The sequence below is a fragment of the Grampus griseus genome (genome assembly GCF_964374135.1).
Source record: "Grampus griseus genome assembly, chromosome: 3".
Classification (NCBI taxonomy): domain Eukaryota; kingdom Metazoa; phylum Chordata; class Mammalia; order Artiodactyla; family Delphinidae; genus Grampus; species Grampus griseus.
This window is the reverse complement of record NC_139019.1, coordinates 98,696,050-98,984,407: the sequence shown is the minus strand read 5'-3', so window position 1 is coordinate 98,984,407 and position 288,358 is coordinate 98,696,050. Positions and strand designations below refer to the sequence as shown.

At 35.8% G+C, this 288,358-nt stretch overlaps 1 protein-coding gene and 4 pseudogenes across 7 annotated transcripts; 2 read left to right on the top strand and 3 right to left on the bottom strand.

The window, feature by feature from the left end:
- Nucleotides 1-20,292: 20,292 nt before the first annotated feature.
- Nucleotides 20,293-21,269, bottom strand: LOC309821008 (nucleophosmin-like; annotated as a pseudogene). Its single transcript has one exon. The product of its transcript is annotated as a nucleophosmin-like (transcript).
- Nucleotides 21,270-40,947: 19,678 nt separating this feature from the next.
- LOC309819850 (cytoskeleton-associated protein 2-like) lies at nucleotides 40,948-51,691 on the top strand (annotated as a pseudogene). Its single transcript has 2 exons — nucleotides 40,948-41,023; nucleotides 49,672-51,691. The product of its transcript is annotated as a cytoskeleton-associated protein 2-like (transcript).
- Nucleotides 51,692-57,052: 5,361 nt separating this feature from the next.
- LOC309820387 (bolA-like protein 2) lies at nucleotides 57,053-57,311 on the top strand (annotated as a pseudogene). The gene has a single exon. The product of its transcript is annotated as a bolA-like protein 2 (transcript).
- A 23,645-nt stretch (nucleotides 57,312-80,956) lies between these two features.
- LOC309819732 (putative large ribosomal subunit protein eL32') lies at nucleotides 80,957-81,379 on the bottom strand (annotated as a pseudogene). Its single transcript has one exon. The product of its transcript is annotated as a putative large ribosomal subunit protein eL32' (transcript).
- Nucleotides 81,380-110,733: 29,354 nt separating this feature from the next.
- Nucleotides 110,734-274,184, bottom strand: PRR16 (proline rich 16). Of its 3 annotated transcripts, none has more exons than XR_014296564.1 (4): nucleotides 274,078-274,184; nucleotides 263,100-263,197; nucleotides 210,865-211,768; nucleotides 110,734-111,313 (listed from the first exon to the last, which is right to left on the bottom strand). XR_014296564.1 is itself a non-coding variant. In XM_082652087.1 (4 exons), the coding sequence occupies exons 2-3, from the start codon at nucleotides 263,109-263,111 to the stop codon at nucleotides 211,013-211,015; spliced, it is 768 nt and encodes a 255-aa protein (XP_082508213.1). In that variant the 5' UTR covers nucleotides 263,112-263,197; nucleotides 274,078-274,184; the 3' UTR covers nucleotides 110,734-111,313; nucleotide 211,012. The 3 variants fall into 3 exon arrangements, 2 of the variants coding, with proteins under 2 accessions (XP_082508213.1, XP_082508212.1); XM_082652087.1 differs by having other exon boundaries at nucleotides 211,012-211,768; XM_082652086.1 differs by lacking the exon at nucleotides 110,734-111,313 and having other exon boundaries at nucleotides 210,428-211,768.
- Between the last annotated feature and the right edge of the window lie 14,174 nt (nucleotides 274,185-288,358).

Genomic DNA, 288,358 nt, shown 5'->3' with positions numbered 1-288,358 from the left:
AGAAATCACTCTCAAATAAATAGTGTGCACCGTAGGGGGAATTATTGTAAGTAGAATGTTCTCCATCTTATTACCTGTAATACATATAGATGTAAAGTCACATGTACTTCGTGCAAGTCTGAAAATCTGCACATGTATGACAACTAACAGGAACATTTTTGGAAAACCAATTGATCTCACAAAGGGCTGAGCAGAGTCAAGAAAGAAGTTTCACTCATGATTTCTGTCTCCAGTGAGCTTACTGACATGTTAGAGTGACAAAAGTGGCCTCAAGTTTGGTGGGCTGCTCTTCACACTGTATCTGCTCATTTTGGAAGCTAAATTTACTCAGCCTTTTATTTCCAGAAATACTGTAGACTAAATAATCCAAGAACATTCTCTTTGGACAACACCAATCAATATTGGTGTTGACAACCAATATTGGTGTCACCAATATTGGTTGTCAACACCAATATTGACAACACATTATCAATATTGTTAATGCCTGGCTGAGTACATGGGATATAAAAGGAAAACCTATAATAGCTATGATGTTCAAACACTCTATTTGACATTCAAGTGTTTATAAAATATGGTTCCAATTTGTCTTAGTGATGACCACTAAATAGAATTAGTGTCATGTTAGAGGGTGATCACCATTACCTTGGAATCATGCTTTCATTAGATTTTTCTAGAATAACACTACTGGCCTCTCTCTGCTGTTTCTAGACTCTGCTCCTGATTGGTAAGTTTGGAGAAGGAACTGAGTAAACCCTGAATGCAACTAAGAGCCCTTCTGTTTCTCCACTCTCCTCAGTCTGCTTGGTGCAAATAGCCTGCCCCAGAAAAGACCTGAAATTATCCAGTCATGCAATAGTTTGAACATGTTTATGAGAGAAGTAAAGCATTAGGTGCCCATCTTATTTTTTTAGTGCCCATCTAAAATTATATTCTCCAGTTGGCTTCATATGTATAAAGTGGATAATGTTACACCTCTCTCCCTGTCTTTTTTATAGATGTGTTCGAAACTCTGAGAATCAGAGTAGAATATGAAGACAAGCTTATTGCTCTCTCCAAAATACCAGCATGATATAATGTAGATTCACGAAAAAAAAAAACAACACAACAATTTACTGTGACTGTCATCACTGAGCTGATGTCTGGTTTTAAGTATCCCAGAATTTTCGAAGTCTACAGGCTCAGTAAAATATATTTTATTTACAAGCCAGGCCTAGCTTCCTACGCTCTCTAATCACAAACTACTCCTCTAGTGGATATTTGCCATGTTTAGTCATCCAGGGTACTTAGAAGATCCATTTTGTGTTTAGAGAATTTCCTAAATTCTAAGTTTTCGGGTTAGTAGGCTCCTCTTTGGTGAACCAATACCATCAGCCTCTAAGCCTGGTTCTTTAACTCTCCTGAAATGCTGTAACCTTTGCACTATCCTTTAATCGAATCCTTTACTACTTGAACTACAGTAGATTCTGTTAAACACAGCAAGAACCAGAATAAATTCTAACTTTTTCTGCAGAAAAAGTTGGCCAGAACTACCCTATCCCTGCCCGCTATAGCAGTCTTCATTAACCCGTGGCTTTGCCCCTTATAATATCATTAAATTCAAGAGAGAAGCTTTTAACTAAAGTTCAATATATATTAGATGTTATTTTTACTTTTCAAGTCTTAGAAGAATTTCTCATCTTCAAAAAGTTCTGCTAAATACATCGAACTCTCAAGTTTGTTTCTTATTTGAACTCTGAAAACACAAACTGCCTATACGATGCAATTGCCCTCGCTGAATATAAATTGCTTTTCCAAGGGAACAGAGGGAGCTGATCTTTACTGGGTATGCACTATGGGTTATAAATTGAGATAAATGCTTTATATACATTATGCCATTTGATTTTCCCATTTTAACTCCAAAAATGAGTTTTCTATTTTTATTTTATAGATGAAGCAAGGCTCACAGAAATTATTTAATTTTTCACACAGCCAGGACTCACACACAAGTCTGTGGAATTTCAGCTATTTTCATTCCTATACCGCACAATACAGATCTCATTTTTTAGATCCATCTTATAAAATATTGAGTACTATGTCAGAGGTAATATGTTATATTTCAGGCAAAGCCTCAGGGCAAGATAGTTCCCATGGAAACATGGGACAGCAGAAAAAGAAAAACTCTGAAGCTTGAATGAGCTCACACATTGGAATAGGATAGGCCTGGTTGGTAGGTCCTTAGCAGCTGGCTCCTAGGTGTACTGCCTGACACATAACAGCCTCATTCACAGAGCAGAAAATGGTTTGCATTATTCTAATGATGGCCACTAGAGCAATTTTTTCATTGGCTAGCAGCAAGAAACCAGAATTATAGCCAGCCATAAATAAGCCATAAATGGACCATGAGGTCACTTCTTCTTATTCATTAAACTATTATTAGGTACTGAGGATAGAGAATAATTGATGTTTGGGATTCTGACCATCAGCAGCAGAGATCAGCCAATGAGTCTTAAAATCACAGCAGAATAAAATTTCTAAAATAAGGGGAGACATGGAGAATCAGAGTGGAAAACAAGTTGTAACCTAGAGGTAGGAATTTAGGTACAATATAGGCAAGAATTGGGGATGATGGAACAAGTACTTGTAGCACAATGATAGATTCAGTAGTCACCATCAACATCAGGCTCTACAGCTAGATATACACCTATGGGAATTTCAGTAATGACCCCTTTACTTAGTTCCATGGTCTTAGATTTTAACAGAATTCCAGAGTCTCAGATTCAAGAAGAGGACATATGGTTCTCTGTAGTGTGTTTCATAACTTTCCACTAAACTCACTATAAAAACATAGTACTGAATAATTTACTGTTCAATTCTGCTTCCAACTCTTAATGTACCTCCTAAGGCCAAGATTGTTCTTAAACAATATATCATAATATTATCTTATCAAACTACTGAATTTGGTCTTTTTTCTTGGTTGGGGAGAGTGAATATTTTATTTTAAATCTTTTGAATATAGGTTTCATATTTGGAAGTGGTCAGTTATCAGCATAGCGATTAGTAATCATTGGATAGAAGAGTAATCTTTTTGAAGACAAACTTTGTGCTTTTTAAAATAAACTTGGACCTACTATATTGATGTTGTGTGTGAAATTTGAAAAGACTGTAGAGCTCCTTATGGGTAATATGTATGCTTCTAATGGATTTTCACATACTTTTAGATTTTCTAAGTAGCAATTAAATTTCCACACAGATAGAGGTGTCAAAATCTGGGAATCAAATTGAATGCTCAATCATCATCACATCAAATGGTTAAGATTTCTCTTAATTTATTCTTATCATCCAACCCTCAATATGCAGACACCCCTTATGTAGACAATGCCCAATCACTGATTTTATATTTGTCCCTTTTTTTTCTCTACTCCTTTCTGTAGTGTATAGTGATTTCTGCAAAAATTACCAACACAGATCCCACATCTAAGACACATGCACCTTTCCTCGGTACATACAATACTCTAATTTTATGTTGTACTGAATTATAAAAGTGATAATAATAGTGAGAAATTCAATAACATGCAAAGAGAAATTATTTAGACCAGGGATCAGCAAACTTTGTTTATAGAGGTTCAGAAAAATAAACATATTAGGCTTTGCAAGCCATACAGTCACTGTCACAACTACTCAACTTTGTTGTTGTAGCTCAAAAGCAGCCACATACAATAAACAAACAAGTGTGGCCATGTTCCAATAAAAAGTTGTCAAGCAGATTTAGTCTGTGGGCCATAGTTTGCTGATCTCTGATTTAGACACCATCTACAAGAACATTGCAGTTTATTTAACTGTAAAAACTAAAATTACAGGTTGTTTTGACTAGGGATGAAAGAATGAAATCAAAAGTGCCAATTATTCCACATTTAAAGACTACTAGACATAATCGAGCCAGACACAATCCCTGAGGGTCTAACAAGGGTCAATAAAATCTGCACTACTACAATTACCCACATCTTCCTCTCTCATGGCTCCCTGCCACCACTTTACACTCCACTCCCTGACAAACTTAAGAGGAGGGGAAATAAAAAAAAAAGGAGAGATATAACATAAATGTAAAAGCTTTCTCCTTTATGGGAACTATGTCAGTGGTGAGAAAATGTGTCCCTCTGGATAAAGTAAGGAAGCATTTCCCATCCCCTCAAGTCAAGTTTCATGGTAGGAAGGTCTAGCTTAACCCCTCACAAAGATTTGAGGTACTAACAAGAAAGGAAAATGATCACTTCATCCCTGGCTGGGTAACTCATGTGCTGTAGAATCCTGAGTTCTAACCTGTACCACAGTTAGAGGGAGGTTGATCGTAAGGAGGTAGTTCTTAAGAGCACTTGACATATAACCATTGCAATTTGAGGCAGGATATAAACATTGAGCTCAGTATCCATTTCTAGTCTATAAATTTCTAGCACTTGAAACTTCTTGGAAATGCCTGGGTTAAAAAAAATGAATAAAGGAACCGATTATAGTATTCTTGTGAAAAAGTACAATCTTCCTCCCCATCTCAATCTTAGTTATTGGAAGCCTTCCCTCAAAACCTGCAGAAAAGGAACTTGGAACTTTTGTAAAAAGATCACAAACATCAGAAGAGGTGGCAAGCACTAGAAAACACCCAGGGCCATCAAGTCTATTGAGTAGACAATTTACCCAAGAATAAGCTGGAGACATGTACCTCCAGTGAGACTGAAGGAGAATCAACCAATTCTCTCTGAAAAGTTCCTCAGTAATCAAAGGGAATTGGATGAAATGGAGCTCTATTCCCAAAGAAACTTGCAAACTTCCCACACAAAAACAATCACAGGGGGGCTTCCCTGGTGGTCCAGTGGTTAAGAATCCACCTTCCAATGCAGCAGACAAGGGTTCAATCCCTGGTCAGGGAACTAAGATCTCACATGTCATGGGGAAACTAAGCCCACGCACTGCAACTACTGGGTCCACACACCACAACTACTGAGCCCACGCGCCACAACTACTTGAGCCCACGTGCTCTGGAGCCTACGTGCCACAACTAGAGGACCCCGTATGCCACAATGAAGTGAAGCCCAGCACAGCCAAAATAAAAAACAAACAAACAAAAAACAAACAATCACATTGGTGGAGGTAGAATCCACCACAGAAGACGAACTCTGACAAATTGATACCTCCCCATGATCAATACAAATTTTCTTATATTAAGAACAACATTCTCTCATGTCTGTGTGACTCCAAATCTGGTAATAGCTGAAAGATATGAGAGATGTGTTTATCATAGGTGTCCATGCTTTCCCCCTTTACTCCAAGCAGAGATACAACTCAAGCCTATGATCAGGAAGAAAAGGAAGATAAATTTAAATTCAGTTCAAGACTAAACTCTCACAATGACTTAGACTTTTATTACTTAAAGAAGAAATGAAAATTCTTCTGTTAAGGGATATGAAAGGACATACTTTTTATGTCATGCTTGGAAACAAAAAAATTAATATTTCATATTTATTCCTAATAGACCAACTCAGTATAAAACCCACAGAATCATGGTCAGTTCATTCAGAATATTCAAAACAATTATAAGATGATCTACAGAATACTTGTTTCATAACAAGAAAAATTTCAGCTATAGTTAAGCTTAATATATATAATAGACATATATATTTTACCTAGACCACCAACACATAACATGGATCTCAATTATGTACATTGCTTTAGTGTGTTCCTTCAAGAAAGGAAGAAAATTGTGAATGTATTTCTGTTCCACCCATTTATCATGATTTCTAGAATATCCAGGATAAATTCTCCTGAAAATATTTCATTTACATAAGTCACCTAAAACTCAAGTAAGAGTCAAGGAGCAGTCTTTGAGATCTGGACATGCTTGAAGTAGCATTGCATTCTCAAACTATAAAAGTACCTTAGGGCTTCCCTGGTGGCGCAGTGGTTGAGAGTCCGCCTGCCGGTGCAGGGGACACAGGTTCGTGCCCCGGTCTGGGAAGATCCCACATGCCATGGAGCGGCTGGGCCCGTGAGCTGTGGCCGCTGGGCCTGTGCGTCCGGAGCCTGTGCTCCGCAACGGGAGAAGCCGCAACAGTGAAAGGCCCGCGTACCGCGAAAAAAAAAAAAAAAAAAGTAGCTTATTCTGTGACTATATAACTAAGGCAATAATACCATCATCATGTACCAAGGTGATGAGTATACCATAGCCGTTGGTTATTCACTATTTGGTAGTTCACAATGAAGTTTCAATTACTATGGGATCAGTTACTCAATATGAGGGCAGTAAAGGAACCAGACCTTTTAAGTACCATGTGAGTATTAAGTACCTTGTCTCATAAAATCCTTTAACCAAACAGTTCTGCTTTTAAGAGCAATGTTAATTTCCAAACACTGCAATTTATTGCCCTTAGAACATGACATAAAAGTTATATATGGTACCCAGCAAGGAAATGAAAGATTTTTATAACACAATTTAATTCTATCAGTCAAGGGAACCATTTTAACAGAAAGTATTATCCTGAAGGCATCTAGGAAAAAACAATCTTATGTTAAAAACTGAGAGGTACATAAACGCAAAAATACAACCTTATTTTTCAACACACCTCAATATTGTATGACTGTATGACAAGTATGGGTATTCTAGAGATTTGAGCAAAGATACAAGACTGAGTTCTAAGGTAAGAGTAAAGGACAATAATATATTGAGTAATCTGATAGATGAATGTCTTCTGAATACTTAGCATAGATATATAGAACACAAAGCAAGAAACAAAAAAGCAAACAACTTTAGCTACAAATGTAGATGCCATGTGATACAAAAACATTGTGATGATAATATATGGCCATTAGCATGAAGCTTTCAATAAATGTGATGGGTTAAACTTCTGTTTATTTCTGTTTCTTTCTATATTTAAAGGATATAAAGTTACATAGACAAAACAACAAGAAAGAAGTTGACAAAATGACAGCAGGTTAAAGATATCAAAAAATGATAGCAGATTAAAGTTTTAGAAAACAGGAAGCAGAATAGCTAGAGACAGTTGGCAAACTCATATACATATAAACATCTTAAGATTTTTTCCCCAATTCCACCCAACACAGGACTACTTATCATCCATCCTGGCAGACACTTAGAAAGTCAACCTATGAAAGTTAGAGCTAGGAATTTTCTGGACTTGGGGATACTGGGCACAACTGAGTATGAGGCAGCTACACTAAAATATGATAATTCATTGTAAATCTAGATTGTAAAAAGGGAAATGTTCCAATTCCCTGTGCAACTCCTAAAACAGATTTATCTCCCAGGCTGGAAAATGAAAGATTTCCAAAATATCAGAGTGACCCATAATAGAATTTAAAAAATTAAAAGTAGTGTGATTATGTTAGGATCTGGCATGAGAAATTGTACCTCGTCCACTGTGACCCTCCCTATACTGTTGATGGCAATACTGACTATGTGATCTGATTTGTTCAGTAAGAAGTAACCAGAGGTAGCACTTCCCAAAGAAGTAGTTAAAGCCATTTCTTGATTGAGCATATTTCTTTTTCCTTTGTTGTGAGATCTGGCAGACTAGGTACCACAGTAAAGACAACATTGAGTAGAGCCACCCAAGAGCAGCTTTGGACAAGTGACAGGAGTGAAAAAATAAGGATATGACTTGCAAAAACAAAAATTAAAATAAAAACAAACAAAAAAAATCCAAAAACACAGAGCCACACCAACTCACAGTACAATGATACTTCAGAATCCAATGAAAAAATGAAAGGTATAAAAATTTCCAGAGAGTAAAAAAGGGAAAGAGGTGACTGCTAAGTATCATACTAATAATCAGTTTTGTGAAAGGCATCTGATTATTCAACTAACTGGAACATTGAAAGCTAGAAGACAGTGAATCCATGCTTTGAAAATCTTGGTGGGAAATTATTTCCATACTTGATGTCTATACCCAGTCAAATTATCCATAAAATGTGATAGAGAGATACATTTTCAGACAGTATCTCAGAAAAACTCCATTCTTCGGCTATTGAATAAAGCTTGTGCTGTTCCAGTCCCAGAATCAGTTTTTGTCACTGGCTCCTATGAACCATGGAAAGCTTCTAGAAGATGCATTCCAGCAAAATAATATAATAAACCAAGAAAGAGAAAGACATGGTGTTGTATAATAAAGAATTTGACCTTTATCTCTGGTTCCTGAAAGGGAGACTAAATCCTTGGAATTTCTCAAGTAATAGGAATGTCTTTGTTAATCATGAACCCTTAGATCACACCTCAGTTTATGTTAAAGAGATGAGTGCCGGGGGCTGGTCAATAAAAAGGCCAACCATGTAATCAGAGGGTTTGGGTTTTGAGACAGCCCAAACTCCCAGGAGGGAAAGAGTACTGGAAAGTGAATTCAATCATGTGGCCAGTGATTCAATCAATTATGCCTACATAATGAAACCAAAAAAAACACTGTACACCAATGCTCACTGGAATTTCCTGGTTGGCGAACACCTTGATGTGCTTGGAGGGTGATGCACACTGATTCCATGGGGAGAAGGCATGAAAGCTCTGGGTTTGGGACTCTCCCAGACCTTGCCCATTTTATCCTCTATAATTGAAATTTAATAGTAAACAAAACAAACAACAAAAAAAAGCACTTTCCTGAGTTTTCTGAGTCATTCTAGCAAATCACTGAAGCTATCGAATTTGTAGACAGTTGGTCAAAGTTGCGAGTGGCCTGGGGACCCCCAAAGTGCAACTGTTGTCTGAAGTGAGGACAATTGGGAACCACGTCCTTTAACTGTGGGGGTCTGTGTTAACTTTGAGTGATTATCAGAATTGTATTATAGTACAACATTTGGTGTCATAATGGCACCATGGCTCTTGCCCCAGAGTCACACCCCTGCCCCTCCCTTGAGTGGAAACCAATTACTCTTATCTAAGATTCAGGTGGAAGCTGCAAAGAGAATAAAACAAGAATTGGTTAGAACCAAAAAGGCCCAAGATGGCAGAAGGTTTGACTTCCAGTAATCTTTGAGCCTCATTAGATGCTCACTATAATACACTGCCCTGCCAGATGACACAACAGCTGACAATTGCCACAACAATTGGAAAATCCCATACAAGGACTAAAAAGGAGAGTTGCATCAGTTCTAGGTTCAAACCACGTCCCTGTTCTCAGATAACTCATGAATATTCCTCCCACTCTTTCCAATTCCCTCCCTTCTACTTTGACCCTCCTATATATTTGGTGTCTCCACCCGAATTGTGTTGAGAAGTTGATTTGTGAACTCACTTCCCACTTCTCCATTCTTCAGCCATTGAATAAAGCTTGTGCTGTTCCAGTCTCAGCATCAGTTTTTGTCACTGGTTGCATGCATCTGATTGGAAAGAGAGGCTCCTTGGCCGAGACAAAGGGTCTTGGCCCAGGCTAGAACCTCAGTGCAGGTCTAGTCAACCAATTTGGTAACAAGAATACAAAGAATTCAGAAAATACAAGAGACAACATAAGAATTCCAAGGCTGCTTATACGAGGAAGCTCCAGGGTTGGCAGCTTGAAAAAGGTTTAAAGAGAAACCATCCCAGAGCATAGGATGAAGGAGGGCTCCAAGAAAAACCAAACTGATAGATGACCTGATGGTTTGGATTATATATAGAGGATATTCTTGATTCCTTGATAAATTTCGATTGAATTGGTGAAAGCTACATTAAAAAAATTAGCAAATAACAAAGGGCAATTATTTACTCCAGGTAAATCCTAAAATTATAGAGAATAAAAATCATATTATGTGTCTCAGCTCTAAATGATAAAGGCATTAAATTTAATCATCTCCCAATCTGTTTTAGAAATATGGGGAGTAAAGCTTTGAAATGAGAGAAATAAGTGCCCATCTTCCACCTCTTTATTAGCAAATCAATATGTATTGTCCAAAATTAAAAATTCTATAGTATAAAGCACATTAGTTTGAAATATGAAGGTAAAAACCATAAATACTAAGTAAAAGTGCTGAAAACACCACCTCTGGGAAATGAGTCCCAGAACTGTGCTAGAGTGATTTAGAGCCTAGATCTCTGTAAAGATCCAAAATTCATTGGTGATTCAGAATTCAAAACTTAGAAATTTTCCATTTAGAGAAACAACAAGGTACAAAAATAATAAATATTATGTTACACATCCAAAGGAGTTTTGAGCAGCATCCTATAACCATATATATTCAAACTTCTGAAATAAAACATTTGAATGTTCACAGTTCATGGATTACAAAAAAAAAAAAAAAGGTTATAAATAGCTTCCTGATTCTTTAAGCAAGGTTTAGGTATGGAATTAATTTTTAAACATCTTGCATTTTTCTAAGTTTTTTGAAAATTAGAATTGTAGAGAGGAATTTCTTACCTGTTTGGCTGAAACTTTTATTTTTAAAACCATGTATCAATACATCCTATCATTTGCTAACAATTCAGATCTTGAAAGACAAATAGGTAAAGAGTAAATAATGATACAATTAGAAAAAATGAAAATGGTGTGGCTACTCATTTTCAGATAAACATGCAGGCTTATAAAATAGGGTTGGTGAAGAAATGAAAGGAAAGGCAAAGAAAAGGCTTGAGTTTTGTGTCCTTGATGCTAAAGGAGCCAGATAAAGTGTCAGCCCATTTAGTGAGTATAAAGGATAAAAAAATTTGAGTGTGTAAAGGTACATTTTTAGAATAATATAATAAGTTCTATTTATCTTCAAAGAAAATATTACAATAAGTTAATTGCATTATATATTAAACTTATAAAAGATTCCAATGATCAATATGTACAGACCACTTGAACAACTTTACAGTGGTTGAGAGGAACCTGGTTTCAAAGAATATTTCTTTAATGATTTTAGCGTTCCTACATTAGGATAGCATAGTGTGCAGGAAAGGGTTAACCTAGCAGGCCAGAGTTGCTCAAACCCTGCACATTCTCAAGAAAGGCTTTCTTTTCCCCCCAGGACTGGCCCTTAACTGGCTCATAACTGCTGAGCTTTGGAAGATTTTGCCTGAGAACAGTGTTTTTGTATGCTTGTAGCTTCGAGCTACTCTGTACAAATTTGACCAAAGTGTTTACGCTAACAATGTGATTTATGGTAAACACCTATTTTTCTTTGAGGTTCTGGAGTCTGAGTAGCAGACCAGCTGCATATATAAGTCACAGGCAATGAATGGCTGCCTACCTGCCTGACCACTAATAAAAAATGGCTGGGCACCAAGGCTCAGGTGAGCTTCCCTGGTTGGCAACACTTCCCACATGTTGTCATACATCATTGATGGGATATACAACATCTATGGGATGATTAAGTGATCCTGTGAGACTTCACTTGGAGGATACCTAGAAGTTTATACCTGGTTTCTCCCAGACCTTCCCCCATGTGCTTTTTCCCTTTGCTGATTTTCATCTGTATCCTTTCACTGTCATAAACTGTAACTATGAATACAAGAGCTTCCGAATCCTTTGCGTCCATCAAGTGAATCATTTAGTCTGAGGGTGGTCTTGGGGGTCCCCGACACTTGGGGTGTTAGAGATTATCCTAAATAACAAAAATTTGGCCATGCTTAAGTGTGTGTTTGATTCCAGAAAACTAGGTTAATATGACCTCTTTTTTTTTGTTAAAGTTGCCAGCTACTGTTTCTCTTACTATAAATTTCTTTTAACTTTAGATATATTTTGCTATTGCCTTACATACTAATAGCCTACTTGGAGTCTAAAGCGCTGTCAGTAGAGTAGGAGTCACCCATGAGCTATACCTCTAAGCAGATCCATTACCTCACCAATCTTCCAGATAAAATTTATTCCCGAGTTTTGCTATGATTCCTGATAAGTAATATGTACCATACAGGAAAAACTATTAAGCCTTCCAGCTGGGTTCGAGCAGAATCTCATTGTTGCTACAAGTAAGGTGAAATTGGTAGCAACCAGTACCAAGAACAAATACACATTTCTTTTATCTAACTCATAGTGCTGTTTAGAAGAGTGACCAAAATGAAGTATATGAGAAGGGCTTTGTAAACTCAATAATGTTGTTAGTTATCATCATTACTATGTGTCTATGGATTAAAGCAGTTGCCAACTTGTTCAACTGATCTCTTTCACTCACATTTGACTCCCTCTTTAGCTCCATAATGAAGAAAGGATCATCTGAGATTTGTGTTTGGATGATGTCCCAGTGACAAGGAAAAGGATTTTCAGAGTAATATCCTGCTTAAGAAGGTAGCATGGGTTTCCACCTTGTGCTAACAAGGTCTGCAACGAGGTTTCCCAGAGTCAGGGTCAGTAAATTCCTAAGCTGTGTGTTATCTGATGGTTGGAATGGCCCATGTTCTCAAAGGAATTTCTAATTTGAAGAGTAGTTAGAAAAAGATTCTGACTAATGAGCCTATGTTTTCAAGGTTGAGCCCAGAGTGTGGGGAGACTAAATTCTTATGTGTAAACAAAGCTGCATCTGTGTGATCATTAATTGAAACCCTTCTCTAATACATAATTGATGATTTATAATTTTTGTCTTTGAGCAGTTGTTTCTCCCAAGCATGCGCTGCCCCTTGCTGTGTTGTCTGGTCCTTCAACATCTTGTTACAGTAACAAGAAGCAAGCCTGCAGGGAGAGCATCCAGTCTTTCCCTCCTGCTGAGCTTTCAAAGCCAGCTTCTATGAAAATGTATTTTACATGTAGAAAAAGATTATCATAAACTGTGAAAATCATGCCTTGAAAATAATATTCTAAGTGAAATCACTGTTTTATTTTCCTAGATAAAAATAATAAATTGTAATTTGGAAAGGAAAACGATTCTAAGTTCTCTACAAAGCACCTACTCCTTTCTTTCTTTCTTTTTTTTTTTTTTTTTTTTTTTTGCTTTACGCGGGCCTCTCACTGTTGTGGCCTCTCCCGTTGTGGAGCACAGGCTCCGGACGCGCAGGCTCAGCAGCCATGGCTCATGGGCCTAGACGCTCCGCAGCATGTGGGATCTTCCCGGACCGGGGCATGAACCTGTGTCCCCTGCATCGGCAGGCGGACTCTCAACCACTGCGCCACCAGGGAAGCCCCTCCTTTCTTTCTTTACCTTGTATCTCACATATAGAAGCCTCTTAGCATTAAGGGGAGTAGAGTTCAGCCCACCTTCCTCAGCAGGACGTAGAAAGGTATCCCTTATACAGACAGATAAGAAAGTGCTGGCATGAGTAAAATGGAGCAACAGAGCATTTGTCTGATCTTCCTCCTCTTCCCCGTATATTTTCTCCTTTCCTCTTCCTCTCCTCTTCTATTTGCATCCCGCAGGACTTAATTTAAAAAATGAAAGGTATTATTGTGGGAGACACAGAGACTATTACCAATGCAAATTCAGTGAAGAAATCTGATCATGGATTGTTTACATCACTTAGGACTATCCTATTACCATGAAGAGTAGCCTAAGAAAAGCAAAACGAAATCAACTTTTTTCAACATGATTATACAAAGGTGAAAATTGAATGCTAAAAGCAATGTTACTGATTTTATTTTCCTCTGCCAATACTCTGTCATAAATTTAAAATCTTATTTTACTTCCAGAACAAATTCCATGTGTCAATTTGCATCCTATTTCTTCATTCAACAGTAGTGTTTTGTGTTGTGTCTACTACATGCCAGACACTCTTCTATGCACTAGGGATACAGCATTTAACAAAACAGACAACACTCTGTCATGGTAGAATCTGTGTTCTAAGGGAAAGATTAGACAACACACAAAAGGAATAAACAGGTTAGATAGTTTACTTGAAAGTAACAAGTACTTTGCAAAGAAAGAAAGCAGGTTGATGTACTGGAGACAGGAAGCGAAAGAGCAACAGGACCTGAGTCGAAGAAGTAAGGAAGCTCAGCTCACAGTGGGCTTTGCCAAGGAATCCTTATGACTCTGGCTTTTACTGTGAATCAAAGGAGACATCCATTGGGCTATTAAACAGGTGAGTAACGTTATCTCAACTAAGAATTTTTAAAAGATCACTGTGACATGAAATTACAAGAATGAAAATTATTTATAACCACAAGTCGTTTTTCCTTTTAGAAGCCTCAGGATCTAAATTCTTTATGGTGTTAAGTTGAATGTCACGGAATGGATCAGCAGACTGGATTCACAAAATCTGTAGGCAAAAGTTTTGGTCCAAAACTAAAGAAGGCTGAGGCAAACAAGTTATTTAGAAAAGTGTCCCTGCAGTATCAAGAAATTGCTTGAGGAAATAAAACACCAGTGGAATCATTCCGTCTCTGCTTTCTTCCTAAAAGAGTCTCCTGTATATTTTATTCCTCTCACCTCACACATCCCCCCGGTGGCTGTTGTTCATCCAGGCTTCATAGTCTGAACACACCTGTTATCAAGAACATTCTGTGGGGGGCTTCCCTGGTGGTGCAGTGGTTGAGAGTCCGCCTGCTGATGCAGCAGACGCGGGTTCGTGCCCCAATCCAGGAGGATCCCACGTGCCACGGAGCGGCTGGGCCTGTGAGCCATGGCCGCTGAGCCTGCGCATCCGGAGCCTGTGCTCCACAACGGGAGAGGCCACAACAGCGAAAGGCCCGCATACCACAAAAAGAAAAAAAAAAAAAGAACATTCTGTGGTCACGCCACCTTAGAAACACATTATCCCCTCGTCTCTGCTTCAGAACAACTTAATTCATATATTGCAGTTCTCTTTGATGCAGCCATTTTTCTAAAATGCTGTTTTAGAGACTTCTCTCGCTTCTATTCCACAAGTGTTTTGAAGTACTTATTGTGCCTTAACCTCTTCATAGATACTCTTTAAAATAGAGGATCTTAAGAAGGCACAATCTCAATTGCTAATATCTAAAGACATGCAGCATGCTTTTCTACCCTTCCTAAAAATGTTATACGAAATAAAACTATTTTATTAATCAACTAATTAAAAAAGCTTTTATGTACTGCTTAATAAATCTACATGCAATCACTGTCCCAGAGTTTTAGACTTAAAAATGATGCACTCCTAGCTTTTTAAAAGCTCACAGTCCAGTGCAGTAGAAAGACAATAAGCAGACAAATGTGGATCAGAGAGATACAGTCAGCGATGGGAACACATAGGATTAGTACAAGTTCCACGAGACATCAGACAGCTTAAAGAGTCTTTGGATTAAATTGTGCCCCTCTCCAAAATTTATAGATTCAGTTCTAACCTCAAATGTGACTGTAGCTGGAGATAAGGGCTTTTAAGGATGTAATTAAGGTTAAATGAGGTCATAAAGGTGGAACACAAATATAATAGGAGTGGTGTCCTTATAAAAATATGAAGACACCAGGCACATGTGCACAGAGAAAAGACCATGTGAGGACACAGAGAGAATGCATGTCTGCAAGCTGAGGAAAGAAGCCTTAGCAGAAATCTAATGTGCCAGCACCTTGACCTCAGACCTCCAGCCTCCCAAACTGTGAGAAAATAAATTTTTCTTCTTTAAGATACAGTTTGTGGTATTTTGTTATGACAGCCGGAGCTGACTAAGACAAGGAGATCAAAGACAGCCAGGACTTCAGTAAATAAGACTAGAGCATAGGATGTGGGGAGATATTTGCAGAATGAGGACTGGCTAGCCTTAACTCTGGTAAGATTGGCAGTTGTCAAATCATGAAGATAGTCTCTAAGTTTGGGCTGAAGCCTTAGAGAGAAGTCAAACCAAAACAAGTTTAGGAAAAGAGTACTAGTTAGTCGCAACTGGTTATGGATTGCATGCTTGTGTCTCTCCAAAATTCATATGTTGAAACTCTAACCCCCAGTGGCCTATTAGGAGGTGGGGGACTTTAGGAGGTAATTAGGTTTAGATGAGGTCATGAGGGTGAAACCCCATAATGGGATTAGTATCCTCTAAGAAGAGGAAAAAGAGACTAGAACTTGCTCTCCCAGCCCTGGGAGGAGACAACTAGAACGCAGCTGTATGCTAGGCAGGAAGGGGGCCCTCACCCAGCACCAGATCTGCTGGCATTTCCATCTTGAATTTCCAGCTTCCAGAACTGTGAGAAATAAAAGTATTTTTTAAGGCCTCCCAATGTGTGGTATTTTTGTTATAGCAGCCCCAAAATGCTATTGTTATGTGACTGAGACACAACTATTTATAAACATAATGTAAAAAAAAAAAAAGTAGGCTTATTTTAGATAATTCAGTTCTATAACCTGTGCCCAAACAGACAAGATAATCAATTCCAGTGGCGTTTAACACTATATAATAAATGTAGACTTTCATTTATGAAGCAGGAAAGATACTTCATCTCTTTGAACTTCAATTTCTTCAGCTACACTAGTTATCACAAAAGTGTCATTCTTTATTATCTCCATAACAACTAAGCAAATAAATGTATCTGTATACAATGAACAGTATGATTAATATTTTGAAGAACGTGCATAAAGATACAGAAATAAACAACACTCAGACAAGACAGAAACATTAGAGTCATCTGGCTCAACTCTCTCATTTTACAGACAAAAATGAAGTTGATGTAAAATAAAAGGTTAAAGGACCTGCTTAAATGCTGTGAGGCAGCACAGTGATTAGAACTTAAGGGGGCTTATGCTTCCCATATCTGTGATCTGCTTATGGACTCCATAAATGAAAACACATTGCAACAATTCTTATAATTCTTACTGCTAAATACTAAATTATTGCATTTTAGAGACAATATTTTAGGAACTGTGTAATCTGACTATGTCACAGATGCGAGAATTGAGACCTATAATATTTAACTGATGGGAGTAATCTCCTTATAAGTATAGGGCTAGAACTGAGGTATATTGCCTAACAGCCCTGTTGGCTAATACAATGCCTGGTACCCAAACTAGTGGTATAGTAAGGACAGGGTGGTTAGAATAGACAATTGTAGGATGAGTTGTCTGTAGAAAAATTAAGAAAAATTAACTACAATTTGGTCTGTTTTTAATTATCATCATGTACCATTAATCCTAAACAATTTCAGTGATTAAAATATATTACCCTGAAAGAAATCTTATTTGTCAACATCCTAAGTAATGTTGAAAATAACATTTAGTTTTTTATAATGTCTATATAAGCTTCAAAATTGCACATATTTATTATTTATCCTTTAATAGGCATCATGTTCTACATAGAAGGAATTTTGCAGAATACCCAGTTATACACCTACAGAAGGAGTTTCTGATGCACATGGAATCATTTTATGTATCAAAAGCACTTGAGTTCTTGGATTGGAAGAATCAACATTGTGAAAATGACTCTACTACCCAAAGCAATCTATAGATTCAATGCAATCCCTATCAAACTACCATTGGCATTTTTCACAGAACTAGAACAAAAAATTTTGCAATTTGTATGGAAACACAAAAGACCCCGAATAGCCAAAGCCATCTTGAGAACGAAAAAAGGAACTGGAGGAATCAGGCTCCCTGACTTCAGACTATACTACAAAGCTACAGTTATCAAGATGGTATGGTACTGGCACAAAAACAGAAAGATAGATCAATGGAACAGGATAGAAAGCCCAGAGATAAACCCATGCACATAAGGACACCTTATCTTTGATAAAGGTGGCAGGAATGTACAGTGGAGAAAGGACAGCCTCTTCAATAAGTGGTGCTGGGAAAACTGGACAGGTACATGTAAAAGTATGAGATTAGATCACTCCCTAACACCATACACAAAAATAAGCTCAAAATGGATTAAAGACCTAAATGTAAGGCCAGAAACTATCAAACTCTTAGAGGAAAACATAGGCAGAACACTCTATGACATAAATCACAGCAAGATCCTTTCTGACCCACCTCCTAGAGTAATGGAAATAAAAACAAAAATAAACAAATGGGACCTAATGAAACTTCAAAGCTTTTGCACAGCAAAGGAAACCATAAACAAGACCAAAAGACAACCCTCAGAATGGGAGAAAATATTTGCAAATGAAGTAACCGACAAAGGATTAATCTCCAAAATTTACAAGCAGCTCATGCAGCTCAATAACAAAAAAACAAACAACCCAATCCAAAAATGGGTGGAAGACCTAAATAGACATTTCTCCAAAGAAGATATACAGACTTCCAACAAACACATGAAAGAATGCTCAACATCATTAATCATTAGAGAAATGCAAATCAAAACTACAATGAGATATCATCTCACACCAGTCAGAATGGCCATCATCAAAAAATCTAGAAACAATAAATGCTGGAGAGGGTGTGGAGAAAAGGGAACACTCTTGCATTGCTGGTGGGAATGTGAATTGGTTCAGCCGCTATGGAGAACAGTATGGAGGTTCCTTAAAAAGCTACAAATAGAACTACCATATGACCCAGCAATCCCACTACTGGGCATACACCCTGAGAAAACCGAAATTCAAAAAGAGTCATGTACCAAAATGTTCATTGCAGCTCTATTTACAATAGCCCAGAGATGGAAACAACCTAAGTGCCCATCATCGGATGAATGGATAAAGAAGATGTGGCACATATATACAATGGAATATTACTCAGCCATAAAAAGAAATGAAATTGAGCTATTTGTAATGAGGTGGATAGACCTAGAGTCTGTCATACAGAGTGAAGTAAGTCAGAAAGAGAAAGACAAATACCGTATGCTAACACATATATATGGAATTTAAGAAAAAAAAATGTCATGAAGAACCTAGGGGTAAGGCAGGAATAAAGACGCAGACCTCCTAGAGAACGGACTTGAGGTTATGGGGAGGGGGAAGGGTGAGCTGTGACAGGGCGAGAGAGAGTCATGGACATATACACACTAACAAACGTAGTAAGGTAGATAGCTAGTTGGAAGCAGCCGCATGGCACAAGGATATTGGCTTGGTGCTTTGTGACAGCCTGGAGGGGTGGGATAGGGAGGGTGGGAGGGAGGGAGATGCAAGAGGGAAGAGATATAGGAACATATGTATATGTATACCTGATTCACTTTGTTATAAAGCAGAAACTAACACACCATTGTAAAGCAATTATACCCCAATAAAGATGTTAAAAAAAAAAAAAAAAAAAGCACTTGAGACTATGTTCAACTATTAAGATGGTAAAAATGCATCTTGGTTAACAATTCACCTATAAAGATAATTTGAGTATATTCCTTCCTGCTTTTATTTGGCTTTCATTATGTAGCATATATATTATACATAATATATATACATAATAAGTGAGGTTGGGAAAGGAAATTCAACAAAAAATTCATCAAGCATTTTGGGGGATAGAACATTTTACTATAAAATATTGAAAAAAATACTTGAAAGCTTTCATAAAAAATGGTACCTAGTTTTTTCTTCTCTGTGTTTACCACAATGGCTTAGTATAGAAACCACAAGGGCTTATCTAAGCTGAGCATGGTGAAAGAAATGCCATGACTAGCAACTTGTCTTCTCCCTTGCATTCTCCATATTCCATCAAAGGATAACCTGACATAACACACACACAACAGCCCCACCACATGCCTGCTGTGTATGAATGTTTGTGTGTATATATATATATATATGTATATACATATATATATATATATATATGACAGTTTTTCATACCACTTGAAAAATATTTCCAGTTTTACTTCAGGATCAATAACTTACTTTAAAACTTGTTTTAAAATTACCCCACTTATTAAAAATCCCGAAGTTTGAATCTAAACAGCCCAGCGGTCTTATGTTAATACGGATTCACCCAAATTTTAACTATCTGTGTCAAATGGACATCCCAAAGTCTATTCACAATGGATTATCCAGACTGGCTCTTTATAGTAGGAGTTTTTAACTTAGACTTTTGTAAAAGTCCATAAATTGCTCTAACACTGTATATAAAATGTTATATATGTGCAAATCTTTCTGAGAGGCAATCCATAGCTTTCACCAAATTCTCAGATGCTGGCAATCTAGATGAGTTGAGAAGTCAAAACTACATAAGAACCATTTACTCCTAGATTCAAAGAGTAAGGAAAGTTTCATTTATTAAATCTAGGTGTTAGACACATAGGACTTGTATTTTCTCTAGTTGTCTGTTCAAAATAGTTCATAAGCAAGTTTCTACAGAATGAATTTCTTAAAGACAAAGGCAATACATCAAATTTTCTTTAAATCAAAGCCTATCAGTGTTTCAGGGTAAGAGCTTTGTTTGTTTGTTTTACTGTATTAAAATACTGAGTTTATTTCACATGTATATTTTTGCCTCCACACCATTTCCATTTGTCTGACCACCACTAATACTATGTCCTATCATAACATTCCATACATACTTAAAACCAAGCAAAGGGTGGAGTTCCATCTTTAAAAACTAAACAGGTATTTTGGACAATGCATTCTTGGCAATGGAACCTGGATAACATTTATCAGACATGGTAGGGAAAGTTCTCACTCCGTATTATAAAAAGGACAGCCAGATATCAACTGTTACAGAAATGAAATAAGACAGAAAATTTTAACAAACTGTTTAAACTATTTTCTTAAAGAGACTTCCTCCACTGCCAGAGATCTTGAATAGCCTCCTGGTCAGTCATCCAGAAACAATTCTTCACATAATTGATGAATTTGGCTTCCACTTTGGGAAGGGAACCACCTTTTTCTATACTTGCTTGCATTTTTGATTTAATGTCTTCTACAGAGCTCGGTCCTTTTGGTGCTTTAGGAGTTTTTTCCTGTTTTTTTGAAGGATTCTTGACCTTTTGATCTTGGTGTTGATGGTTTGGAGTCTTTTCCATTCTGGTTTGGTTGGCTGGAGTATCTCGTACAGATTTCTTTACTGTAGCTTTTTCTTCAGCTTCCTTATCATCAAAGTCATCATCATCATCATCTTCGTCATCATCTTCATCATCATCTTCATCTTAATCAGCAGCAAGTTTTACTTTTTTCTGTGGAAACTTTCTACCACTTCCAGGGGCAGAACACTTTCCAGATATACTTAGGAGTTTCACATCCTCCTCCTCTTCATCTTCTGATTCTACATCTTCCTCCATAGCTACTAAGTGCTGTCCACTAATATTCACAGGCCCTGAACCATACTTCAACTCTAAGACCAAAGGTGATGTTATTTCAAAGCCCCCAAGGGAAAAAAATTGGCTGCACATTTTCAAAGTTGCTAGTGTTACTTTAATTGGACTGCTTTCATAATTCACCACCTCTGCTTCGACAACGTGCAATTCATCCTTTGCGCCAGCCCCTAAACCGACCGTTCTTAAAGATAACTGGTGCTCACTTTCATCATTATCCACCTTAAAGTGATAATCTTTGTTGGCCTTTAGTTCACAACTGAAAAGATAGTTCTGGGGCCTCAGGGACCTCATGTCCATGTCCATCGAATCCTCCATGGGTTGGTGGCACGCACTTAGGTGGAAGAGAAGGTGGACGGAGATAAAAGACTACTGTTTCAGGGAACATTTGCGGCAGGACGGAATCACACCAGGGTGAGGAGCTGTTTATTATGTAGAGTTAATTAGACAGGCAGACAGACGCAAGTGCAAAAGATTTGTACTAAATTAAGTCCTGATCTGTATGTTAACCCCTTAAGAAAACAAAAGACAAGTGAAAAAGCTTTGACTATTTTATCACAGCAAGAGCTGTCATTAACCCGAGACACTGAGTGTGGCTTTTGAGATCATTGTGAAGACTCCATTTCAACCCAGGGTAGAATTTGTGTTCTAGAGGCAGTGCTGACTGAGAGTCAGTTCAAACTCTTCAAATTAAAGGTATTTTTTTTCATAATTAATAAAAATTAGAACCATTCTTCCTCTTGTTTGAGTAAATATGCTACTGTTATTTACTTAGTACCTGGACAATTTAATTTGGTTTCTCTGAATGACTGGAAGTCAAAATAAAAGAAAGAAGGAAAGAAGGAAGACTATCACATGATGTTTTGATTAAGGGAAGCAAAATTAAATACCCTACACAATACAATCACCCTTACTGTTCTATATTTAATCTAATCAGCATAAGTCAATTTACTAATGACTAGGCTCATACCAATTAGAGAAATATAAAAAGGTTTCCCAAATGCCAAAATCACTTAAGTTATTATAAATCTCAAATCCACAACTTAAGGACCTTCTAATTCAATAGAGAGAGGAGTTAACAGCATCCTACACATGAAAATCTCTGGTTTAAACAAGGGGAATAATGCAAAAGTGAATAAGGCATCATCTCTTCCCCTTGAAAGATTATGTTCTAGTGAGAAAAAGCAACAGGCAAGATAAAAGTTTGGTTTTTTTTTTGAACATGGACAAAACGCAAATAATACAATATTCAATCTATCACTCAGATTTAACAGAGGTTAACTTCTTGCTGTATGTAATTTAAAGAAATAAGATGTTAGATATTTTTAAGTCTCCCCCTCCACCCTCTGCTTCCTCCAACTCAATGCCTTCCCACCAAATCATCATCCTGAAGTTGTGCATATCCTTCTATAAATACCTATAGCAATATATAGTATTGCTTTCTGCAGATTTAAATATACAATGAAAAGCATAGCTCTATTTATTTTCTAGAGAAAGCATTCTAGCCTTCTGTTTCAGCCATTATCATTTACCTATTATCAAAATTTCAGTATTTGTTAAAATTTTCTATTTTAGAAAATGAGTTCTTTATTGTCTGAATAATTGATACGGATAAAAGTTAATCCACATAGAGAAAAATGATTAAATAGTGAACAAAAAGATCGATTAGGATATTACCTTTACAAATCAAACTAAAATTATAAAAATTATGAATTTTAGGTTGTGATTATGATTCTTTAGAGTAATTATTTTGTGATTATGTTTTAGAGTAATTATGGTTCAAATGTTTCCAGGATGTATTTTTCTGACAAATTTTATGATAAGGTAAATCTACACTCATCATTTTGCATTTGAATTTATCCTCTTTATGATTTTGTTATTGACTTTTTATCAAATTTTCAATAAGTCTTCCTTAATCTATTGATACGCAAATCATTCTCTGTTGAAACTGTTATATCAATACCCATGCAGATTTTCTTTTTCAATTGTTAATTGCCCCATCTCTGCTATAATTTTATGTTTTGTTTGCAATTTACACTTAATACCACTTTCATTAATTTTCTAAAATTTTTCAATTTACAATTAGTTCCCATTGTTTTTTCTGTTCTACACAAAGTATTACCACACTGAATTATGAGGAAATGAATCAACGCAGATTATGACAGAATATATGATTGAAATTACTTACTTTATAATCATCAAATTCATCATTAAATAATGTCACAAAATTTTAAGTTATCAAATACCAAGAGAGCCGAATGCTCCCCTCAGCTTGACTAAATTTTAGACAAATTTCTTCCTGACCATAGGTCCCCTGACCTTCCTTTTATTAGAGCATTTACTTTAAAAAACTTACCATAGCAAATATTTACTCTGCTACCTCTGTAATGTATATACCTCCTTCAAAAGTCTCTAGCCAGCTTTAAGACTGGGAAAAGTCTTTTGCAAGTACCTGGAAACCATCTCTTTAAAATGTAATCATCCAGGAAGATAACACCTCTATCTAACAGTCTTTGGGGGGGAGGGTAGGAGCCTAACCTCAAGGGACACCTTGCTCCAGTTTGTAAAACTCCTGCTACCATGAAGATACCAGAAAGTACAGCTTACCTATGGTCAAGGCCAATTAGCAAACTCAGGTGGCCTGTATTCTCCACACCCCACTCCAGCTCTTAAAAAGTCTCCAGCCCTCAATGGAGTTAAGTTCAAACTCTCCCCTACTGTAACAGTTTTGAACAAAGCCTTCCTTGCCTGTTTAACTTGTGTGGTCCAATTTTTCTCTGACAATGTTTTTTCTATTTCATTCTCTTAATTGCTAGAACTCATATACATAATGAATACTCAACTAACCACAAATTTCTCTATTTCAGTATTAGGCAATTTGGGAGGGTCCCACTGTTTTATTTTTTTGTTTTTCTTTTTTACAAGGCAGTCAAGAAACTTTGAAATGAGCAAGGCCTCTTTATTAACATATTTACTGCTTAACTTTAGTAGATATGGTGCATTTTGATCAAATTGCAATGTTGGATTTTTAAGAGCAAGGGCCCTGCTTTACATTTTTGTTCTCCATAATGCCTAACACAATACTGACTGTGTAAAATGTATCTCAAAAATGTGGTGATGTTATATGATTATGGCCATTCGATTCTTAAATTTCTATCTCTGAAAAATAGCTAAAATGTAATCACAAGTTATATTAAATTCAGTGTTTTTACTTGTGTTTCAGACAACACAACTGCACAAGAAGTGAAAAAACCTAAATGGCCAATTGCAGAGAACTTAAATGCCCAATTGTAGAGAACTGTTCAGTAAATCATAATAACAAATATATATTCAGTGGGATAACCTGCAATATGTATGTCAATATATTTGATTGGAGAAATGGTAATTACAGACCTGGGGTAGGAAATATACAAGATGAGAATGTGTTATCTTATTACAACTGAAAACAGAAGCCACCAATGAATTTGGGTCTTATCCAAATGGCACAGAGCCAAGATAAAGGGGCCAAAGATGGAACAACTTGAGTACACAAATAATATGTTAATTAATGCAAATGATCCAACACACTAGTATTAAAACAAACTTATTAGCTCATAGTGATTTTTCTAAAAAGGATAAGGAAAGACAGAAATCCAAAACTCCAACTAATTTTACAAAGAGTAAACAGCACCAACTCCTTATTCTGAAAATTGACATGTAAAAGGAAATAAACATTTATCCTGATGACTTTCTTGCACAAATTATTTCAGTGTAACCAAATCAACTTAGTTCATAAAAGAAAATGATTCTTGGGCTTCCCTGGTGGCGCAGTGATTGAGAGTCCGCCTGCCAATGCAGGGGACACGGGTTCGTGCCCCGGTCTGGGAAAACCCCACATGCTGCGGAGCGGCTGGGCCCGTGAGCCATGGCCGCTGAGCCTGTGCGTCTGGAGCCTGTGCTCCGCAATGGGAGAGGCCACAGCAGTGAGAGGCCCGCGTACCGCAAAAAAAAAAAGAAAAAGAAAAAAGAAAATGATTCTGTACAGATGAATTCCAACCAATAAATGTGCAAAGATCAAAGTTTTAAAATCATAATTTTATAACCACTAATGGAATAATTGATCCAGGCAATGTTTATCAATAGATTATACTAGTACATTATACCAATAGATGTTAGCTGGGATCAAGACACCACCACCTGAACCCAATGATGAATCTTCGTTATAACAAGCAGGCATTGCACGTTGGATGACTACACACAATATGAAGTTTAAAACACCACCACTGAAGTATTTTGCCACAGAGAAAAAAGTCTAACCTAAATGTAGTTAAGACTCTAGCTGAATAATATTACAATAAATACAAAGGATAGGAAAAGTTAACTTATACCACAAAGAATCAAACAAACCCAGAATGTAAATTCTCTGCAAGACAACTATATTAATTTTCTATGGCTAGTGTAACAAGCTATGAAAAAAAAAATTAGTGGCTTAAAACAACACAAAATTCTTACCTTACAGTTCTGTAGAAGTCCCACACAGGTCTCACCAGGATAAAACCTAAGTATGGTCAGAGCTGAATTTCTCTTTGGAGGCTCGGGGGAGAATCCATTTCTTTGTCTCTTTCAGCTCATAGAAGTCATCCACATTCCTTGGTTGGTGGTCCCCTGCCTCTCTCTTGCAACCACATTTCCCTCTGAACCTCCTCTCCCGTCTTTCTTCCATCTTAAGTACCCTTGTGGTTACATTGGTCACACCTGGATAACCTAGGTAACTCCTCCCACCTCAATGTACTTAACTTAATCACATCAGCAAATACCCTTTTTCCCTGTGAGGTAACATTCACAGGTTCTGGGGATTAGGGTGTGATCATCTCTGGGGGCCATTATTCTGTCTACCTCAACAACTGACTCATTTGCTTTATCGGATCAATGGCATTAAAAAAACATGACAGTAGAAATTGTTCTAAGTATATTTAAGAGACATAATAAAATATTATGTATGGTCCTTTTAAATACTAATTCAAATTTTAAAAGATAATTTTGGTAGGTGTGTTGTTTGCATTGTGCTAATATGAGAAAATGTCCCTATATTTTAGAAATATATACTTTATATATAATACAGATACTGAAGTATATAGGAGATTATACAATGTCTAGATTGGCTTCAAAAATACCTCAACAACAAGCCCCTCCACCCCAAAAAAGTGAGAGGTTGATACCCTGATCTCCATAAGGTAAAGGAGAGGTTGATACCCTGATCTCCATAAGGTAAAGGTAAGGTAAATTCCTCAGCATCATACTGTGAGCAAATAATAAATTGAGATTTAAATCCATATCTGTCAGGTTTTGAATCCAATTGTTTTTTGAAATGCCGTGCTAACACTACTCCTTTTTCCCCAGGCTTAGCACAAACAGGCTTATGTATAGATCGAACAGAAAGAGTTCAAGTCACTTGTTCCAGCTGTTTGTTGATCTGGAAAACTGGGTCGCTTCACTTTGAACCCCACTTGTGCTACGGCTCTCATAAGCTTTAACAAAACTGCCATCCATGTGAGAAATAACTATTATTTAAATGAGATTGCCAAACTTGCTCCTTTTTATTCTAGAGCAACTGCACTCCTGGGATTATTCACAATTCCCTCAGCCTTGCTTAATCTCTGCGGCTGCATTCTATACAGCTGTAGACGCTAAGAGAAATGGACAGCAAAAGCCCTCTGCTCCCTACAAGGCATCACACCTGGTTCCCTAAAGGTCTTTTTGGATGCAGAGCATCTAGGTCAATTTCATTTGTCATCCTATTGCTCAAAAGAAAAAATGGCGTCCAGTCCATTTTACATAATCATAAGAGAAAGGATGGACACTGCATGAAAAAGAAATGTTAATTACAGAAAGAAAGCAGGTTGCTTCTACTTATTTCAATGAAGCTGACCATCCTGCCTTACAAAAGCAGCTCCTATCCCCAGATTTCCATGACATGGCCCCTCCACATATCAATACCTTTTAAAAATTGAGTCTATCAACATAAAGCAAGCATCAAGCCCTATCCATTAAAAGCTAAAATTTAATAGGTGGATGAAAAAAATTAATAGCAGTGGTGTACTCTGATTTAAAGATCTATTACAGAATTTATTTGAAGTGTTCTTGATCTCTTAAAATATAATAAATTCATGCCATTTGAAATCCAAATTTTCAATGAGCCTGATGTCTTTCACACTGATTGTACAACAGGAGACCATTTCCATAGCAATGAACACAGTTAGCACACTCACAAATTTCTAACCTATTAGTCTCTAAGCTCTCTTTTTTCTTTTTTCGGCGTCACAACATTTCCTGAATCCACCCACCTCCTTTGCAACCCTCCTACCAGAATTCCAGTCTCATCATTTCTCACTAGGGCTATCAAATTAGATCCCTGACCTGTCCACCTGCTTCCAGTCTTACCCTCTTTCAAATCACCTTCCACAGTAAAACCAGAGTGGTATTCCAAAAAGCAAAACTGCCCATAAACTTTTCATTAACCAACAGATATGATCTCAGTGATTTAGCATGACATCTACGGTCCTTTATGATTTTAGCTTTGCCAACTTTTCAATTTCACCTACTACTCCTCAGCTTGTACTCTGCATTGCAATTATCCAAAACCCCTTCTATTTTCCTGAGAAAATTACATTGTCTAAAGTCTCATAAATTACTCCTTTCTGCCCACTTTTGCAGCTTTCTCCCTACCCATAGACACAAAAACTGATCTGTTTCCACTTAGCAATGCGCCTTGGGACTCTCTCTAGACACCACTACATTCTGTTTGTTCTCCCAAATCCACCACTGTTAATGAGACTGAAATAGGTATTTGATTCTCATCCTATTTTGCTTCTCTATTCTACCTTCTTTCTTCAAATGAGACCCTGCCTTATTCACAGATTCTGTCAAAGTTAAAGTGTGATCTAGTTAAAAGAGAGAGACATTCCCCAAAGAAAACTGTTATTGCCTGTCCCAAAAATTCTCACCCCTTTCCACCATCATTGTAAGCTACAGGAACTCCTACAACACATTAAGTCTCGACCCAGATATCATCTTCTCTGGAGCAAAACCCTTGATTCTCTCTGCCTCCAAAGCACTGTTTTTATACTTTTATAATTTAGGTATGTGTTTTCCTGTCTGTCCTTGCTAGACTGTGAACACATAGAGGTCGAAGGCCCTCTTTTATACTTGCAGAGAGTGGAACATAAGTGGTGTTTTCCAAGTATTTCTGGAATTAACTTGAAAAAAATTATGACCATCTTTTGCTCACCATTCTCGTTCTCCTCTTCACCGCAAGTCCTGTGTTAGTAGTACCTTTGGTTCCAACATGAAGAACTATATTTAAATGAAAAGATATATTGAAGAAATCTCTCTGGACTGAGAGGAAGTCAGAGATTGGACAGTATTTGTTTTATAAATGACAATAAAGAGATGATTTCAGTAACTTCTATCATCATAAAAAAAATATTACATTAGCATAAACGAAGTTTCCCCCTCTATGTCTCATATATGACAGAAGCCGTCCAAAATGTGGGTATTACCAATATGGAAATGTAAGAAGCATTACATTGAACTACACACAGTTAACTCAATCCTATAAATGCATAGCCCTGAACTGACGCATTATAATATTTGCACAAGAGGTTTTTGTTGTTGTGTTGTTGTTGCATGTTCAAACCTTGCCTCCTTAAAATGTATATGCTGGTAATGTGAGAAACAAATATTTACACAATCAGTTAGCAATTTTTAAATTGCTAGACTCCAGCTGAAGAATGTTTTTCATCTGTGGCATCTGTAAATTAGAGCCTGATTCTTTACCAAAGGAAAACACTTGGGAAAGAAACATGTAAGAGCACACACCACGAAAGCTGAAAGTTTCTCCCATTGCAGAGCACAGGCTCCGGACACGCAGGCTCAGCGGCCATGGCTCACGGGCCCAGCCGCTCCGCGGCATGTGGGATCTTCCCGGACCGGGGCACAAACCTGTGTCCCCTGCATCGGCAGGCGGACTCTCGACCACTGCGCCACCACGGAAGCCCAGCTGAAAGTTTTAAAGGGCTACTAATAACATCTTCACCACTTTGTTTCTAGTCATTCTATATCCCAAACAAAGCAACATAAAAGTTATCAACATTCTGTCAAATAAAGCAGCGGTCCAACCTTTTTGGCACCCGGGACCAGTTTCACGGAAGACAATTTTTCCACGGACAGGTGGTGGGGGGATGGTTCAGGCGGTAATGTGAGCGATGGGGAGCGGCAGATGAAGCTTCACTCGCCTGCCACTCACCCCTCCTGCTGTGCGGCCAGGATCCTAACAGGCCGGTCCACAGCCCTGGGGTTGGGGACCCCTGAAATAAAGGGCTTAACTTTGAATTCAAACATTGGTTTGAAATGTAGTATAATTAACAAGACTTTTAAATTCCCAAAAGCCAAGCCAATAGTCTAACTTGTTAAAGTTTCCTTAGATTAAATGATCTCTCCTTTTTTTTTCGGACCTCTCACTGTTGTGGCCTCTCCCGTTGCGGAGCACAGGCTACGGACGCGCAGGCTCAGCGGCCATGGCTCACGGGCCCAGCCACTCCTGCAGCATGTGGGATCTTCCCGGACCTGGGCACTAACCCGTGTCCCCCGCATCGGCAGGTGGACTCTCAACCACTGCGCCACCAGGGAAGCCCTGATCTCTCCCTTTTATTCACTGATATGCTTTTTCCACTCTAAGTAAAATTGTTATCTACCTCTGGAACTCTTGGGAAACACGTGCTGTATACTCTCAAATTGACAATAATGGGTTTTGATCTTCTGATGAAACAGGCCAAGTGAAAGTGCGCTCTGGAAGCAAAATGCTCCCATATATGAGGATCACCTATACTGGGGTTATAGACGTAGATTAGACCCAGACAGATGGAAGCATCTCTTTTCACACTCCTGACATTTTTCTGCTCTGGTAGTTTTACTCGTGCTGTTATTTCTACCAATTCCATTTCTGTGATTTCTGGGTTCTTAAGTCTCATCCATTCTACAAAATGCATCATAAATGTCACTTTCATGGGTATGCCACTCCCAGAAATGTTTCACACCTTTCACAGGACTGGAATCTAAATTTAGTAGATATGATCAAAGTATTCATGGTCAAAATTATACTTAAGATACCTCAGGAGGGCACCACTTTAGAGAATGAGATCATCATTCACAAGTCTTCTCCCACGGGAACTCGAGCTGAGCATGAGTGTAGGGGTTTCTAGTACCCCTGCCCAATACAGGAGTCACTAGTCACATGTGATTACTGAGCACTTAAAATGAGGTGAGTGGTACAGGTTGAAATGATAATGTCTTGGATACATTTGATTCAATGAAATAAATTATTAAACTTAATTGTACCACTTCCAGTTTCCAGCCTGGCATGGAAGGAGCTCAGAAGTCACAAATCTGTCCCAACAAGTAAAAATCTGTTCAACTAAAATATCAACAACTCTTCTTAGATTTGTCAGAGAAGTGAGTTCACAGAACAAACCACTGCCTTCCAAATTGGAGAGACAAACAGGCAAATATAGAGAATCACACCTATTTGAACGGAAACCCCTGAGCAGTAACCTTTGCAGGAATCAGCACCGGATAGGAAAACCTAAACTGTAATTGATGAAACGTTGAAGCTCACTGTGGATAAACCTGAGTTAAAAGCTTCAGGGGTAACAGTCATGGGGAGGCCCTCACACTTTGAGTTTGACCTTCCGGAGTTGACCAGGTTCTCACAGTGAATATCTGAGAAAAATCTCCTCATGCTTCCAGCAAGGAGAGGGGGAAAAGGGACCATTTTAAAATACTCCAGAGCATTCTGTTCTTATAAGCCCTGTCCTTAGGAGAGATTATTCTACCAGAACCTAACCTACTAGGGTTTTATTAGAACCTAACCTACCTGGAAGGAAGGAAATAGCCAATTCCAGACAGCTCTAGCTTTCCACATATGGGTAAAAGGAAATATCCAACTCCTTGCTCCTTTTAGCCATCCTGTCCTACCTAAAGTAGTGTGTGTGTGTGTTGGGGGTGGGGGAGGGTGGTATAGAGAAGTACTGATGAAGTTCACAGTCCAGAAGCACAGGCTTATCAAAAACCTAAGACCTAATCATAGGACTACAGAATGTTTTCCCTACACCCACATCTTACCACTAAATACCAAAGGCCAATTACCCTTTCACTCAGTACATTATGTCCACCTTTCCACAAAAGTTACAAGGCACATTAAAAGGCAAAAACAGTTTAAAGAGACTGAACAAGCATGAGAACCAGAGTCAAATATGGCAAGAATGTTTTAATTATCAAACCAGAAATTTTAAAAAATATATTATTAATATGCTAAGGGTTTTAATGGAAAAAGTAGTTAATGTGCAAGATAAATGATGTAATAAGAGAGATGGGAATTCTAAGAAAGAATAAAAATGAAATGCTGGAGAGCAAAAAGCAGAGTGGAGCCATGAAGGATACTTTTGATGGGCTCAATAGTAGACTGGATATGGCTAAAGAGAGAATCTCTGAGTTTCTGGATGTAACATTAGAAACTTCCAAAACTGAAAAACATATTAATTATCATTTTTTAAAAAGTATAAATTCCTTGTTTAGAATGGCTATTATCAAAATAACAAACGCTGGGAAGGATGTGGAGAAAAGAGAACCCTTGTGTACTGTTGGTAGGAATGTAAAACCTGCATCGGTAAAACCAGTGTGGAAAACAGTATGGAGGTTTCAAAAAAATTAAAAGTAGAATTACTATATGATCCAGCAATCCCATTTCTGGGTATATATCCAAAGGAAATGAAATCACTATCTCAAAGAGATAGTACACCCCCAAAACACTCTCATAGCATTACTCACAAAAGCCAAAACATGGCTATCAAGCAAGAAATGGTTAAAGAGTGTGATATAATATAATATTTTATATATATATATATATATATATATATATATATATATATATATAAAACTCAAATATTATTCAGGTATAAAAAAGAAGGAAATTCTGCCATTTGCAGCAACATGGATGAAGCTTTAGGACACTACTCTAGGTGAAAGAAGTCAGACAAAAATAAATACTGTATGATCTCACTTATAAGTAGAATCTAAAAATGTCAAACTCATAGAAACAGAGAGTAGATTGATGGTTACCAGAGGCTGGGAGCTAGGGGAAATGTGGAGATTTGGGTCAAAAGGTGCAAACTTCCAGATATATGATGAATAAGTTCTGAGGATTTAATGTATAGCATGGTGACTACAGTTTAAAATATTTTATAATATACTTGAAATTTGCCAAGAGAGATCTTAAAATTTCTCCCCCATCACACAAAACAGGATAATTATGAGAAGTGACGAAGGTGTTAACTAGCCCTAGTTTGGTTACTATTTCACAATATATACTTGTATCAAATCATCATGTTGTAAATCTTAAACTTACAAGATAATGTATGTCAATACAAGATAATGTATGTCAATTATATCTCAGTAAAGCTGGGTAAAATGTTACATTTAATACTTAAAAAATAAAAAGGTATGTCCAAGATTCAGAACATGGACAACACTAAAACCGGGCAAGAATGTGGAGAAACAAACCTCTCAATACTGTTGGTGGGAATGCAAAATTGTACAATCTCTTTGGAAGACAGTTTCTTACAAAACTAAACATACTTTTATCATAAGATTTTTGTGTGTCACTGGATTTTTTTAAATACATATATTATTTATATTTTAACAGCCCATATTAAGATTGTATTATTCCACAACAAAACAATAATTTTTGTGTAATAATTGGAGGAAAAAAATTTTGCCACTGTGTTCTGGAAGTCTTTTGTAAAAACTAGTAACCTGTTTGAAAGCAGAACAGTTATAAGTGTAAACATATATACATTTGATATGTTAGTGGGTTGATTAATATTCTTATTAAAATAATATTTGTTCATTTAATATTTCAGTGTATAAATTAATTGAATTGAACTGCATCTGATAACAGTGAAGTAACTTGTTACAAACATACTTATAATCAAAAACAAGTAGAAAACAGCTACCAAGGGAACTAGGACTTGAGGGGGTTAGAATTCTGGAAAGAACAAAATCTCACTGAAGTGAGCTTGGCATAGAAGTAAACTATACTTTTGCCACAGGCATGTGCCAATTCTTAAGTTACATACAGCAGAGAGGCTAAGAAACCAAGAGGAAAGCATCTACTAGAAGGATTAGAACATGAGATAAGCTTCTGGCAGCCTTATGGGGTTGGAGAACCAAAAGTTGAGTTCAGGGCTACTAATCAACCAGGAATTCTGGGGCAATAATTTCTGAGAGAAAGAAAGTACACTAAGATAAACAAACAGAGCCTATGGTGTTGTTAAGGCATTCACTGATTTATAAGCAGCTTTGTGGTCAAGAGGCTAAGAAGGTAAGGAGAATGCTGGCTAAGAACGGAACTTTGGGAAGTTTCATGCAGCAGGGTTAACACAAATTAGAAATTAGAGCCTGTCAAGGGAGAGTGACCTCGGCATACACCCAAAACTTCCACATAGGACTCTGGAAATGTTACAGCTTAGGCATAAGGAGAGACCTGAACACAGATCTACCCTAACAAAAGGCTTGACCCTAACTGCACAAGTTCAATCTCAAGCTGAACTAAAGTAACTTACCTCTACTCTAGCTACATGTCAGAAAGCAACTGGAACTCCATTCTGGTAAGAAATAACATTGTCAAGTGTTTCTAACAATCTCTGCAAAGTTTCGTAAACAATGTCAGGCATTCAGTCATAGATTACCAGCTATATAAAGTAAAAAACCAAATGAATGAAACCAAGGGGAAAAAATAAGATCCAAAGGTGATCCAGGCATTAGAACTTCTTACACAAGTATTTTAAAATAATAGTGATTTGGCTTCCCTGGTGGTGCAGTGGTTGAGAGTCTGCCTCCCAATGCAGGAGACACGGGTTGGTGCCCCGGTCCGGGAAGATCCCACATGCCGTGGAGTGGCTGGGCCCGTGAGCCATGGCCACTGAGCCTGCGTGTCCAGAGCCTGTGCTCCGCAACAGGAGAGGCCACAACAGTGAGAGGCCCGTGTACCGCAAAAAACAAAATAAATAAAATAAAATAAAATAATAGTGATTAATATATTTTTAAAAGATGAAAAGACTGAAATTTAACCCAGAAACTAAGTCTATTTTTAAACAGAACTACATGAAAATTAAAAAACTAAAAATATTATACCTAAAGATAACATACTGAAAAATTTGTTAATAGAAGATTAAATACTGTAGAAGAGAGGTGACAAAGAAGACGAGTAAATAAAAAATATTCAGATTGATGCATGGAGAGTAGTAAAGGATAGAAAATATATGATATAGCTGAGAGACATGGGGTAATAAAAATGTCTAACTTGAGACCCAGTAGGAGAGGAGTGGTGGGGTGGAGAAAGAAGAAATATTTGGAGATACAGGTTAAAAATTTTTTTAAGTGATAAAATATGTAAATCACAGATATAAAACTCTCTAGAAACAAAGCAGGATAAATATAAAGAAAACAACACCTAGGCACAGCACAGCAAAACTTTTCAAATCCAAATACCACGAGAGAATCTTAAAAACAGCCAGAAAAAAACTTACATCCTACTGTCAAAGGAATAACAAATAAGACTGACAGTTCTTTTTTTCAACAGAAACAATGGAAGCCAGAGACAATTAAATGACATTTTTAAAGTGCTAAAAGAAAATAACTGTCAGCTTAGAATTCTGTATCTAGCAAAATTAGATGAAGTAAAGATGTTTTCAGGTAAAAAAATATATATATTAGAATTTGTCACTAACAGATTAACACTAAAAGAAATACTTAAAGGAGACTTTTATGCAGAAGGAAAATATTCCAGCTAAAAACAAACAAAAAAATTGCAGGAAGTAATGAACAGTATATAAAGCACATCCTTGTCTAAAATGATGGTCATAATGATAATGGTAATGCTGATGATATTGATTTGGGGAATTTAAGGTGTAGAATTATAATAATTCATGTCAACAGTAACACAAAAGAATAGTGTGCTAAAAGGAGACAAAATGGCATGTTGTACAGGAAGTGGTAAAAGTACTAATTCGTCTTAGATTCTATTAAGCCAAAATTCAAACTGTAATCTCCTGGGTAATCATTAAAGATGTGTTTATTTTACAAAAAAAAAGCTAATAAAGGGCAAAAATGGAATGATTAAAAACAACAACTCAAAGGTAAGAAAGAAAAAAAAAAACAAGAGCACAGAACATTAAGGAATGCAGGGGGAAATTTTTGGATGGTAGATGTATACCCAAATATAAGAGTACTTTTTTCATTTAAGGGCTAAGGTTTCCAATTATTTGGCAGTCCCTACTAAAGCTGAACATAAGGATATTCTACAAACTAGTAATTATTCTCATAGTCATAGTCACACATAGCCCACAGAAATCTATATATGTACCCTTGTCAAAAGACACAAAAATGAAGCTTTATAACAGCATTATTTGCAATAGCTGAAAACTGGAAACAATCCAAATAGTCATCAACAATGAAATAGATAAACTGTGTATAAAAATCTTATTTGAATTACTATGCTATGCAGATAAAATGAACAAGCCACTGCTAGAGGAATCACACAGCTGAATCTCATAAATAAAATGCTAACAAAAAAAAAGACATAAAAGAGTATATAATGTATAATTATACTTACTTCAAAAAAAGAGTTGAAACTAATATAAGGTGTTAAAAATCAGGATAATAGTTAATTTGTGGAGGAAGGAATGGTATTAATGGGGAAAGTTACCAGGAATTTTTTGGTGTGCTGGTAATGCTCGTTCTTGATCTGGGTGGTGGTCATGTGGGGATCCCTTTATGAAAATCTGTTGATCCCTTTATGAAAATACATATGATTTATGTTCTTTTCTGAATGATGTTATACTTGAATATATGAATTCATCTTTCAATGTAAATAGGTAATGAGAGGCTCTCAATGTAAAGCCAATTTCAATATGTAGAATTTTAGAAGTTAAATAAAATGAATTTAAAACTTTTAGCCAATATGTGAACCTCCTTATTCCTAAAATATTATTTTCTTACTTGTCATCAAAACAATAAAAAAATTAGTCAGGTCTAGTTTTCTAACGTGGATGTTTTCCACCAAAATAAATGTGTAAATAACTTTCTTTTCATCTATTCCTTTAGCAAATATTCATTATGTTTTCTGTGGGAAACTTTAGGGGCTTCACAGAATACAAAAATGTAGATAGCATAATGACACTCCAGTTTATATGAAATGGACATGAGAGAAAAATGTGCTCCCAGGTTTTCTGTTCCAGTCTAGTTTAATATCTTATCAAACATCTGCTCCAAGGATGATACATCATGTCAGTCTAGGAACTTATATTCAAAGGGGTCAGCAAATTTTATGTTAGCTGTTCTTGAGTTATAAAATCACTTTTGGAGGTGTAAAAAAAGTATAAAATTCAAAATTTATTTTCTATGTTTTAAATGAATTTACTGAACCAAATCTATTATGTCTTCCTGCTAATAACATTTAAGAAGAAGAAATAAAACAAATTCATATGGTGAAGAGCTCACATGTCAGGAGAACAATCCAGAACATTCTTCATGAACTGCTTGGCCAGATTTCATCTCAGACTTCAGGGGCTGGTTCACATTTGAGTTCAAGACTAACACCTGGATGACTATTTAATGGCAGCCTGCAGGGTCTCCTGAGAGGTTGGAAGAAGTGAGGCTGCACTTCGATTGCACCGTCTTTCACAGCAGATGTTAAATCCAAAATATCCTAGGGAAACATTAAGGTCACTTGTTCCACAGTTGGTAAAGAGAAAAGGTGTACGTTCCATCTCTTTCCAAAGCTCAAGTTCAACTTTTAACCCTTGCTAAGTATTAAAGTACAGCTATATCTGCTTTCAAATCTCTCCAATCATACAATGTGCCTCTTTATAGAGTGAGGAAAGCACTATGGGTTTGTAGAAGAGAAAATGTGCTGGCTTGAAACCTAAAATCTCTTTGAAATTGATTTGAAATGCTTACCAAATGATTCCTGTAGTGAACTCAAATCTGGAAATGGGTATTTATGAAAATTTGAGGATTCATTTAGAAAAGAGGTTCTGTTACATTTAGAAAAGCATATGCTCTCACATCCTACACTATACTCTGCAAAAGATGTTACATTTCATACCTAAAGTTACTATCTTATTTTCAATAAGTCAATTGAACAACATTGGTTGAAGGTCCATTCTGTGCTGCCTCCTGGCTGTTGTATCATTTAAGAAGCTCACAAAATTTGTGGAAGTTATAAAACAATAAAGGCATTAAAGCATCTTAATACCAGTACAATCAATATAGAACTAAATGCTAGACAATAATCACCAAGGGAAACTTGGTTAAGGTAAATTCTTGGCAAGATAAAGAGAACACCAAAAGATCAAAAAATAAAAACATATCTGTAGTATTTGGGAGATAGTGATATAAAAGGCTGTTGGGAGTGAAAGTTGTATGTTTGGGAACTAAGTTGTAAAGTATAATGAAAGCATTAAGGTACAAGGGATGGCAAACCTTGAATGCCGGAATAAGCATCATGGACTCACTCTGCACTCATTCTTTGGACAAGGCTGGCAGCAAAGTATTACACAGACTAACAAGAGATGAAAGAAGCTGAAAATGGATGAGCAAGCTGGAGTTGTTGAGTTGATTCAGGCATGCAGTCTAGAATACTACTAATAAGAATGAAGAATAGAGACCTGTGGAAACTTTAAGACAAACTGCCCAGCAACTGAAAGGAAAGACAGGGATCACAGCCAAATTTACTAAAAATGCATAATTGCCCTTCATTTCTGTTCAATAATATGAATATAATTCATAATATCACAAAGGGTAATTTTTAATTCTAATGATTAATTCAAAGCATTTAACTGAGAAGACTTAGCTGTTCATGTAATTCTGTCTCTATGACCGGACATTCTAAATTACACAGATCAATAGGAAATCTCAACAGTGATAAGAAAGCAGAGAGAAACTAAATGTCTTAACTTCAGTTATTTCACAGAGATAAATGATTTTTAAAGGCACCCACTGAAATTTTAGAATGTTCTGATGATAAACAATAATAAAAAATAACAAATAATATTTATGCTGTACTTACCATGTGTCTATCACATGTTAAGCATTTGCGTAAGTCATTTCATCTATTCTTCAAAAAATCCATTTGGGATAAAATCTGTAATTATCTCCATATTATAGGATACACAATTGACACTAAGAGAGGAAACTACCATAGTCATAGAGTTACTAAGTGGCAAAACCTGAAGAGACAGAAACGGGTCTGCCTATTGACAAACTCTGCCCTTAACTATAGACATGGTCCTGAAACAATCTTTTGTTGCACTCCTTGCTTGTTAGACTTCAAAGACCACATGACAGGATTTAAGATACCTGAGTATTAAACTCTTGTCTTTACTACTGTTTCTGTGACTTTGGGCAAGTCAATTCATCTTGATGGCTCACATATATAAAGCCATTCATCTTGATGGCTCACGTATATAAAATGAAGAGACTGGGGGAACTCAGATTCCTTTAAGCAATAAAATTATATGATTAAATGATATTTACCATATAATTAAGTTTTCAGAACTGCAAAGATTTATAAATTGTTCTTATTCTAATTTTGGTATTCAGATCAATAATGATTCCTTGTTTCCATTTAGTCAGAGAGTTAAGGATACTTGCTGCTTGATGGCAACCTCAATTTTAATTACTCAGCTTTGTAGTTGTAGGAAAGTACTTATTTGTTTTTGAAGCATATTATTTTGCCCTGCTCATTCTGTCTGTTGTATTTTTATTCTGGATGGCATTATGTAGAAGAGCTTAGCGTCTTTACTTCAGCATTAATACTCAATCATGAGTTATCAGTGAAGCTTCTGATATTACAACAGTAAACCCATTTAGTGCATATATACATTTAGAAAGAACACATTTAGCCTGGATTACACTTGCACTCTACAATTAAGATTCAATCCCTTCCAGAAAATTATAACTATGAGAAAAGTGCATGGTGAGGTTGGAAAAAGAGTTTAAATTATGGTTTTTAGTTTTAAAATCACAGATATGCATACATACACACATATATAAAAGATATTTTTGCTACTCCACTTCTGGTAGTAATCTGAGTCACAACTTGCACTTGTTTGAATTTGGCAGTAACTGTTTTCTTAAAATGTTAAGCATAAGCTCTCTGGATATATTCCAAAAGCTAATAGCAAATATACTTAGATAAATTAATGTATAAATAAATTACTAAGATTAAAGCAAATCTCATGGGATTCTGTTAGTTATAATAAAAGTAAGAACTAATATATTTTACATGTACTGATTTTTCTTTTAAGAAGAAAACAAATGCAACAACATAAAAACATACATCTGGTTCAGGTTTTTCCAAAATATCAGGAATAACAATATTTGATTCTTTCCAGAATATGAGTATCCAACTGGTCTCATTATGATACCCCACAACACTGGTATATCTTCTTCTATTACATATAAGTTGATAGAATTTTTTTTAACCTCCTTTGAAACATGGGAAGCAAAGTGACATCAAGTTGAACATACATTTCACTGGCACTAATTCAACTCTGTGTGTTTCAAAAAGTTACTAGCAAGCTAAAAATATCTATTTCAATAGTTGGAACAACTAATCTCTCTTTACCTAAGCTTAGGCATGAGAGGGGGGACCCAAATTTTCTGTTTTTCCTGAGTCTTCATCCCACTGTGTGTCTCAGTAGGAGCACCTCACTGGGTTTAATGTATTGTGCATGTATAAAGGTATATATTGTACAACATGTGTTCAAATAGTAGCCTAATGACTTCAACATAGTGTCAACCAAAAGAAACAAAGAAACAAACACAGTAATCTGATCCCCAGGTGAAGAAATAACTAGCTTTGTTGGAGTCACTAAAACTCTTTGTATCTCCAATGTAGTGCTCTCCCAAGGAGGTTTCAGTGGTAAGCTTGCTAATATGCCATTTTTTGGTTTTGTCTACTGGACTTTAGTATAAAATTTGTACTAATGTGTAACTCACCTAGATTGTGTTCTTCAATTAGGCATGCATTTCAATTGCCACTTTATATAGCAATCTGAGCACACATTGCTGTTGATTTTTCCCCCATTCTTTGCTACAATTCCATACAACTAAAATAATCTTTCTGATAAATTCTGAAGATAATATGTATAGATCTGAAGACATGAATTCTCCAGGATACAGGTGCCAGACTATCTGGTCCATTTGGATGGAGGAATATGAAATGTGGATTCGATCCTGAGGTGAAGACCACAGACTCTGTGGTTGCCTGTGAATTCCCAGCCTGTGCATGCCAGAAGACATCTTATGTGTACAGAAAATTAAAGAACTAGTCTCTCTCCTGCATTCAGTCCTTTGGAAGGCTTTGGGGAGACCTACTGGGTGTCAGGAGCTCTGATGGGCAAAATTTCCACCAGATCAAGTGGTTGAGAAAGAGTGGACTCTCCTCTTGCTTTCACCCAGAGATCTGGACAACAAAGATCTCCATGTCTCTCCACCACTTTCACAACCAACCCACCTCTAGCCTTTGCTTCTATGTAACTGAAAATTAACCAAATGGACATCAAAACTCTTCCAAGTAACTCATGACTGAAGATGAAATCAAAACAAACTGCAGATTACTTAAAATTAACACAAATAAACCTATTTCATATCAAAACATAAGAACACTTTGCCCTATGTATTTATTAAGAACTTTGTTCTATGTATTTATTAAGAACTTTGGAACTCAGCAACTGGAGCCAATGGGTACCTCTAAAGACAAGCATCCAGAAGAGAGGTCAAAGGTGAAGATTTTCATAGTCCTGAATCTGGAACATTTTAACCCCTCTTGGACTCCAAAGGAATTCTAGAACAAAGTTTGCTCTCTCTAGAGATGCTGACCAAAAGAGCTTTGAACATGGGGATACCAGACAAAGCTGATGGAGATGGTGGAGTGCACTATGGAAGAAGATTAGGTCTCTGCATATCGAATGGTAGTCACCAAACAAGACAAGAAAAATAAATTACATACAATATGTTATATATTATAATACATATGTGAATTTGACATTTTATATTTTTTACTAATATGGTTAGAGCATCAACATGCTAAATAATATTTCAATACAGTCATCTTTGGCATTGTGCTGACTCAGTCATATAAAATTAGACTTTACATATAGTGTTCATTTTGTCAGTATAAAGTATTTTTGTTGAGAGAAAATATAACTTTTTAATTTAGCAATTTATTAGCTAGATCTGTAATTTTTAAATATTTAGATTTTGAAATGTGGGCCTCTGTTTGTGTTTTTGTAGCAGGCCTTGCAAATATGAGTGGCAGGCTTGTTTTTCTTATGTTATTTTTCAATCAAAATGTATTCAGAGAAAAGAAAAATACATGTGCTTTACACATGTATTTAAACTGAAGTAAGAACTTTTTTGATCCAGCACCATTACCAGAACACAACTCAGGATGTAAAGCCAGTAACAGATATAATAATGAAAAGAGTAGAAATCAGTACTTCATCTTTACTTTTATTTAAATATCTATTTTTGGAGTTTGTTCATATTGATGAGCTTTATCCTCTAGTTATGAATGCAGGAGGAATATTTTTAACTTAAACATGTATTTCTTCAAAAGAGAATTTATATGAATGAAACTTAATATTGGCAAATGGGCTTTATTCAATATAGATTTCTAAAATGAGATAGTAATGTTATGTATTACTCATAAAAACAATTTTACATCTACAAATAGTGTTTAAAGAAGCTGTTGTTATAATTGCACAGTAATTTTACTGTAATTGTGATATTGGTAACTTTTTAGGAAGCTGAAGGCACGCTATAAAACTGTGTAATGCCCTCTGTGAAAATGTGTGTGGTAGATCCCCTTGATATATAATTAAATGTGTCCATAAAAATAAAATCATAAAAACCTTCCTCTCCTTTAAAATCAGAACAGGCCCATATGTCAGAAGTACAATGCTTTTCTAAGCCACGTGTGGAAATACCATCTGCCCCACAAATTGTTTAACATTTCTTAAGACATCAGAAATTGCTTATGGTAAGGAGTTCAGTACACCAGCACCCATATGCACAGAGAACATTTCAAAAGGTGTAGTGACCAAGCAAATATTATATATGTTCAACAATTCTACTCCTAGAAACTTCAACTAAACTCATAATTTAGGGATGAGACAAATTCAAATCAATTTGTGTATAATTCAACTATTAATGGATATATTAAAAAAAAGACTGGTTTCTTTTCATCATCACTCACTTGAGAAGAAAGAATGTGGCTCAGAATTAAATGACATGATGAATATCAAATGTTAGTTCAGGAATTTGCCTAATCACAGATTCCTTTGTGGAACACAAATATTACCATAGGATTTTGCCCATAATTGGATGGCAATTTTTTAATAGCTACTTCATTAAAAATACTCTTTTCTTTAAAATGTTTTAGTCAAACTGGAAGCTGCATTGTTCCACTATCTAACTGTAGTATCTCTGTAATAGCATAAAGTCGAGAGAATACAGCACGCCTGGTGCACCTAAACAATAACTTTCTGTTTCTGTATTTATAGAGAGAAAGTCTCTTCAGTAACTCCTTGCTGAAAAACAATTTGAAAGATAAATAATGGTTACCTGTTTTGGGAGAGATGGCTTTCCAGCAATACATTTATATGAAATTCTAGAAAATGAATGTGACCAATTTATAATTATATACATATAGCAATTGGAAAGAACTATGAGTAAAGACACATACAGGGACATATCTCATATTGAAATAGTGAAAAGCAACATGAAGTCCAATGTGAACACATCATACTTCTGGAGAAGCTGATTTAATTTGAATTAACTCTTAATATCTAAAAAGTGTTTGTTCTCTTCCCAACCAGTTTCCTAGAGGCCGCAAAATGATGAGTGCTATGCTCATGTAAATGTGCACACAGTTCATTCTGTCTTCACTAAGTTCATTCTTATATTCCTGTAAATTGCTGGTAGTGTCTTTATTCTTGGTATATTTTAGTTAAGGGAATAACATATAGTTAGAGTTTTATGTGTGCCATTGTTGCAGGTTATAGCACTGTATGTTTAAAAAAAAAAGAAAAAGTGAATATACTTGGATACTTGGATACGTGAACAAATATTTAAACACAGAATGAAAACATCCTTGATTTGAATCTATTTTTTAATGTAACAGAAATAAAATGGACAAATATCACATACAAATGATAGCTCAGGCCACACTCATGATTCTGCCTGAGAAGAGCCTGTGCCTCTGGCACGAAAGATGCAACTACACAGTGAAAGGGCTCGTGGCTGTTAAATTAATACTCTTGCCACAGATAACCTGCAAGACCCAGGAAGAGAGTGAAGCCAGGACAGGACACCACAGTCAATCCTGTGAGCCTTTCTGTGAGAGGAAAATATTGGCAAGAATTTTAGAAATTGTTCAAAATAACTGGGGTTGATAGAAAAAGAAAACCGAGTGAGCTGAGACAATGTAGTATGGTTGAAAGGAAGTATTTGTATGGGGTGTGGAGCATGTATGTGTGTGTTTGGGTCTGTGTCTCTGTTTATGGGCATGGTATGTGAATCCATCAGATGTGTATTTTCTGTGAATTTTCTACCTTACTGTTAAACACACATTGGGAATTTGTGGCCATGATGCTTTTGGTAATACCAAATTAGTCTTAATGTTTAAGCACATATTTTTGAAGTCATTCATTATGACTACATGCTACCTGGAAATGAATTTCTTTCAAAAGTATTTATAAAGAAAACAGTCAACAAAATCACACATGCTTTCTTCAAACATCTGGAACAAATTTTTTCCTTTCAATTTGTTCCATTTCAGTTAAAAAAATAAATAAACTAAAAGTACTGTGCTCAGGATTTTCTTTTTTAGGGTTGGCATTTTCTTAGAATGGACATGAATATTCTTCAATTAAAGTTCATGCAATTAAAGTATGTGCAAAAAAAAAAGACCTGAATCAATGCATTTCCAAAGTGAAACTAAAAGAAGAAAAAGAAATAGAATTTTGTGTGGTTATGCAATTTGGAATGCAGGAACTGGATCAGAGTATCCTAACAGAGAAAGAGGTCAGAAAGGCATTCTGGGAAGAAATGGAGACAGACCATGTGGCTGGGCACTGTGTAGAAACTGAGCTAACATAAGGAAGTGCCTGGGGACAGCAGAGGCAAAAAGGAATACAGGGAAAGTAAAATGTCTCATACAATTTTTAAGTCAATATATAAATTTCTCCCCCATTTCCTCTGTGAAACAAGTAACACTTACACACCACTCCGATGCTTTTAGAGTGAACTCACTGGGGGAAACTTAAACTGGTCCTAAATTTGAAATATGAGTTTGTAGAGGATGAAAGGCAGAAAAAGGACAAGCAAATAGCAAATATCTAGAATACATATGTTCTACAATGTTCTTTCCAGGTTTATTGTGGTATAATTGACTTAAAATATTATGTAAGTTTAAGGTATACAATGAGATGATTTATACATGCATATATATATATATACATAGCAAAATGTTACCACAATAAGGTTAGTTAGCACACCCTTCAACTCACAAGACTTCCATTTTGTGATTTCAATTGTTATGGTGGGAACATTTAAGTTTGACTCTCATAGCAACTTTCAAAGATGTTACCAGAAAACTACTAGAGCTCATCAATAAATTTGGTAAAGTTGCAGGATACAAAATTAATAAAGAAATCTCTTGAATTCCCATACACTAACAACAAAAGATCAGAAAGAGTAATTAAGGAAACAATCCCAGTGACCACTGTATCAAAAAGAATAAAATACCTAGGAATAAACCTAACTAAGGAGACAAAAGACCTGTACTCAAAAAACTATAAGATACTGATGAAAGAAATCAAAGATGACACAAACAGATGGAGAGAAATACCATGTTATTGGATTAGAAGAATCAATATTGTCAAAATGACTATACTACCGAAAGCAATCTACAGATTCAATGTAATCCCTATCAAATTACCAATGATATTTTTCATAGGACTAGAACAAATAACTTAAAAATTTGTATGGAAACACAAAAGAACCTGAATAGCCAAAGCAATCTTGAGAAAGAAAAATGGAGCTGGAGGAGTCAGGCACCCTGGCTTCAGACTATACTATAAAGCTACAATCATCAAAACAGTATGGTACTGGCACAAAAAGAGATATATAAATCAATGGACCAGGATAGAAAGCCCAGAAATAAAACCATGCACTTATGGTCAATTAATCTATGAAAAAAGAGGCAAGAATGTACAATGGAGAAAAGATAGTCTCTTCAATAAGTGGTGCTGGGAAAACTGTACAGCTATATGTAAAAGAATGAAATTAGAACACTCCCTGACACCATACACAAAAATAAACTCAAAATGCATTAAAGACCTAAATGAAACACCAGATACTATAAAACTCCTAGAGGAAAACACAGGCAGAACACTCTTTGACATAAATCACAGCAATACTTTTTTGGATCCCTCTTCTAGAGTAATGGAAACAAAACCAAAAATAAACAAATGGGACCAAATTAAACTTAAAAGCTTTTCCACAACAAAGAAAACTATAAACAAAATAAAAGACAACCCACAGAATGGGAGAAAATATTTGCAAATGATGCTACTGACAAGGGATTAAATTTCAAAATATACAAACAGTTCATACAGCTTAATAAAATTTTTTAAAAAATCAAAAAATTGGCAGAAGACCTAAGTAGACAAAGAAGACATACAGATGGCCAACAGGCACATGAAAAGATGCTTAATGTCACTAATTATTAGAGAAATGCAAACTTCTTTATTCATTTTATCTATAGATGTACACCTTAGGTTGTTTCCATCTCTTGGCTATTGTAAATAATGCTGCTATGAATATGGGAGTAAAGATATCTTTTGAGTTAGAGTTTTTATTTTCTTCATATATATTCTCAGAAGTGGAATTGCTGGATAATATGACAATTATATTTTTAATTTTTTGAGGATCATCCATATTGTTTTGCAGTGGCTATATCAATCTATAATCCCACCAAACCCTTTTCTCCTCATCCATACCAGCACTTGTTATCTCTTTTATTTTTTATGATGCCTGTTCTAACAAGTGTGAGGTGATGTCCTATTGTGCTTTTAATATGCATTTCCTTACTTACTAGTAATGGTGAGCATTTTTCTATGTGCCTGCTGGCCTTTCTTATATCTTCTTTGGAGAAATGTCTATTCAGGTTCTTTGCCCATTTTTTAATTGTTTGGTTTATTTGCTACTGATTTGTATGAGTTCTCTATATATTTGGGGTATTATTCTCTAATCAGATATATGGTTTACATATAATTTTTTCCCATTCCATAGGTTGTTTTTTCACTTTGTTGATGATTTGCTGTGCAGAAGCTTTCTAGTTTGAAAACTTCTAGGGAAGTTTTCAACTATAATCTCTTCAAATATTTTCTCAGTCCCTTTCTTTTTCTCTTCTTCTTCTGGGACCCCTATAATTCGAATGTTAGTGCATTTAATGTTGTCCCAGACGTCTCTAAGACTGTCCTCAGTTCTTTTCATTCTTTTTTCTTTATTCTTCTCTACAGTAGGTATTTCCACTATTTTATCTTCTAGGTCACTTATCCGTTCTTCTGCCTCAGTTATTCTGCTATTGATCCCTTCTAGAGTATTTTAAATTTCATTTATTGTGTTGTTCATCATTGCTTGTTTCATCTTTAGTTCTTCTAGGTCCTTGGTAAATGTTTCTTGCATTTTGTCTATTCTATTTCCAAGATTTTGGATCATCTTTACTATCATTATTCTGAATTCTTTTTCAGGTAGACTGCCTATTTCCTCTTCATTTGTTAGGTCTGCTGGGTTTTTATCTTGCTCCTTCACCTGCTGTGTGTTTTTCTTTATTCTTATTTTGCTTATCTTACTGTGTTTGGGGTCTCCTTTTTGCAGGTTGAAGGTTCGTAGTTCCCGTTTTTTTTTGGTGTCTGTCCCCAGTGGCTAAAGTTGGTTCAGTGGGTTGTGTAGGCTTCCTGGTGGAGGGGACTAGTGCCTGTGTTCTGGTGGATGAGGCTGGATCTTGTCTTTCTGGTGGGCAGGTCCACGTCTGGTGGTGTGTTTTGGGGTGTCTGTGGCCTTATTATGATTTTAGGCAGCCTCTCTGCTAATGGGTGGGGTTGTGGTCCTGTCTTGCTAGTTGTTTGGCATAGGGTGTCCAGCACTGTAGCTTGCTGGTCATTGAGTGAAGTTGGGTGTTGGTGTTGAAATGGAGATCTCTGGGAGATTTTTGCCATTTGATATTACATGGAGCTGGGAGGTCTCTTGTGGACCAGTGTCCTGAAGTTGGCTCTCCCACGTCAGAGGCACAGCACTGACTCCTGGCTGCAGCACCAAGAGCCTTTCATCCACACGGCTCAGAATAAAAGGAGAAAAAGAAGAAAGAAAGAAAGAAAGAAAGAAAGAAAGAAAGAAAGAAAGAAAGAAAGAAAGAAAGAAAGAAAGAAAGAAAGAAAGAAAGAAAGAAAGAAGAAGGAAGGAAGGAAGGAAGGAAGGAAGGAAGGAAGGAAGGAAGGAAGGAAGGAAGGAAAAATAAAATAAAGTAAGGTAAAATAAAATAAAGTTATTAAAATAAAAAATAATTATTAAGAAAAAAATGTTTTTTAAGTTAAAAAATAAAATAAATAAAATGGACAGACAGGACCCTAGGACAAATGGTGAAAGCAAAGCTATATATACAAAATCTCACACATCAAGTTGATTGTGGAGATTTAATCCACTGCTCCTGAGGCTGCTGGGAGAGATTTCCCTTCTCTTCTTTGTTTGCACAGCTCCAGGGCCTCAGCTTTGGATTTGGCCCCGCTTCTGCGTGTAGGTCACCTGAGGGCGCCTGTTCTTTGCTCAGACAGGACGGGGTTAAAGGAGCAGCTGATTCGGGGACTCTGGCTCACTCAGGCCGGGGGCAGGGAGGGGTGCGGATGTGGGGCGAGTCTGCGGCGGCAGAGGCCAGTGGGACGTTGCACCAGCCTGAGGCGCACCGTGCATTCTTCTGGGGAAGTTGTCCCTGGATCACGGGACCCTGGCAGTGGCGGGCTGCACACGCTCCCGGGAGGGGAGGTATGGATAGTGACCTGTGCTCGCACACAGGCTTCTTGGTGGTAGCAGCAGCAGCCTTAGCGTCTCATGCCCGTCTTTGGGGTCTGCGCTGTTAGCCACTGCTCGCGCCCGTCTCTCAAGCTCCTTTAAGCAGCGCTCTTAATCCCCTCTTCTCGCGCACCAGGAAACAAAGAGGGAAGAAAAGGTTTCTTGCCTCTTGGCAGATCCAGACTTTTCCCCGGACTCCCTGCTTGCTAGCCGTGGTGCACTAACCCCCTAAAGGCTGTGTTCATGCTGCCAGTCCTCTCCCTGTGATCCAACCGAAGCCCGAGCCTCAGCTCCCAGCCCCCGCCCGCCCCGGCAGGTGAGCAGACAAGCCTCTCGGGCTGGTGAGTGCCGGTCGGCACCGATCCTCTGTGCGGGAATCTCTCCGCTTTGTCCTCAGCACCTCTGTTGCTGTGTTCTCCTCCGCGGCTTCGAAGCTTCCCCCTCCACCACCCGCAGTCTCCGCCCGCAAAGGGGCTTCCTAGTGTGTGGAAACCTTTCCTCCTTCACAGCTCCCTCCCACTGGTGCAGGTCCTGTCCCTATCCTTTTGTCTCTGTTTATTCTTTTTTCTTTTGCCCTACCCAGGTACGTGGGGAGTTTCTTGCCTTTTGGGAGGTCTGAGGTCTTCTGCCAGCGTTCAGTAGGTGTTCTGTAGGAGTTGTTCCACGTGTAGATGTATTTCTGATGTATTTGTGGGGAGGAAGGTGATCTCCGCGTCTTACTCTTCCGCCATCTTCCCCCTCTCGGCTACTGATTTTTGTATGTTATTTTGTATCCTGAAAATCTACTGAATTCATTGATTAGATCTAACAGGTTTTTGGTTGAGTCTTTAGGATATTTTTATCTATAAAATCATGCCATCTGCAAATAGAGACTATTCTATTTCTTCCTTTCCAATTCTGATACTTCTTTTATTTTTTTCTTGCCTAATTGCTTTAGCTAGGACTTCCAATATTATGTTGAATAAGAGTGGTGAGAGTGGTTTCCCTACCTTAGTGGAAACATTTTCAACCTTTCACCACTGAGTATGCCGTTAACTGTGGGCCTGTTATAGACAGCTTTTATTATGTTAAGATATGTCCTTTCTATGCCTAACTTGTTAAGAGTTTTTATTGCGACGGGATGTTGAATTTTGTCAAATGCTTTCCCTGTATCTATTAAGATGATCATATAATTTTTGTATCACGTTCAATATCAGGTCAGAGGAGATTGGACATAGAGATAGAATGAGAACATTTGTAGTATCTACTCCACATAAAAATATCAGCTGGAGAATGGATAAATAACTTGTGGTATAGTCATATGCTACAATAATATACAGTATTGATATAAATAAATCATGCCTTAACATCAAAGTGGATGAATCTCAGGAACAGAATGGTGAGAGAAAAAAAGCAAGTTAGAAGATACAATATGGGCAGTGTGCAGCTGCGCTAGCTTGAGGGAGTCTGTGGTGGTTGAGGTGGAGACGCATCCCCCTGCCTGGAGCTGCGATAAGCACCCCAGCCGTGCCCCAGGACCTGCAGCTGCCCCCGAGTCAGAGGGCCCAGTCTGCTGTTCAGAGAGCAAAGAAGACAAAAACTCAAGGAGCATCTGTTAAAAAGAAAAACTTTTTGCATACAAACAGGAAAATCAGATATTGTCCAGTGGTAGAGACCAGAGAGTGAAGACATCTGAAGGCCAGATCGAAGAAGAGACAAAAGTTCTGAAACTTAAGGCAAAAGTGGTTGATAAAGAGAATGTCGGTAGACTTACAGGGATCAAGAATAATATAACAATGGAAAAAAACTGTATTCCTTTAAAAGCTTCTAATGAATTAACCAATTCAACTATAGCAATTGATACACCTAATTTTGAGGATAATAATCAAACTCTGCCATTGTTACCAATTAAAAATGACCCCCAAAGTCAACATATGATGTTAAGTCAAGCATTTCACCTTAAAAACAACAGTAAAAAGAAACAAATGACTACAGAAAAACCAAAGCAAGGTGCTAACATGCCCAAATGCCCAAGAAACCTGTGCTTGGATCTTATCATAGCCAAATTGTTCAGTCTAAGATCAATTCCTTTAGAAAACCTCTACAAGTCAAAGATGAGAGTTCTGCAACAATGAAGAAACTTTCAGCTACTGTCTCTAAAGCCACAAAGTCTCAGCCTGTACATGCCAGCAGTGTACCAGTGAAAAGTGATAGAGCCTCACATATGACGACTGCCACTAAATTTGTGAGCACTACATCTCAGAGCAGTCAACTTGTACAACCTTCTATTAGCAGTCACCAAAGTAATAACCAGGATGCCATGAAACAAGGCATCAGTCTGCCAGTGTTACAGTTTGGAAAGGGCCTCGAGAGAAAGAATTATTACAGTTAAATACACTTTCGTCTATTATCAAAACCAGTTCTTCTCAGGACATAAAAAGAAATAAGACACTATCAAGAAGCATGACATCTGAAATGGTAGCCAGACCTGCTTTGTCTTCTAATACTAAACTGACAGAAAAGTCAAAAAGCATTGACCACCACAGACATACCATGGTGAAAGCAGCTATTGATAGTAGATGGACTCAGCCCAGAGAAACTGCAGAGGAGAGAAAGGCTCGTCTGAGTAAGTGGAAAGCTGGCAAAGGAAGAGTGATGAAAAGGCCTCCGAGCTCAGTGGTTACCCAGCCTGAGCCCGAAGCACACAATGAAAAACTAGTTGGGTCCTTCTGGACTACCATGGCAGAAGAAGATGAACAACGACTGTTTACTGGAAAAGTAAACAAGACATTTTCTGAATGCCTACACCTGATTAATGAGGGATGTCCAAAAGAAGAAGTATTGGTTACACTGAATGACCTGATTAAAAATATTCCAGATGCCAAAAAACATGTTAAATATTGGATATGCCTTGTGCATATTGAACCACTTACAAGTCTACTGAAAATATTTTTGCAATCTATGAGAAGGCCATTCTGGCAGGAGCTCAGCCTACTGAAGATATGCGACATGCCATTGTTGACATTCTGACAATGAAGAGTCAAGAAAAAGTTAAATTTGGAGAAAATATTTAGGAGGCTTGTGCAACCAAGGAACAAATCCAAGAAAACACCATTGATGATATAAGTGTTAATCTGGGGTCAGAAAAACCAGAAATAGAAAATAAGCATCTTAGGAATGTGGTATTTCAAGGTTGTGAAAAAGAGCAAGATGACAAAAGATCCAACCAGTGATATTAAAACCCCCAATACAGAAACTAGGGCAGGTTGCTTAATTAAATATAATGTGTCTACTTCTCCATACTTGCAAAGTGTGAAAAAAAGATGCAGTTTAACAAAACCAATTCTGCATTTAAAGAGCTAAAGATTCTCACACCAGTTAGACATTCACAATGTCTTCAAGAGAAGACTTCTAAATTGCCAGATATGTTAAAAGACCATTATCCTTGTGTGTCTTCACTGGAACAGTTAACAGAGTTGGGAAGTGAAACTGACGCTTTTGTGTGCCGCATGTACTCAGAGAAGTGAAGCTCTGATAGGAGTGGGGTTGTATTATTCCGAGGGCGTTTGGTTGGTTGGTTTGTTGTGTCTTTGCATGTCCCTTAGGTCAGGAGTTGCCGAGTACCTAAGTATTCACAGCAGTCAGCACTCTTACTAATGTCCACTCTAAAGCAGGTGTTGCCTTCTGTGAGTCGGAAAGCTAATCCTACCTTGTCAATCTCAATAGACTGACTTTTTCTCTAACACAGGTAAATTTTGTGAAGACAGAGTTAGCTTGTTTTGTCAGCCAATTCTAGTAGCCCAGACTGCTGTGGGCTCCTGTGTCCCTGGGACTCTGCCCCTGGTTCTTCACTGTCAGTCTCCAGCAAAGCCAGTGAGTCTGCATCTGTGGTCTCTTGGCCTCTTTTTTATTGTAGCCGAGGTCCCCGAGAGGGATAGTTAACTAAATACTCCATTTCTAAGAGAAGATACTTTGTTGGAAGAAAGAAAAGGTGCCAAACCTAGGGGGCATTCAGAACTTTAAATCTGAGTTCCTTTCTTTAGGTCCTTTTCTAACTTGACTATCTAAAATGTTAAAAATTTTAACTTCCATTGCTTCGCTTGATATAGTTTATAGACTAATAGAAGGGAGTTAGAGAAGGAATATATAATATTTCATAAATGTCATCCTAGTTTAGGTAGTATTTCTAAAATAACTAATACTTAAACTTGATCTCTTCCTTGTAATATAAAAACTTCATCATGTTTCCTAAAACATGATAGTCATACACAGTAAGTAGGTCTCTGCTCCCCACAATAAATACCACCAGTAAAATTGTTTTGTTAAGTCTCTGAACTAATACTTAAATGGCATACATCCTTTACCAACTCTACAGTTTCAAGTAAGGATTTAGTCATTGTAAAAGATTAGATAGTTTTAAAACTGAATAATATGAATGTGGTTGAAAATCACATACTTATTTATGTTCACTAATTCCATTTGTATAATAGTGCCAATCTTTGTTCTATTTATTGTCTTATGTTCTAGAGAGTAGGGGTTTTATTCCTTTTAAACTGTGTACCTAATACGTATACAATAAATGAAAAGATCTATATAACAATAAAAAAAAGAAGATACAACATGATTCCATTTTTGTGAACTTCAAAACCGTGCAAAACCAAAGAATATTCTGTTTAGATGTACAACCCTATGTGGTAAATGTTTCAAAAAGTATTAGTTAATACACTTAGTGATTTTTTTTCACTGTGAGTAGAGGAGAAGGATGGGATCTGGAATGAACCCTCAGAAACCTCAACGTTTTGGATTATTTTCTGTGTTTTTTTTTTCCTTAAGGTAGATAGTGAATAAAAGGGTGTTTGTATTTTTATTCTTTATACTGAATCATATGTTATAAATACTATTTTGTATTTCAACTTTCATATTAGCAATTTTGAAAAAAGAAAAAATTAAGGATAATCATGACTAGAAAATAATTAATATGTAGATTTTAAAAAAATCATTGGAGAAGGGAGGAAGGTCAAAGGAAGAACTCAATCCAAATTCAAGAAAAGGAAAGCTAAAGGATGAATAGATAAATAAGATCTCAGCAAGTAGAAAAGGAAAACATACAAAGTTCCCTTTGGAGAAGGGAACAGCTGCCAGGGAATGGCAAGGAAACTGGTGGCTTTACTGTGAAACTGAGAAAGCCAAAGATGTGAGACAAGCCTGAAAATAGAGATAGTAACCCGAAAGGACTTCAGTGCTCAGTGGATAAGTTTGTGAGGTTTGTTTTTGTTTTCTTTTGTTTTATGTATAAGAAACATTGGAAGTCTGTTAAGATTTTTAAAATAGTATATCCTCAATATATTATGTTTGAAAGCCAATTGGTTGTCCTGTGGAAGAAGAATTGGAAAGAGAAGTTCAGAAACAGGAAGAACTGTGAGGGACTCAAAAGCATTGTGACTTGACTTACTTTTCACATTTAATGCAAGCACTGTTTTCTAGCATTTATGCTTAGACCTTCTGCAGAAAATGCACTTCTGCAATGTGACTTGCTCAATACCCTGGGCTCTATGGCTCGAGGCATTTCCTCTGCATTTGAAATTCTTGCAGTCTAAATGTTTACTGTAGTAAACATTGTTGGTTTCTTTCCTCAGAAAATACAGAGGAAAAAGCTAAGATGGAGAAACAAACAAACAAAAAAATCAGGTAAGAAAGAAGAAGAGTGAGTGATAGATAGCCCAGTATGGAGGGCAAGAACAGGAGGGGACTGGGAACTACAAAACATAGCTCAGAGAGGCTGGCTGGCCTTAAGTAAAGCACTTAACCTCTGCTCCCTTCAGTTTCTTCACCTGTAAAAAGAGAAGTTCAGCTAGATGACCCAAAATCCCTCCAGAAAAATAAATGGATGATTTATTCTGTAATAGCATGATTCTATTACATCATATGATTCTACTGAAAAGGTCCAAATTCATTCTTGAAGAGCTTTCCTTGTGTTTAAGATATTAAAGCAAGTATTAAAATAATGCTAAAAATATATTATATGATTATATGTCTGAATTTCAACTTTAGCTTCATAGTTTTATATTTTTCAGGGGTTTAATTTGGATCTAGGAACAAAATGAAACATTAATAACTGCCACAGCCTCCTGGCAAGTTATTATTTTGTGATAGAGAGCAAGAGGAGGAATGCAATGATCTGCTCAGCACTGCTCATCATCACATGTTGTTTTCGAGACCAGAATTCAATGATATTTTTTTCCCTTTGCTGCATTAAAATGATGGCATTTTTCTTAAAACATACCGGGCTTTTAATTCTGTAAAGATTGGCCTATTTAAGGTGCCAACTATTTCAAAAAGAACAGTCATTTTAAAAAGCAGCAGAGCAACTGGAAGATTTTATGAATAAAAAAATACAAATGAATCAAAATGAATACCATTAATAAAATGGTAATGGAAAGAATTAGTATTATAGTCATCACAATTATAAAGGCTTGTGGAGTAAGAAAGCTATACTTGGGAAGTATCTATTAAATTAATTTATTTTTATCTTTTCTTTTCAACTCAAAAGCAGAAAAATATTTGTCAATTGGCCTAGTGTGTTTTTGTTTTTATATTTTGTGTGTCCTTACTGTAGTAAAGTCTTCTTTTGTACTGTGTATTGTTAATAAAATTAAAACTTAAAATTGCTTTTAATTGAAATTGTAATTGCTTATAATTGCAAAAAAACCTTAAAATTACAAAATAAAATTTAATTGCTAATAAAGTAAAAATGGCAAGTGTGATTTAAAATAGCTAATATTTGAGGTAGCTTATCTGTGTCAGACATTTAGGTACATTATTCTCTCCTTGAACAAACTCTAGCTAGGCTCCTCTGACCCCTTTCTCAACTAGACCTCAACCTTGATCTATAAAGACTTGAATACCAGCATAGTTTCTAACAGCTGAAGGCCACATCCTTAGGATGATCCTGGTTCCACTAATAGTTCATGCCTGCCAAAACTCAAAGCTGCCAACAGAATTTAGTTTGTTCCAGCCAATACCTGAAGATAGGGCCCCTGTCTCCCAGTCTCCATGGGAGGATAGGAGCCTAACTTCTATAAACTCTAGTTAGCAAAACCGTATAGGTTTCACATAGACCAACCCCCGCTTCCTGCTTCTTGTAATTTTACACTTCCCTGGCTCTACTGAACCCTGCCCACCTCCTTCCTTATTCCCTCATTCTCCCTTTAGAATGCTGGGTCACCTCTGTACAAATCAAAGTTGAGTTCAATTCACACTAGTCTCTTTTCCGTATTTCCCTATTGCTGATTAAAATCTGTCCTTACCACTTTAGTATCTAACATTTTTTATTTTTGACCCTAATAAATTCTTAGGGCCAAAAATAAACAAATTAGAAGAAATTAGGCCAGAAAAGTAACTTACCTGGCAAGACAACGTAATTAGTAAGCGATAACACCGTAATTTCAATCCAGCCCTGTTTGATAATCACTGTTAATTACCTTGCTTCTCATTTGGACAAATATAGTCAACTTTTCTTAAAAATTGAGAATAAATCTTATATTGAAGGTTAATCAACTATATAATACTTAAAGTATGAGATATAGGCTTTTGAAAGTCCATTGCCATTAGAATTCACAATTGAGGAAGCTACCTTCTGTTAAAAATTGCATTAAAATAATTAATTCATAAAGGAAACTATAAAAGCCTAAAAATAGATCTATGTAAGATAAAAAAGACAATATGTTAAATAAAAAGAATATTGACATGTTTTATTTCTGGATTTATTAATGGAATTGATAATTATAGGAAATGTTTCTTTATAAAAGTTCAGCTAGATGTTTACAAATTCCTTCAGCAGAAGCTACAAACAGAAAGAATATAGGCTTGAGAATCAGAGAGACTGAAGTTCTAATCATAGTCCTGCATTTACCGATTATGTAACTTGAGCAAATTACTTAATTCTCTGAGCCTCAGTTTCTTCAGCTACATAATAAAGACAACATTGTGGTAGACAGAATTCTAAGATGGTCTCCAAGATTTCTGGTTCATTCTGTACATGCCCTATATGGTTTTGTGGTTGAATGTGCATGAGACCTATAAACACGATGCATTCCCATAGTTAGGTTCCATTATATGGTAAAATGATCATATTTTGGGCTTCCCTGGTGGCGCAGTGGTTGAGAGTCCACCTGCCGATGCAGGGGACACGGGTTTGTGCCCCGGTGCAGGAAGATCCCACATGCCGCAGAGCGGCTGGGCCCGTGAGCCATGGCCGCTGAGCCTGCGTGTCCGGAGCCTGTGCTCTGCAACGGGAAAGGCCACAACAGTGAGAGGCCCGCACACCAAAAAAAAAAAAAAAAAAAAACAGACCATATTTTACAGATGTAATAAAGTGCCCTAATCAGCTGATTTTTATTTAAGCAAAGGGGATATTATCCTAAGTAAGCAGGCAAGCTCTTAAAAGAGGGTATAGATGTCAGAGAGATGTACTTCTGTTGGCTTTGAAAAAGTAAATTGCTATGTTGTGCAAGGATAATAAGTAGGTGACCTCTTGGAGTTGACTGCAACTTCCAGCTGTCAGCCAGGAAGAAAATGAGAACCTCACCCGTACAACCACAAGGAAATGAATTCTGCCAATATCTGACTCATCTTGTAAGAGGAACTCTAGCTTCTAAAGAGATCACATCAGCGGCTGACAACTTGATTTTAGCCCCGTGATACTATAAACACAAGACCCATCTAACTCATACCCATTGCCCTTTGCATTGCTGAATCACTCCTCTGGTATAAACGCAATTCCAGGTTATAAAGCATGAATTTTTTTAAAATGTCTCAGCTAGTAAGGGTGGAAGCAGTGTGGCAGAGGTCCGAGCTGGGCTGCACTCCCCCCACCCCAGGCTACCACGATGGAACTCAGCGTTGAGTACCTCCCGGAGAAGCTGCAGTGGGACCTGGAGGTGGAGCACATGGAAGTGGAGGACACAACTCCCACGTTGCATGTCCAGCTTCCGAGTCCTCGTGGTGTCAGCCAAGTTCGAGAGGAAGCCACTGCTTCAGAGATACTGGCTTGTGAACACTTGCCTAGCAGAAGAGCTCCTGCACATCCATGCCTTTGAGCAGAAAACCCTGACCCCAGAGCAGTGGGCCCATGAGCAGCAGAAATAAGGGACCCAGACCAGCACACCTATTAAATTATGAATCAGGCCCCCCAAAATATAAATAAAGTAAAATAAAATAAAATGCTTCAGCTATTTCTCTTATAACAGAGGCAAGAAGGAAATAATAAGGTACCACTTGACTCACTATCACTTCCTTTATTATTTTCAAGACTATTTGGAGAAAAATAAACCTTCACAATTGCTCTAAATTCCTCATTTTCTCTTTTTTCTCTACTCCAAATTTTCAAATCCAGTTCCTAAATATGGGATAAAGGCTCCTATACAGTAATCTTTTTTCTAAAACTGTAGTCACTGGGTGGGTCATCTTTGTTGTAAGGCAGCTATTTCAGTTCGAGTCTCTCAGTTACAAGTTAAAGGATATTTGACTAAGGTGGTTTAAGCAAGAATCATATTTCTTTATTCCGTATAAAAAAAAGAAGTCCACAATAAACTTTGGTTTAGTGGTTGAACAACTGGAACCTAGATTCTTTCCAGTTTCTATTTTACCATTATCAGGTGTTAGTGATGGGTTTTCTGAGCAAAGCATAGCTGGTGTAGTACCAACTATCATATTCTTAACAGCACACCAAGCAGGAAGGAAGTAGATGATGCCATATAGGGCCTTTACCTTATACCATCCTTTCTTTTATTCATAAGATAAACCTTAACAAAAAGCACTCCAGTGAGACTCCTTTTTAGCTACCATGGGCTTCCATGACTGTTAGCAAAGGATCGTGGAATTGCTATGGTTGGCACAGACCAATACAGCTCATTCCCTGGTGATGGACACATCACCATCCAAACACACTAAGAAGTCTCTTAACACAAAAAGCCAGAGAAATGGCTAACAGATAGCCTAGCAATGATGACTACCTTACTAGGGATCTTTTCTCAATATTGTGCAAGATGCTGCTGCTTTTGGTGACCATTTGTCTTACACTAGGGCTTGGGGCAAATTCCATAAATCCTACAGTATGGATTAAGAAATGACTTAACTGGGAAAAGGGGAAATGTACAAAGCTATAGAGCTTATAAGAGAAGGTAATCATCCTCCATCTTCCAATTATTCCACAAAGAACAGTGCTGGGGCCTGGGAGATTTGCTGGAACAAAGTGTGTGTTTCTATTTCAGTGAAGGGACCCCAATCTTCCAATACTTTTCATTCTTGCTTATCAGTTAAAGGATACACAAACTGCACGGACACCAAGATTTTAGTGCTTGGTTTTTATAGGAGCTTTATGGGAATGATAGCTGACTAACACCTGAAAACAATGGGTTCTATAAGAAGTTGCAATCTTCTTGCAAAGAAATGAAGGTTACTATTACCATGGAAACTTTTGGATACAGCCCTTCCACTAGAAAGCGTTGAGTGGACTTGTTCCAGCTGGCTTATTTCCCCAGCAATCCAGAAAAACATAATCATTTTCAGAGAAGTCTTCCCCATGGTCTCATCAAGTAAAAATGTTCCATCTTGCGAATTAGCCTGTCCACATGCTGAATAGGAAAAGAGTGATATTATTTGTCATTCCTTCATTCTAATCTATTCCCTGTTTGACTTTGGCATCCAAATTGAAGTTTATCATTCTCCTTGGAGGCATGTCAAATTGCTCTATTTTAAAATTTTGTTCTGGCATTGCATAATAAGCTCTGTGAAGATAGAAAAGTTGAATTTTTTTTTTATCACCATTGACGTCTCTAAGAACAGGGGAAGTGAGAACCACCCAATGCAATCCTAATTTCTACTTGGGTCCATTCAGATATAACCTACCATTTTCCCACTAAGGTTAAATCAATAAAAAGAGATTTATCGTGTCTTCTTATCCCTTATTCACAGATTTCCAAGTATATGGGAGCCTTACAAAGACAGTTTTAGCTCCTCCCTCAATGGGCCCTCCCTTCAATTTATCAACTGGCAGAAATCATTAATTTGATCCACCTCAAAGTTTCACTTGTTGGTGACTACTGATACAGGGGGTGATTTTCTCAAGTCACAATTAGTGCTGGTAGTTTCAAACATTGGCGACAGTGCTGTGTCTGGATCACCCCTAAGCTCCTCAAGCATTGTAAGTACTGTGAGTATGGATGGTGATCCCAGTTCCTGAGATGCCAATGGCCACATTGTAGCTATACATGCAAGGTTCAGGTACTGATTTCTACACAAAAGCCAGTGACTCCACTTGCTACTGAACTTCCCCACACAAATTCTACAAATTCACTGATGCCTTAAACTCTAAGTCTCTTTAGTTCTTGCTCTTCTTTTTTCCTACAATTCTACTGCCTTATGATTTTGTCATGTTGGGCAGGAAGCTAATGTGAGAGAAATTACTTTACTATAATTGTAATACTTTCTCTATATCACTGACCTGTCTGCTTCAGTTAGCTGGCCTTATAATTAATTCTTTATTAGAAGTCTCCTCATTCTCCCACATAAATTGATAAATACCTGCCCTAAACCATTAGTTTTCCAGACATGCCTGAATGCTGGGATGAATACAGCATAGGCTCAAGCTAGTGACCTCCCCCCACTTCCTCCAACTTCCAACATTGGAATCTTAAATATTTATGCCTTTCCAATATTTGCTATTTTTCATCTGTTTCCCTACGTAGGTTGTCAGTAAATTTCCTTAAAAGTAAATAAGCCCAAGTGACTATTTCTAACAACATCAATCAAAGAATAAATTTACTACTCTCCCATATGTATTTCTGCATTGCTCAAAGGTTTTTGAAGAGTACACTGTATTTCTATACTTTTAAAAAATATAAAAAATAAACAAAAGCTCAAAGATAGAATAGTTAGAAATAGGGAGGAAATGTATCTTCAGAAGATAGGCAGATTGATGACAGATGCTGAGTGAAAAGAAAGGAGGCTGAACTTTGGAACTGAATATGGCAATCCCTATGGATCTGAGCAGAAGTCTGCAGTGATTGACGGAAGTGAGCCTGCACCTTCCCCCACATCTCCTTCCCCCCACCCATAACCTCTTCACACTCTTTTCAGATCAAAATCCCTATATTCTGCATCTAGAAAGGATTAATTATTTCGTTCTTTTCTGTTTAAACAAAAGGCCTGCATCTGTGTGAACCCTGAAACCATATTTACAATGAAGAGAATGTAGTGCTCCAACCTCCTATGAGATTGTCCTTTAATATCTCCTTCTGGAACAATATGTTCAGGGAGCAGCAAGATTAACATATAAAAAAACACAGAATGGCAAGATGACCTGAGTTTTCTGCCCTTCCGTGAAATCCTATTTGCCTTAGGCAACTTTTAAAACATTAAGAAAGTAAATGAGGAAAGAGTAAACGTAAATTGGAGGAAAAATCACAACATGCTAGAGCTAAAAGCAATCTTAGCAGTTGAAGTAGATGGCATTAATGTCCTCAGTTCTTTACCCTGCCCTTATCCACATCCCTCACATATGACCTGGCAGTACCTTCTCCCAGGAAAGAGACAGAAGATACTTCCCTACCCCTTGCTTTTGGGTTTGCCACATGATCTGCTTGGGTTAATGGAATGTTAATAGAAAATAGTTTGTGCTATTGTGCCTGCTCTCCTTCACATCTGTCAGAGCAGGAGAGTAAGCCTGGGCTAGCTGAGGAGAAGGATTAGAGACCTACAGGGCTGAGCCAGCCAGGGATGTACCCAGCCAAGAACAGGAGACCCTCAGGTGACCTACAGATCTGTGAACCAGGTAAATGCCTATTGCTGTGGGATACTGAGACTATGTGGTTGATTGTGCCATATATTAGTTGATACCATACCCAACAACTTCAACTCCTTCAATTTATAGAGGAGAAAACCAGACCCCAAAAGTGGAAGCAGATGGATAGTAGTGGAAACAGGGCTGGAAATTAGGCCTGAAACAACCTTGAAGATCTGAATATTTACTCAAGGTTCAGATATGAACTTGCCACATGGACACTGGAAAGCCAATTAGTTTCTCTGAATCTCAGTGCCTTGTTTGAAAATGAAGGCAACATGTATCCTAAATAAAAACTGGAAATTGTCTGGTCTAAATAAGGTATTTGATGTGAAGACACTTTGTGAAAAAGAGAGAAAGAAGCTCAAGTGGTTAGTGCTTAATGAATGCCAAGTGCATGATGTAACCTTTGCTTATATGATGTCATTTTATCTCACTTTATCTTTTAAATACCTACCTATTGGGACTTCCCTGGTGGTGCAGTGGTTAAGAATCTGCCTGCCAATGCAGGGGACACAGGTTTGATCCCTGGTCCAGGAAGATCCCACATGCCATGGAGCAACTAAGCCTGTGTGCCTAGACTACTGAGCCTGCGCTCTAGAGCTGGCGAGCCACAACTACTGAACCTGCATGTCACAACTACTGAAGCCTGCGCACCTAGAGCCCATGCTCCGCAATGAGAAGCCACCGTAATGAGAAGCCCACGCACCACAACGAAGAGTAGCCCCTGCTCGCCGCAACTAGCGAAAGCCCGTGCACAGCAATGAAGACCCAACACAGCCAAAAATAAATTAATTAATTAATTAAAAAAAATAAAAACCCTACCTATTAATAAGGTAGGTGTGCACTTACTTGTTGAAAAACAGGTGATTACTGTGTGCTTATAGAGCCAGGTCTTATATATATTTCATGAATAAACAAATTCAGGCTGAGGGAACTTAAGTAACTTACCAAAATAACCTCAAAGAACTTGGCATGTTTTTATTAGTCAGTAGGGACTCTGCTGATTGTAGCTCAGGAAAACTGTTAACTACTGAAAAATAACTTTCTGCTACTGGTCACCCAGAAACATGTTACAAAGTTATTCAAATTAGAGTATCTGCTTTTAGAGCTTTGATATGAAAATTTTATTAGAAACACCTTTGTTTTTACTAACCAAATGTCATGATATATTTGACATGCCACCACCTGCCATTAACAGTCACCCTGGTCTCTAATTACAACAACATTCCATCTGCTCTGGAAGATGACTACCAAGGCCTTGTCACTGGCCACTGGTCCCTGGTGGTCTAGTGGCTAGGATTCAGTGCTCTCACTGTTGCGGCCTGACTTCAATCTCTGGCCAGGAACCGAAATCCTGCTTCAAGCGGCTGCAGGCCAAGACGACCTGAGACCATACCCATTTGCATTTTGTAAACTCTATGAAGTACGTGCTTATCCCCTGCTTGTATTTCAAACAACACGTAACAGTCACTGTGCCAGATTTAAATCATAATTTACATTCACCAATACAAAAGTGCTCCTGAAAAACAAATCATATTTTTCAGCATAACTGAGGTATAATTGAGAGATGAAACTGTAAGATATTTCAAGTGTATAATGGGATGATTTGAAAAAAAATATTTCCTTTAAATGGAACCCATTTATGGGTAGGAAAGTATTTATTATGTTTAATCTCCACCCAAATCAACTTCCATTTTATTTGAGGTTAAGGAACATAAAAAGTAAAGCATGGGTTTTTATATCTTCTAAGTGGGTTTCTACTTAAAGATAATAAAAGATAGCATCTACACCAAAACACCTTGTTCAGTCAGTATTTATGTCAATATGTATATGGTGGCACAATATTTTGAAATATCAGCAGAAGTTTCCATCTTTTAAGCTTTTTCTTTCTTTTTCTTTTGTAAGACTGTGGCCTTTTCACCATTCGTGCACACATTGTGAGACATTCATTGCTCAATGAAAATAATTTTACAGCAAAATAAGCCACTTGGAATTCTAAAGGCAAAAACCTGAGTCTGAATGGATTTGAAAACAGAGAGTTAGAGATAGATTTCCTACCATGACACCATGACAGCCAAAGATTCTCCTGAGTTGATGGTGGCAGGCAGGGGACAGGAAGGGCAGTAAAGAGCCCAAATGGAGAGGAAATAGGGAATAAGTAGAACTTACAGTTCCCTAAGAAAAGTGAGTCCTGGTCTCTGGCCACAGTAAGCTGAATAAATGAAATCCAGATTGTCTGCGGATGGTTATAGATGCACCTAGAGATCATTAAATCTATTTCTAGTTACCATTAAAGGCAGGTGGGAAGGCAGCAAAGTATTCTAAGGAGCCTCTATTCCCGAGGCCAGCATGATATTGAGATCTACTTAGGTGAAACCTGAAGAAAGAAGCACACTAAGGCTTGGCTGTTAGCCTGCACTGCTCCAGAAATAGTTCTTAGCCACAGAGACCACAGCAAATAAAAAAGGAGAGGACACGGGGTAGAAAGTGAAAGGTTTTCAGTTCTAAGGTTCTTGGAAACTGGTCTGCAATCCACAGAGACCCACCTTGGTGTTGGGGTGGGTGGAGGGATAATTTAATGAGAAAGGAAGAAGCAGGCATTAATCATCAAATATTAAAAGAGATATTTGCATTTTAAAGTGATACGTAGGGCAGCAAGCACAGAACTGAAATAGGTGAAAGCACTATAGGCTGGTCTGTGTTATGCCTCCTTTGAGGGTGACTTGGAGACTCAAAAGTGCCTGACAATCGGGAATGTGATGGTTATTTATGCTAATTCTTGGCAAGAGCTCAGAGTTCACTGCCCCAGAGAAGCTGCTGAATAAATACAGTTCCTTGCCTCTCATAAAGCACAGCTGTGTGAGATAACCTGCAGAACCTGATAAAAGTTTAGGGAACTAAAAGGGAACAACTTTCTATTTTTCAATCTGCCCTTTGATAATACTGTTTTTATATTTAAAAAAGAATCTACTGACTAAGCACATTTTAAATGATGCCAATAAGCAGAGAGCAGACAGCAGAAGCAAGAAGAACTACAATCCCGCAGGATGTGGAATGAAAACCACATTCACAGAAAGACAGACATAATGAAAAGGCAGAGGATTATGTACCAGATGAAGGAACAAGATAAAACCCCAGTAAAACAACTAAATTAAGTGGAGATAGGCAACCTTCCAGAAAAAGAATTCAGAATAATGATAGTGAAGATGATCCAGGACCTTGGAAAAAGAATGGAGGTAAAGATCAAGAAGATGCAAGAAATGATTAATAAAGACCTAGAAGAATTAAAGAACAAACAAACAGACATGAACAATACAAAAAATGAGATGAAAAATACACTTGAAGGAATCAAAAGTAGAAAAAAATGAGGCAGAAGAACGGATGAGTGACCTGGAAGACAGAATGGTGGAATTCACTGCCGTGCAACACAATAAAGATAAAAGAATGAAAAGAAATGAAGAAAGCCTAAGAGACCTCTGGGACAACATTAAATACACCAACATTTGCATTATAGGGGTCCCAGAAGGAGAAGAGAGAAAGGGCCAAGAAAATATTTGAAGAGATTATAGTCAAAAACTTCCCTAACATGGGAAAGGAAATAGCCACCCAAGGCCAGGAAGCAAAGAGAGTCCAAGGCAGGATAAACCCAAGGAGAAATGTGCTGAGACACAGAGTAATCAAACTGACAAAAATTAAAGATAAAGAAAAATTATGAAAAGCAGCAAGGGAAAACTGACAAATAACATACAAGGGAACTCCCATAAGGTTAACAGCTGATTTCTCAGCAGAAACTCCACATCCAGAAATGAATGCCATGTTATATTTAAAGTGATGAAAGGGAAGAAACTACAACCAAGATTACTCTACCCAGAAAGGATCTCATTCTGATTTGACAGAGAAATCAAAAGCTTTACAGACAAACAAAAGCTAGGAGAACTCAGCACCACCAAACCAGCTCTAAAATGAGTGCTAAAGGAACTTCTCTAAGTGGGAAACACAAAAAAAGGACCTACAGGAACAACCCCAAAACAATTAAGAAAATGGTAATAGGAATATACATATCAATAATTACCTTAAATGTGAATGGATTAAATGTTCCAACCAAAATACACAGGCTTGCAGAATGAATACAAAAACAAGACCCATATATATGCTGTCTACAAGAGACCCACTTCAGACCAAGGGACACATACAGACTGAAAGTGAGGGGATAGAAAAAGATATTCCATGCAAATGGAAATCTAAAGAAAGAGCTGGAGTAGCAATTCTCATATCAGATAAAATAGACTTTAATATAAAGAACATTACAAGAGATGAGGAAGGATGCTACATAATGATCCAGGGATCAATCCAAGAAGATATAACAATTATAAATGTTTATGAACCCAACATAGGCACACCCAAATACATAAGGCAAATGCTAACAACCATGAAAAGGGAAATCAACAGTAACACAATAATAGTAGGTGACTTTAACACCCCATTTACACAAATGGACAGATCATCCAGACAAAAGAATTAAAAAGGAAACACAACCTTTAAATGATACAATAGACCAGATAGATTTAATTGATATTTATAGGATATTCTATCTGAAAACAGCAGATTACACTTTCTTCTCAAGTGCGCACGGAACATTCTCCAGGATAGATCACATCTTGGGTCATAAAGCAAGCCTTGGTAAATTTAAGAAAATTGAAATCATATCAAGCATCTTTCCTGACAACAACACTATGAGATTAGATATAAATTAAAGGGAAAAAAATGTAAAAAACACAAATACATGGAGGCTAAACAATATGTTACTAAATAACCAAGAGATCACTGAAGAAATCAAAGAGGAAATCAAAAAATAGAGATAAATGACAATGAAAACATGATGATCCAAAACCTACGGGATACAGCAAAAGCAGTTCTAAGAGAGAAGTTTATAGCAATACAATCCTATCTCAAGAAACAAGAAAAATCTCAAATAAACAATCTAACCTTATACCTAAAGGAACTAGAGAAAGAAAAACAAACAAAACACAAAGTTAGTAGAAGGAAGGAAATCATAAAGATTAGAGCAGAAATAAATGAAATAGAAACAAAGAAAACAACAACACAGATCAATAAAACTAAAAGCTGGTTCTTTGAGAAGATAAACAAAATTGATAAACCTTTAGCCAGACTCATCAAGAAAAAAAGGGATATTACTCAAATCAATAAAATTAGAAATGAAAAAGGAGAAGTTACAACAGAGACCACAAAAATACAAAGCATCATAAAAGATTACTACAAGCAACTCTGGATAACCTGGAAGAAATTGACAAATACTTAGAAAGGTATAACCATCCAAAACTGAACCAGAAAGAAATAGAAAATATGAACAGAACAATCACAAGTAATGAAATTCAAACTGTGATTAAAAATCTTCCAACAAACAAAAGTCCAGAACAAGATGGATTCTATCAAATTGAATTCTATCAAACATTTGGAGAAGAGCTAACACCCATCCTTCTCAAACTCTTCCAAAAATTTCAGAGGAAGGAACAATCCCAAACTCACTCTATGAGGCCACCATCACCCTGATACCAAAACCAGACAAAGATACTCCAAAAATGAAAATTATAGACCAACATCACAGATGAATATAGATGTAAAAATCCTCAACAATATACTAGCAAACAGAATCCAACAACACATTAAAAGGATCATACAGCAGGCTCAAGTGGGATTTATCCCAGGGATGCAAGGATTCTTCAATATGTACAATATGCACAAATCAATCAAGATACACCACATTAACAAATTGGTGTTAAAATTTGTTAAAATACACCACATTAACAAAAAATAAAAACCATATGATCATCTCAATAGATACAGAGCAAGTTTTGACAAAATTCAACACCCATTTATGAGGAAGACTCTCCAGAAAGTATGCACAGAGGGAACCTACCTCAACATAATAAAGACCATATATGACAAACCCACAGCAAACATCATTCTCAGTGGTGAAAAACTGAAAGCATTTCCTCTAAGATCAGGAAAAAAACAAGGTTGTCCACTCTCACCATTATTATTCAACATAGTTTTGGAAGTCCTAGCCACAGCAACCAGAGAAGAAAAAGAAATAAAAGGAATCCAAATTGGAAAAGAGAAGTAAAACTGTCACTGTTTGCAGATGACATGATACTATACATAGAGAATCCTAGAGCTAATCAATGAATTTGGTAAAGTTGCAGGATACAAAATTAATGACCAGAAATCTCTAGCATTCCTATACACTAACAATGAAAGATCAGAAAGAGAAATTAAGAAAAAAATTCCATTCACCACTGCAACAAAAAGAATAAAATACCTAGGAATAAACCTACCTAAGGAGGTAAAAGACCTGTACTCAGAAAACTATAAGACACTGATGAAAGAAATCAAAGATGACACAAACAAATGGAGAGATAGATCATGTTCTTGGATTAGAAGAATCAATATTGTGAAAATGACTATACTAATTAAAGCAATCTACAGATTCAATGCAATCCCTATCAAATTACCAATGGTGTTTTTTACAGAATTAGAACAAAAAAAATCTTAAAATTTGTATGGAGACACAAATGACTCCGAATAGCCAAAGCAATCTTGAGGGGGAAATAAATGGAGCTGGAGGAATCAGGCTCCCTGATTTCAGACTATACTACAAAGTTACAGTAATCAAGACAGTATGGTACTGGCACAAAAACAGAAATCCAGATCAATGGAACAGGATAGAAAGCCCAGAGGTAAATCCACACACCTATGGTCAACTAATCTATGACAAAGGAGGCAAGGATATACAATGGAGAAAAGACTGTCCCTTCAATAAGTGTTGCTGGGAAAACTGGACAGCTATATGTAAAACAATGAAAGTAGAATACTCCTTAACACCATACAAAAAAATAAACTCAAAATGGATTAAAGACCTAAGTGTAAGGCCAGACACTATAATACTCTTAGAGGAAAACATAGGAAGAACACTCTTTGACATAAATCACAGCAGGGTCTTTTTGACCCACCTCCTAGAGTAATGGAAATAAAAACAAAAATAAACAAATGGGACCTAATGAATGTTAAAAGCTTTTGCACAGCAAAGAAAACTATAAACGAGACGAAAAGACAACCTTCAGAATGGGAGAAAATATTTGCAAATGAATCAACAGACAAAGGATTAATCTCCAAAATAAACAGTTCATGCAGCTCAATATTAAAAAAACAAACAACTCAATCAAAAAATGGGCAGAAGAACTAAATAGACATTTCTCCAAAGAAGACATAGAGATGCCAAGAGGCACATGAAAAGCTGCTCAACATCACTAATTATTAGAGAAATGCAAATCAAAACTACAATGGGGTATCACCTCACACCGGTTAGAATGGGCATCATCATAAAATCTACAAACAACAAATACTGGAGAGGGTGTGGAGGAAAGGGAACCCTCTTGCACTGTTGGTGGGAATGTAAATTGATACAGCCACTATGGAGAACAGTATGGAGGTTCCTTAAAAAACTAAAAATAGAATTACCATATGACCCAGCAATCCCACTATTGGACATATACCCAAAGAAAACCATAATTCAAAAAGACACATGCACCCCAATGTTCGTTGCAGCCCTATTTACAATAGACAACTCACAGAGCCAACCTAAATGCCCATTAACAGATGAATGGATAAAGAAGATGTGGTAAATATATACAATGGAATATTACTCAGCCATAAAAAGAACGAAATTGGGTCATTTGAAGTGACGTGGATGGACCTAGAGACTGTCATATAGAGTGAAGTAAGTCAGAAAGAGTAAAACAAGTATTTTATATTAATGCATATATGTGGAATGTAGAAAAATGGTACAGATGAACCAGTTTGCAAGGCAGAAATAGAGACACAGATGTAGAGAACAAATATATGGACACCAAGGGAGAAAGTGGAGGGGCGGGGGGCAGTGATGGTGGTGGGATGAATTGGGAGATTGGGATTGACATATATACACTAACATGTATAAAATAGATAACTAATGAGAACCTGCTGTATAAAAATAAAATAATATAAAATTCAGAACAAAGAAATAAATAGAGAATATTTTAAAAAATAAAATAAAATAAATGATGCCAATATAATTTACCTGGGATTCTCTGTAAATATCAGACAAGTTGCCTTTTTTTCTATCATAGAGACAAGATAAGGCAGACTATCTAATAAATGGTCAAAGAATTTGACAGTTCAGAGCCACCTAATGTTTGGAGCATGAAATACATACTTTAAGAGGGGTGTGAATACAGATTGATATTGCCAAAAAATTGGAATTGGGGCAGTGTCAAAGAAAAACTGCACTGATGGAGTTAAACAAGCAAGGAAGACTTCATTCAAGACTACTGCTTAGGGGTCAAGACTACTGCAGTCATGGAGAGAAATCGAATTCAACTGTGGAAACAAAAGGCAGGAGAGAACATTAAGGCCACCTTGGTCAGAAGGTAGAGCTGGGTTTGGAGAGAATTCGGAAATATGTTCCCCTCCTAGCGGAAGCACAGTCATAGGGAAATGAGAACTCAGAACATGTAGTATCCTATTTTGTTATTGGGAAAAGAAAAAAGGCTTTTCTCTCAATCTCTGCCTGGACTCTTGGCACTAATGTGCTAGTAAAGGGTTAACAATTTTTTTTTTCCCCTTCAGAAGAAAACAGAGCCTTTTTTTGTAGGGTTTGTTCATTTCCATGCTGTAAATTTTCCCAGTATGACCTACTTCAAGCTATCAATTTAATAATGCTGCAACGTGAATTTGGGAAAAAAGGCTCACAATCAGGTTTTCAGAGGTAGAATCAGCCAACTTAAGCACATCACACTGCTTTTAAGCCATACACACAGACAAAAAATGAGAAGCATCTAGAAATAATAATAATAATATATGCTAAGGATCCAACTCCTCATTAATGAGACTTTAGACAAGTATATAAAGAGAAGAAGTTTAGGGTAGGAATAGCTTAAGAATTATAACACAGACATCAACTCATAACACCTTACAAATTGCATTTGACTTAATTCCCATTACTGAATTATGATGAGAAAAACCAAGGGTCTCAGCTTCACATAAATAGTAAATGGCCAAGCTGGGAATGGACCAGAGGACTAACTGCTTCCCAAACCCTCTCTCTCCATGAGCTCAACTCTGAACAACATTCACAAATCCTTTTCTCAAGACCTACATCTTCAAAAATATGTCTCACCTAGAGCCCAAAATTCTTACAGGTTGATACACCTTTTAAGCACAAACACACCCCAGGATGTTGAAAATATGAAAATTTGTCTGTGAGGGAAATCCTTAGTCCATTAGCATCCCTTGCATATAAATGGGAGATATTCTGACATGATCCAATGGAAGAAGAAAGGAGTAACTTTTTGATTTGGAAGGAGACAGTTACAGAAACTTCAATAGGTTGAAGCCCTATTGTGATATATGGGAAAGCAAATGTTAAGTCTAAAATGAGAAGAGAGGCAAAAATCAAGGCCCCTGGAAACAATAATCAGCTGACTTATTCATCTTTGTATCACTCCGGGTCAGAATGTGACTGAACTCAGAGCAGGTGCTGGATACTAGTTTGAAGAAACGAGAGAGAATTGGAGGGAAAGCCAGATGGAAGGAAAGGTAGAAAGACAGACAAAAGGGAAAGAGAAAATTCAGGAGGGAGCGAGGGGCACCTGGTGGGTGTACTTTTAAAAATGTGAAGAGTGTCCAAAAATGGAGTAAAAAGGCTGTCACAGCTAGGAAATGTGGCCTGACTTTGACATTCACCTAAGCACTGGCTTCTGCAGGCCCACAATTGACTAAATGTTATTTGTAATCTTCACCTTTTCCACCTTGTCACAACATGGAACTCTCTTGGTCACACCCATTTATAGGACATAGTTATTAAATATTGTGCAGGACAACAATGCTACCCTCACTTTGCCCCAGCTTCGCCCTCCCACCCCATGTCCTCAAGTCCATTCTCTATGTCTACCTCTTTATTCCTGCCCTCCAACTAGGTTCATCAGTACCTTTTTTTTTTCTTTTAGATTCCATATATATGTGTTAGTATATGGTATTTGTTTTTCTCTTTCTGACTTACTTCACTCTGTATGACAGACTCTAGGTCCATCCACCTCACTACAAATAATTCAGTTTCGTTTCTTTTTATGGCTGAGTAATATTCCATTGTATATATGTGCCATATCTTCTTTATCCATTCTTCTGTCAATGGACACTTAGGTTGCTTCCATGTGCTGGGTACTGTAAATAGTGCTGCAGTGAACATTGTGGTACATGTCTCTTTTTGAATTATGGTTTTCTCAGGGTTTATGCCCAGTAGTGGGTTTGCTGGGTCATATGGTAGTTCTATTTTTAGTTTTTAAAAGAATCTCCATACTGTTTTCCATAGTGGTTGTATCAATTTACATTCCCACCAACAGTGCATGAGGATTCCCATTTCACCACACCCTTTCCAGCATTTATTGTTTCTAGATTTTTTGATAATGGCCATTCTGACCAGTGTGAGGTGATTCCTATACACCAACAACAAAAAATCAGAAAGAGAAATTAAGGAAACACTCCCATTTACCATTGCAATAAAAAGAATAAAATACCTAGGAATAAACCTGCCTAAGAAGGCAAAAGACTTGTACTCAGAAAACTATAAAACACTGATGAAAGAAATCAAAAATGACATAAACAGATGGAGAAATATACCATGTTCTTGGATTGGAAGAATCAATATTGTGAAAATGACTATACTATGCAAAGCAATCTACAGATTCAATGCAATCCCTATGAAGCTACCAATGGCATTCTTCACAGAATTAGAATAAAAAAATCTTACAATTTGTATGGAAACACAAAAGACTCCGAATAACCAAAGTAATCTTGAGAAAGAAAAACTGAGTTGGAGGAATCAGGCTCCCTGACTTCAAACTATACCACAAAGCTACAGTTATCAAGACAGTATAGCACTGGCACAAAACAGAAATATAGATAAGTGGTACAGGATAGAATGCCCAGAGATAAACCCACACATATATGGGCACCTAATTTATGACAAAGGAGGCAAGAACATACAATGGAGAAAAGACAGCCTCTTCAATAAGTGGTGATGGGAAAACTGGACAGCTACATGTAAAACAATGAAATTAGAACACTACCTAACACCATACACAAAAATAAACTCCAAATGGATTAAAGACTTAAATGTAAGATGAGACACTTTCAAGCTTTTAGAGGAAGACATAGGAAAAACACCCTTTGACATAAACCACAGCAAGATCTTTTTTGACCCACCTCCTAGAGTAACAGAAATAAAAACAAAAATAAACAAATGGGACTTAATTAGTCTTAAAAGCTTTTGCACAGCAAAGGAAACCATAAACAAGACAAAAAGACAACCCTCAGAATGGGAGAAAATATTTGCAAATGAAACAACTGACAAAGGATTAATCTCCAAAATATACAAACAGCTCATGGAGCTCAATATCAAAAAACAAACAATCCAGTTAAACGTGGGTGGAAGATCTAAAGAGACATTTCACCAAGGAAGACGTACAGATGGCCAAGAGGCACATGAATAGATGTTCAACATCACTAATTATTAGATAAACACAAATCATGTCATGTCTTTATATATGTATATTTAACAATTAAAAAAATGAAATCAATAAAATATGTATTTATTTGTATTGCATAGGTAATGTACATGTTTTTATTTTCTATGAAAAATAAGGGAGATTGTTTTATTCAAAGCACACAGCAATAAGAAGTGAAATAAAAATGCTAGAAAATTCTCCCTTTTTGTTCAGTTAAGTAAATGAACTTTCTACCTGGAAGATGATGCTCTCATTGGCATCAGTGTCATAGATTAATGGCAGCTTTTTGGATGCAACAATTGATAAAAGATTTTTTCTGGTCTTTAATAAAGTACTATTCCATGAAGGATATTATAATCTCCCAACATGGTTCTTTTGTAGAGTGGTTCAATTTTTTTCCAGTTGCATAATTTTCTATTGTTATCCAAACAATAATACTCTCTGAAGTACACCTAGATAGCAGTGTAGACTTAGGATTGTTAATGGATTATTAATTGTCAAAGTTTTTTTTTTTAACTTAGTAATTATCAAGGGTTAAGTATTTCTCCATTAGTAAGTATTCCTTGACCAGAGAAAAACATTTATGTTATGAACACTTTTATTATAAAAGAATGTAATACTTCCCAATTCCCTGTATGACTTAATGTTATTAGTTGATCATTTTTCCAAACCCTCAGTAAACCATGCTCTACTACAATTGAAATCATCAGAATCAGCTGCTCATCAAGTTTGAGAAACTTATTTTTAAAAGCAGAGCTATTTTGATTGTATAAGGTGGACACTGTCATTTGTTCTTTAGTTTAAAATCAGTAAAAAGTACTTTTCATGCTCTTTTGCCTTCTTTCTCTCTTTATCTGTTCAGAAGAAAAATGATTATTGTCAGTAGGCGCTAAGTACCTCAGGAAAAGTAGAATCCCTTGACAGAATGTGCTTCAGCCAGATAAGGGGAGATGATGGACTAAACTCATTTTACAGGGTGAAGCTCCCAAAATAAACCAGAGGAAGACATCTGGGATCTGTTGAATGAGCTGCTGTGAAGATAAGGCCACAGCCCTGTGCCTTAAAGGAATGAGATCTGGTAGCAGCAGGCAGTTGCCAAGAGAATTTAATGAATTTAATCACCTCCTACTTTAGTAACCCTGAATTCACTGAAAGGACACTAAAATAGATTTATTCTATTAAAATTTAATTTAATAAAATTTCGGAGGCTTTTGCTGCTTACAGAGAGAAGCTATGTTTAAACATTCATGCACATGAGAGGTGATGATCAGTATGACACTCATCAATCAGGAAGAACACTAGTGACGGCATTAATTCAGGGTCCTGGAGGTGCCCTGAATTATAGGCACTAATCCTTCAGATACTGAATCATGGAGACTTGGGAGATCCCGGATAGAAAAGGTTAGTGAATATCTACCAAGTTCAGTGTTTATTATCAGTGTCTTCTAAATGAATATAAGCCCCATACAGCTTTTAATTTTGTGCATATTTATTCCTTCTAATAGATAGTATTCCTATTCTTTTTGATTAATGCCTATTCCTTCCTATCCTCCTAACCTTGATACATTTTTAATCAGGCAATATTTCATCCTGCTATCCAATCACAGTTTTTAGATACTGTGCCCTTATGTTTTCCTCTCACTTCATATTTTGAGAGTAACTCGCACAATGACACAGTTGTCATGAAATATAAAGTGATCCCCCTGTACGTTGCATTTTCATCCCTCATTTCACTTTTTCTCACCATGGAGTTTGCAGATCACCCCCATTCTTCCTCCTGCAAATGCTGATCATTAAACTCGCAGGAAATGTTTAATCAACTTACTTCACAAACCAGAAATTGACTGTCATATGCAGAAATACATACAATGGCCACAAAAAATCAATATGAATATTTACACTCCCATCCTCTTCCCACACTCACCTTCATCTTACCTCATGAAACATTTTGCTCAGAATATTTCTCCCCTCATCTGCTTAATTGCAAATAAAATTAATGGGGATAGTATTTGGGGGCAAGGAAGAGAACCAGAATGTGAATACTCATATCATAATTCCTGTTACACACATACATCTTGAATGTGATTATCTAAACTGACTGAGATAGTAATACCTGAGGGGTCTTGCATGTCATAGATGTTGAACGTGGGCTTGTGGAAAAAAAAAAGAACAGAAAATAGCTCTGTCTAGGAAGAGTTCTCCATTCACTAGATACCTCTGCCCTTCCCAAGTTATCGGTGCTACGTCGCATTGTGTAGTCAGCCACGAGTACAGCCAGCTATCAGAACTGGAAAAGAAACATTAATGAACCAAATTCCTTTAGACTCACAGATGTTTGTTGCATACATTCTAGCACTATTTTTTCCTCTTTTAACTCAATCTCCTAGGATGACAGAGTCAGTGCAAAGCTGGAGGAAAAAAGAGCATTATTAAATTCATTCAGTAAATGCTTTTCAGTACCTACTATGTGCCGACACTGAATCATTCAAAACCCTTTTGAGAAGTAGGTAAAGAAAGATGTACCAGGCACTGGTCAGCCATTAGAGATGCTAGATAGGCAAAGATGATTATAATACAGTATTGATAGGCACCAAGATGGAGATAAATGTTTGGGGTATTAGCTATCAGAGCAACACAGGATGACAGCCATGCAAGGATAGGGGATAACTTTGGAAGTTTTTTGGAGGTACTGATGCTGAGCTGAGTAGCAGTGAGCCCCTCAAAGGGAAGAGGGAAAGGGTGCTCCAGGCAGTGGTGGTTTAAACTAGTTATAAAAATAACAGGCTGTAAAGTTATAAAGGGCAAAGGAGGATCGGAGAACTTCCTGGTTTAATAACTATTGGGTCTGGGCAGATGATTTTTCTTCTAAGCACCTATCTACTCATGGGCAGCCTTAGAGAGAATGAGAGAGTGGAAAAGAAAAACAAAACAAAAAAGAGCACTTAAGTACTTAATAAATTGCATTTTATCTGCAAAATTTTGGTGATACACTGAGGGAACTCTTTCTATAAATCTGGAGTGAAAAATATTCAAGTTAGGTAACGATCTTTGACGCAGAAAAAAGAGTTGAGGGTTAAAGGACTTTCTGCTAGAAATTACTAGTTGTTGCAGATTGTAATGTCCAGAAGCAGATACCACGTAGAGTATGGGGTACAAGATGTTCATAAAGGACCAAAACGTATGAAAGAAATGGTGAAACAAGATAGAGGAAGAAGTCAACTGTGAAGCAAGCACAAGGAAGGCCTGGCCACTCCAGCAGGGAGTCCTCGAGTGAGCAGTGCCTCTTGGAGTTATGTGCATGGGCCAAAATGGCCATGTCTTTATCCCCCTGCCTCACTCAGTTACAACTGGGCTATCCCAGGAAAGGTGTGACCTCAGACAAGGCAGCTCTCACCTGCTGAGACAGACAAATTCTCTGCAGTTGGGCAGCAAGATCTTCCTTGAAGGAGGATCTGGGAGGCACATCTCTGGGTCTATTACAATAGTGTTCCCTAAAAGTATGTCCTCCTCCCCTTCTGGGTGAATGCAAGACGGTGCTTCTCAGCCCCTTATAGATGGGCTGGGCACCTCACTTTTTGTGGACAATGGAGACCCTACTTGGGAGTCTTCTGTTTCTCTCCTCCTGCACCAAGGGGACTGCATGTTCCATATGGTGCAGCTGAAGGACAGAGGAGCTTCCCTCCACATGCATTGAAGAACAACTACATGGACATGATTCTGAAGAGTTCAACCTTCAGATGTAATGCAATGAGGAATTGTGATAAGCTCTTAAGGAAGATGGTGACATGATTAGATCTGCCTTTAGAAAGATCAGTCTGGCTACAATATGCAAAGTTTTTGAAAATCGATGAGGCTGGAGGCAGACAACTCATTAGCTACTACTTTTTGAGACAAACAGGATGACAAGGGAAAAGGATTTATAGTCAAGGAAAGAAAGTAAAGCTACAGCTAAGGGTTAACTGTACTATTTGATGACAGGTTGGATGGCGGTCAGAATACGTAGTCTGGGGTGTGAGGCTGGGCTCTTCTATTGTATTTCCCGTAAGAGCGGCTTGATAGGACAATAATAGCAGCTAATATTTATTAAGTGCATTTGGGCACCAGTCACTCTGCTAATCACTGTGCGTGCATTGCCCCTTCTTCTCAGCGGTCACAGTTATCCTTTCTACTCTGCTGACAGAAACCCAGCTTTATTTAGGAACTAGTTTTTTGTGTATCTTTAAGGGGCTTCCCTACCCCCAGGGGTAGATGCTCATCAGTCTATGCCAGCCATTATAATTTCATTTCCCTTATCAGTGATTTGTTACACATGGTCATGTATTAGAAAAACAAGACAAAGAGGAAAGTCTAGTGAGAGGCCTCTGGGATTGTTTTCCTCATAATTAAAAAAGGAGAAATAAAATAGGGACTCACTTGTTCCTGCCTTTGGCACTGCCATGTGAGGCCTCTATGTTAGGAGCTACTTGTATTCTTTTTGTGCCCCAAAGGGGAAAGTCAAGAGACTCCCAGAGAGAGTGACAGGAGCCCTCACATCATGGAGCTGAGCAGGTAACCAACTCTGATAGAGCTGACCTTGGGACTTCCTGTTATGCGAGGTAGCAAATTATTCTCGTTGTTTAAGCCACTTTTAGTTTATTCAGTGACTTGCACCTAAAGGATCCTCGCTGATACACCTGTTTTAGTGTTATTATCTATGTTTGAAGGAGGTAGGAGAAGGAGTGAGGGGATAGCCCAAGCTCTGCAGATCTACCAGCAAGAGTACGAGACCCTCTCATGATCTTGATGGTCACCCCCGTGGAAGTAGTGGAAGTACTAGAAGCTTAAATGCCAGTATTGGGGAAAATAATTTGCTTTTCTCACTTTCTTTTTCCCTGAGATCTGACCTTAGGCTTTCACAATCTCAAGTTTTCTTCTCATTTGTAAGACATCCTTTGTTTCCAGGGATTTTGAAGCCATAGCTTTTTTCTTCACTTCTTGCTCTGGCCCTTAAATATTTCAATGGCTCTATTCACCACATTAGATGAAGAATGTCATTAGCTCCGAATGATTGTTAGTGGCTGTTCAAGAACTGACTATAGAAATTCAACCTTTCCCTAGCGACTGGTGTGCAATTTTGTGACACCTAACAGGGTCCTATGCTCTGTAGATCACAGGACTGGGAATGGCTGTTACTGTGGCTACAGATTTTTCAAGAGCTGTATTCTTTTGAACAGAAGACCCTGTAACCAAATTCTCAGATTCTGTCTTTTGTTTCCACAGTCTTATTTGTGGCTCAGGTGAAACTGTGTTTTCCAACAGGATAAAATTGTTTATATGCTTTCTTCCTTCAATAAATACAACCTCAAATAGTATAACCTTTAAAAAATGCATTCTTTTCATTTTAACTTTATAGTAGTTTTCTAATGAAGGCAAGATATTCCTGAAGGATAGACAAAACAGGGAAAATTGTGTGTTCCAAACCAAAAAAGAAATCAGAGAATGTTAACCAAATCTTAACTTGATTGAAATCTTATTTTGCTGTTTTATTTTATTTTTTTTAGTTCTAAATTGAATATTAAAGCATAGAGCACAATGATATCAATACATTCTCTTAACATAATATTATGTATCCCAAAATGAAGTACAGTATTAAATATGTATTATATTCCTCCACTTGGGGTTTGCATCCCATGTCTTCTCAAAGACTTTCCTCAAACACTCCCTCTCTTGCATCAACCAATTCTCAGTTCTTGATGGAATATTACCACCAGCATACAAACAAGCACTAATATTGGGTTTTTAAAACAAGTCAAATAAAACCTTCCATGACCTTGACCTGAATCATCTTCCTACCACTGTTCCATTCCTTCCCAGTTCATTGTAAATTTTCTTGACAAATAAAGAGTCATGTCATATGATCTTCTACATCAGTCCAATCAAGTTTCCATCCCTTCTTTCTCAGAGAAAAATCTTGTCAGGGTCACAAAAAAAATTATGCAGTGGTCACCGTTCTTTCCTTAACTAGACCTTTCCATTGCTTTCAACATAGCTGCTCACTTTTCTTCCTAAAACTCTCTTTATCTCTTAATGTCTACGACCCCATGTGCTTGTACCTGAGTGCCTGCATTGTTAGCTGCTTCATCGCAGTCTCCTTTGCTGGTTCCTTTTCTCCTCCTCAACCACTAAATGTCCTGGGCTCTCTAGGCGACATTTTTTTAAGCTTCAGCTTTAAATAGAACTTGTCTGCTATGACTTCCACATCTGTACCTTAAGATCCAAACATGCCCTGGAACTCCAGAATCATATATCTAACACCCTGCTGGATATTTGTCTTCAGGTGTTTTAAAAAGCATCTTAAAATTAACACAGCCAAGATAGAACTCTTGATTCTCATAGAACTCAACTACCAAACTAGCTCCCTTCAGATTAACTTTTTTGAATAAATAACTCCATCCAATTTCTTAAGCCAAACTTTCAGGGATTTTCCTTATTTCTCATTGTCCATCAGAATCCCCACTCCCAAATGTACACATATAAATTATCCACATATCATGTAAAATTTGCCTTCAAAACATATCCTAAATCTGTCTTCTTCTTTTCCATTTCTACTGTTTAAACCATGATTGCTCAGATTATTCATGTCACTTTAGCTAGTCCCCTGTTTCCATTCTTCTCCCAACACAATAGTTTTTTTGTTTTGTTTTGTTTTTACTTATTAAGTTTATTGAAGTGTGATTTACATGCAATAAAATAGCATCTATTTTAAATTTACAATTTGGTGAGTTTGTCAAATGTATACACCCATATGACCATCAACCCTATCAAGATACAGAATATTTTCATCACACCCCCACCCCAAATTTTCCTTGTATCCATTTGTATTTTACCCACCCTCACCTCTGGCCTAGGCAACAACTGACATCCCATTACTATAGAATAGGTTTACCTATTCTATGATAGTATATACATGGGTTCATATAGCATGTGTTCTTTTGTGTCCTAGGTAGCTCAGCACATTTTTTGAGATTCACAAACATTGTGTCTAGTAGTTTGTTTCATTTTATTTTTGGATATACCACAATTTGTTTAAGAAAATATCAGAGAAAATCTTTGTGATCTTAGAGGATAAAACTACTAAATAGGCTATAATAAAAAATTAACACCATCACAATGAACTGCCCAAAATTAATGTTAACTTACAGCCCAGGGAGATGTTGCTAGGGAGTATACCAAACAAACCATCCATTCTAAAAATCACATAATCAAGAGGATGTATATGTCTAAGCCTGTTCTTCAGTGGGGAAGTAGTAAGGTATAGTAATTAGTTTAAACATAATTAGTAGATAAACAGTGAGTTTTGGGGAAAAGAGATTATGTTTTCTGGGATAATCACACACAGGTGACAAGCTAAAAATGGCATAAAATCCCTTGAAATTCTTACATAAAATTACAAGGTATCTGAGGCATCCACAGTGGAGACAATATTCTCCTCCAGTTAAGGAATGGAAAATTAATTATAGGGCATTTCCAAGTAATGTACTCAATACTGCTGTAGTATTAAGTAGACAGAAAGTCCTGCTTTCAAACTGAAATTGCTTTCTATTATCTTTAATAAGTGATGTGTGTACTTGATAGTCTGGATAACCACTAAGGAGTCATTTATACAATATGCCTCCATTTAATGTGAAATCATATGGAAGGTGTCCCTAACAACTGTTCAGTTTCTTTTTATCACTTAAGCCTTAATTAATTTTATTTTATGTTCCACTTGTTGAATGTGCTCTTGGAACTTTGTTCCGTTGTTGGGTGAATTATTCTATGATTTCAGTTATGTCCTGCTGATTGATATTTTATTCAAGTCTTTGATCTCCTTAGTAATTTTCTGCAGAAATTTCACCTATAATTGTAGATTTGTCTAATTTTGTTTACAGTATTTTTCAGTTTTTGCTTCATAGATTTATGAATATTATTAGATACATATTCAGAATTATTATATTTTCATGTTGAACTTACACTTTTATTATGAAATGCTTCTTCTCATCTTTGTTAATATTCCTGGTTGCGAGGACTTCTCTGTATATTTTCCCATCATTTTACTGTTAGACAATCCTTAACTTCATATTTAAAATGTACTTCCTCTAGATGACATACAACTGGATTTAGCTTTTAAATCCAGTATAATATTCTTTGGCTTTTATTTGGAAAGTTTAGAGCATTTATAATTAATCTAATAATTTACATGGTTGTTTTAAAGTATGATTTGGCTATTTGTTTTCAATTTGTCCCATATACATTTTTTTTGAGTTTTATGGTTTTATTAAAACAAATACAATGTGCACACAAGCTGTCTATTCATTTTCTTTGCTGTGCAGCCTGGCGTTGGGATTGGTGACTCTGATAACCAGCTAGGCTGCTCTTTCCACAATGGCTTTGTGGTTCTTAGAGGAGACGTTGTGAGCAATCCCGATTTGTTGCACATCAGCAGCATTTCAATTTTCTTTACATTGTGGACCGGGAACTCCCAGAAGCCACTGGACAGCATGTGCTTTGTTTTCTTATTTCTCCGATAATCAATGCTGGGCATCAAGATCTGGCCCCTGAATCTTCTGCAAGTCCTATTGTCAATGCCCCTGGGTTTCTGCCAGTTCCATATAACTTTGACATATTGGTCTGACTGGTGTTAGATGGACTTCTTGGTCCTCTTTTTGATTATCTTTGGCTTCGTGAGAGGTCTGAGGGCGGCCATGATGCCAAGGAAATGGCTGCCACCTTCGTAGGCAGCACCAAGAAAGAGAGTGTCCCATATTTTTTGTTCTTTGTCCCTGCATTCTTTTTGACTCTTTAAATACTTTCATTATTCAGTTTTTCTCTACCATGGTCTTACTAGCTATAACTTTTAAGTTTATACAGTAAGAGCTCTAGGATTTGCAATATGCATCTTATCACAGTCTTTCTTCAAGTAATATTATGCCTCTTCAGTTTTAATGTAAGAAATGTATAACAGTACATTTCTATTATACCCTCCTCTTCTTTATACTTTTATTGTCAAATAATCTACATCTATGTATGTCATAAACCCCACAAATATATTATTTTTTATTTTAAACAATAAAATATATTTTTAAGAAATTTAAAAATGAAAGAATTTATTTTATTTACCCACAGTTACTATTCAGAGTTATTTTTTATTAGTGAAACTCTGGTTTACTCTTTCTTCAGCCTGAAGAATCTTTGGTTTCTTCAGATATTTGGGTGATGAATTCTCCAAGTTTTTATTTTCCTCAACATATTTTAGCTTCATTTCTGAGGGATTTTTCTGGATATAGAATTCTAGGCTGACAGATTTTTCAACTTTGTAAAGGTATTGTTCCAATATATTTTGGTTTGCATTGTTTCTGATACAAAGCCAACAACTTTCTTAAATTTATTCCCCTGAATTTAATCTTTTCTCTGACTGCTTTTAAAATTTTCATTATAACAATGATTTTATAAAATTTGGACTACATGTTTTTGCTTTGCTTTTTTTCCTTATTGGAATTTTTTGAGCTTCTAGGGCATGTGGCCTTATAGTTTTGAACAAATTTGGAAAATGTTAGTCCATTATATCTTCAATTTCCCTCTACCTCCTTTCTGGAACTCTAATAACATTATTGTTAGAGTTCTTAGGGTCATTCTACTGTTCACCAAAGCTAGATATGTATTTGTTTCAGTATCTTTTTTCCCTCTGTGCTTCTGTATGAATAAGTTCTATTATGTCTGTAAGCTCACTGATATTTTTTCTGTGGTGTTTGATCTGCAGAAAAGTTTGTCAATACACATAATGTATTTTGGGTTGTAGACATTCTATTTGGCTCCTTTTAATATACTGTATTTCACTCTTCTCTATGTTCACATTTACATCAACTCTTGAATGACCTGGATATTTCCTACTTCCCAGTGCTCAGGTACCTGAATTAAAGGTCAGGAGTCGCTTAGGTAAAGTACTGAGGAATTACTGTTGTACATTTGTCACCATAAAAAATGATCCTTCATCATAGGCCTCTCTTTTAGTCAGTGGGTTCATGGTCTGAGAATTGGATCACATCTGGAATCTAGGGAAAAAAATTGTGACTTTCTTTTTTACTGTCATTTTTTTTATTTTATTTTTTTATTAGAATATAGTTGCTTTACAATATTGTGTTAGTTTATACTGTAGATGCCAGAGTGTTAAATTTTGTGTCACAGGATAATGCTCTCATACTGATAAACTCACTCAACTCCAACTTTCTTTTTGGTTCTGTTCCCCTTCATTCAGCATCCTCAACATCCAATCCTGTGCATCTACTCTTGCCGCCTCATGGATATTGGTATGTTTTAGCCAAATCCTGCAGCAACGGCAGCACATAATTTTCCTCATTCCTTAGCAAGGCTAATAGTTCTCCATATGGATGTTCTGGTATTGGTGCTGGTACTATCTTAGATTGGGTTTCCTGAAAATGGAATTTTTAATGGGAAAGTTGATGGACAATGTTCTTAGGAAGTTCACCTGTAAGAATGTGAGAAAGGCAGGATCTGGCAGAATGAGAAGTTGAATCACAATGTACAGTTGACCGGTGAACAATGAGAGAGTTGTTGAACAACCCTCCACAAGGTTGAAAGTCTGAGTATAACTTCAGTTGGCCCTCCCTCTATGTGGTTCCTCCTCATATGCGGTTCTGCATCCATGGATTCAACAACCACAGATCATGTAGTACTGTAGTATTTATGACTGAAACATATTTAAATATAAGTGGAACCGTGCAGTTCAAACATACATTGTTCACAGGTCAACGGTAGTTGCAATTGAGCCTTCAGCTGATTTACAGAAATCCTGGAACTTGGTGGGCCCTTTAGAGTTGTCCCAAAAAAAGATAAGGATTCCAGGTGTTTGAATCTCTGCATTTATAATCACTGTCCACAAGCTTCCTTTATCCACTGCTTACCCAACCACAGGAAGGAATGTAATTTGAAGAAATCAGCTCCTTGGTACCAAAGAAAAATCCCACTGAATGACTTAGCTTTAACTTTTCCATCAGCAGTTGGTCGATAGATGTTTTGGTCCTAAAGAGGTGACCTGGGCAGAAAACCCAATATCCACTATAGACACAAAATGTTGAAAGCAGTTCCTTCGTTCTTTCTGATTTACACACTTATATTTTATTTTTTTTATTTTTTTATTTATTTATTTATTTTTTTTAACATCTTTATTGGGGTATAATTGCTTTACAATGGTGTGTTAGTTTCTGCTTTATAACAAAGTGAATCAGTTATACATATACATATGTTCCCATATCTCTTGCGTCTCCCTCCCTCCCACCCTCCCTATACACACTTATATTTTCAATTGCTTAGTGCTAACTTACACAGCCATCTTGGTCAAACTTAGCATTGTGCTCCTTCATTCTATTTAGTAAAATTCACCTTTTTTTTTTTTCCTATTTCTTATCTCAGTTTTTAGCATCACTATTTACCTTGTTAAATAAAATGGAACTCTGGAATTCATCCTTAGACCCTCTCCCCCTTTTTTCTGTCTTTAATTTCTTTTCTGATTAAAATGCCGTTTCATCCTCTTCTCTACATAATGAAATTTTATGTATCCTTTAAGATTGAGCTCAAATATCACTTTCTTTGGAGCCACCTTTGTTGCTCTAAGCAAAATTAATTATTCTTTCCTCTAAACCACCAATTTACTTTGTACATTCTATTAGTCCTCTAGGCTGCCACACAAAATACCACAGACTAAGTGACTTAAACAACAGGTATTTCTCCCAGTTCTAGAGTCTAGAAATTCAAGACCAGGATGCTGGCATGGTCAGGTTCTGGTGAAAGCTCTCTTCCTGGCCTGCAGATGGCTACCTACTTGCTGTGTCCTCACATGGCAGAAAGAAAGCATCTAAGCAAGCTCTCTGATGTCTCTTCTTATAAGGGCACTGATCCATCATGAGAGCCCCACCCTCATTACCTCATCTTATCCTAATTACCTCCCAAAGGTCCCATCTCTAAATGCTATCACACTGGGGTTTCAAGTTTAAACATACAAATTGAGGGGGAGGTAACATACATTTAGTCCGTAGCATACATTATTCTATCAGAGGACTTACCACATTGTAATAGTATAATCAGTGTATATGTATAACTTCTCTTTATACCATGAATTTCTAAAAGGCAGGCTCATTTCCTTTTGATTTTCAGTGACTAGCACAGGGACAGCTATCAGGTTATGTTTAAGACTTCTTTGCTGAACTTTGAATAAATCTGTGTTATTCATTTGCCACATTTAATATAAAATGACAAATCTGGGTTTCTAATCCTATGTTTTTTATATGCTGGTAGCTTGCCGATATCAAGATTCTGGTAGTGATGAATTAGTCATTCTTAGATGGCAGACCCTATTTCGCACTCACAGAACAATAGAACTTTATAGCACATTCCACAAATGTAATGAATTAGATGTATATTTAGCTCCTTACTATTTTTTACTCTAGTTCCACAAGGATAGAGACTATGTATATTCTATCGATCACTACATATCTTATGCCTCATACAATGCCTTGCATTAAGAAGACAGTCAATAAATTTTTAAGAAATTATAGACATGAATACATTGCACTTGCAGATCTGGAAAACACTGCTATGGAAAAAATACAACATTTCAAATATTCACCAAGGAAGAATTTTAGGCAGATTAGCTTGAGCATTAACTGCTGATAAAAAACCAAAAACACAACAAAAACAAAACCATCAGTGATTCACATAGAAGTAGCACTTTAAAAAGATAGAACCAGCCTTCTCTGAGAAAAAGCATGTAAATTTTGAAGGTAAAATCCTGAGCTAAAAGAACAGCCTTTGTGAGGACTAGCTGTAGTTACTGACCAGTTATTAAAACTTCTAAATATTCCAGATATTGAAAGCCCTGAATGCCTTAAGTCAGAGTTTAGTCACATACAAGCACATGACTAGAAAACATTAGATCCCAAGGAAATAAATGTGACCTTGATAAGCATGGTATTTTATGAAACAAATACCAACTCTGTCCACACTGAAGAAAAGAGGCAAAGCCCTGTGGAGGATTTTTAAGGAAACATATTTGGTGAAAAGGAAACAAGAGTTGCTTACTAACTTACACAGTGAATGATAAAAATGTTAAAATGTCAGTGGATAAGAGAGCGGTAAGGATTATTATATATATTAATATGTTACATTAAATATTTTATATTTACATGTATCTTCAAAAATGCAAAAGAAAAATTTTAAATGAATTAATTTCAAAGATGTAGTAAACTTTTTATTGTTAATCATGAAAATCAGCTGAGCTCAGAATTGTCCATTCACCCATCTCTGTTCATCCCTCGGTTGAGTCTCTCCTTCAGTTGACTACTAATGAAGCTATGTAATATTGGTTCCTATGAAGAGCATATTTGATGGAGGAAACTGGGACTTATAAACTAAAATCAATGTTTGACTTAAATTATGATAGGAACTCAAATCCCCATTAGCCAAAGGACAGTTATACATACAACAAGCCCATCAGTGCCTCTGAAAATTGATGACTCTATAGGCTGATTTAAATAGGGATGACTCACATTCCAGTAAATCATCATTACTGTGAGTAAACCAGGTTGTAACCTTTCAGTGATCTTAGAAGAAACTGCTTATTGATCATAAACAAAAGTCATAGAATTTGATACAAATGTAATGAAATGAGAAAGAGGGAAGTATCCTTCATGTTAATGGCAGTTGACACTACCATGGATCTTATTTTGAAGTAATTCGTATCTACTTTAATGGGGTTTTCTCCCACAAGAAACATTTTCCAAACCCTGAAATTTACTTTGTTCATTCCCTGTGATGTGTGGCAGGATTTATTTTCTAGAATAATGGCTTTAAGCCCATTGAGCTTTCTTCAGTTTGGGACTTATAACCTGTTTTTATTTCTTTCTTAGTTATGATTAAACGGAATAGCACATATAAATCTTCACAATTAATCATTAATTTCTTGTAGGCATTTTTCCTATGCAGTCTCAAGGTAATTTTCAGACATGTAATTTTAAGTGTAACAGCAACTTGCCTTTAAAAAACACTAAGCAAAATTTGTCCTTTGCTCTATCTCCAAACGTCTGGATTATAGTTTGTTTTTGTTTTTTTCTTGAAATTTCTTTTTACATTAGAAGTTCATATCAAGTAACAATAAATGTTTTAGTATTAAAACAAGGAGTTGGAAAAAGGCTTTTTAAAAAAACTTATTTTTAATAATGACTATACATGGCTCAGTATAGGCTGAGATATGAATGGGAGTCTCCCCTTTACTACCTTCAAACACAGAAATTTTGAATAAAATAAAATCCTGAATAAATATCCTCAGTAGGAAAAAATAATTATTTTATCACTGAATTGTCTTCTACTTGAGTTTTAATTACAGACTCTGTGTGTCAGCTTAAAAATAGTTTACATTTTTGGCAGAAATGCATCCATATGAATATGCAATTTGAGCTCAAGTTTTTGTGTTTAATAAAAATATAGAAATATTATTATCATGTCATGTATTAATAAATATTAACACTGTAAGGAAGCTATCTGTTTAAGCTCATAAATTCTAAAAATGGGTCATTTTTTTGACCCATTCTAGAATGGGTCATTATTTTGTAAATCTTGAATAATAAACATATTAGAATTAGCGCCTTTTTTTTTTTTTTTGCCATGACACATATGGTATCTCTGATTTTACCTTAAGTGTATTTGTAGGATAAATACAGTACTTGATTTAAAAATGTTATTTTAAAATGTAATTGGAAATGGTACATAGAGCGTTTGATCAGAATGAAATAAACACAATTAAAATTTGTATAACCTTAGTAAAACCGATCAAGAAAAAGGAGAGAAAGATAAAATTATCAAAATTCACAATGCCAGAGGAATAGTTTTATATTCTTTGGACTTAAAGTAAGAGACTGTTAGGATCAACTTTACACAATAAACTTGACAACAAAGATAAAAGGGAAAAATTCTGTGTAAAAGCTACTTACCAAAATTGACGTAAGAAGATATAGAAAGTTTTAACATCATTGTAAATACTACAGAAATTGAATTAATTAAATAAATCTTTCTACAAACCTCATAGCATCCCACTGGTGAATTCTATCAAACTTATAAAAAATAAATAAATACTACAATTTTATACAAAAACATGTTTAAGGATTGTAGAGGAGGAAACATTTCCCTATTTAATTTATGTGGCCATCATAATCCTAATACAAAAATTTGATAAATACATTATAAAATTACATAGATTGAAAAAAATCCTTAGATGTAAATTGAATCCAACATTTAAAAAGAAAATATGTCATGATCAAGCTGGGTTTATTCCTGGAATTCAAACTTAGTTTAACATTTTAAAATCAACCAACGTAAGATAAGATATTAATGGAATAAATATTATATATTTATCTCAATAGTCACAAAAAAACCCATTCAACTCACACTCATAATGAAAAAGATGAATAAAACATAATCTATTCACTCTGCAAAAAGTCATTTAAAAATGTAGCTAAGACCACATACAATGGTGAAGTATTGAACTTTCCCTCCTAAAGATCAGTAACGTGGCATGCATGTCACATATACTGTGGGTTCTAGGCAGTGAGATAAGGTGATAAAAAATAAATAAGAGGAATGAAGATCAGAAAGGAAGGAAAAAAACTGTCTCTATATTTGTAAATGACATGATTGCCTGTGCAGATAATTCTAATTTCCAAAGCAATTACCTCAATTAATAAGTTAGAAAGGTTTCCAGGTACAAAGTCAATATACAAAAAATCAATTATATTTCTATATAATTGCAGAAAACAAATGAAAAAGTAATTTTATGAGTTGTATTAACAATAGTGTCAAATAATATAACATAGGTAATTTTCTTTCAAAAAATGCAGGAACTTTGCAGTGAAAACATTGCTAAGACAAATTAAGACAAAAAGAAATGGAGAGATATATCTTTTTTATGTATTAGAAGGCTCAGTATAGTTAAAAACACAATATATGCCAAAATGCAATACAAATCCAATCAAAATTCTAGCTGATTTGTAAAACTTGACAAGCTAATTCTAAAATTTAAATGAAAATATGAAGGGCTTACAATGGCCTAAATAATCTTGGGAAAAAAAAAAAAAAAAAGCAAAGTTAGAGAACTTAACAACCTGAATTTAAAGCTTAGTATAGCACTATAATAATCAAGACAATGAGGCATTGGCCTAAAGACAGGCAAATAGATCAATGGAACAGAAAAGAGACCAGAAATGGACATATACTTGAAATGCCAATTGAATCAAGGTAATTCAGTGGTGGGTGAAAGTAAAATCTTTAAAACAAATGATGCTGAAACAACTAGATATCAATATTTGGGGAGAGGGGACAAAGATCTTGACTCAACTCCGATTGATCAAATTCAAAAACACAAATTTAAGTGTACTACAGTCCTAAACATAAAAGCTAAAACTGTAATGCTCTAGATGAAATGATGGGGAAATATATTTATGACATGAGAGTAGGTAAGTAAATATATCTTTTTTTTTTTACATCTTTATTGGAGTATAATTGCTTTACGATGGTGTGTTAGTTTCTGCTTTATAACTAAGTGAATCAGTTATACATATACATATGCTCCCATATCTCTTTCCTCTTGCGTCTCCCTCCCTCCCACCCTCCCTATCCCACCCCTCTAGGTGGTCACAAAGCACCGAGCTGATCCCCCTGTGCTATGCAGCTGCTTCCCACTAGCTATCTATTTTACGTTTGGTAGTGTATATATGTCCATCTTTGACAGGACACAGAAAGAGAATAATTCTAAAAGAAAGAAAATAGACTAACAATCAACATTTTTAAAAATCTGTTAATCAAAGGACACTATAGAGACAGAAAAAGTAACCACAGACTAGGGAAAAATATGGCAAGGATATATCTGACAAAATGCTTGTATCCATAATACATAAAATAATGCTACAACTTGGCAATTAAAACAATCCAATAAAAAGGAGGAAAACTACTTGAATAGACACTTCACAAGGGAAGGTATATGAATACCAAATAATCCTATGAAAGCATGTTCAATGTTTTTAGTCATCATGAAAATTCAGATTAAAACTGTAAAAAAAAAAAAAAAACTACTACACACCCACTAAAATGGTAGGGTTAAATTTATTAAAAATTAAAAAGACAACTCAAGTGTTGTCAAAAATAGGGAGTATCTGAACTCTCATACATTTCTAGTAAAAGTAAAATAATACAAAAATTTTGAAAAACTGCAGTTTCTTTAAAAGTTAAATATATACCTACTTTATGACCCAGAAATTCCAGTCCTAGGTATTTATCAAAGAGAAATGAAAACATATGTTTACAAAAAAACTTGTATAAAATATGCATAGAAATGCCCATAGCCAAAATCTAGAAACAACAGAAATGACCATCAACAGAAAAATACATAAACAAACTGATTATGGTAGAGTTGTATTATGGAATACTACCCAGCAACAAAAGGGAACAAATTACTTATACATAAAACAACATGGTTGAATCTCACAGACATTCTGAGGAAAAGACGTACTTGATGCTTCTATTTATATAAACTTCTAGAAGAGTCAAAACTAATCTATAGTGAAAAAAGTCAGAAAAGTAGCCATTCCTAGGTGAGTGGATATTGAATGTTAGGGACACATGAAAATTTCTGAAGTACTGGAAATGTTATATATCTTGACAAGGTTGTACATTTATCAAAGTCATCAAATTAAACACTTATGATTTGTGCATTTGCTACAATTGATGAACCTTCAATGACACAACACAATCACCCAAAGTTCATTAGAGTTAACTCTTGTACATTCTATGGGTTTGGACAAATGTATAATGACACGCATCCATCATTATAGTATCATACAGAGTATTTTTACCGCCCTAAAAATTCCCTGTGCTCCACCTATTCACCTCTACCCCCCAACCTCTAACAACCACAAATCTTTTTACTAGCTCTATAGTTGTGCCTTTTTCTTTTCTTTTTTCTTTCTTTTTTTTTTTTTTTTTTTTTTTTTTTTTTTTTTGCGGTACACGGGCCTCTCACTGTTGTGGCCTCTCTCGTTGCGGAGCACAGGCTCCGGACGCGCAGGCTCAGCGGCCATGGCTCACGGGCCTACCCACTCCGCGGCATGTGGGATCTTCCCGGACCGGGGCACGAACCCGTGTCCCCTGCATCGGCAGGCGGACTCTCAACCACTGCACCACCAGGGAAGCCCCTTTTCTTTTTTTAATACAAGAAATAATAGAAAAGTTTTATGTTTATGGGAATTTTCCAACAAATAAGAAAAACAAAATAATGATATAGGGCAGAGAGGAGACAGCTCCTGGAGTGATATCGTTAAGTAGATAAGGCAAGATGTAGTCTAGCTCATAAGTAAAGGAATTACCTTTGGACATAAATAAGCACTTATGGATCATCCATGATAACAGATGGGAAGGCAGACTATGCAGGTGTAGATACCTGTAGATGGGTAAGGCAAGGGGTGGGAGTCTGTGGAAGTTTTCTCCTGATAGCTTCAGTTTGCACAATGAAGTAGGAATCAAAGTCATCCAATGAGAATGATGATTTAGAGGAGACATTTTAATGATCTGAAGAGAAGGAGACTATATAACATGAGTGGAACAGTGAACTAAAGTAAGATTTCCAGAAAGTACTAAACACTCATTTGCTCTTCTTGTTCATGAATTTATAGAGGGACGAAGGTGTGTAGTTGCATGTTCTTTCCAGTCCTATCCAATTTCATGGAGATATATAGATAGATAGATAGATAGATATTTGAAGAGTTAGATTTAACCATAGCTGTAGTTGAGCTCAGCTACCTAATGAAGCAAGAAGAGAGGGACAAGGGACTTGAGGGTTTATCAGAAGAAATGCTTAAAATGATTGAGTAATTTAAGCAATGTAAGTTGGGAAAAGATATTAAGAGTGTGAATTACTATAATCTCAACTGATTAGAGTGTAATGAATGGGTTGTTCGAGTGGGGCATGGGGTACTAAAAGAAGAGCCAGAGAAAGAGAAGTGATATTCAAAGTGAAATGCAGGAAATAAGGATAATGAAAATTTTAGTTTGGGGTAATAATGAGGTCTGGAATAGGACTAGGGAATAGCTGAGGAAAGACAGAGGTCAAGAGATGTGCTCAGGAAATTGAGGGGGCAAGGTACTGGAAGTTTCATCTGTGTGAATATTGACATTGCAAGAAATTGACAGGAGAGGTGTTGAAGATCATGGCAAACAGCTGAGAGCTAAAGTCTCTGAAAAATGAAAGTAGAATGATCAGGCATAGGTAAATGACAGAAACAATGAGAGGTAGTGGGTAACCAATCTGTTATCAATCTGTTATCATGAGATTCAAATCTGGATGGTGGGGATGATTAGAGAGAAACAAAAGAGAACTGTCTGAAATGGTCTTGAAAATAACCCTGAAGAGTATAGATAAAGCCAGCCCTACCTTAAACCCCAGTGATAAAGCTGAGGTGAAAAAGCAGACATTGATGGAAACCTGCAAAGGAAGTATTGTCTTTGAAAGAGAGACTAGGTTTTTTTTAAGTGCTAGAAAGTGAAAGCATGTTCAGAGAAGATAACAGATTGTGGGTTCCAGTGGAAGGATTTTGGAAATTAAGGAAGAGTTCGAGAAAGAGATAGAAGAGCAGGTAGAAAGGGTGATTAGAGTGAGCGAGGTGACCCTGACTGGGAAGCCTGAGTTCCTGGTGGCAACTATAAAGGGGAATAGAGGGTTTAATCAAATTACTTGTTTTGGATTTAAGCCAAATGGAGACAGCAAGGCTGTGAGAATGCCGGGAGGGTAAGAAGGTGTGGGCATCTGGTTCATTATCTTGACCTCTGCTGATTGAGGAAAGAGATCTGGGAACTCAGGGCTAACTCAGGGTGAAGACATTTTTATGGTTGGAATGATGGCCATAGCAGGCCTGGAGACATAGGCCTTGACCATTACATGGGTTTACTCTTGACTTCTATTAACAAAGGGGTATTTTGCACCAAGTTTAATCCAACTTAGATTTTTCTATCATTTGTAAAGAAAAGTTACACAGTTTTAGCTAATATATATTAAGCATTTTGTAGATGACAGGCAATGTAAGTGTGTAAGTATATACATGTTTTAACTCAATTAATTCAAACAATATTATGAAGTTAATGTGATTTTCATCCCTCTTTTACAGATGACAAAACTGACAGAGAAGCTTAAACATCTTGCCTAAGATCAAAAAACTGGTAAGTGTTTAAAGCCAGGATTTCATCCCAGAGAATCTGGCTCTATAGACCTTGTATTTACCTAAATGCCAATAAATGAGACAACAGTGTTTGTGTGTGTGTGTACGTGTGGTCTGTCTTAATAAGAGTTTCATTTTCATATGTTAAATGCTCACCTAAAATAAATTAAAAACAAACAAAAAACCCCAAAGTTTTAGAAGTAAAAAAAAAAGAAAGGAAAGCAATGCTCACCTAGAGAAGTTCCAAAACTGTGCATAGAATGAGAAAATTATGCTGCTCTGTTTTAATTCTTAGCCTTTAACTGGACACCTGGACTTATCACCTTTTATATTTGGGGATGAAAATGATGTGTTTAATGAATTCAATTATTTCCTCTTTGCAGATTTTAACAATTGAACTATTGAAAACATTCATTTCCACCTGTTAATTACAGCTATTAGACAGAATAGAAGCACTTTCCACCTCAGAAATAGAAATTTAAGGAGTATTTTTGACAACAAAGCTCCCAAGAACATTCCTTGTATTTGGTTAGAGCTCAGTCAGCAAAGATACACACATGGGCTGTGAAAGCAGCACAGAAGTGGAAGCATCACTAGAAAAAAACGGAGAATAACTCCTCAAGGAACAAGGTGATAGAAAGGTCAGTTATTTGGAAAGCCATTAGACAAGAGCCTGTTTTTATTTTTTTGCCCAAAACTCTGCATTTGGGATTCAAGGGTGATGTGTTTGATCAATCATTATTTGAAGATGCAGCCAGATGGACGCTCAAATTGTATGCTTTGGTTCTAAGTAGGTGGCCGGTAGATTTTCAGGACAGGTAGATTTCTTACATGCCTTAATGTTCAATTTGACAACTAGCTAGTGGTCATTAAACCAGCCGAATCATTGTTTTGCATTAATATTTTCTATAAATTAAATACTATTTTGCAAATTTAGTTAATTATAAAACAAATCTCCAATTTAGAAAATTTAGAATGTGTTAATTCATGGATTTTTTTTGAGGGGGCACATATGTACATTATTCTATTTTATCAAATTTTATTTTTCCTTTCTATGGCTTATTATTAACTATGAAAAGAAATTGTTCATAAATGTCTGCAATTTGTTCTCCTGCTTCTGGATGGGAGAAACCACACTGAAGAAAAAAAAAAAAGAAAGAAATCAATACAAGACTGAAGTCAATAAATGGAGGCTTAGTGCAGTACCTACCACAGGGAACATTTCTCCTTTTTTCAAAAATCTATTTAATAAAGTTTAATTATACCAATTTCTTTTTACTTTGTCCACATGGAAACTAACTACTTAATAGTCTTTCTTGTAAGGATTATTCACACATTTGAAAATTATTTTTCAATTTGTCCTTAACCTGTTCCTTCTCCAACTTAAAGCATGTGCAATTCTTTTTGTATGGGTTTTATTATCTAACCCTTTAATCATCTCTGTATGTCTTGCTACATAATTAACAAGATCTGCAACGTTCTTCAGAGTGAGATTTCAACATATGAAGAATCCACATTTCAAAAAACTAAATAGAAGGTGGAAAATACATTAACTACTTCCATTATCTATCATCCTGCCAATGGTCCCAGGACTGTCTCCCAATTCTTAAAATACAATCAATACCAGATGAACTTCCCATATGACTATAATATTCTTGGTACTCAAGACTAAGAATATTTCCTTGCTGTTTACCAGTAGTGATGATAAATTTCTACCAAACAAACTTACTTCCTTGCAGTCTCTTTTGAGATCAATACTAAGCGTTGCTGGGAGAGCTGAAAGGAACTCTGGGACCATGGACACTTGCATTTTAAAGTGTCTTTTTTTTGTCTCAGTAACCTCATGGCTTTCTGCTATTCATATCCTAGATAATGACCTATGCGGTACCCAGAACAGCAGCCTTACTCAACACTTCCAAGCTCTTCAGAGCTAGGAAAGCTGGAGGAAGATCTGACCATGCCTCAACGAGCTGAGCACTGCCCTAGCCAGCCTGACTCCTAGACATTTTGCAAAGAAATAAAGGGGACCAACTAGGACAGAAAGATAGGCTCAGGAAAGGCAATCCCATTTACGGGGCCTGGAGGAAGAATGAGCACCAAAGCAACATGGTTGAGTGGTTCAAGGTTGTTCCAACAAAGAATCTTGATTGATCATCCATTATCAATCCACCCTGGTGAAAGGATCCTTACAATCCACTCCATTAACATACTGTCCCCAAATTTTTACCCAAATTGATCAGACAACCTTTCACTTGGAACCCTAAACTCTGGACCTGACACACCACCTTTGCTTTTTATTTTACCAATTACCCTCTCTCCGGCCTTCCCACTGTGTAGATAAGCACCACAGACATTAGCCCTGCAAAGAGGATTTTATTCCCTGGGTAACATCACCCCAACTACCAATTACTGGGTGCTCCTTACTGTGCCTTCATACTTTGCCTTTTATAATTAATCATGTTTAGTTGCTTCTTTTAAGTTAAAAAGTATAATCTCTGCTCCATTTTTAACAGCAACATGGGCAACCTGGATGCCTTTTTACTCTTCCAATGTTGGTACAATATGAATCATAATAGAGTAACTCATAAATATCACTTAAAATTGAATTGGTTGGGCTTCCCTGGTGGCTCAGTGGTTGAGAGTCCACCTGTCGATGCAGGAGACACGGGTTTGTGCCCCGGTCCGGGAGGATCCCACATGCCGCGGAGCGGCTGGGCCCGTGAGCCATGGCCGCTGAGCCTGCGCTCCACAACAGGAGAGGCCACAATGGTGAGAGGCCCGCGTACCGCAAAAAAAAAAAAAAAAAAAAAAATGGAATTGGTTGGGGTTTGGGGAGGCTGAGGAATTTGAAAGTGATCATTTACTAGATCATAGTCTCAGACCAGCATTATTATTCCATAGCCAGATTGAATATGGGCCATCGTGATCACCACGTGTAGTCTACCCTTGTGGTCTTGCCAATGAGAAGCTGTCTAGCGTCTCCCTAACACATAAGTGAGCATAAAGGATACAAGTAGATTGCCTTTAGATTGACCACTATGCTTTCTGCTAAAATGAGTAGAGTCATTTTCATGTCATTTGCCATTTGACCTCTTAACATATATATCTGTGTCATTTTAAATTTCTCTTTGTTTTCTTCTATTTTACAAGCCCGATATTTACATATTCCTTTGTTGTTTCCTCCTCATCCTCTTGATACTGGAGCATGCACAACTCCATCTTTGAATTTCTCTATTTATACTCCTTCCCTAAATGATCTCATCTAGTCCCATGGACTTACTCATAATCTACATTATGATGTGATGAGTCACAAATGTATATCCCTATCCTATATCTTACTTGGAATTCTAGCTGCCCCTCTTGACATGTCCATATAGACATCTATTATGCATCTTAGACTTACTGTATTCCCAAACCAAATCCTCATTCCCCCTCTCAAACCTGCTTTTCCTTCCACTTCAGTCTTACTCATCTGAATAAATAGCAATTTCATTATTCTACTTGCTCAGCATCCAAAGAACCAAAATACTTGGAGTTAATTTTGACATCTCTATTTCTCTCATAACCCATAATCTAGCAATCTATAAGCAAATGCGGATGGCTAAACTTTCAAAATATATCCCAACACTGAATACCTCTCACCACCTTCACTATGATCCACCTTGGTCCAGGACAATGTATTCTCTCTTCAGGATTATTCCAGTATTCTACTAAACTGTCTCAAACCCTGTCCTAAGTCTCATCTACATATAAGAGTAATACTTTTTAAAGTTAAATCATCTTACTCCTTAGGTCTTGCCACTTCTCAGATATAACCCGTTTAATAACTTCTCATTTTACTCATAGTAGAATCCAAAGTCTTAAAATCATTACAAGATTCCACAAAATCTGACACCACCCTTACAACATTCTACCTCATCTCCACTGCTCTTCCTTCACTCACTCTACTCTAAGCTAAATGTCTTTTCCTCCGACACTCTAAGCATGTTCTTGACCCAGGGCCCTCACTCATATTTTTTTCTTTCCTGAAACCCTCTTCTCACAGATCACACAAGGTTGGCTCCCAAAGTTCCTTTGGGTCTACGTTCAAATGTCACCTTATCAAAAAAGCCTTGCCCAACTGCTCTAAATAAAATAGCACTTTTACAACCCTGACTTTCCTAACCTCCATCATTTCCTATTCCCCTTTACACCGCTGTATTTTTCCCCAAATTTTTTATTAACATCAGATATACTCTATATTTGATGTTAAATTTGTGTTTACTTGTCATCTGCCTACTCCCATTAGAATGCAAGCACTGTTTTTTTCTATGTATTCTTGTATCCCAGTTCTTAGAATAGTAATTTAGCCTAGAAACACTGATTAAATATTTGTTGAATCCATTAATTAATTTTATAAGAATGCTAGCATGGCTTCTTGGAATGCTAACAGATTCGTTTCTTGTAAAATTAATATACTTCTAAAGTAATCAAACATACTGTATTCTCTCAAATGATTTCTGCCCCATCTAATTAATAGAATTGTATGAACATTTGGTTATTGTATTTTTGTCACTCCCAGTAAACATCGTAATTTAAGCCATGAATATAAACAGAACATAGATATTCAAATACTTTGTTTTTTCCTCAAATAAAACATAGGAATTAAAAACAAAAGTAAGGTTAATGTTCTGGTTAATCATCTTACCATAAGAGGTCATAAATTCATTAATAAAAATGTATTTAGCTGAGTGCTAATGTAATTGGAGGAAAACACACAAACGAAACAGAACATCAGCAACAAAATCATCACTCCCAGTTCCACAACTTCTGAGGAGTTATTCTGAGCAAATAGAAGATAATATCTTTTTTTTTTTTTTTTTTTTTTTTTTTGCGGTACGCGGGACTCTCACTGTTGTGGCCTCTCCCGTTGCGGAGCACAGGCTCCGGACGCGCAGGCTCAGCGGCCATGGCTCACGGGCCTAGCAGCTCCGTGGCATGTGGGATCTTCCCGCACCAGGGCACGAACCCGTGTACCCTGCATCGACAGGCAGACTCTCAACCACTGCGCCACCAGGGAAGCCCAGAAGATAATATTTTTACTGCAATCCTACCAGTTGTCTAAAAATCTCTTTGGGTTAACAAGCACTCTCTTAACTTCTAAGTTTTAGTAGGAAGCTTAGTATAGATGGGTCTTTATTGAAGAAAATATCTCAAAAAGAGGTCTTAAAGGTCAACCACTCTATGTCATAAAGTGACAGTAATTGGGGGTTGAAGGCAGCTAGAAGGGGAGAATAAAGTTCCTAAAGCAGGGCTGGCTGAGGAGATGGCGGTTATTTGGCTAAGGAAGGCAGAAGAGGTGTGGGATATAATCAAAGAGAAATCTCCCCTTGTGCATTACCATATGTGAAATTTTAGGTTAGTATTATCTAATGTACAAATTAAAATGAGTGCTGACACTTGAACTAGACCATAATCCTCTACTATCCCTCCTTAGTTTTAGTAAAACATTCTAGACTTGGAAAAGTCTTGTGTTGCTTCTGCTTTGGCAAGAAGAGAATAGGTGCAGTGTTCAGCCAGAGGAGAAATGCTGTGAAGAAGAACATCAGGTACAGGGGACAAGATGCAGAATTAACATATCAGTGGAAGTGGGCAAGGGGAGCACCTAGGAATGGGGAAAAACGCACAATCCACAGAGACTCTGAGAAGAAGCTGGTTTATCCCACAGCGTGTAGGAGGCAAGAGTGAGGTTATTTAGGGTGACAAAACAGAAGTTTGGCTTATACAGAAGACAGGCTCACACATCTAGTCCTCCAGTTATTCCAAGGTTCAGTCTTGGAAAAATAAGAAACAACAAACAGACTGCATCAGCTTACTAACCACAAAACTCCTTTTACTGAAATGCACAGTACTTCCTTGTTAAGTGCCTGGCTTTTATTTAATTTCTTGACACTCTGTCTTCCTCTTTCTACAAATTATGCAGCTCTCCTTTTCAGCTTTGCCTGAACTTCCAGGAAGTGCCAAGTTAAATTTTAGGCCGAAGCAATGAAAATGTGAGACATAACAGCCACTCAATATTTGTTGAATGAGTAAAGGAGAATAGTTAATAGCAAGACATTAAACTGGATCTATCCTAAATTTGAGGATTATGGTTTTACAGGGAAAAGTACTGATGGCCTGCAAGTTTTGGATTATATGAAGACTCAGGGAAGTCATTTCCCTCAAGTTGGGATAATTGCCCCCAGAAGAGACTGAGAGGGAATACCTGAGGGCATCTTCCGGTAATTAAATATCTAGGTTATCTCAGCCAGTATCTCCAGCAGGTAATGTTGACAGATCTTTCCTGCTGTGAAAAATTTAAATATAAAAGAGCTTCCTCACAAAAAAGGAGGCTGCTTTTCAAAGCTTTGTTGAAAGCAACACTTTTTCTGCTTCTTTCTTTTGCTTTTTGCTTAGCTCCAGTTATTCTAATTTTCTCAGTAAAATTGCATTATTTTACTCAAGAAAGCATTTGAGTGTCCAGTTTATATCACACATGCTGGAGAAAATAGATGTGCAAAGGAAAATCTATTGGCAAAGGCCATTTCTACTTCAGCATGCCTCTTGGTCTCCTCTCAAATGGCCTGCTTTGATGGAGGAGTTGAGGAGTTTAGAAAGGAAATTTTCTTTCTCTTTTTGGTGGGAAAGGGTAGTGAGGGTGGATTTTTATCTGAGAAAATTAGATGGTTTTAATTATTCAACCATCTGTTGTCCATGATAATTTTAATACCTACCTAGGTAGTCATTATTTGGGAGATCATTAATATAGAACATTAATAATTTAAATGTAAAAATAAAATCTTCTGGCATTTGAAGTTCAAATACATTATATATTTTCATTTAAAAGAAGTGTTAGGCTACCTAAGTGGATATGTTAGTTTTGTAAAAGACAAATAAAAAACAAACAAAAACCTCAATTAAATAGAGAGACCTCAGATTTGGGAGACCAGAAGGGGAACCTCTCATGCCCGACAAGGATAGCAGAGCCCAACAGGGAGAAGAAAGTCTCCTCTTCTTTCCTGGCAAGAACTTAACCAATAAAAAGCCATGGACTCAGGAATCAGCCTCTCTGACTTCAGACTATACTACAAAGCTACAATAATCAAGATAGTATGGAACTGGCACAAAAACAGAAAGATAGATCAATGGAAAAGGATAGAAAGCCCAGAAATAAACCCACGCACATATGGTCACCTTATCTTTGATAAAGGAGGCAAGAATATACAGTGGAGAAAAGACAGCCTCTTCAATAAGTGGTGCTGGGAAAACTGGACAGGTACATTTAAAAGTATGAAATTAGAACACTCTCTAACACCATACAGAAAAATAAACTCAAAATGGATTAAAGGCCTAAATGTAAGGCCAGACACTATCAAACTCTTAGAGGAAAACATAGGCAGAACACTCTATGACATAAATCACAGCAAGATCCTTTTGGACCCACCTCCTAGAGAAATGGAAATAAAAACAAAAATAAGCAAATGGGACCTAATAAAACTTCAAAGCTTTTGCACAGCAAAGGAAACCATAAACAAGACCAAAAGACAACCCTCAGAATGGGAGAAAATATTTGCAAATGAAGCAACTGACAAAAGATTAATCTCCAAAATTTACAAGCAGCTCATGCAGCTCAATAACAAAAAAACAAACAACCCAGTCCAAAAATGGGCAGAAGACCTAAACAGACATTTCTCCAAAGAAGATATACAGTTTGCCAACAAACACATGAAAGAATGATCAACATCGTTAATCATTAGAGAAATGCAAATCAAACCTACAATGAGATATCATCTCACACCAGTCAGAATGGCCATCATCAAAAAATCTAGAAACAATAAATGCTGGAGAGGGTGTGGAGAAAAGGGAACACTCTTGCACTGTTGGTGGGAGTGTCAATTGATACAGCCACTCTGGAGAACAGTATGGAGCTTCCTTTAAAAACTACAAATAGAACTACCATATGACCCAGTAATCCCACTACTGGGCATATATCCTGAGAAAACCATAATTCAAAAAGAGTCATGTACCAAAATGTTCACTACAGCTCTATTTACAATAGCCTGGAGATGGAAACAACCTAAGTGTTCATCATCGGATGAATGGATAAAGAAGATGTGGCATACATATACAATGGAATATTACTCAGCCATAAAAAGAAACGAAATTGAGCTATTTGTAATGAGGTGGATGGACCTAGAGTCTGTCATACAGAGTGAAGTAAGAAAGAGAAAGACAAATACCGTATGCTAACACATATATATGGAATTTAAGAAAAAAAAATGTCATGAAGAACCTACGGGTAAGACAGGAATAAAGACGCAGACCTACTAGAGAATGGACTTGATATGGGGAGGGGGAAGGGTAAGCTGTGACAAAGCGAGAGAGTGGCATGGACATATATACACTACCAAACGTAAAATAGATAGCTAGTGGGAAGCAGCCGCATAGCACAGGGAGATCAGCTCAGGGTTTTGTGACCACCTAGAGGGGTGGGATAGGGAGGGTGGGAGGGAGGGAGACACAAGAGGGAAGAGATATGGGAACATACGTATATGTATAACTGATTCACTTTGTTATAAAGCAGAAACTAACACACCATTGTAAAGCAATTATACTCCAATAAAGATGTAAAAAAAAAAAAAAGAAGATGTGGCACATATATACAATGGAATATTACTCAGCCATAAAAAGAAACAAAATTGAGTTATATGTAGTGAGGTGGATGGACCTCGAGTCTGTCATACAGAGTGAAGTAAGTCAGAAGGAGAAAAACAAATACCATATGCTAACACATATATATGAATCTAAGAAAAAAAAAATGTCATGAAGAGCCTAGGGGTAGGATGGGAATAAAGACACAGACCTACTAGAGCACGGACTTGAGGATATGGGGATGGGGAAGGGTAAGCTGTGACGAAGTGAGAGAGTGGCATGGACATATATACACTACCAAATGTAGGGTGGATAGCTAGTGGGAAGCAGCCGCATGGCACAAGGATATCAGCTAGGTGGTTTGTGACCACCTAGAGGGGTGGGATAGGGAGGGTGGGAGGGAGGGAGATGCAAGAGGGAAGAGAGATGGGAACATATGTATATGTATAACTGATTCACTTTGTTATAAAGCAGAAAGTAACGCACCATTGTAAAGCAGTTGTACTCCAATAAAGATGTTTAAAAAATAATAATTAAAAAAATAAAATAAAATAATAGTAATTAAAAAATAAAATAATAGTAACTATGGAAAAAAAAGCCATGGACTCTTTGTTTACTACAGCCCTCCCAACTTCCCTTTCCTCTCCAAGAAAGCATTCTTCTTCCCTTGCCATGGAGGGACCTGTACATGGCTCACCAAGGTTGCAGACCCCTAACTGCAATTCTCTGCTGAACCCAAATAAACCCATCTTTGCTGGAGGAATAACTGGCAGTCTATATGTTTCAGGTCAATTGTTTGTTCTTCATTAATTATTATGTATATTCTCCTGTTGAAAATGATGATTTCTAAGGGAGGCAATTTTGTGACTAAAACGGTGATCATAAGTTGTCATGCAGAAGAACACGCCTCCCATTTTATACTATAACCAAACCACTGTTTTATCTCAAAAGCATGATTTCATTCCAGAAAATTTTAATCGCATCTTGAAAAGGAAGCCTCAACATTAACTGAAACCACACAGCAAGTACCAGTTAACACAGTAGTTTTCAATGTTTTGTAAGCATAATTAAGTATCATGTTTTGCTGATTGAAATATATTTATGTTCTATTCTCATGTTTCCTAAACTAATGCTGACATCTGTACTTTTGGAAAATAATAATTACTACACGAATGGCACATTTCCAGTGAAATATACTATTACCTCCCAAATAATTGAGTAGAATTTCCTGATATGAAAAAGAGCCTTTCCACATACCACTACTACTAATATCAAATAATAATAAAATTTAAAAACCTGTAGCATTTCTAAATGGTGTAACATTGACTGTGTGTCTTCATAAAGAAAAAATGAATCTCAATTTCCACTTTAGAGTGTGCACATGTGCACAGGAAATCACCAACAACAGGTGCTGCATACAGAATTGATTATCAGAGCAAAAAATAAGTAACCTAAACATGCAGACACAAAGAAGTGAATAGTTAAATTGTATAGGGAATTACCAGGAGATACAAGTAGCAATATGTAAAGATCTTCAAGATTTATTCTTGAATAGAACAAATTCAGGTTGTAGAACATTATATAAATTATTATTCATTCATAGAAATCACACACATACCAATATGCATATCAACACAATATTTTTCTATTGGTATAGGTATCATGCCAAAGGTTACAGTGGTTTCCTTTGGAGATGGGGTGGGACGGGCAAATGGGGAGTTTTTCTTATACATATTATTTTTATTTTTATGATAGTGAATTAAACATATATTTTAAAATAAAGTGAAAACTGTGTACTTCCTCATTTCATGCCTGAGTTCCTTTCCCTCAGTTTCTAAGTATTCAAAATTAAAGTGTTAAGAGTGTTTCTTTAAGGCAAATCAAAACCACAATAAGCTACCACCTCACACCAGTCAGAAAGGCTATCATCAAAAAGTCTACAAAAAACAAATGCTGGAGAGGGTGTGGAGAAAATGGAACCCTCCTACACTGCTACTGGAAACGTAAGTTGGTACCGCCACTATGGAAAACAGTATGGAGGTTCCTCAGAAAACTAAAAATACAATTACCATATGATCCAGCAATACCAATCCTGCGCATATACCAGGACAAAACTATAATTCAAAAGGATACATGCACCCCAATGTTCATAGCAGCACTATTCACAACAGCCAAGACACAGAAACAACCTAAATGTCCATCGACAGAAGAACGGATAAAGGAGATGTGGTACATATATACAATGGAATACTACTCAGCCATAAAAAAGAACAAAATAATGCCATTTGCAGCAACATGGATGCAACTGAAGATTATCATACTGAGTGAAGTCAGTCAGAAAGAGAAAGACAAATACCATATGATACCACTTATATGTGGAATGTAAAATATGGCACAAATGAACCTCTCTACAAAACAGAAACAGACTCACAAACATAGAAAGCAGAATTGTGTTTGCCAAGGGAGAGGGGGGAGGGGAGAAGGAGAGGGATGGACTAGGAATTTGGGGTTGGTAGATGCAAACTACTACATTTAGAATGGATAAACAACGAGGGCCTTTTGTATAGCACAGGGAACTATATCCGATCTCTTTGGATAAACCATAACAGAAAAGAATATTGAAAAAGAATATGTATGTATAACTTAGTCACTGTGCTGTACAGCAGAGATTGGCACAGCATGGTAAATCAACTCGACTTCAGTTTAAAAATAGAGTGTTTCTTTAGATTATGGTAAAATATTGCATATTTCCTTCTTGATAATCTTGCAAAGGAATTGTTAACGCACTAAATATTATTCACTTTTGTAGTCTCATTTTCATGTTTCATTAAAAAATTACTCTATATTTTATTGTCATTCAATACAGAAACAAAAAGTTATTCAGAAAAATATATCAGGTTAGCAAATTGCTGATTCAATCTGTACATTAGGTAATAAAGAATAAACACTTTTGAAATATTTAAATACTTCCCTAGAAAAACTGAAGGGAGCTTACAGAACATATGTCTCCATGCTGTGCTTGGTTAAATTCATGGATTAGTTTTATTTTATGATTAAAAAGACTGAAGTAACTTGAAAAGTGTGGACTACCCTTTCTCTGATAGATGACACTGCATGCCACAATATGCTCTATTTTTCACCTCTAAATTTTAAATAATCTCAAACACATTTAGCTGTTACTGTACGTATTTGAATTGGCACAGGGCCAAAGAACGTCTCTGACTGGTTAGGCAAATGCACACATCTGTGGGGACCTGCATTTTCCATGGGAACCCATAAATCTACTTGCTTACATATTTCCTTTTTAATTTTATGGTGTATTGGTTTCCTCTATCAAAGCCTCTGAAATACCTGGATTTTGTCACCACAACCAGTGAACAAACATCTTTTTAGCTATGATCAAACCAAAAAAAAAAAAAAGAAGTAAGAAATGTTTTCTTAGAATGAACATAAAATGAGCTCCCAAACTTAGGTACCTATTAAGTAAAAAGATGTTGGACAATTCCAATACTCCTTTTTCCCCCAAAACAACTGATAAAACACTCCATTAAGGTGTGCACAAATGAGTTACTGAAATATTGTATTTACCAACACATTAGAATATCACAGCGATGAAGTGTGAAAGCCCAAGGGTCAAAATGTCCTGTGAAAATCTCTTATATCATCTGTACATGCACAGTGCCTTCTGGACCAGAATCACAGTCAGTGTGATGAGATGTTCACAACAGGAGACACATAGAGGTTTTCCATGTCATTACTAATGTTGGGTATATGTTCATGGAAAGGGATAGACATGAGTATAGTAGAATCCATAAAAATTAAATGTTGACAGGATATGACTCCACTGTGTTATTTTGCTCCCAAAGATATGAGTTGAAAATCTTATTCCCTAAGGTTTGCACATAATTTAGTGTCTAAAATCTCCAACAAAAAACTCCTGGCACGATGAATCGGTGCTACATTTTTCAAGTCTTGTGGCAGAATTAGATAGTTTTGTACAACATCATTCATTCTCCCTAGCCTCTGTAGTGTCAGAATACCAAGTTTATTTAAGGTGTCAATGTACCCAGCCCAGGCACTATATTCCTTAGTCCTCCTTATGCTGGTGTGGTCAGCTTGAACAACAAATATACTAAAATATCGTGTGAACATGTTTTAGCAAGTTTCCTTAAAAAGGAGGAAGTGAGCTGTTTCTTAATCATGTGGCCTGGAATATGAATGTAATGCCTGGAGTTCTGGTAACTGTTTTGCAGCACAAGGACAAAGGTCATATTCTAAGGATGTCAGAGCAACGAATTTTAAAAAGCCTGGATCCCTTTTGATTTTAGAGAGTTGTCAGGTCTGACACATATAGGCAAACCTAGTTTTATAGAAATTGGTGTCAACATATTTCTAAATGTCTGTTGTTAGTCTACCTGTAGTTGCTCAAGTCTTTATGAATTCACAGGTGTCTAGTTAAGCATTTTTTTATACCTTCATTGAGAAGTATACCTTATATAAACAAAAAATGTTCCCAGTGTCATTCTTAATTTTTTATTTATAATTCCGCTCTCTTTGATATTCATCTTGAACCCCTTTTTCTTATGGTTTGCATTCAATCAGATATACTTTAACCCATTGTTTTATTATGTAACTGTCTGCATTATTTTGTTTGGAAGTAGAAGTAAAACCTTTGTGTGGCAGGGAAGGAGTGGGATCAGCCTGGGTCTTTTCAGAAATTAAACCCACATTTGTTATATCAGATAGACTTGCTATTACCTCTGTTATTTCTGTATACTTACTACTTTTACCTTTCATGGATGCTTGTTCTCTGTTTTACTAGGTAAGATCTGGCTTCCATCTCACCAGTTTTCTATGTGGTATGCTTTTTACTCTCATTGCTTCAAGCTAATTAGGTTTGTTTTCAGGTGGTCTGACATCCTATTTTCTTTCCTTTTTGCACTGCTTTTCACATGATTTTGCCCCGTTTATCAACTAGTTACCTTTCAGATCTCAGCCAAAGTTTACTTCCCTCACTGAGATCCACTGGATATAGGGTCTGGGCATACCATATAACTTTCTTCATAGAATTTAGTACAGTTGTATTTTTTGTTAACTGGTGAAATTACATGTTTAATGTATTTCTCTCCAACTAGATTATAAAGTCCATCAGAATAGGATCTGTAACCTGTTTCTTCCTACTGCCCAAGACAGTTCATGTTCCAGAGTGGGCACTCAGTAAATAAAGAGAATTATCTTACCCATGTCAATAAACCTGATAATTTCGTGAATTGGGGCCAGCAAGGAGAGAGGTGCATGTAAATAACACACCTGTATTCTAAAATCAAATGTAAGAAAGCAGAGATTAACTTCACTGGCATTCTAAGTTCTAAAAATATGTATAAGTATAATAGTACTTCTCAATGGGAACTGAATATTGTTTAATAGATTTTGCAAAAGTAATACTGAATTATGAAGATAGCAAAGCTATCCTCTTAAAGAGGATGAAAGAAGATCCAGTGATGGACAAGTGAAATTACTCGAAAAGTAAATGTAGTTAAAGTGGAAGAGAATAAATAAACTAAATCCAAGGAAAATTTTAGACTTTTTTTCTGGTCTGTGCCCCACCTTCCCTAGCCTCACTCCAACTCCCTTTATAAATTACTACGAGTTACCCTGCTGAATAGCAGGCCTGATAATGTCACAACTTTGCAAAATCTTTTGGACACTCTCCACAGACTACAGTAGATATAGTACTGCTTATTGCTAAGAATACTCATAAAATGAAGAACTGTAATTTTTTTATCATTTATTCTTGATGGATTTTGTTGTTAGATGTTTGGAGAACAGTTGACTTTCCTGTTTATGAACTTAAATAATTCACAGCTTGAAGCAATCAGCATGGGTTTTAAAAGAATCTAAATGAGTCCAGGTATCCATACTTCAATGCCTCACATCCCACCGGAACCTGCAAGTTGATTCCTAGCTGAGTTATTTTCATGTACAATGTCTTAATTTTAATGGGTTCAAATCATGCGTAACAAACTAATTTTCTTCATCACGTTACAGGATACTCTAAGTACTACCAAGAGAGATTGCAGAGAGTAAATCAGTTTAAGTGTGAAGAACAATATAATGGGAATTTGGTTTCAGATCATAGTTTGGGAATAAACCTAAAGACCTATTTTAATTTGTTGAACATAATTTGTTTGTGGGGTTTCCAGTATAAGATGGTGACTTAGGAGGATCTTGGACTCATCTCTTTCCACAAACACACCGAATCTGTAGCTACATATTGAAAAATTTCCTCTGAAGAAAACCTAAAAACCGAGCAACTCATTTGCACCAGGCTAATGAGAGGGAGCCCACAGTGAAGCGGGTGGGAGAGGAGGGAACACAGTGTTCACCATAAACCCCACATGCAGTGCAGAGACCCACAGTCTGGAAGCAACTCAACCATGAGCTCCCTGAGGAGCAAAGGGTTTGAACCCCACATTGAGCACCTCAACTTTTAAGACTTGTGCCTGAGAAACGAGGCCCCAAAACATCTAGCTTTGAAAACGATGACCGCGAGACCCACAAACTGAGGAACGCTCTTAAAGGGCTGACTCACCTGCCCCAGGGCGCCCAACGCAGAGGCAGCCGATCCAGAAGCTCGGAGACTTTTAAGTGAATGAGGCTTAAAGCATCGGCCTAGGGAGCAGGCATCTAAATTCACATCCCGGCCCGCTGCCAGGCGCCATCTGCGTTGGTTTTTTCCCCCAGCAGGAGCCACTTATATGCTCCGCCCCTGGCTCCTTTTAACCGGCAGACTCCATCTTTTTTTTTTTCTCCCCAATTCTAAGCCTTTTTTTCCTTTCTTTTCTGCCTGTGGGCGCCGTCTATACACTGCGCCTCTGCCTCCCTCCAGAGCACCAGTATCTCTCTGAGGAGAGGTTTTACACGTCTAGTGCCCTCGGTTTGGGGGGCTGCTGCTCAGGGAACGCCCCTTAATTGCCTGGCTCTGGAGGCTGGGGGACTTGTGATCCTGGGCCCTATGGGACTGTAACAATCAGAGAGTCATTTCTTGTCAGACCTCACCCCTAGGGCACTGCACAAAGACCAGACTGAAACACACCCCCAGTCTTTCTGAGAAAGGGGCCTACTTACTTGTCCTGGAGCTTCGGCTTGAGGTGCAGGCTTCTGGTCCGGCACACAGTTTAGGGGTCTAGGAAGGGCCTGGGGGTAGGTGGGTGGGTATAGAGGCTGGTACTTGCAGCCTTTTCTCTTTCCTTCCCCCTCACTCCATCTCACTGGTGTGTCCCAGAAAGGAGTTTATTGTCTCCTTGTCTGACAACCCAATGTTTGCGGCTGCTGCCAGGGAACACTTCTACATTGCCTGGCTCTGGTGGCCAGTAGGGCTTGTGCTTATGGGTCCCACAGGACTTGAACCAAGGGAGAACAAGTCCTTAAAGGGCTACTCCCCCCCCTCCAACCCCGGCACAGCAAGAGGAAACAGACCCAGGAGATCAGTCTTTCTATGAAAGAAACCTGTTAACTGATTAGCATAGCTGCAGCCTGAGGGTCTCTAATTAAAACACTCATCAAAAGGCTGAGTGCATCTTTTCCAAAGACCTCAGAGGGCTGGCACTATCTTCCTGCTCTCCCCTGGCCACACTCCAGAGCATCACAAACATAACTATAGTTAATACTACTCTATTGCATATTTGAAAGTTGCTAGGAGAAGGGGTATTGAAAGTTCTCATCACAAGAAAAAAAATGTGTAACTGTGTTTGCTGACAAATGTGACCTGGACTTATCGTGGTAACTATTTTGCAATATATACAAATATCAAGTCATTACATTTGTACATCTGAAATTAACATAATGGTGTCAATTATACTCCAGTTAAGAAAAGCATAATTTGTTGGAGCTGGGCACTACTTACTGGTGGTAGCAATGACCATAAATACAGGCTCCAGCTGATGAGTCTCAAGTAAGGGTGAGAACTTTGTGGGCACTCAATAAGCCCTTGTTGACTGAGAATTCTGTTTTTGCTCCAGTAGGATTGCCTAGTCTTTTTTATATACACTGATGGAAGTTCTCAGCAGATCTCTGGGTGAGACTGAAGACTCATTAGGTATGATTAATGGCCTAAAAAAAAAAAATCTAATCTTTATCTTTTAGAGCAGATTTCCAAGAAGGAAACTTAGAGGAAATTCTTATTGATATAATACTCAAATTTTCTGTTTTGAATGTCCCCAATATATTAAAACTAACTGCAGATACTTAGCATAACTAGAATATTAAAATAACTCTTGACAAGAAGGTTCTAGTGAAAAATATATCACTTCTTCTTCAGAGTTTAAGGAATAGAAAGCACAATTTTATACCACAAAAATATTTGAAATTCAGTCTTCCATTAGTTCTGAATTAGTATGATAAAAGGTTGCCAATGACCAAAGAAAATGTCTTCCAGATAATGAAAACCAAATCAAATAAGCAACTACAAATAATACAAACAACACATTTATTTAGAAAAATAAACTGAAAATGCTGTTTGTCTAGTACATTTTCCCATGAAGCATAGATAAATGGCTATAAAAATCTCTTATGTCAAATACAAATTACAAATGGTTTTGTTAATTAAGAGAACAAATAGATGTTCAACACAGATGTTTAGTGTACAGTTCACTGTATTTGACTTCTTGGCTGTTAATGATATAAAATGATCCTCACTAAAAAAACCTTTTGATCCCTTTTTCATTCATTTGACCACACTGATTTTTTTTCATTATTATTTTGTAGTTGTTCTTTAATCTGAGACAAGTCCATTTTTTATTAGATAACTGATTTTTTATAGAAGAAAGAGAAATCAATGACTGGAGAATTCTTAAATGTTTCCTTTTTTGGACTCCTGCAAGAAACTTTGTTGTGGTCTCAAAACTCATGGGACCATCTGTGCAAATAACAGCACACAGCATTACCCTGAATGGAAGTGACAGTGCAAATAGTAGAAGTTCATTGAGAAGTAATCAGCAAGAACTGACCCCTCCTCTCTCAACCAATATGGGGTGAAGGATTGAATGCAGAAAATTTTCAAGCAATTGACAATACTCTTATTCCGTTATGGCTTTGAATGTGTACAGAAGATGGCAAACGTCCTCTTTGCAAACAGCAACATTCTGTTCTAATACTGTTCATTGCTGCAGTGTTCCTTCATTTGTTCAGTTTTGTTTATTTGTTTTGTTTTTGTCTACATATTTTGAAATGCTGAGTAGTTCTGGCTACAGATACCTATTTCTATACTTCCACCTTCCCAAATGATAAATTATAATTTACTGGCTGAATTACTGAATATAAATTTTTTGGTGTTCACATCTGGGACTAATTTCAATGGTAAAATAAGATGGATTTTTTTGTTTGCTTTTTGGTTTTTTGTAGGTTTGCTTCTTTAGTCCTTTTCATCTTTTTTTTTTTTTTTTTTTAATCTTCTTGGTAATATCTGAGTAAAGAGATTTAAGGCTGTGGCTTTTTTTGCCCCCAGGGCTCTGCTCATGGCTGTCAGACTAGAGGCAGATGGTTTTATGTAGACCATATCAGTGATCATTTGTGCTCCAAGTTGAGGGGTTTGCTGCTCCAAGATGGACAGATTTCTGGTTACTTCAAAATTAGATCTGGCCTCAAGAAGTCATAATGATGAATCTGAAGTGACAAAAATGAACTGACATGCCTCCAAATAAAGGTATTCCTTCCAACCTGAAGGAGCTGTTAGAAAAAAGAAAACAAAAGACAAAATATCAGTTTAAACAGCAAGTATAGTTTAACAAAAACACATAAAAACTAAGAATGAAGAAATCATTTGTTAATAGTATGCATAATTTAAAATCCTGTGAATTATCAACAATTTTACTTTAAATATATAAACATATTTTAAACATATATTCCATTTAAATTTTATATATAAAAAAACTTTGATAACTTAGTCATCAAAATTTAGTAGTAGCATGCTTATATTTCAAATGAAAGATCTTCTCTTATCTCTGACAGTTTTTAAAACTTCAGATAAATTTGTCTATTTATAAATATGCCAAGTTTTCAAAATATTTCATAAATTTTGACTATAAACTTTTAAATATTTATCACCCGCAAAAAAGTTATCAAGAAATCACAATTATTAAGGTAGACCCTTCATTTTAAAAACAAAGGAAAAGTATTTTCAAAACATTTTACCTAATGTAATGTTTCATTGCAATTTATATAGTCTACATGTATTATCAAATTGCCAAAAAGACACCATTTTCCATGATGCAGCAAAAGTGCCCGAGAATTAGTCTTCTTTTACTTTATGCTTATCTGCAATACTTTCAAATTAGCACCTTAAAATAACTTATATCCACATTTGTAATTAATGAATACATTTTTCTGAAAACAATAGGAAATGAAACCTAGCCATAATTTTCACTCTGCCCACCTGACATCAAACATGCTTAGCACAAGTCAGCTCTACCCACCACCAGTCCCTCCCATCAGAAACTTACACAAGCCTCTTAGATAGCCTCATCCACCAGAGGGCAGACAGCAGAAGCAGGAAGAACTACAATCCTGCAGCCTGTGGAACAAAAACCACATTCACAGAAAGATAGACAAGATGAAAAGGCAGAGGGCTATGTACCAGATGAAGAAACAAGATAAAACCACAAAAAGACAACTAAATGAAGTGGAGATAGGTGACCTTTCAGAAAAAGAATTCAGAATAATGACAGTAAAGATGATCCAGGACCTCAGAAAAACAATGGAGGCAAAGATTGAGAAGATGCAAGAAATGTTTAACAAAGACCTAGAAGAATTAAAGAACATACAAACAGAGATGAACAATACAATAACTGAAATGAAAACTACACTAGAAGGAATCAATAGCAGAATAACTGAGGCAGAAGGACGGATGGATAAGTGACCTGGAAGACAGAATGGTGGAATTCACTGCTGTGGAACAGACTAAAGAAAAGAGAATGAGAAAAAATGAAGACAGCCTAAGAGACCTCTGGGACAACATTAAATGCAACAACATCCACATTATAGGGGTCCCAGAAGGAGAAGAGAGAGAGAAAGGACGAGAGAAAATATTTCAGGAGATTATACTTGAAAACTTCCATAACATGGGAAAGGAAATAGCCACCCAAGTCCAGGAAGCACAGAGAGTCCCATACAGGATAAACACAAGGAGAAACACACCCAGACACACAGTAATCAAATTGGCAAAAATTAAAGACAAAGAAAAATTATTGAAAGCAACAAGGGAAAAATGACAAATAACATACAAGGGAACTCCCATAAGGATAACAGCTGATTTCTCAGCAGAAACTCTACAATCCAGAAAGGAGTGGCATGGTATACTTAAAGAGATGAAAGGGAAGAATCTACAACCAAGATTACTCTACCCTGCAAGGATCTCATTCAGATTTGACAGAGAAATCAAAAGCTTTACAGACAAGCAAAAGCTAAGAGAATTCAGCACCACCAAACCAGCTCTACAACAAATGCTAAAAGAACTTCTCTAAGTGGAAGACACAAGAGAAGAAAAGGACCTACAAAAACAAACCCAAAACAATTAAGAAAATGGTCATAGGAACACACATATCGATAATTACCTTAAACGTGAATGGATTAAATGCTCCAACCAAAATATACAGGCTTGCTGAATGGATATAAGAACAAGACCCATATATATGCTGTCTACAAGAGACCCACTTCAGACCTAGGGACACATACAGACTGAAAGTGAGGGGATGGAAAAAGATATTCTATGCCAATGGAAATCAAAAGAAATCCGGAGTAGCAATACTCAGATTAGATAAAATAGACTATTAAAAAAAGAATGACAAGAGACAAGGAAGGACACTACATAATGATCAAGGGATCAGTCCAAGAAGAAGATAAAACAATTATAAATATATATGCACCCAACATAGGAGCACCTCAATACATAAGGCAACTGCTAACAGCTATAAAAGAGGAAATCGACAGTAACACAATAATAGTGGGGGACATTAACACCTCACTTACACCAATGGACAGATCATCCAAAACGAAAATAAATAAGGAAACACAAGCTTTAAATGACACAATAGACCAGATAGATTTAATTGATATTTATAGGACATTCCATCCAAAAACAGCAGATTACACTTTCTTCTCAAGTAAGCATGGAACATTCTCCAGGATAGATCACATCTTGGGTCAGAAATCAAGCCTCAGTAAATTTAAGAAAACTGAAATCATATCAAGCATCTTTTCTGACCATAACGCTATGAGACTAGAAATGAATTACAGGGAAAAAAACGTAAAGAACACGAACACATGGAGGCTAAACAATACATTACTAAATAACCAAGAGATAACTGAGGAAATCAAAGAGGAAATCAAAAAAAACCTAGAGACAGATGACAATGAAAACATGATGATCCAAAACCTATGGGATGCAGCAAAAGCAGTTAAAAGAGGTAGGTTTATAGCAATACAATCCTACCTTAAGAAACAAGAAACATCTCAAATAAACAACCTAACCTTACACCTAAAGCAATTAGAGAAAGAAGAACAAAAAAACCCAAAGTTAGCAGAAAGAAAGAAATCATAAAGATCAGGTCAGAAATAAATGAAAAAGATATGAAATAAACAATAGCAAAGATGAATTAAACTAAAAGCTGGTTCTTTGAGAAGATAAACAAAATTAACAAACCATTAGCCAGACATATCAGGAAAAATAGGGAGAAGTCTCAAATCAATAGAATTAGAAATGAAAAAGGAGAAGTAACAAATGACACTGCAGAAATACAAAGGATCATGAGAGATTACCAGAAGCAACTACATGCCAATAAAATGGACAACCTGGAAAATATGGATAAATTCTTAGAAATGCACAACCTTCCAAGACTGAACCAGGAAGAAATTTAAAAAATGAACAGACCAATCACAAGCACTGAAATTGAAAGTGTGATTAAAAATCTTCCAAGAAACAAAAGCCCAGGACCAGATGGCTTCACAGGCGAATTCTATCAAACATTTAGAGAAGAGTTAACACCCATCCTTCTCAAACTCTTCCATAATATAGCAGAGAGAGGAACACTCCCAAACTCATTCTATGAGGCCACCATCACCCTGATACCAAAACCAGAAAAAGATGTCACAAAGAAAGAAAACTACAGGCCAATATCACTGATGAACATAGATGCAAAAATCCTCAACAAAATACTACCAAACAGAATCCAACAGCACATTAAAAGGATCATACATTTTGATCAAGTGGGGTTTATCCCAGGAAAGCAAGGATTCTTCAACATACGCAAATTAATCAAGGTGATACACCATATTAACAAATTGAAGGAAAAAAAACATATGATCGTCTCAATCAATGCAGAGAAATATTTTGACAAAATTCAACACCCATTTATGATAAAAACCCTCCAGAAAGTACACATAGATGGAACTTTCCTCAACACAATAAAGGCCACATATGACAAGCCCAGAGCCAACATCGTCCTCAATGGTGAAAAACTGAAAACATTTCCACTAAGATCAGGAAAAAGACAAGGTTGCCCACTCTCACCATTATTATTCAACATAGTTTTGGAAGTTTTAGCCACAGCAATCAGAGAAGAAAAAGAAATAAAATGAATCCAAATCAGAAAAGAAGTATAACTTACTGTTTGCAGATGACATGATAGTATACATAGAGAATCCTAAAGATGTTACCAGAAAACGACTAGAGCTAATCAATGAATTTGGTAAAGTAGCAGGATACAAAATTAATGCCCAGAAACCTCTTACATTCGTATACACTTATGATGAAAAATCTGAAAGTGAAATTAATAAAACACTCCCATTTACCATTGCAACAAAAAGAATAAAATATCTAGGAATAAACCTACCTAAGGAGACAAAAGAACTGTATGCAGAAAATTATAAGACACTGATGAAAGAAATTAAAGATGATACAAATAGATGGAGAGATATACCATGTTCTTGGATTGGAAGAATCAACATTGTGAAAATGACTCTACTACCCATAGCAATCTACAGATTCAATGAAATCCCTATCAACTTACCACTGGCATTTTTCACAGAACTAAAACAAAAATTTTAATAATTTGTGTGAAAACAGAAAAGACCTTAAATAGCCAAAGCAATTCTGAGAAAGAGAAATGGAGCTGGAGGAATCAGGCTCCCTGACTTCAGACTATATTACAAAGCTACAGTAATCAAGACAGTATGGTTCTGGCATAAAAACAGAAAGATAGATCAATGGAACAGGATAGAAAGCCCAGAAATAAACCCACACACATATGGTCACCTTTTCTTTGATAAAGGAGGCAAGAATATACAGTGGAGAAAAGACAGCCTCTTCAGTAAGTGGTGCTGGGAAAACTGGACAGCTACATGCAAAAGAATAAAATTAGAACACTCCCTAACACCATACACAAAAATAAACTCAAAATGGATTAAAGACCTAAATGTAAGGCCAGACACTATCCAACTCTTAGAGGAAAACATAGGCAGAACACTCTATGACATAAATCACAGCAAGATCCTTTTTGACCCACGTCCTAGAGAAATGGAAATAAAAACAAAAATAAACAAATGGGACCTAATGAAACTTCAAAGCTTTTGCACAGCAAATGAAACCATAAACAAGACAAAATCACAACCCTCAGAATGGGAGAAGACATTTGCAAGTGAAGCAACTGACAAAGGATTAATCTCCAAAATTTACAAGCAGCTCATGCAGCTCAGTATCAAAAAAACCAAACAGCACAATCCAAAAATGGGCAGAAGACCTAAATAGACATTTTTCCAAAGAAGATATACCAATTGCCAACAAACACATGAAAGAATGCTCAGCATCATTAATCATTAGAGAAATGCAAATCAAAACTACAATGAGATATCTCACACCAGTCAGAATGGCCATTATAAAAAATCTACAAACAATAAATGCTGGAGATGGTGTGGAGAAAAGGGAACCCTCTTGCCCCGTTGGTGGGAATATAAATTGATACAGCCACTATGGAGAACAGTATGGAGCTTCCTTAAAAAATTACAAATAGAAGTACCATATGACCCAGCAATCCCACTACTGGGCATATACCCTGAGAAAACCGTAATTCAAAAAGAGTCATGTACCACAGTGATCTTTGCAGCACTATTTACAATAGCCAGGACATGGAAGCAACCTAAGTGTCCATCAACAGATGAATGGATAAAGAAGATGTGGCACATATATACAATGGAATATTACTCAGCCATAAAAAGAAACGAAACTGAGTTATTTGTAGTGAGGTGGATGGACCTAGAGTCTGTCATACAGAGTGAAGTATGTCAGAAAGAGAAAAACAAATACCGTATGCTAACACATATATATGGAATCTAAAAAAAAGAAAATGGTCATGAAGAACCTAGGGCCAGACAGGAATAAAGATGCAGACCTACTAGATAATGGACTTGAGGATATGGGGTGGAGTAAGTGTAAGCTGTTACAAAGAGAGTGGCATGTACATATATACACTACCAAATGTAAAATAGAAAGCTAGTGTGAAGCAGCTGCATAGCACAGGGAGATCCGCTTGGTGCTTTGTGACCACCTAGAGGGGTGGGATAAGGAAGGTAGGAGGGAGACAGAAGAGGGAAGAGATATGGGGACATATGTATACGTATAACTGATTCACTTTGTTATAAAGCAGAAACTAACACAACTTTGTAAAGCCATTATACCCCAATAAAGACGTTAAAAAATTGAAAAAAAAATTTAGTAGAACCAAAAAAAATATGATACAAATGAACTTATTTACAAAGCAGAAACAGATTTACAGATATCAAAAACAAACTTGTTACAAAAGGGGAAACGTTGAGGTGAGGGATAAATCAGGAACTTGAGATTAACATACACACACTACTGTATATAAGATAGATAACTAACAATGACCTACTGTATAGCACAGGGAACTCTACTCAATATTCTGTGATAACCTATATGAGAAAAGAATCTGAAAAAGAATGAATATATGTATATGTATAAGTGAATCACTTTGCTGTACACCTGAAACTAACACAATATTTCAAATCAACCATACTCCAGTAAAATTTTTTTGAAAATGGAATAGACATTAGTATGTACCTCCTAGAATTGATGAAGAAAATAAATGAGAACATAGTTAAAAATGATTTTAAAATGTTTACATATTTCCTTTTTACAAAGAGAGTCATTGAACCAACACATTTTTGGAATAGATAATTCCACAGGAGAACTGCCATCATTATGTGCCCCATCTCCCACTGGCGGAGGACGCCACAGTAGTGGATTCATCAGGAAATAAAACCAGAGTCAAAATAAGTTCCTTGCTCTCTTCCTTTATTAACAATATCAGCATTGGCCATTTTGGTAACCAAAGCGTTATACTTTCTAATATGTAATTACTTTAGGACAACAAATTGCATGGTAAAAAATACAGAAGTGTAAACAAATGCTAAAAGAACCAATTTAGAAAAAGTCAGCAGGATACAGTCTTTTTCTATGAACATAGAAAAGCACACTAAATGAGGATATTCACTTCATAATCTGAGGAAGTGGGGGGGGGTGGATTCAACTATGAAACGTGGATGTTTACTTACCCTGGCTCCCCTTAGTCTTCACTAATGGTGTTCAGAGGATAGTTTTGTTTTTGTGTTTTTGTTTTATTTTGTTTCTGAAAAATCTCTGCTTTCATAATGTTTTCATTAGCCTAGGCTAAACAGCAATTTTACTCATGCTAATGATTGTGAATTGTTTTCTCTAAAGCCAAAAGTATTTTAAAACCCCCTTCTTCCTAAATCCCTTTTCTCCTGCCCCTCCTTTGAATTTCCTTTTTTATTCACTGACATGCTGCTTGGGGAAACAGTTGCAGCCAGATTGGAGAGCACTGTGAAATGAATGGCTGTGATATTTATCCCTCCTTTTGGCAAAACTCCTTTTTGTAACTGCATTAAAGCCTGCAGAATCTAATGTTAACACATGCACATTTTACTGAGTTCCACTGGAAATGAGGCATGCTGGAAAAATAGCATGATTTTTTCATGGTGGAACGAAACTATCTTCAATCAAAACAAAATTAAAATGCTAACATTGCTCCCTCCTCCTTGCTTAAACATTCTGTCAAATCACATTCATTTTAGGTTTTTAATTTATTACATGAAACAAGTGATGCCAATACTTCCCCCTCTAATATCCACTGATGTTTTTCAACAATTAAATTGTCTAGACAAGTAATAAAATGTTGCTCTTATCTTTATGGAATGACATTTCTTTCTTCTGGCTTTTAAATAAATGATAGGATGCCTTCTGTGAACCAGTAAGTGGGAGTTTATGGGTTGCATTTTTATTAACCTAATATAATCAGTTAACTAGTCTTCTTTCCCCAAGCAAAGGTAGGGTTAGAAGTCAAGGACAGGGAGGTTAGACATTACAAATCTGCTGAATAAAGCAATTTTATAGTCCTTTTAAGTCTGAAAAGGAAATCAGAAGTCTCTTGAGTTATTAACATCTCTGAAGTTACTAGACTATGAAAAACCTCTAGTTGCCCATGCCCACGGATTATTTCTAGTTTCCATTTCCTTTTTTAAAACATGGTACTCAAAAGGAATTAGAAGTAAAGCAAAATAAAATATATTCTACTTAAATGTTATTTTTCTTCTTCCAAAATGCTTTGCTTTTTAGGCACACATGACTGAATAATATAAGCTCAAGGATGGGAAAAACGTCTTGCATCAATTACAATAAAATGCTATTTCTGGAAAGTCTTTGTAAAATGCAGCATATGGATGGTCTCCTAAAATTGTTCTGTTTAACTTGAAAGGAGTAACACAATGTTACAAGTTTAATTGGCAGGTGTCTAGGATATTTCTTACTTAACCTGAGAAACGGTCAATTTCCTATCACCTTTGCTTCAATCTTGCCACAATTGTGAACTAGAAAATATGAGTATCCGTATGTATACACCCACATTACCAAGAGAAAACAGATGATTCTTTGTAAATTAGACAAGTAACTGAATAATAAGCAGTCTTCACTGCTGTTAAACTTGGAATTAATCGGAAAGAGGTCCCAGGTACCCTAACAATATTTGCCATGATACTTCGCAAATGCAATTCAATGACATAGTCCTTCAACTCCAAAAGAAGTAAACTATACTATAAAAGTACCACTATTGTATTATATTCAGAATTCAGTAACTCCTTCAATAATGGCTAAACCAAAGATAGTCTCAGTGTTTGGCTCTCAAGGCACTTTTTGTTCAGGTGATATCTAATATATTTTACTTTAATATTCCCTCTTTTACTTCAGGAAAAATGTACGAACAATATGTATGATTTCTACATTTTCAATTCTGCATTATCAGTGGACTTCTAAATTTAATAGAGCCCCAAAAGCCAGTGTGCTTCTGGATAAACTGGATCCAGGGGGGTATAATCTTAAAAAGGCATCATGGTATGTACAATAAAAACCTAGAGGCTTGGGGCCATTTAGTGTGAATAAAAACAGCCATGTATATTTCAAGAGCCTCCAGGTTCATCTCTATTAAAATATATGCAATGTTTCATATGCTTGGCAGAAGTAACATTCTGGTCCAGATAATTATTTCTTAACGGACCAGGGACTGTGCTGTGCATTGTAAGCTATTCAGCATCATCCCTGGACTCAGGGTCATTCAGTGTCTTAAATGAAAAGTTGAATGGTGTTACTTTGTTCATTCATTCGCCTTAAAACTTGTGAACTCCTACCCTTCTGCAATTATCTGCAATTCAGCTACTGTATATTCCTTCAATAACAGCAATAAGAATTGTGGTTAAAGAAATAGAGAGAGTAACACTTGTTCTATGCAAGAACAATGTTCTATACTCCTAATAATAGTATTTTAGAAAGCTAAAGTGCAGGTTACAATTTTTAAGAGCTGATAGCAAAATTTTCATTTCATTCGCTGCATGAATTCATCATCTCTCTATTATTTAGCTTGGCCAACAAAGACAATGTTTGCCCGTGATGGTCCAGTACCGAGCAAAGTCTTAAATTTACATAGTGTTGTCAATCTCATTACAGAAACATTTACTGGAAATGTTCATAGGTACATGAACTGCTCAAGGTGCTTGGAAAACAAAGGTGATAAGATATTAAATGAAGTGCCAAATGATTTTTGAACAGAAATTAGAGAAAATAACCTCTGCCTGAGAGAACTGGAAAAGACTTTGAAGCCAGCTTCCTTATGAAAGATGAATAAGATTTCAACAAGAGAGGGAACATTATTTAAGCAAAGCAGAGCAGAGTCAGAAAAGCATATATCCAGGGATGGTGAGAAATCAATGCAGTTAGAGCCTAGCCTCCAGAGAGGGTAGCAGTAGCAGGAGACAAGGCCAGAAAGGGGGGCGTTAGCATGGAGGTAACAGGGAGACCTTCAATGTTTTTAACTGAAATGTGACCTGGTCATATTCACAGTTTAGAAAGATGGCTTAGAAAGATGGCTCTGCAGCTGTATGAAGAATGAAATGGAGTAGAGAGGACCTGAAATCAGGGATAGCAGTTAGCAGTCTATAAAGGCAATATTTAATTGAAAGAGAGTGAGATATTGAGCTGAAAAAAATAGCATGAGGGATTGAGAAAAGGGAAGGGACTCAAACAAAATTTAGGATGTAGAATGAATAGAACTGCAAAATAATTGGAGTTGAAAGGGAAGAGATGAGGGAGATTTTCCTTTATTGTTTCTGGTGTGGTGACTTGGATGGATAGTAATATCATTTCCTGAGACAGGACAAGAGACAAGGAACAGATCTTAAGGAAATACATTATTAACTGTAGAGGGTATACTATCATCCTAAACACCAAAGCAATGTGTATCACAAAGGATATTTAACATATTCAAGTGTAAATTATAGAAATGTTGGTTAAAGTGGGAAATCTGGTTTCTTAAATCACAAGCTCTCCAAAAGAAACTTTGCTTTGTCGATACTATTTCTATTAATTAAAGAGGATTCAATTGGGAATCTTTAAATTTCATTTCCATGAATGTCATGTCTTAATACAGTAAGGTTAGAGAATGTGCTGAGAAACAGTGCTTGAAAGAGCAGCTTGGCCCACTGGAGGGAAGAACACTGCTGATTAATACACTAGAATTCTTTGGCATTCTAAATAAATTTAGTGGCTGGCTTTGTCAGGTCATAAATCCCTTAGACAATTAGATAAATGGTATGGGCTTACCCCTTCAAAATATGCAGATGTACACCTACATAATATTTTGTTTATGATTTCAAGATTCATAGACACTCTTGCATTGCATGGAATTCAGCTTAAGAGCTCTTGAATTAGAGTTGTACAAATTTAATTATAGTAGGTGTTATTTTTTGAAAAATCAAATATATATTTTGAGGTATATCATTGGCACTAATAGGGAGTATTCTTCATTCTAAATAAACTCATATAGTTCAGGGTTGTACAACTCAGTACTATTGACATTTGGGCTGGATAATTCTTTGTTGGGGACAGGGAAGGGGAAACTGGCAGGTGCATTGTAGAATGGTTAACATCACCTTGGCCTCTACCGACTAAGTGCCATTAGCAACCCCTAGTTCTGACAACCACAAATGACTTCAGACATTGTCAAATGTCTACTGGGAGGCACATTTTCTCCATTTGAGAACCATAGAAATAGATAATGACTTTTATAAAACTCCCACCTAAGAAATAAAGTTCGGTGCAGTCTGCCCTCTGTATCGGCAGGTTCTGCATTCTCTGATTCAACTAACCTCAGATTGGAAAAAAAAAAAAATTCAAGAAAACTCCAAACCTTGAATTTGCCACACATGCAACTACTTACATAGCATTTACATTGTATTAGGTATTCTAAGTAATCTAGAGATGTATTAGGTATTCTAAGTAATCTAGAGTATATGGAAGACATGCCTAGGTTATATGCAAATACTCTGCCATTTTCTATGAGGGTCGTGGACCTCCTTGAATTTTGGTATCCTTGGTGGGGGGGGACAGGTGTCCTGGAACCAATCTCCTGCACAGACACTAAAGGATGACTGGATTATCTCTCTGAAGAAAAATATTTTCATGGGAAAATTTTCTAGAACAGAATCAAAAAGTCAGCAACTAAGGCAGGTGTTTACATCTCCTATTTTGGGGGGGATAATTTAATCTTTTCTCCTACATCCCTACTCTTAGTGTAAGAGTGAAAATTATCTACCTTCATAGATGGCTGAGAATTAGACAATAAAGTTATTATATCATAGCAGCTCCTTTTTATCTATTTGTTTTCCTCTTCCTTTTTACAAAATTAACTTTCTCTTTAAGAAATCAAATACTCAAACTTGAGTAAGGAAGAAACTGATATTTTCATAGCAAGAGGAAATGCATCAACTAAAAATAAGTGAAACACTGTAGAACCTAGTTAGTAATTGAATATAGTTCCATGTGCAATATGAACAAGTCTGTGCTCTTATGGAAACTGTTAACTTGATTTAGTACTGTAATGGGAAATCTGTAACTTATGGGCACGGTATGGGATATATTGGCATCAGATACAAAAATCTGCTAATACCCATATAATACAGATACTGAAAATTTAATATAAAGCCTAACTTACCCTTCTCTGCCATTCCTTTTTCCCCAATCTTGCTCTGTAAAACCATGCATTTCGTCTCTTTGTTATCATTCATCTTTCTTCTTATTCTTATTTTCAGTATACTAGACATCTGTATTTACTCTGTGTATTTATTTCCTTGTTTCCTGATATAGTCTCCATTTCATTCTCGGGGCCACTCCCTGCCTAACTCTTAGCCAACCTCTTTCAGGTAGTCTGATACAAACAGCATTTTCCCCTTAAAAATAGAACATATAATTTTTTAGCTAAGCAGTTAGTCATGAAGAATAAATACTATCTTGATGGTATGTGTGACCATCTAACAAAATTGGAAAAGGATGGAAGTGAAAATATTGAGTGGCAGCTTCTGGAAAACTTTTTAAAAGGAAAGTTGCCCCATACTCTTGTAAATGTTTCTCCCTTTCCTCAACCCTTTTGCCTGGAATGTAGATTTGATGGCTGGAGCTCTAGCTGCCAGTTTACACAATTAGTATGAACATGCTATGTCAGAGATGGTCAAAAGGAATACTGAAAGGAAAGAAAACTCAGTCCTTAAGGGCTTTGTAGACATGAGGTGCCAAGTCAGCCCTGACCTGCCTCAAGACTTGTATGTAAGAAACAAAGTTGTATTTTATGTTTTTAAAGCCATTGTGATTTGGGGACTCTGTTTTTCACATAGGAATCTAATCTTAACTGATATGGGTGAGAATCCACTCTGAATGGAGCATGTGATCTAAGTCTAAGTAAAAAAGCTGATCACATTTCTCTGTTTCAGAGGGATATATTCACTATATCAATATCTTGTGTAAAAAGGCATACTTATAGATATCTCAGACCCTAACTTAGCTGGAAAAATTTTGATGAATAAACTATAAAGATGCTGTCATTCTCATAAAACCTCTAAGTATATTCTTGTTAAAATATCAAAATCCATAAGAGCTTGGGGCATAGTAAAACCTTCATGAGATGACTGCATATGATTTCCAGGATGGCAATGAATGATCTCACAGTTACACAATTAAAACAAAAATGTAGGGAACCATGGAAATTTTTTATAGACATTAAAGGCTATAATTAGGATAGTCTGGTGTGAGTTTAACATATTCTTGGAATTGTGATCTGTAGAAAACCATGGTGTCTGGTGCGAATGGCAATATGCATTTTGTGATGAAGCATTATGCACCAGCTAAACAATCTTTACCCAATCATTTCAGCCAGTCCTCCTGGGTCCATTGCACAAATGCCAGAATCACAAGGTCTCTGACCAGTTTGTGAGAAAGGGAATAAAAAAGTTTGTAGTTTATTATGACAAAATAAAAATTACAAATAATACCAGGAAATATTGGGTTCATTAATAGCAATCATCAATTCTCAATCATTAAATGCAATTCACATAGAATTAATTCAGCACTTGAAATACTACTTAAAGTGCATAGGCCTTGTCTTAATAGTATGTTTCATATAATTAACTGAACACAAGAAGCAGAAAGCAGACCACAGTGTGAGTTTTCCCATCTTATTTAAATCTGAAAAGATTTATCCACTTGCTAAATCTCAGAGAGAAGATGTGGCACATATAAGATGTTCTTATGCTTGTTTTTCAATGCTAACATTTTCTTTCATTTTGAAATAATGCATGAAAATTGAAAATCCTTGGAAAGTATGAACAGTATAAAGAAGGGGTAAAATATCACTCCTTCTGACACTCAAAGGCATCTGATATTATAGCTCTGGCATATTTTATTCCAGTTTTTAATTTTTTTCTTAGTTGAACTAATATCCAGTGTAAAATATTTTTGTAACATGGTATCAAAAATCTTTGTAACATTATTTAATGGCTATTTAAGGTAAAGCTATGTTCCCCATTATTTTTAAATTAGGGTATGTAATTCCTTCATATAAAACGTACTAATACTAAAATAAACTCAAAATAGATTACAGACCTAAATATAAGACTGGATACTATAAAACTCCTAGAGGAAATCATAGGCAGATATCTCTTTGACATAAATTGCAACAATATTTCTTTGCATCTATCTCCTAAAGCAAAGAAAACAAAAGCAAAAATAAACAAATGGGACCTAATTAAACTTAAAAGCTTTGTACAGCAAAGGAAACCATCGACAAAACCAAAACACAGCCTGTTGAATGGGAGAAGATATTTGCAAATGACATGACTGATAAGTGGTTAATATCCAATATATGTAAACAGCTCATACAACTCAACATCAAAAAAATAAACAACCTGATTTTAAAAAGGACAAAAGAACTGAAAAGACAGTTTTCCAAAGAGGACATGCAGATGGCCAATAGGCACATGAAAAGATGCTCAACATCACTAATCATCAGGAAAATGCAAATCAAGACCACAATGAGATATCATCTTGCACCTGTCAGAGTGGCTATCATCAAAAAGAACACAAATAACAATTGTTGAAGAGGATGAAGAGAAAAGGGAACCCTCGTACACTGCTGGTGGAAATGTAAATTGGTATAGCCACGGTGGAAAACGGTATGGAGGTTTCTCAAAAAACTAAAAATTGAACTACCATGTGACCCCACAATTCCACTCCTGGGTATATATTTGAAAAAAAGAAAAACACTAATTCAAAATGATACACACACCCCAATGTTCATAGCAGCATTATTTATGATTGCTAAGATATGGAAGCAACCTAAGTGTCCCTCAACAGACAAATGGATGAAGAAGATATGGTATATATATACAACGGAATACTACTCAGCTATAAAAATGAATGAAATTTTGCCATTTTCAGAAATATGGATGGACTTGGAGGGCATTATGCTAACTGAAATACGTCAGACAGAGAAAGACAAATACTGTATGATATCACTTATATGTGTAATCTAAAAAATACAACATACTAGTGAATAAAAAAAAAAAGCAGCAGACTCACAGATACAAAGAATAAACTAGTGGTACCAGTGGGGAGAGGGAAGGGGGAAGGGACAGTATAGGGATAGGGGGAAGAAAAAAGAAGTTATTAAGGGATTGTATGAAACCATGTGTGTGAAAATTTGAAAATTATAAAGCACTGTAGAATTTTTTTAAATATTTTATTCAATTAAAAAAAGTACTAATAAATATCTTGGATATAGGATTTCAAACCAAAGTAAACATTAATAGAGACTTCACAAAGTGTGCTCCCTTGACATTAGTTCAAGGACAAGTTTTGAAAGAATAAAATAAGAAATCTTCTACAAACAAATATGTTTGTGAAATACTGCATACAATTTTTTCCTTACTGTAGCATCCTAAAAAACAATAGCATTGATATTTCAATAATCATGCTTTAAAGAAAACTATTTGGTTTTTCTTTGCATTTCCCCAAATTATTTTATGACAAAAGAGTTTTTGCATATTACTAATTTATATAAGTGTTACACACTCTGGGAAATACTATAATAAATAATTTTTTAAAAAACATGTTAGAGTGAGGCCAAAATTGCTCAGATTTTAAATATCCCAATAAAATTATCTAACCTATACTTCTTAAAATGTTTTTAGAAATAATTAATGTTAATATATATATATATTTTTTTTTTATTTATTTTTTTTTTTGCAGTACACGGGTCTCCCACTGTTGTGGCCTCTCCCGTTGCACAGCACAGGCTCTGGACGTGCAGGCCCAGCAGCCATGGCCCACGGGCCCAGCCACTCTGCGGCATGTGGGATCCTCGCGGGCTGGGGCATGAACCCGTGTCCCCTGCATCGGCAGGCAGACTCTCAACAACTGCACCACCAGGGAAGCCGCTAATGCTAATATTAACAAATACAAACAACACAAAGAAGCAATCAAAAACATTTCCCCAACAGACTCTAAATTCTATCATAAGAAATCACTGTCACTAACATGGGATGAACACTATTCTAGGCATTTCTCAAATCACATATGTAGATAGAAAGAAATACATGTAAGTAGGTAAATTAAATAAATATTAGTGGATAGACTGATAGATAAGTAAATGACATTTAAATTTTACATTATGGTGTATTCTATATTTAAGAGCTATTTTAATAAAATTAATTTATATTTAACAGAAGCAATATAAACTTGGGTGCCCTGAAAATATCAGTAAGATGCAAGTAAATTTTTCTTTAACAGACAAAATATTATTTGATAAATAATCCCTGTAAAAGTCAGGTAAATTTTTGATAAATAGTGAGTTTCACATCATTTTTAAACTACATAATTTAAACTACTTCAGACAATATACTTGTACTTCTAGCAATACAGGATGAAGAAATTAGCTCGCTTAGACTTCGTTCTACTTCCAGTAGAATCAAAAGAGTTGGAATAAATTTTTCTTAAGACCCAGTATGGTTTTTCAGTGTGTGGATTATAATCTTTAGTTCAGGGATGTTTTCCTCTTACATCTTTGAATACTTTTTGTTCTGCATATTCTTCAAAATTCCAGTCATGCTTCATTTTACTTTGACTCTTTCCACATAGAGTCATTTTTATCTTTATTACTTTTTCTTTCTTTTAAGTGATTTTTTTTTTAAAGCCTATACCATACATCTCTGGTTGGGTGTCAATAGTTTTTATTATATTTTTTATAAAATCTTTATTGTGTCACTCTCTTTTTAAAAGAGAGGTCACATTTCTTTGCAATTTCTTTGAACTTGAAGAATTATTTGTCTGAAATCTTGTTTCCCCCCTACAAGTAATTCTTCCATAGTGTATGTTCTTTCAGTATCTTTCTCTCCTTTTGTAGTTTCCATTCTTAAGGTCATGTATTTTATGTCCCTGCTTATGAGTTATCTTCAAACCATGACAGCCTGTACACTGCATACTGTCAAATGGACAGATAATGGAACAAGAAAGGGAATGAGCTCCAACTCTGATTTATATTGTTTTGAGTGCCCTCTTCCTAAGTTGGCTGTTTCCTTTGGGCACAAGCCCACCCCCACCTTCACTCCCCCAAGCATCAGCATTTAAGCAGTGGTAGGTTGGTGTAGCTCATTGATCTGATAATTGCTGCTTCCTTTCCTTCCTTCACCCCTCTTGACATCCAGGATTCTCCTTTGCATTGAAGGTTCAGTTATGGACAATAAAAATGACTTTAGCATGCTTTCTCCTCCAGCATCATACTCACTGCCATGTTGTAAGAATGAATTAGGTTTCCACACAGATGTCTCCTGATTCTGTAGTGGCCTGTCTTAGAGCTCAGATCTCATTCATATCTAAGGGTGATGAGATAAACTGCCATCACTGCGACACTTGCCTTTAGGTATGTGTTGTGCTGTTTTATCTCTCAGGCTATTCTCTGGCTCACACCAGGTAGTGGTCAGAGCTACTGGCAGTGTGTTCAGATTGTTGCTGATGCTTGCATTATTAGTAGTACTGGGTCTCAATAGATTTTGAAGAAGGAAAACAGGTTAAAAAATTCCTTTGTTCTGTCATCCATAACCAGAAAACTGATTCCATGCTTATAATCTTTAAAATATCGCAGGTATATTTATTTAAGGTGTATGCAAGGATAGTTTGGGTATTGGCATAAAGAATTTGTGTCTATTTGCTTATTTTTAACTTAGTCAACAAACATATGTAGTATACTCAATCTGGACCATGAACTATGCAAGCTACCAGAAATACAGAAATGAGTTTTATCTTATGATCAAAGAGTTTACAAATCCAGTACAGTAAATAAGCAGACAAGATGCAGTGTGTGTGTGTGTGTGTGTGTGTGTGTGTGTGTGTGTGTGTGTGTGTTCTATGGCACAAATACAACAATAGGGTTATAGGAACTCAGAGGAGGGAGCAAATGAGTTGTATATCACTGCAAAGAGAAGATGATATCTGAATTGTGGCTTAAAATATTAATAGGAATTTACCAGGCAGAGGTGTGGACAGGGAGAAGTAGTTACTAGAAAACAGTGTCTGCAAAGAAAGGCATGAAGACATAAGACATCTTCATTTGTTTGAGGACAGTGAGTGGCATTTTGTTTCTGGAAGAGTGGGTACATGCAGGAAGGAGAGGAGTGGGTTTGGATATGTAAGCTTGGGGCAAGATTGTTAAGCACATTGAATTTTACCATAGAGAAATTAATAGGGGATGATGGATGACTTAGTTTAGAGATTCTAATGAAATAGGAGATGCAAGGCTCACTTTACATAGCAAGTCTTTTTCAAGCACTAGATGTACTTTGCTAATACTGCAGAGTTTCAGTCTAAGGCATCTTTTGTCATCACAACTTGAACTCTGTCCTCTCAAGCATAGCCACCCATACAGAGCAACTCTATTATGTCTTAAGCTAGTTTTGTTCTCAGATGCCATAATATGAAAGGAGTTCCATTCCATTATTTAATTAGCTTCACTGCAATATATCAATAACTTAGGTATATTCACTCAAGACCACAGTGGTAGGCAAAATGTCTGAGCAGGGGAAGGAACTGGTCAAACATGTTCTTGAATTATTCTGTTATTCTTAAGTTAAATTTGCCAATTATGTGTCCCTTTCCAACATTCTTTGAATTTAATAGAAGTCATAAGAAATGTAACTCTTACTGCAAATCTTTAATTTCTTTCAAATAATTTTGCAATCATTTTTTTCTTGTAATTTCCTGCTCATAAAAACTCAGGTAGTTATTCTGAATGAAGTTTATTCTTTTCTCCATGCCTGTTGAGTATTAAACCAGGATAATGAGTTCTTGAGGGTTATGTTTTCACTTCAGCTTTTCCAAATGTACAATTAGAGGCAGAATCAGAAGGTCACCATATTCAATTTATTCTATATCAAAATAACTGATAATTTCCAAGGAGTGAGACTAGAAGAAACCAGGGACCAAATATTGTATTATATCAATAGATAAATATACTATAGAGAAATCTCAGGATGAGGAGAGTATGAGATAGTAAAATGAGTAATAATTAATATTAAGGAAAGAACCAATAAATTACAATATCTAGCCCTTGTTCTTTAAAACCTTTTATAGAATGGTATTGTGGGTTTTTACTATTCTGAAAAGACTCATCTATATTGACTAGAAACAAAAATATGGTGAAATTAATTGTATTGAGAAGAGACCACATTGTATGATTTCACTTACATATGTCTAAATATGACAAATCCATAAAGACCAAAAATACACAGTGGTTGGTTAGGGCTAGGAATGGGTATACGAAGTGACATTTAATAAGTATGGGGTTTCTTTTGGGGGTGATAAAATGTTCTAAAATTAGATTGTGGTAATGGTTACATAATTTGGTGAATATACTAAAAACCATTAATTGTACACTTCAAAATGGTTTTTATTGTATGTGAATTGTATCTCAAGAAAGCTGTTTTTTTTTTTTTTTTAAAGTAGCCTGGCAAGAACTCATTCACTCTAAGTTGGGAATTTTTTTAATGCAAAGGATATATATAGCAGGGATGAGACAAATGGAATGAGCTACAGTGAGAACCTGTTTTCAAGTCTATGTTCAAGATGCCATATTTACTATTCCTTTTTAAACTTATTTTCCTTTAAATAGTGCCTTTTTGATGACTAATTCTATCTGGTGACATAAGTTTGCTAGGCTGTTTTCAACATCCCTTTGTGATTTGGCTATAGTGAAATAATACTTCTAGATTCTATAATATCAAAACAATTTCTGGATATTTAGGGAGGTAAGACTGCTGAATTTAGAACTCAGATGACAAACATCTTCAAATTTTCAAATTCAAGTGAAGGAGGATAGATAATGCTGCATTTGCAACCCTTATTCTTGTGTCTTGTCTGATATTACTATTTCCCCAATGATGGGATATGCATGGTTTTGATGAATGTAAAGAGTTTTGCTTGAAGAAGTTGTGAAATACACTATTTTATTGCAGAGTAAAATCAGCATAGAACTTTGTGAGAGTTTCCTCTATGAGCTGGGCATGGGAAAACATGCTGCTTGCTCCCACGATGCCATGAGACATCACCAAGTCAACCTAATCTCCCAAGACACTGCAATTTGGACTGAGATGTGTTGCTTGGTAATAACAGAGTGTCATGGCTCCTAATGGTAGGTGGTTCCTGAAATCTAACATAAATAAATGAATTCTAGGTTTTCACCCTTTTAAATAATTTGCTGTTAATTTTTGCCATGATCACATCAAAATGTTCTCTAAGCTTGATTACCTATTCCCCAAATTTGGGCAAACGTGAGCTGATTAAATTAAAGAATGGGTACATAGACATTCTTGTTTCATAAGTGGGTTTCATATCATATTTTAACTTTCTCTTGGTATTTCAACCTCTGGAAAAAAGCAGTCACTGATATTATGTCTTCATATACTCACCATTTAGGGGAAAAAATAAAACTTCAATGTTTTGAAATGGTACATTTAAATCAAACATTCTACTTGTCAGAATTTACTATTAATATAAATTATATTAAACTTATTTGTTTAATTTACTAGTATAAAACATAGAGCACCATTTGGGAAACTGTCACTAACAGTAATATCTTCAAAATTCATTCATTTCATCAAACATTTAAATAACATCTACTATATACCCATCTCTAGAATTGAGCTGCTTATTGTCTTGTGGGGAAAGAAGATTTTTGTGCTATACTGAGGATTATACTTTCTAGGAAATCAGTGAAATGAAAGATCAGTCTGAGCTGATTAAGTGAAAAATTATAAAAAAGGAGGGAATTAAGCTGGGTATTAAAAAGGTATGTAAATAAAAGATACTACAGAGACAATGTAAACCATACAGGTATAAGACATTTTCAATGCATATACCATACAAAGGACTCATTTAGAATATATTAAAACTTCTATGTATCAATGAAAAAAAACAAAAGAGATAACACAATAGAAAATTAGGAAAAGAGATGAATATACCCTTCACAAAAGAGGAAACCCAAACGACCAAAAGGCATACTTTCTTTAAAATGTTCAGCCTCATTAAGCAGCAGAAAAATGCAAATAAAATGACACCGGTACATATCTATTAGAACAGATAAAACAAAAGAGAGGCAATGCCAAGTTTTGGGAAGGATGTGATACAACCAGAGTTCTCATGTACTGATGATGTAAGTACACTTAAATACTTTGTAAAAACTATTTGAAGTATCTACTAAAGCTGAACAAATGGATACATAAAACTCATCAACTCCATTCTTAGGTGTAGACCTAATAAACAGGTTTATAAAAACACAGGTCTAAAATGTTTATAGTATCACTGTTAATAACAGCCAAAAACTGCAAACTTCTCTATTAATGATGTTTATCAACATTGTATGGATATATAAATTGTGGCATATTTCTTTAATGCCATATATAACAATGAAAATAACAATCAAAAGCTACCTACAACGATATAGATAAATCTCACAGACATAATGTCAATTGAAAGAAGTTATAAAAGCATATGTACTTATCTTCCCTTGTACATAAAGTACAGATCAGTTGAAACTAATCTGTGACATTGAAAATAAAAAAAGCAGTGACTTTGAGAGATACTGACTGAAAAGGAGCCTACAGCGGCTTCGGAAATGCTCATAATGATCTTTTTCTGGATCTCAGCTCTGATTACTCAGTGTGTTTAGTTTGAGAAAATCCATTGAGTTGTAAACTAATGATAGATGGACATTAATGCAGGCATATTGTAATTCAAAGAGTTTTTTAATGGGTAAAAGTTAAGAGGTTTAGAAAAAAAGTAAAAAGCATTCTTTATTAAAAGATAGTTTTCACAGCCAATTATTTTCCAAAAAAAATTTTGTTAAGTGAAAATAAAGATGGAAAGACAAAACTTTACTCTAAAAAATTTCCCCAGAGTTGGATTTTTTCAGTTTATATAATACAATCTGCTTAAGCTGATCTATTTTAAACAGTCTTTCACCACTGTGACAGGCCAAAATCAACAACTTTTATTTATATATGTAAGGTCCTTCCAGGGTACATTTGAATCATCAAAGACAGACAAAGATGTGTTTAATTTTATTAAAGTCTAATTGGTTAAATCTTCACTCTTTGAACATGAGTAGAGCCATGTGTGATATCTAATGGAAAATATTTCAGATTATTTGCTTAATTAGATGGTCATGTGCGAGTCTATGGTCTATTATTTATAATTTAAAGACATTTCATTTTAAAACTGTATAATTTTTTCTCTATTTTCTTCCTTCCTTCTTAGGTGTACACCTAATACTTAGATGTGTTTACAAAAGTATAAGAACTAGAATGTTTATAGCATTTATAATAGGCCAAACTCCAAAATTCACTATTAATGATGCCTATCAACACTGGAATAAACTGTGGTATATGTCCATAATAGTAGTATATAACAATGAGAATAAAAATCAAAAGCTACGTACAACAATATGAATGAAACTCACAGACATATCAATGGAAAGAAGTTCAATTATTCATGAAATATTCATAAAATCAAAGTTCAATTATTCATGGCTGAATAATATTCTCTTGTGTGTGTGTGTGTGTATCACAATTTGTTTATCCATTTATCTGTCAACACTTAGGTTGTTTCCATGTCTTGACTATGGAATAATGCTGCAATGACTATGACAGTGCAGCTGTATCTTCAACATAATGATTTTGTTCTCTTTGGATATACACCCAGAAGTGGAATTGCTGAATCATATGGCAGTTCTATTTTTAATTACTTGAGGAACCTCCATACTGTTTTTCACAGTGGCTATATTAAAACTTCCTGATATAAAATTTAAAACAAATGTTAGATTTGTTACTCCTCAGTACTGTTGTAAAACCTGCCTAACAAATACTATCATCTATTTGTTGAATGCAATTCATATTTGACTAGGAAATCTGATGTGTCAGAAACAATATTACAGCCAGAGTATTCAGTGTTTACCTTTCCCACATATCTTAAGTAGGAAACTTAAGTTCAGGGAAGTGAAACAATTTGTGGGAATAATGGAATTAGTGAAAAGTAAAACATCTGTCTCATTTGAAGTGTTAATATTTACTCTATACTATCTCTCCAAAAGAAAAGAAATTGCATATAGAAGCCATGTCGGTTTTTCTGTTTATATCCCACCACCCAACCAAATAAATTATTAACATACCCTATGCCTATAACAAAGAAACATGTTCCTGCAATAACCCTAATATGGGCATCAGAGCCACTATCTGAGCTAAAATCTATTGGACTTAAGAGGCCAGCATCACTCCTGTAACATATTAAGGAGCTTCCTGGGGAGTAGAGGTTGAAGAAGTAATGCTCCTCTGAGAGAAGGTATTTGGAATATATTTGTGTCTGAACTTACCCACATTTATTTGTGACCTTCCAAAGTCACACCATCATAGCTCTTCTCTTTAAATCAGAAAAGTTGTCAAACTATACAGAGAGTCATTGTTGAAATTACTTGTTAGTGCATATAAAATTATAGTGTTTTTCAACAAAGGAAAAGTGAAACAAAACAAACAAACAAAAAGCAAAAACGACTGAAATAAAAGTTTTAAAAAATGTTTCATTGATTAAAAATCAAGTTTTTGGAAACAAATTTTGGTGGAAACCTATGCCTTCTCCCATGATATGTTTCACAACAAAATAAAACTAGAAACATTGAAAAAGATAATCAGGAAATAGTAAAAATAAAACATATAATATGACACAGGAAAATCACAAATCTTTCAACATTGTCTATAGATAAGCACTTCCTTTTCTCAACAAAAATTAAGAAACATTAATACTGAATCACATCAAGTCTAAAATTCTAATTTCTGAGGTTAATAGAAATGCAAACATTTAGTTTGCAAATGTTAAGTTATAGCTAATGAACTAACATAAATGAACCAGTATCCTAATAGTTTTATTAAACCAGGATAGTCAAAATCAGAAAAAGTAAATACAATGAGCTATGTGCTGTAGACATTTCAAATATTAAGTGCATTGTTAAAGTTCTCTTTGGTAATCTTTTCTAGAATCAATGTCAAAATGGTCCTCAAACCAAAGTGAGTCTATGCACTAACAGACAAAGCAACCCATGTATGATTTTCTTACAGTTTTGAATTTCTATTCCAGCTTTTCTCTTTCCTATGGAACTGATAAGTAAAAGCATAAGTACAAAGAGGTTCCACAGAGCAAACTAAGAGCATGCACATAAAAAATACCCACTAGCATATGTTGACACACAAGTTGCCCAAAGGCAGTATCTTTTAATGGTTCTTAATTTTGTTGCTTCCTACAGTTTTTTTTACTTTACACCCCATGGACAACAAATAAAAATGAAAAGTATAGAAAACAAAATTAGGGTTCAGATTATTCAAGTGTTTTGACTGAGGTCTTGCAGTAAATGGCCTACAACACAACATTTGAAAAAAAAATGATAGGTATATTCAATTAGCAAGAATTTGTACACACTAAATCCTGCTCACATTACTCTGGAAAGTAGACACGATACAATAAAGCCTTTATTACCTGAAACCCCAGGAGGAATAATTACATTTTGTTCTAGAAAGTAGTTTCAAAATTAGGCAGTGATTAGTCCTGGCCCCAGGAAAGGAACACATGAGGGTATATATTTTTCATCTAAAGAAAAAGCATAAAACGTTTTGCTTAAATTTTCTTCTTCTGTTATATTACTAAACCACTAGTCATGTAAATGATGCCTCTGAACTTTTCCTTACTAAGGGACCCCATTCATCAGAGAGGTGATGTACAGTCTACCATACTGGTGAAATGTTCAGCACTATATGCATATTCTGTTTACACAGCCATGCCATAAGGAAAAGGCAAAAATTAAATTGAACACATGGAAGAAATTTGAACACTTGGAATTTCAATATATCACCATATCTCTAAATTAAATTGGGTATTAGATAAATCCTTGGAAACCAGGGTATTGTTGGGGTTTTATTGTTGTTTTCTTTCTTTTTTTTGGTCTCTATCTCTCCAAACATTTAACAATCAAGTTAAAACTAATTTTATATATGACCAGTGTCCTTATTAAAAGGGGAAATTTGGAGACAGACATGTACACAAGGAAAAAACGTGATGATGGAGGCAGAGATTGGGTTGATGCTTCTTTAAGCCAAAGAACACTAAAGATTGCCAGCAAACCACTAGAAGCTAGGAGAGTCATGGAACAGATTCTCTCTCACAGCCCACAGAAGGAACCAAGCCAGCCAGCACTCTGATCTTAGACTTCTAGCCTCCAGAACTGTGAGAAAATAAGTTTTTGTTATTTAAGCCACCCAGTTTGTGTACTTTGTTACAGTAGTCCTAGCATATTATTGTACCATACTTTATTCAGGTTTCCATAGTTTTACATAATGTCCCTTTTCTGTTCCAGGATCCCACATAATTACATCTAGTCATTATGTCTCCTTAGGCTGCTTTTGGCTGTGACAGTTTTAGACTTTCCTTATTTTTGGATGACCTTGATAATTTTGGGAAATAATAGATATTTTATAGGATACTTCACTATTTGCATTTGTGTGGTATTTTTCACATGACTAGACTGTGGTTATGGACTTTTGGGAGAAAGACCACAGAAGTAAAGTGTCATTTTCATCGCATCATAGCAACGTGAGTTTTACATACTATCCACATGATTTATCAATGTTGATGTTGACTTGATCACCTGGCTGAAGCTGTCTTCTCAGATGTCTCCATTGTAATGTCACTTTTTTACCCCCTTTACATTAGGATGAAATCTTCCTCAACAAAAAACAAGCAACCCAATTGAAAAATGGGCAGAAGACCTAAATAGACATTTCTGCAAAGAAGACATACAGATGGCCAACAGGCACATGAAAAGATGCTCAACATCACTAATTATTAGAGAAATGCAAATCAAAACTACAATGAGGCATCACCTCACACTGGTCAGAACAGCTGTCTTTAAAAAGTCTACAAATAACAAATGCTGGAGAGGGTGTGAAGAAAAAGGAATTCTCCTACACTGTTGGTGGGAATGTAAATTGGTACAACCACTATGGAGAACAGTATGGAGGTTCCTTACAAAACTAAAAATAGAGTTACCATATGATGCAGCAATCCAACTCCTGGGCATATATCTGGACAAAACTACAATTCAAAAAGATGCATGCACCCCAGTGTTCATTGCAGCACTATTTACAATAGCCAAGACATGGAAACAACCTAAATGTCCATTGACAGATGAATGGATAAAGCTGTGGTACATATATACAATGGAATACTTCTTAGCCATAAAAAAGAACAAAATAATGCCATTTGCAGCAACATGAATGCAACTAAAGATTATCATACTAAGAGAAGTCAGAAAGCAAAAGACAAACACCATATGATGTCACTGATATGTGGAATCATGAACACAAATGAACTTATCTACAAAACAAAAAAGGACTCACAGACATAAAGAACAGACTTGTAGTTGCAAAGGGGGTGGGGGTGGGGGAAGGATGGATTGAGAGTTTAGAATTAGATGTAAATTATTATATAGAGAATGCATAAACAACAAGGTCCGACTTATAGCACAAGGAACTATACTGAATATCCTGTGACAAACCATAATGGAAAAGAACTTTTAAAAGAATGTGTATATATATATATCTATATCTATATCTGAATCACTTTGCTCTACAGCAGAAATTAACACAACATTGTAAATCAACTATACTTCAATTAAAAAAAAGAAAGAAAGAAAGAAAATCTTCTTGCTCTTTGGGAAGGAAGTCACTGTGCATTACTTACACTTCAGAAGTTGTAAGTTATGCTCCCTCTCCTTGAAGGTGTCGTATTTACATCAATTATTTAGAATTATCCTGCATAGGAGATATGCCTCTTCTCCTCCACTTATGTATTTAAACATTTATTTGTAACTGTATAGACTCATGGAAGTTTATTTTATACTTTGATTTATAATTCAATACTACTTTTTTTGTGACCCAAATTGTTCTACCTTTGGCAGTTGGAGTTCTTTCTGTTCCTTTGACAGATCTGTATCAATGTGGTGTGTGTGTTTTAACACGTCCTTACTTTCTGGTACTAAAAGATGCTCCAAGATCATGTTGTGTATTTCCAGTCCCAGTCTTAGAATCAGCCATTCTCCAAGGATTCCTAGTTCCTTTTATTAAAAATCAAGATCTGCACACTATGTGTGTTCATTAATACTGAAGTGTCATTGCTTTTAGGCTACTTTGGATGACAGCACAAAGAAATACATGTGTGCATTTGCATACACACATATCTATAATTATTCCTATACATAATCATCTGTGTGTGTGTGTGTGTGTATGTGTATAATAGCTAAATATGAGCTCTTATCGATGTCTCCAACTGCAATCCATTGCTACATGGTGTTGGGAGCCAAGAAGTTTTCGCCATTAGAAGATGGCCGACACCCTGCTTCTCTTCCTGATTTATAAGATAGAAGTTCGCGCCTAAAATGAAAGCCCGCGCACGCAGCACCAATGATGATTAGCCAAGTACTTCCCTCATTCTGAATCCCGCCCCCCTTTCTCGGCAGTGTATAAATACAGCTACCGCAGCAATAAAAGTTTGAGGCTTGATCAGGATTCTGTCTTGCCTCCATTCTTTCGCGTCTCCTGCCCTTCCCCCTTTTTTCAACCCCCACAGGTTCCTCCTCAGACTCACAAGGATTTGTCCTGCTGGTCGGGACTCCCGGGGACGCCCGGGGCCATACACAACATGGATCATTCTGGCCTACACCCATTGTTAATCTGTAAATTCATTGCAACACTGAGAAACCTGGCTCCTATCATCCACCATTCATTTAATTAACTGTTCAATTCCATTATACATGTATATTAGCATCAGAATTAACTTGTACTTCAGGGAGAAACAGCTTTATTAACTAGCATTCAGTGTGTGTATGCAGTTCCTTTTGACTTTAGTCTTGAGAACTCCACTCATATCCAAAGTTACTTGGTCAGCACCTTTTACAACTAACCCCTTAAGAAAGATTGTTTCACACATTTGTAATACATTTAGGTTCTCACATATTCTGCATTTCTTCCTGGGATTTCCCAATCTCTTACATAATTTTCTGAATTTGCATATATTAAGGTTCACTTTTTGTGCTATAAAATTTTATGGATTTTGACAAATGCATGTCATGTATTGACTATTATGATATGTTATCTAAAAAGGAAAAAAAACACATTATGTTTCACCTATTCAACCCTCCATCCTTCCCTCTGAACGCCTATGAAACACTGAAATTTTTATGCTATCTATATTTTTATATTTTTGAGAATGTTATATAATTGGAATCATATAGTATGTGTCTTTTTCAGATTTTTTTGTTTTCTTATTATTAAGTTTTAAGAGTTCTTTTTATATTTTGGATACAGATCCTCTATGAGATAAGTGTTTTTGTAATACAGTGAAGGAGCTCTAAAATTATTGGGGTGCTATGAATTATAATATGTTAGAAAGGAAATTTTAAGGAATAATGCTATAAAAATCAATGGACAACTCTTAATCACTGCATTTTCTGTTTGTATCAGTAAGGATGTTTGAAAGGAAATATACTAAAAAATAATATAAGAAAGTTACATCATTATAAAAAAATATTTTTAGACTAAGAAAAAACAAAGTTACCATTTTTCTGTATCATTTTTCACACTCTACAACAGAATAAAAATAGTTTAATTCCTTGAAGAGATAGATTAAAGCTGATAAATAATAAAATCAAAGAGCTAATGCACATGAGGCCTGTAGGACAGAGTGTCTAGTAATAGTAAGCCTTGGTTCACATTTGCTCTTATTATTATTTTCACTCATTATGAAATCAATATTCATATAAAAATACCACAATTTGAAAATATAGAAAAATTTGCTTAACACATTTCTTTTTTTTAATTTTTTGGTCACGCAGTGTGGCCCATAGGACCTTAGTTCCCCAACCAGGGATCCAACCCCGGCCCTCGGCAGTGAAAGCCCTGAGTCCCAACCACTGGGCCGCCAGGGAATTCCTGTTGAACACACTTCTTAATAAACGGAAACCATTTCCATTATTTTTGCAACAAATTTGATTCCAAGTAAGAGCTCAGTATATAACTACAAATATCCACAGTTTAAAAAACTACTAGAGTAACATGCTAATGAAGTTAACAATAGTTACCAACAAAGTAGTATATTAAAACATACTTTTACATTCTAAGTTTATACGTAATTACTCCTCTATTTATGTAGTACATCTTAGGTGAATGATAAATTTTTACTCTAATGCAGTTGTCAAAACTTCATAGAATGATTAGAAATATGAATATCATAGGTGTTTTTCCTATTTAAATCCAGAGGCGAGAAATGTCATTTTTGTTTTATGTATATGATTCATTAAAATTCCTCAAACTCACAACTGTGAGAGGCTTATATTTGCATTAGTTAGACACCATCAACTCTCCAAGCCTATGATCTCAATTTATCTGTTATCGTTCTACAATTATTACTTTATTATTTAATCTTAAATGAGAAATATCATGACCTTATAGTTCAAAAATATTCATGTCAAAGCAGTTTTTATGATCATTCATATGATGATAACCAACAAAATAATGAAAATGATTAAGTTCTTATTTTCAAGCACTATTATTTATCTTGATCTATACAGCAAAAGAGAAGAGCTAATGGGTCCAATTTTTGCCCACGGACAACTTTCCCCACCTGAGATATTTTTTAATTGTGATAAACTGTGAGTAAATTAAAATTCAACTGATTTTACCTAAAACTGGCTAATTAATTTCTGATATTAACAACTTGCCTTCAGTTTTTCTAGTTGTAAGAAAGAAACACACACTTAGAATGCTTTACTTGAAAGAGGTTAATTGTAAATTGTAAAAGGAAATAAAAAACAGGAAATTAATTCAACAGAAACAGAAGTAGCCTCAATAGCCTATTTTCATGAAGACTAAAGGCCTCTCTTTTTGTTTCTTTCTACCTGTTTTAATATAAAAACAATGATTATAGTAATACAGATTCAATAACTAATATTTATTGAACACAAATGCTATGCTATCTTAGAGCAAGCCCAACAACTTCATTTTGAAGACGAGAAAACCAAGAGTTAAAGAAATACAGAAACTTGCCAAATTAACATAGCTAAGAATTTCCAGACCCAGGATTTCAATCCAACAGTTTATCTTCAAAATGTACTCTCTGTGCTATTCTGTTCTCAATTTTCTACAGCATTACCATCTAAAATAGTTCTACTCTATACCTCATGGCTTCTGATTACTGAAGCAAGATGTTTTGACTTGTATATTTTTATCCTGCCCTTAGTCTTTTTATCACCAGTGGTATAGAGTTAGTAATAAATAAGATTAAAGATCTGGTATTCCTCTGCTGAGAAAGACAACTCTTTTGTCTTTTGCTTAAGATTTACTTATGTCAGGAATACTGAAATATAAGATCATTTCTAAAAATATTCTGGTTAATAAATGTAAACCTCAAGGTATATCAGAGTACATATCATTAAGTAACTAAATAACTTTTCTCCTTAAATGGGAATAATAATCATATATACCTCTGAGACAGGACGGAAAGGGGCAGGACACAGTCGTTAAAAGAATGACACAGCCACTAAAGATACAACAAAAACTGGTTAGAACCTATTAGACCTAAGATGGCAGAAGACTCAACTTCCAGTGGACCTTGAGCCTCATTGTATGCTCATTGCAATACATTAGCATATGCTAAGTGCTGCAACCACAGGCGTCATGACAGTTCTGAGGCCTACCATAAAAGGCCAAAAAGTGGGCGGCAGCCCAATTCCTGGAAATTCCCACCCCTTCTCCAAGATAGTTAAAATATTCCTCCCACTCATTAGCCTATGAAATTACCCAGCCCATAAAAACTAGTCACCAGCAAGCACAGCCTGGGGTCAGTCTCACCTTCTGAGATGGACCCACTTTCTGCCTATGGAATGTGTATCTCTCTAAATAAACTCACTTTCACTTTACTATGGCTCACTCTTGAATTCTTTCCTGTGCAAAGCCAAGGATCCTCGCTTGGCACCAGTCCCAGGAACTTGCCCTAGACCTGAGATATGACCATCCTCTCTTACCCGATTCTCCTGCAATGTCTCATATTGTAGTTATGAGAATTAAATGAGGTAATGCATCTGAAAACATTTGGCACAATGATTGGCATATAGTAGCATCACATAAATGTTTCCTAGATCTTCATCATCACCACCATCATTATCACCAGCATCATGCTAGTCTGAACTCTGACCCAAAGTTCCAAGTGTAATTTTTTATATTATATTTAAAAACAATGTATCACCACAGTGATACAACACCACTCTTTATCTTGTCAAACTTCTAAGACTCCATTATTTAATTAAAAAATTCTAAGTTTATCCCAACAAAGCTGATGCCTTTCTGGCAAGCCTCAACAACTAGGGCCATTTTCTTATTGTTTTGGCTCAGTTATGTACCTGTTCTTTTTCCTAATTTGATATTAACGTATTACTTGCAGAATATAAGAGAAATTTTAACCTCCTATGGCCTTTTTCCAACTACATTACTATACTGAAATTATACTTTCACAGGTAAGTGACTGATTAATTGTCAGATTCAAAGGTAATTTCTTATTTTCTATGCTCCTGGACTTCTTTTAAAGCATTTGATTCATTTGACATTTTTCTAGAACCTCCTACTTTTAACCACTTCCAAGTCCACCCTGCACACCAGAGACTGACCTCTTACAAATCTCTTAACAAATGCTCTTTTATCACATCACTCATCTGAAAACCATTAACGTTTTCTTGTTTTCTTGTGGGAAAAGAAAAAGGTCCTTAGCATTTCATCCTTCAGTCTCCACAATCTTATCTTCATTTATCTTTATAACATTCTCTGAATGAAAGAGACGAAAAGTCTTACTTTGCAATATGATTTATTTTTTTAAGCAGCATTTTGCCAGTTCTCTCTCTGAGAAAATATATAATTACCCATTAGAGAATCCTTCCTTCCCTTTTCTGTTGTTTTCTACCTGCTGCTTTCCACCGACTACTCTGAGCTGAACTAAGTATTTGTGTAATGAGCATTTTTGCTACCTCAACTGAGCTGATCCATAAAAACCACAAATAAGCAGAAGTTTGTAACCAAATACTGTTCTTCAAACTTCTGAACTAGATATAAGAGAAATCACATATTCATGACTTTGGACAGCTCAGTTCCATCCTATCTGTAACATAATCTAGAAATGTAGAAATTGTTAAATGTTCATCTCATAAACTGCTATCACTTCCCAAAATAAATTTTTATAGGAAATTTTATAGTTTTTTGTTCTGAATCTCACTAAGTTAGTTTGATCTAAGCAAAAAGCGAGTCTAGTCAGAGCAAAGATAGTGCAAGATGGGAAAATATTTCTAATGCACAAATGTATAACCTTACTGTCCTTCCTAACATTTCAATCAAAAAGAAAGCACAGGTAATGAAGCAAGATTTTTCTCTTATTTCCATTCTTTGATCAGTCTCACATTATTTCCACTTTTATCTATGCATCTGTATTCTATCATTGCTTTCAGGATCTATACTGGAAGATATTTTTAATTTATATCACATGGGTCTTATCTTGTCTAATATTTTCCCAGAGTAAGACATTCTTCTTAAAAAATGATACACTCCCAAGTTGGAATTGAGTTTCTCTAACATCTTCATATAATAACAAAATCCTAAATGATATATGATTGTGATAATCAGAACAGTCTTAAAAAATTAGCATTAATTTCTCTAAATCCATTAAAATATTCTAAGCTTCTTCAGGAAAATTCAGTCCTTCCTAATCTAGTACTGAACAATTTTAAAGGTAAAGGAGAAATCCTTGAGCCACCTAAATAAAGATATAACTAGAGTTAAACACCAGAAAATTCTGAGGAAGCAAGTGTAAATGATTATTACACAAGTATACTCAACGAATAAGTAAATAAATACTCATTTGTTTAGTCTATATTAATGTAGGATACTAAAGCATTTCCACCCACCAGCCCCTAAAAAGAGGATGTCCTGGCAGCTAAATGAGATTAGTAATTCCTTGTGATTGTTCACTTGATACTTTTTTTTTTAAATGCTGTCACAAACTTATGAGGACAGAGAGAAAGAGGGTATGTTCATATTTGGGGTATTTCAAATCAAGAATGTTTTACCTTATTTTCTTGCTGTTATGGATTCTGAGAGGCAAGCCTTCTGAAAATATACCAGTATGAAAAGGAAAACTTTTTTTTTGGCTGCCCCACTCAACTTGTGGGATTTTTATTAGTTCCCTGACCAGGGATTGAACCGGGGCCCTTGGCAATGAGAGCACGGAGTCCTAACCACTAGACCACGAGGGCATTCCTAAAAGGAATTTTAAACTGCAAAATTAAAGTAAACAAAGTGCTATCAAATATGGTGAGAAGTTTAAAGTATGGGTAGCCTTGAATCCTACAGAGTTTGTAACTAGGTTTATAGTATATCACAGTGAGTCAATAATTTACCTTATTTATCTTTGTTAAGTTTTTTAGAAAATCAAATGGTTGATGCTGGGTGTATTTTTCCAAGAAGCTCTTTTACCACTTAGTTAACAGTTAATTTGTTTCAAATTCCCACAAAAATATTTATCGAAACAAAACCATGCTGCTGGATGATTTGCTGTATAAAGCTACCAGATCTTTTAAAACAAAATGAATTTTAAAAAGACTCAGACTATAAACCATATTGATTCAGGTGCATTTTGTCTGGATTCAAACATGTTCTAATCTTCATTATAACATGGGTTGGGGGGAAGTGGTTAGGTAGGAAAATTTCTCAGTGATCTTTTCTCAAAAATAGCTCTATAAACAGAAGAAAATTTGATTTGAAATTTAATCTTGGAAAATTTCAGCATAAAAATGATCTCTGATACTTTTCCACTATTTCTTTCCAACAACAAAGAATATTCAGAAGACAAATACTGCATATGGAACTTCCTTTCTGCAAACACTTTTTGATGATACCATACAGAACTCCTTCTACATATTCTTACTATCTGAACATAAATTTCATAACTTAAAAACATAAATATGTTCTTTGGTATTATTTTGTATTATAGATGAAATTAGTGGTATGCTTATCAGCTTTCAGTGCAAAGATAGGAAATTTTTAATGAGAATTTTAGCACATAGGTGGACAATCTAAAGTAAACACTTGATTACGCTGACTATAAATTCCTAAGTAGTTTCGTTGTTTCCTTAACTTTCTACATATCATCTATAATATTTCAAGTTCAAGTGCAAATCTTGGGTCAGAACTGATTGAAAACAGTTTTCTTTTAATATAAAAAAGTTAAGACTACAGTGTGATTTGAACATTAATAGCAAAATGTTATATCTTCAAACTATTCAGAATAAGAACATAACAAATAACTCTGCCATTGCATAAGAAATCTATGCCTTCTGTATTTCCATTGTTTCAAATGTCAGACAAAAAAAAAAGTGTGAGAGTACCTTATTATAAATAACAATCAACGATCCAAAAACAAAAAATTAAAAAGACTTGCATTTGGCTTTTCTATAATATTCTAGAACTACTGCATAACACATATTTCAAAGCTTAAGTAACATCAACAATTTTCCCCATGCACAGTTAGAAAATAATTTGTGTGACACAGCCAGATTATTCAATCTCCTAATATAAAAATTTTGTTCTAGTTTATTTAATTTCCAGTTAAATTTTGTGCTTTTCTTCATCTGAATTCTCTAATTAACCCTGTAAAACCTTAATTTTCTGTATTTAGGTATAAAGTATACATATAAGTATCCATTGATTAGCCACTATGCAATTTTGAAAAGTTTGAATTAAGTGAACATAAATATAGATATGAGTTTCTTAGTTCAGAAAATAAATAATGCCTCTAAAAATATTTTGTACTAATGGATACTTGCTCCAAATAAAATATATTTTGTAGTTATGTGATTCAAATATTTTGATGTTCTGATGATTTCTCAATTAAGTAAAATCAACAATTCATAGTATTGGGTTTCCAGTTTCAGCTCAGAGATGTCAAAAAAAATTCACTTAAGAGCTGGAAGAACATGGCTCCCATCACAAGAGAAAAACTGACAAGCTGAAAAAGAAATTCTTGTCTTTAAATCGTCAGAGACTTGAAACCACAGGTCATTTAACTATCCTGAAATCTAGAGGGAGATGGGTACCTGCAGGAAGAAACAGGGCCTTTCCTAGCTGGAACAGATACTGCCAAACAGCACATGAGACAGTTATAAGATTGAGCTAATATTTTTTAACAAGTTGCTGAAAACTGAATGTGGGCTGGTATGAGAGTATGAAGTCCCTGGGGCTGCAGACATAGGGAGTTTCAACCCTCTAACAGGCTTTTCCTATGGAAAGTCACCAGGGAAGATAAGGAAGGTCTGCAGGAGATCTACCCATGGCATTGGCTGCGGGAGGGGAGCAGTAGCAAAAGGCTAAGTTTACAAAGAGAACTCCAGGCCCAGATGGTTTCACTGGTGAATTAGAGCAAACATTAAAGGAAAACAATAATAATAATTCAACACAATCATCTCAAAAAACAAAAAAAATAGAAGAAATAGGAACACTTCTAAACCCATTTCATGACGTCAGCTCTACCTTAATAATAAAACCAAATAAATGTCTTTGATTATAGGCCTCTTACAAATAGAGACACAGAAATTCTCAACAAAATAGTCTCAAACCATATCCAACATTATGTAACAATGATAATAAATCATGAACAACTGAGGTTCACCCCAGGAATCTAAGGCAAAAGCAACGTTCAAAAATCAATTAGTAGTTACTATATTTACACACTAAATAAGAAAAGCTATATGAATATCTCAATAGATGCAGGAAAGTACTTGACAAAATTAAACATCTGTTATGATATTTAAAAATCTCAACAAAGTAGAAAGTCTTTCTTAACCTAATAATCAACATGAACAAGCAAACAAACAAAAAGGACAAACAAAAATCTACAGCTAACATCATACTTAATGGTCTTTTTTAACTGTTTCAATTCAACATTACATTGGAAGGCCTAGATACTGCCGTAAAAAGTAATTAAAAAGGTACGATTGGAAAGGAAGACATAAACTTGCCTCTATTTAAAGATGAAACAAAAGTTTGTAGAAAATTCAAAGAATCTACACAGAAGTTGTTAGAATTAAGTCATAGTTTAACATGTTTTCAGGATACAAAGTCAGTCAATTGTAATCAATTATTTTCCTAGATATCAGCACTGAACAGTTGGAATGTGAAATAAAAATACCATTTTGGAGATGACTTCTGAACTATAACACTATAGCAAGATACATCAAAGAAATAATTGATAAGTTAGATTTCATTAAAATTAAAAACTTTTGCTCTATGAAAGACAATGTTAAGAGAATAAGACAAGCCACAGACTGGGAGAAAATACTTACAAAACACTTATCTGCTAAAGGACTCTTCTAAACTATACAAAAAAAAAAAAAAAAAAAACCTCTTAAAACTCAACAATAAGAAAACCTACAACTCAATTTAAAAATGTGCCAAAGACCTTAACAAACACTTCACCAAAGAAGACATGCAGATGGAAAATAAGTATATGAAAGGATGCTCCACATCATATGTCACCAGGGAAATGCAATTTAAAACAACAACAAGATACCCTTACACACCTATCAGAATGTCCAAAATACAAAATACAAAATCCAGAACACTGATACCAAATGTTGGTGAGGATGTGGAGCAACAGGAAGTCTCATACATTGCTCATGAGCATGAAAAGACATTGAGGAACCTTAAATGCATATTACCAAGTAAAGAGATCAATCTGAACAGGCTACATATTGTATGATTCCAACCATATAATATTCTAGAAAAGGGATGGAAAACTATGGAGACAGTAAAAAGGTCAGTGGTTGCCAGGGGTTGAGGAGGAGGAGGGATGAATAGGATTTTGAGTGCAGTGATAATACTCGATATGATACCATAAGGTTCATATGGAATGTACAACACCAAGAGTAAACTCTAAGGTAAGCTATGGACTTTGGGTGATTACGATGTAAATGTAGGTTCACCAGTTGCAACAAATGTACCATTCTGGTGAGGGTGTTGATAGTGGGGTAGCTATGTGTGTATGGGGGTGGGGCACATGGGAAATCCCTGTACCTTTCTTTTAATTTTACTGTGAACCTAGAATTGCTCTGAAAGAATAAAATCTTAACAAAAATCCATTTACAAAGGCACCCATAAAAAAGTAAGTGCTTAGGTAGAAATCTTACAAAATATGTGCAGGATTTATAGACTGAAAATGTAAAATATTCCTAAGAGAAATTTTAAGGGACCTAAATAAATAGAGTAATATACCATTTTCATGAGATGGAAGACTCAAGTTGTTTAGAAGTCAATTCTGCCCAAATTGACCTGTAAATTCAATGCAATCCTAATCAAAAACAAAGCAGGCTCTTGTGGAGAAACTTAAAGACTTTTTCTAAAATTCATACAGGTCTAGAGTATCCAAAACAACTTTGAAAAAAAGTACAAAGTTGGAGGACTAACTCTACCTTATTTCAAGACTTACTATAAAGTTACGGTAATCAAAGCACCGTAGTATTTGTGTAAAAACAGAGAAATAGATCAATGGAACAACAACAAAAAATAGTACAGAAATAGCCCACGCATGGACAACTGAATTTCCATGAAGGTGCAGACAATATCTTTTTCCATTAATAGTGTTTGACATTTGGATATCAAAAAAATGAAAAAGGAACTTCAATTCATACAAAGCATCACATACAGAAATAATTCATAATGGATTGTAGATTCTAGAAGAAAGGATAGGATAAAAGTTTTGTGGCCTTGGGTTAAACAAAGAATTCTTAGATATACACCAAAACCATATTCATAAGAGAGACTGATGAATAGGACTTAATAAATATTAAAAATTTCTGCTCTTTGAAGACACTATTAAGAGAATAAAAAGATAAGCCCCAGTGTGGGAGACTTCAATACACCTCTTTCAGAATTGGACAGAGTAGGAAAAATAAATTGCATGTAGGAAGTGTTTAATATGAACAACAAAGGTGTGGAAAGAAAGGAAGAGGGAGAAGTCTATCTCAAATAGAAAAAGTACATTGCTCTTATGTCTATAAAAGACTTCCAAAATATGTCACTGTAATTTACCACAAGAAGTTTATAAAATTTGAAATAGAAAATTATATCTCATATTCTCTGAAAAGTGGAAAATTTAAAAGTAAGAATTTAGAAATAAACTGTGACAAAGATAAACTTTTTAGAAAAGAAATATGCTTACAAAATTATGAAATTAGAATAAAAAGTACAGACTCGGAAAATCATGACAATAGTAATAAAGCACAGTAAAATCTGTATTCAGCAAACAATTTATGGCCATGAAAACCTTTAATTACAAAGAAGAAATAATAAATGAATAAAATACTAATTGGGGAAAATAGCAACTAAATAAACCATAAGTAACTTAAATAAGAATGAAGGAAAAAATAAAATGGAAAACCATATGTACGCTTGCTTGTACATGCACACAAACAGAATGTCTAAATCCAGACTGCTTTTTTTTAAAGGCCAAAAAAGACATCTAGAAGTTTAAGTTTATAAAATAGTTCATATTTAGAATAAGAAAGGAAAATTAATTGAAGATTTAAGAGAGATTACAAGAGTAGGAGAATAAAACATAGAATTCTGTGGCAAATAAATAAAACTCCTGAGGAAATGGAACATTTTATGTTTAATAGAATATTTAAATAAATATTTTAATATATTTATATATATATACATATACATACATATACAATTTCCCCAAATTAGAAAATTTGACTGGTCCAATTAACAGAAAAAATTAGAAAGATGATTACAGTGATAAAGCTCTATCACTAAAGAGCACCAAAATAGAGAGAAGATTGAGGAGAGAATTGGCAGAAGCCAAGACAATTCAGCTCAACAGGAGAGATACAGATGAGGGAGGTCATATAACGGAACATGTAAACTTCCAGCAATGGTCTGTAGTGCAGTGTTTCTCTAAGGGAGTAAGTGTGGCTTAGACAAGTAGAGGACAGAAAGAGAAGATACTGAGGGCATATTCCCTAAAGAGGCAAACGAGAGTGGATTGTTTCCGATTTCTTTTTTTTTTTTTTTCCGGTACGCAGGCCTCTCACTGTTGTGGCCTCTCCCATTGCGGGGCTCCGGACGCGCAGGCTCAGCGGCCATGGCTCATGGGCCCGTGCAGGCTCAGCGGCCATGGCTCACGGGCCCAGCCACTCCGCGGCATGTGGGATCTTCCTGGACCCGGGCACAAACCCATGTCCCCTGCATTGGCAAGCGGACTCTCAACCACTGCGCCACCAGGGAAGCCCTGTTTCCGATTTCTTATCTGCAGTACATTGCATTTGCATATGTCCAACAATCACCCAGATGGCATATTTAAATACATGAAGATAACATCTTATGGATCTGACAGCAGGAGAGATGAGAGCCTCCAATTCAGGGAATTCTTCACTATTTGGCCCAGGGAATCAATTCAGTCTCCTCAAAGCAGTAAATTCCACTTATTTTCCTGACTAACAGGGTCCCCTGGCCTGCAGTGGTTTTTTGTTGTTGTTTAAATATTTATTTATTTATGTTTTTGGCTGCGTCGGTTCTTAGTTGTGGTGCCTGGGCTCTTCGCTTCGTTGTGGTGCACTGGCTTCTCTCTGTTGTGGCGCGAGGGCTTAGTTACCCCATGGCATGTGGGATCTTAGTTCCCCAACCAGGGATCAAACCAGTTTCCCCAGCACTGCAAGATGGATTCTTAACCACTGGACCACCAGGGAAGTCCCCAGCTGGCCTGCAGTTTAAATGTGACTGCTCGTTTGTTGAAGCTGACATTTATAATGCCAGATTTCATGAAATTACTCTGTTAGGTCCTTCGATCATTTCTACAGATCAGGGTGTCCCAGATCCAGCCCAGAACAACTGCAGGACATTGGAACCAAAGAGAAAGCTTCAGATAAATCAAAATTTCAAAAGCCTGTACAACAGGTAAATTATGGCTAATTCCACACAATATCACATTCAGAAGAAAATGTAGGTGGGATTTTTCAACCTGCCAATTTTTTTCTTGTGTCTCAATTCCTCTATTATTCATCTTCTATTAAAAGAGGTAAAGATTTTTCTAAATCAGAAAATCTCAGGCCGTCTGGACTTAAAGATATTCGAACAGTGATTCAGTTCAATCACTAATGTGCAGCTTGACACCTGTGTATTAATTAGGATTCTTTGCTTTAAGACAACAGCCAGCAAATCTGGATAGTTCTGAAATATTATGAACTGATTAGAAAAGTGTGAAGTATCTCTTAGAATAAACACTGAAAAGCTATATCTGGAGAAGTACAGACATTAGAGCAACTCTGAATACCCAGCTGGGGGAACTAATGGACAGTTTCTATTGCGTCCATCTCAAGAGAGGAATAAGCTCCCACCTTCTGCAGCTCAGATTCTGCAGAGACTCTGACTAACTTGTATCAAGTTGCTAACTTGGCTAGGAGAGGAAAGGACATTCTATCAACAGCCCCTCTTACCAGAGCCCCTCTTAGACCTTACCCAATGGAGGTAGGTTAGTTCCTCTAAGCAAAATTCATTGCTGCACAAATATATGGGGAAATGTAGGGCGGGCAGGAAAAACAAACATTCATGCCACATTCTCTATGATTTCTTGATACAGGGCTATCTATTCTGTTTAAAAACAGTCAGCAGTGGGAACCCATGACCTCCCAAGGTAGCATATTTCATGTTTAGACAGCTCTGTTATACGTGTTTTTCTTAAATTCAACAGAATGTTCTTTATTTACAGTTTTCATCTTTCACTTTGAATTCTACCTCACAAAGCTCTTCAATCAATAATTCTCCCTCTTCCACAGCAAACATTTGAAAGCAATTTCAAACAATTTCAACAAGTTACTGATCCACATAGAAGTTCATACATCCAATGCATGAATCTCTACCTTGTCTGGGGAATTGGGGAAACTCTGTAAAAAGCCTTGAATCTGTATTTCCCTGATAGTGACAAAGAAAGGAGCTAAAATGGACACGAGTTTTAGAGAATTGTTTCTAGGCTCTAGTGCTCACTGCTTCCTCTACTACTTTTTTTGTTTCTATAAATCATCAATTTAATATTTCCTAGATCTTTGATGCAAGTGACAACAAGCATACTGATGATGAGTTTGTGGATTCTATCTTCCATTTAAATTATAACGTTTGTGCATCATAAAGCTTCCAAAATCTTGCCCATTCCACAGAATCTGTTACTGAGTTGTTTCCTCAGTATTCTAAGAATGGAATTTTTTTTTTTTTTTTTTTTTTTTTGCGGTATGCGGGCCTCTCACTGTTGTGACCTCTCCCATTGCGGAGCACAGGCTCTGGACGCGCAGGCTCAGCGGCCATGGCTCACGGGCCCAGCCAGTCTGGGGCATGTGGGACCTTCCCGGACCAGGGCTCAAACCCGCGTCCCCTGCATTGGCAGGCAGACTCTCAACCACTGCGCCACCAGGGAAGCCCAAGAATGGAATTTTTTAAGCCTAGGAAATAAGCACTTTCTTATAAGCTCTCAACAGCAACAAAGCACAAAAGTCAAAACTGGAAGAAACCTTAGAAACTGGTTCCACATCTTTTGTAGGTGAAGTGGATAAAAAATGTCATTTGTCTATGTTACTTACTAATTTGGAGCAAAATTTGGTTGTCAAATCATGTTATTTCTTCCACCCACAATATTTCAAACTGCATTGGATGGTTACTTTTTCTTGCTTGTACCATTACAAATGCTTTTTCCTTTCTTAAATATATTTAAACCTATTTACTTAAGACTCTGCTGCTAGCTTAATAATAATACTAATAGGTTATATATATATATATATATATATATATATATATATATATATATAGCCTTTATTATGTTCTAGGCATTGTTGTTAACTGTTGACTCATAATAACTCATTAATGCTCACAACAGGAAAAACAGAGTTTGCTTGCCTGTTAACACACAGCTAGTATGTGTCAGAGCCAGAATTTAAACCCAGCTGGTTTAGATGTTAAATTCATAAATACTACAAAATTGTGCCTCTCAATGCTCAGCTGTATGTCACTCAGCCACTGCAAGTATATAATGGGCTACCATATTTTTATATATATACACATATACACATATACATATACATACATACACACTCCTTAGCTCTGGAAATGTTAACACTGACTTCACAACTTCATTTTTCAAACTGACACTCCTCCTATCCCACTTTCCTGTCAGCCTTGTCCAAAAATCTCTAATGTGCATAACACCAACTCTGCAAGTCTGCTAGTAGCATCGCCACTTCTTATAATCTGACCCTTCCCTTAGTCAAGCTTATTATCTGTTACTTTCAATATACATCTTCCTTTAGTCAGGGCAGTGTTTCCACTGCTTCCCTCCCCAAGACCCACAAGCTCCTTTCTGATTCTCAACTCTGTACCCTGATACTTCAATCATATTTCTGGTGTGTTCTTGCCCTTTCTCACTGCCGGCCAAGTCCTACCCAACTCTCTAGTCCTACCTCAAGTATAAAAAAATCTATGAATATTTCCTAATAAACACATCTTGCTCTCATCTAGACCAACCCACTGTTTTCATATCTCCATTTCAGTTAGCCTTTAATTATCTCTGATCCTAAAAATATGTGAGTGTACTTTCCTACTTAGATTGCAAGTTAATTGAGGGCAGGAATCATGATACACTTCTTTTCCAACACCTAACATCACACTGGACCAAAAGTAAGTACCTAGTGAATATACGTGCATCAGTTCTTCATGTGTACTTATAAGACCTAACCCCCAAATTACCTTCTGCAGGAGAGTACACCATTCAATGAACTTTATAGTAAAATACTATTACAATTAAAAAGAAAACAACTTAGGATTTTGTTTCCTAAACCTTACACTGAGGACTACAATATTTTAATTTCTAAACATTAGATTTTCTTCAGAAATTTCAATAATTGGTTGAAAAATTGTTTATCCTGGAGACTATAAATTACATAAGATACATATCAATAGGAGATGTTTTCAGTTTTAGTGTTATGATGAGGGATTATAGGGAGAGATTTTGACAGCTAAACAGACAGCCAATACAAACTTCTAAAATATTTGTCTTCAAATGACTAGAAGCAAGATTACTCAAATAATATTTAAATCAATGTATGTTTTAAAGGTAAATTAGATTGTGTTTATGACAATTATATAAAGGATATCACATGAAATCTTCAAATTTAAATCCTTAAGAATTTTTCTGTTTTCTATGAAACAGAAAACATTGATTTAGCTTTAATGCATAGATATATGTATTCCATAATGTTTTTAAAGAGGAAACATGTTCTAAATATATCCATAGTTAAATCTGACTATTTGCCCTCTGTGGCTAAATCTTTAGCACACTGTTGTCACTTGGTACTGGCATACACAACAGAAATACTAGACTTTTTTTTTTTAATAGGGGTAAATAAAAATTATTTAAGCTATAAAATTAAATTTAAGCAATGTTGACAACAAAACATCATTCCCTCATTCCATTTCTCTCACTTCCCTTAAATAAAAGTAAATTTTAATTCTGGCATTTCTAGATTGCTACATAGTCTCTCATAGTCCCTAGTACTTCTTTCCCTTGCTCTTAGCCCACCATACACATGAGCCTTCTTTCAGTTCCTTTAAGTACCTATGCATGTTATCTTCTACATCAAGGATTTAATCACATTTCATTTATCTGTCTGACATTTTCTTACTAAATGAACGACTTTTATTCTCAGATCTGAGTTCAAATATCATTTCCTCATATAAGCTTTCCCAAACTTCTATCTTAGATAATATCTTCCAAAAGTTTCATAAGAACTTGTATTCTCCTCTCATAGCATTATTAACGTTTTAGATGAAATATTTGCTTAAGGCCTATTTCTCTCACGATTCCATATTCTCCATGTTGACATATACATTGTTAGCTCACTGCTACTGTCTCTGGCATATACTAGACACATATAAAACGTTGGGAGAATGAATGAATGCACTAAAGAATGAATTTTACATGGAAGGAAAAATGCCCTAAGAGAAACGTGATAGTTTTGGAGAACGAATGCTGAACAAAAACAAATATCTTCCTTGGCGAGAATCACCAGTATTTGGCTCAAGGAGGTTAGTATTATTCAATCTTGGCTGTTTTGAAAGTGTCAGCTTCACTCCAATCTAAACATATGGTGAAACTTACCTGATTGATTAAAAATATGCTGAAGAAACCTTTTTTCCTATTTCAACATATTGCTCTCATAAGGCAAACATTATTGATTGGTACTTGATAATTCCATCTATCCTAAAAGTGTAATCATTCAATAATATATTTACCAATGGTATCCCACAATGGTATTTGACAGTGTGGGATCATTTACATTTTTGAATTATTGAATAATAAGTAGAAAGTACATGATGGCAATTTATGATAAATCAATTAACTTTGTATGATTCTTAAAAAGCATAATTTTTTAAATGTGGGGAATAGATTGCACCAAATGTAATTTTTTTCATCTCTTGAAAGTAAATATACCTATAATAGCTATATTTTTGTAAACCGAATCATCCATGGAATAACATGAATTACAAATATCACTTTAGGAAATGTTTGATAAACTAAATGATTTCTTTCTTTCTCTTTGTTTCTTTCTTTCATTCTTTCCTTCCTCCCTTCCTTTCTTCCTTTTTGTAAATTCCTAGGTTCCAAGAAGCACCTGATTCTATATGTACAATTTGATGTATTTCTTAGCTAAGTCATACCTAACAACTTAATATCAGATTGTGTATCTACAGACATCCATTGTGGCTTTTTAGGTGGCCACTAGATTAGTTTTCTTAACATGTGATGCTGTTCTTTTACAACAGGGACAGCTTCCTCTGACAGTCTTACAACATTTTGAGAATCACTGATATGATCTGGTCTACCAAGACTGGAAGCATTTTCTAAAAGATGAAGCTATCCACATGAGATAGAACCTGGCTAAAAATTCAGCCTACATTATTTACTCTAGCTGGATAAATGGCACTTGTTTTCAGCAGAGAAAAAGTTGGAATGCTTAATTTACTGATGAGATCAATTTTTTTAAAAAAACTTGAATATACAGAGAATGACTAAGATCTTCTAGTAGCCCAGTAGGTTAACAGGTAAATGTAAACTACAGACATCTCCCTAGCCCCACACATATGGCCAGTCTCTGAGGAAAAATCTATAGGTTGTTTGGTTTCTTTTTTAAAAAACTTTGGATTTTTCAATATACATTTAACTTCTTTTTCTCCTAATGATAGCAAGTTTCAAGTAAACCTGAAATCAAGCTTTCTCTTCAATAGTCCATGAAGAAATTAATTTTTCACCAACTCAGAGTAATTTACCTCAAATAGACCTGACTGTAAAAATAAGATTTTAATATTTTCATCCAAATTTCAAAGGAAAGCTTGTTTTTATTCCCCAGAAGAAAAGTGCTCTTTTTCAATAATGATGTTGCAAAATAATTCAAATTAAAATAATTTCTCGGGCTCCAAGGGAAGGGAAAACAATTTACTTTCATTTATCCTGAATCGCAGTGGTGTTAAGCCAGTGTTCCCTTACTGTCACTCCTGAAGATGGATCTTCCTCCTGATTCATTTTCTGTTACAATGGCTCTCAACTCTGGCTACACTTTCGACACCTCTAGGAGCTTTTTAAAAGCACCACTATCAGAGTCCAGCCCCAGATAAATTTAGATAAAATTTCTAGCACTAGAACCTGGGCAGCTATTGTTCTTTAAACTTCCCAGGTGATTCTAATGCACAATGATGGTTGCAACCCCTTAATCCAGTGTTTCATCTGAAAGAAATTAGTCAAAGGTAAATCCTAAGAAGTTAAGGAAAAACAGTCAACCAAACTCGGAGTTTCAAGATTTAGCTCGCTTGGTTAAAGAAATCCTATTAAGATATGCTTCACCAAACAGTGCATATGAATTCCCATTGTAGCTCCAAATTTCTTATTTTCCTCAGAGACTGGAGGGTACAGTTCAAAAAATCAATTATAACTTAAGAGGAGAGTTGTTTTCCCAGGTTCAAATCATGCTTAAGTAGAATAGGGCCAGGGCTTGGAAGCAGATCTTGTTTGCCTCAATAACATAACTCATGCCAAAGTCAGTCATAGTTAGGGTTGCCTGCGCCATGGAAATCACGTTCACCAACATATTTCCATTCCGAACACTAATGGAAATGACCCAAAAGAATCAAAACGTAATATAATTGAATAGAAGAAAAATTACTTTTAGAAAAGACTTAACGAATCTAAATACAAACTTCCAAAGATAATAGAATTATATTAAATCTTAAAATTTCACTGCCTCCAAACCTAAAAATATGGGTGCAAATAGGCTAAAGACAAAATGAAACCTACCAACGAACAAACAACAAACTTCCACAAATACAACAGAGGTCATCAAAACAAGAGCTGGTAGTCAGAGAAAGAGAAGGCTTTTAAAAATATTCTACAAGGCATGACTTGGTTTAGCTCTATGTTATTCCCAAAAGCCCAATGAAAGGTATAGGAAGGAAGAGGTGATTTCACATCCTGAAAAATTTGTACTAAAAATCCATGGTTGGAAAGAGCATAATGAGAATACATGGAAGCAACTCAAAGAGGACCAAAAGCCTCAGGAAAAGGAAACATGGTTGACCATTATGGTTTTGGTTCTCCTGCTGGGAGAAAAGCAGAGAGAAAAAGTAGAAACATTTCAGACACCCAGAGGTAAGATCCCATGGATAAACAAGAATTTAGTTAAACACAAAAAAAGAGAAAAGACATTTCTAGGGTGGTATAAAGTAGAAGAACCTGTGAAAGTATCTTCAATCCACTCTAAACTCAACACAGGGGCCTAAAATCAAATTGTGAATCTCATCTATTATGCTTTTAGAGGGTTAGAAAAAGACTTTGGAGGAATCCAGGATCAAATAGGGTTAAAAACTACTTAGGCAGCTGCTTTTTGATAAATGCAGAGAGTTTTAGAATTTGCACCAAATTCACAGGTGCTATTTGAAGCCTGAAGAAATTCTGGCATGGATTACGATACGTCTTCTGCAAAGTTAACTAGGGTATAAGACAGTGATAAACAAGGTACAGTTTAATTTTTCTGATTAGGTTTATGCCTAGTCCCAGCTGATTCCAATTCCACCCCTATTTTTTCAAACACCTCTCTCAAATATACACAGAACACACACAGAGGCTTGCTGCAGCTTTGAGAAAAGATAAATAGGAGTCAGATAAGGGGATAAAGTAAGCACTCATCATGAAATTATACAAACAGTATCAGTGCAAATAGGAAGTGTGGGCCAAATTCTCCATGTTAAAAATGAGCCAGGTGAAAAATAATGGAAGCTCTATTTCAGAAGAAAATGAATGGATAATTTACATTAAAATTTCTAATAGAAAACATGGTTCTAATAAATCAACACCTAAGAGATAAAATAATAAAACAAGAGAAGACATGAAAAGGGAGATTGAAGAGGGAGTAGACAAATATAGGACCAATATTACGCTATTACTGAATTAGCAAATATATTAAATACAGAAAGGAGAAGAATAGACAGGTGAAAATGTCTGACAAACAGGAAAAAATATATTCAGAATAAAGGCAAAGGATAAAACAGTGATTAAATCAAATAATGAAAACACTATGGGTGCGGAAGGCAAAGATGATCAACCCAAGGATAACTGGTTTCCCTGTAGGAGCAAATTCATTAATAAAATGTACATGTTTTCAGAGAGAGAGGAAAACTTTCCTGAAATACAGGAAGCATCGGAAATTAAGATGAAAGCACATAACATTTTCTAGGAGAAAAATTTGATATAAAACTATCAATAATGAAATATATCTTGATTAAGTAATTGAAATTCAAGGATGAAGAAATTTTGCAAAGTCATTTACAATTGGAAAAAGATCAGGGTATCTTCAGACTTCTCTACTAATTCAAATGCAGAATACATTAGAGCAATAACTGAAATTTTGAAGACAATTTGACCCAACAGTATTGTACCAACCACATCGACATTCATAATAAAAGCTATAGCCTGCATCCTCAAACACAAAAAAAATCACCAAGAAAATATAGCACTAGTGAGACCTTCTTGGAGGAAACAAACATAAACTTCTGAAATTGAATTTTACTAATTAAGATATTAAAAAACACACTGAATTTACATAAAATGTAAGATGGAACAACTGGAAAAATAGGATTACAAGATGTTGTTAGTTCCCAACCTCATGAGTTTCCTGGGTAAAATCTGAAACTAGCTTCCATACATGGAGGGCAAGGAGAGACCAAATAAGAGAGGCAGACCACTTTGAATTTGTACGTGGCCGCTTTAATAAGCAAGGGAATTTCCATATGTGGTTTGTCTTGGGCAGTCGTAAAACAAGTAGATCTCCGCATCTGCCCGCCAGAATGTTAAAAGTTTATGTCTAGGCCTTAACTGGGTTTAGTCATGTTTACTGTCCAGATGGTCTCAACAATATATTGCTCTCTGAGAGCTGTGACCTTGAAAATGGCTCCCACTGTGGAAATGGTGAGTAGAATGTAAATTCCAAGGACCGGGGAGGGAGAGAGGAGCCACTGATTGCCCAGGTAAATAGCAGTCATGTTCTCTCGATGACTTCCCCCCAACAGAGGTAAATGTTTGATAAACCATATAAAAATACTTGAAAAGAAAACATTAAGGGGAAAAAAAAAAAAAAGGAAAGATTGTATGGTACCTAGAATAATGACTCTCCCCTCCAAAGATGTAGGAACCTGTCAATGTGTCATATTACATGACAAAAGGTAGAACGGGGGATTTACAGATGTGATCAAATTAAGGATCTTGAGATGGGGAGATTTTCCTGGATTATCCAGGTAGGTTCAATGTAGTCACAAGGGTCTTATAAGAGGAAGGTAATGACAAAGAAGGAGATGGAATGATGGAAGCAAATTTGGAGTGATACAATTGCTGGATGGAAAGAATGTGGACAGCCTCTAGAACCTGAAAAAGGCAAGGAAATGGAATCTCTCCTAGATCCCAGGAGGAACCAGCCCTGCTGACATCTTGACTTTAGCTCAGTGAGACTGACTTTGGATTTCTAGAATCCAGAGTTATAAGAAAAATTTGCAGTGTTTTAAACTGCTAAGTTTGTGGTAATTTATTAAAGCAGCAATAGGAAACTGCAGATATCTAATACAGATAGAAAGAGTTTAGGTGCATTCATTTTTTAAACTTTCCTTAAGGAAAACCAATAGGCATTAAGTATATAAATAAATCAAGAAGTAATTCTTTAAATCTATTTCATCACATTGTAAGAGGAAACTACCAAAAATTAAAGATAAGAAAACACTAACCAATACAGTGGTCAAGTGGTAGCTGGCATTGAAAAACAAAGGATCTTAACTGAGAATATTATGTATACTACTAAATGTCTTTGATATAACAGCTAATTTTAAAAAACCCATTATAAACTTTCTAAATTAGCTGAGGGAAAGCAGGCACACACAGACACGTATATGCGTGCAAGTGCTCGCACACACAAACACACAAATCAAAACTATAAACAGGGCTTCCCTGGTGGCGCAGTGGTTGAGAGTCCGCCTGTCGATGCAGGGGACACGGGTTCGTGGCCCGGTCCGGGAGGATCCCACATGCCGCGGAGCGGCTGGACCCGTGAGCCATGGCCACTGAGCCTGCGCGTCCGGAGCCTGTGCTCCGCCAACGGGAGAGGCCACAACAGTGAGAGGCCCGCGTACCGCAAAAAAAAAAAAAAAAAAAACTATAAACAAACAGATATGAGGAAGATAAAACAAAAATAATAAAATATTGAAAACAGAAGCATTAAAAACAGAGCAGACAACATAACAGAATCACAAACTAATATATATGTCACATCAATAAATATAAATTAATTCAATGGTAAAAGAAAAAAATTCATATATCAAAAAAATCTTTATATGTTGTTTGAAAGAAACATGTTAAAGCACTATGATTGAGAAAGCCTAAATGTAAAAGAATAAATGAAGACATAATAGACAAATGTTAATATGAGGGGAGGAAAATATCATCTCAATAAGGACAGAAAGTACACCTGGAAAAATGTAACACTCTTTAATGATTACTTAGGGAAAAAAAACTTAGCAAAAAAAAAAAAAAAGAGAGACAGAGAGAGAGAAGAGAAGAGAACTTTCTCAGTCTGATAAGTATCTATAAAAACCCCAGAGAAAACATCAAACTTAATGGTAAAATACTGAATAATTTCCCTCTGAGATCTGGAAGAAGACAGATATACTTCCCAGCACCACTGCTGTTCAACATTGTCTTTAAGGACCAAACTTTTGAAATAACTGAAGAAATAAAAGTTATAAGTGTGGGGAAGGAAGAAATAAAACTTTCATTATTCATGGATGATCTGATTGCATATATAAAAAATATGAAATAATCAATATAAAAATTATGAAAATCAGTAAGTGAATCTAGCAAAATCATTGAATTTATTAACATAAAATGATGTATTTCTATATTGAAAAACAAATAAATAAAATTAACAAACAAAACATGCCATTTATACTAGCAGCTTAATACATCACATGTGGAGTATATATCTAAGGAAACACCTTCAAGGCTCCTATAGAGAATACTACACAATATGATGAAAGAAATTAAAAAACAAATAAATGGAGGAATCATTATGTTTTGAAATGAATATTGCATATCAAAAATGTCAATTTTCCTCAAACTGATCTATATAGTGAATGAAATTGCCCAAAAGTCCCAGGAGTCTTTTTTGGGAATATGGGAAAATTGATTCTAAAATTTATGTAGAAATAAGAAAAGTTAAGAATAGCCAAGGCAAGATAACAACAGAAGCTAAGGACTTAACATTACCATATATCAGGACCAGAGCTGTTGTGATTAAGACAGTTTGTTATTGGTATATGCACATAAAATAGATCAAAAGAGCAGAATAGACAGGCCAGAAACAGAACTACAGAGTCAATAGATTCAAGATAAAGGTGGCAGGGAAATACAGTGGAAAAAGTGTTGTCAATTCCAATAAAGAATTAAAAAAAAATTTTTAACATCTTTATTGGAGTATAATTGCTTTATAATATTGTGTTTGTTTCTGCTGTATAACAAAGTGAATCAGTTATATGCATACATATATCCCCATATCCCCTCCCTCTTGTGCTTCCCTTCCACCCTCCCTATTCCACCCTCTAGGTGGTGACAAAGCACCAAGGTGATCGCCCTGTGCTATGCAGCTGCTTCCCATTAGCTAGCTATTTTATATTTGGTAGTGTATTTATGTCAATTCTACTCTTTCACTTTGTCCCAGTCTACCCTTCCCCCACACCATGTCCTCAAGTCCATTCTCTACTCGTTGTGTATTTTTTCCTGTCCTGTCCATAAGTTCATCAGAACAATTTTTTTTTTAGATTCCATATTATGTATTAACATATGTATTTTTCTCTTTTTGACTTACCTCACTCTGTATGACATACTCTAGGTCCGTCCACCTCACTACTAATAACTCAATTTCATTTTTTTTATGGCTGAGTAATATTCCATTGTATATATGTGCCACATCTTCTTTATCCATTCATCTGTTGATGGACACTTAGGTTGCTTCCATGTCTTGGCTATTGTAAATAGTGCTGCAAAGAACACTGTGGTACATGACTCTTTTTGAATTACAGTTTTCTCAGGGTATATGCCCAGTAGTGGGATTGCTGGGTCATATGGTAGTTCTATCTTTAGTTTTTTAAGGAACCTCCACATGTTCTCCACAGTGGCTGTATCAATTTACATTCTCATCAATAGTGCAAGAGGGTTCCCTTTTCTCTACACCCTCTGCAGCATTTATTGTTTGTAGATATTTTAATGACAGCCATTCTGACCAGTGTGGTGTGATACCTCATTGTGGTTTTGATTTGCCTTTCTCTAATGATTAGTGATGTTGAGCATCCTTTCATGTGTTTGTTGCCAATCTGTATATCTTCTTTGGAGAAATGTCCATTTAGGTCTTCTGCCCATTTTTGGATTGGATTGTTTGTTTTTGTGATATTGAGCTGCATGAGCTGCTTGTATATTTTGGAGATTAATCCTTTGTAAGTTGCTTCATTTGCAAATATTTTCTCCCATTCTGAGGGCTGCCTTTTGGTCTTATTTATGGTTTCCTTTGCTGTGCAAAAGCTTTGAAGTTTCTTTAGGTCCCATTTGTTTATTTTTGTTTTTATTTCTATTTCTCTAGGAGGTGGATAAAAAAGGATCTTGCTGTGATTTATGTCATAGAGCGTTCTGCCTATGTTTTCCTCTAAGAGTTGGATAGTGTCTGGCCTTACATTTAGGTCTTTAATCCATTTTGAGTTTATTTTTCTGTATGGTGTTAGGGAGTGTTCTAATTTCATTCTTTTACATGTAGCTGTCCAGTTTACCCAGCAGCACTTACTAAAGAGGCTGTCCTTTCTCCACTGTATATTCTTGCCTCCTTTATCAAAGATAAGGTGACCATATGTGCGTGGGTTTATCTCTGGGCTTTCAACCCTGTTCCATTGATCTATATTTCTGTTTTTGTGCCATTACCATACTGTCTTGGTTACTGTAGCTTTGTAGTATAATCTGGAGTCAGGGCATCCGATTCCTCCAGCTCTGTTTTTCTATCTCAAGATTGCTTTGGCTATTCAGGGTCTTTTGTGTTTCCATACACATTGTGAAATTTTGTGTTCTAGTTCTGTGAAAAATGCCATTGGTAGCTTGATAGGCATTGCATAGAATCTACAGATTGCTTTGGGTAGTATAGTTATTTTCACAATGTTGATTCTTCTAATCCAAGAATATGGTATATCTCTCTGTTTGTATCATGTTTAATTACTTTCATCAGTGTCTTATAGTTTTCTGAATACAGGTCTTTTGTCTCCATAGGAAGGTTTATTCCTAGGTATTTTATTTCTTTTGTTGCAATGGTAAATGGGAGTGTTTCCTTAATTTCTCTTTCAGATTTTTCATCGTTAGTGTATAGGAATGCAGGAGATTTCTGTGCATTAATTTTGTATCCTGCTACTTTACCAAATTCATTGACTATCTCTAGTAGTTTTCTAGCAGCATCTTTAGGATTCTCTATGTATAGTACAGTGACAGTTTTACTTCTTTTCTGATTTGGATTTCTTTTATTTCTTTTTCTTCTCTGACTGCTGTGGCTAAAACTTCCAAAACTATGTTGAATCATAGCAGTGAGAGTGGGTAACCTTGTCTTGCTCCTGGTCTTACAGGAAATGCTTTCAGTTTTTCACCTTTGAGAACGATGTTGTCTCCAGGTTTGTCATATATGAGCTTTATTATGTTGTGGTAGGTTCCCTCTATGCCCACTTTCTGGAGAGTTTTTGTCATAAATTGGTGTTGAATTTTGTCAAAAGCCATTTTTGCATCTATTGAGATAATCACATGGTTTTTATCCTTCAGTTTGTTAATATGGTGTATCACATTGATTGATTTGCGTATATTGAAGAATCCTTGTATTCCTGGGATAAACTCCACTTGATCATGGTGTATGATCCTTTTAATGTTTTGCCAGATTCTGTTTGCTAGTATTCTGTTGAGAATTTTTGCATCTACATTCATCAGTGATATTGGTCTGTAGTTTTCTTGTTTTGTGACATCTTTGTGTAGTTCTGTTATCAGGGTGATGGTGGCCTCATAGAATGAGTTTGGGAGTATTCCTCCCACTGCTATATTTTCGAAGAATTTGAGAAGGATAGGTGTTAGCTCTTCTCTAAATATTTCATAGAATTCGCCTGTGAAGCCATCTGGTCCTGGGCTTTTGTTTGTTGGAAGATTTTTAATCACAGTTTCAATGTCAGTGCTTGTGATTGGTTTGTTCATATTTCTATTTCTTCCTGGCTCAGTCTTGGAAGTTTGTACTTTTCTAAGAATTTGTCCATTTCTTCCAGGTTGTCCATTTTGTTGGCATATAGTTGCTTGTAGTAGTCTCACGTGAGCCTTTGTATTTCTGCATTGACAGTTGTTACTTCTCATTTTTCATTTCTAATTCTGTTGATTTGAGTCTTCTCCCTTTTTTTCCTGTTGAGTCTGGCTAATGGTTTATGAATTTTGTTTACCTTCTCAAAGAAACACCTTTTAGCTTTATTGATCTTTGCTATTGTTTCCTTCATTTCTTTTTCATTTATTTCTGATCTGAACTTTATGATTTCTTTCCTTCTGCTAACTTTTGTTTTTTTATGTTCTTATTTCTCTAATTGCATTAGGCAGAAGGTTATGTTGTTTGAGATTTTTCTTGTTTCTTGAGGTAGGATTGTATTGCTATAAACTTCCTTTTTAGAACTGCTTCTGCTGCATCCCATAGGTTTTGGGTCATTGTGTTTTCACTGTCATTTGTTTCTACGTATTTTTTGATTTCCTTTTTGATTTCTTGAGTGATCTCTTGGTTATTTAGTAGCATATTGTTTAGCCTCCATGTGTTTGTATTTTTTATAGTTTTTCTACTGTAACTGATATCTAGTCTCATAGTTTTGTGGTTGGAAAATATACTTGATACGATTTCAATTTTCTTAAATTTACCAAGGCTTGATTTATGACCCAAGATATGATCTATCCTGGAGAATGTTCCATGAGCACTTGAGAAGAGAGTGTATTCTGTTGTTTTTAGATGGAATGTTCTATAAATATCAATTAAGTCTATATGGTCTATATGTCTTTTAAAGCTTGTGTTTCCTTATTTATTTTCATTTTGGATGATCTGTTCATTGGTGAAAGTGGGGTGTTAAAGTCCCCTACTATGATTGTGTTACTGTTGATTTCCCCTTTTATGGCTGTTAGTATTTGCCTTATGCATTGAGGTGCTCCTATGTTGGGTGCATAAATATTTACAATTGTTATATCTTCTTCTTGGATTGATCCCTTGATCATTATATAGTGTCCTTCTTTATGTCTTGTAATAGTCTTTGTTTTAAAGTCTATTTTGTCTGATATGAGAATTGCTACTCCAGCTTTCTTTTGATTTCCATTTGCATGGAATATCTTTTTCCATCCCCTCACTTTCAGTCTGTATGTGTCCCTAGGTCTGAAGTGGGTCTCTTGTAGACAGCATATATACGGGTCTTGTTTTTGTATCCATTTAGCCAGTCTGTGTCTTTTGGTGGGAGCATTTAATCCATTCACATTTAAGGTCATTATTGATATGTATGGTCCTATTACCATTTTCATAATTGTTTTGGGTTTGTTATTGTAAGTCTTTTCCTTCTGTTGAGTTTCTTGCCTAGAGAAGTTCCTTTAGCATTTGTTGTAAAGCTGGTGGTGGTGAACTCTCTTAACTTTTGCTTGTCTGTAAGGTTTTAATTTCTCCGTCGAATCTGAATGAGATCCTTGCTGGGTAATCTTGGTTGCAGGTATTTCCCTTTTATCACTTTAAATATGCCCTACCACTCCCTTCTGGAGTATTGTTCTTGATACATAATTAGCGTAACACTTAGCATAGAACGTTTAGTTTTAATATCTTTTTCTAATTTCTTCTGTAAAGACGGTTTACCAAAATTATACCTGTCTAATTACACAACTTGCTAATGCTTACCTCTATTTATTTCTATTTATGTTCCCTAGGGACATGAACCGTGTCTTATTAGTCTTTTTTATTCTTTACCAGTACCCAGAAGAGTGTTCTCGTAGTATATAAATAACATCTTTTATGCAGGAATTAATGAAGTTGCACTAATATTCAAGAAACAAGATCTCTGCAAAGATTAGCATTTGATCCAGTCAGTGCCTTTTACTTGATCTTTGCTTATCTCAATAGGTGGCCCTGTCTCTCTGCTCAGTGCATTTTGCTAAATAGCCTTGTACAGGTAGGACATGCCTGCTCAAAGCTGTAATTACAGTACTGAACACAGTTCACTAACTCTCTCTGATGAGGTAAAATCAACTTGGTACACAGATGTGGCTACCAAGATTATAGGCCAAGTTCTGATCTCTGAGCTTAAGATGTGATATCTAAGATATATTGTGAGCCCATGAATTTTTACCGTGGTTTGGCCTAGGTTCAAATATAAGAAGTCACTAATAGTTTAAAAGGGCTTACTAGCATATGAAAAATCATTCTCAGTGTCAAATTAAGATGACAGAGTAGGAGGACATAAAACTCACCTCCTCCCAGGAACACATCAAAAATTTATCTACATGTGGAACAATTCTCATTGAAAACTAAGTGGAGTCTGGCAGAAAGATTCCTGCGCAACCTAGGCTATAAGAAAGATCCACATGGAATTGGATCAGAAGGGAAGAAAACCAATCAGGTCACAATCTGTGCCCCTGGGATGGGACTCAGAAGAAAAAGGAGATTACATGGGCAGAGAACATTCCTGGGGAGTGAATGGTTCAAGCCACATATTGGGTGTCACAGCCCTGGGGTCTGACAAGGGGAAGACAATCCCCCTTGACTGACTGGAGGGCTGGTGGACTAACAGGAGTACTGTGAGAAGCCTAGATTCCATTTGTGAGGAGTGCGTGAAGGCTTTCTTGCTCCTGAAACAGGGTGGAGAGTGTGGATTGAAACCCTGTGAGTGAATCACTGATCTCCTGTGATGGACCCAGTGTGTACCCCAGCCTGGGCTGACAAACACTCCAGCCCTGCTGGCCTTGCGTTGCAGCCCCACAGTGAAATGAATGCTGTGACAACTGAGGAGAAAGCTCAGCCATGAGATGCAGAGGCAGCTCAAACTGTAAGCAGTTCTGAGCAGGGAGGGGACAGTCACTACTGTCAATTGCACAGGAGGCATACCAGAGGCAGTGTGGATCTCTGATGGCATCCCAACCAGTACAGCCTGCACCCCAACCCTCACCAAATACCCAGTAGTGAAACTGAGCAGGACCTTGTTGGGTTCCTGGGCATGGAAGCCTTTTTGTGTCTCCCGTTTCTTCTTTGTAGCAAAGAGACTTCAGCCTCCATGACCTTCCCTGAATTCCAAAGGCCAGGTTCAAACAGTTGCTAATCAGGGAAGGGAGGGGATGCAGAGACAAGGTAGCAGCAGCCAAGAAACAACAGTGCAGCCTTGGGAGAGAATCCTGGTTCTACCTCAATGGATACACATACTAATATGTTTGAGCTTTTCTACAGAACTAAAAACCCCAACAAATGGAAGACGTTAACTACTTGATGAAGCATTCTTCATTCCAGAGAGAAGGTCACAGTTTGATAACATCAAGAACCACAGAGGCTGATTGGGAGTGCCTGAGGCCAAATTAAAGGAATGCAGACCCTGCACACACACTGATCCTTATCAGCAAACCCACCCTTGAACCATTGCCATATAACTCCTCACCAAATCCCCCTGGGTGGGGACAGTTTTTGAGGGCACAAGCCCTCTGTGTCCCCGTTTGCCTGGCAAAGCAATAAAGCTACTCTTTTCTACTTCACCCAAAACTCTAAGATTCAATTCAGCATCAGTGCACAGAGACTGAGTTTTCACATAAATACCAGCCCCTCTTGCTCCAGCACTGCTTCCTTCTGGGATGAGGGTGCCAGTGCTGGGAGAGAAGAGCACACACTAAAAAGAAACTGAGCTAGCTTGGACCCAACCCTCAGCAACTTGAGACCCGACCCTACCCCTGATAGTGTTGTGAAGGCCACTGAGCAGAGGGAAAGTGCCACTTCACACCTGAGTCTGGCAGTATGCCTCCATCTCCAGCCCCACCTCCTACCAAGGTGATAGCTGCCAGCACACCATGAGGAAAGACGTGACTTGTGTTCTCGTCAAATCCAGCTCTCCCACCAAAGCCACTGGACACATGTAAACTATGTAGGGATGCTCCAACATAAAGACACCCTTCAAGACCACCATAGATAACTGTTTCACTTAATTTCAGAGACAGAGAAAGATAAGAAAAATGAGGAGAAGAATTTGTCTCAATTGAAAGTGCAAGAGAAAACCCCTGGAAAAGCAAATAATGAAACAGAAATAAACAGTTTACCAGTAAAGAATTCAAAGCAGAATGCTAACTGAATTAGGGAAAAGAGTAGATGAGCACAGTGAGAAGTTTAACAAGGAACTAAAAAATATAAAAAGAACTAGTTATAACTGAAGAATAACTGAAATGAAAAACACACTACAAGGAATGAAAAGCAGACTAGGTGAAACAGAAGAATGCATAAGTGATCTGGAAGATAGAATAATGGAAATCATTTAGTCAGAACAGCAAAAAGAAAGACAAACTTAAAAAATTAGAACAGTTTAAGGGATCTTTGGGATAACATTGAGTACACAAACATTCACATTTTATGGGTCCCAGAAGGAAAAGAGAAAGTGAAGGGGATAAAAAAATGTATTTGATGAAATTATGGCTGGAACTTCATAAGCCTGAAGAAGAAAACAGATATCTAGACAAAAAGCACAGAAGGTCCCCAAAAAGATGAGCCCAAATAGATCCACATCAAGACCTATAATTAAAATGGAAAAGTTAAAGATAAAGAAAGAATTCTAAAGGCAGCAAGAGAAAAACAGAGGCATATACAAGCAACACCCCATGAGGCTAACAGCTGATTTTGCTGCAGAAAGTTTGAAGACCAGAAGGGAGTGGCATGATATATTCAAAGTGCTAAAAGGGAGAAACCTGCAACCTAGGATACTCTACCTAGCAAGAGTATAATTTAGAATAGAAGGAGAGTTAAAAGCTTTTCAGACAAACAAAAATGAAAAAGTTCATCAATACTAAACTGACCTGAAAAAAAATGTTAAAAGGTCTTCTCAGGGTGGAAAAGAAAAGCCTATAACAAGAAATAAGAAAGAAGCAAGAACAAGAAGTAAGTAGGAAAGGGAAAAAATGCCACTAGTAAAGGCAAATATATAATAAAGAATGAGGATCAATGACTTAGTACAAAAATTAAAAGACATAAACTGTAAAATCAAGTATAACTACATAATGAGTAAAGGAATAAACATGAAGATGTAAAGTCTGACATCAAAAGCACAAAATGTGGGAGCAGGGAGTAAAAAATGTAGATCTTTTAGAAAGTGTTTGAACTTTAAGGAGTACCAGTTTAAAACAAATAGATATAGTTATAGGTCAACATGTACAAACCCCATGGTAACCACAAATCAAAAACCTACAATAGATACAGAAAAACAAGGCTGAAATGAATACAAACATACCACTAAAGAAAAGCATCAAACCACAAGGGAGGAAACTAAAAGAAGAAAAGAACAGTGAAGAACTACAAAAACAACAGAAAACAAGAAATAAAATAGCAATAAGTACATAACTATGAATCATTACTTTAAATGTCAATGGACTAAATGCTCTAATCAAAAGAAACAGGGTGGCTGATTGGGTAAAAAAGAAGACTCATCTATATGGTGCCTATGAGATACTCACTTCAGAACTAAAGACACACACAGACAAAAGTGAGAAGCTGGAAAAAGATATTTCTCATACAAATGGCAATGACAAGTGGGGGTAGCAATACTCACATGATACAGAATAGACTTTAAAAACAAAATCTATAACAAGAGACAAAGAAGGACATTATATAATGATAAAGTGATCAATACAAGAAGAAGATATTATACTCATCAATATATATACACCCAATACAGGAGCACCTAAATATATAAAGCAAATAATAAAGATATAAAGAGATAAGTTGACAATAATAAATAGTAGCAGGGTACTTCAACACCCCACTTACATCAATGTCTTACATCAAAGACAGAAAGCCAATAAGTCAGGAGTGGTCTTAAATGATACAACAGACTAGTCAGGTTAATAGATATCTAAAGGACACTCCATCTAAATACACCAGAGTACACTTTCTTTTCAAACTCACATGGAACATTCTCCAGGAGTGATCACATGCAAGGCCATGAAAGGTCTCAACAAGTTTAAAAGGATAGAAATTATATCAAGCATTATTTCTGATCACAACAATAGAAATCTTTTACACAAAGAAAAATAGTAAAAGCACAAACACATGGAGGCTAAAAAACATGCTACTGGAAAAAATTTGAGTCAAAGAGGAAATCAGAAAATACCTCAAGACAGACGAAAATAGGAACAGAACTGTCCAAAATCTGTGGGATGCGCAAAAGCAGTTATAAGAGGGAAGTTTATAATGATACAGCCTACATCAAGAAACAAGGAAACTCTCAAATAAAAATCCTGGCCTATTAGTATATAAAGGAACTTGAAAAAGAACAAACAAGCCCAAAAGTCAGCAGAAGGAATGAAATAATAATGATCAGAGAAGAAATAAATAAAATAGAGACCAAAAAAAAAAAAAGAAAAGATAAATGAAACCAAGAGCTGGTTCTTTGAAAAGAAAAAACAAATAGATAAACATTTGGACAAGTTCACCAAGAAAAAATAGAGAAGGCTCAAATAAACAATATAAGAAATGAAAGAGGACAAATAAGATACCACAGGGATAAAAAAAAATCATAAACAAATTGGAAAACATATAAGAAATGGACAAATTTCTAGAAATATCCAACTTTCCAAGACTGAATCAAGAAGAAATAGCCAATCTGAACAGACCTACCCCTAGTAATGAAATTGAATTTGTAATTAAAAAACTCCCAGCAAACGAAAGCACAGAACTGGATAGCTTCACTAGGGAATTCTACCAAACACATAAAGAAGAGCATACCTATCCATCTCAAAACCTTCCAAAAAACTGAAGAGAGTCGAACACTCCCAAATTCATTCTATGAGGCCAACATTACCCTAATACCAAAACCAGACAAAGACATTAGGAAAAAAGAAAATTACAGGCCAATATCTCAACAATGAATATAGATGCAAAAATTCTCAAAAGAATATTAGCAAATCTGATTCAAAACTATAAAAAAAGATCATACACCACGATCAAGTGGGATTTATTTATTCCAATGGTTCAATATTTGCAAATCAATCAATGTGATACACCACGTTAACAAAAGGAAGCATAGAAATCGCATAATCATCTCAATAGATACAGAAAAAGCATTTGCCAAAATTGAACACCCATTTATGATAAAAGGTCTCAACAAAGTTGGTATAGAGGGAACACATCTCAACACAATAAAGGCCGTTTATGAAAAACCCACAGCTAACATCATACTTAGTGCTGAAAAGCTGAAAGCATTTCCTCTAAAAACAGGAGCAAGACAAGGATGTCCACCCTCACCACTTCTATTTAACATAGTATTGGAAGGCTTAGCACAGCAATCAGACAAGAAAAAGAAATGAAAGGCATCCAAATTGGAAGAGAGGAAGTAAAATTGTCACTATTTGCAGATGACATGAAACTTTATATAGAAAACTCTGAAGTCACCAAAAAAGTTATTAAAACTAATAAATACATTCAGTAAAGTTGCAAGATACAAGATTAATATACAGAAATCTGATGCTTTTCTCTACACAAATAATGAACTGCCAGAAAGAAAAATTAAGGAAACAATCCCATTTACAATCACATCAAAACAAGAAAATACTTAGGAAAAAACATAACCAAGGAGGTGAAAGACCTATACCCTGAAAATTATAAAACTTTGATGAAGAAATCTGAAAATGATACGAAGAAATGGGAAGATATCTCATGTTCTCAGACTGGAAGAATTGATATTGTTAAAATGTCCATACTACCCAAGCAATCTATAGATTTAATGCAATCCCTATTAAAATACCCAAGGCATTTTCCACAGAAGTAGAAAAAAATAATCTGAAAAGTTATATGAAACCACTAAAGACCCTGAATTACTAAAGCAATATTGAGAAAAAGGAACAAAGCTGGAGGTATCATGTTCCCTTACTTCAGATTATACTACAAAACAATAGTAACAAAAACAGCATGGTACTAGCACAAAAACAGACATATAGCTCAATGGAACAGAATAGAGAACACAGGAAAATACCCACACACTTATTCCCAATTAATCTATGACAAAGGAGGTAAGAATATACAATGGAGGAAAGACAATAAGTGGTTCTGGGAAAACTGGGCAGCTACATGTAAAAGAATGAGATTAGAACATTTCCTCACACCATATACAAAAATAAACTCGAGATGGAGTCAAGACCTAAATGTAAGACCTTAAAACATAAAATTCCTATAGGAGAATGTAGGCAGGACACTCTTTGACATAAATCGTAGCAATATTTTTCTGGATCTGTCTCCTAAGGCAAAAGAAATAAAAGCAAAAATAAACAAATGGGACCTAATTAAACTTAAAAGTTTTTGCATAGCAAAGGAAACCATTGACAACACAAAAAAGACAACCTACGGGAGAATATATTTGCAAATGATATGACTGATAATTGGTTAATATCCAAAACATATAAACAGCTCATACGACTCAATTAAAAAAAAAAGGGCAGAAGGCCTGAATAGACATTATTACAAAGAAGATATACAGATGGGCAACAGGCACATGAAAAAATGCTCAACGTCACTAATCATGAGACAAATGCAAATCAAAATCACAATGAGAGTGCTCACTTTGGCAGCACATATACTATAATTGAAACAATACAGAGAAGATTAGCATGGCCCCTGCCCAAGGATGACATGCGAATTCGTAAAGCAAAAACCACAATGAGATATCACCTCATACCCATCAAAATGGCTGTTATCAAAATATCTACAAATAACAAATGTTGGCCGGGATGTGGAGAAAAGGGAACCCTAGTACACTGTTAGTGGTATTGTACATTGGTGCACACACTATGGAAAACATTATGGAGTTTCCTCAGATAACTAAACATAGAACTGCCATATGATCTAGCAATTCCACTGCTGGGTATATATCCAAAAAACATGAAAACACTAATATGAAAACATATATGCACCCCAATGTTCATAGCAGCATTATTTATAATAAGTAAGATATTAAAGTGACCCAAGTGTCCATCAACAGATACATAAAGAAGACATTATATATATATATATATATACACATATATATATATATAATAGAATACTACTCGGTCATAAAAAGGAATGAAATTCTGCCATTTGCAACAACATGGATGAACCTAGAGAGTATTATGCTTAGTGAAATACATCAGATAGATCTATGTTATCACTTATATGTGGAATCTAAAAAATAAAACAAACAACTGTATGTAACAAAACAGACACATATTTAGAGAACAAACTAGTGGTTACTAGTGGAGTGAAGGAAGGGGGAGAGGAGAAGATGGGGTATGGGATTTAGAGACACAAACTACAATGTATAAAATAAGTAAGAAACAAGACCATATTGTACAGCACAGGAAAATATAGATTTTTTGGTAATAACTTTAAATGGAGTATAAGCTACAAAAATATTGAATCACTAGGTTGTACACTTGAAACTAATATAATATTGTAAATACACTATACTTTAATAAAAACGATAAAAATCCTAACTTTCTATGCCATGCTACTGAACTGTCTTCATTTCCCTCTGAAATTTTTTGGCACGATTTACAAACTAAAACATTATATAAAATAAAACTATAAGCATCGTAAGAAAAACAAAGTATTCCCTTGCTTTCAGTCATAACGATGATATCCAACTTATTAGGTAGACAAAAGTTGAGAAGCACTCATCAATAGTATGACTTGAAAAGTCTAAAGCAAAGTTCTGAGGATTAAAGTAGAATGTTGTGAAGTAATAATATTAAATCAATTAATTTCTAAATATAATATTTTTTAATATGGTGAAGATATCATACCTAGGTTGGAAAACCTAGGGATGAGGCTGGCCGGTTCCCCCTCATTTTATCCTCACCCTCTACCTTAACGGCAGAGTTAACTTTCGTCTATTAAATCAAAGAGAAGATCAGCACACAGCTATACTTAGGAGCTTGCATGATGTATTACTGATATGCCCAGTGTTTTAAACAAGAATGTCAATAATTCTTCATTATACTTTTTATGAAAGATTGTATTTTCTATAAGTACAATTTTGTTTGTTTTTTTTTTCTGGTCATTTCTTCTTCTCTGTGATTCTCTATACTTTCTTAATATCTAGTTTGTACAAATTTTGCCCCAAGAAGCATTTTCATAGGCTTGGTTTCTTTCACGTATTCCCTAATTCCTGTATCAATTTTTCTGAGTTCTTATAAAAAATTTTACAATACATTGCCCAAGATCAGTATTCAGTTAGTATACATGTATATAATATCATTATTTGCCTGGATATTCTGAAGTTCAAACCTCTAAAAACACACTTGTATTTATCCTGGGTATTCAAAAGTGCTTAACTGAACCAAATACTTTCTAAAGTAAGATTTACCTTTTGAGATGTACGCATGTAACCGTTAGAAGCTAGACAAAAACATGACCATTCAGCACTCACTTACTCATATCTCCCCAAACAATTTGAATCAGACATTTGGTTGAATGTATTTTAATCATTTAAAAATTCTGGCTTTCAAGAGAAATAAAACAAAACACAACCAGTGTTTCTACCTGTCGTTATACTGCCTCTCCTTTATCTAAGCTACTTTAAGTCATGAAGCTCTGCATTATGCCCTATATAGCTAAGTTAAAGCAGGCATAGATAGCTTGAAACACAAAAGGATTTTAAAGCAGAAAAAGCAGATCAATATTGAAATTCAGTGCATGTTATTCTATCTTCAAAGTGTAGAAGGTGGGTTTTTAAAATTTTTTCCCTTGCATGTCTCTCAAAATATAAACAAACACACAATTCTTAAGGAACTAGTAGATTTGAAATATTAGAGAAAAGGAAGGGTTATAAACCCAAGCCTTAACCCCTAAATAATTACTTTTATGAAATTTATAACATTATGTTTTTTTAGATTTCTATGATTGAGTGACAAAAACTATCAAGAAATAGCTTCTGTGAGAATATAGTCTTAATTTTCTCAAATACTGATAATTAGTTTTTTAAAAATAATTTTTTTCCTAATAAGTTATTTCTTAATAAGTTCTCTATTCACATTCTAAGAATCAGTATACATGTGTTTGGGATATGCAAACATTTAACAATTTCTAAAGGATAGTACATGTATAAATGGGGAAACCGAGGCACAGATAATTAAAAAGGAAAACAAAATCTTTTTGAAGTGAAAATGCAAGAGTAAAGTTATTTACTGGCTATACATTACTCAGAGGTTCGCAAAAAGAGCTCTAAATATAAAGAAACAATTTCAAAATTAAGTAGATCAAGAGGAGATTGGAAAATAAAAGGGAATCAGACAGTTTAATTAATGAATTAGTAGAATCTATCCACCCTCCCCACACACACATAGTTTTAAATAAGGAATTATATAAGTTGAATAAAATAAAAGTAACTTTGAATGTATTTGAACTATAGTAAAAACACTTTATTTGGTAAAGGGCTCCGTATTTTTTTCCCAAACCGAAGGAAACATTGAAAACACTGCAAAATAAAAAGAGAGAAAGAAAGAAAATAATTGATAACAAGGACCTGATAGAGCCCTTTTAACCAGTTCAGGAAAACTGTGGGAAGTCTGGGTAATCAGGCTGGATGCTAAAAGTTCTGTGCCAATTACAGTCTGAAAGCTATAGATGCTTCCTGGTTGCATAATAACAAATTTACTGAGGAAATAATTTGTGAGAGAGCTGAGCATAGGTCTAATGCTGTTCATGATTATAGACCTTCTTGAATACTGCATGAGAAATTTCAATAATTTTCAGTAATACAGGCAGAAATTTAGTACAAGTTCTATAATGAAAATAACAGTTTAGTGGAATGGTAGGATCAAAGGTGATTGTGAACTTGTACATGTTAATATGGTGCAGTATTTTGAATGCACAGCAAAACAGAATTGGGTCTAACTACTAATAACATAATGTGTTTTCATTTCTAGATTGACCTCGCTGTGGAAATTCACAGTGGACATATATGCCCTATGCAATTGTGTTTCAGCATACCAGGGCATAAGAAGAGCCCTACTAAAGGAGCAGATAAATAGCAATTGCATTTACCTGTCTCTTCTGTCAGTGACACATTCATCTCCAGGGATATGCTCTTAACATTTTAACAATTAGCTCTTCAGAAAGAAAAAAACAAAACAAAGCCATGGGGTCAATACTCCCTTCACACCCAATTTCAAGCTACCAAATGACATGATTGGATGCAGAGTTGAGAAAAGATGTGCACAATTGGCTTTTACAAGTGGATGTGAGCCAGATATAGCACACCACTGTGACAGCAGCATCCCCCAAATATCATAAGAACAGCAGTCCCAAATCATTATGTCCAGGCTTCTTGTATAGCTTAAGAGCATTTAAAGGGCATTTATGAAGATGCCTGATCCACCATTCTTGGTCTCTATATTCAGAATCTATAACACATTTTAGTCTACTGTACACTTTTAAATACAAGTATCTACTATCCACCTAGATTTCTAAATTTTCAAGGGAAATATTCTATCAGATACATGCATAGGAATTTTGCTGTGTTCTGAGACCTGTTGAATTATAAAGTATATCTTTTATTTTGACTTTCCCACAAATGTGAAACCTAAATGCCACACTTTAAAAATCGGCTGAAGAGTTCACATTTAATGCTAAGCTGTATTCGTGTATAATTTAAGTTTTAATGATATCTCCACCCTAAAGAAGATAAAAAGATTAACTCTAATCTCCATATGAACAGTATTCAGTCTGTGTAAGGATATGGATAAGTGAATCTGAAGGCAATAAAAAGAGCAGAGAATTCTCTGCTAAGCAGATGAGAAGTCAACTTTAGATGATATAGTAGTGCTAGAAAAAGCATCTCAGGGTAAATAATAATTTTATTTTTCATATGTATGAATTATAATTTTGACTCCCTATTTGATAAACCCACCAGACATCTTACATTCCATACTCACTCACCCCTTCTTAAGCTTAACATGCTCATGGCTTCCACTGTTACCAAACTGTCCTAGTTTTCTTTGCACATAAAATTACAATTTCTTCTTCATCTCTTTGCTCCCTGTCCTACCCTGGTCTATGAAAAGCCAATCATTCCCAAAGGTCCATCCTTGGCCTACTGCTCTTCTGTTTGTACATCTTCACAGGTTGATTTTTTATCTATTCTTATAATTTGGCCTTTATGTAAATGACACTCAAATCTATGCGTTCAGCCCAGAAAGTTTCCCAAGATTCAGATTCATCTATCTATATTTTCAGGTGGACAACTACTGCTGAGTATTCCACAAGCCCTGCATGGTCTGTATAACCTTCAATGTTGCATATCTATTTGTGCCTTTTGTATTTTCCACCTTGGTTGTACCATGATTAATTCTGTTACCTACCTTAGAATCCTGGAAATGCATCCTTTAGAGAGCTGCTTAGGAGATCTATCAAGCATGCAATGGTTTCCATACCATTCTATTGCACGAAATATTCCATTGTCACCATGAAAATAGTACATTTCTATCTATTGAAGAGGAGTAAAATCATTTCTAAAAATAAGCCAGTACTCAAAACCCTAAAGGTATTACTCAACATAGGTTACGGAAATAAAAATGGTTCTGGTTGACAAATTATACTGGAGTTAGGGGAGAAAAATGGGAGTTGTAGGCTAAATCCCACCCACATGGCTTCCCCTTCATTCCTGTGGCAGTTCTGAGGTACTCTGAGAGCCAAGTTGGGTCCCCATAGCAAAGGCTGAAAGCCTCTGGATAACAGAATAAAGTTCCTTTCTTGGAACAGCACGCAAAGCCCTCCATGACAAAATGCTGCTCCCCACCTCACCCTTCACATCCCAGCTGATGACAGTTTCCCCAGATGTCAGGCTGTTTCTCATTTCCCAATTTGCTTATGTTACCCCTTGACAGAAATACCCATTGAGCCTCTTCACTCCTATCATGTAGCCATTTACTATGCAGCTTTCGGATTTAAATCAGATAATATTTCATTCATTCAATTATTCAGTCAAACAACCATGTGTCAGCAAAAGAAGATACTTGCTCTCACAGAGTTTCTAACTTTGTGATGAAGCCTAGACAGACGATAAGCAAACAAATATGCAAACCCCAGCAAAGAGTGAACTGCTTGAATCACCTATGATTAGTGTCATGCTGGCCACGTACTAGACACTCAAGTAACCATGAATGAACATCTTATGATTATCATGCACAGTGCTAGATGCTTTCATATGTCAATTCATTTTAATTCTCAAAATTATGTTAAGAAATGAGTTATTCTGCCACTTTGGTAGATGAGGAGACAAGGGCTCAGAAAGATTTACAAATTCACCTATGGCCACATAGCTGGAGAGTGTCAGAATCTGAATACAAATCCAGAAATGTCCAGTTTCAGAAACCACCCATGTTCATGATAATACTGGTTTTCGGGTGCTATAAAAAAATAAAGGCTCCATCCTTATCTGAAATCAATTCACATGCTTAAATCTCTCCATCCCAGAGCGATTTCTATAAATTCTAGGAAGCTTAAAGCAAGTTTTACATTGTAGCACTTTAGAATTCAAAAGAACTTAATCATGAGCAGTGAATCTGCAAAATATGCTCTGGGAGCCCCACTGATTTCAGCAATAGGAGAGAACAGCCTCCTGCAGCATCTGTTAGAAGGAAATGGCTTACAGGCAGTAGAGGAAAAGCATAAATGGTGTACTGAACACCTGGTACTTGAGGCATTCTTTGCTATATAAGAACCAAATTAAAGCTTCAGTTATTCATTCTGAAAATGCTTATAAGCTTTGCAATAAGATTCTCAAATAATAGATGTGAGCTTCAATCATAATCTCTAACAAATGATTTAATAGAAATAAATGGTTGTTACAAGAACATAGTGAGAATAAACAATGTTAAAAATAAGGCACGTGAGAGCCTGGACTGCAGGTTACTGCTGCCCAGATGAAAAACACTCCATTTTTACAGACAGATAAAGCGTTTTCCTGTAGAGTCTGAATAAATGCTCTTCTTGAATCTGTCAGCATGAATTCCCAAGAGAAAACAAAACCGGCAAATCTCAAGTTCATAGTTGATTCCAAATTATCCCCTTCCATTTATTGCTTAAATAGGGAGACCATATGGGAATTTAGTATAATCTGGACAGGTATGATTTGCCATCAGTGTAAAAATATCTCCTTAACTTCCTAATTGTTTCATTAAAACTTAATAACTTAAAAATTGCCTCCTTACTAGACCAGAGAGGAAAAAATAATTTGCTGTTTTTGTGTCTCATTTTTTCTATGCAAAATGCTTCTAGGCTCCTCTGTAAAAAAGTCATTTTGAAAAAGATAGGGTTTTTATTGCTGCTATCTCAAAATATTGTGGCCTGTTTAAATAGTTATATTACTTTATTTTTAGATCAGAGACCGCTGCTTTGCTAGTTTTAATTTTCTAAATTATAAAAGCAAATTACAATAAATAGTGCTTAAAAAATTAGTGCAGCTTCCATATATAGTTATAATATATATTTTGAAATTTATTCTCATGTAGTGCCCTTTTTATGCATAATTTGACCAAATAATACATGTTATTCTATATCATAATTTCTTCATATGATGTTAAATTATAAACACTGACCCACCACTGTCAATAGAATATTGAATAGAATATTCCATCAAATAAATATTCTATAGTTTACTTAATCAATCTTGTTTGTGAACATTTAGATAATTTTCAGATGTTTTTCCTGTATTATTACTAATTTGCCTGATCTCTGACTTCATGAATTTTAAATATTAAAAGTTTTCTTAATGATTATGAAAATAAACTATGGAAAACTCTATACTAGTCAACTTATTCTTTTCTATGTCTCCATATTTTAACAAGGATTGGCATCTGAAGTCTTAGTTTTGTTTAGATACATAAAACATATTATTTTTAAAACAACTATATTTGTCAGATCCACTACATATTCTTCACAGCAATTCTGCAAGGCAAATATTATTCTCATGTTACAGATAAACTGTTCAAAGTGTTTAAGCAATGTTCTCACGGCTTGTTACAAGGGGTGTCTGCATAGCAGTGTGGGTGATAAGTATCAAAAGAAATTAACAGTACAGGTTTGTGGAGAGGAGATGGAATTTTGTCTTGGACACCTTGGGTTTCCATTGCCTATAGGATGCCCAAATGCAGTTATATAGTAGGAAGGTGAACACACATTTGGAACTTTGAAGACAGTATTTCTCTGAAGACACCAATTTAGCTTATAAATGAATTTCAAGCCATGGAACAGAAAGGGATTATCATGGTAAAGTAGGTAACATGTGAGGCAAAGGGAGGCAAGTACAGAATCTTGGAGGAGCAGATACATTTGGCAAGAAGAAAGGAAACCCAAGAAAAAAAAGGAAAAGAAAAAAAGAAGGAATAGTGGGTAAAGTCTTATAAATCAAGGGAAGAGACAATTTCAAGGACAGGACACTGATCAGTCAGCAATAAAGCCACCATTGGTGATCTTGGTTAGGGTTAAGTTTCAGTGGTGCTCTGGAGCTAAAGAGGAATTTTAGTGGGTTGATGAGCAGCTAACCTATTTAATAGGAAGAATTGTTTTAGAGAACAAAAGTGAAAACTGAGACACCTATAAACCATGGTAACAAAGCTCCTGCTGAGTGGGTAGAAGGACGAGTCAGCTGCCATGGAGACTCTCAAAGGGGTCCTCTGAGCATGGAAAGCCCTGAATTCAGCCCTGTTTATGGAAACCTGGCGTATAATGTTTCCTTCCCATAAAAAGTGGACATGTCAGTCAGAAAGATCAACAGATATGACCTCTCCATTAGTCTATGTCCCAAATGACTAAAACCAATGGCAAGTACTCCTTTATAATTTACTCTGTCTAAGCCATTGTTAACTATTAAAAATATTAAACTACAAACCATTAAACATATTAAACTAGGAAATATTAAGATATATAAGAATCAAAATAGTAAGTTATGATGGTGACAGCTGCCTTATCCCATTGGCAGGCCATTTCTGTTTGCCAAGAGCCAGGAGAGAATGGCAAGATTCTAGTTTTGTTAACTTACATACTTTTTATATATCTTTAAAAAACAAAAATCAGTAAATTGTAGGGCACTGTGGAAACATTACTATTCCCCCACTCCCCGCCCCCTGTCGCATGACCTTTAAACAGCTCAGCCCTAACCTTCACCTCCAGCTGCGCTGCCAACAGAAGGCTCACAGAGGAAAAGTGCAACTGTGATTTCTTGATATCCACAGATAATTACTATACTGTTTGAATCTAAAGGAGATAATTCTCTGTTCTGCTCTTCTTTTGTTTAGCAAAAAAGAACTATTTACATCTCAACTTTCCTTATGTGTTACATTCAAAGCACTATCAGAACAACGGATATCTCATGAAGCCCACCGCATTCTCTTATTCACTATACTCAACACTGACTGGCTAAAAGATACTTTTAATTACATAAAATGAACAAGTTTAGTGCCAAGTACAAAGACATACCTTTAGCATAATAAGCCTCCGCTCTTTCCCAAGACATCCCCAAATGTTGTTATTATCAGAGCTTATCCAAACTCTAAAATCTCAAAGAGACTGGATTATAGATATGCCGCAGGTGGAGCTGAGTCCCTCCCTTCGATGACAGGTGTTCCTCTGTTTCCTCACTATATTATTCATTCAAGGAAAAAATAATTGAACATAACTTTTGTTCAATTTTTGTTTAAGGACCTTGAGCACTCAGAAGAGTGAACAGGAGCTCATAATCCAACAGGAGAATTCCACAGGAAGGACAGAAGTTGCTTGCTACCCAGAATGCTGGTGGTGGGTGCGTGGGAGTGTTAGAGGGGGCTCCCAGAAGGCCTGATGTGAGACTGGGGCTACAGTTGGCTGTAGACAGTGAAGAGATTTTTGATTATAAAATTATTAAATATAACTTTCTGCCATCAAGACACAAGTCTGGTCAAAGGAGAAAATTTAAAAAGGAATATTTCCCCTCAAAGCTATAAAAGGCATTAAGAAATATTCCACACATATTGGTGAGGAGAAATAACCCATATGTCTATATCTAGACTTACATCTCTGCATAGAAAATCAATGATGTTATAAATTAAATTGATCCTAAGAAATATTAGTAAAAATGTTATAAATGTAAGTTCTTTTTCTTTAACCAGAGGAAAAACTCTCAATTAATGTAAATTTAAAGTGGCCATAACCATCCCTAGTTTTTAAAAATATTAACAATTTTGAAATATAAGTACATAAGTGTTAAATATTAAAATGATATATTTTAAAACATAGTCTCTGAAGGGCAGCAAACATGTCATAATTTGTTTTTGTTTCTCCACTGCCTGCACAGTGCCTGATATACTATAGGTCAGACTAAATTCGTTGAAAAGTTGTGAAATTGCTGGAACCAGTAGACATCTCAGGCAACTAAATGTCCAATATTTTGTATATATGATACATTTCCAGGGTATTGTATATTCTCCTTAATTACAGGATGAAAGACAAATATATTGCTTTAGGTACACGAGATGTTATAGCTACTCATTAGTCACATAATGATATTAAAAAAGCATATTAGCCATTTTAATTTTATGACTCCTTGTTTTCATTTCACAGCTATGTGAAATAGAGCACAGTAACATCATAATTTTGGAGAGATGAACTAGACATTAAGACAAATTCCCCAGAAGGGAGATATTTGGCATGAGTAAAAGGAACTTATTTAACAAACCGGTCAGAAGAATTGCAACTAAACACTCATTATTTGATATTAGACTAGCCTAGGGAATCAATTGATGTTTTAATAGAGTTTGTTGGTGAAAATTACCTTCTTTAGGGAAATAAAAATATTTGATCCTTTTTACATACCTTGAAAAATTGAGAACAGTACATTGGGGTTTTGATTTTATTTATCATAATTAATGCAATGTGTCTAAATCCTTTTTTCAAGATTTTTGCAACTGTTGGTGACATAAATCCTTGAATGAATTTGGGAATTTTTGTATCATCTTGTTTCATGGACAATATGGCAAAGATAACAGATAACTCCTTTCAATGCTCTGTGCTAAGACTCTTCACTGTAATCTATTTACTCCCATGGAAAAATGAGAGGAAATTATATACCACTTCAATCATACAGTTCTTTGTTTCCCCCTTTCTCCAAGCTTATAATGTGAACCTAATAGAAGATGCTGATATGTAAAATTCTTAATAAATATTTTATGAAGAATGCATATGTAAGTCATCATACCAGAAGAAATGCATGACAAAGTGATATAACACACAGTCCTTTCCCTACTTGCTTAAATCCAGTCAACCAGACCTACAAGTAACAATTCAAACAATAAATGGTAATATTGTTCCCTGTCCCCAGAATCTGATCTCATGCTCTGATGCCAATGCCAGTGAGTGGCATCACTGTCATCAGGTCCCTAAGCAGGTAACTGGGTACCTCAAAGACTACCTTCTCTCCTTAACCCCAAATATATAATATATTTGAAATCCCATAGATTCTGCCACATTAATATATCTTTTATAACTGACCCCTCCTTCTTATTTCATCTTTCATATTACCAGCAGACTGATTTTCCTCCCAAATTAAAGCCTGATCCCATTATAGCCTACCATCAACTCTGCACTTAGCTAGAAAATAAAATCCTAGCTTTTCCTGGTAGTACCGAGAGTCCTCTAAGGTCTGGCAACCACTCACTTCTCTTGCTTCTTTCTTGCAGTTCCTCCTGGTACCTAGTATCGTTCAGCTGCATCATGGCTGGAGGTCCCTGAATATTCTGCTCTGTTTTGTTCATTCTGCTCTGATTGACCAAACATCTGAATGGCCTTAACCCCTGTATCTCAATTTTTTTTCAACAAATATTTACTGAAAGACCTAGTATGTACCAGATTCAGACGCTGGACTAAATCTTGAGCATAAAAAACAAATCATTTAAACGTGCAGCCCTCAAGGAGATCACAGTGAAGCCAAGAGTAAAATTAATCAGATAGTCATGATCCTTTCATGACCTCAGTTCCTGCCCCCTCCTAATTCCTCACTCTGCTTCAGCCTTCTGACCAACTTGTTGACCAAACAACTCAAGTTGGCTCACACTTCAAGCCCTTTACATATTTCCTTTTGTTTGCAATATTCTTCCCCCAGGTAGTGCCATGTTTACTTCCCTTATCTTATTTGGTTCTCTGTTCAAATATCTACTCACAGCGGTCTGCTCTAATAATCTTTTTCAAGGTTAAAGGATGATCTGGTGGGAATGTAAATTGATACAGCCACTATGGAGAACAGTATGGAGGTTCCTTAAAAAACTAAAAATAGAACTACCATATGACCCAGCAATCCCACTCCTGGGCATATACCCAGAGAAAACCATATTTCAAAAAGACACTTACACCCCAATGTTCATTGCAGCACTATTTATAATAGCCAGGACATGGAAGCAACCTAAATGTCCATAAATAGAGGAATGGATAAAGAAGATGTGGTACATATATACAATGGAATATTACTCACACATAAAAAAGGAACGAAATTGGGTCATTTGTAGAGACATGGATGGACGTAGAGACTGCCATACAGAGTGAAGTAAGTCATAAAGAGAAAAACAATTATCGTATATTAACACATATATGTGGAATCTAGAAAAATGGTATAGCTGATCCTATTTGCAAAGCAGATATAGAGACACAGACGTAGAGAACAAACATATGGACACCAAGAGGGGAAAGGGGGTGTGGTGGGGTGAATTTGGAGATTGGAATTGACATATATACACTATTGATACTATATATAAAATAGATAACTAATGAGAACCTACTGTATAGCTCAGGGAACTCTACTCAATGCTCTGTGGTGACCTAAATGGGAAGGAAATCCAAAAAAAGAGGGGATACATGTATACATACATAAAGAAAAAAAATTTAAAAATCCATCACAAAACTGTTCAAGACACACTTTGGGAAAACATTTGCCCTAAATATAGAACAAACATAAAAATACAGTAAAATTGTGCATAATGCAGAAATTTCTATCACTTACAATTATTCTACAATTAGAATTTTTTCTAATTTTCTAAATTTCCATTGTTTGATAGCTCCTTGACCAAAAAGTGGAAAAGAGAAGTGAGAATAGATTATCTTCCTTTTTTCAAAAAACTATTTCTACAGCAAGATGATAAAACCAGAAAAAAATATGGTAGAGAGTGACAGTTCTTTGAATTTTTGTGAATTAAAGCACATGAGAGTCTTGGGAAAATTTCTTATATGTGTAGAAGAAAGATGCATTACTGTTTTTTGCATTTGGAAGAGATAAAGAAAATGGGAATAGATCAAAAGGTAACCTAATAAACTGTAATTTGGGGTAGGAAAATGGCCAAATAAAGATGAAGATAAGAAGAATGGTGGAAACTAAAAAGAGGCATGGAAATGTAAAGCAAGTAGGGACAGAAAGCTAGAGTCCTGAGTCTGGTGTGAGGCATTCATGCAGATGGAGGTACCATTTGGTAGACTAGGAGACAGGAGGCAAAAGTCATCTTCTTATGGCTATAAATAATTATTTTGTCCCCAGTTGGCAAAATGAAATATCAACAAAATAAAAAGTATAACAACTGTCCCCATTTCTGTGCCCATATCTCAGCAATTAATCAATAAAACCCTCTACCATATACAGAGCTTTGTACAGGGTTTTTCACTTTTTAGTTGGAATATGTCACAACTTCCTCCAAATTAAGACAATCCTAGGTAGTTATTTTATTTTACACAAACTTTTTACAACCTTTAGGGATTTCAGATCAGTTAGAAAGTTAGTATGTCATTCTCACCTAACATCAATTCACATGGGAGATCAAGATAAAATAATTTTTTAAAGGAACTTGACTTAATCTGTGTCATTAGTTTCTGTTATTAGAACATTTCCACAAATAGAAAGTTGAGACTATTTAAATTATTTCTCTTATAACTATCATGCTGTTTTCCTAGTCTCACCTAGAATTGGGAACATGCATTTCATGAGAAAATACTGGCTTTTCTGGTTGTTGTTGTACAACATGTCTGAAATCATAGTACTGCTTGTAAATGGATTTAATGAGCATAAAAATGTTCCCATCAGCTACAACCCAAAATGTCATCATTTCTACTCTGTCTCTCCTTTTATGATTATAATTACAACAGGAAAACTGAAAAAGGCAACACATTTTCTGCTATTTATGTGACAGTGTAATTGGCAATTACCTTAATGGAGTTAATTTATTGTGTAATGTTTAATGATGTTTAATATACCAAAACAAAAGCTCAGAATAAAATATTTCCTACAATCCATATGCCATCACATACCGTCAAACTAATGGAGCCAACATGACTATAACATCATGATCATCTATCATCACTGTCCTTATGACTCTGATAAATCATACTCACCTGCTATGAAATAACAAACTCTAAAGCTATAATGAAGCTTTAGATATCACTTTGTACATACATCTTCTAAGAAGAGCATATCTTATTTGAAAATTAAAACTATAATGTGACTGAAGCAACAACAAAAATCTTTAAGACACCTTTCACAATTTGTTAAAACAATGCACTGAAAAATTGAAAACCATAACATATTTCCTGAACTGCAGTCATAAACACAGAGCATTAACATTTGTCCTCTGGTCTTACCCTCATTATCTCCATTTTCTCCTCTCAATCTAAAATCATATGCCCCTCCTCAGTGCTTCTCTTCATAACCTCTGTAACATCTGGTACATACTCCTATTAGTGGTATACCTTGGGATACTGTTTACAATCCTTTATTGTCCTGTTTGTTTCCCACACTAGACTGTAAAATTCTTCAGGGCAAGGACCTAGTTTAATTTGTAATACTTGTGGAGGTAATATTTGTTGCCTAACAAAGCCTGAATCCCTGTACATAGTTCCTTGATAGCAGAGTCCTGATTATATTCTAGGTGCACCCCTATATACTATGTAGTCCTGGAAAGGGCATTATCTTTCCTGGTCCAGGGTAAACCATGCATAGTAGCTTAACACTGTAATTCTCTTCTATTTCCAGTGATTGGTTTAGGCATAGTTGTTAGACACAATGTTGCCCAATGAGAAGCGAAGGGAAGACTTTTAAGTGGCTTCTGGAAAAGATTTTTTAAGTCTTTAAAAAAATCAAGAAGGAGCTGACTGCTCTCCTTCTTTGGAGATTTATGAGTCCTCATGTGATGTCTGTAGCTGCAGAAATCATTTAGCAATTATGAAGGTGGTTTGCCAGAGACACTAAGGATAGAAAAAAACTGGCTTCTTGCTTATATCATTTAGCTGCTGAACCACCATCCCTGGAGTCGTGTGTCTTCTTGGTATGAAATTTAATTTATTAAAAAAAAATTTTTAATTAAGCCTGGTGGGTTGGAGTTTTCTGATATTTGTGGCCAATGTCTCCTATGTAACGTCAGTTTTTCCACTTTACTGAGTAAGCCCTCAAATATGTTAAATGAATAATAAACTCTAGTTTTAATGTAGAATGTAAAATCAGACTATTTCTAGAAAATTTAGCAAAAACTTTATCTTTTGCATCAGAGAAGTACTTTATAGGATTTCTGAAATAGCATCTGCAATATGAACTTCCAATAATCAAAGTTCTGGCAGTATCATATATTACAAAGATGATGGGTTGAATCCACAAGGCATTTATCTTTTGTCTATTAACAATTCATTTCTAGAGTGTAGAAGGAAAAAAAAGCAGAATATTCAATTTCTATCACTTCAAATTGTAGTACTGAATGTAAGCTACAAATTAAATGTAAAAAGCAAATCTCACTTAGAATTTCTATCTCGATATGTATATTAAAGGATAAAACATTAAAAGTTTTTGGTAAAGTTTCCTTTCTGACATTCAACTTTAATGAATACTTTCTTGACTCTAAATTGTATAGTTCATTTTTCAAATAAAAAGCTCAGATTCTTGGAGAGCTTCAGATGAGGGGGATAATACACCAAGTTCTTCACAGAGGAAATATTACACACTGCTCATATCAGGCCCTTTTCTTTTTAAATCAAATGCCATCATCTTCCTAGATTACTACTAAGCAAGAAGAAAGAGACTGTATATGTGACAGGAAGCATTGCAATCTTGTTTGCCGCCAGTGACTGAGTAGAGAGTTGAAAATACACAGGTGTAAGAAACAGCTTTGTGATTTCTATGCAAATCTATCCCATATGACTTTATTAATCAAAACATTATTTTTGTCAGGTTACCCATGAGTTCCCTCAGAAGTTTTCAAAAGTAAATTATCAAAGATAACTAGAAGATAAACTCGGGAAGAATGATTTAACTAGAAGTAAACTATACACAACTACAATAGTCCCCTCAAACATTTTTCCTCTGGCTAAAAATATAAACAAGTCAATAGTTAGAACTCGCTTATTTTACATAAAAAGTGAAGGAGTTAAGGAATCGTTACAGCTTAAAGTGTTCATACCTTTTGACCTGAATGACTACAACAGTATATTTGTTTGAAAGTATTAGTGAAGAGGAACTTTCTTTAGTAAGATGCTCATCACTGAATTATAATAAAATACTTTAAGATCAAGATAATTGTCAAGCAAGGGTAAAACAATGATAGAAATTATTGTTAGACTGTAAGTTCAGTGATAAAATGAAATGTCCATCTCCCTCACCTTCTGCTCTCAGCACACTTCCTGGTGCAGAGAAAATTCTCAGGAATCATGATTCATTCACTCACTCATTCATTCTATGTATTCATCCAACAACTAGGTATTAAGCCTTATATTCATCTCAGGAATTATGCCAGCACTGGTGTTACAAGGCAGAACAGATGCAGTTTTGTCTTCAAGGGGTGTAGCTGGTAATGCAGTTAGGGAAGGAAGGAAGAACAAAACATAAATACTGTGATGAAGTGCTAATGTTCTGCACATGACTGGTGGCGTTTATGGAGTAGATAGTTGAAACCATGGAGGTTTTTTTGCCAATGGAAATATATAAAAATTTAATAAGAGTTAAAGAAAAAAAATGGTGGAATTCACTTAGATTCAAAGAACAACAGGAAGTTGGTGATGCTTCCTGAGAGAACCAGTCATGTAGGTGGGAAGACAGATCTCTGCTGGCCACAGAGTCACGGAAGGGGAGGGATTTGGAAAGCAGTTGGACAAAGAAGGAGCCTGACAAAAATATGTTGAATGAATGTAGCACAAGGGTGTGGGAGAAGATGGTGACTGAGAAAAGGCTTCTAGACTTTCCCATTTGTGATTGACATTTCTCCATGTTGGAATATTTCTGGAGATGCTTTTTTTTACCAGGCTCTCCCACTTTTTCTGTTTAAAATTTGTGATAGGCTTATGAGAGATATTGGTGCAAACTTCAAAAATAGTGCATTTTCTGGAATAGCCACAGAATAACACAAGGAAAAATATCAAGCAATTTATTTTGCTTTTCATACACACCACCACTGCTTTCACCTGCTTTTGCTTTGTTTCTTAACATGGTAAGAAGAACATGATAATGCAAAATGACATGGTATTAGCTCATAAAGAAAACTTTATCTCATAGTGATAAAGGGTTGGTTACTATTTAATATTCCTAAATGGAAATCATATTAAACAGTATATGAAGTATTAGCATAAATAAGAATATTTTCACTTTTTTTTAACTTCTGAATGCATCTGGGACACATTCACTTACAGTTTGCTTATTACTCAATTTTGTCATAAATTAAATATATGTGTGTGGATGTTTATATATTTTTCATTGACTTGCAGAGGATGTAAACATGAAACACTGAAATCAAAACAGCTTCCACAGTGGCTTGTGCCTCTCATAATAAAGTGCTGTAATTTATTTTAAAGGCAGAGCATGTAGGATTCAAAGTTTAACAAAGTTGCTGCTTATTGAAGATCAGACTTAGGAAACCAATTTAATTTCTATACCCCGTACTCCAAGTTACTTCTGGTAAAAAGTTATTTTTATCTTAACACTTTTTCAGAACTAAATTAGTTCCAATTACATATTTTACATTCTGTACCTCTATATTTGATTTTAATGAAAATTCTAACAGTTTGCTCAACATTAATCACTGACTATAATAATAACATAGGCCATTTACTTCTGTGGACACTTCTGTTCATGAACTTAATATTGCTATTTAATATAATATTATAGACATATTTAGCACAAAGAAGAAATTGATTACCTGAACAAAATAAGACATTAAGTCAGAGAACTGTCCTTTTTAATTGTTTTCTAATTATAATATACCAATTACATAAACCAAACCCTTGGGGCACTAGTAAGATTCATGGATCTTGGAAATGTATCAAAATTTTGGCTTTCTGATATAACTTGGGCTGTGATATAGGAGAACAGCCTAGGAAAAGATTACTTACTAAAGTTAAGGTAGATTCAAAGGCTTTGATATCATTCTAATTACATTCATATTTATTAATTGCAGTATTATATACTTAAATCCTACGAATAACTTTCATTGTACCTACATTCTATGAATTTAACCAACTATTAAACTCAATTATTTTGCATGCAGAAAAAAGGGGATGCATTATAGACAGACAGTTTTGTAACAGAGAGAAAACTACTGACTAGAAGTCCCAGAGTCTGACCCACTATGGAGCTGAAGGAACCTGAGCAACTCACTTAATGACTTTTGGACTCAGATTTTTAATCTGTAATATCAATGGTTTAATTATATGTTTTAAATTCAAAGATTTTCTGATTCTGAGTTTATATTCCAATGGAAAGAAACAGATGAAAACAAGTACAATTATTGTAGTTGTGGTTGGCAGAATAATGGTTCACCAAAGACGCCTACATCCTCATCTCAGGAATCAATGAATATGTTAGGTTACATGGAAAAGGGAAATTAAGGTTGCAGATGAAATAAAAGTTGCTGACCAACTGACCTTGATATGGGAAATCATTCTAGATTATCCAGGTGGGCCCAATATAATCACAAGAGTCCATGAAATGTGGAAGAAGGAGACAGAAGAGCCAGTGCCAAAATAGTACCATGTAAGAAAACTCAGCAGGTCATTGCTGGCTTTAAAGATGGAGAAAGGGCCATGAGCCAAGGAATGCAGGCTGCCTCGAGAAGTCGAAAAAGTCCGGAGAATTCTTCTCTAGAGTCTCCAGAAAGAAACATACCCCTGCCAACTCCTTGATTTTAGTCCAGTGAAAACCATTTCAGATTTCTGACCTCTAGAACGATAAGATAATATATTTGGGTGATTTTAAATCATTGTTTGTGATAAAGTGTTACAGCAGCAATGGAAAACTAATATAGTAGTAATACATGCTAAGAATACATCTCTATTCAAAATGAGATGAGTGTACCTGGGGTAAGGTGAGTGAGCTACTATGTACATGGTAGTCCAGACTACTTGGCTGAGTATTTTAAAATACTTCTAATGTTAATGCACGTGCTGGTCACCTGCTCCCATTAATAAGTTTTTTTTTTTTTTTTTCCATTGGATATATGGGCAGAGTAACTAGGGCCTATGGGATTTTCAGTAACTGAAAATAATTTTGAGACTCCTTTAATGCCCCCAAAATGATAAATTAAAAAAAAGACCCTTCATAATATAAAGTCAATGAATTTAATTACATGCTTATAAAATGTAACATTATGCTAAATTCAGTCATCTTAATTTAGCATATAGGTAAAATTTATTACATTTGAAAACAATATTCTCTCTTGGCAAAAATTCATATGTATTTCTGATTATGTAGTTAATATGATTATGAAGACATTATAGACAACTGTCAATCAAAATACCTAATTGTAGACAAATAATTTCGAAAAGAAATTCTAAATATCCATCCAAACTTTTAACAGCAAGTTCTATTTAATGTACGACGTGGGAGTATTTTAATGTATGTGATGTCATGCTGGAAGGATCTTTGAATGTAAGGGTGTCTTTGGTCCATGAGAGTCTTCAAAGGTCCCTACTCACCACTCCCTATTGCCTTTCTCATAGACAAACATCCAACTTCTTTTACATTGTCAGTCTGTTCCCTGATTACTACTGAGTTTGTGACTCCCTGTCCAGTTACCCACAGACAAGCTTGGAAATAAAAAAGGGAATTTGACTTGCCTTCACTTTGCATTGAGGCATCAGTGAGTGCACATGAACTACTTCTACAGTTGCCCTGATGTTGGCTCTCCAACACATGTCACGTCAAATTCCATTTATGACTTACTTTCCACTTTTGGAATAATGAAGAAAAGCATACTTAATAGGAAGTTGAGTCCTGGGTTCAGTTCTTCATGTTTAATGGAGAATTTGGCCCAAATAATCTCTAAATTCTAAAACATCTATTTCTATGCCTTCTAGAGTCACAATAATACTGTGTCTTGCTTAACAATTGTGGGCTAACAGAAATTCTCACCTTTAGGACTTCCTATAGCCCCAACTTCTCCAGGATAGATCAACACTACTTGGAATTTGGAGGCAGATGGGCTAGCAAGGATTAAACTGAGATATGTACCCAATTAAGTGTCCCATCCAGTGCCCCATTCCCTCTACAAGTCATCAAGTTGTAGTCTGTTTACTTTTGTAAAATTTAATCTTCCTGAAAACTTAGAAATTCTATATTCCATTTGGGGCAAATGCCTGAAAGAATAAAGCTGTACAAAGAAATGCAAATTGTAAGTCTTCCTTCCAAAATATAGATTGAAAAAATTCCAGTATCGTGAGAGAGAAAGAATATCCTTGTTTCAAGACAGCTGTGATATTACTAAATCAGTATTTGTTTCTAGAAGGACAAACATTTTATAAATTCAAAACACTTAAGTATATCAACATGTAACAAACCACTGTGAATGTGATAATAAACCATCACCAAAACTCATACTGTTTAAATCAGGCCATTGTCCTGGTTTTGAAATATCAAACTAAGATCATAGAGTTAATAAAAAATTGTTTATTTTCAGTATAAATTTTGCCAGGTAGAGACTATCATACACACGATTAGATGTAATTATAAAGATTTTTGAAGGGAATGCTAAAGACTGAAAATTAATGCAGAAGATATTTTGAACAGACAATGATAAAATTCTTCCCTGAAAAAATCTCACTATAAGTGTTGGCATCATTTGCAGGTAATTAGTCAAAAATGTCCTGAAGATAGCATTATAACTAAATGTTAATTTAAACTAAATGTGTTTGATAATGCCCGTGCACCTTCTTTAATTCTGCTTGCTTTTCCCAAACTCTTAAAAATCTGAAGCTATGCATGTACTTTTAGTTTAATTCTGATCTCCTTCTGAAATCGATATGCTTAATACAACCCATAATAATCTTTCTCCTAGTGTTTACAGTACTTGATAATGGCTCCTTGTACCTCATAAAATCATGAGTGTCTTCTTTACCCTATCCACTTTATTTCCTCCACAATAATAACAGCATCTTTAGCTTTTCCCTGTCTTAGATTTACTAGAACATTGGCATATTCAAGTAAAGATGTTTTAAGATAATTTCATTTAAGGTATCCTAAGGAAATCATTTCCTGACAGTTAAAATCCAACCAGGAGCTCATTAGCACTATTGTGAAAAAAAATGACCCTTTTGATAGAAGAAAAATGAGTAATCACCATTCTATTGAAAAGTTGAAATAAATAAATGATAGGCATGATTAAAACATTGGTTGGAATTTTCTAGCTTTTGATACACTCATTATCCAAAAAAAAAAAAAAGCCTCTTGTCTTTCAAACATCCTAAGATTAAAAGCAAGGAATGAACAACATTGACCATGTTTCTTACAGTAAATGAATCGCTGGGAAAGGTGAAGGATTAATCCTGGCAGTTACTAAATTCGAGATTTTGCTGAGGGTAAAAGGTATCTTTACTGTCATCAGAAACCCTGAAAAAAGACTAAATTTATTAAAGTGAAAAACATTAAACATATTCATAGTTGCTGATTCTGTGCAGAGAAACTTATATGCTTCCTTCCATTCTTAGAAGCTAAAAACTGATCAGTAACCAGTTGGTTACTTCAGCCTCCCTGGGTCATCAGTTTATACCCTACCATAAGAATCTGAGCCTGGTGATGCCTCCCCAGCTGCCACGCCTAATTCTGATATGCAACAGAATTGCCCCTTATCCTTCAGAGCCCCTAACAACGTTTTCACACCTTGTTTCTCTTAAGATTTTAATGAAAGAAACTCCATTTATTAATAGTTGAAGTTATTTCCCTTAACTTTCCTTTTTTCTTCTTCCCTTTATCAAAAATGGTGTCTTAACTCATAAGTACTATGAACAAATGATTTTCATTTGACAGAAAAATGGAAATTTCCTACAGCTGTTTCACAAATATCCTAAGAGAATCATCTGCTGCCTGTAAGAAGCCTTTATTAGAAATAAGGAACATGACAGGCAAGCAGATTAAATGGCTCTTGCCCTACAGATGCATCTACTTTGAGTCAATAAAATATTCAGATTGTTGAAAACTATAGAACACGTAGCATACAATAGTTTCAAATGAACAAAACTTTGTCAGAGATAATCCTTTCCTTAAAGGAGCTGGAGAGCTTTAGGAAAATAATTAAGAACTTACTCTTTGAAAATTCTTACGTGGCCAGTGTTGACTTCTCGTCTGGTATTTTCACAAGGCTGCAGTGTACTGGAACGTTCACAGGTTTTGGAGCAGATCAAAATTATGGTCTAGTCACAACTCTGTCACTTGATAGCTGGGAGACCTAGGATAAGTAAACTTAACCTCTCCAAGCCTCAGGGTCTTAGTAACAAGGGAATAAAGGTCTCTCTTAAAGGTAATCAAGACAGCCTTCATATTCCGCTCAGCTTGACTCAATTTTAGGCAAGGTTCTTCCTCTGACCTCCCTTTTCTTAGAAATTTACTTTAGAAAATTTTTAGTAGTAAGTTCTCACTCTGCCCTTTGAGATGTAGATCTTCTCTCAGCCTCTTGGCAGTTTTAAAACCCAGGAATGTCTTTCTCCACATGGAGCCACCATTTCTGAAGTGTAACCATCAAGAAAGATAGCATCCCTGCCCTTATCTCCCAATCTCTGAGAAAGGGTGGGAGGCGATTAGCAAACAAAGGTGGCTCATCACGTGGGCCAACCTCACCCAGTGAAGGTTCTTCCCACCAGCTTATCACAGCTAAAAATGCTCCTGTCTTGTTTCAGCTGAGCTAAGCTCAGTCTTTGTCCCTTGTTGCAATAGTCTTGAATAGTCATTCTTGCCTGTTTAACCTGTCAGAGCTATTTTTCTTTGACAAGTGTTGTTATAAGGATTAAATAAAATAGTATATAAAAGATACCCAACATTATTTTTAAATTACTTTGAATCATTTTTTTCTTTTTAATTAAAAGAAAGGGTCAAACATACGATTATAGAAAACAATTTAAGAACCAATCAGATTTATTGGAGTTGGTATTACCATAGATGCTTGAATTCCACCCGTCTCGCTCATGAAATAAAATGTTACAGAAATAAAAACAAAGTACCTAACATCGCAAATAACGGTTGCTTAGTAAATGTTGCTTTTATCTCTATCTCCCTCTCTTTCAAAGAACACAATTCTTCTCTGAATACAGATCCCTGAAAATCCCAAATGTCTTTTTTCAAAGATCAGGTATATTGGTATGATATAGTAGTTAAACAACTTTAAAAAAATCCATCGTGTTTTTTATGTAAGAACAGATTCAAGGAATCTAACAGCAAGTTCTATTTCCAGCATCTGCTGGGCCAGCGGAATGGTCTGCACATTAGTGCCTATAACAATGATGGAGCTTTTTGACAGCTGCATCCTGGCCAGAGGATACAGTGCTATCCACACCAGATTCCCAGCAGAGAGGGCAAATATTATGCTCCCTAAGCCAAACTACAAAGTTTTCTCTTTAGGAACTGATACATTCATGGAGCAGGAATATCAGTGTCATTACATCAGGAGGCAAGGGGATGGCACGTTCATTAATACTAAATGTAAAATCTCAGAGACCAAGTGGGTCTAAATGTGCTCCAGAGTTAACCCAAAGAAATCCTTCCAAGCTGCTCTCTGAGTTAAAAATAAAACACAAGTCACTATCAGTTTGATTTTCATGAATATGAAAATGGCTTTCTATTCTGTAGTAGGATCACTCCTAAGACTATTTGGAGCCATTTTTACAGCGATTTTAATTAGATTCCATTTCTCTAAACTTTGCTACATGGCCCTTAAAGGGGAATGATAAAAGGTATGCGAATTTTTGAATAAAAGTGCTTTTTCAGAGGTGACTTTTCTGTTGTAGAATAAGCAATCAATGACATATCAAGATCTATTGGAATACTTGATAAATTTTTAAAATGAAATGTTTTACAACTTTTTTCTATCCACATCATCCTATGACAGGCTCCAGTTCAATTTATTAACTGGCAATATTTATTTCTAAGTGTAATTACCATAGGATCAGAAAAGAGCACTACCAATTATAAGTATTGTTATCTTTAATATTTAATAGAGAATTTGAATACTTTTAATGATTATGTTCTTATTGCTAGCTTATGTCCTGAATGTCAAAAATAACTTTTATTTCCTTAGCCAAGGAGCATAAAAACAAAGAAAACTTTAAAGTTTGTTAAAGCTAGTGTGAACAATAAGTTGATTATAAAAAATAAACATAATAGAAAACATAATCTTGAAGAGGTTATGAAGAATGTTTTTCTAAACAATTCTAAACAAATTGAAAATTGACTTCTACTTCCTTTGTGTAAAAATGAAAGAAATATACAGACATTTAAGTTTGTTTAAATCACATGTGGAAAATACCAAAATACATATGAATTTGTTATAATTAATCAGCATGACTTGTAGAAAGTAGAATTTCAGAGAGGCCATGAATAATATAAGATTTCTAGCAATGTCAGAATATTATATTTGATACTTTAGTTTAAATGCACCATGAGCAAATCTGAATAACATATAACAATGAATTACTGCCATAAAATTAGAATATTCTATATTCACAATCAGCTTAGAATTACTGATTCCTTGTACCATCAGCAAATCTGAAAAACACATAACAATGAATTACTGTCATAAAATGAGAATATTCTATATTCATAATCAGAACTACTGATTCCTTGTACATTACTGATTCTCAAGCAATATTCTTAAAATGCATGCAATTCAACTTTTGGTCTTTGTCACAATTTAATATCAAATTTTACTTTTCACTTTTTAAAACAGCCATTGATGCAGTAAATCACAGAAACTTTGAGTGGTAAGGTAATACATAAAGACATACATTCCTCACTTTAAATTTACCTTAAATGGATCTCTAGCTCAGAAATTACTGTTTTAAGGCTGCATTAACCAAAATAAGAGTTTAGTGCTTCATATAAACTCTTTAAAATATAGATTTCTAAGTACATTCCTGTCTCTTGCTTACATGGGAAAAGGAAAATGTAAACAGACTCCATTAATACTCATTTCATGCTGCTGCAATTAGGATGAAATAATTAATATCAGATGTATCATTCTCTGTATATTATTATTTAGTGGTTAACATGCTGATATCCTAGAATCACCTGGGTAATTTTAAAACAATCTAATGTTTGGGCCGAGCATGAAGAGACTCTGATTTAATTGGCTCAGGATAGGGCTCAGGGTGTAAATCTTCCCAGGTGATTCTGATGTTTAGCCAGCACTGAGAGCCACGTTGGTATATCTGGAAAGCAAAGGAATAGACTCACAAGATCTGAAATATTCCTCAGCACAGTGGTGCTCTAGTTTCTATACCATCCAGTTCTAAGAATTTTTAGAACATATATTCTCAGATTTCTCATCTCTCCATCTGGAAAACATCAGTTTTCCTTTGGTACAATTAGCATTACTCTTTTATAGGAACGCTGCATTCTTTCGGATTTGCAACACATCCGTAGGCCAGGAAAGGAGATTAAAGAGAGCCTCAAGCCAATGGAGTCAGTTTCCCACTCGTGGAAACCCTGTCCCCATCCCGGCTCATTTCCAAGATGCAAGATCAGATGGAAACTCTGTTTTTCACAGCACTGTCCGCTCAGAATCTACAGGCATCTTTTATCCTTCTCTACCACCTTCACTGGTGTTTGTTTCCTCTCCCACCTTTTTTTTTTTTTTTTGCTGTACGCGGACCTCTCACTGTTGTGGCCTCCCCCGCTGTGGAGCACAGGCTCCGGACGCGCAGGCTCAGCGGCCATGGCTCACGGGCCCAGCCGCTCCGCGGCATGTGGAATCTTCCCGGACCGGGGCACAAACCCGTGTCCCCTGCATCGGCAGGCAGACTCTCAACCACTGCGCCACCAGGGAAGCCCCCACCTTCTTTTAAGAAACTGTTTTCCTAGGAAGTTCAGAAAGGAGTGTAAGTACCTGTGTTCTTATATTAGCTTCTGTGTTTGAATTTTGACACTGAAAAAAAAAAACCCTCCCACAATTCTGTTTGCTTATATAAGCCCAGATGCATCCTTAGTATCTAATTCAATATGGAAAATTACCTAGATACCTTAAGATAGTACATACTGCCAGATGCAGTTCCATTCCTCTGTTGTTTAAAGGACTACTGTGTATCAGCTACTATTTATATCAGCCCACAGGTTACAAGAACTCCAGAATAGCTTCCCTCATTTCATGGATTAGGAAGTTTATGAGAGCTAACCTTTATAGCTTTAAGCTAAGTAAATGTCACACTTTTTAACTATCAGTAAGGAAACTCAAACACACTGAACCAAAGATATAAAAATAGCCTTTTCAAATTTCATTCCAATCTCCCCAAACATTGCAAGGAACAATACATTAAATAAGAGCCATGGCAAAAGCTATAGAAAATGGTAATCAATAAAACACTTCACAACTGATTGTTCATTCTATGAATTCCATCAACAAATATATATTGAGAGCGCTGCTGATCTTTATCAAGTGATTTTATCAAGCACAATAGTATGCTCCGGACTCAGTTCACAGGATAGGCGCTCTACGGAAAACAAAACAACATGGGGCTTCAGTTCTCTAGGCTTAGGAAATAAATTTGAAGCAAGTGCTGAACAGAACCACGGGAAAATAATTAGAATCTTCTCACTGGGAAGAAAACTCATACAACTTGTATATTTATTCCAGTAACTGGAGCCAGGTTTAGGGTGGCTTAAGGAGAATCTAATGCCATCTATAAGACTCCAGTTGCAAATCATATTTACCTCTTTTATCTTTGAATGTGCCACTGTGGTCCTTGTCAGCTGAGAGTACTCAGTTGTCCCCAACTACATCATCGTAGTGATCTGGATAAAGCTGAGGATAAAATGGATCCTGAAGGAATACAGTTGAAAGACTGAATATAAACCTAACTAAAAGCCTCATTCTCATGAGTACATTTATAGGACACACCTGACTCTCACTAATCACTCGTATCAGCTGGCTACATCCCTGGGAGGATAAAGGGCTTTCTCCCACATTGTTGTCAGTGTATCTTCAAATTAAAAAAAAAAAAAAGTCAAATAAAATAGTGGCATACTATATAACCTTAGTCTAAGCAGTAAAAAATACAACTAAGCTTTCACGTATTAATTTAAGTGCATAGCCTTCATTTTATTCCATTGTATTCAGCTCACTTTTTAGGTACAAGATTTTAATTGCCTACCTTATTTCAATTTTCTTTTTGCCTCCCTTCTCTTTGCCTAGCACTTTCTGCATATGTGATAACACTTTACATTACTAGCTCAAATTTTCTTACTTATTTCTTCTTCTCTGCCAAGATTCCATTTCTCACACACCAATATGCAGCAATCTGTCTTCTACTGGGTACTGCTTGTTTTAAGTTCCCAGGAATAAATTTCATATCAAGTGAGGAAACTTCCATTTCTGTTCATGAATCTGCATGAGTTTATTTGTCCTACTAAGAGGTCAATTTTATAACGTATTAAGTGAAGGGACTGGATTTAACCATATTGAGTTTCTTCTATCCTAATATCCTATGGGTTTTTTTTGCCAGTGAGAGTAGATGGTAAATAATTGCCTTTCCACAATATTGTTAATTTGAGAGGTGATATACATTTAACTTCATATTTGTTTAATTAACAGTTGGCTATTTTTTCCAAAGGCATTTTTAAGTTTTATACTTTTGAATTTTTACCTGTGTTGTACCCATTTTACCAGTTTTTTTATAAATTTATTTTATTTGTTATGAAAGGATTCAAATAAATAGTGGAAGTCTACAGCACAAGATTTACAAAAGCTCCCCTCTTGAAACAGGATAAATTATTTCAGGCTGGGGCCAGGAGATGGTGCAGCAACAGGAACTGAGTAAGGACTGCCGGGAGGTTAGTCATTTTGACTACTTGGCCGAAGCAGCCTTCTCAGTGTTGAGCTTCCTAGATTGGGCACTCGTAAAAGCAGCCTTGGAAAGGTTTTTGCTAGAACTGCCAAGCCCACAGTTAAGAATTTTAAATAGTAGATGATCCTGAGGCTTCAAACTTTTCTGGATTGAGATGAAATGATGAAAGGAAAATTTCTCTGTTGGATATCTGCAGAATGGACTAGCAGCTGAGGCAAGACTATGAGTGACAAGCAGGAGGCAATGTAATGTCAGGATGTAAGGGATAAAAGCCTCTCTGAGGAGAGTGGGAGTGGGAATGGCATTACCACACACACACACACACACACACACAAGACGTGGCAAAAAATTCAAATTACTTGGATAAAAGGAACAAGGGAGGGCTTCCCTGGTGGCGCAGTGGTTGAGAACCTGCCTGCTAATGCAGGAGACACGGGTTCGAGCCCTGGTCTGGGAAGATCCCACATGCCGCGGAGCAACTAGGCCCGTGAGCCACAACTACTGAGCCTGCACCTCTGGAGCCTGTGCTTCTCAACAAGAGAGGCCACGACAGTGAGAGGCCCGTGCACCGTGATGAAGAGTGGCCCCTGCTTGCCACAACTAGAGAAAGCCCTTGCACAGAAACAAAGACCCAACACAGCCAAAAATAAAAATTAATTAATTAAAAGAAGGCTCAACATTAAAAAAAAATAAAATAAAAGGAACGAGGGAGAAGCAGAAGTTAAATCCGGCTGAAAATGGGAGCTTTGATGATCAGAAGGTCTATTGGGAAGTCGTATAGAGGAGCTCTTTTTAATATTCTCTGTAATACTGATAATAAATCCACTCAGAAAAAAAAAATCTATTAAAAAAACCCCAGAACATCAGTAGTGTACTTCAAATATCAAGCAAAATGCAGTCATTACTTGATACAACTATGAAGTTTTGGAAAAAATAAGTAAAATAAATCCAAATATTCAATTTTTGTCCTAAAGAGCAGTTTGAATTGTTAGAAAGTAATAGTTTCAGATGATAATTTTGGACTATTAGCGATATTTATTTACTTATACTTAAGCCATAAATCACTGTGATCAAAGAACTTTTAGTTCTTGGTCCTTTTGGAAGGTACCTCATTGAAACATGTCCTCAGGTATATCATAGACTGTTTAAAGCAAAATAAGAGTTAACGCTTTGTCAAATTTTGCTAATATCACTGACAAATTATATTTTTAATCACAAACACAGACATTCCTCTTTCAAACAAATGATGATTTAATCTCTTATTTGACCATTTTTAGGAGTTATAAAAGCTCAGTGGTATTAGACTTTAGTTTGACAAATTATATTCTAAATGAATTTACTCATGCGCTGTTATTACATATTACTATAAATAATTAAAATTAAGCTATACTTGTCAAAACAGTTTAATAAACTGTGTTCTCTGTTGTAGTCACCTTGAATATCTATCATGTTCATTTTCTGGCTTACTAATTCACAAAATCTAATAAATCAATAATGAGAGTTCTACATGTGAACTGACAAGGTTCTAAGAAAATCATTAGGCTTACTTGATATTAGTAACTATAAAAATTGATGTAAAATAATTACTTTATAAATGAGATGAATAAAATATCATTAGCATCAACCTAGGCAAAGACAAATCAACCCACCAGATTAAAAAGGAACATGGTAATTTGGTAAGAAGTACTATAAATTGATAACAGTGCCTGCATTTGTGTGAGGTTTTACTGTCAGCAAAGTATTTTCACATTCATTAAATCATTAGGGCCTTATAACAACATTTTGGAAGGTGGTATCCTTTAGAGGAGAAACACAGAGAAAAAAATGTTAGGAAATTGGGTGCTATTGGGGTATGGCTAGTGTATCAATGTTAATGTTACTCTAGGAGAAATAAAATGTGCGAAACCAGGCAGTTTGGGGAGTGAGTACCTCATGAAGGTTTAGACAAAATAAGGCAGGGGAAATGCACATCACTTATATTTTTGTGTCCAGAAGAGAGACATGAGCTGAAAAATAGTGGGAGTTTGAGCAAATAAAGCAGAAGCTATGACTGAACTTTGTGTGTAACTCATTCTGTGTCAGCAGAGCTTTCATCCCATACAAATAACATAATGGAATTTAAAACAAGACATAGAGTAAATAGTAATTAGCTATGCTGCCATACATAATTTACTTAGTTCCAACCTAGAGGAAGAGTTTGGGAGGTGTTTCTGACCTATGCAAAGAATAAGGTGGAATGATTTGGTGATTTTGCCTATTCAATTGTGCTGAAGGTTACAGACTTCTTGAATCCTAAAACTGCCTATTGGCGTTGCCTCATCCATTTTACCTTTCAGCACTGCTGCCGAAGAAGAGCGGAAGCTTATGATCCTGATGCTGTAGACATTCACTTGGGGTTTGTGAAATTGCAGCATCCTTCTGCTGGTCTTAATCTTCTCGCCCCTTACTTTGTAAAGGAGGATTGGGTGAGCCCAGAATACACCCAGGAACGAAATTAATGACTCAAGAACTCTATTAGGTAGAAAAGAGTGGCACCATTATCGTCATTTGAAAGCAAGCCTCAGACCTGGTTAAGCAACTTGACCAAGAACACATGGGAGATGGGAAAACTGAAACTCAAATCCAGGCCTTCTGGTTTCAAACTTACACTTTTATCTTAATATACTGCCCTATAATTAATATTATAAACACATGTTATAATTTACATTATCAATGACAAATTTCTGTAGTAGAGTTTCATATATTTTGATTATTTGGGATAAATAAGTATCAAATAAGGTTTATCTATCCTTATGGGGATAATTATTTATATAATAATTTACTGAAAAAGTCTTTATTCAAAAATTTAACTAAAGAAAATTTAGTATGCAATTCTCAAATGCTTAACTAAAAAATGTAGGTTGGTGAGTAATCTCAGACAGAATTCAAATATGGTAGCTAATGGCTGTGATAAAATTCATCCCTCATCTTCATAAATGCTGTCAATTCCCTCCAATAAAGTTTTAAGCAAGGCTGTTGTTAGTTTCACTTCTTGTCTCTCCATCTTTGTTTAAACTAAGATGGCATCACAATTTATGGTTAGATTAAACAAACATCAAATAATATGAAAAGGAAAGAAAATGAGGTCTATAATATATTCAAATTATACACATGCCAAAAAATTACTCCTTTGGAAACCATGGTTGGCATGATCGGTCCTCACCTATATGTGGATCTCCTTCCCTTTCTTGAGCACATGGGGACAACAGGAAGGGCCACATCACTAGTGTTGGCCAATGACACGAACAAGGACTGAGGAAAAAGCACAGCTAAGATTCTCCAGTCTCCCTTCTTCTGTTGTGGTGGTTTTGGAAGAGGATGCATGACCGGGTGGTGGAGCCACACATTCAACACAGCCTGGATCGATGAATGACTGCCTGAGGTACACCTGCCCTAGAGAATCTCCTGGACTCAGGGTGAACTTTGAATGAATGAGAAATAACTCGGATGCCTCTGAGATACTAGAGTTGTTTGCTACCACAGCATGAACTAGTCTTATGAACTAGTCTATCTTGACTTATGTTCTTATATCTTCCAACAACTTTCAAGCAAGTTTCAGTGAAATGACTGTAAGCTCTACAGATGACCTGTGCACAATGCAGGGGCCGTGCTTTGGGCAGTTCTGAAAGGTGGTGGAGAACGTGGGCTGTGGAGGCTGACTGCCTGCCTTAAAATCCTGGCTTGACCACTTCCTGGCTCTATGACCTTGAACAGCAGTGAGATAGTTTCCTCATTTGTAAGATATGGATAATAATAGGGTCTAAGACATTGTGTTGTTAGGAGGGAAAAATGTTATGAGGGAAAAATAACACATACAAAACACATAGAAGAAGGACACAATGCAAGCCCTTGATAAGTGTTAGATATAATATATTGTCAACATCAACTCTAACCTACCCAAGGGCACACACATTGTTTTATTTAGCTGGTCCAAATTCCCTTTGGTGGTGAGGAGAATTGACAACTACATTATCAAATAGTGGAAAAATCATATCTATAGTCTAATAACAAAAGGATGGAAATGCTTTTATTAGAGCTCTAATGCACTGGTTCTTTGGTGGTTCCACAGAGTGGATCTATTGCTATTTTTAGCTGTAGGGGTCAACCTTAGACACATGAAACTCACAAATGAAATACCAGTAATACAAATGACACAGTTAGTTTCAAGTGGCATTAATACTGTGGAATCAGAACTTCTCAGGGAAAAGAATCCAAAATAATAGACAGCCTTTGAACTTAAGAGAAAAGGTTTTACCGGAAAGGTAAAGCCTCTGGTATAATACATGACAAAATGAGGTTTGCATTATTCAATAGCTCATTCATTTTTGACGGTAGTGAAATTGCCTGAAATCCCTCTCACATTCTGCAAAGATCAAACATATTGAGAATGTCAAAATAACATTAGGTAACCCCTTCTGAGTGTCAAAATAACTCCTCAGAACAAAGAGGAAAAATTGCAAAGTTCAGAGCTATGAAGAACACAATTAAATGGTGATGCTGTGGGCAAAAAAAGTATGGGAAGTCCTGCTGGCACTAAAATGCCAGCCACTTACTAAGGGGTCAGTTTTGGCAAAACACTGAAACTGAGGTCCTGGGTTTCTTCACTTGTAAATAAGGATAATAATATCTATTTTATACATTCATATGAGACTCAGAAAAAAATAATGTATGTAAAATTTCAGAAAGCAGTTAACATATTAGTTTACCTATCGTTGATCAGTCTAGAAGTCATAAATCATAAGCAATATTTCCTACGTATTTTCGCTTGACCTTCACATAATTCTATATCCATTGTTGATTTAACTACATTTTAAAGAGAGGGTTATTTGCAGACCTTCTTTAGGTTTTTCAAAAAAGACCAGATGGATAAATCCAAGTGCTTTCAATGAAACGACACCCTACATAACTGATGTTCCACTCAAATACGGCTAATGCAGTTTTATGTTCAACACTGCTGCCTGCCCTAATGGTAGTCTCACATCTGTCATTATTTCAGAATCAGGCAATTTACACAACTCTAAAATTCAAAAATGTTTAGTCTAAAAATCTGAATACAGTGTCACAGTTCCTAGAAAATGTCATGTGATTTTGCTATCTAGTAATTGTCAGATTCTGTGCACTTAAATATGTGATACAGAATTTTATTGTTCATAAATCATTTCCTCACTTAGAAATCATCTGTATGTACCAATGCACAACAATGCAATATTTTGCTACAAATTTGAGTGTACATTACAGCAAAATGTGCTACCAACAGAGAAACTGCAGAAAAAACTGAATCAGGACAATCACAAAAACATTGCATTATTGCATATATCCCGTGGGAAAAAATTCAGTCAAGGCAGTGATTCATGACTTGATTACACCATTCCCAGTGCAATTACATGTGGAACTACTCAGCCTTTTCTTCACAGAACATCCAAAAAGAGCTATAATTAGAACCTGTAGATAAAAGGCCTTGCATAGTTTCAGAGACTGTGTAGCTGCTGTTCTTGGTCATGTTAAAAGGAACTACTGATCTGCCCAAAGAAAGCCATATAATACAGTGCCTTATTCCTTTATTCATTAAATAGTTAGATGTGGGCATAATTCAAACAAGAATTTTTAGGTTAATTAAATCACTTCAGTTAATAGCAGACATTTTTTTCATAGACTACTATTAAACTAATGAGAAGAGGTATGAATATATTATCAAATTGAAGAGTGGGGAATGTCTCTTCTCGCATGCCCTGTATTTTTGAGCAGATATTTTATATTTAGCTTCAGCATGGCCTAAAAAATATATCAGTTTTATTTCCCTTTATGACTCCTAAAACCACTGAGAGATGGAAGAGAACTTTGGTCAATTTTATTTTCTTTTTGCCTTTCATCAGTGGAGATACAATAACCTCCCATCACAAAAATGGGAAGCAACCTAAGTGTTCATCAACAGATGAATGGATAAAGAAGATGTGGCACGTATATAAAATGGAATATTACTCAGCCATAAAAAGAAATGAAACTGAGTTATTTGTAGTGAGGTGGATGGACCTAGAGTCTGTCATACAGAGTGAAGTAAGTCAGAAAGAGAAAAACAAATACCGTACGCTAACACATATATATGGAAACTAAAAAAAAATGGTCATGAAGAACCTAGGGGCAAGACGGGAATAAAGACACAGACCTACTAGAGAATGGACTTGAGGATATGGGGAGGGGGAAGGGTAAGCTGGGACAAAGTGAGACCTACCAAACATATATACACTGATCAAACATAAAATAGATAGCTAGTGGGAAGCAGCCACATAGCACAGGGAGATCAGCTCGGTGCTTTGTGACCACCTAGAGGGGTGGGATAGGGAGGGTGGGAGGGAGGGAGACGCAAGAGGGAAGAGATATGGGAATATATGTCTACGTATAACTGATTCACTTTGTTATAAAGCAGAAACTAACACACCATTGTAAAGCAATTATACTTCAATAAAGATATTTAAAAAAATAATAAAAATTAAAAACAATAAAAAAATAAAATAACAAGAGAAAATTTTTCTTATTTCAATTTAATTAATGGATACAGTTTTTTGAACTATATTCTACCTTTCACTAGGAATAGATGTTTTCATAGCAGTACTACCATTTTACATTTTGTAGAAACATCACCTTCAAAGGAGTATTGAGGCCAGCTTTTTGGTACACTACTCTATGTGTGAATAAAAGAGTTAAAGCCATGTTGTGAAAAAAGAACCTGCCCTTAAAGATTTGAAAAAAGCATTTCTGCTTTGGTATCTTCATGAAGAGAAAATATAGACCATGTTTTATGATGATTTAATGCATGATGTGCAGAGCTTGCATTTCAGAATTTAAATTTTGAAAGCAATGTTGGCTGATTACAAAAACCGCACTGCCACTTATGACACTTTAATTACAAGTTTCCAGGCAAATATTATGACACTCTATGTTAACTGGTTTCCATGTTTTACAAGTTTATATATATTTAGAGACATGACTACCAATGAATGTTGCAGAATTATCGGGCAAAAAAACCTATTGGCCCAATATATTCTATACATTAGTTAAAAAAAAAAAAAAGGAACATATGGAGCAAATAAACTAAAAGGAATGTCCCAACACTGCTGTAATCTAACATTTAATGTTGACTATGTAATAAATAAACTGTAATAAGAGAAGAAGGTCAATAACTATAACTTCTTTATGTTGAGATTTAACTCAGCTTTATAGGCCAACAGTTACTTATAAACGTGTTAAATAAAAACAGGTGTTGTGGTTTTGGCATATGTCACTAATCAAACATAAAAAGATGGTCTTTCATGGGGTAACTCCATCTATAATTTGAGGAAGAGAAATGGATTTGAACCTCAGAGGTTGTGTGTAGGCATCTGGCTCAAATATCCTTAATCAACCAGCTTAAATCATCCAACTTATTCAACTTGCTTTATTGCAAATGAGTTATCTGCTCAGTGGATGATATGTGGCTGTTAGTAAGCTCTACTTTGAGGTCCAGGTTGGTTCCCAGACATCAACAAGGTCAAAGTCTCACACTATAATGTAATTATTAGGTCACAGTAATTGGCTGTGAAAGAAAGATGGGCTGAAGGGAAAAAACTTCATGTCTTCAAAGACTTTATAATATCAAAAGGCCTTACACTGGATGGATATTTGAAAGGATGTAAATATTTAAATCTAGAAAGGTGATAAAATCCTGGGTTTATTTATATCAAGACTAAATGAACATATTACAATGTTAAGAATATATGTGTTATTTTGGTATTCAATGTCAATTATTTATTTACCTGGCTCACATCTATTAAACATACTGATCATATAGTTAATAAACTTTAGATTCTGGCCTTTGATTATTGGTCTTGCCTTTTGTAACTTTCTGAAAAGTTGGATTTATTCTGCTTGCATTATCTTCATGTCCAACACACACAGAACAAAAATCATGTTGAGTACATTTTCAACGTGACGTCACTATTTTTACTCATTTGATTGTTCCTTTAAAAAATAAACCTATATTCTTTAGGGAATTATGCCTAAAATATATTAGCATTTTAAATAGGAAGCTGTTCAAAAACAGTACTCCAAATTATGATGCTATAACATGAAAAAGGCAACAAAGAAATATGATTGAAGACTACTTTCCTGTAGTAGCAAAAGTTCAAGTTTTTACGATCAAAAGCCAAATATTCAAAAGTATTACAGTATTCTTTTTTAAGTTGCATAATAATCAAATCTCCACCAAAGATGACTTCTTCTACTCCTGCCACTTAATGACCACATTTTGCTCAGGCATTTACCTGTCATCATGAATCTAAGGGAGTAAACTCATTTCTAACTCCAGGGCAAATCATAGGATCAGTCCAAATCATGGTAGTTAGGAAGTGAACTTTTGTCCATGGGTAAGTGTGACTTTAGTTGGCAAATTAGACTAAAGAGAAGCACATTTATTGGATGTTAGGAGGAAAGGATTTCCTCTCTTCCTTCTATAGAATAACAAAAACCCTGGCATATTTCAGCTCTGAGGGAGGATCAGCTTAAGGCGAATGCTAAAAATATCCTGTTCCATAAACATCTTTATTTTCCTCTAGGATTCTCCTGTAAATGGGGGAATCCCTCAAGAAGGCAGAGAGCTTGCTGATGCAGGAGCAAAGTCATCCTACAGCTTCAATGAGCTGGTTTATGCATTGACCTGGAGGCATGCTGAGAGTGGGGAGGACCTAAAGGGGTTGGCCTGCAACAGGTCATCCCTGAGGTACCAAAATGGAGGCAAATCATATGAAAATATTTACAGTTCTATTGAGAATCTGGATTATGATATTTAATTTGAAAAATTCTGACATATACTCACTGTGATCTCCAAACTCTGTCAGAGCTGCTCTCCATTTTGATGTAAACTAACGTGGAACTAAATGAACCACTGCTTCATTTTAATTCTGAGGAACATTTGGTTTTGCCATTATTTACCATTGTTTATTGACATATGATATTTCCACAGACCAAAATCTTTCATTACATATATAGGTGAACATATAGTCATAATTGTATAGTATAGAAAATAAATGTTCTGGTATTATCCTCAGCATTTAATAATGCAAAACTAGTGACAAACATCTTTAGAAAAAATAATAAAATAGTCTTTCAGTATTAAAATTTCTTATTAAAAAGCATTAGGTCAGAGTATGGCATGTTCTTAATGCATAGATGAGTTAGGCATGAATAAAATGAATCTAATCCCATCTCTTATGGTAAATCAAAATATTTGAAATCTACAGGTCACAGTTTGACACAGGTCAATTGAAAAAACAATATATTCAGCTATTCCGTTATTCTGTGGTTTCATGATGTAACTTTTAAACAATGTATAGCCAGGACATAAACAACATACTGCATACTTACCCGGTGATTTTTTATGCCACTCTGCTGAATGCAGGATAAATATATTTGGGCTTTTTATTGCTTGAGTAGAAAGTGCTCATTACGTATTATTTTGTGTTTATAATATAAGAGTTAAAAAAAACAAAAAAGTTTTTTTAAATGGCATACATCACACTGTTGTAGTGGTTGATTTCCTCAAGATCGTCTTCTGTGGTTTTGGTGCACTGGGAGGAGGCACAGGTGCAGGTCTGAGTGGGGGGAAGCTGTTACTGTGGCTTATTCCCAGCCCCCCATTTTCTAGTGGAAAAGGAGGGAGGTGAGGGGGAGGAGGCTGGGCAGGGCCATGGGGAGGAAGCTTTCCTGGTGGGTGGACAGGTTCGCTGTGTGAGTGGACCTCCCTATTTTTTATGTGATGCCGGGTGTCACAGTCAGGACAATAGCCATGGTACTGGACTTTTTCATTAAACCGAACTCGCTCGCGAGGCCCTGCTTGGGGGCACCTGTCTTTTTCAGGTCTGTGCATCAGAGGCTGCACTGGAGCCTTGTCCAAGTTACTGCTGGGTTTGCAGCAAACGTCTCCGTTTGGAATTTTGTTTGGTGCCCCTGGGAAGCCTCTGTTTCGCAGAAGGGTGCCATTGGTCTTTACCGGATTGACAGTGGACACCACTCTTTGCGGGTCTTCACACTTCACAGGTGTCAACCGTGGAGGGGGAGGGGGAGGGTTTGGCTTTCTCAGGACGGTGAGGATAGCAGATGGGTGGGCTGGGGGTTTAATGAGGGGGGCGTTGGCCTGCACTTTGATCTTCTCTATGCTGGAGGCTGTTGTCCCACTTGAGCTACTATTCAGGGTGTCCGTTTTGGAGCTGTCGGTCATCTCATCCTCCAGCTGTAGGTCAGAAGTCAGGGTATCAATCTGGTCAACCACCTGGTGGAAAGGACAAGGTAATTGTGTTGAAGAACGACCCGAAGCAAAGTATACTACAAACAATATCTTCCTGTCTCGCTATAATCTGTTATGGGAACCTTGACTAATACTGAGTGGTGTATTCCATTGTTCTTAATGTTTTCATTCAATAAATTTAGGCAAGGCAGGGTGACTCTGGGTGGCTCCCATGGTAAGTAATAGTGGCTCAGACTAGGATCAAAGAAAGGAAGATGGAGAGAAATGAATGGATTTAGGAGCTAAAACTGAAGACCTAGCTCTCATGGTACTAGTGTGAGCCAATCAATCACATAAGACACTCATGTGGAGGAAGTAAAATCTCTGAGTCCTCTCTAACTTCTGGTTGAATCTGGCACCTCTTCTAACAGGGTTGCTTAGTGTCTCTGTCCTGTTAAGTCATTGTCTGGGGCAACTTGTGGGAAGCATGACCTCAGGGCAAATGCTCAATTTCAGAACCCAGAAGTTGACCCTCTATCATTTACACTCCCTGCAGTCAGAGATCTTAGAGGCTATTCTCATGGCTACCATACATGTACTAGTATGCCTACAGGAGGAAAGAAAAGTTATGGATTACTTTAAAAGTAATTTATTTTTCAATGGAATGAGTCCCCTCATCTCACGTTTCCATATGTAGACTTTTCCCTCCTCTCTTATTCAGGCTTAAGTTTGTTCAACTGTGAAGTTGGCTCTTTGACACATGGTGGCACAATTGGGCTCAAAATGAAAATATCATTACCAACAAGAAGTTAGAGAGGACTCAGAGATTTTACTTCTTCTACATGAGTGTCTTATGTGATTGGTTCACACTAGTACCATGAGAGCTAGGTCTTCAGTTTTAGCTCCTAAATCCATTCATTTCTCTCCATCTTCCTTTCTTTGATTCTAGCCTGAGGCACTATTACTTACCATGGGAGCCACCCAGTCACCCTGCCTCGCTTCTCACTTCTGTAATCTCAGTGGTCTTTCTAAAAACAGAATTGTGCTCTTGTCATTCCTTGCTTAAAACCTTTCAATGCCTGCTCATTTCTCCTGTGATATATATCAATTCTTAACATGGTCTCTAAGGTCCTGTACAGTCTCACTCAGTGTTGTTCTGATAAGTGTTTAATAACAGGTTCTTAGAGGTGTGAGTGAGTCCTGATTTGAAGAGTTTACCAGTTTCCATGGTGTAAACTCCTGCCATGGTTGACTTCAAGTGAGTAAAGGCAACATCACTAAATGTGAAATTGGGAAGAAACCTGCAGGGGTGCATCATTATAAAGTATTTCCACCATACCAGTAGAATAGACATAAACTCAGGAGTACAGATAAATATTAAAATGTAGTAAAATAATTAGGAATGACTAGGAATAATTAGAAAAAAATCTTTCTTTTTAATGTAATCCATTTAATATATGTTTATATACTTTTGTTTTCAATAATAGTTATTTCACAATTGGCTCACAGGATTTCTGAAAATAAAACAATTGGCCCTTTTTAGCCAGTAAAGACAGCACTCCTAAGTGACCCTCCATATTCAAATCTATTAAGATTCCCTTTTCCTTTCTGTTCTCAAACCTCTCCAGTCTTCTTTCAGACCCTCATAATTGCCAGTCAGCTTCCTGCCCCAGGACATTTGCACATACTAATTTTTCATGTAAAGGTCACTGAATTTGTGTGTGTGTGTGTGTGTGTGTGTGTGTGTGTAAGGAATCATATCATATCTATCTGACACTGGTTAGCTTTAGGCTTCATTAAGTTAAGAATGCATGGGAAAAATTGTACGGCAACTACTGAAGTAATAGACAAACTTACAACTTTCGAAATAAGGATTAAAAAGTGAGTAAGGGAATTTTGGCAAATCTAAAAATGGCAGAAAATAAGAAAACAACCAAAAAAGCATACTAAATAGAAACAAACCCACATGATAGTTTAAAAAACCAAACTTAAAAAGTAATAATATTAATAATATAACAAGTATAAATAGATTAAAATAATTTATTCAAGAAGGGACACAGAAGGATTGAATACAGAGTGAAAGAAATAAGATATAGCAGGCAAATAACCAAAAGAAAACTGATGCAGCTATACTAATACTGAGCAAAAAACCCTGAAATCTGTTTTAATCAAATAGTATTGTATCAATACAAACAGGTGAAAAAAAATGAATGAAACAAAATTGAAAGTTCATGTACACACACACACACACACACGCTCAAACAATGGGAAAAAAGTTATAAAGAAGTAATTCACATAAGGGATGCTCCGAATTTCCAAAAATCATATACTCAATCTCACTAGTAATCAACGTAGTGCAAACTGAAGAAAAGTGAGAAAGTATTTCATTCTGAGTAGTTTAGGAAAAACGAACCAGCCTGATAGTTCTACTTGTTGGTGATGAGGTGGGTAAATGGGAACTCTGTACATTGCCAGTGCAAATGTAAATTCAGTGTGTTGGGAAATTTTTGGACAATATCTTATAAATTGTATAAGGTGATTACCCTACCCTACCCTACAGGTATTTTAGGAACAAAGCCTAGAGTGTTCTGGAGAAATTCTAAGAGATGTGCACAGGGTTGAAACAGCACAAGGATGTTTCTTTTAGGTTTTTTTTTTTTTTTGGTGTTGTTTTGCCATAGCAAAAAACTGGAAACAACCTAAATATCTATTAGTAAGTCATGTATGTAAATACAAACTAGTTCAAATGAAGTAACTACAGCTATATTTATCAACAGGGATAAATCTCAAAAATCTTCAGTTGAACATAAAAGTTTAAAAATATATATCTCTATATGTATCCAATATGTATGTATTGTTTATATGTAGAAGCACAGATGTTTTAGTTTATACAACATGAAAATAAATGATAGACATTAAGTTTAGGCAAGGAGGAAGGGGAAAGACTGTCAGAAGGCATCAGCTATATAGATGAAATATTTTATTTCTTTTAAAACTTGATATAAAGTAATTATGATAAAGTGTTAACATTTGTTAAGTTCGGGTTATATTTGATACAGTATTTATTTTATGTCATGTGTAAAATCTTTTATAATTTGAAAATAAAATAAATATCACTACTTAAATAAAGTTAGAAAGAAATAAAAGGAGAATTTCTTAACAGCTGCCATGTGGAGAACACATTGAAAGCTGCTGCAGTTTATTTGCTTGAGTTAGAGGATATTGCAGCCAAGTGAGAGATGAGTAAATTAACCATACAAGGAATACACTGTATTCCTTGAAATTACACTTCTATGTTTTGCTGAAACGATTTCACAGTATCATATTGCAACTAAAGGAATTATGACCACAGGCATGATGGAATTAAGGGGAAAGCAAAATGAAAGAAAGTAGGACTAGAGGGACACATTGTTTGCACATATTTGGAGGTGAGAGGACAGCATGACATCAATCAAAAGTCTAAGAACATCCACACCTAACATCAGGAGCAAAGGAGAAATGTGTTATCTCAAACTTGAAATTTAGTCATCTTTCTAAGTAACTGTGGCTACTCAGATCTACGGAGAATGTGCCAATGGGAGTGAAACAAAGGGATATGTAAAGAAAGGATAATGCATTCAGTGATTCCAGGAGGTTTTCCTTAGCCTCACATACAAGGAAGCTATGGTTAGATTGTGGAATAATTAGGAATACTGATAATTGTGGCTCAGGGATCACATGAGCTTAAGGTTTTCATATTGGAAAATATCCCTAAATATTTTCATAAAAAGGAAGCAGATTTGGAAGAAATTAACTGACTAAATGATCTAGGTAATTTGTGGGAATACAAAATGCAGCTTATACTACTTCTGTAAATGTTAAACTGCAAAGAATAAAAATAAAGATACTTCAAGGTTTCAGGGTTGGCATTAGAGTGAAATTTAGGATGAACAGATTTACCTAAAATTAAAAAATAAATAAATAAAAACATTAGGAGCTCCTTTTCTTATGCTCTCACTGGATTTTGCCATTTTATTATTACAGTTGCTTCTATATATCAGAATTGTCTATACCTGTGTGTTTCCCTCAGACCGTGTAAGCACATATTTCCATCTTTGTACTCCTGGCAGAGAGTACAGTGATTGTACACAGTGGATATTCAATAATAAAATGCTGAGTAAATAAACTGGATAAAGGTAGAACCTCTGAGAAAAGTCATTTCTTGCCCTCACTTCCATCTCTCCCCAGCTTTCCCATCTTGGGTCTGATTTTCAAGGTCTTCAATGTCACCAATTCTGGGCTGTCCAGAAAGGCACACAGGAAAGAATGAAATAGAAAAAAAGGAAGGCAGCCATAAAGAGTTGGTGAGGCTTAGCGAACTCTCTGCCTATGTTATCTGACTCTGAAAGCCTAGCTCCACAGCGTGGCACAGGGAACATTTCAGTCACTCTCCAAAACAACTAAGATGGTTGAATTACATATTTATCTTTAAATATTCATCAGTATAGCCCTAAATGTATTGAGATCTTTCCTAAATCCTACATATTTCAATTAAAAGCCACAAAATATATAGCTCAATGGCCTTAAAAACAAAACCCTTTTTCAATTTGAGTGCATCTTTCTCTAGGGCCTTCTCAGTAACAAATCACAACTTCAAGAATTTCATTAAGAATTACAAACTTAATGAAAGGAAAGGAGGAATTTAACTCCAACTTAAATATGCACCAAATTATGAGTTCTTCTATATTTAATATTTATTCATAAAAACAACCACAATTTAAATGTGTGGCATCAGCAGTAAAAAGAAAGGGAAATGAATGAGAGCAATGGGTGAACTAGCTGTCAGACCATGGTCCATGGCCGAATGCAGGCTGACCCAAGAGCTTCACTTCTACTTTTTTTAAATAAATTTATTTATTTATTTGTTTTTATTTGTGGCTGTGTTGGGTCTTCATTGCTGTGTGCGGGCTTCCTCTAGTTGTGGTGAGTGGGGGCTACTCTTCGTGCGGTGCACGGGCTTCTCATTGCAGTGGCTTCTCTTGTTGCAGAGCAAGGGCTCTAGGTGTGTGGGTTTCAGTAGTTATAGCACGCAGGCTCAGTAGTTGTGGCTGAGGGCTCTAGAGCTCAGGCTCAGTAGTTGTGGTGTATGGGCTTAGTTGCTCTGTAGCATGTGGGATCTTCCCGGACCAGGGATCGAACCCATGTCCTCTACATTGGCAGGAGGATTCTTAACCACTGCGCCACCAGGGAAGCCCTCCATTTTTGACATAATATAAAAATTTTAAAATCTATACTTGTATTTATCTATATATATTTTATCTATCTATCACCTGGTTGATCTATTGACAGGAAATAAGTTGTTCATTATGTACTATACAACTCTGTATTCCACTGCTAGACCACAGTAATAGTGATGTACTAAATATGAATTAATATGTATAAATAACTCTTGTAATTATTTTGTGAACGGGAGAACTATATTTAATTATACTTGTGCTAAAAACAATGTAATAAGTGGAAAACATTTAAACTATTCCACAATTTGGTTAATTCTGCTTTGACATTTGTTTAAAAAAAAATTTTTTTTTTTTTTGAAAACGTCCAGTGACCAATATGAAAGAGTTGCTCAGTTGGTGAGCGCTAAATGCTTGCTTTCCAAGGAATGACTAGAATTGCCTTGAGTTCCCAAAGCTGTCTTTGGGTTTCTACAGCAACTGCCACTTCCTTAACAATATTATTGTTTCTTAGAGACCTGACCAATCACAATATCCCAGACACGATAATAACAGAGTTGTATTATCTAATGTTTATTTATTCTCCTTGTCCTTGGTGTATTTGATAGAGTATATAACATAGATAGTGGAAGCAATCCACGATAAATAAGGCACTATCTTGAAGCTGCCAGAGACCCAGGCTCTATCCAACTTTCTGTTCTGCTATCCCTAGGGTTTGGTGTCTATTTTTAAGTCCAAGTTCATAGCTGGAGGGCCGGCCTTCGCATATGTATTGCAAGGGGAAGGATGAAGAACAGTGGGGAACGCACACCTACTCCTTTTTAAAGAGATGTTTCAGGAGTAATATATTTTATTTGCTTATGTTTGACCAGCCAATAGTAAGTTGCTTAAGTGGAGGAGACTGGGAAATGTACGCTTTTATCTGGGGTCCAACATGCTCAGTGAAAAGCTTTGGTTATTCCTCAAAATAAGAAGGGAGAAAGGACATTCCAAGGCAATTAGCATCCTCTGAAATAGAGACTAAAACACACATACAGAACACACACACACACACACACACACACACACAAACACACTGGTATACCTTTAATCATCCTTGTTGGGAAATAAATATGAAGGTTATAAACTTGCTTAAAAATTCTTACTGAAAAATTATTTGAAACATTTTTTGAAACAGAATACAGTATATGTTTTGAAGGTGTTTTGTTGTTTGCTTTTGTAATATTCATTTAAGTGGCAATTTACACCCTGTTCTCTGAAAGTAAACTAGATTGAAAAATAAACAATAACCATAATTCATAGCCAAGCCTGATCAGTATAAAATAAGCTAAAACTACAATGTAATTTTTCTTATTTTTCTGTGTGTTCAGTTGGGTTTGACAAATATTTATTGTGCGAATGTTATTAATCTGTTATTGTATGAGACACTGAGCATTAAAAAAATAAGGCTTCCAGTTTAATAGAGACTGATCATGTGTATTTAGTGCCTTCCTCCCCAAATCATATCTAAATGAGAGTAAAGAAATAAATACAGTAATAAATTCAGAGTATCTTCTCAAAGTGTGGTATAAGCTGACCCAGAGAGTTTTATAAATACATGGGTGAATTAATGAAAAGGTGGTCAAAGTACTGATGGAGTCCCAGAAGGATTCCAAACTTGAAAGTGGAATAGAGAGAGAGTGGAAGTGAGAGGTAATGCAAAATTAGGGTGTGAAGTTGTTGAGTGACTATGTTTCACAATGGAAAAAAATTGTGTCAAATGGTGCAACAAGACTGGCAACATGCTAAGAGCTCACACCCTTAAGGTACACTGAAATTTTTGCTGTAAAGAATCTGAACATGTCTCTGGAAAAGAAGGCGGCACTGAGTGCGGTTGGTAGGATCTCAAAACAAAGCTCTCCTCCCTCATTATTATTATGTTTTTCCATTGGGAAGGTGGTAGAAATGGGGCAAGAGCAGCTAGCTTGTCTTCTGAAGTACTTCATGCCCATCTGACACATTCAGAATTTTCAATCAGCATCCTCCTTTTCCCTATATGTAGAAGAGGTTGTTAAAACATCTTTATAATATGAATATGTTTGAAGATCAAGAGATATTTGAGGGTAAACAACATCACAAAATAGAAGGACCAAGATAAATGAAAAGATCAATATTGAAGGCAAAGCTGTCATTATTAGTAAAGTAAGAGAACTTTGTAGTAATTCCAATTAATGTACTTGGAGAAGTTTCAGAATGTATTGCAGCTATAAAATAATGCACTGTTATAAAAGAACAGACATCAAGAAAGAAAAATATTTGAAGTATAAAACATAAATACTAAATTTAAAAAGATTATTTTTAAAGAAAAGAAAAAAAATCTAAGAAATATTCCTAATCATAAAGCAAAATTATTTTCTTTAAGAAGGAAAATAGGGACTTCCCTGGTGGCTCAGTGGTTAAGAATCCTCCTGCCAATGCAGGGGACATGGGTTCAAGCCCTGGTCCGGGAAGATCCCACATGCTGTGGAGCAACTAAGCCTGTGCACCACAACTACTGAGCCTGTGAGCCACAACTACTCAGTCCACGTGCCACAACTACTGAAGCCCACCCACCTAGAGCCTGTGTTCCACAACAAGAGAAGCCACTACAATGAGTAGCCCACGTACCACAACAAAGAGTAGCCCACACTCGCCACAACTAGAGGAAGCCCGCGTGCAGCAACGAAGACCCAACACAGCCAAAAATAAATAAATAAAACAATTAAAAAATAATAAAATAAAAAGGAAAATACAAGAAAAAATTTAAAGGCAGGGAAAGCAAGAAAATCAATCCTGGAACTTTAATGACTGACTGAGAAGTTCCAGAAAAAAATGGGGAAAAAAGATAAAAATGTGGGATTCCAATAATCCAAAAAAAAAAAAATAAAGAGAAAATTCCACAGTTGACAATACAAATGGAGCTTCAGAGGGAAACAGTCAACTGAGTGTTAATCAGGATGAATGAAAATGAAAACAAAGTCAATCATTTACCAAACAAACAAAGAAAACTCAGAAAGAAGTGAAAATTAAATAATCATCACAGCATCTTATGTATGAATGGATGATGAAAGTCATTTTACCAGTAACTTCAAAAGTTCTCTGGCAAAGTAATTTTAACCCCAATTCTATACCTGACTAATTTAACAATTTATTGTAATGAAAAACTAAAATATTCGTAGATATTAAGGACAAAGATAATTTACTTCTCCTGTATCTGTTCTTTAAAAGTTAAGGATATTCTGTAGCTCAGTAAAATGGAATCCAAGAAAGAAGGAAGGCACAGAAAGCAAAAACCATTGTAATTAACACAGAATATGAAAACAAAAGAATTTAAGAATGACAACTTACTTGAGTCCCCAAAGCAATTATTCTAAGCTAAAACAGGAAATCAGAATTCTCCAAGAAAAAATAACGAATTACATTCAATAGATCATACAACTGGAAAGTTGTCACACATTAGGGATAGGGAAAAGAAGTGAACTATTGAACTGTGGGTGATGAGTATAATGTGTGTAAAAAGAGAAACCATTTGAATCTTGAATTCTCTTTTGAAAGGTTCAAATTTAGAAATATAGGTTTAAATTTATTTCTTTATGAGTTCATTATCAGTGTTTCATTCTACTGTTACTATTAAGATGCTGGTTACTGATTTTTCTTCTCAACATATGGCAAAAGCAAAAAAGACTAATTCTTCATCTTCCATAAAGATGAGTCAAATGACATGGTTTGCAGTTTAAAAAAAGTGTTTGAGCATATTGTTTAGACAGCTGACTACCTGAAAAACAAAAGCAAATGTTAAAAGGGGTTATCGCCAGGGAATAGGCCTAGACATAGGATGGAGATGATATAGAAGGTGAATTTTATACATCCTTATGTAGAATTTGATTTGGAGATAGAGATGAATGTGCAAATACCTGCCTGATAATAGTTGAAATGATACTCTCCCAAAAAAATCAAAGAAAAAAAACATGAACTAGATACAGTCCTTCCCCATGCAAACTAATAATTACCACACAGTGTACCATGTGTAGTGGTAAAAGGATTGACAAGCATAGGAGAGCAGAGAAAGGGGTGATTTATTCTTTCCAAGCAGGTCAGTTGGTAGCATTGGCCAGAGATAGTTTCAAATCAGGTGAAAATGAGAGATGTCTTGAATGATAAAATGAAACCTGGAGGAAAAGGCATTTCTTGGCAGAAGGAATAGCATGTGAAGTGGCATAAAGGTATGAAATATAATTTTTTATATGTTGGTAAAGGATAAAGTAGCATAAGGCACATGAATAAGAGACAAGGCTGAAAAGGCAGACAGAGGCCAGGTTGTGGGGAGCCCTGCAGGGCATGTTTAGGAGTTTCTACACCAGTTGCACTTTTGAAGATTGGTTCCCAAAAGGTTTGGATTTGTGGCACCAACCAAAAAAATGCATAAAGTTAGTGCTTTGATAGAGAATGAAGATGGACATACATGCTTTAGTAGGTAATTTCTTTTTAAGTTAAATTGTTTTATAGCCATGGAATGAATAGTATTTAGGAAGACCAGGTCTAAATATAAAATTATAGATATGATTTGTCCAAAAAGGTTCATGGGCCTTGGCAACCTTGGAAAATTATACAAGTATCAACAGTTTATGTTATTTACAGCACTAAATGATCCAAAATTTGTAACTCTACAATTTGCAAAATCAAGGTGTTTAATTTTTTTAACTTATAAAACAAAAGTAACTGGTTTCATTTAAATCAGTTCCTCATCGAACTGTAAGCATTTCTGAGGTACTCCTGGAGGAAGTAGAAATCCCCCAAATTTTCACACACCGTTTCTAATGTCATATGCCCAAATGCTTACTGTATAAAATAAACATAAGACAATTGAGTACTAAGGGATAAAGTGCTATTGCACAGCTCAGCTCCATAGAGGTAAAATGTATCAGTATTACATGTGATGATCACTTCATGTAAGTCCCACTTTTACTTGCATGTCAGTTTTAGTAAGTGAGTACTTATGACTTTTCTTTCCCCTGTAACAAACATTATTCACACATTATAGTGGTTGAAATGCCATTGCTAACTTTAATTTCTGTCTTCATAACAAACATGCTTATACTAAGGCTTCCTGTAAAGTGTGGAAAAGGAAACCTCCCTCATCACAATTGCTATAAGCAGCTTAACAGATTTAAAAGACTCATTCACTTGCAATTTGTGAGTATGCACATCAAAATGATTCCATTATGTTAACAATGTCCAGGAGGAGATTGTAACTCACAATAATGGACCTGTAAACTTTAACACAAGCTTATAGCTCTCAAACTCTAATAACTTTCTGCATGTTAAAAAGTGTAGATGAGGGGCTTCCCTGGTGGCGCAGTGGTTGAGAGTCCCCCTGCCGATGCAGGGGACATGGGTTTGGGCCCCGGTCTGGGAAGATTCCACATGCTGCTGAGCGGCTGGGCCCGTGAGCCATGGCCGCTGAGCCTGCGCGTCCGGAGCCTGTGCCCCGCAATGGGAGAGGCCACAGCAGTGAGAGGCCCGCATACCGCAAACAAACAAACAAACAAACAAAAACAAAAAAACAAAACAAGTGTAGATAAATAAACCTCAGGTTGTGTATTACCTTCCCTACTGATGGTAAACTAGCTCAATAAAAAATATTCTGTAAGCATCATGAGTAAGGTTGTAAGAACAACCTCTATTCAATCCACTCTCTCTTCCATTTAATCCAGTCTTTGCATTGCAGCCAGACAGAGCTTTCCTTAAATCTGTATGTATAACATAAATTATTAAACCTTAAGTGGTTTCCTATTGCTCTTAAGATAAAGACCAAATATTTATAAAATCACAATCCTCCTAAGATACGGGTCCTGCTTTGTACATCAGCTTGCCCTTGTGCCACTTCCCCTCACTCTGCTCTTTTCATTTCTTCCTGTGCTTAGAAGATGCTAAGCTCCCGTCTCTGGGTCTTTGTATAAGTCATACTCTACCCAGTCCTGGTTACTCCTTACTGTTCCCACAAAACACACACACACACAAACACACACACACACACACACACACACATTGACCTATTCTTCAAAAATTCACCCACATTTCTCCTCTTCAAGGAAAGCTTCCCGATTGCCCTGAAGTCCTGCAACACAGCCCTAGAGCTCCTGCACCTGTGCTTCACAGCATGAACCGCACTAGTGACTGATAGTGTAATTAGCTCTTTAACATCAGACTCGTTGGTGAAAATGTAAGCGCCCAGAGGGCAGGGTATCCTGTTCCATTACATCTGAAACAGAAATATATATTAAATGAATAAATCAACATAAATAAATAAAAGGAACAATACTATAACAAAATATTTTTACATTAGGTCCCTATTGCTTATGGTTTGGTGCTTGTTTGTGAACTTTTGAGGTGATGAATTTTGGTTGTAAATAAACTATGTTCATGAGATTTCTAATCTCTGCGTGTGTGTATGTATATATATATATATATATATATATATATATATATACACACACACATATCTTAAAAATACAAGATATTTTCTGTTAGAGGGAAGACATTGAAATGATATATTAAAATACAATTGTAAAGCATTTCATCTATCCATATCACTAATGAAATATTTAAATATTTAAACATTAAAATGACATTTTGACATATGTTTTTACTTTTTCTCAGATAGTGAGTTAAATGTTTATTATATAACGTAAAGGAAGAGGAATTTAGTAAATTAGACTATTATTTGTCTAAGTTATCTTAGAATCTATGTGAACATTAAATTACTTGACAAAAACATCAGAAAAACTCTATTACTCCTTTCTTGATATCTCAAACATATAATTACAGAAATAATAGCATTTATCAAACCTTCAAAGTAATATTACCAGAAATGCTGATATTGATAACACAATTGAATATGAAGGTATGGCATTTGGATGTAATTATAATTTGGGCTCTCGTTAGTTGTGTGATGGTGAAACTGGGTCTTCCTTCCTGGTATTAGTTCCCCACATTATTAATTAATTTAAAAAAAAATTGGAAAGAGAGAGTAATTGTCTGTAGTATCTGTGATAAATGCTAGAGTATGACTATATATAAAATGTTTTAAAAGGAGAGAGGAAAGAACAATTAATTCTGCCAGGGAGGGAGGAATAACATCAGAAATAGAACGTATTTAATGGACTTTGGAAGGATCAGGTAGAAAAAGCTCGAAGATAATTCCAGGCACAATAAAATGCAAAGGAAAGGAAAGGAGGTTTGAAAGATCAATTGAGATTTCCAGCAGAAAGCCATCCAATGCGGCAGACTGAAAGGGGTATGGTTTGTGTATGTGTGCTGTGTGTGTGTGTGTGTGTGTGTGTATGCATGCACATCTGAGGGACGTTTAATAGATGAAGGGGCAAGCTAGGAAAAGAAGAAAGTGTATAGAGACAGAAAGAAAAAGAGATGCAGGTGAGGAAGTGCTATAACACCGAAGGGTCTTCAATACCATGCTAAATACCAAAAGTTTGGCCTTGACCTGAAAGTAATAGGCAAAATTCAAACAGAAAAGTGACGTGAGCACCTATAATTTTATAGAGACTTGAGGGAGTGGAAAGACATTGCCATAAACCAAGTCATTAAAAAGGATTATTATTGTCATAAGCAAACATAGGGAAAATTATGGAAAATGATGCAAATGAGAAGGTTACATTACAATATTTTTGCATTAGTGGAAACATTTGAAAATCTCTAAAGCCCATCTTTGGAATATCTTTCCTAACTTGAAAATACCTAGTCTAACTCAATTATGGTGGAAGTGTGCTTATTGCAACTGCATGTGGGACATTATTCTTGGTTTAATAAAGGTATGCAAGCATTATAATATTCCCCACTGTGCCTGAGTTCTACTCCATTTTTAATGGAGTAAAGGGAGGTGCATTTTAAAATATAAGACCTTCATGTCTGATTTAATGAGCCAGAATATATGAGATGAAAGAGAGAGGGGAGATTTAAAAATTGGAATTCTTTTAAAATAGGCTTCTCAAGCATCTGTCTTCATTGTCATAGGGTTCCAGAGATATTTTATAAAAGATAATTTACACATAATTTGAAAAACAACGAAAATCTTCACCACAGAGAGCCAACAGCCATTTAAATCTGCTAGTACTTGAAAATTGATCTTTCACAGCTGTCATTTTGTTGAAAAGTCCCTGAAAGACTTCAGCATGATTTTTTTCAAACAAGAATGGAGTATTCATAACAAAAGGTAGTTCTACTGTTTAGTTCTAACAAAAAGATATGCAAAGGTACTATAGATACACATGTTCTATATATGGTATTAAAAGAAGCAAAATGTAGAATATTTTTCTAACACCTTAAAAATGTTAAGGCAATGAACATATGAAAACTTATCCCATCTGTGAGTTTGTACTATTGACTACTTTTCACTTATTAAATTATGAAACAGTGCTTCACGGATATACAATGTCAAAAATTATATATTTTATGTATAGTCTGGATAAGATTCTTGCATACTTTATATATTATAACCACATTTAAAACTTTGGCACTAACTAGTTAATCTTTGGTTGACATATAAACTTCACTGTTTATCTTCACAGTTATGCTTGCACTGGTTAAAAAAAAAATAAAAAAAAAATCAAAGCCCTCTAGTGGCCACAATTGTATCTAATTCTATTGTACTTGGCCAAATTCTCTATTGTTATTTTTAAAATAACTAGCATATTACATTGTTAATATAAAACCCAGGAATAGTGTTTCTTCTTTCAAAATGACACTTTCTTTTTTACTGAGTTCTAATTAAATGAAAAGGGGAAAAATTCTGCTATTTAACATCATTAAGAAAAGAATTTTTTAAAATATGCCATATACGGGCTTCCCTGGTGGCTCAGTGGTTGAGAGTCTGCTTGCTGATGCAAGGGACACGGGTTCGTGCCCTGGTCCGGGAAGATCCCACATGCCATGGAGCGACTGGGCCAGTGAGCCATGGCCACTGAGCCTGCACGTCTGGAGCCTGTGCTCCGCAACGGGAGAGGCCACAACAGTGAGAGACCCACGTATCACACACACACACACACTATATATCTATATCTATATCTATCTATATATATATAGATATATATATATGCCATATAATACAAAATTATGAGATAGTGTGAACAAAATGTGCTGAAATTTCAAAATTTAATTTGCGGAGTATTATGCATATAGATTTGTAACACATGATTTTCACATGTAAAATCCAAGAATTAGAGGATGATGACTAAATAATCTGGGTAATTTGTAATATCTAGCCATTTAGACTTTTTTCCAGAAGGCTAGTGTTAACCATTTACATATAACTATATGAGGAATGTTTATAAAGTAATACAGCATTTTCAGATTACCACAGAAACAGAGTCGTCAAATCTAACTGGGGAAGGTATGTGAATACACGGCAATAAAGAAGGGACTTAACGGTGGACAGTAGAAGACATGATTGCCTAAAGGTAACACAAAGAGGGCACTGTCTTGCCCCTTTCGAAAGAGTTCAAGAGAGGAGAAAAAGACTGATTTTTATGTGAAATTTACAGATTTTTCAAACTCACACACAAAAACGATCACGCACGTCAAACCGAATCTGTACACAGGTGTTATCCAGCTCACATCTCACCATCTTGAGATCCCTGGCATAACAGACTCTATGCCATTACATGAGTCCAACATAGAATGAGTCTCTTTTTGCACCTTTGAAAAAAAATTTGGACAAACCGTTCTCAAAATTAAAATACTTGAATTAGTCTTAAGCAATAAATTAGGGCATCTTACTTGCTGCAGGGTCATTTTAACTCTTAAAACATTTTCTCTCAACCTTTTCATTGCCCCATTACGTGTAGAAAGATGTGCATGTAGGGTCATTCTTCCCAGGCCTGTGCCATGAGGATCTTATGGCAGAGGAGGATTTGCCTAGTTCTTGATACATTTGCTATTTTAACAGATATACCACTGATTAGAGTTAGTTTTTAAAAAGTAAATCAAGTCCCCAACTTCAATGTTTATATTAGTAAACAAAATTTAATTTCAGTCCACCTCAGAATAGGTTGCAACATGAGGGTATCATAGCATGTTACTGAAGGGCTTTTTATTACAAGCGGTTTCAAAAAATTGCTCAGCAAATAGTGCCAATATGCAGATAGTTCATTTAGATTCAACTGTCAAAAGCAACAGAGTAATAATCCAATTCTCCAAAATATAAGGAGAGTACTCTACAGGGATATTAATGTGTATATCAGAGAGATAAGAGTTTTTTAAGTAGGAGAAAAGTGAAGTTTTAACATTGAAAAGTCATAATAAATGATTTTCTAATTAATGCTTTTTTTTTCTAGGCTCATTTTCCTTAACTTCAAGTGTTTTGGCATGTACTAGTTAAAGAACAAAACCTACTTCCTTGAGACATCATGATAAGAAATAGAATCTCTAGGAAACAATGACAAAGGAAAAGTTCCTAGGTTATAAGAGCAAACAATGGTAGGAGGTGTGCACTGAATAAAAATGAAAACGAAATGACTTTTTATTTTATTTTTTTACTTTCTGTGCTCTGTCTAATGTTTTCAACCTTTTCAGCAGCATGCATGCATCACTTTTACTTACAGAAAGTGAGGTCATAGTAAAAAGTTTAGTAAAGTAGAACCTCCCCCTCAGTAACAAATAAAATTTAAAAATAGCAAAAACACTTAATCGCAGAAACCAAAAAACTAAAGAGGCATAACTCACTGTCTGAAATACTACCACCAAAAGAAAAAGAGATATAGTTTTAACTTGATTCAGTACAGATCTTTAAACTGGTCTTAGTGCCTCAGGATGGTACCAATGAAATAATAAAAGTCTTCCAGTTTTCACAAATAGTGTCAAATATGAAAAAAAGTTGTGGACTTTGGGCAGGCCTGCAGAAGAGAGGACAGTGAAACAATTAAAAGTGAGCAAGGGGCTGAACTGTAGGAATAATATGACACAAAAAGGGCCAATGGAAAACCCCTGATGGCAGTAGTAGAATGAACTAGAACACAACATTTACCTATTCTACAAAGGGAGAACATGAAATAAGTTAGCCATCACACTGGGGCTTGCCTGGGAGGACAAGTCATACTTAGACATGCTAGGGACATGGTTAGGAAAAGTCATCTACACTACTTGAGGCCCAATGGAAGTGCGAAGCAGAGCTGTTCAAGTTAAGCAAGACAAAAAGAACTGGCATGGTGACTCTGTAAACGCTACTGTGGCAAGAAAAGAAAAGAAAAGAAAAGAAGCAAAGGAGCACATTATGCCAAAGACAGACTCATTTTGGAAGAAATGGAAGAAAATCTGCCCTTGAGTGCTTTTTGTGCTATAGAAACAGTCAAATAAAACAAACAGACAAACAACAACAAAAGAATAATATAGAAGAGGAATTGAAGAGCCAAAGAAACACCTGAGTTTTAAAACACGACCATTATCAAACTCACAAAATGCAGACAGCAGGCTAGAGAACAGACATGATTGCAATGCAATTATTGACAGAAAGGGAAAGCTTGACATATTCACTGTGACTGCAGAAAGGAAAATATGGAGATTTCAGACAGGCCTGTTGGAAATATTTTCAGGGTCTGAGGTAAGAGGAAAATACCATACACTGAAATTAAATAATGGTAATTTCAAGCTAATAAACTATTTAAAAACATTTACAGAATTTTTGGACAACTCCTCAGCATTCCACGTTAGAGAGTGGCAGTGAAGATGAACAAGTTCCAGCCCCCGAGCCCTGCCCTTGGCCCATCACCCTCCTTTTCCCACCCTAGTCTTCCTTACACCATGAGGCACCTCAAATGCATATGTGTAGATACTCTGGCTCATACATCCAAGCTCTGTTCACAGCCTCTACAAAGTCAACCTTTGATCAATAAATCTAAAGATGGGCTTCTCTGGTGGTGCAGTGGTTAAGAGTCCGCCTGCCGATGCAGGGGACACGGGTTCGTGCCCCGGTCCGGGAGGATCCCACATGCTGCGGAGCGGCTGGGCCCGTGAGCCATGGCCGCTGAGCCTGCGCGTCCGGAGCCTGTGCTCCGCAACGGGAGGGGCCACAACAGTGAGAGGCCCGCGTACCACAAAAAAAATAAAATAAAATAAAATAAAATAAATCTAAGGATAAATAAGTCTAAAGATAAATATACCAGTGGTTTGGTCTACACTCAGAAAGCTCATGACAGGAAGTTACTACACATCCTTGAAGTGTGTTTGGAGCCGATGGTAGAGGAATTCCAGTATCTAGGGTACTGGAGGATGGTGTACACAGAAAATACAGACTCTGACTGGACATGGCTGCCTGGTCTCCCACAGCAGCTAGAGGAGGGTGGCGGTGGGTCACTCTAACGCCCAGTGTTCCTGGCAAGGTTCTCTCTTGCTTAGATCTAAAGGCAGTGTTGATTGCAGAGAGAGAAAATAATAGTTGTGGAGGAAATACGAAGTTGATATACAGCATAGAGAACATTGGTTTTCCCAGTAAATAAACTTCATCATAATGGAACAGAAAGAATAACACACTCAAAAGGCTTAATTTCTCTGAAGGGAAGAAATTACTGAATTTGGCTGTTAAACTGTGCAATGTGCTCCAGTAAAATCTGTTGGTGAACAACTGCCACTAAGAAATATCCAGCACTTCGAGGATAGATATCCAAGCAGAAGTTGCAAGTTAAAATCAAGGAAGAAAAATCAAGCTGGTACCAGACTTTCCCAGTGCAACATCAAATGACAGAGGAGGGAACAGCAATGTGTACAAAGTTCTGAGGGAAAGGAAGTGTGAGCCAAGAATGTCATTCCCAGCCAACTTACTATGCAAGTATAAAGACAACAGATCTAACCATCTCAAACCTCAAGTACCCGCGAAAGATACCAAACACCAAAATGCACCATTCCACAAGATGGCAGGGAAGGCTGTGATGAAAGGATTAGATCAATATTCCATGGCCAGGTCCACATACTTTGAAGGGCAAAGTACATTACCAGAATATTTAAACAATTCCCCTTTAATATAGAGACAACTGACAGAAATTCTCAAGCATGTAAGAACACACAGAATACAAGATCTCTTGAATACATCATTAAAAACAAATACACAGGGACTTCCCTGGTGGTACAGTGGATGAGAATCCTCCTGCCAATGCAGGGGACACGGGTTCAAGCCCTGGTCCGGGAAGATCCCACATGCCACAGAGCAACTAAGCCCATGCACCACAACTACTGAGCCTGTGCTTTAGAGCCCAGGAGCCACAACTACTGAGCTTTCGTGCCACAACTACTGAAGCCACACACCTAGAGCCCGTGCTCTACAACAAGAGAAGCCACTGCAAGGAGAAGCCTGCTTACCACAATGAAGAGTAGCCCCCACTTGCCGCAACTAGAGAAAGCCCGCGCGCAGCAACGGGCCAAACGCAGCCAAAAATAAATAAAATTAAATCTTAAAAAGAATAAAATAGGGCTTCCCTGGTGGCGCAGTGGTTGAGAGTCCCCCTGCCAATGCAAGGGACACGGGTTCGTGCCCCGGTCCGGGAGGATCCCACATCCCACAGAGCGGCTGGACCCGTGAGCCATGGCCGCTGAGCCTGCGTGTCCGGAGTCTGTGCTCCGCAATGCGAGAGGCCACGGCAGTGAGAGGTCCACGTACCGCAAAAAAAAAAAAAAAAAAAAAAAAAAACAAATAAAAATAAAACAAATAAAAGCAAACACACGAATAAAAAAACAAAAACTTACTTGACTCTATACTTGACAGCATGGGGTCATATCAAACAGGGAAAAGGATTTCAAGTCCAGTTTTGCTTTTTATATTTCATAGTCATTAAACAGTAAAATTATAATTTAAAATAAATTCATAAATTATGCCATTTATGCAAATTCTAAAAACACACATTTAGACTACATATTGTCATGAGTACCTATGTAGTAAAAGTTCAAAAGCATGCATAGGGAGGATGAGCAACAACTTCAAGGGGAAGGAGGAGATTGGATTAGGAGCAAAGGACTCAGAAGTTTTGCTGCATCTGTGTGGTTTAAACAGGAAAAAAAAGTGCCTAAGCAAATGTGACAAACAAGAATAAATCTGAATCATTGGTGCCATGTGTTTATTATTTTATTTTCTGTACTTTCTACACGCTTAAAATGTTAATAATTAAAAATATTTAAAACTGCAAAGCCTGCAAAATGTATTAGCTTGCTTTACCATGCAGAAGTTTTGAACATTTTAATTATATTGCTTGTGATGTTATCAAAATGCAGATTTTCCATAAAGAAAACAAACAGGAAGAGCCCTATGGCAAGCTTCCTTTGCAGTGATGTCTCTCAATGAAAAGAAACTAGTCACAAAATATATTTCCACTAATATCAGATGACTGAAAATATGTTGATAACAACAAAAATTGTTCATAAGAAATATGATCTCAAATTTTAAAATAACTATAATACATTGGGCTGGCCAAAAAGTTCGTTCGCATTTTTCTGCACCATCTTACCAAAAAGCCTGAATGAAATTTTTGGCCAAGCCAATATATATTTGGGGACCAGATGATAGAAAGTTCATAAGTTTATTATAAAATTCTTGTTTTGCCTGCAAGGATAAATGTATTTACACTGTCCTTATGCTAGCTTCATTACATCAGGATGAGTTTAGTAATGAAGCACTCGTGTATAGTTAAGTCCTTCTTTCCCCTTCTTCTCATGGGTGAGCTATCTCCAGAGTTCATTCATGTTCCACTCTAGGTGCAACGAAGGTATCTTCCAGCCTCCACTGTGTGGGGCTAAATCAGCAACCAACAGTAGTACATCATTAAGTGTTTAACAAGCAGCTCTCGGGGTGGGGGGGGAGCCCCTGATTTGTGTTATTTACCAATTTCAGTGGTGTAAGTACTCCCAACAAGACTGATTTCAAGCTACCGACACGATGTCACTAAACAGGGAAGGGGTGTGACCAGCGGGGCTCTCATAGCCCTGTGAGCTGACTCCACACACACTGCACAGTGTCATTCTGCAAGCTACCTTTTATCAGTAACGTAGGTCATATTTTCCCTTCAATCTGATTATGGTGAAGTTTAATTTCTTAATTGGTTTAGAACCGGGGTTGGCAAGAGAAGTGCTAATTATTTGTTCCCCTCAAACACCAAAATATATAGAGGTCCAATATATGGGCCATTTCCAATTTACCTTTATAGCTCTATAAGCAATGTAGTAAGTCAACCATACCAGGCACTTAGCAAATACAAACGAATACAGAAATTTGATTTTGTAATGTTATAGGGATATTTCCATATATATATGTGTGTGTGTGTATATTATATATATATATATATATATAATAGCATGACGTGCAACCTTCATTCAAATAATGTAGGCTTTTCTGTTAAAAAATCATTTCACTATACTAAGGTAAATGAAGACATTTCTCATGCTAAAGCCCTGGGAAACAAAAATAGTAAGGTCTTTTATTATTAACCTCAAGTATTTCTACTGAAAGCATTTGGATCTGTTTTCTTCACCACACATATGGTAATCTCATAATATATGTAGATTGTATGAAATACATTTCCAAACAGTTTAATACTGAAACACTAAGCACAAAATATTGCATATGTATGGGCTTCCCTGGTGGCGCAGTGGTTGAGAGTCCCCCTGCCAATGCAAGGGACACAGGTTCGTGCCCCGGTCCGGGAGGATCCCACATCCCACAGAGCGGCTAGGCCCGTGAGCCATGGCCACTGAGCCTGCGCATCCGGAGCCTGTGCTCCACAAGGGGAGAGGCCACAATAGTGAGAGGCCGGTGTACTGCAAACAAACAAAAAATAATATTGCATATGTATGATATAAAGTCCCTTCTTCTTGTAAGTAATCAAGGTATCTACAGAGTACACACTTGTTCAGCTTGAGGTGCAAGGAAGGCATCACAATTGAGTGATTATTTAAATTGCTTACACTTGTTTTAACAGACAAAAATATTACATACGTGGCTATGTTAAAAATTGGTAAAAAGCTACTTTGGCAAGTTGTATATAAATGTTAGCTTAAATATGCCCCTGTTAGAGTTTATTTGCAGTTACAATTACACTGAATTTTAGATACTGACATTTATATTCACAGCTATTTTTCCCTATTCTGATATGTTTGATAAGTAATTAAACTTTCTTTTTCAAAGAGTAATTACTACCATGAGAAAAACTTTCTATTTTCTTTGGAGTTTAATGTGACAAGAGATTATGATAAAAAATATTTTTTCCACATAATAGCTACCAACCGCCCTTCAACCTCTCATCTATTAAGAAAAGAGGTGTCATAAGAGGTGAACAGACAACTGAGCCAAAGACAAGCAAATATATAACTTTAAGTCAGCCACACAGTTTAACTAGTCAGTTGACTTCTTCCTCCATGATGCCCAATGAGAGCATAATTACAGATTTTCAGTCAGCAGAAATTAAAGTACAACAAAACTCTGTCATAACGTGGTAAGTAGGGTCCGAGAGAATCACTCATGTAAAGGTGGTGATGATATTACAAGGACAATGAAAAGAACCAGACAAGTCTAAACAACTAGAGGGTTTGTAATTCTATGGGTCTGGCTGTGTGTTCCAAATCTATCAATCTCAAGTTGGAATTTGGCACCACTACCCTGTCTTAAATGTAGAAGAGGGAAAAATACTTAGTTCCAAGATTATTTGGGATTTTCTGTATAGTGACAGTAATTCAGGCATCTCCTGATTAGCTGTCATCTGCCTCATCTCCCCTATGGAGAGCGCTGGGAAGGATGAATACCAAGAATATGAGAATGTTCCTCAATTTGCCTGGCTCCTCCAGAAGGGGTCTCACTCTCCTCTCTGTATCCAGCCTCCTCATTAGACCACCTTCCTTTAAAAATGTGGGCCGGGTTGAGAATGAAAACCAATCTTCAATCACTATCATGCAAATTTTCATTATCATGGGACGCATAATGCATGGTTTTATTGTATTATGTTCTTCAACACTAGAGGATTTTAATACACAATCCAACACACCATATTCCCGAGTTTGTAGATCATAAATTAAATGAAGAAATGTTAGAGGAAAAAATAAACACTAAATTGGTTCCTCAATTATTACTAATCTACCACTTCTCCTGTTCTTTCCTCTCTTTTTCTAAATTTATTTATACAAAAGCTTCTATATTTATCTGGAATAAATAGCTTCACCTCCTTCTATTCTTTCCTTTACACACTAAACTATTAAGTACCATAAAAATCTCTTCTGTAAAAAGTCAGTTATTGAATTGAAGAAAACCTATCCATTGAAAATGCCTGTCAACATTATATATGTCTATCCCTTTGATTATTTGTACAAGTAATTTTGATAGACAATGTCAACAAGCCAATATACACAATCACCAACAGAAACTGAGCATTTATGTTATTAAGTATCACATTATTAAGTATTCATGATTACCACAGGCCAGACTTAACAGAAACAATAAATGACCAAAGTTATGGGGGAAGGCTGGAGTGCTATCAGTGGAAAATTAGGGGAGATGTGAACAGTGAGAAGGATATCTCTTTTGCCTTATAAAGTTTCTGAAATTTTCTGTTCTTCTACCAGCTTTTTACCTACACTCAGGCTCCATTGATGGCTCATTGGAGCCATCTTGGTCTTTTTTTCCCAATGCTTTTCTTTTTTTCTAGCATTGGATCTTCAATACCTATTCCCTTAGCATGTTCCACTGGCATAATTCACAAAGGAAATGGAAGAGTTCACAAATAAGGAAAGGCATATTTCTTATAAATAAAAAATACCACTCAGGGCTTCCCTGGTGGCACAGTGGATGAGAGTCTGCCTGCCGATGCAGAGGACACGGGTTCGTGCCCCGGTCCGGGAAGAACCCACATGCCGTGGAGTGGCTAGGCCCGTGAGCCATGGCCGCTAAGCCTGTGCGTCCGGAGCCTGTGCTCCGCAACGGGAGAGGCCACAACAGTGAGAGGCCCGCGTACCGCAAAAAAACCACAAAAAACAAAAAACACTCAACCTTATCACTAAAATACCATTTTCCAATCAGAATAACAAAAGTGAAAACGTTTATAATAATTACCTTGGCAAGCATGTAACCCAAAGGGGGTATTTTATTTAGATAGTTTGGTAGCCAATGTTTGAAAAGAGAATACAAAAAGGTTGCTTGGTCTCAGCACAAGCAGCTGAAACTTACATTTATGTTACCAACCTGGGGCACTATGAAATCTTTGTGTGGAAGCACGTGGCATAACAATTTTGTTGGGTAACTTTAAATGAATTAAAATGAAAAATAAACATACCATTTGGCCCTCAGTTCTACCTCTAGGAATTCATTCTATCTGTGTGTGTATGCATGTATTTATACATATACGTTCTCTAAAGTACTATTTGTTATATATGTATATATGTGTAACTATAGATATACTCTCATCATGTATATAAGCATGCTAATTTAAGTATCATTTGTTAAAGCACTGCTTGTAAGAGTTAAGAAAAGGAACAAAAATGAATTTTCGCAAACTAAAAGAAACAAAGCAAAACAAAAATACAAAAAAAAAAATGCAATGTCCATCAATGGGGAACTGAAGTATACACAGTGCAGCTCCGAAAAAACTGATGTAGAAAGGTCTGCATGTACTGCTATGGCTGACTAAGAAAGATTAAGAAGCTGTATTTTTAAACAACACCAGAAATATAACAGTGCATATGGTGGGATCAAGCTTACAGTGAAAATCCCTTAGGAAGATTCTAAGTTGGAGATTAATGTAACCTCTTTCCATAATCCTAACACAGTAAGTTTTATAATTCAAGCACATTTTTCCTCCAGCCTTGGAAAAGATTTACTATTTGATTAAGCACTAGATGAAGTACTTAGCTTACTTTGAAAGTCCATGTTGTATGTATAGTGAAAATAATAATGTAAATATGCACATATGTAAATAATAGAATCACATTCAATTTTAAGTGGTGCTAATATTATAGAATGCTGGAGGGGAGTAGAGATCACTGAGACTAGATTTAGACACAGAATATTTATGTGCTCAATCTTGAGCATATGGACACTGAACAGATTACATATTTAAATCTACTTCCCAATAACCTTTGCTGTGCTGAGTTTGCATACCTAGCTAAACTCCATAAGCCAAAGGGCTTATATTGGAAATCCTCTGAAAATAATACACTTTTGAAAAAGAAATGTGTGTGTGTGTATGAAGGTTTTATACAAGGGTAAACCATATGTATTGAGACATTAGGACTGCTAATGTTCTGGAATTTTGGAATGTAAAGAAAAATATACTTGGAATGTAAAGAAAGATATATTTTTGATATATCTTTGTATTTAAGTTTTCACCATGTGTATGTGTCATTTAAAAAAATCACAAGACACATCCTTAGAGAAACAAAGGTATCTAGAAATAGGGGCAAAAAAAAAAAATTTAGGAAGGGGTATCTGTAGTCAAGAGCACTGATCACCAACTATTTGACTTAGGCCTAGGTTTATGGTGAATGTACTTCTATAAATAATTATAAATCAAACGTACAACCCTACAGATAAAAAGCCAAAAATCAATGCAGTCTGTTAATGTCACTAGCACTGATGCTCTCTCCTGCCCCTTACTGACAGCCATAACAAATTATATTTCTCGTACTTAGGTGCTTCTCATGATTGTCTGACTGCTCAGACCACCTCTAATCTCACATCACTTTATCCTTCAGGTCACAGCCATGTGACATTTTTCTAAAGTGAAAGATTCCTTGGCCTAAACCTCTTCAGTGTCCCCTCCTCACTGTCTAGGTAAATTCCAAACTTTTAAACAAGCCTGTGAATTGTCCCCTAACAAGCTCCCCTTCCTCCCAGTGAAAGAATACTTGAATGTTAACTGGGCACACAGCCACCCTCTTCCAAAAGTATACATATCCCAGATTCTTGTATGACTAGTAGATGTGACACACAGTGGACACGTAGCCAATGGAAGATAAGTGGCATGTTCAACTTCCAGAAAATATCTTTAAGGGAGGAGTTTTTGATCCGCTGCCCTTTCCTCCTTTCTGCTGCTTGAAATGTTGACACAGTGATTGAAGCGGCCATCCTGGACCACAAAGTAGGAGATGAACACTGAAGATGCACAGGACTACCTACCTTCTATGGGAGAAAAGTTGATTTCCCACTCATTTAAACCCCAGTTAGATTGAGAATTAGCCCCTCAGAGTTAAGTCTGATCAGAAAGAATACAAAACATCCTCTGTGACCCAATCTCTACCTACATTTCTAACTTCATCTTTCATCACTCCTACAATTGCACTCTACGTTGCAACTATATCTAACTACCACTTCCCATCTTGCTTCTTATTTCTATATATTAGTATAAATTGGTCCCTATTTCTGAAATGTTCTACTCCTTCCTCTACTCAGCCTCTGCTCCTTTGCATGGGAAGCTAGACAGTGTACTCATCAGAAGACAAAAATAGTCTCTCCCCTGGACCCACAGTACATAACATGTTTGACAGATAATAGTTGCCTCTGAAAAGTTCAGAAAAATCTTAGAGCTAAAGAAAATCTTCTTAACCTATTGCCCACTCTCACTGGTCTAGGAGGGGAGAAACAGGCGGAAAGAATTTAGAAGAAATACTATGGAGATAAAAAGTAAACCTCAAATATCTTTATGAATATCTTTACAGAAAGAGAGAACAATATTCCTTTTTAGTGGAGGCAGTATATTCTATGAAAATATGTAATGAAAAATAAGAAAGGGCTCCCATATATTAAACATTTTATCACCACATTTAAAACTCCAGTAAAAAGATTAGAAGATAAAGTTCCAGAAAGTAGAATAAAATGACTGAAATGGAAAATAGGAAAGAAAAGATAAAAACATTGTAGGATCAACCTGGGACATTCTATAATCAACTCTTAGGAATTATCAGAAAGAGAGAAGTAAGTTTGAGGAGAGAGAGGAATCAAAAACAATATGTGAACCAATATTGATACACTGTTGTTAACTAAAGCTCATATTTACTGAAATTTCCTCAGTCTTTCCCTAATGTCCTTTTTCTGTTCCAGGGTCCCATCTAAGACACCACATCACATACAGTCATGAGGTCTCTTTAGGCTTTCTTGGTTGTTATAGTTACTCAGACTTTTCTTGTTTTTCATGACTTTGACAGTTTTAAGGATTATTGGCCAAGTATCTCATGGAATGTTACTCAATTGGGATTCAACTGGTGTTTTTCTCATGGTTAGACTGGAAATGTGTTTTCGGAAAGAAGACTGCAGAGGTAAAGTGCCACTGTCATCACATCATACAGAGGGTATTTACGATCAATATGACTTATCACTGTTGATGTTCATCTGAATCACTTGGCTTCAGATAGTGTTTGTCAGGTTTCCCCACTGTAAAGTTACTCTTTTTTTTCTCCCTTTTCATATTACAGAGAAAGTAATATATACAAGAAAATAACAAGCTTACATAACTCCAAAGCAGAGCATCTTAACTGCTGTACTACATAGAAACCTACATGACAAGGACATTTACCACAGATCCAATGAATGATATCTTTGTAGAATATAAATCCAGAAAACACAGATACCATTGTAAATGTGTTTTTCTCACAGAATCACCTAAATTGATTGTCAAAATAGTTAATTAACTTGATCTTTAGATCAGTGTGCCTCTATAGAAATAGTCTTAGACTGCATTTACACAAAGCCAAGTGAAAGAACTAGAAAGTAGTCGCATAATTCATATAAAAGTCATCTGAAGATCTGGGTTAGTCAAATTTTGGATGATTTTTTAAAATTTTTTTATTCTTTTTGCATGTATAGACATAGTTACAGAGTTTCTAAACAAAATTTTCAAAAATACATACCATATACTATTAAGAGTTGATATTACAACTACAGAAGAATGCTGAGGGAATTTATTCATAGAAGATTATAATAGATTACATTATTTAATGTATTAAGGAATACCTTATTGAGGACATAATTAACAAATAAGTTGTTGCTATCATTTTATCTCATAAGAAGACAAAATTTATAAGTCCAGTGGGACATATGCCTGAAGAATACGTAGTGTTAACTCTTTCTCTAGTTTAATGTGTAAAATATTCTATTATCCTAACAACCCAGAAAACAACATACTATATTTTCTATATATTATACTGTAAATTATATAATATACCCTCAAGTCTTAAATGGCATTCGGTAATTTAAATTATTTTCCAAATGGCCAGTGGCTGAAGTTACATCTTTTCCTTTTATGTTTAAACCCAGTTTTCATGCTCCTTTTTGAACTGAAGTAAAAGTAAGACACTGGATAACTCATATCTCCTGTACACTCAGTAGTAACAGAAATGGCAGTGATCTTCAAAAAAGATTCTGCTGCCTTCATCCATCCCTGAGGCAAAACGACTCTTGATCTTCATGCTAGCTTTGAATTATGTGGGCTGCCCTGACTGTCATACACCATAAATCTGAATGATCAATCTAAATCAGCAAGCAATACACTGAAACCTTCCTAGAAAAACTTATGCCATTAAAGTTCAATCACCTTAAAACTGATATTCATACTGAACTTCAAAAGAACAGGAGAAAACTATACTGAGGTAGAGCTAAAATGTTCCCAAGTTTATTTTCTACATGACTTAAATTAGATCTTCTCCTAATCCAGGGGTGTGCTGGAGCCAGTTCATACTGGCTTGCAAGAACCATTTGTTAATTTTTTTGGAATTTGTGAGTCTATTGTTAAACACAGACATTATTAAAAATTAAATTATGTAAAATTACAATTAATCATATTAAAAACAAAGGTAATAAATATTCAAAACTCTTCAATCCTAACTGTACTATTATATATATCCTTGAGGTCATTTATATCTATTGTGTGTGGTAGAAATTCTACATATGGTGTACTACTATGCATCTCTTCCCAATTCCACATTCAGTGACATCAGGTTAGTAGTTTGAAATAAGTCATATAAGTCATGGTGGGAACATTTATACCAAGAAAATAAGAAAAGAAGCAAATGTTATAAACCAGGGTTTTTTGCCTCCCCATCTCAAGAGAACTAGTGGTTCAACATTTATCAGCACGCCATCAACCAAGCCCATATTTAACCCTCCCCCTTGCTGATTCGATCTGCACCCACCTCCTCAAATTTCTTAGTGTTGGTTCTCTTTAGAGATATTTGTTTGGGTAAACTTTCAGCTTTGCACTTCACACTGCTTCATTTAAAAATAATAGATATTTTTATTCTTTTGAGAGAGAAGTAGAAAAGCAATGCCATTCCAAAAAATCATTCTCAGGGAGAGAGCTTCTATGTGATTTTAACAAACTGTTAATGTAAAGAAAGGTAGGACAGCTTACTGATGGTAGACAGAAATGGGTTTAATCCATTTTACTACCTACTCCACTGGTAGCGTTTTTAATCTAAGGCTTGAATCCTTGTTTACTAAAAAAAAACAAAACAAAACAAAAAATGTGGCGATACCCTATGTTATAGAGTTTTTGTGATGACTACTGTGAGATAATAATACTGTGAGATAATAAACATGAAGTTACCACAGATGCTCAGTAAATATCACCTATTTTTTTATAGTGCACACCTAGGTTTGGCAACATATCACCATTGTGAAAATAGAAGCTATGGTTCAAAAATATCTAATGAGTGCAAAGTAGATTAACATTTTCTAAATTCTGCTTGCATATTTATACTGAATATGTATATATATATATATGTATACATATATACATTTAGCAGTGTTCCTAAAAACTTCTCATATTTTCTTCATTATCCAATTTCAGTAAATTGCTAACCCATTCCTCTCCTAAGTGTTATATCTAATAGTGTAATGAGACCTCTCAGTTCTACCTCTGTAATGTGACTAAATAAGCATTTATTGCTCTTTCATTTCTCTGGTAGTACCTAAGTCAGGATCTCAAGACTTCTCCTCTACAAACAAACAAAATTATGTAACCTGGTAATTTCCTCATAGTACCCGTATATACCAGTTGTTTGTAAAGTGCTTTAGGAAACGATATTAAGATGAAGCATGACACTCAGATACTTTTACAAAGGCCTGCAACATCTTCTAGGCTGTATAGAATTAAAAAGAATTATAAGTTTTTAAAGAGAGTTCAGAAGTCAGCCAAAAGCAATTACAGATTATACAGTTATCTATGGATAACTCTTTTAGAGACTTGAATTATTAAAGAAATAACCTGAAGGGTGACATTACAATGGATGTCAATAAGTTAAGGCCTAGTAGTCAAAGGAATCAGTCAAATGCAGTCTATCAAGCCACACACCAAAAAGAAATGAGCTTACATTTTGGTAAGTGGTTAATTATACCAAAGTGTAATTATATACAGAAAAATTTCTTAGCAGAGGCTGATATTTACCACCCAAATATAAAGTGACTCTGTGTATGAATTTTTAAAAAAATCTCTTTGAAAACTAAGTAGATTTTCATATATCTGGAATCTTTTAACTGTCATCTACTTGAAGATTGGAAGACATCACAAAGCTCTTTTGCATCCTACAAATATACGATTGATGCCATGACACGTATGGGACAGCAGTTGAATACCTAGGGGCAAAACTTGTCCATGTAGGCAATATTTCCTTCTTAAAACTTCTCATCCTATGCTTTTTCTGTCAGGGCCTTATTCTAATTCTTTCCTTAATCTTAACTTCATTTTGAGGTTCATACAAAAGTTTCAGGCAGTTGTCTGAGCTTTCTTGACTTATTTGCTAATGATGTCTCTTTTACCTGGATCGTCCCCCTCTTGCAAGCTAAAAATTCTACAAATTCTCTGAGGCTATGCATTCATTCTTTGATTCGTTTAGCAAAGAGACACGCACTGATGAATAAGATGGCCATTTTTCCTATCCTTATGAAGTTCCAGTATGGAGGTAACAAAGGAAAATTTAAAAATAATTTAAAAACAAATGGCTGCAATTGTGAGAGGTGCCAAGATGGAAAAGTTAGAGGTAATATTTTCTAAAAATCTATAAACAACATGACTGAAACTTTTTTGGCTCTTTATCCCTTGCAACCACAAAGATATTGTGGTCAATTTTTCCTCCTGTCTCTAAACCCCACATCGTTCTTTTATTTCAATAATATTTTAATAATCGTTCTATATTTATCACACTGTGGTCTGTATTACACTTACTTGCAATCTGAACTTATCCTCCTCTTTGGGGGACTGTGAGCAACTCCTGAAACATCTATTCCTCTCAGATAATCAGTCTAAATCAATCATGGTCCCCACAGTGGACAATAAGACATAAAAGAGGAGACTGCTGGGCTGATTCCAGGAACAAATTTCCTCTGTCTTAAGAAAGATAACCACAAGATTACATGGTATGTTTTTTCTTCTTCTGGTCATTGATATTCAAGATGCAATGCCTGGAAGTACTGCAGATAATTAGTCATCAGAGTGAGCATGATACCAAAACCAAGGATGACACAATGGCGCAATAAAGGAAGCTTGCCTCTTGATGATATCATTGGGCTGCTGAATGAACCAATCCTGGGGGTACCCACAGACATACCTATCCCAGAACCTGTTATTAAGTGACTTTCAAATTCCCCTTTCTGTTTAAGCCAGTAATTTGCAGCAAATAGTGGTATATTACATTACTAGACTGTAAACATGCTGAGGATGGAGACTATGTCTTTTTCATCTCCATTATTTCTACTATCTGGTGTAACTTTTGCTCATAATAGCTGGTCAAAAATAGTACCTGGGAAAATTAAAGTTGGATTTCAACTGAAATATTTTTCATTTATAGTGTCTCATTTCTGTGTGTTTGTGTATGTGTATGTCCAGGTTGTTAAGCACTACACAGTACGAGCTTTAAAGTGTCAGCTCAATTAGAATGTGTTTCCTATGATGCTATAACACACGGGTTGAACACTTATGATGCTATAAAAAAGACAAAGAGAAAAAGTACTCAATTTTGTTCATCTTTCCTTCACTAAATAAAGGATTCATGTCTTGTCTCCATAACAGGCCATAAACACAGCCAGGTTATCTGCAATTTTTAAAGAAAATAGAAAAGGTCTAAGTGTTAGAGAAGTTGAAAATATTGAACACTCTCCAGAGATGACAAGACATACAAATGTTGGTAAGGCACCTTAGTAAGAAGACAGCCATGGGGATACATATTTGATTTTAGTCAACAGCTGGCTTTAGATGAATAGGTTGCTGAGATGAATATTTTTATGATAAATGAAAGTCAGGGAAGAAGGCTTTCTATCAAAGGTCTCATTTCAAGTAATTTAAATTACTATAAGGTTTACAAATTCAAAGTATAAACCAATAGACGTACACAAACCAGTAACATTATTTTACTATATAAAATATCCTCAATGGCCATGTTCTATCTGAGAAATAGATAGGCATCATCCATTACTCAAAAAAAGGAACAGGAATGACTTTTCAAATGGCAGGTCAAATGAATATGACTATGCATCATAAAAAATGAGGTAGGCCTGGTCCTCGGCTCAAAAGTTTATGAAATATTTGACCCAAGTGACAACATTAAATGAAAATATAAATGTGATTCAGTTTTTCTGTTGACTCAGGTGTAAATGCAATAGCTGGCTGTCAACTATTCTGGAAAGCCCTGCTTGCACTCCCTGGGCGTGTTAACCTGCACTATCTATCTGCCTTATACATCTTTAACTCCCATCAGGCTCTTTTATTAAGAGCATGAACAAAATTAAACATCATTTGTTATAATATCAGCATTTGACATTTCCCAAGCTTCTTTTTCTTAGAATATTTGAACATTGCCTTTTGCCTCTTTTCCACAGCAGCCCTGCTAAAAAATCAGAGCTCTTCATAGGACCGATATTCCATACATTGGAGTCAAATAAAAATAATAGCCAGCATTTATTAAATGTTTCCCCTGTGCCCAGAATTAAGCCAAGCACTTTATATACATTATCTCAATGAATATCTATTATGAGACAGTTATTTATCAGCCCTATTCCCCAAAAGTAGAAATTGGAGATTAGAGAAGTTAATAGTTAACACACACAGATAGTAAGAGAATGTACAGGTCTGGAACCCAGGTATCTGAGTTCTACAGCCTCAGCTAAGATGCTTTAGCTCCAAAGCCACCCCCACCCCCTACTTCATCCAGATTTACTGACGCCTTACCTGGAAAAGAGATCATCTGCTGAGATTACACTGAAGGCTCATTGGTCCATTTTATACTTTGGGGACATATTCTGTAATATTCATCAGGTTCTTAGTATAGATATTTAAAATACACTTTAATAATTTTAAGGTAAAAAAAAAAACAACAAAGTCACTACCGGTATACTTTATAATTAACTAAAGCTTTGTAATACTTTGACCAAAACAAAAGAGTGAGTGAATCTCTTTTTTTTTTTTTTCCAACCATGATTCCATTTTCCAGCATTACTAAGTCTAAACTGTTACCTGAATGTAACTTGAACATAACACAATCAGAGGTGGTGGTTTTAACCATCCATGCTCACAGTACAACCACGTAGGGAAGAGAAAGTTTAAATGGGCTGGAGACTGGACAGTCTCTTTTCAAATGCCTTAAACTTACAGGTAATAAACTAAAGAAGCAGAAGGAGAAAGTTTCACATCCAATATATGTCAATTTAAGGTTTTTTTCTTGTTTTGTTTTCTTACCTAAATGTCTCTTCTTGCTTTCAATCATTTTCCTATCAACAAACTTACATTTGAATTCTTATTCTATTTTAAAAATGAAGGAACATATCACTCTAACAAATATTTAACATTATATTTCTCCTTGAAATTAATTTAACTCTAATTATAGGGCTTCCCTGGTGGCACAGTGGTTGAGAGTCCGCCTGTCGATGCAGGGGACACGGGTTCGTGCCCCGGTTTGGGAGGATCCCTCATGCCGCGGAGCGGCTGGGCCCGTGAGCCATGGCCGCTGAGCCTGCGCGTCCGGAGCCTGTGCTCCGCAACGGGAGAGGCCACAACAGTGAGAGGCCTGCGTACCGCAAAAACAAAACAAAACAAAACTAATTATAATAATTCAAAAAATAAGTTATCTGTTCATTCAGGTTTCAAATATTTATTATTGATCCACTATAGGCCACTATAGTCTTATGCTAGGTACTGAAAAATCAACCTCAAGTATCTTACTGAAACAGACGTGAAGACAAAAGTCACAAAGTGATATGCTATAGAGGTGAAGGTAAAATGTAGTGGGAACGTATATATAGAAAAGGAAACTTTTAGTGTGTCTAGAGGTGAGAGGTGGGAGGATGACAAGGCACAGGTGATGCTCACTGAGCAGCAGATGATGAGTACCCAGTTGCTTGGAGTTCTTTTCAGAGGGTCACATTCTGGACAGATGGACCAGTGCTCAAAGTGAGAGGCATGACAGAACTCAGCCTATCTGTGAAGTAGCAACAGTTCAATGTGGATGCAGCAGGACGTGTGACGATGCCGACTGCAGGAAATGAGCTTAGACAGTTGGATAATTAAGGGTTTATGGATAACCCAAGGGAGCTTATAATTTTTTCAATAATCAATGGTTTTCAAGCTGCACTCTGTCCTGCACTGGAGATACACCGCGGTACCTTATGTCACCCAGCGACGCATTAAGGGAAGAATCTCTCTGTGGTCACTGCTCTCTTACATTCCCGTCCCATACATTGAACCTCACATCTAATCAACTGTAGGTAATCGAGATTACACAAAATATCATTTGAAAGAGGAAAATATCGTTTGAAAGTGCCCATTAAAATCAGGTATGAAAGTCACTGTTATGGGAACCAGGCAGCTGTTGAGGAATTTTTAACAGGGAAACGACAGGTTCAGATTTGCAGGTGAAAAGATCAAGAGGACCAGTTGGTGGCTGACAAGACTAAGACTGATAAGTGCAGGTGCTGTCCCAAGTGTCCAGGTAAGAAATGGCGACAGCCTGAAGGGACAAAAGAACAAAGGAAGGGATAAAAAGTAGAGAAGCTTGGGAGGTAGCACAGACAAGACTTGCTGAACTATGAGATAAGGAGGGCGAGGAGGAAAGGAAAGTTAGGGAAGGCACCAGCATTTCTGTCTGGGGAAATGGGGAGACAATATGAGGCTTACCTAAGAGGGAAGGATTGAGGTGGCCGGGGGCAGGAAGCGTGGAGAACCATATGGACCCGGTATTTCACATCCTGGCTTTGAGGCTCTGGGCACAACCCTATAAATATGATCAACATGCAAAAGGATGTCATCCCTGAGGTGAGGATTGAAAACTACCCCGTAGGTTCACGTTAATGCTCTCTTCGGTTCCGTGATGGAGAGTGAAGCTGTACATGGATGGTCTGTCCCTGGCATGTTTTCCAGAGAGAACAGGGACACCTTCTTATACTTGCTGTTTTCATCTGAAGGGATGAAAGTCAACTAAAACAGAAGTAAGCTTAAAGTGTTCCTACATGGCAGGAGGCAGATGGAAGGATGTTGTTTTCCACTCTAGAGGCATGCATAGTGTTCTCATGCAGAAACACTGTATGAGGGACGTTCCTCACATCATGCAGGACGGTGTGACACTGGGACAATGCCACCTGGAAGTGGGGTGCTCGTCTTCCAACCACAGAAAAGCTGGAGAACTTAAAGGAGGAGAAAAAAACATTTCCTTCCCTTTCCCATACAGTTTTTAAGAGCTACATAGTACTTACATATTTCTGTTGCTGCTTACCTAACTGCATTATAGTTATTTGTTCTGTTTGCCTCAGCCATTCATCTGTTAGCTCCACCAGACCAGGTACTGTAACTTTTTAATGGTTGAGTCTCTGGCCATTACACACTACTTGGCACACAGTTCTCAATAAACATTTGCTGAATAAATGAATTTAGAAGGTTTTGTTTTGTTTTTGTTTTTGTTTTTTTGCATACAGAGAAGACAGGTCATATTCTGCTCAGCCTCAGCATAATTTTAAACCAGAGGAAAGTTTTGTTTAGCTACTCGCTCTCACTGACTGTCTTTGTTTGCTTGTTTGTTGCTACCATCTTGCTCCCTTCCTACCTCCACCCCTACTCTATTCCTCTGGTTGCCAAGGCATTGGCCTTACAATGGCCTCTTTTTTAAAATTTTAGGCAATGGCTATTTCTCTTACTTGTTGCCTCTAGGCTCTGCAGGAAGTCAGCCAAATCACTGAGAGCCAATTCATAGACAGCCAATTCCCAGAACGGCAAAGTGAAAAGTGCTTATCAGTAAGCTCGCTCCACCTAAATGGTTAAAGCCTACTAGTGGTTTTACTGGTGAAAGATTCAGGCAGAGGAGCAGAGGAGATGAATCGTGTTTTGTTCTGTTTTGTCTTGTTCGCTTTCTTTGAGATTAGTGAGGTCATTTGACAATACCCGTTGTCTACTTTTTAATAAGGATGAGAGTTGGCCAAACGTTATCATGTGAAGAAAACAGCAGGACAATTCACGTTCTACCTTTGGCCTCACCTAGCACTCCATTCATAGGCACATGCTGTCATTCTAGATGTAATTCCTGTTCTCTATCCACATATAAATGGTTAGTGCATAAATAAAATGCAATCTTTCCTAAGGTCATACTGCCTTCATAACTGCTACTGCACTGATGGTGAATTACAAAGTCACTACACAGTCATTAGAAGGACTACCTTCAGGAAACCTTTATGTGTGCCTGTCTCATGTTTTTCTTTCCATATGGTATCAGATACATTAATGTCATCAATGTAAACATCCTTGGAGTATTTACAGGTCACAGGTTTAATTCAGTCACTGATTTAAAATGATAATGAGAATATTTTAAGGTAAGAAATGCTACCATCATTTCGGGGCTTTGGATTTTGAGCATATGAAAGCATTTCTATATAATTTTTCACTCATCTTAGTCTAGTCAGTTAACCTACGGAAGAAAATAGAATATTATATACATTAATATGTTATAATAGGAAGCAAAATGTTCTTCCTATTCATTAGAAGTTTATTTCCATTTTTATAATCTTCTTAATATAAAACTGATTATAATTAAGCTTTGTTTCTTTCCTAACAATGCTATGATTGAAACAAAGTACTATAACTATAGTAACCAAAAAATTTAAGTAATATTAAAATAATAAAAATAAATTAATTGAATCCAAAATCAATTAAATATCTTACATTGGTTAATAGGTAATCATTATGTATAAAATGGCTAAGCACCAAAAAATAAGGTACTTACTCATGGTAAGTGTCATTTGTTTGCTTGTTCTGAGTTAGTGGAAAGCACAAATGCTGAATTAACTCACTAGATACCGAAGTTTGAAATGAAATCTGTTATTTTCCAATAATAACAAAGTAAGAGGTATAATGATTTCAGAACTCCTTGAATTTAACTGCATTAATAAGATCTTGGCTTCAATGCTATGAAACACATGCCTCAGCTCCTCTGAAATAACATCTTTCATTAGGATTGAAGCATTTGCCACTGATCAAGTAGTCCATTATATGGGGGTCTTTATTATACACTGAATAGCAAGAGAGTTAGCCCCATTTCTTCCTAATCAGATAGAGAGATAGAAAGATAGACAGATAGAGGTAGAGATATTTCTAACTATTACACCATAGGTTCTGTATATTTTGGGGTTTATGTGTTGGGATGTGTGTATTAGAATGTGTGTGTCTGTTGGTGTGTGTGTATACTAGGTTGCATGTGTGTGTGCGTGTGTGCGTGTGTGTGTATGGGAAGCAAGAGACAGTTCAGAATTGTAGTTCACAGCTAGATTGTGGAGTCAGACTGCAGATGACCTGGTTGCTAAACCCAGCTTCACTACCTCCTAGGTACATAACTTTGAGACGGAGCTTAACCTCTCAGCAAGCCTTGCCTCTAAATGGGATTTTAAGAGAATTTCATGGACTTGTTAGAATTAAATGAGTAAATAAATGGGAAGTCTTGGAACAGTGCCTGGTTCACAGTGTTATTACTTATGGATGACCATTATTGAAATTCTTCTAACCTCTATGTGTCATGAATTTTCCTAAAAAATATTGGGTCAAATACATTGTTTAGACAGCTTTTGCATACACATATGTTTGCAAATATCACATTGCTAATAACTTCATGAATGACTTTGGTAAAATAACCTGTCTGTGATGCCATTCCTATATTTTAAAAAGGGTTACTGTGGGGCTTGCCTGGTGGCGCAGTGGTTGAGAGTCCGCCTGCCAATGCAGGGGACGCGGGTTCGTGCCCCGTTCCGGGAGGATCCCACATGCCGCGAAGCGGCTGGGCCCATGAGCCATGGCCGCTGGGCCTGCGCGTCCGGAGCCTGTGCTCCACAACAGGAGAGGCCACAGCACTGAGAGGCCCGCGTACCGCAAAAAAAAAAAAAAAAAAAGGGTTACTGTGATGCCTGCCAACATTGGAGGAGGAGTTCAAGAAGAATTAATGAATCAGGCTAAAATTTCTAACAAAGAGGATGACATAATATTGATGACAAAGAGGATTACATACTACGGAATCTCAGGTTTTTGGTTTTTTTTTTTGCTTTTATGTGTTACTTTACATGCATTTCAAAGCAAACCAACAACAAAACTGCTAAATCAGGGTTCCTTTTGAGAGAGATCTTTTTAAAAAGTGTGTGGGAGAGAGTTGAAAGCAGTAAAAAATATAGGATGACATAAAGACAGAGGAAATAGATTCATCTAATAAGAAAAAAAAAAGCCAGACAAAAAGCAATACTCAAATGGTAAATTACTTTCCTTTCAATCTATTTCTTTTCATGCTCTGTAGAAAAGGAGTATTCCAGACTTCTATTATGTATGTACATATAAAATTAGGGCTCTTAAGTTTGCCCCAGAATCATCCATTTTAAAATATCAGCTCTTATTTTACTATGGTGATATATAAAGATGAGGTTGTGTCTATTTGGAGTCCAGTAAATTCCCTCTGAAAGTTTATATTTTAAATAAATCTTCATCATCCCTTATTCTATTATCATTTGCTCCTTTATGATGAGTCAAGTCCCAACATTAAAAAGCTGTTTATTTGTGGGTGAACACTTAACATTACTGAAAACATAGTTAAACAACTGAGGGATATGGGAGACTTCTCTTTCTCACAATATACCACACTAGATGGATTAGAAAACCTGAAACTTCTCATGTGGTATATATATATATAATGGAATATTACTCAGCCATAAAAAGGAACAAAATTGGGTCATTTGCAGAGACATGGATGGACCTAGAGACTGTCATACAGGGTGAAGTAAGTCAGAAAAACAAAAACAAATATCATATATTAATGCATGCATGTGGAATCTAGAAAAATGGTACAGATGAACTGGTTTGCAAGGCAGAAATAGAGACACAGATGTAGAGAACAAACGTATGGACACCAACGGGGGACGGTGGGGGGGGGGAGGGCAGGGGTGGTGGTGGGATGAATTGGGAGATTGGGATTGACATGTATACACTAATATGTATAAAATGGATGACTAATAAGGACCTGCTGTATAAAAAAAAAAATTAAATTAAAAAAAAAAAGAAAACCTGAAACTTCTCTAAAACGCATATTTAGACTTGCTCAAAAAGAAAAGGAACCAACCAGGTGCCAGAAACAGAAATGTAAGCCAATGAGCTGGTACAGAAACAAACCTTGTGCAAGGTGACTGTCTGTGTAACCAAGAGGTTTGGGGCTTGGCACTCTCATGGACCACATATAATGGGGTAGCAACACCTGCATCAAAGCAGGATGCTAGAAAAGCTGTATCTCTGTGAAGGAGCAGGCAAGAAAAAACAAACATACCTACTGAAACTAGAAGACAAGGACATTTTTCCAAACCACTGGTGAAGGGAAACAAAGTGGTTTTCTTTGATAACTTTTTAAAAAACTTTACCTGGGTTTGGGATTCAAATTTATAGAATCTGCACAAAATGACCGTCCCAGTCCAGGGAATTATAAATGCCTATCTAGCAGTGAGCTAGTCATAGCACAGAAGCATCTGGAAAAAATAGAGGCCAGAAGATCTTAGGAGATTTCAAAGATTTAGATGAACTTATGATCAAATATGACAAAATGTGTAAGGAAACATACCACTATAACTGAGTGTTACACAGAGAACAGACAGCAGGATTAGAAACCCAAGCAGTTAATATAATAACAAAAGATAAACTGTGAAATAAGCACGTCTAAAGTGACTAAAAGCATAAAAAATAAACATAGAATAAGATACTGTATATAAATGCAAATAAGTTTATAAGCAAATTAAACATCAAATTAAACAGTTAATGAGGAAAACCAGAGAAAATACATGAGGAAATAAAACAGAAAAATGTAAACATTGTTAAAATATTAAAAAGTTAAGAGATGTAGATGACAGAATAAGAAGGAACATTTAATAAAAGTTCTGAGACAGAGAGGGAGGGAGGGAAGGAGACAGGAAGAATGAAAATAAGGAAAATGAGAATAAGTTAGTATTTAAAGAAAGAATGGCTGAGAATTTTCCAGAATTGACAAAAAACATGAATCCTCTGATAGAAGGGGAAAATGAGATGTGAGTGTGATTTGAAAATAAAATGCAAATCTGTGGTCATCATAATGAAATGGCCAATGACCAAAGAACATAGAAGATCTTGAAAGCAAACAGAGAGAAAAAATAGATTAACTGCTAAAGAATCTAGGTTATGCTGACAGCTGATTTCAGACTTTTCAAATGCAACAGGAGAAACAAGAAGATAATGGATTAATATTATTAAAAGACTGAGTGGAAAGACCTATTTTCCTAGAATCCTATGGCCAGTAAATGATCTAACATGAAGGAAAAAACAAATATTTTTCAAAATGAAAATAACCAGCGTCTTCTACTAGTTGTTCTTAACTAAAGAACTAAAGGACATGTTTTAGGACTATGGAAACTGACCCAGAAAGGATTGAGAAGAAATGGTAAGCAAAGATATTGGGAAGCATCAGAAAATCTAAGTAAGCGTTGCAAGTATAACAGAATAGCTATACTAATGACCTCTTTAGGGCATATAAACCAAGATGAATGTAAAATATTGAACAATAGAGTAGTGAGCAGAATTAAAACATTCTAAGACCCTTTTGTTGGTCAAGAAGGTTGTAGAAACCCTTCTAGGTATGTTAAATTTGCATTTTAGAAATGCGTACTTGCAGAAATCAAGCATGCATGTTAAAAAGTAAATGCAGTCTCTAAAGAGCAAGAAAAATAGTGTGCATTTCAAACAAGTTGAGGGAATTCAACAATGAAAATCAGACGTTCCTTCCTTTAAGATGCTTACTGTTGGTTGGAAAGACACAGATACCATTTCACACAAGAAAGGATAAAAATCTGTTTTATTCTAGAGAAAAACAATCTCTTTTGCCTATATTTTAAGTCCTTTCCCCCTTACAGCCTTAGGCGGGTAAAGAGTTCCAATAAACTTACATGTTTCCTAGACTTTAAAAGGCATAAGTGCTGGGCTTTGCCAAAAACACATAACAGAAACAGAATCCATTATTCAACGTATGTGCAGAGAGTTTTAACAAGTGTCTGCAAACTTGCCAATACATGTGCTTTACATTAAGTCCACCACACTCAGTCTCACTTATATCTAAAAAACAACCATCTTAAAAGCAAAATAAAGGTAACCAGAGAAATGTTTACATGGTTCCCATGCATAGCGTTTTCTGAAAAAGATACCCATCTTTGTTCCCTTGATGTCAGCACATCAGTTTCTGAAGGCGAAAAAACATGAAGTGAAAACAGGAGGACTGCAAACAAAAAACAAATCATCCAGCCTTCACGTTCAGCCTTCCAGGGAATAATCCATCTTCATGTGTAAGGAACATAAATACACAAGAAGATAACAGAACAACTGAAGAAATGATTATATGTCACATTGCTGTTAAAAGAGGACATATACCCAGCAGAATCAGGACAACAGAAAGGTGATATAATTAAGAAATATAATTTTACTAAGAATAGATCAAGAGATATTGTTTCAAATAACAACAAAAACCACTAACAGTTTTTTTTTTTAATTTCTTTTAAGAGAGGGACTAAAAAGGAAGAGAATAGATTTGTGAGCTTCTGACAAATCTATGTTTAACAATAAGTTGTTGAGTCCATAAGAAATGGACTGAGATCTAAGGCTTTTAAGTAACAGGAAATGTGCCAGTCAGAATATTCCTGGGGAGGAATAACTTGGAGGTACATCAGAGCCCAATTCTACCTTTTGTAAAAGCAGCAGTGTGTCTCTCTTCTTTTGTTTCGATGTATGACAAGCCAGCACAACAGTTAAATAATCTTTAACACTTCCCTAATTTTTCCACAAAGCTTGAAGTCTGGGAATGAAAAATGATGCTCTCAGGAACATTATTTTTAAATGGGTATTGTGATGGGTGATCATACTTTCTCCAACTGCTCATTATAAGATGCCTGATAATGCACACCAAAGACTACTATAATGTATTAGTTACAAGTCATATTTTAAACCTGTTATTATTTGCAGTCCCAACTTACTACATGATGTTAAGAGAATCTTACAAGATGATAGTAATGAAACTGCTTAGGAACCCAGCTATGATATCTACTATGGATCTACAAAATTCATCAATCAACACTTATTAAATATCTATTGCAAACAAGGAGTGCAGAGTATTAGAATCATATAGGGATCATGTGCTCAGGAAAACTGAGTACTAGGCCCATATCAGACACATAAAAGGTACCTGACTTGGGCTTAATCCCTTTATGTCTCTGTTGCCTTATTTGCAAAATGGGGGAAATAATAAGTGAATGACTTGTATACCTCATAAAGTAGAGATAAGTAAAAATCTAAGGATAGAAAATAATGAAATTGGGCTGTTGACTATAAAGCAGTATATCAATTACCTGTCCAGGATGCAGGTAGCCAGTTTCCTCTACCTGTGCTGACATTCCTCTATACATGAATCTAATACCATGATGCAACTTGCATTTAGGCATTTTCATTTGAAGAGACAAGCTTTAAATGAAGTATAGAAACCTAATTTATTTCCAAAGTCAGACACTCGGTTTACTACATTAAAGGGAAATTATGTCTGTACAGAATTCTAAACACTTCCTATTTTATTGCCAATTTATTTTTATGCTAAAGGTAAAAAATGAATTTTTATCTTTCATTCATTAAATTATGGAGGGAGAGCAGATAAATGTAAAAATTACAATGGATTATAAACTTTTGAACTTGATTTTCAGTCTGCTTTACCTTCATCACTAAACTACGGTCCAAGACACTAAATCCCTGGGCCATGATCCAGTTTGTCTCTTATTAACAGCTTTACTAAGGAATAATTTGCATAAGATAAAATTCACCCATTTAAGTGTAGAATTCTTTTTTAGTAAATGATTTTTAGTAAATTTACAGATATGTACAATCATTGCCATAATCCAGCTTTAACATTTCCATCACCCCAAAAAAACCTCTCATGTTCCTTTGCAGTCAACCCCTATCATAATCTTTAGTCACAGGACCCCAACACCCTACTTTCCAGCTCTGTCAAGTTGCTTTTTCTTTTTTCAATTAATTTTTATTGGAATAAAGTTGATTTACAGTGTTGTGTTAGTTTGTCAATTTGCTTTTTATGGACATTTCATATAAATAAAGACATACACTGTGTGGTCCTTCCTATCTGCCTTCCTTTATTTAGCATACTGTTTTTGAGGTTCATGCTTGTTGTAGTATGTATCAGTAGTTGATTACTTTTTATTGCTGAATAATATTCTATTACATGAATAGTTTATGTTTTATCTAATAATCGGTCGATGAACATTTGAATTGTTTCCAGTTTTGGGCTAATGCTGCTGTGGACACCATAGTCCAGTTTCAGTATGTAGTGCTTACTCAGCCTTGGGGAAATTGGTACGCAGATACACAAACCTTAAATTTAGACTTTCCAGGTGCTCCGTTGTTCTAAAGTTTCCACATGAAGAGAGAACAGAATTGTAAAGTGTTTAAGAGCACAGATTCTGGAGTTCTGGAGTTGGGTTCCTTGGGTTTGCAAGCCAATTTGAAATCGTACATTCTAAGTAAGGCAAGTCATTCACTAACTTCCTTGGTTTCCTTCAGTAACCTTGGTTTCCTTTAGTAACTGTAGAATGGGGATAATGACAATGGCTCCTTTATAAGTTTAAAGTGAGGGTAAGAGGATGCAAAACACACTTAGCAAAGTGCTTACTAGATGTTAACTGTGCACCAAATCATCATTAAATAATTTTTTAACAGATTAGTAATGCTATTAACATAAAATATTTAGAAGATTTCTGAATCTATTTTCCAACTAAGAGGTACAAGTCTTATTCTTGCTTAATATAGTTTAATTATCAAACACCATGAGTTTTTATATGGAGGGTAGCAAAATACCTCTTTTTCTGTCTGGCCATAACCACATAGTCATTGACTGGGGAATAGTCTCTAATAACCTCTTGCTTCTAGATAGAGAACATCACTGGATTCAAAGTGGCAGAATTAGATTTTTACCATAGAAAAACCATTCTTCATGCTATCACATCCTCTTGAATGTGACACATGATAGACACATGAGAAGAAAGGGAATAAAAAATAAATAGAAAAGCAATTAAATGGCTTCTATAGCTTAATTTAATTATTTAACAATATATAGTGCATATTATGGGCCAGGAAGAGTTCTGAACTATTTAAAAATAGTAATGAATTTAATCTTCATAACAACCCTATGAAATAATCTATTAATTATCCTCAATTTCAGTTGAGATAACAAGGCACAGAGAGGTTGAGTAGTTCGACCAAGGTCACACAGCTAGAAAGTACAAAGCTGAGCTTCAAACCAGGCAACCTAGCTCCAGCGTTTAGTTCATGCCACTATGCTTTGTTACCTCTCTTAGTAGAAGACAGAACATCTGACTAAAGTGGACAGGTTCCCAGAAAAGACAACCAGAAGCACAATCAGTTTTGTTCTGCACACAGACCCATTTCCTTTAATCATATTATTTGACTTACTTTAAGTCACAGGGAAATGCTTCTTTCAAAGATGTGTAAAACAAGGAAGGTATAAATTAAAACTCACTTTCGGTTTCATTTTAAACTCCCTTGCCCATTTTATGTAAATGTAAAACACTAAAAAGTCAAGTTTTTCAAGTTCATACATGAGGTTCTTTAAATGCCTGAAAGGATCCCTAAGCTAACCATATGAACGTACTCTGTAATCAATCACTCTATCTGTGAATTGATAGAGTAATAGACCCTCTGTGGAAAACATTCTCAATTTTTAAAAAATTTTGTGTAATTTATATTGTTCGTAGAAGATCATAGTCCATATCAATATCTTCAACTTTTTAATTATTCAAACATTAGGTACGTACTTATAAAGGATAAAAGCTTCATATAAGTGAAATGCAGCTCTAAATTAATATTTTAAAGGCTTTGAAAAGTTCTGATGTATATAAACCTGACTAAATTTGTTTAATGCAGCACTCAAACTATTAAAATAATGGAGTCTACTTTTCCCCTATATAACACCATTTTACCTATATTGGAAAATAGCACTAAAAAGTGCTCTAGACATCTAAGCAATTCATAACCTATTAATGTAATTATTTCTTATTCTTCTGATGAAAACTTATTCCAATACAGTCTTTGAGGTCTGAGTTATGAGAAAGATGACAATAATATATGATAGCATGAGTAAGTGTAAAGATGATAAAAAATAGAGTAACATTCATTAACATTATTACGGGCTTATCACACTGCAGACATTGTGTTCTACATGTTTCATCTCACCTAATGCTCAAAACAATTCCAAAAGGCGAGTATTTATTCATTAATTCTCATTTTACAAAAGAAGAACTTAGTAACATGCCAGAGCACACACTTATTAAGAGGTGAAGCTGGGCTTCAAATTCAGGCATTCCAAACTCAGAATTCATATTTCAACAATTACACTTAACTGCCTTCCACTGTGTCCCAGGCAATCATTTCACTTACACGTGTAGAATCCCTATTACTAGGAATAAACTAGGAAATAAACATTACATAAGACCACCAAGGAAAATCTAGGAAACAGCAGGTATGGCTTATTCATCACAACGTGTTTATGTTGACTCTTGATACTTTTGTTATTATAAAACCTTTCCACGTTTGTATGTCTCTTCTTCTCTTTAGTAAGGAGTCTAATTTTTAGAACTTTTTTCCTTCTTCCCTGTCCTAAAACAACTGCAGTGACAGCATATTTTCAAATAGTGATATATTCTGTAAATAGTGGAAAATAATAAAATGTCTCTGCAGTCAAAGCTCTATTTTATATTACCTTTCATTTTTCTTTGGAAGGATCATTCATACATTAATACTAATTCCAAGATATAAAATGCGTTGTGCTTGTGAGTGAACAGTATGTGGTTTTGTTTGTTTGTTTGTTTTCTCCCTACTGCATACTTTTCAAAGTGCTAACATTAAGCTTCTATAAATCAAATTCTATTTTGACATATGGCCTTTTAAATGGCAAAAAGGAAATCATGAAAAAAGCACTAGATTTAAAGACTGCAAAAAGTTGCTAAAATATGGAATGCCACCTTCTAAGAAATGCACATTTTTCACGCTTTGTTCTCAGAAGACAGTATCAAAGTAGTGAGTAAGACATTTCTTCAGCTCACTGTAGCTTCTTTATTTATTGGTAACCTCTTTAAAGCATCTGAGGATGTAAAAAGAAGAATGAATGGATCTGCAGAGATATTTTTTTTTCTTTCACTACATATCAATACTTATCGTGCCATGACTTTTCTAGATGTTGAGTAATGAAAAGGGCAGATGAGGCCACTGCCCTTAAGGAAGTTACATTTGACAGGCAGGAACAGTAAACAAATAAGAAAGCAAGATATCACAGAGTGGTGAGTGCTGTGAAGAAAACTACAGACAGCACTATGAAAGACAGTGGTATGTCAGGAGGGTAAGTGCATGAGAAGGATTTAGAGGCACACACAGGGACAGCCAGAGCCCAGGCTGGGTGGTCAGCAAAAGTACTTCTGAAAAAGGTAACACAGGAACTGACACCAAAAAGAAGAGAAAGAGCCAGCTATGTACACGCTAATTGCAAAGGCTCAGAAGAAGAAATGTGTTTGGGAAGCCCAAGGAACCCAAAGAATAGCTTGCATGGGAGAGTGCCAGGCAGGGGCACTGGAGACCAGTAGGAGATGAGTTCTGGGGTTAGAAGAGATTACAGTGCATGGATCACAAGGTAAAGAGACTGAAGGAGCTCTAGTAGCAATGAGGAGCTGCTAAAGTTTTCCATGTGAGATGACACTGAACCTTTCACATTTCAAAAATCTGACTTTTGCTGCTCTGAGGAAAATGGATTATAGGAGGGCAAGGGAAGAAGCAGAATCTGGTCAGAAATTTGTGTAAAGGCAGTCTAATTAACCTAAATATCCATCGATGGATGAATGGATAAACAAGATGTAGATATACACAATGGAATGTTACTCAGCCATAAAAAAATAATAATATCATTTGCAGCAACATGGATGGACCTAGAGATTGTCATACTGAGTGAAGTTAAGTCAGACAAAGACAAATACCATATGATATCGCTTATATGTGGAATCTAAAAAAATGGTACAAATGAACTTATTTACAAAACAGAAATAGAATCACGGATGTAGAAAACAAAGTTATGGTTACCAAGGGGGAGGGGAGGAGGGGTAAATTAGGAGATTGGGATTGATATATACACACTACTATATATAAAATAGATAACTAATAAGGATCTACAAGTGGGGAACTCTACTCAATACTCTGTAATGGCCTATATGGGAACAGAATCCAAAAAAAGAGCAGATATATGTATATGTATAAGTGATTCACTGTGCTGTACAGCAGAAACTAACACAACACTGTAAATCAACTCTACTCCAATAAAAATTAATTAAAAGAGTAAAAGAGAGCTTCCCCGGTGGCACAGTGGTTAAGAATCTGCCTGCCAATGCAGGGGACACGGGTTCGAGCCCTGGTCTGGGAAGATCCCACATGCCGCGGAGCAGCTGAGCCCGTGAGCCACAACTACTGAGCCTGCGCGTCTGGAGCCTGTGCTCCACAACGGGAGAGGCCGTGACAGTGAGAGGCCTGCGCACCGCGATGAGGAGTGGCCCCCACTCGCCGCAACTGGAGAAAGCCCTCGCACAGAAGCGAAGACCCAACACAGCCCAAAATAAATAAATAAATTAAAAAAAAAAAAAAGAGTAAAAGATGAGGGTAGCTTAGATGGGCACAGTGGAGATGGTGAAAAGAAGGATTTAAAATGTATTTTGGAGGCATCTTTGACAAAACTTTCTGAAAGACTGGACGTGAGGGGTGAATGAAAGGGAGGAAACAAAAATGATGCCAAGAATTTTGGCGCAGGCAACTGGTTAGATGATGGAGGAAGTTATGACATAGAAGAAACTAAACAAGAAATTTCTGGGTCTGAGTATTGATTCTTAAGTTTTGCTTTTGATATCTGAAATGGCAATTAAACATCCAAAGAAGATGATGAGTGGGTTCAGGGAAAAGTTTAGGGCAGGAGATAAAAACTTGGGAGTCACTCACATATACTTGGTGTTTAAAGCTATGGGACTAGATGAAATCAGCATGGGAGTCGGGGGTGGGGAGGGAGAGGACAAGGAAGGGAGGGTGGGAGGGAGACAGAGAGAGAGAGCAAGTGAGCATGGGTGTATGCACAAGTACTCAGACTAAATATCTGGGCTACTTTTAGATGCTGAGGAAGCAAGAAGCATTCAGCAAAAAAACACTAAGGAGAGGTAGTCAATGAGGTAGAGGGGAAATGTAAATTCACCTGTTGCATGAAGAGAACCTTCACAGATAACATTCTAACAACCATAACCAAAAAGTGCTCTCTGGCAGTTTTCACCTACAGCACTGCTATTGTACCAAGTTCGCTGACCTACATCATAGGACTACTTGTTTGCCGGTTAAGGTTGGATGTAAACAATACTGCCCTAGAATAATTTCCACAGTGTTTTGATTTAACAACGAAATTAAGGAACCCCATCTCACAAGCACACTTCCCCTCAGGTTATCAATCACTGCACTTATCTGGGGGAGAACTGCAACAGAACCATGAACCTGACCTTCCTATTTCACCATTGCGCCCGCTGGCCTTGCTGTCACTGTGCTCCATAATTCTTCGCGGTTATCATATTCAAGGTCATTTTTGGGACAAATAAATTTAAGATAAATTTCATTCCGTGTTTTCTTCTGGATTTGCACAATCTTGCAAAAGTTCTCATAGGTATTTCTCCTATTCTTTTCATTTCACCAACTAAATCAGTAGACTTTGCCATGGCTTGCCAATTCACTGTTCATTCCTTCTACAGAAATTCCAATGACTATTAATACTTATTTCAGTTTTTGAGTCACATTAAGTTTAGCTTCTTTCTACTGTCACTATTCATCCTTATTTCATAAACTCAATTCATTACTTTGTATGCTCTCTCTGATTTACCTCCAACTCACTTGTCTTATCTTGTTTATTTTTTTAACTTTTCTGCTACATTCTGAACATATCAAGGGCAGAACTGTGTCTTACTAATCTTCACATCTCTTATTTCTAGCATGGTGCCCGGTACAAGATGCATGAGCAATTAAGTGCTGAATGAATGAATTAATTAAATAATCTACTAGATTAGTTCAAATTTTTCTTTTTTTAGTTTGACAAAAATGATAAAGATATAAAAAGACCGCTTTATTATATTTTAAATTAGACCCTTAGGAGAAATTTTCCTATTGCTGAGATTCACCGGTCCCCCAAATTTTCCTACCTCCCTTTTATTTGGATATGTAATTTTCATTAGTATGCTAACATAATAACAAGTTATTTTGAGTGACAACTGCTATTCAATTGACCTATGATATATATATATATATTTTTAATTCTCAGGAACTACGAGTGTGGTTAAACTCAACAGCAACATTAAATGTTGGATTTTCTCTTTTGCTCAACGTAGCAAAAGTTCTTATATTTTAAAATCTGAAGCACCTGCAATTATTATGGAAAGACACTGCAAATCTTATACTACTATTTTTACTAGTCAACTGTCAACTTTGTTGTCAACAGTGTTTGTCAACAGTGAATTTGTTGTCAACAGTGTTTGTCAACAGTGAATTTACCATTTTTAATTAACTAAACTCTGCTGAAGAAATTAAATATTAGAACTGAATATTTTTTCTAGAAACATTATGAGCTTGAGAGGTTCTATCACAGTCTGACAAGTGCACCAGAAGTATAAAGGCTGCAAATGCTTCACTGGAAAGAGACAGATATTGTTTGGATGTAGGTAATCGAGATTTTATTTCAATGAAAAAATGCTGAGCCTACAGTGCTCTGTTTTTTCTGCAAAACTCATGTCAACAGAATACATGAAACTAAATCCTTAATTCTATGGTCCATTTAGTCAGCTGAAGGTCTTGGGTACTCAGATTAAATAAATGACTTGCAAAATATTAACAAGCAAATTAATATTAGAGATAGAATTTGAATTTGAGAAATCTTCATTTCTGGTCTTACATTATTTTCACCACATAATCTGATCTTAGATAAGTCATATAGCTAAATGGTGAATTCATATTACTTATAAAGAAGGAAAGGAAAGTGAAAAAGAAATTATAAGTATTTCTCCATGGCTCAGGCCTATCAATATAGACATAAACAGACTTTTTTAATCTCTTTATCCTGATTTAGTCAACAACTTATCCTTACTTTCCTTTCAGTATATTTTTACATTTACATCATGCTCTATACTTTCTAATTTACTTACGTCTAAAGTAGAATTTGATTAAGAAGACAAGTGTAGCTTAATTCCAAATAACATTTCCTCTTATTTTCCAATTAGGGCATGTAAAGATAAAGACTTAATTCACGGCACAGCTCCTAACTGTTAAAAACAGTATGATTGCTACAATTCCACAAATGAAAATAGTTTACTAAGTACATTATTGAATTCACTGTACACTAATATAGCAAGTTTATTTAATAAGCTCTCAAGTACAAAATCAATACTACTCAGAGGAATTCACTTCAAATAGAGTATTCCCAAATGAATGAGAAAAGTATATAACTGTTTAAAGAAAAACAGTGATTGTAAACATGTCAATAATATCCCCAATATTTGAGTGTCCAGATATCTTTTATTTTTGGTTTTAGATAGAATAAATTCACTCTTCGAATTAAATGGTTGACTGATCACAGCATCTCTCAGATTTATCTAGATGTGGAAAAATTTAGTTTCATATTAACACAAATGAAAGAGTCCTATATAGATAGAATCAATGAAATTAAATTATTGCTTCAGAAGCATCAGGGGGCTAATGAGCAATAAACCCATACTCTTTCATACAGAGAAAAACACTGAGACCAATGAAACCTTTATTGGAAGCCTTTATGGTGGGAAAACAGACAACTGCAACAAAAGAATGCCTTGATTTTACATGTTTTTACTTTAGGAATACACATCTGTTAAAAGTAATGGTCCTTCTTATGGTCACATATGGTGTAGGCAAGACTATCCCTAAATTATGAATGAGTTTTATGTACCACAAATCAACTTTTCAGAAAAAAATGAGCATTAACTCAATATTTGATTCTTAATAATCATATCATTTATATAATTTTGTTGTTTTTTTAGTGGTGAAACATTACTTCCCTATAGTTAATAAATATAAATTATCAAAATGTCAACTAGTTTTGTTCATAGAAAACATGGATATTTTAACACAAACTCGTTAATTCTGACACCTTGGAAGTTAAATTTTGCAATTTAAAAACACCATAAATGTTCCTTAGAATATTTTTAAAGCCTTACAAACAAAGAAAACATTGCTGAATTTCATATTATTATACGTATTTCCGTTTATGGAATTTAAACATACGACACAGACTGAAATATGACAATTTATATGGTGATAACTAGTATGTGATTGTTAATCATCTTATTTATGGTCATTATTTAAAAATTTTAATATTCAAAGAGATATAATTATCAATTGTAACTTTTGTGTATATTCCAAATAACAAATTATATAATGGACTTGCATGTGTCTTAGAAATGCAATTACGTGTTGTCTAAATGCCTGTAAACATCATGTCAAAGTAGAGCTGACCTTCTCGGGCATTTCCTGGTGTCCTGTTGTCACTGTCTGCCTGCAGCACTGTTTCCCTGTTTCATCATGTGGGGAGGTGGGAGTAGGTTATGGAGCTTCTGTTAAAAAAATTAGAGAACTTTTAAAAATAGTGTATTTACTTTAGACTTTCTAAAACACACTGAACTGAACAGGTGCAGGATATGATGAAGAGGGGGGTGGGGCATTAGTCAGTATGAAGGAATAGGCTGTACTGATGGAGATGGACACATGAATGGAAGAGAGGAGGAGTTAACATGTAAAGCACGTATATGGAGGAAATGCACGTGAAGGACTACATAACGTGAATGAAAACATAAGAATTGCAGGATAGATAAGTCAATCAATCAAGTCTTCAAGAACTGTCCCTGAGCATCTATTCTTCCTGAGTACAGAATACTAGAGCAAGTCAGTGGGAACTTTCCTGAGATTAACACTTATTCATTAATAAATACTGCTTTAGTATTGCTACCCAGTGTATCATTAACATAGACAAATAAGGACCACCTCTGGGAACAGTAATCAGGAAGAGAAGGGGCAGTCAACCATGTCACAAAAACTGATACAAATACCCCCCAGTAGTGTGGTGGTATACAGTAGCCTCTGGAAATGAGAGCTATCCTCAAATATGTGAAGGGATGCCTTGTCTCAGGAAACATAGGCTTATTGTATGAGGTGTCAGTGGGCTGAACCAACCTCAGAGAAACTACAGTAGGTAATGGGAACGAAAGACTACACTAAATCTGAGTCACAGAGTTGGTTTCAGCAGAGGCAAAGTGATCTCTTGGCAGTGACACTGTCAGGACTCTAAGTAGAGAACAGTGAGTACAGAGTCCCGGGCCTGTGACGTCTAAGTACTGAGCCCATGTCCATGAGAGTCACACTCAGTCTCCAAGTGTGCAGTCCCTCATTCCTGCCTTAAGCCTTTGGTAATATGTTCCCCAAACACTGCAGTTGCTGTACTTGAGACATATTCAAACTAGGCATAATTAAAAGGACAGGAGTTTCAGTCATTCAGTTTGTACAATCATTCACTCATTCTCTCACTACTTATAGGGCCCTATGCTTGGTCAGTACTAGGAATGCTGAGATGAGGGCACACATTTCTCAGCTTCCTCCTGCTTCCTGTGCTACTACTGATTTACTTCATCAGTAAGAACCTTGATAATGTAGTAGAGAAAAAGCAAAATTATACATATGAATAAGCTCAAGGCGTTTAACGTCATCATTCATCCATTCATAATGAATGCCAATTTATGAAATACTCACTGAGCACCAATTATATGCCAGGAGTACTTCTAGTTGCTGGGGGAAAAAAAACCACCCAGAATCCCTACCCACATTTTTATTACATACACACGGATTATAGGAAACATTTTGGTTAATAATGAATTATAAAGTTTGGAAGCAAAACACTAATTTAAAAAACCTAATGAATAGTATTATGCAAGCACTTTTTGTTACTTAATATTGAAAAATTTTACAGTTCAAACATTTAACAAAGTTAACAGTCAAAAATAAGGAGAACAATCAAATGTTCCAACCACATTTCACGTTAAATCTACATGAATACTCCTAATGATGTTGTCAAAAATCAGATTCATAAAGTTATAATGCTGCAGAGGAAAAGCAAAGAAATGATAAAAATTAGCCTCTCTATATTAACACTTCTGATGGAAATTATGCATCTCTGTTCTGACCTCCTCATCCCGAAATATTTATCCCAAAGAAACACTAAAAAAAAAGAGCCTTAAGGACCTACAGAAAGGAATAGAGATTTTTCCGTTAAACACTACTGTTTCATTCTTCACACCAGGACACTGGAGAATGGTGGTAGAAGTATGGTGGTCCCAGGCAAGGTACTTAACTCCCCTACCTTCTCTTTTTTCTCATCCCTGAAAGGGAGGTAAAAAAAAGTACAGTTGATCCCGGAACAACTGGGAGGTTCGGGGCATCCATCCCCTTGTAGTCAGAAATTCATATAACCTTACAGTTAGAGTGGATATATGTATATGTATAATTGATTCACTTTGCTGTACACCTGAAACTAATACATCATTGCAAATCAACTTTACCCCGATACAAATTTTTTTAAAAAAGAAGAAGAATTCTGAACCAAGCACCTAAGCTTTGTCATTAATCTGGGTCAAATATTCTCCAGGCAATACAGCAGCAGACCAAGCTGCAATGGTTGGTGCCCATACGCTCTTCCTCACAGCGAAGTACAAGTGCCAAATTCTAAGTGTGCTGCCAGAATTCCTCAGCTTCATAATTGCTACCACTTTTTCCATTTTGACAGTATAGATTCTGTTTTGCTGTTTGGCAGAGACTGTCTGGCTTTGCACACTGGAAAAATCTATTACCAAACCATTCCAGCCATAACTTGTGGCCTTATTCATCAACAAAACTCTTCTGCCAAATACAAACTGAACAAGTCCTTCCTTCATTCCCCTCATGTATTTCAGACAGAGTCTCAGACTAGGCTAAGAGCAAAATGGAAAAGGTTTGAAAATTATCTGGTAAATATTGGAGTAAATCATCAAGTTGTATTTCAATTATCCAGAGTATCATTACCCATTCTAGAAGGAAAATGTCTAAACTTTATACTTGGATCCAGCTATTGGGAAATAACAGAAGATGATCTGAATTTGTTAGAGCAAAGAGTACGAAACCTGAATTTTTGACAAATGTGCATTTACATTTTTGGCCTTCACAGAATTAATCAATATCCACAATCTGTTTTGATAACTCTGCCTGGAGTATTTGCTTATCCTTCCAGCAAGATGCAAAAATGCCCACAGTATAAGAACTGTATGTTGAATAAGTTTTTCACGAATCAGTATGGGTTTTACACTGAGCTTGTCACATTGTCTTGTCTCCCTTATGATCAACATCATTCATTTGTATAACGTGTCACATGTAGAGGGTCACAGTCTGGTTATAGAAGAAAAAGATATCTCTGTATGAAACCATCAGATTTAACTAGGAATCAAACATACACCCATAATCCACTATCTACAAATATCCATCAGTTCAATCCCTGTGTGAGAGTACTTTGCTAAGGAAAGCTCCATTCAAATTCTAATCAGTATGCAATTGGATGCACTAAAAGTTCCTCCAGGGAAGTGATAAACTCTTACTCATCTTCCTACCACCAGAATCTAAGAATTAAAGGAGATTTGTTTATTTGCTGAACAAACTTAATTAAATCTCACCTCCGAGGCTAAGTGGCAGAGGGTTATTGACTCTCAGTCCAGATTTCTCAAATGAATCATGTGTCTGGATATAAAGACTTAAAATGCAGGGTTCAGTCTCATTTTTAATAGCCATCACCTAAATGATGTATTACTGCCTAAAAGAAAAACTATTTATCAAGTACAGCATATCACTATGCTGTTGGAATTGCACAAAGAACTTAATGGAATTGCACAGAAAAGCCTACAATATAAATATATTTTAAAAGCTGAATTTAATTAAATAATAGATCATACATATAAAGCAATCATATGAATTGAATAAAATATTCAAATTTTGGATTATGTTTGTTTATTTTGTCCTAAATGGAAGGTAAAATGCATGGTCTAAATAGCTTTCACGTAAATAATTTGGAAATATCTTTTGGGGATTTAAATCATGAAGTTTAGTAGTATGCTTACAGAATAATTGAAAAAAAAAGCATGAATTTTCGTAAGACAATTTAAGATTGATATTCTAAGATTTAAGGGAAAGAAGAAAATAGAAAAAAATAAATTTATAAACTTTCAAGTTTAAACCAATTTCAGCTTAAGTGCTACCAAAAAGACAATGATAAAATCCAACCATATGATCTAATATTTCTCATTTAGAAAATACCAATACTAACTTTAATTGTGCATTTTATGATTATTCAGAAAACCAGCAATTAAACAACAAAATATGTTCCTTGTTTTAAAATTCATGCTTAATTACTAATTTCCTTCGCTGTATTTAGGCATGGGCAAGATGTATTATATCCATGCCCCATGAGTAAATTCATGGGTAAATAACAGCATTATATGCCCTTCAATCTCTGCTGACATGCTAACTGGATGCTTTTCCCATAATCTTCACAAAGTATACACAATGCTTATATATCTTTCTTCAATAAGAATTTAGTTTCAGAAAACAGTACAGAGGGATCTTTTAACTAATCTATCACTTCGATAAAATGAAAATGTGAGCTTTCAGGTTCAAACTATGATCATGCCACCTCAGTGTTCAATTAAAAAAATACATGCATTCATACTCATACTAAAAAGAATTTAAGATTGTGTGGAAGTAATGGTACATGCATATTTCACTGAATAATGCAATAGAAGAATTGCATTTACTATAAGCATTTTAGAACACAAAATAGCATATTTTTTAAAAGAATCAAATCAAATAATATGCATGTATTGAAACTTTTTTGTTCACTTTAAGGTATGTATAAACTGTAGTTAACATCACCACAAAACTAAAAACTCATGTTGCCACATCAAACATTCAGGGTTTAAATAAAGGGAGAGTACAGCTTTGAAACAGAATATTTCAAGGCAGTTGAATTTCGAACCAGTTACCTTTGTAGCGCAAGGGAGTTTATCCAACTGGCACTAGCAAACAGATGAACAGCAATGGAGGAAACCTACTCCCCTACAAATCTATACATTAAATGGGGAGGAACTGCTTTTCCACCTATCTTTGCAGCATAGCCATTCAAGGTTCTAAAATGGGCTTGTGATACATGCCATGCACATCTGGGATTAGACTGTAGAAGTATTATCTGAGGCTAAACATCCTTATTTATGGAATTTGGGCAAAGGAGAGGACAGGCCTCAATACCAAAGTGACTAGCTCTTCGTGGGGCCTGAGATTTGGAAAGCTAAGTACAGTGCAAAAATGTAACTGAGAACACAGTAACAGAATTGAAACTGTGGAAGCTTCCTCTAGTTTAAACAATTATTCTAGAAATAGCCCAGGGAAACAGGAAAGAAAATGGAGTAAAGATTTTCAGATAATAAAAATGAATATTTGTACTACTCTTTTAATCATATGAGTAATGTAGTATATACACATCTGTTACCCGTATCTAATTCCAAATAAAACATTTTTTTAAAATTTTGAGTAATTCAGATTTCACTTAGAGAGAAGAGGGGAATAATTTGATAAGATATACATTGCTTTGGGCCTTACTATATCTATCTATATCTATATCTAATCTATCTACCTATTTATCTATGTTGATTTCTCAAACATGAAAGGCAAAACTTCAGCAACTTTAGAAAAAAATAGTAAAATTATGACCTTGAAATATAAATGGATTTCTTACCCAAGACTCGAAAAGCACAAAGTGTAAGGTAAAATGGTGATAAATTTGACTAAAAATTACAAGAGATACTATAAACAATGTTCAAAACAACCAAAAGAATAGAAATAGATATTTTCAAAACATGTATCTTATAAAGTACTAGTACTCAAATATAGTAAAAAAAATCTTCTATAAATCAATACCAAAAAGATGAATAATCCAGTAGAAAAATGTAAATTATGTAAACAGAAATTTTAATAAATGAGAAAACCCAAATGGCAAATGAATATTTGTAATTGAGAAAATAGTGATTAAAATATTAATTAAATACATTTTCATATCCTTAATAACAAAACTTGAAAAACTATAACTACCAATCAATGGGTGAGTATATAAATAAACTGTGATATATCTTTATAATGGAATGCCCTTTATATTCTATAATGGAATAATTTCCAGCAGTAAAATATATAAACTATAACCAGAAGTTTCAAGAAACGAACACTATATGAAAAATTATTTGCACAATAAGTGCATAGGATGCAAATCAGACAGAATTCAAAAAATTATGCATATTATGTATAAATTTATACATATGGAGAAAATACAGAAAATATTTACATTATAATAATAAATACCAAATTCAGGATTTCATTTATATCTAGGTACAGAGAACAAGAAAAAGGAAAGTGGGATTAAGAAGGTTTATCCAGGGGATATAAATGGTATTTGTGATATTTTATTTATAAAACTTTTATAAAATTTTAAATCAAATTTGGCTAAATATCTAGGCTTTTCAGCATAATCAGGCTCTAGTTTAATGAAAATCATGCATCTTCACTTCAAGTGCTTTTACTTCACCCTCAGGCAGGTATACAGAGCTCACACTCTTGTACTACACTGTCCAGATAAAGTTCAAGTACCATATGTAGGAAGAGAGAAGAAACTTTCCTAAAAGCTCCAGCAGGTTCCTGCTCACATCTCATGAGCATAGATCAAGACTATAGCTTTAAACAGTCACAGTGGCCAATGGATTAAAAACAAAGACAAGAGATCAAAAAGTGAGATATCTGTTATGTCTATTATGTGACAGGTAAATAGACAGATAGACAGATAAAAGTACAAGTCACGAGACTTTTCTATATTTCAATGGCCAGTTCAGCAAAGCCAAGTAATTGCTGACACTTGAGAACAAAGCCATCCTTAACATTGACGAGAACCTCTTAAATTTTCACAATAGCTGCCAATCTTTGACCTTACTGTGAGTATTTCCACTTAAAAAAAGTACTTAAAAATACTACAGTTTGACAGGAAATACTTTTTTAATGATGGAAACATTAAGAGTTAAGTTGCAAAGCTAAATTCTTTGAATTAGGACTGCTGTCAAGATAAAGCAATATTAGATACCTAGAACTCTTTAAAGTATTTATATGAAAGATAAACACTAATTGGTGAAAGAATAAGTTTCTTAAAGGGAAATCTCGTATTCACATTAAGACTCTTTGAGAATAAAATGATTTCTCAAGTTAGTAATTTTAAAAGGAAATCATAAAGTAGATATCTTAGGTTTTTGTAACTGTTCAAGAGGTTACCTTTAATTATCTCATGCTATTCCAGAAAACAGAGTAATATATCTTTAGAAGTTAGCATTTTTCATTGAGATTGTGGAATATTACGTGGGAAACATAGTAATAAAATATTAATAACATAACAAAATATATCCACATGCCCTATAAAATAATAACCATTATCATGAAAATCCAAAGTTAAATATTAACTAAGATGTAGAGATATATTGTCTCATTTAAACAATAAATTATGGTCCTCCTAAGAGTGAATTACTGAGAGAGTGGGCAGCAAAGAAAAAAAAAAGTATACATAATGTGCAGACCAGTAGTATATCAAATTACTTTTGAAATAAACCCCTGCAAAAGATTATGGTTCCATCATTTACCAAAAGCCTGTCTTCCTAAAGTCACGAGATAAAAAAATTATTATTTACTATGATTCAAACACTTCAACACTTCATATAAATATAATATATTGGTTGATGCAATATATGTCAAAACAAAACAAAACAAAAACAAACTGGCTGGTCCTGAATATAGCATTTTACAATTTGGTCATATCAACCATCAATTTAGTCAAGAACATTTACTAAGCAACCACTGTGCTCCAAGAGTTATTCTGCATTTCATTCCCCAGGCATACAAGCATATTCTTCACGTTAATAAGTAGAGTATTTTGATCTGAAATTTATGTTTGAAAGAGAGTGTTTTGGAAGCAGCATATAGATGTCAACCGAGGTGAGTTTGTTAGCAAAATTTATAGAAGAGTAGTATGACATATTCATCATTATGTATGCTAAAACTATAACATAGTTTTATGGTTATGGGTATGCCAGCTTATCTTCTCAGACATTTTGATGTGAAAGTGATAGACATCCAGAACACCATATAAAGATTCAAGCTGTTGTACTGCATAAGAAATAAGACTATGACAGCAATCCTAGGATTTTTCTCTTAAACCCATCAAATGAAAACATAAGCTACTCTTGCAAAGATGTTTTAACATGTCTCTTGAAGAAGACACCATTCTAAAACTTTTACTTTATTTTGTTCTTTTAAAGAATCCAGATAATTAATTTAAACCCTTTTTATGCAATTTTATTTGCAACATTATTAATCTCTAAGAGTTTACTATTTTAAAATTACTCTTACTCTAATATTATATAGCAATTTCTATAATCATGAAAGCTGGAAGCAACGAACATTAGTTATATACCCAAGACACTTAGACTATGCACGTGATTATGGTACAAAAGGAAGTAATTAAATAAATTATTAAATTAAATAAATACACATAATTCAGAAAACAAACAAAAAATGAACAAATAAATAATTTGATTTTACCCCCAACCCCCCCAAACCAATTACTGCATTTGTTAAATTAACTAAATAAAAATCAATTTACACTTCACTTTATAATGTGTAGATAATTTACAATGCATAGAGAGTTCTGAAAACACTGTGAAACAGAGATATATTATCCATTTGTTAAAAACAGATCTAGGGTTATATCCGTTTATAAAAATATTTATACAGTCTTTAATACAATGAATGTCACAGGTGAGGGAAGAGAAATATATGGATACACATATATATTTTCTGCTAATCAAGGACTTACCATCAAAAGGAAACATACAATATTATTATTAGATTGGTATTAGAATAGTTTGGAATACTATTAGATTAAATCTAAAGAATACAAAATATATACAACAGATGGGGATCAGAGAAGCTTTCTTCATGGTGCACTACTATATACCAGAACTGTGATGAATAATTATGAACATACATATATATATACTCATTTTTATTCATAGTAATAATACCTAATTTTTTTTTTTAGATTTGTTTTTGATGTGGACCATTTTTAAAGTCTTTATTGAATTTGTTACAATATTGCTTCTGTTTTATGTTTTGGTTTTTTGGCCTCGAGGCATGGAGGATCTTAGCTCCCCGACCAGGGATCAAACCCTCACCCCCTGCATTGGAACGTGAAGTCTTAACCCCTGGACCGCCAGGGAAGTCCCTACTTAATCTTTATTGAATGTTCATTATGAGCCAGTAACTTGAATTTATAGGTAAGGTCTTGTTCTGCCTTCACCAAACCATTTCACAATTTTTCCATTTTACAATTACATTCTTCCCCATTTTACAATTGCATAAACTGGAACTTGGGGTGGGTCAGAGATCTAGAAGCAGCTACATACTGATATGAAAACAGATGTGTCTGACTTCAAACTCGCCCCAAAACAGTTCAAGCTTCAATTTTAACTGCTAAGAATTCTAGGTATATTGGCTACCTCTCGAAAGTCTGAAGTTTTCTGAAAACTTGAACACTGAATCAGTCACTATAGAATGAACATAAAAGTATTATCAATAATTACAGAATAAGTATAAAATAAAATATTTATTTAAAAACTCCTACTGACAAGATACTTGTGATAAACAGGAAGATGAGGCAAACCCCTCTCTAGCTACTCACTATTTCTTAGTGAGACAAGTCAAGTGTATGAATAAGTTCAGGACACAAAAGACCAGATGAGTATAGTAACACAGGCACAAGCTGCCATGTGCATTTAGAGGCAAGAGAAGAATGTGAAGGGGAGGAATCAAGAACCCGTGCTGGCTCTCAAAGGATACAGCTGGGGAGAGGTTGGGAAACAAGGCCTTGTTAAGGTAACAGAATATTTGATATTGAGACTTATCATTTGTTTATATTCTATTGTGAGGAAAACATTCTTACAGTCAAGTGTTTTCTGAAAATCGTATCTTAGATATGGAACAAAAACACTAGCTGAAATGAACATGAGAGTAAAGGTATCTCTTAAAAATGGGCTGAAAGGGTAGATATTAAGTGTTCTAATCACACGAAAAATAATAATAAATAAAAAAGGGCAGGAGGAAACTTTTGGAGGTGATGGATATGTTTATGGCATTAATTGTGGTGACAGTTTCACATATACACATATCTCCAAAATCATCAAGTTGTATACATTAAATATGTACATGTCAATCATATTTCAATAACGTGTTTATAAAAGAACTAGCTGATGATCCTAGATAAGAAATCAATTAACTATGAATCACAGAAATGCTTCTGAGTAGAGAAAGAGGACATAATTTTATCATATGGATAAGGGAAAACTATTATCAGTTTTAAGGTACCTTTCGGTAGGCAAATTCAGAACCAGATCCAGTTACGCTCATTGCCTTTTGTCCAGTTAGTCTAAGGATCACCGCTCTAAATCCATAGCCTCAGACTAAGCCTGTGTAGTGACAATAAAGTTCGTATGGTGCTGGACGTTCCTATATTTTGAAATTTTGTGGATATTATCCTTAGAATAGGCTATGTTACATCAAATATTAATAGATTCTGATAAGGCAAAAGTAGATAGAGGTATTAAAGAGAGTAGCATCTGCAAAGGTGTGAAAGTTGGAGCTAATAACCAACATTCAAAAACTTAGGCATGTTCCAGGTTAATTGGAGCATACATTTTTAAGGCAGAAGATACATTTCAGAAAGTGTCTTTAAATTAGTAACAGGCCTTGAAAATCAGAGTAATGAGCTTAATTTTAATTCTTTTTTAAAATACAAAGCTTATTTATTCTTATAATAACCCTATAAAGTGGGTTTTACTATTATCCCTATTTTACAGAGGCTGAAACTGAATCCCAGAGGCTAAATAATTTAGCTAGGAAATGGGAGAGCCGAGATTCTAATCCAGGGTGTTTACTAGGACTTTTCTCTTTAGAAAATAACATTATTAGAACTGGGTTTTAATATAAATAACATAAGGATCCTATGTTAGACATAGAGAGAAGGACTAGATTGTCCAAATATTTTTTAAAAGAACAAAGTAAAGGAGAGCGGAAGATAAATATCTTAATACCAGAGTTGTTTTACATATTACATTTCAGAATCAAGATAATTTTGTACAAATCAATTTGAAATATATTTTTGTATTTTGTGTCCTCTTGGAGAGTAAACTTCAAAATGACAAGAATCCCAGAACTGAAGGTAATGTGTTAACAAGTACCTGAAACACTATGCTCAGGCTGAAACATATGCTCAGCTTGCAACACTTACCTGAACTGTAGCTGAAATTCTCAATGAAACGTAGATCATCGGAAAGACAAACAAAAATTAAACTTTATTTTTAACCAAAGAGAAACACCCTGTTCTTCATTTCCCTAAATTAGCAAAGTGTTCTTAATTCTGTTGTGTAGTGATGTGTGCTGCTATTCTATTGACTTAAAATTTAAATAGTAAAAAATTAGGCCCCTATCAATAAGAAAATATATTTCCATCAAGCGCAGAAGTGAAATCAACTTATCTGTCTTGTTCTTATTTAGCATTGCAGAGTCCATTGATTTTTAAACTGTTTCAGCAATTTAACCTTTCATTTTCCATGGCAAAAAGGTAACTGCATCATTGTTTGATTTTAGAGCAAACTTTTGAGAGACTGAGGACAACAGTAGACCAATCTGGTGGGGTGGAAAGGCCAGGGGCTTGGATTCCAGCAGGACATGTTTCAGCCCCCTCTCTGCCCGGATCATGATGGAAATGATCTCTGCCCCACAGACCTCCCTTTCTTTTACTTTTTATCAGGGCACCTCCATCCTGTAGTGAAGACCTATTTGCATGTCTTTTTCTTTTGGTAGATATAGTACAGGACAGAGGGGACTCTTCGTTTCTGTACTTTCATCGTGGCATACAGTGCTTGGTCCATAACAGATATTTAATGCATCCATTTAAACCAATAACCAAAGTCAGGATAACCTTTGAAACTTCCAGCAAATCCCTGGAATGCCTGGGTTAAATGCCTAAATTGATTACAGCTGCTGTGCCAACGAGTCTGAGAATCCTCCCTAATATTAGGTAACTAGTGGATAGCCTCCAGACAGGGTGTCCAGCACTTAAGAGGTAGTTTCCATTTGAACAACGAATAACTTCATTCTAAAGCATCCACCAACCTCCAGAGCTGTCTTTCTGCCAGGCAACTAATCTTTAGCCTTGGCAGTTCAACATGCCCAAATCTCCTAAGATTTACAGAAAACTGTAATGCCATTCTTGACAGTTATTTCATCCTTGACAGTTATTTTATTTTTAGACCTGATTCCAGTCATGTTCCACAAAGTAAAATCCCATTTTCTCAGAACAAACACTCACCAAAATGTGCAGGCTAAAGAAAAACAAAGTAAAGTCTCCCCTTGTGTCAGCTGGCCAGTCCCTGTAATGCTTAATAAAATATCTTCAGGAGACAAGTGTGACTCATGGCTTCCTACCTGGTGTGCCAGGCCCTGGCAATTTTTAGAACCCTCAGATGGAATGGCAGATTGTATTTTCTAAGCATGGTGATACACACACAGACGAACACACATCCCTTCCTGCACACGTCTATTAAAATGTGATGGCAATCCTCCAGTGAAATGTAAGGTCTATGTTTCCCCCTCCTTAAACCTGGGTGGACCTTAGTAAATGCCTCAATCAATAACATGCAGCGGAAGAGGTGCTCAATGACTTCTGAGGCTAGGTAATAAAAAGGAAAATGACCTCAGATGGTCTCACCCTCTGACTTGAGACACTTGCTCTTAGAACCCAGCCACCCTGTCATAAGGAATCTGGGGCCTAAATGAAGAGGCCCTATGTGGGCATACCAACCAATAACTATAGCAGGCTCCCAGCACCAGCTCTGTGAGGGAATGAGACTATAGATAATCCCAACCTCCAATGTGTGAGTCTTCCAGCTGAGACCCATAGAAACCGCAAGAGATCATGGATAAGGATGGCTGTTTTAAGCCATCCAGTTTTAGAAAGATTTGTTATGCAGCAATAGACAATGAAAATTGATTTGGCAGGATGCCTGGCCTTTGGAATGTCAATTTACAATTAGATTTAAGGCAATCTTAGATCTCTCACACTCTTTGGGCATTTTTTTATTGAGAGACTATCTGGAAATAACCATTCTGAACTTCATATTCCCATACCAAATATTACCATTATGGAAGAAATAAGAAAATCATTCAGAATGTACTGTACTTAATATCTTAGCTGTTTGATAAAAGATTCCAGATTGTTTTTTAAAGCCCTCCACAATATTTCCCCATCTATGTTTTCAACTATATTTCTCCAACAGGGTTTGAAGAACATAGTTTTGTTCTCATTGTTTATTTTTTTTAAATTTCTTTTCATTTTTGATGAAACATGAATATTTTTGGCAGAAAATGCACAACACTGTAAACCCCTGATTCCATCCAAATACTCCTCTGAAACATATTTTGTTCACTCAGTTTCACTCTTAGAATTCCCTCCTCACCACTTCTTAAACCTATGGCCATCTGAAACCTGTGGCTCATTGCCTAGTCACCCACCAATAAACACATCTACAAATAGTCTACAAACTGCTAACTGGGAGATCTCACTCTTATCTGCTAAATTGCATACTCCTGAAGTCAAAATAAGTCCATTTTTTCCTGAATTATTTGCCTTTTCTTTTATGATTCAGTTTTCCCATCTATAAATTGGGGATGATAATTGTACCTAGCCCCTAAGGTTGCTGTATTAATTGAAAATATAAGCACTTAATAGGTCAGAGTATACCTACAATTATTATATTTACATCTTTGTTTCACATTTGTATTAAAGCTTTTACTGAGCAGGTTTTTTCCTCACTGAATCATTGTGTCCAACCAATTACTTAATATTCATTATATGTGATTATCTGCAGTTAGAGAAGGCCAGGACATTAAACCATCAAATAATTTATTGACAGTAAACATATTCAAATTCAAGGGATGTCTACTATTTAAAACGCAGCCATAAAACTAGAAAAATAAGCCTCTTCCAACATTCCATACAGAATTTATTAATTTTGACAGAATACATGGAAATTTAGGAAGCCAAGTTATGATTGATGGTACAATCAGAACAAGAAACACAATTTTAAAAACTAGAACTTCATTGCTAGGATAGAAGTTCAGTGAACAATCTTTTTCCCAGGAAAACTGTAGCCCTTTCTCTCAAATGTAAAGAGGTGAAGAGATGCAAGGCAAAAAAAAAAAAAAAAAAAATAGTGTGCTTTGGCAATTACTCTGGACTCAAAACTCCATAGATGATTTTGAGAACCAAGTCAGGTTTGGGATTTACATTTGAGTAATATGATAATGGAAGCCTAAGTAATCTGAAGGTAATAAGAAATGGCATAAAATAAAAAGCTTATGAACACAGTGCCTACTCTGTGAAAGAGTAAATCTCCATTTGAATATTCCTAATCTGTATTGATAAAATACTTACTTGCAAAGGCTAAGGAAGGAGTTTTAAAAAACAGATATTATAGTCGTAGAAAAGGATCTCATCAGTATTCTAAGATTCTAGGAAAAATAACATCTAGGTGCTTTATCTTAAAAATCAATGACATACAATTTCACACAAGAAAAATTACTATGTAAGAGTGAAAAGGTTTAGATGTTAATGGTTTTCAAAATTTATTTTCATTTGTAGCAATACTATATATGAGAGGCTAGTTAACATGCCATCCCTAAAATAAAAATTGTCAAGAATCAACCATTTTAGAAGTTTCATATAAAATAGTTATTCAGAGGTAGGAGACTAATCCAAAACTGGGAAGAAGCAGTATGGATACTGGTGTTCATATTTGTAGTGTGCATCACAGAGAACAACTAAATGTTTTCAAATAGAAACATAATTATTTTATGTTGTAATATTATACAACATAAAAGTGTTCACAAAGATTTATAGTAACTCAGAAAATACTGATGGTATAATGTTTAGTGAGGAATAAAATAACGAAAGCACATATACAATAGGAACACAATGAAGCAAATTTATGCATAGCATAGTAACTGAGGGGAAATATAAAAGAGGATCCTTGGATTGTGGCTGTCCAGCTGACTTTTTTCATATTTTCTGTTATTTTACCAAATATTTTATAATGAAAAATATACCTTTTACAATGAAATATTTTTTATTCAGTTTTTTTTTTCTTCTTATCCTCTCTTTCCCCTTTCTCTTCATTCTATCTCTTTTCTTCATTCACAAGTTGGTGTACCAATTAAGAGTTTGGTTTCTGAATTCCACAAAAACTGGGTTTAAATTACACCTTAGCCACTTTCTGCCAGTGTGAACTTATGTAAGTTGGCAACTTCCTAGTTTTCCAAATCTATACAAATTAGCATAACAATAGCATCTCCATCTCCAATTGCTGGAAAATTAAGTGAGACAACAGTAATAAAGCTCTTGGCATGGTGCTTACTACATGGCCATCACTCAACAGATGAGACCTCTTACTCTGCAGTTTCTGCCTGTCATTCCTCCATCTGCATCCTTCTTTACCTCCCTTATGAGAAGTTCAGTATTAAAGGAGGCAGAAGGCATATCAAACATTACTAACCAAAGCAAACATCTGTGTGTTCTTTAATGTTTCATTGACTTGTGTAAAAAGATTTGAGAGTGTTCCAGGGAACAGTGATCATGAAAGGGTGTTTCCCAAAAATAACAGAGGTCAGTGTTTCGAAATAGAAGAAACTCACACAACTAAAAGTTATCTGGAAGAAAACAGTGTGATTATTTCTTTGTTCCTATTTTATTTTCTCAAAACCGAACTAATCTGCTAATCAAGTCACCATCCATGGCGAGGATGGATGGGACAAGGTCATCCTCTAGACCTCAACACAACAGTTTCTCGAGCTTTGGCATTTTTCAGTTTGCAGTCTTTGCTGATTGAGATTATATATGCTAGTGACTTCCTGAAAGCTGCAGGAGTTTAAACAAGGACACTTGAGATGAAAATACAACACCTTTTGGCTTGGATTTCTTTGTTAAAATTTCAAAGCACATCCTTGGAACACACAATGCTTCTGTCTGTACACATAGCTATATATAGTTATATGTGAATCATATTAGCACGAAACTCACAAGAATATGCCATCATTCACCCATTTTGAACCATTTCCTGGAATTCACCCATGCTTAAAAAAATATCTGTCAGCATAAGTAAACCAAATCTTTTAAAAACAGTGTCTGTATTAAGTCAGAGAAACATAACAAATTGGATGCATACAAAGAGAAATAAAGAGGGATTATAAGGAATTGGCTTAGGTGATTATGGAAACCAAGAAGTCCCAAGCCCTGCAGCCAGCAAGCTGGAAATGGTGGAAAGCCAATAGTGTACTTCCATTGCCAGCCTGAAGGCCTGGGAACCAGGAGAGCCAATAGTGTAGGCTCCATTCCAAAAGCCAACAGACTCAAGATGTAAGTAAAGCCAATGGTTCAGTTCAAGTTCAAAGGCAGGAAAAAAACAATGTCTCAGCTTAAACAGTCACTAATTTTAAAATGTAGTAACAATTTTCCAATTTCTCCAGGCAACAATACAAGAACAAAGTAGCAGCGTAATTAAGTAATTATAGCTCAATTTAGGATAATAACTGGAAAAGGATAGTGTATAAGAGTGGGCATTTTCTTACTATCAGAAAAGACGTTTTTATAAAAATGTTAAGCTTTTTCTCTCGGAGGAGTCAATTCTGGGCATTATATTAGCTGCAACACAGTATTAGCAAATCGAACCCAACAACACATAAAAAAGATCATACACCATGACCAAGCTGGATTCATCCCAGGCTCACAAGAATGGTTCAATATATGCAAATCAATCAATAAGATACACCACATCAACAAAAGAAGAGATAAAAAACACAAGATCATCTCAATAGATACAGAAAAAGCATTTGATAAAATTCAACGTCCATTCATGATAAAAATCTCTTACCAAAGTGGGTATAGAGGGAACAAATCTCAATATAATAAAATCTATTTATGACAAACCCACAATCAACATAATATTCAATGGTAAAATACTGAAAGCCTTCCTGCTAAAATCTGGAACAAGACAAGGATGCCTACTCTCACCACTTCTATTCAACAAAGTATTAGAAATCCTAGTTGCAGGAATCAGACAAGAAAAAGAAATAAAAGGTAGGTATCCAAATTGGAAGAGAAGAGGTAAAATTGTCATTATATGCAGATGACATGATACTATATATAGAAAACCCTAAAGACTCCACACAAAACTACTAGAAATGATAAACAAATTCAGCAAGATAGCAGGATACAAGATTAACATACAGAAATCAATTGCATTTCTTTACACTAACAATGAAATATCAGAAAGGGAAAGTAAAAAAGCAATCCCTTTTAAAATCTCATCAAAAAAACAAAATACTTAGGAATAAATCTGACCAAGAAGGTGAAAGACTTACATGCTGAGAACTATATAATACTGATAAAGCAAGCTGAAGTTAATTCAAAGAAATGGAAAGATACACTATGCTCTTAGATTGGAAGGATTAATATCATTGAAATGGCCATACTACTGAAAGCAATCTACAGATTTAATCCCTATCAAATTACCCATGACATTTTTCACAGAACTAGAACAAACAATCCTAAAATTTATAGGGAACTATAAAAGACCCAGAATTGCCAAAGCAATCCTGAGGAAAAAGAACAAAGCAGGAGGCAAAACCCTCCCAGACTTCAGAAATAAACCCACACACCTACAATAAATTAAACTTCAACAAAGGATGCAAGAATATATCAATACAATGGGGAAAAGACAGTCTCTTCAGCAAGTGGTGTTGGGAAAGCTAGACAGCTGCATGAAAATCAATGAAGTTAGGACACACCCTCACACCATACACAAAAATAAACTCAAAATAGCTTAAAGACTTAAATATAAGACATGACACCATAAAACTCCTAGAAGAGAACATAGGCAAAACGTTCTCTGATATAAATCATGGCGATGTTTTCCTAGGTCAGTCTCCCAAGGCAATAGAAATAAAAGCAAAAATAAACAAATGGGACCTAATCAAACTTACAAGCTTTTGCACAGCAAAGGAAACCATAAACAAATCAAAAAGACAACCTATGGACTGGGAAGAAATATTTGTAAATGATGTGACCAACAAGGGCTTAATTTCCAAAATATACAAACAGCTCAGACAACTCAATAACAACAAAAAAACAAACAACCCAACCAAAAATAGGCAGAAGACCTAAATAGATGTTTCTCCAAAGAAGATATACAGATGACCAGTAGGCACATAAAAAGATGCTCAACATCACTTATTATTAGAGAAATGAAAATCAAACCTACAATGAGGTACCACCTCACACAGGTCAGAATGGCCATCATTAAAAAGTCTACACTACCAAATGTAAAACCGATAGCTAGTGGGAAGCAGCCACATAGCACAGGGAGATCAGCTCCGTGCTTTGTGACCACCTAGAGGGGTGGGATAGGGACGGTGGGACAGAGGGAGACGCAAGCGGGAAGAGATATGGGGATATATGTATATGTATAGCTGATTCATTCTGTTATAAAGCAGAAACTAACACACCATTGTAAAGCAATTATACTCCAATAAAGATGTTAAAAAAATAAATTTTAAAAAAATCTACAAATAACAAATGCTGGAGAGGGTGTGTAGAAAAGAGAACCCTCCTACACTGTTGGTGGGAATGTAAATTGATGCAGTCACTATGGAAAACAGTATGGGCATTCCTAAAAAAAACTAAAAATAGAGTTGCTATATGATCCAGCAATCCCACTCCTGGGCATATATCTGGAGAAAACTCTCATTCGAAATGATATATGCACCACAATGTTCACAGCAGCACTATTTACTGTAGTCAAGACCCGGAAACAATCTAAATGTCCATAGACAGATGAATGAATAAAGATGTGGTATGTACACACACATACACACACACACACACACACACACACACACACACACACACACACACACACACACACCCCACGGACTATTACGCAGCCATAAAAAATGAAATAATGCCATTTGCAGCAACATGGATGGACCCAGAGATTATCATACTAAATGAAATAAGTCAGAAAGAGAAACATAAATGCCATACGATATCACTTATACGTGGAATCTAAAATATAACACAAAGGAACTTATTTATGAAACAGAAACAGACTCACAGACACAGAGAACAGACTTGTGGTTGCCAAGGGGTAAGGGGGTGGGGGAGGAATGGATTTGGAATTTGGGATTAGCAGATGCAAACTATTATACATAGAATGGTTAAATAACAAAGTCCTACAGTATAGCACAGAGAACTATAGTCAATATCTTATAATAAAGCATAATGGAAAAGAATATGAAAAAGAATACATATATACGTACGACTGAATCACTTTGCTGTACATCAGAAACTAACACAACATTGTAATTCAACTATACCTCAATAAAAACTAAATTTAAAAAAAGTTCTCAGAATTAGAAAAAGTAGTAAAACAAAACAAAAAACTCCTCTCAAATTCATTTCTTACATAAATGCTCTTAATTTTGTGTGACTATAGCCATTTGTCCAGAAAAGTAAATGTATTCCATTAATATTTGTGGTGCCAGTACAACCGCAGCACCATTGAGTACACACAGTGACGGAGAGGATCATATGTTATATCCTGCTCTAAAGAACACTGGGACCTTTAACAGCTTTGGAGAGATTTCAGGATAGACTAAATCCTGATTGTAGAACACTTCAAGATCACCTAAGTCGGGGCTTCCCTGGTGGCGCAGTGGTTCAGAGTCTGCCTGCCGGTGCAGGGGACAAGGGTTCGAGCCCTGGTCTGGGATGATCCCACATGCCGCGGAGCAACTGGGCCCGTGAGCCACAATTACTGAGCCTGCGTATCTGGAGCCTGTGCTCCGCAACAACAGAGGCCGCAATAGTGAGAGGCCTGCGCACCATGATGAAGGGTGGCCCCCGCTTGCCACAACTAGAGAAAGCCCATGCACAGAAACGAAGACCCAACACAGCCATAAATAAATAAATAAATAAATGTAAAACAACAAAAAAAAAGATCACCTAAGTCAAATTCTGTGTCATGTTTACACTGTTCTCTAGATTACTAAACAACTACCTTTAAACTCAAACAGTCCTTTCTAAATTTTTCAAACTAAACAACGAACTTGCAATGTTAAGCCTATGTTTATGATGATTTGAAAAAGAAACTAGATCACATGCTTTGCAGTGTGATTTCACAATACCTTTTGATGTATGAATTAGTTTCACAGAATTCATAAACTGGTAGATACATGGTGTAAATGACCTAAAGTCCTCTTATTTGTACTCCTCTGGGCGAAATAATTTCAGAACAAGAATAAATTAAATGAAAATGATCTTAGCTAACTTAACACATAAAAGAGAGAGAACCTAAAATTTTGTTAAAAATAGTTTTGAGGATTTTTCTCCCTATTATTTGTCTATAAGTTTACCATGAACATAAACATGTTTTGAAAATGAAGTAACACTTTTTATCTCTTGAATCCTGTATATGCTTCTCTACGCTTTACTGTTTTTAGCTTAAAAACCATAGAATACATATGAATTGAGAACAACCACTTCAGAAACTAGACAAGTTGATACTATTTAAATACTGTTATAAAATTTATATTTACTAATTATTAACATGTGACATTTTTATAGAAAAGGGAACATATATATCATTTGACTTCAGGTGTGAAAACTGAAAGGCAAGTCACTTAATTTGGCACTCCGTTTTACTGAAATTAGAAATCCAGGAACCTTAAATAAAAGACCAAGGTAAAAGTGCTAGAAATCAACAACCTTAAAAAATGGGTCAGTCAGATGGGTTAAACTAATATGTTCCAACCTTCATTGTAGAAATTATCTCAAAATTATATGTATTTTATAGTTTTAAAGAGTGTATGTATATATGTGTGCGTGTGTGTGTGTATATATATATATATATAGTGTGTGTGTGTGTGTGTGTATATATATATATATATATATAGTGTGTGTGTATATATATATATATATATGTTGTTTCTCACAATGAGAAATAAGTATATCAGTTGCTATCCTTACTTCATTAAATAAATTAAAGTTAGCAAAGGGAAGACAGCATTCAAGGCTTACAAGCTCTGGATTCTGCCTACTTTCCCAAGTTGACTGCACAGATTAGATGTATGACACTAGACATGTTATTTAACCTCATTAAGCCTCTATTTCTCATCTGTAAAATGGCAACAATAGTAATTCCTACTGAGTTATTTGTCCTGGCATTGAGTAATTCCTTCCTCAATTTATAGGAAGGATTCTACGAGATAGTATGTATAACATAATTAGCATGGCACCTCTTTTTCTGCTGTCATGTTGCAGAGGTTACTACCGTTAACATCATTGTCATCAATATCAGCCAATGAGTAGCAGTGAGTTCTTTACTCTGGGGAGTTCCAAGTCTGAAACTTGGGTGTCCTACCTGTCAATGTCCTCCACATTCACTGTGCTGCTTCTCAAGTTTTACTAAGTTTAGTGCAAGAGAAAAAGTTGCAGCCTTGCCACAAGGATATCAACAGCTCAAACACAAATGTTTTCATAGACAAGGCAGGAAATATTAATAAGACAGCAGATAATGGTGTGAACAATGACCAGCTGGGAAGTAGAAGCCCAGAGGCTTTCAAATTCAGTTTTTTCCTTATGGGTTTGAAATTGGAATTTTTTCCTCTTGTCATTTGACAGAATATTAAGAAAACATTTCCAAACAAGCATTTAAATTCCAAGTGATGAAACCTTCTGTATATTTAACAGCATCGGAGGGAGACAAATAGAAACATATTCAATGGCCAGAAACAACTGTAGTCGACATTCTTGAAATCACAGATTTAAAGTCACAGACATTAGCTTCAGCAATTGCCCTTAAGTTGATACAAATGCCCAGGGCCCTCCATTTGCCCCTGTTCAGATATAGAGGCCAGACAGAGAACAGGGGTGTTTCTCTCTGGCAGGCAAGAGGCATACTAGAAAGGGTATTATGGTTTTGTCCATGCAAGCTTTCTCTTCTTGCTCTCATGTTTTTTCCTTACAGCCACTCACATAGGCTTTTGTTCCTATGACTCAAACAAAATAGCTCCTATAAGGGTCATCAAGAGTCTAGGCTCCAAGACAATATTCAAGTTTCAGTCCTCATTTATGTAATCAGCAGTGTGTAACCAATTTGATTACTCCCTACTCGGTCTAATTATTTCTCTAGGCTTCTTAGACAACATTTTCCCTTAGTACTTCTACTTCATGACCTACTCTTTCTTGGTTTCTTTGCTAGTTTCTCCTCATTTCTAATACTTGCTAATATTTGAACTTCCCTTAGGCTCAGTAGTTAGTTTCTCCTCTTCTCCACCTACTCTCCTCCTTAAATGAAATTCATCCAGGCCCATTAATTTAAATACCATCTATATACATATAGCCTCTGCCCAGACCTTTCTAGTGAACTCCAGAATCATATATCTGACAGCCTATTTGATATGTCCACAGGCAACTCAAACTTATCATGCACAAAATGGAACTTCTGATTTTCCTTCCCATAGTTTTCCCTGTCTCAGTAAACGACTACTCTGTTTCTCCAGTTGTCTGGATCAAAAATCTTTTTCTCTCAAATGCATACCTAATCCATTGTCCAAACCTAAACATTTAAAGTTATCTAGAATTTAACGTCTTCTCGAAGCCTGTACCTTTTGTACTACGGCAGGTTATATATGGCCACAAATTCTTTGAGAGCCCTCCTATCTAAAAGGTAAAGTTTAAATCCCCTACCCTGGAATTTGGGTGGGCTCTGTGACTGCTTTGACAAATAGAATGTGACAGAAGCGATGTTGTGTCACTTTCTAGATCCAGGCTTTAAGACACTGGCAACTACCAGTTTTGGTCTCCTGGGATACTTACTCTTACAGTTGTAAACTGCTATGTAAGTAGTCTGAATACTACACTGGAAAGACCATGTAGAGAGGCACTGAGATTACATGGAAGAAGAGGGGAACTCAACTAAGCCCAGATTTCTTGATGCCCCTTCCAAGGCACCAGGCAGGTGTGTGAAGCTTTCTTGGATGCTTCAAATAAGCTACCCACTGAATACCTCCAAATGATACTTGTTTGGTTTTCATAAAGCAGAATTGCCCAGCGGGGGGCCCTGCCCATACCCTTGATCCACAAAAATGTGACATATAATAAAATGGTTGTTGTATAAGCCACTAAAGTTGGGTGTACTTGTTCCAAAGTAATAGATATCCAGAACAATCATCATCTCCCGACGTACCATCATCCCTCTCTGGAATGACTTTAAACCCTTCTAACTGATCTTTGATCTCCCTGATTCCCTGCTTGACGTTTCCATCCTTTCCTCCACAAACCAGCCAGAGTAATCCTTTAAACAATATATCACTTTTTTCCTCAAAGGCTTCCAATGGACTCCTATCTCATGGTGGTTAATTCCTATCCCTTGAAGGTTAACAGTCAGGTCCTTACAATGGCTCTGACAGCCCTGTCTGATCTGAACCTCCTCTACTGCTTTGACTTTATATCTCACCATTCTTCCTGATACCCACTCCTTCAGCCGTACAGGCTTCACTGAAATTCCTGGAACACACCAAGCGCACTCCCACTGCATTTCCTACTGCATTTGCATTTACTGCCCCTTTGCCTAGAACAGATTTCCTCCTTTGCCACCCACTTGGCTCACTCCTTCATTTCCATCAATTCTCTGCTTAGATGGCACCTTCTAAGAAGACTTCAATGACCATGATATGTAAAATAACATCCCACTCCAGCATACTCTATCATCTATTATTGTTTTATTCTTTTTTCATAAACTATGTAACATAGTCATGTATATTACCTATTCACTTTATTTTCTGTCTCATCACTTTTTGTATAATTTTATTGCATTCTTAAAAGCAATATGTTCTTAAAAGCTATATATTTTAAAAACATTTATTTTTAAATTTACAAAAATACTGCCATGTTTACACTCTTTGGGAATCTACTTTTCATTTAATAATTTATTACTAAGATTTATCCATGTCACTACATATTGCTATATATATATATTCATTTTGCCTGTGGTATTATTTTGTGAATATACAAATTACACATCTACTCTAGTCTTGATTGACATTTAGATGGTTTTCAGATTTTCTACTATAAAATGTTACTATGAATATCATTGTACATGTCTTCCACTGCCTATGTTCAAGAGTTCCACTTGGTAAAATACCTAACAGTATAATTCTTAGGTCATAGGTTATTTAATGTTATGATTTTGGATTATCCTTTGCATGAGGTCATGTTTCTACTGAAAACCATCTAAGCTTCCTTAGTCCCTACATTATACATCTGGTCCAAGTTACTTTCCCATGCAGGACTTCTGGTGGTTGACTTTTCACCAACTATGCTCCCTTTTTTCCACCAACAGCACCCTAAATTTCCCTCAGTAAGTTCACTTCTTTCCCATTTTTGGCAGTTCAGGTGGGTGTGTCACAATGCAGGCTCTAGAAATGAAACTGACTGGGAAAAGCCATTCAATATATCCTATCCTCTTGATCTACAGTGATTGGTTCAAGAATAGGCAGAGATGGCATTTGGAGATGTTTGCTGGAGATTCTGGGACAAAATGTTTTATTTCTCTTTTATAGAACTTACCAAAGAGAAGCTCTCATCTCCTTGATAAAGATATAAAGCTTATAACTTGGAAATGGAGCAAATCCTGGGGATATCTAGTCAAGAAACAACAACAGAGAAACCAGATCTTGGTCACACTTTCAGGTCCTCATAAGTCATACCTAAACTGAATTGTATTCCTGGAATTTTAAGCTGTCGTGGTATGATAATCCCTATCATTTAATTTTTTTTATTTAACCAGAGTTTCTGTTACTTGTATCATAAAAGTCATAATATATCCTTAACTTTATTTCCAATTGTTCCTTTACATTAACCCTTTACCCAGCTGTGCCCAACCAGGTCCCTTGTTTCCAAAGACTCCCCTGGCATTTATTATTTTCCACCTTTTTTCTAGCAAATTCTCACCCACATTGTAAAGCCCAACTCATTCCCTTTTCTTTTATGAACGCTTTCCTGATCATGCTGGGACATAATATGACACCATAGTACTTTTCTGTTTCTCCTTTGGAGGGTAATGTTCTGTTTTTGTCATCTCTTTTAGAGTCTTATGTTCCAATATTTTGCTGGGCTGTAGTATGCTTGTCCCCTTGTCCAACTGAGTTCATAGATCATGTGTTCTATTTCACTATCTCTCCCAAGACAGTAAATCCTTATTAAATAAACACATTATGCAAAGCATGTCCATGCTTTCTCTGCTGTCCGGTAGCCAAATTCTTACTCCAGTTTCTCAGTTCCCAAAATGCAAGATTCTGTGTTGAACAGAAAACTCCATAACCCCATCACTGTTATAACTAAGACAATGAAGTTGCCTGAACATTTGCCTAACATGGGTCTCTTCTCAGCATAT